Below are 288,358 nucleotides of genomic sequence, written 5' to 3' on the forward strand. Positions count from 1 at the left end.
CAAGGAAACTTGTCCAACGTTTTGCCCTGCCGGGAATCAAACCCAGGTCTCTCGCTTGTGATAATAATAAAAATAAAATAATAATACTTTGGTCACTTCAATCGACGACTGTTTGTGGGATGTTGCTGTGCGCAATTGGCCGCCGCGTTTTGCCCACAAAATATACAATCAATTCACTTTACAGTATATTCTGTGAAGCAATTTGAGACAGCTTGAAGACATAATAAGGGGCTATGTCAAATGCAAGGATTATTATTATGAAGTGATGTGAGACTGCATATATATTGTGGGTGAACCATGAGTTTTCATGAACTGCAATAAACAGACTTCCATATTAAGACTGAATTCAAGAATTTTCCACAATCCTGCAGGAAGTTCACTTTCAAGAAAAAATGGCTCGGATGAGGAGGAATTTTGAGCTACACATGTTAAGGACCTGTAACGCAACAGCCAGATTAAATGAAGCACATTTTATGTTAAGACTGGGGTTCAGAGATTGAGTAAATATCATTCTCAAAAGGTGATTGGTGAGATGATACAATGAAAATTAATACAAATAATAGATTATAAATACAAATAATGAATTTGAGATATCAGCGATGTCAGAATAAGCTAATTACTGAGGATACGTGTATCCTAGAGACAGCTTAACAAAATACAGCATGAAATGATCTTTTGGGCTGGATCATCTAAGTTAGTTTTAATTCATTTTATAACAATAAATAATAATCACCCTTGCATTTGATATCGTGCCTTTTCACATTATCAAAACTTTTCATAGGGTTTTTACAGGAATATTACTGTAATGTTTGTAGTGAATGTAATTTTAAGCAAACAAAGCGGTTTCACAGTCTCTGATGAGACATTGCTTGCCGTGCAGCTGAAGAACAATTGAAAACAGTCCAAAGATTTTATTTTTCATCACTGGATTTTTTTTAAAATCAGAAGGTTTTACACCGTTACTTACAGCCTCATTGTGTCTGTAGTTATCAAACGTAAACTATCCCACTTATTCATACTGCAAACTGCCCTTAGACATGATGTTGATAAATTACATGCATGCGACTCTGATATTGCAACCAGAACCCCTGAAATTACATTTTTAAATTGTTTGTTAAGCTCAATCATCAAGCAAGACTCTAAAAAAACATACAGCAATTTGGATGGACGATTCAGTGTTTCCTTTTGAATATTTCCTCTGTGCATCCTTCACAAATTTGGTTCTTTACTGCCCTCTAGTGATTGGTGTGAACTGGGCAGGTCCTCGACCACTTGTGCACGTCTCTTAAAGAAGCTCAGAATTTGTAGCAACACTTTCACAAAACTTAACAATCCTTGCATTTGATATGTCACCTATAATGTCAAGCACATCTCAAAGTATTTTGCAAAGTGTCTGTAAAGTGTAGTAACTGTGTATTTATGGACAAATGTGGCAGTCAATTTGCACACAAATCAATATTCAAATAGCCCTGAAGTGAATGACCAATTTTATTTGGGAAATTGCTGGCCATGACATTGGGAGAAACTCCCTTCTCTTTCCAAATAGTGTTGCAGGATCTTTAGCATTTACCTAAACAGGCAAATGGGATTTCGGTTTAACGTCTCATCTGAAGGACAGTATCTCCGACAATGCAGCATATCCTCAGCACTGCACTGGGTGGTACCTACTGAGCCAGACTGACACCAAATACAGGCGTAAATACAGACTCTAAATACAGTCATAAGATTATTAAATCCATGATCATGATGATGAAATGATATCCAGAGTTCACCATTTGGTACAGTGCCTGTTGATAACTATCATTTTTGAGCACAATAGTATAATCAAAAATAATCTGCTTCATTTCTTATATACTGCTCCAGCAGAGGACCAATAAATGCTTCAGATTCCCTGGGGTTATCACAGCCAAGGGAATATGAAGTACCAGAAACATCCATAGCATGGAATTTTACAAAATATTTACTGCAACGTCTTCTTATGTAGCACCATTTACATACAATAAAAATGTCTCAATGTGTTTGAAGTATGTGCACAGAGCAGGGAGAAACTGACTGTTAAGTGCTCCGAGATGCTATCCTCCATAAAGGGTTCTATAAAAATGAAAATTGTTGTTGTTGATCGTTGAGTAAAGGCATATGTTTTTCCTTCCTTGCCTCAGCCATCTTCCTGATCTCACCTTCCTGAACTCAGGTGCAAATTTTTGACTGTTCAGCGCCTTGGGACATCCTCACAATGTGAAAGGCACTATCCAAATCAAATTGGTGGCTGTTGTTTTCCTGAAGGCTTTGAAGAGAGTGAGAGTGGTTTTGGAAGAGAGGTCCAGAGGGCAAGCCACCTTGCCTCATTCAGCCACCAATGGAAGGAGTGATGAACAATCAATATTTAACAATGTGAAAACCATTGAGCGCCCCAATCCAGTATTTTGCATATGCCGTGTCTGATAGCGTCACTACTGGGGTATCACCACAGGCCATCTGGTGAATGTGCAGTCACTGAGGATCATCAACTTTTAGCAAATGCTCAGGCTGAGTATTCAAGTTCTGGGCTCTATCGCTAGATCTACCATCTAGCCTGAGAACATGTACAACATTATAACATTGAATTAAATAGAATTAAATATCTAACTGACATGTTGAATGGTTCAGGAACTGTACATGTGACAAGTAGTACAAAATGACAGGGGAAAGCCAGTTTCAGTTATAATTGAATACCATCCATAAGCACTACCTTTTTCACTCGCTAAGCATAATCTGCATTTACCGTGCCATTTAGTTATACAAGAGTTTAAACATTATTGCATTTATTATGTGCTTATTAGAACATTCACAAAGCAGTTGTAGCAGGAGATAATAAAAAAGGCAACAGATACCTTGACAGTGAGTTACAAGGTCTCAATTCACTCAAGTGGAGATGGCAAAATCATGAACCATAAAGGTGAAACCTATGTGGTTTACAGATTAAAAATAAACTCAGGATTGAACTGCAGCTTTAAGCATCCTTAAAAATATAGTGCATGATCCAGGTGCAGCTTAAACACTGATGGGAGAAATCTTTTGCCAGACACACGCTTGCTTTGTAGTCTGATACATACACACAGTTATTATATTTTAACAGCTTTTCCCTCAGAGATTGTTTGCTACTTTTCTTTAAGGTGCTGTCAGGTGCATTGTGATCAGTTAGGATGCAGAAGCAATGTATGTAATGAGAGAATCATCTTGCACTGATGAAAGACACTCCTGAAGGGTCAACCTCAGAGGTTATGTATGCAGTAGTTTATATATACAGCTGAGAGATTATCCCCAAGCTGTTGGTGGTGCTTTTTAACTCAACTGATATTCATTAAATTCAGCTTGTGCTCCAGTCTCAGCACACATAAGATCACAAGAGAGGTTCGGATGAAGACAGTCCTACAGCCCACTTGATGTCATCCTTCCTGAATATCTGCTCTACCGCCTCCCTTCACAAATATCAAGCTTTTTTTAAAATCAGTCCAGCATTCTGGCTTCAACCTATTCCAGTCGTTAATTATCCTCTAGGTAAAGAAATACATCCTGGATTCTGATGGTGCATTTTATAGTTCCGTTCTCTACTTATGCTTTGGACAACTATAGTAGTAATACTTTTAACAATAATATTAATCTTTGCATTTGATATAACAACAAACTTGGAGTCCTGTAGCTCAGTGGTTAGAGCGCTCGCCCCGCAAACGGGAGACCTAGGTTCAATTCCTGAGCAGGGCGAAACAGTGGGCAAGTTTCCTTACTCCACATGCATCTGTTTACCTAACAGTAAGTAGGAACCCGGTTGTTAGTCGATTGGCAGATCACTATTCCCGGATAATAATTCTTTCAAAAAATAATAATAATAATAAATTGGTCACTAAATCCACGACTGTTTGTGGGACACTGTTGTGTGCAATTGGCTGCTGTGTTTTGCCCACAAATATACAGTCAATTCACTTTACAGCATATTCTGTGAAGCGCTTTGAGACGTCTTGAAGATTTGATAAGGCACTATATCAAATGCAAGGATTATTATTAACATTTCCATAGCAACCCTCACATAGAGTATCGTTCCAGAGTGCTTGACAGTGGCAGAGCACAACGCCGAGCCGGGGGGAGGTGACCGTAGCGTTTCGGGGCATAGTTGCTGAAAGCTCAGTTTAACAGAGGACACAAGGAACATCTAGAAGGCTGGAATCATTCGAGCATAACAAAACATGTAGGACCAGGAGTAGGCCATTCGGCCCTTCGAGCCTGCCCCACCATTCAATCATGGCTGATCTTCTAATCTAACTCCAGCTAATAACCTAACCCTGCCTTATCCCCATATCCCTTAATCCCTTTTGCAATAAGAAATCTATCTATCTCAGTCTTGAATATGTTCAAGGACTGAGCCTGAATATGTTCAAGGACTGAGCGTCAACAGCCCTTTGGGGTAGTGAGTTCCATACATTCACCACCCTTTGAGTGAAGAAGTTCTTCCTCAACTCAGTGTGAAAGGGCTGGCCTCTGATTTTAAGGTTGTGACCCCTGGTTTTAGTTTCTCCAACCAGGAGAAACAGTCTCCCACTATCTACTCTATCATGCCCTTTGATGATCTTATAGATTTCTATAAGGTCCCCTCTAATTCTTCTATATTCTAGAGAATATAGGCCCTAATTGGTCAGCCTATCCTCGTAACTCATCCCCTTCATCCCTGGCACTAACCGAGTAAATCTACGCTGCAACCCCTCCAAGGCAAGTACATCCTTCCTTAAATGAGAAGACCAAAACTGCACACAGTATTCCAGGTGTGGTCTCACCAGGGCCCTATACAGTTGCAGCAAGACTTCCCTACTCTTATACTCTAATCCTTTCATAATGAATGCTAACATACCGTTCGCCTTCCTAATTGCTTACTGCACCTGCAGACTAACTCTCTGTGATTGGTGTACAAGGACACCCAAGTCCCTCTGGACACTAACACATTCCAGTCTCTCCCCTTCTAAAAAATAACCCGCTCTACTGTTTTTGCTGAAGTAGGTGGATGACTTCGCACTTCCCTACATTATACTTCATCTGCCACCTACCTGCCCAATTACCCAACCTATCTATGTCGCGCTGCATTTTTTAATGTCCTCCTCTGTGTTGACACTTCCTCCTAGTTTTGTGTCATCCACGAATTTAGATATATTAACTTCGATGTCCTCATCTAGATCGTTGATGTAGATGGTAAATAGCTGAGGCCCAAGGACTGATCCTTGTGGCACTCCACTAGTCACATCCCGCCAATCTGAAAAGGACCCGTTTATCCCTACTCTTTGTTTCCTACCCATGAACCATTCCCCAATCCACGTTAATATGCTCCCCCAATTCCATGGGCCCTATCTTTTGGACTAACCTTTTATGCGGCACCTTATCGAATGCCTTCTGGAAGTCCAAATAGACCACATCCACTGATTCACCCTTATCTAGTTTACTCGAAATATCCTCAAAAAATTCTATGAGATTTGTCAAACATGACTTCCCTTTTGTAAAGCCATGTTGACTTGGCCTAATTATATTGTGTTCCCCTAAATACCGCACTACCACATCCTTAATCAATGATTCTAAATTTTTCCTATCACTGATGTGAGACTAACTGGCCTATAGTTCCCCATCTTTTCCTTTCCACCTTTTTTAAATAGTGGTGTGACATTTGCGATCTTCCAATCCATAGGGACTGTTCCAGAATCCAAGGAATTTTGGAAGATCAGACACAAGGTCTCCACTCTCTCATAAGCTACCTCTTTTAAAACCCTGGGATGCAAGCCATCCGGACCAGGGGATTTGTCACTTTTTAGTGCTAACAGTTTCCCAAGCACCAATTCTCTACTAATGAAAATTTTCCGAAGTTGCTCCCTGTCCCTATCCCCTTGGTGCATCTCTATTGTTGGCAGACTTGTTGTGTCTTCTAGGGTGAAGACAGATGCAAAGTACCCATTTAGGGACTCTGCCATGTCCTTATCCCCCATTACAACTTCTCCCGTCTCTGACTGAAGTGGACCTACATTTACCCTCACTAGCCTATTCCTCTTAATATATTTGTAAAAACTTTTACAATCAGACTTAATGTTCCTAGCTAGCTTGCCCTCATACTCCTTTTTCTTGCTCTTAATGAGTTTTTTCGTTTTTGCTGGTTTCTAAAACTCTCCCATTCTTCAGATTTGCTGCTTTTCTTGGCAGTTTTATAAGCTTTTTCTTTTAATTTGATGCTTTCCCTAACTGCTCTAGTTAGCCACGGATGACTTGCTTTCCCTGTGGTACTTTTATTCCGCAAGGGAATATGCGACCGCTGAGAATTATGCACTACATCCTTAAATATTTGCCACTGTTGGTCTACATTTTTACCTCTTAATCTTATTCTCCAGTCTATTTTACCTAAATCTTTCCTCATACCTACAAAATTAGCCTTATTTAAATTCAGAATACTTGCCTCGGATTTAACTATATCCCTCTCTAACTTAATGCAGAATTCAATCATATTGTGATCACTCTGCCCTAGAGGTGTCTTAGTACCTATACTGCCGACTAGCCCTGTTTCATTACACAAAACAAGGTCTAGGATGGCCTGTTCCCTAGTTGGTTCCTCGGCATGCTGCTCTAGAAAGTTATCTCTCATACACTCAATGAACTCTTCTTCTAACCTACTTTTGCCGATTTAGTTTTCCCAATCTATATGGAGATTGAAATCACCCACTATTATCATTTTACCTTTCCTAAATGCTGCACTGATTTCCTGATTAATACATTGTGCTATATTGTGATCACTTCCATTAATATTTTCTGCCCCTTATTATTTTTTATTTCCACCCATATTGTCTCTACCTCCTGGTCATCAGATTTCGGATCTTTCCTCTCCATTGCAGAGGCAGTGGGTAGTAATTTGGGGAGTAATAATAATAATAATAATCCTTGCATTTGTTATAGTGCTTTTTACGTCTTCTAGAAGTTTCAAAGCAATGTCCCACAAACAGTCATGGATTGAAAATGACCAATTTATTATTGTTTTGTTTTGGAGGGATTATTATTAGGCTCTGTGTGGAGTAAGGAAACTTGCCCAAGGTTTCGCCCTCTGCCTGGAATTGAACTCAGGTCTCTCGCTTGCAAAGCGAGTGCTCTAACCACTGAGCTACAGGACTCCACAGAGAGGTAGAGAGGTGCCAGGGCATGAAGGGATTTGAATGTGCATTGAGGATCTTGAAATCGATCTATTCAGTGATAGGGAGCCAGTGGAGTTTGGCTAGAATTGACGTGATGGAAGTACACAGTTCAGTGCGGGTGAGTACACGGGTGGCGGAATATTGGATCAGCTGGAACCTGTGCATGTTGGAGCTGCGGAGGCTGGCAAAAAGGGTATTTGAGAAGTCGAGTCGGGAGGTGACAAACATACAGATGAGTATTTTGGCTGCATCTGGGGTAAGGTACGGTCGGAGGTGGGCAATGTGGTGGAGGTGGAGGAAGGCGGTCTTGGTCAGGGACCGGATGTGGGAAAGGAAGGACAGTTGTGGGTCGAACCGGACACCTAGGTTGCACACCAGTTCGGTAAGTCTGAGGGATAGGCCGGGGAGGTTGAGGAGGTTAAAGCTGTAGGATGGAAGACATTGATGAGAGCTGAGGAGTATGGCTTCTATCTTGTCGACATTTAGTTGCAAGAGGTTTGCGCTTATCCAGGCCCTGGTGTCTGGCAGACAAGCCGACAGAACATCGACGGACCTGGGGTCGCAACTGGAGGAGGAGAAGTAGATTTGTGTGTCATCCACATTCATGTGGAAGTTTACCCCATGTCTGCGGATGACATCGCCAAGAGCGCCTTATCACATCATTGAGATGCCTCAAAGTACTTCACAGGATATGCTGTAAAGTAGATTGACTTAATATCTTGTGGGAGAAATGCGGCAGACAGTTTGCGCACAGCAATGTTCCACAGACAGCCATGGAGTTTGTGACTTATTTTATCATATCATTGGCCAGGACACCAGGAGAAACTCCCTTCTCTTTTGTCAAGGGATCTTTAACATTCACCTGAACCGGCAGAATGGACCTTGGTTTAACGTCTCATCCAAAGGACTGGCAAATGGACAAAGACCTTCTTTTTAAGGTATTTTATCCCCCTTCCCTTGCTTTAGGCATCTCATGTGCATCAACTTCAACTTCAATGCATCCTACAACAACTTCAACAAGAAAGTGGATGGAACTGTTGCTTGGAATATGGACTTGGAACCTACATTGGGAAGCTTTTAAAAGAAAGACAAAATAAATTGGTCATTTCAATCCATAACTGTTTGTGGGACATTGCTGTGCGCAATTGGCTGCCGCATTTCACCCACAAATATACAGTCAATTTACTTTACAGTCTATTCTGTGAAGTGCTTTGAGACGTCTAGAAGACATGAAAAGCGCTATATCAAATGCAAGGATTATTACATCCCATCAGTTCGAGTCTCCTTGGATAAGGGCAGAGCAGCTCTGGAATTTCTGTCATTGTTCTCTCTCCAGCTAGTTACTTGGAAGTCCTTGAAATATCTCAAACAGGGAGAGAGAGAGAGAGAGAGAGAGAGAGAAAGACAGGTTAACAATGTGCTTGGAATTCTGTTCAAAGAACTTGACTCGGAGATCAAGCTTTTCTGAATTGTTATCAGTTCTTTTATCAGTAACTGCGCTGTGGAATTGTTTAAAAGTAGAAACAACTTGCATGTATGCAGCGCCCTTCACATGCAGCAGCGTCTCCAAGTGCTTGTAGAAGTGATTGAAATGTGAACAAAAATGGCACCAATGCAAAGAAAAACATGCAGCTAACTCACTCATCCTATTCATCACGGAAATTTATCTAGGTCTGTTTTCTTATAACTTGCATTGTCTTCCAGACAACACAATATATTTAATATAGTTTTTTTTTTAAAATTCAGCCTAAAGCACAAAAAAATCAGTAACTTAGTGATATTGTTTCAAAAAACTCTGTGGAGTTGATCTCGGTGCAATGAACCCAAGCTATTGTTGCCATGCCTGTGTGGTTGATGGCCAATTTGCAGTTCATTTTTTAAATGCTCCAGAAGCAAAGGGGATCTCAAATCATCACCTAGCAATAAAACCCATGCCAGTCAGACTCTCCACAAACCCAATTTAACACGGTGTCAACTGTAATTTTCTTAATAACGTTCCAATCTTTAAAACTATTCATCAAGGCAATTACAAAGGATATGACCAGAGGGTCCCTGGCTATTGCTCACTGGATACCCTTCAACTGGCCTTGTGAAACTTTCCACAATACCGTACTAACAACATTGACTGTGGCATCTGCTGATGGATTACCACATTGCTCAGGATGAAATCATAGTAAAACATGTGTAACTGCTTCTTATTTTAATCATGTACCTACCCATAATGTGGAACATATTTATAGAGAACTGCACAATGGGTTTGATTTTCACTTTAGCATAACATTGAAAAGTGTTTTTTTTAGCATATTTCTTGGCACAATTGTGTTTCGTGCTGCTACTGTGTCAAATCTTCATCTCAAAATTTACTACAAACCTTACATTTAAAATAACTTGTTAAAGACTGAAGGAAGGATAATACTGTTTGGGAAGAAACCGAATACTTTATGTTTCAGGTGTTTTGAGACTATGCATAACATGCTCCTTCTGGGCGATGTCATCCACAGACATGGGGTAAACTTACATATGTATGCGGATGACACACAAATCTACTTTGCCTCCTCTTGGCGTCTGCCAATGTTTATCAGCTTGTCTGACAGACTTCAGGGCCTGGATGAATGTAAACTTCCTGCCGCTGAATATGGACAGGATGGAAGTCATACTTGTTGGCTCCCATCAACATCTTCACTCCTGCGGATCTAAACTCCTCAACCTCCCTGGGTCCTCCCTCAAACTCACTGAACCAATGCGTAACAAAGGCGTCTGGTTTGACCCCCAGCTGTCCTTCCTCCCCCACATCAAAACCAAAAAAAAACAATCATAAATTGGTCATTTTCAATCTATGACTGTTTGTGGGACATTGCTGTGTGCAATTGGCTGCCGCGTTCGTTCACAAATATACAGTTAATTCACTTTACAGTGTGTTCTGTGAAGCGCTTTGGGACGTCCTCCCGACGTGAAAAGCGCTATATCAAATGCAAGGATTACTATTATTATTATCTGTCCCCTGACCAGGACCGCCTTCCTCCACCTCCGTCACATTGCCCGTCTCCGACTGTACCTTAACCCAAATGCAGCCAAAACCCTCGTGCATGCGTTTGCATCTTCCACTTACTTCAACGCAATCCTCGCCGGTCTCCCCATCTCCACCATTCAAAAAATCCAGCTCATTCAGAACTCTGCGCCCGCATACTGACCCAGACCAAACTCCGTACCCATAACTCACCAGTTCTGGCCAGGCTCCACTGGCTCCCCATCACTGAACGGATTGACTTCAATATCCTCACACTCGTGTTCAAATCCCTTCACTCTCTGGCACTTCCCTACCTCTCTGACCTCCTCACTCCCCAATCCACCACCCAGCGCCTCCACTGAACTGGCACCGGCCTCCTGCTCGTCCCTCGCACCCTCCACTCCCACCATCGGGGGTCACGCTTTCAGCCACTATACCATAAAACTCTGGAACATTCTCCCTCAATCCCTCCATTTTGCCCCCTCTCTCCCCTTTTTCAAATTCCGCCTGAAATCTTTTCTTTTCGAGAGGTCACCTCCCCCCCGGCTCGGAGTCAGGCTCTGCCACTGCTAAGCACTCTGAGCTGTTACTCTGTGTGGAGGGTATTATATAAATGCGAGTTGTTGTTTTAAAACGTCAACCTGAGCAGGCAAGTGGGACTTCAGTCTCAAATCTCATCAGAAGGATGGATGGCACCTCCAACAATGCAACTCTCCCCCAGCATTGTATTGAAGTGTCAGGATAGTCTTTGTTTGCCATGACACCCCTCTGTCATGTATGCTGTTGGGACAATGCTTGGAAATGGACAGGAAAACAATGTTTATACTGATCAGTTGTGAATTCACACCTTAATAATAATAATAATCCTTGCATTTGATATAGCGTCAGGAGGACGTCCCAAAGCGCTTCACAGAACACACTGTAAAGTGAATTAACTGTATATTTGTGGGCGAATGCGGCAGCCAATTGAGCACAGCAATGTCCCACAAACAGTCGTAGATTGAAAATGACCAATTTATTATTGTTTTTGGTTTTGGAGGGATTATTATTAGGCGTGTGGAGTAAGGAAACTTGCCCAAGGTTTCGCCCTCTGCCTGGAATTGAACTCAGGTCTCTTGCTTGCAAAGCGAGTGCTCTAACCACTGAACTACAGGACTCCATCTTCTCGATTTGCCACAAATTCACCTTCTCAACAGCACAAAATAATCAATTGCATAAATGTGTGTGTGAAAAAGAGACTTAATTGGAGGTCTCAGCAATGTTTGAAGTCAAACCAGCACACAGCAACCAGTGACCTGACTCAAATACTTTTTTTCGTTGTGCTACCTCCAGGTGTGTGTTTTTCATTTTAATAAAAGAAAAGCAGGAAAGTTGGAGTAAATAATAAAGGGTGATACTGACAACATCAACAACAACAAGATTACTTTCACGTCAGGAGGACATCCCAAGGCGCTGGACAGTGTACAGCATTTCAGACCCGAGCTGGGATCAGGGGTCAGGAGGAGAAGGGAAGGGAGGGGAAGGGGGGTGGCCGATGGCATGGTCGAAGAGGAGGGTCTTGAGGTGGGATTTGACGGAGGCCAAGGAGGGGGCGAGGCGGAGTGATTGGGGGATGGAATTCCAGAGGTTGGGGGCACAGTGGCTGAAGGCTCTCTGAGGGTCTCAGTCTTTTTCACATTGAACTGTGGGAAATTTGCCCTCATCCAAGACTTGATATCCAACAGGTAGTCTGTCAGGACAGCGGTGGTCCTGGAGATGAGGGTGGAGGCAGAAAGATAGAGTTGGGTGTCATTCGCATACATGTGGAAGTTGACCCCATGTCTGCGAATGATGCACCAAGGAAGCGCATGTAGATATAAAAGATCAGTAGCAGCACAGACACAAAACATTGAATAACTTTTCTGTGCTTTAACAACACATTCTGGTTCATCAATGAAAGGGCCATCAACAATGACTTACATTTATACTGTGACCTTCATGTGCTTTGCAGGGCTGGTGTTGGATGTCCAGCAAGGGAGGAGAGGAGGGATATGCTGTTGAACAGATAGTTTTTTACGTGGTATTTAAATACTGATAGATAGAGAGGGTGGGTTGGAGGGGTAAAGGGAAGAAGTTCCAAAGCGTAGGGGCAGGGAATCACGTTCCACATTGGAACATCTTAATCTCCGACCTGTCAGCACCTTGGGACGTCCTCCCGACGTGAAAGGCGCTTTACAAATGTAATTTTGTGTTGTATTGAGCTCCTAGTCCAGGTTGACACTCCAATCCAGCACTGGGGGAGTTCTGCATATCAGAAGTGGCATCTTTTGGATGAGACATTGAACTGTGATCCTGTCTGCCTGTTCAGGTGGAAGATCATTCCATTATTTGAAAAGGGGAGTTTCTTCTGGTGTCCTGGCTAACAATGATCCAGATAAAATCAGTAACTTCACTCCATAAATAATAATAATAATAATCCTTGCATTTGATATAGCTCTTTTCACATCGGGAGGACGTCCCAAAGCGCTTCACAGAACAGACTGTAAAGTGAATTGACTGTATATTTGTGGGCGAACGCGGCAGCCAATTGCGCACAGCAATGTCCCACAAACAGTCGTAGATTGAAAATGACCAATTTATTATTGTTTTTGGTTTTGGAGGGATTATTATTAGGCTCTGTGTGGAGTAAGGAAATTTGCCCAAGGTTTCACCCTGCCTGGAATTGAACTCAGATCTCTCACTTGCAAAGCGAGTGCTCTAACCACTGAGCTACAGGACTCCACATGGCTGTTTGTGGAACATTGCTCTGTGTAAATTGGCCGCTATGTTCACCTATAAATACATTTACTGCAAAATAAAGTAAATCCCGTGAAACGCTTTGAGACATCCTCCCATTATTTTTTTCAAACACATTTTAACATCCTTCCTTAAATAAGAAACAATGTGTTTAGAAATACAGCAATTATGACCCAACTATAATTTTGCCTTTTAAATAATCAATTTAAAAAGAAATTTCAATAACTCACTGCCTTCATTTATTAAATGTTGTAACACAACACCCACCAAAAGACCTCAAATAAATACCCCATTTCAAGGACCTCACCATTAGTGGTCTAAATACTGCCTCCTTTTAAACAATGACTCTTCTTTTAAAAAGTAATCTTCACTGACATTCCTCGCAAGACCAGAAGTAATACATTTCTCTAAAATAAGCCGCAGCTTTTTTTTAAACTTACCCACTTTACTACACATCAGCCATCAAATGGACATCATGGATTAGTCTTGAAGACAACCTAATCATGTCCTTTGGAGCTACATTTGTGTAAGACACTAAATCTTGTTGTGCATCCTTATAAGGTGAAACTGAACGTTCCAGTCGGTATAAAGAGTTTTATTATGCAGTTACAATTCCTTTGAAGTCACGTGCCATCTCTCTCTCTTTCATTCGTGAAATTTCCCCAGTGAATTGGCAGGGAGGAGACAGCTCTTCAGATCTGATCAGCAAATTGTTTGATCCTGGCTTTAAATAAGTAATCTCCACTGGTATTGTCATTTTGTACAAAGCAGAAGTAACGCCATTCACAAAATTAAACGGTTACTTTGTAACACTTTGGCAGAATTGTTTTTCTAGTGGAAAGACGTCAAATCTGTGCTAAAAATGCAACAGCCTTAGAAATATAGAAGTTAGTTCCCCCCTTTATTGATTTTTATATAATGCATTAGTTTACTCTGTTAGTGAGAGTGCCCTAGCACCACAAAATTATATCAGAGGCCGCAGTGGCAGGTAGTATCAGCCAGCAAGCTAATAAAGAGAAAGGGATGCTGTATGTTAAACTATCAGGTTTAAGATAAATCTGCAGAAAATGCCCTACATTAAATGAACTTGGCCCATAGACAGTAGAATCAGAAGAGATTGCCCATTCCCCAGAGCAGGTGGGCGTCTGTGTCTCATTAGGGGAAAAAAAATATCGAAATGCCTTTTGTGACCAAAAAAAAGGCCATTGAAATTCTTCTGGGAATTAATCAGGTCACCTTAGAAACAAAGGTTAAAAATTATACGGATTGTGAGGTCTAATGTCCAGCAACTTGAAGCTGCATTCTTTAATTGAAGAATATAGAATTACATAGAACGCTACAGCACCCATCGGGCCATTCAGGCCAACCAGGCCAATTGGAGATTCCAATCGACCCCTCCTAACTCAACCTCCCCATAACCGGAGGTACATCACACTCTAAAGTGTCGTTCTCACAGGTCAGCCTGACACCTACTATTAGTTCCACCAACTACAGGATATCCAGTTTCCTTTATGAAGGAATCCTATAGAAACTGACACACATTAGACCCCGTGGTTTTTTTTTGTAAAATAGAGCAACTTGACAACCCCTTGAATAAGTGCAAAAAGCAAGGTACACATGGCGTCAGGTGAGAGCTTCATAAATCTTTTGACGCGAGGTGGAATTAAATGTGCAGACTTGGCCTTCAGAGCTCAGTGCTCTGAGTACTGATGCTATTAGGCTGAAATCAGACATTAATGGATATGAGTGCAACGAGTTGAAACAGCATTGCCAGCTGAAGTGCACTGATGTCCTGACAAACAAAACCCCCTCTGATTTTAAAGGAAAAGTGAATTTGAAAAACACGAATAGTTATCAAACAAGATGCCAATTATACAATAAAACAAAAACAGAAATCGCTGAGAAGACTCAGCCGACTCCAGCATCTATGGAGAATGGAAAGTGAGTCAACGTTTCCACGACCCTTCATTAGAAATGGGGCATGTTGGGAGGGAGAGGCTTTTAAGGGCTAACAGAGTGGGGGAGGCAGGGCAAGGAAGACAAAGGAGAAAATGGGGTAGAGGACAGGGGTGATGGGTTAAAGAGGTGTTAATGATGCAAAACAAAAGGCATGTGATTTCATATTATTGCTGGTGATAATTATCACATTAACCATAAATAATAATAATAATAATAATAATAATAATCCTTGCATTTGATATAGCGCTTTTCACGTCGGGAGGACGTCCCAAAGCGCTTCACAGAACACACTGTAAAGTAAAATTGACTGTATATTTGTGGGCGAACGCCCACAATAAATGTGAACAAAAGCAGCTAACAGTAGTCACTAGCTGGAAATGGAGGGAAGATGGGTGAATGGAGTGTGGTGGAGGCGTTTGTGCAGTGTGTGGGGGGTGAGTGGAGTATGGGGGGGTGAGCAGAGTGTGGGGGGATGGTGAGCAGAGTGTGGGGGGATGGTGAGCAGAGTGTGGGGGGATGGTGAGCAGAGTGTGGGGGGATGGTGAGCAGAGTGTGGGGGGATGGTGAGCAGAGTGTGGGGGGATGGTGAGCAGAGTGTGGGGGGATGGTGAGCAGAGTGTGGGGGATGGTGAGCAGAGTGTGGGGGATGGTGAGCAGAGTGTGGGGGGATGGTGAGCAGAGTGTGTGGGGATGGTGAGCAGAGTGTGTGGGGGGGTGGGTGGGGAGAAGACTCCTGACTGCTAGTGATATCTAATGACCACATTGTTGGTCAATGTGATTGATAATCTTCACCAGTGACAGGTAGATAACATATGCTGCAGTTTTCCACCCTCTGGATGTACAGTGATGGTTATGGATGGATAAATTCACTGAGAAAAGAAAAGATATATTGTTGACCTTTAGATTTTAGATGCGGTAACTATAGAGGATGCACTTGGCCCACAGCAGAAAAGTAAGTTACCACAAATGGAGTTGATTTGAACTGGTCAAGTCTCAAGGTTCAATTTTGTTCCTTTGTGGTGGATCTTAACATCTGTGTTGGCAATGTAAAACAAAGCCTATAATTTAAGGCAATAGGTCAGGAGCGAAAGGAGGACAGAAATTAGAAACGTGCAGTGGAAGTGCCAGAGAGATGAGGACTAGCTGGGGGAACAGAGAGGGGATGATGGGGATTGGAGCCAGAAAACTGATAAGATCAAAGCCAGGAGATAGCAGAGTCAGGAACAGTAGCTGAGGCAGCAGAGATTGTTTTATAAACAATAAAAGAAAAAAACTCGTTGCAGAAATAATCAGACAAAAAGAGAGGCCGAAAATAGGCCTATAAAAATACAATTCACAGAGGATTGGCACAAGAGTAATAATAGTAATCATAATCCTTGCATTTGATATTGAGTCTTAACACGTCATTTGGATCTCTCACAACACTTCACAGGATATATTGTAAAGCAATGTGGCTGTCTGTATTTTGTGGGTGAACACTTGTAGAGATTTTAATCATATTAGAGCAGAAGTAATCTGGGATCTTCATTAAATGTGATAAATTTATCGCTGTTCTGTTGTGTAACTGAACTTATGAATTTACTGAAGTCACTGAATTTATGGCTGCATGCTTACAAATAACTGAAGACTGTTCTTTCAAATTAACAATATATTTAAAATTATAAACAAAATCAAATGGTATTAATTAAATTGCTTTTTTTCAATCTCAGTTATTTCTAGATGAACAGTGACAAATACATTAAACAGGGAAGAGAGCAGAATAGTTCAGTGCTCAATGATTAATTCACTACATTTGGAGTCCTGTAACTATGTGGAGTCCTGCAGCTCAGTGGTTAGAGCAAGCGAGACACCTGGGTTCAATTCCAGGCAGGGCAAAACCTTGGGCAAGTTTCCTTACTCCACACACCTAATAATAATCTCTCCAAAATAAAAAAAACAATAACAAACATGGTCATTTTCAATCCACGACTGTTTGTGGGACACTGCTGTGCGCAATTGGCTGCCGCATTTCGCCCACAACTATTCAGTCAATTCACTTTACAGTCTACTCTGTGAAGCGCTTTGAGATGTCAAGAAGAAGTGAAAAGCGCTATATCAAATGCAAGGATTATGTTATTATTTAGAGAACAGACTAATTACTATCCTTCTGGGGACTGGGTAGGTAAGCGGGATTTCCTTGGACCTGAGCTGGCTCCAAGGTGACATACTTGGCCATGGAATGTTAGAGTCGAGTCTAACCTCTGTGGCGTTCTCAGTAGTCCGGTTCTTGAGCCAAGTGGATCCACAGTACTTCAGGGCACTGCGGACAGCCCAGCCATCCTGGCTCATCAGTAGGACTTCGAGGAACAGAGCAGTCACTGGATTGCAGGGATTCTTCTCACTTGGCTCCTGTTAACCCTGTAAGTAAAAGTTCCAACAGGCAGAGTGTACCTAGTTAGACAAACAGAGGGGAAGCTTGTCAGACAGTGCTCTCAATGGCAAGTAGCAGCTTTAGTTGGTTAGACTCCAGCAGTATCCCAACATACAAATTGAGATCTCCAAACCTTGGCTATTGCAAACTCGAGCCTATTAGAGAAATTAGAGAACAGAGGAGACTAATGCCCACCAATTACATTAAAATTTAAACTTTACATTGAAGATCGGACCATTACGACTTTTGACATGAGTTCCTGGTTTAAGGCTGGAAAAAATATCTATTTGCCAGGAAACAGCAGCCCATATGCTGATGAACAAATGTTGATTAAATCATATCTGGCAACAAGGTACTTTTTTTCTGCGCTCACTTCCATTCTCTATCACACCACATTGTTTTTCTCTTGGCACTGTCTAGTATCGATAATGTTTTAACATTACTGAGAACATTCCAGTTCAGGGTGGATTAGACTGAATGTCAGATTCTTGACGGGGTTTAACATGCTCGTTCTTATTCTGTCAAATATTTCACAGAAATGATTGTGTTTTTCTTTCCCTTTTGAGAAAAAAGGCAACTGCTTTTGGCTTAAAGACGTCTATTTGTCACTGATTGAACGTGGAATTTGTTCAAGGTCTCATCAGCTCAGAAAATGTCAAGCCTCGAGCAGAGTGAGAAATGAACCCCATGACATTTGCCGACTTTAGTCTCACAGTAAATGTATCAAAGCTGGATGTGGACAAGTGACAAATAGAATGCATGTCATGAAATATCTACGTTTTCTGTTTCAAACTCTGGTGCTGTGTACTTTAGCAAGCTCTGCCAGGCAATGTACTTACCTTTAATGTATACCCAGCAGACTAGAGTGTTTAGCTGAAATCCTGCAGGTCCCATTCAGATTTATAGATCCAAAGCGAAGTCTTGAGTTATTACAATACTGTGTTGATATTAACTCATTCAGTATTGATGTCCTTTGCAGTTCCAAAATTGCAGTTCAGTTATTTAATATATGTATTATATAAAATACAGTCAATTCACTTTACAATATTTTCTGGAAAGCGCTTTGAGACGTCTCCAAGATGTGATAAGACCCTCTATCAAATGCAAGGATTATTATGATTATTATTATATTTTCAAGGAAGATTATTATTATTACTATTTGCAAAAATTGGCTTCCTTTTAAAATACCACAAGATTGTTTAGGATAAAAACGGCCCCTTTGCTCACTTCATCAGATTCTTCTTTAATAACCAGCTTTCTGTCTGGGTAAATAAATACTTTGGGAAAATACTTTTCCCGCTGGGTAAATAAATACCTCCTGGGGTCTGTCCTGAAATTTCCCTTTACAACTCTAAACCTGTGTCCTCTTGTTTTGTTGCCTAAGTGCATTCCTAAAGTATTGTTCCATGTTTATTTTCTAAATCTCAATTAAAATCTTGTCTATCTGTGATAAAATTCTCTTCTGAGAAATATCTGTTCAAGGCTTAAGACCCTTAGGTTCTCTAGTTGCTGTTCAGAGCCCTTATCAGAATATCTGTCCAACTTTACCATGATTCACCCTTGACAGTTTCCTTGGTTTACTTACTTCCATGGTCCCAGTAGTTCAGGATATTTTATGGAGAGTGTACGAATCTAAGATTACAGTCACAAAATTCCACCTGAGGGGCGCTACACCAAGAATAGTGGAATCTTACAGTAGTTACAGGCAAAGTTATGCAGTGCTTAAAGTTCTGTAGAATGAGTGTAGAATTGACAGGATGTGAGATAAACCTCTGCTGGGTTCCCAGTTTCCTGCATGAAAAAAAATGGTTTCAGAAGATTCTATGAGAGGTTCAGATGATGAAGTCCCATTTGATCTCATCCTTCCAGAATATCCACCCTCCTGTCCTGTTACAGGATCAAGTTATACCTTAAATAAGGCAAACTGGCCTCAACCACCCTTCCAGGTAGCAATGGAATAGTAATAGATTCTGATTTCATTCTGTAGTTCAAAACAGAATTACTGTGGGGGGTGAATTGCAATGTTCTCAAACCAGCTAAATGTGATTCTGAAAGCTACTAAAAATCAAAAAATGTCCTGAGAGCAAACAGGCGAGTGTGTTGGGGAGCTGCATTTTATTCTATGGCCTTATTCAAATGTTATAATCTTTGCATTTGATATTACCCCTTATAACATTGTCAAAATGTCCCAAAGCTCTTCACGGGATTTACTGTAAAGTGCAGGCAATGTGTATTTTTAGGCAAAACGCAGCATTTCATTTGCACACAGCGAAATCCGACAAACAGCCAATGAAGTGAGGGACCATTTTATCTGGGGATTTGTTGGCCAGGACACTGGGAAAAACTCGCTTCTTTTCGAGGAGTTGCCACCTGAACAGAGCAGATGGGACCTTGATTTTAACATCTCATTGAAAGGACAGTAACTACGACAATATAGCGTTCCTCCAACACTGGACTGGAATGTCAGCCTAAACCGTGAGCTCAAAGTCATGACACAGGTCTTGAAGCAACAGCCTTCCCATTACCTACCAATCCAGGCTGACAGTTTGATAGATTCTGGAAATATCACAAGTGAAATGGACTGTAGTGGTAAGAATTCAAAAATATTGGATATCATCTGGAATGAGTAGGCTGACTGAGATGTTGGTACACATGTTATGTAGATTGAGGTAAGAGATTTTGTATATTCATATTTTCATTTCATATTTTCATATGAAATATATTCATATTTTCATTTCTGGATTGATCAAAGAGGAGAAGTGTAACTATCGTCATTTTATCATTTTCATATTGCAACAATGTCAACAGCATCAAGAAGCAGTAATGAGAAGTGCTGCAAGGAGTTAGCACAATAAATCAATATTTGCCTCCAGGATGTGTATATAAACCTCAGCACAAATCGATTGCTGTCTGTTTCATGGTGTACATGTCCAGTGTTCAAGTCCAAACATTGTCCAGAGTGAAAGAGGTACAGTGTTCAGCAGCATAAATGTTTTATAGTTTTCTTTGGTCAGCTTTCTGACACATGCAGAAATCCGTCAGCAAGACTAACAGTATCCAAACCAAATGAAATTCCACATACGGGTGTAGGTGTTCACAATCACTAGTATATTACTACAGTACAATCTATTACTATATCACTACTATACACTACTACTATACAATCACTACTATATCTTTACAGTAAATCTTGTGAAGTTCTTTGAGGCGGGAAAGGTGCTAACGTAAGGATTATTATAGGATTATTATTATTAGTTAGAACAACTTGCATTTGTATAGTGCCCTTCACACAGGCAGTGTCTCGAAGCGCTCAACAGTAGTGGAGTTTGAAACTGAACTGAGGAGAGAGGGGAGTGACAATAGGCATGGACAAAGAGGAAGGTCTTCAGGTGCGATAGAATAAGTGGGCAAGATGAAGAGATTGAGGCAGAATGCCACAGATTCAGGGTGTAATGGCTGAAAGCTCAGCCGCGGATGGTGGAGTGCAGGGGACGAAGGACTTGCTATCATCATCATCCTTTATCATCCTTACATTTGGTTCAGTGCCTCTCACACCAGGAGGACATCTCAAAGAGTTTCACAAGATATACTGCAAAGTGTAGTGACTGTGTTTTGTGGGCAAACGTGTCGAAGGCAATCTATGCATGAAATCTTCCCTGTGTTGGGAATAGAAAACGGACTCTCCCATTCCAAAAAACTATTAAGAACAGTTTGACAAGAGGAGAGAGAGGAGAGAACAAGGAGGAGAAGAGAGAACGAAGGAGAAAGGAGGGAAAGCGGAGGTAAAGAAAGCAATCATGGTTTAACCCTGACGCTGTTGTCACCTGATAACTACAACAGGGTGACATGAATAGTGATCAGAAGCTGAAACCCAGAGTGATTTTTGTCTTTGGACTGAGGCCAGTTGTCTTGTCCCAGTTGTGGCTGAGGTTAGCTCACGTGGCACAGATCTGGGTTTGAAGCTGCAGCTTTCTGCTCCTTGTGGCCTTCAGCCTCTCTTCGTGAGCATTCTTAAACTGCATCAAATAGAAGCACATATTACATGTGCTTCTCAGTTAATAGTCACCCCGCACACAAAACAATTGTTGATTGCAGCACCATCTGGTGGACACGTCACCACTGTGTTAGTGTGAGACACCAGTAAGTGAGGGTTAGCACAGAGAATTCAATAATAACAAGCTTAGATGATTGATATTATCAAATCTTCTGTTGGTACTCTGTACTTAAGGAAAATAACTTGCATCCTCTTTTTCCAGTGATTTATGGACTATCAACGACTCTTCCCCTCCGCACAGCCCAACAATGTCTCTGTAAAAGTACTATATATATGTTATTACGTTGTATTATTAATAATGTAAAAATTATCCTTAACACTCACAACAGTAAAAGAGCACAATGTAGAAACAAGAAGCGCCCAAGTCACTCAGTATGTCTAAAACTTTGTGTCACCCAGGTCCTCCTTTGGTATCCAAGAACTCCCTTCAAAAACTCCGACTCAGGCTGGTACAGTGAGCCAATGCCAGCAATCCTCTTGTACTCATAGATCCTGCTAACCAGCTTTTGAGCAAAGCTATTCAAAAAAGTGAAGGGAGTTTCTCCCACAATTCTGCTCAACAACTGCCCAAATAATATTGATCATTCACTTCCTGGCTGTTTGTGGGACATTGCTGTGTGCAAATTGACTGCTGTGTTTGCTTAAAATTCCACAGTCACTACACTTTACAGTAAATACTGTTAAGTGCTTTGGAATGTTTTGAGGACGTGATAAGCGGCAATATCAAATGCAAAGATTATAAAGTATGAATAAGGCCAGGGAGTAAAATGCAGCTTCCCATACTCAACCATGATCAGCTACAAATACACAGTCACCACACTTTAGAAAAAATCCTGTGAAGCCTTTTGAGATTCTCTCCTGATGTGACTCAAATGCAAATGCAAAGGTTATTATTAAATCAGAGAGTAGGTCCTTTCCCTCTAATGGGCTCTGTTACCAATCATTGGAATTGTGCAAAACACAAAGGCAGATTGAACACAGGAGAAAATCACTATTAAATGAGAGAGGGGAGGGCGAGGAAGGAATAATTAAACTGAAGTGAAAGAATTATTGTAATGAATGATCTTTTTGAGATTGTTACCATGAACATAAAGGGGTCTAACATACAAAACATTTTTAACCAAAGTGAGTCACACCTACTTGCATTATGCATAAGTAGGCTTTTAGGCAGGATTCAAAGACAGATAATAATAATAATCTTTGCGTTTGATACAGCCACTTTTCACGTTGGGATGACCTCTCGAAGGGTTTCACAGCGTATACCATGACAACAACAACAAATTGCATTTATATAGTGCCTTTTACGCTGCAAGGCCCAAGGTACAGTAAGGTTTGCATCTGAGATGTGGGCTGGAGTCAAGAAGGGTGGAGGAGGGAGGATGACCAAAGGTATTGTCAAAGAGAAAGGTCTGGCCGAGGAAATTGGGAAACTATAATGTGGACTCGGCACCATAAACCTATGCTTTGACAGTGTACTAGAGACCTAAGGTGCTGTGGTGATCTGAATATTAGTATCATGTACACACACAATATTCAGCCTGTGTACATATATAAACACAAAGCCAAACTACCAATCAAGGATCACATTTGTACACAAAGCACGCAGTCACTACACTTTACAGTATTTCTTGTAAAATGCTTTGAGATGTACTGACGTGAAAGATGTTGTATCAAATGCAAGGAATATTGTTAAGGATTATTATTGCAAGCGAGACACCTGGGTTCAATTCCAGGCAGAGGGCGAAACCTTGGGCAAGTTTCCTTACTCCACACAGAGCCTAATAATAATCCCTCCAAAACCCAAAACAATAATAAATTGGTCATTTTCAATCTACGACTGTTTGTGGGACATTGCTGTGCGCAATTGGCTGCCGCGTTCGCCCACAAATATACAGTCAATTCACTTTACAGTGTGTTCTGTGAAGCGCTTTGGGACGTCCTCCCGACGTGAAAAGCGCTATATCAAATGCAAGGATTATTATTATTATTATTAGTAGTCTTTATAAAAAAAATCTAAAATGTAGGTCACCAGCCTGCAAAACGTTGCTATGAAGACAACCTTGTTTATTTTTAATTAGATTTTATCCCTTCTGGGCTGACTCTCCTGAGAAGCTTCATCTATATTTAACATAGTTTGTGAAATACTTCAGTATTTGTGCCATTAGAAATGTTTTCATGCTAAACCACATTCAAAATACACAAAATATACTGTCAATTCACTTACAGTATAATCTGTGAAGCGCTTTGAGATGGCTCACAATTTGATAAGGCGAGATATCAAATGCAACAAATATTATTAGTACTAATTCAAATCGATTCAAAACTTACAACATGGCTGAGTTAAACATACCATTCACTGCTAAGGAAACATGTCAACAATGTTAGATTTATAACAGAAAATAATCGTTGCATTTTTGATATCCTTGTATTTGATATTGTGCCTTTCAGGTCAGGAGGGAGGGTATCTAAAAGCACTTCATGGGAGCAACTGTAAAGTGACGTGACTGTGTATTTGTAGATGAATGCAGCAGCCAATTTGCGCACAGTAATGTCCCACAAACAGCTATCAAATGAGGAATTAATTTTACCTGGAGGTCTCGGTGAGAGCATCGGCAGAAACTCCCTTCTCTTTTCAAATTGTATTGTTTCATAGGATCTTTAACATTTACATAAACAGGCAGATCAGACATGGGTTTAACGTCTAATCTGGAGGACGGCACCTGCAATAAAGTGTTCGTCTCTAGACTATGAGCTCAAAGCTCTGACGTGGGTGTTCAACCCAAAACCTTTCAACTCAAGAGGCAAGAGTGCAACCACCTATTTGTAAATCGTTTGGTTCTTTCATCTGTAATGGATAAACTGATTTGAATTAAGTTGCCTTGAGAGGATTTCAACATAATTTAACATTCAATAATGTACGTCTAACATGCTTACATTGGATGCATTATACATTATATTAAGTTCCATGTATAATAATAATTTTTGCATTTGATGTAACACCTTTTTATATTGTCGAAATGTTTCAAAGCACTTCACAGGATTTTTATTCCGAAGTGTAGTGACTGTTATTTTGTAGGTGAACACTTATATTATGTTTTCTTACATTACTAGGGCTCTACTGATTTGGAAAAATGAAAGGACAAAAGAACATGTTGCTGTAAAGTATTGGCTTCTCAGTACAGGTATCAGTGTGCTGACTGCTTTCACTCTTTCCTACATTAATGTTGCCATGTAATAGGGCTAAGGACTTACAACAATAACTTGTATTCATATAACATCCGTTACTTAGGATAAAGGCTCGGAACACACTTCACAATGACAGAGGCAAAGGGGAAAGGCGAGAGGGAGGGACGATGGGGAAGGTGACTGTAGGGGCATTTGAAGAGGTAAGTTTTAAGGCAGGATTTAAAGAAGAGTTAGCTGAGTTCACTATTTATCTATTTAGTTTGTCTATTATTCAAAGTGCCTATAAGTGGAGTTACACCCTCCCTTAATGTACAAACAACTAGAATAGCTGAGTGAATCTGGTTGAGACACTCGAAAATCTTTCTCTGCTTCATTCTCCACTGACTGTCTCTGTTTTTGGTTTTAGCTGGTTAGATCCCCCCCAACACACACCATGGGGTCTCCAAACCTTGGCTCTTCCCAACCTGCACCTAATAATCCTTGGAATTAGTAAAAACAGGATCCGTCCCTCCAGGGAGAGAGTGCACATTCCATTCCAATCAATATCTCCTGAATTTCCATGGTTACGTGGAATTCTGTTTGGTTTGGATACTCTTAAGCACGGTGATGGGTTTCTGCATGTGTCAGACACTCCGCTGACCAAAAGAAAGATCAGTTTACTTATTAATGCAGAATAAAATTCATGATGGACAAAAGCTAAAAAGGTGAAATGTTTGATCACAAAATGAAGAATGTGAAATATGTTTATTCTGCAATGTGAGCACTTCAATGAATCAGCTCTCTACAGCACCACCTTCTGGTAATGTTTTGGAACCATGGCATACGGAAAATACCATGCAACCCAGATTTCGGTGTGATGTGGAACAAACTGTGAAATGCAGACAACGGGCATATTTAATCCTTGCATTTGAAACAGTGCCTTTCACCTGAGGAGGAGTCTCAAAGCGCTTCACAAGATTTATTGTAAAGTAAAACTCCCTTCTCTTTTTGAATAATGCCATGGGATCTTTAACATGCTTGTGAACAGGCAGACAGCATCTCGGTTTAATAACTCACCTGAAGGGCAGCACCTGCAACAGTGAACCCCCCCCCCCACCACCCCCCAGTACTGTAGTGCAGTATTAGCATAGACTATGTAACTTCAAAGTCCCAATGTGCAGCATGAACCCACAACCTTCTGACTTGGAGGCGAGAGTGCTACTACTGCTACAATACTGTCCCTCCCTCAAAAACAAGTACACTTGTCAGCAACTGTGAACCATAAAGGAGTCTTGTAACTCAGTGGTTCGAGCACTCGCCTTGCAAGCGAGAGACCTGGGTTCGATTACCAGCAGGGAGAAACCTTGGGCAAGGTTCTTTACTCCACACGCCTGATAATAATCCCTCAAGAAAAAAAATAATAATAAAATGGGTCACTTCAATCCACGACTGGTTGTGGGACATTGCTGTGTGCAATTAGCTGCCGCATTTCGGCCACAAATATACCGTCAATTCACTTTACAGTGTATTCTGTGAAGCACTTTGAGATGTCTCGAAGACTTGATAAGGCGCTATATCAAATGCAAGGATTATTATTATTATAATAAGCATACACTCGCCACTAACACACACAGGACTGTATACCAAGGACTAGCCTCGGGGGTGGTGGGGGGAGTGAGGGGGGCTCTAAGCCAAAGCCCTAATGGATAGGGTGCTCCCAGCTGGAAAAGCAGTGGAAAAGCTTGTTAGACAGCAATATCAATGGCAAGCTTTGTGGTTTTAGCTGCTTAGCATCCAGCAGTACCCCAACGCACACTCTGGGGTCCTCAAGCATTGGCTCTTGCCAACCTGTGCATAATACTTTCTGGAAGCAGGTAAACAGGATGTGTCCCACCAGGGAGAGAGTGCACATTCCATTCCAACAATCTCTCCCTGGGATTTCCACGTGTAGGTGCAATGCAAGGAACTCTGTTTGGTTTATATATTCTTAAGCATGGTGATGGGTTTCTGCTTGTGTCAGACACCCAGCTGACCAAAAAAACACACTTACACTCGACACTCACATATTTACACTCATTACTCACAGACTTATTCCTGACAGTGTTTGGGCCAATGACATTGGGCGCTGACAACATCCTTCATTTTAGTTTTATTTAGCATGTTTTAGTTAGAACTGACATTGGCGCTGTAACGGACGGACCATCCTGCGGATATGGAGACAAAGCAACTAGAGTGTGACCAGCAAGGGATCACACAGAATCATAGAAACTACAGCATGTCAGAGCAGCCTATGGTGGATTTTATGCGCGTATTGCCACTAATACTCCCTGCATTTGATATAGCGCCTTTTCACGATGTTGAGATGTCTCAAAACGCTTCAGATTAAAATGTAAAGTGGATTGACTGTGTATTCTATGGGTGAAACACAGAAGCCAATGACATACAGCAGTGTCCGACAAATAGTTGTGAGTTGAGTGACCAAATTATTATTTATTTTTTGGAGGGATTATTATTCAAGATAATTCTTCATTTGATCTAGCACCTTATCACAATGTTGACATTTTTCAAAGTGCTTAACAGGATTTTACTGTAGAGTGCAGAGACAGGCAAAAATACACAGTTACTACATTTTGCCATAAATCCTGTGAAGCGTTTTGAGATGTCTCGACAAAGTGAATAAAACTCTATATCAAATGAAGAATTATTGTTATGAAACCTATGTTGATCCTCGCAACTCCACTGAACTTATCTGAGGTTTATCCAAATTCTGCCCTGGCATCCCATAGCATTCTCTGTTGTTTCTCTTTAACTACGTGACCTTCAACTAATTGACCACAGAGGAAGTGACAAATTCTTCTTTTAAAAATATTTTTTATGGGCAAGATTCTCTGTTCAACTATCTGTCCCTTTTGGAACTGCACCATCATTGTTTTTTGATTTAACACTTTAAGATGACTAACTCTCTGTTCTGAACTCAAAAGAGTCACTTGGAGGAGGGAGCCTGAACATACCGCAGTGTTGGTACAAGCCTCTGCAAGGATATCCAGAGATCGTGTTTGTCCGTCACTTGGTTCAAGGGATTACCTACTGCTACACACTGCCACAAGCTCTCTGACACCCGTCCAGTTGGTGTACGTCTCACAGCAGAGCAGAGATTAGAAATTTACAATGTGGGCAACTGCAGGTGCTCTGAGTCCTACCGTTTCATTCGATACCCCAGCTCGCAACACCACTGTGCTGTCAATTCACAAATAGATTTCAAATGGACTTTGGTATTTCATAAGGGACTTCTTTGAGTGATACATATTTCAGAGGCTGCTCCATTCAGCGGGAATTACATGAATAAATTATATTCACTCAGCAAGTGTCTGTCTAACTTGTCTTAAGACTGCGAATATGATGCCAGCACAGCTTAGCATGAAATATGAAAGAGCTGAGAACATTTTGTGCAACTTTGTTTTCTGTTCATGCACCAACATTTTGCTCGGATGAATCAATTCTTTCAGTGAAATAGTGAGAGAAGAGTTCTAACAATGATAATAAACTAACCGATTGAGAGAGCACCTATCAACTTCAAAATGTCTCAGAGCGATTCACAGGCAATTGTTGTCCAGTGCAGTGGTTGTATTTTTAGGCAAATGCGGCAACCAATTTGCAGAGAAGGTCCTACAAACACCCATGAAATGAATGACCAATTTGCCTGAGGGCCACTGGGATAAACTCTCTTCTCATTTTGAATATTATCACAAGATCTTTCATGTCCCCCTGAACAGGCACAGGGGACCTGGGTTCAATGTCTCATCTGAAATATGTTAAATTCGGTTCATTGGCCAGCTTTGGACCAAATCATTAGTCAAAGTAGTCCTTAATTATCGCTGTGTTTGGGTCATTTAGCAGTCATTAATTATCGCTCGCATTCTGCACAAGTTGAGGGGGTGGAGGAGAGGAAGAACAATGGTGATAATTAAAGTTTTGGTAATGTGGTAACTGTCATCAGTGTTAAGCATAACAACAACAACTTCCGTTTATATAGCGTCCTTCTTGCAGGCTAACATGTGGCAGCGCTAAAATTGACATTTTACCCCACTTTACTGACATTGGATCTATAGATTTATTTCAAGCTCTAATTTAGCTGCAAGTTAACAAATGTAAATCTAGAATAATGTATAATTAAGGTTAGGAGTAAATGATTCTTGAATAAAGGGGGTTTAGATGGTATCATATCTGAATGCCGAGTCATCAAAGCATCTCCTGCTAGCTTTTCTTAGAGTTTAAATTTTGTATGGATTTATTGTGTTTTCAGGCAGTTTTCATGCTGGCACAAGCAAGAGGTATTTGTGTGTCTCACGGTTTGATACACAATGAAATCCACACAACTTATTACATCGTCAAAACATCTCAAAGTGTAGGATTTACCGTACTGTAAAGTGGATTGACTGTCACCATTAATGATTGTAGAAGCCACACAGCACACAGCAAATGTCTTACAAACACATGAAGTGAACAACCAATTTTATTTGGTGGTTTGTTAGCCAGGACACTGGGTGAAATGCCCTTCTCTTTTCGAATAATGTCAAGGGATTTTTAGCTTCCAGCTGAATAGCCAGATGTGACCTTGGTTTGACGTCTCAGCTGAAGGATGGTACCGCTGACAATGCAGTACTCCCCCAGCACTGCATTGGAGTGTCAGCCTAGACTATGAGCTCAAAGTCCTGACGTGCGGCTTTAACCCGCAACTTTTTGACTCAGGTGTGAGAGTGCTACCAACTGAGCTAGGCTCGTACCTACGTGCTGGTGCATTGAACTTGGTGAGATTCTTAACAATGTCTCCAAAGAAGCTGTTCTTATCAAAATAGTGGTTTGCTTGTGGTGTCAGAGGACACTGAAAGGCTGCTGTTGTGGGGAGCTGAGGTAGCTCTCACTAATGGAGAGATAAGGAAAAAGTTTGCGGAATTCCTGAATCATTCCTTAAAAAAATTTTAGGAGCACATTTTGGAATATCAATAGGCAACAGCCCTCTTCAGGCAAGTGATTTCCTGTAAGCACCGTCATTTTGTTCATCCCTGAGGCGAGCAATCCTATTTTGCAACTTGTAGGCCCTACATCAAGGGCTATTGTTTTTTTGCTTAATATTAGCTTTCCAAGGTCCCTTCGCCTCGCTTCCTCCCTGGTCTCCTTCAAGGCCGGTCTCAAGATCTTCCTCTTCGGTCGTGCCTTTGGTCGCCCTCCCATCCCTCTGCCTTCCCTCACCCCTACCCCACCCCCATGCTCAGGTCCTGACCCCTGACTGTCCAGCACCTTGGGACCTCATCCCGATGTGAAAGTGCTCTATAAATGTAATTTTGTTGTTGCTGTTGTTCCAAGGTTTATTTGCCTAAGATAGCCCAAATCCTTGTACTCCTTTGCCAATTTTTTTAAAAAAAACGATCAGTCTGGATGCTTTGGACTAGCTCCATTTATCACTGAAAATTACCTTTAACATTCTTAAGTGAGCTATGAGGTTGCAGCATTAAAATCACCTTGAGGAACAGCAACCAAAATGATGATCTAATTTGAATTAGCAAACGTACCCATAGTTCATGGAGTAGAGATCCATTGAATAGAGATCACAAGGGCGGGGCAGATAAAAAAGGCCCTTCAGACTATTTGATGTCAATCTTCCAGGCTACCCACCCTGCAGTCCTTCTATCAGTGTCCCGTAGATTCTTGCTTGAATCTAGCATTTGGTACTACCACTCTTCCTGGTAACCTATTCCAGTTGTTATTTATCCTTTGTGTAAATAAATACTCCCAGTTGTCTATCTATTGCCCTTTACCATTCTGAATCATTGCCCTTTTCTGCTGCTTTTGCGTATTTGAAAGAATTGTTCTGGGTTTAGTTTCTCAATCCCATTTAGAGTCTCATAAACCTCAATGAGATCCCCTCTGAGATATCTTTTGTCAAAGCTGAAGAGCCTTAGGTTATCGAGTTGTTCTTCATAGTTTATTCCTGGGTATCATCCTTGTTCTCTTTTGCAATGCCTTTATGGCCTGAACAGCTCCCTGTCATAATGACCGACACTGTAAGTGGTAGAGTGTCCACAAAGTCCTGTTACGCAATGTTTTTCCCCCTACAGTGCACTGACCACCAACTGAAACATGTGGAAGAATGACGATAATTGTATTTAGGAGTGCTTAATTGTATTCAGTACAAGTGTTTAACTGTATTTAGACATCCAAACGCTCGGTGTGAGCGCCATCATTTTCATGGCAGATAATGATCCATCGCCATATTTAGTGTGACATCTTCTGTAACATGATGGAGTGACGAGGTGAAATGCATCTCTGACAGTTTGTTTCTGCTCCTCCTTAGTGTCATATCATTGTTTTGAAAAAGGGAGTAACAGGACATTGTGGACACCCTGTAGGCCCCAACAGCATTGTACAGCTTGAACATGACTTCTGGGAACTTGAACTCAAAATAACTGTCAGTTTCCCCCTTGGCAAATTCTATGCATCCATGTAGTACATGTATCGCCTGTTTGTACTTTCTATATTTGGTACCTTTTATTTATCTGTATTGAACTTCATTTGCAGGTGAAGAGACATGAATAACAATACACATGGAGTTGAGAAGTTTGAATATAAAATATCAGCATTGATTTAAAAAATATTTTTAATTGTCCCCAAATCAATGTTTAAAATAACTACATTTTATGAGAAGCAGATGCTATCTTGGAGTAAGAACAGAGAGAACATTAAGAATGAGAGAATTGCTGAGAAATGGCAATTCCTACATGATAGACAATTTAGTAACCTGTTAGTTCTTAAAATTTAAGCAACATTCTTAGAATTAAGGACATTTTTCCTTCGGGAATAGCAATAATACTCTTGAACCAAACCCAAAACTGTATCAAGGGCTTGGAGTTTATTTCAAGAATATTATGAATTAAAAAACGTCTGATGGTTCTGTGTATTTGTTTAAATTGGTTTTGTATCCCTTCGCATCGGAAGTTGGATTAAAATAAAGCGTCTATTTTGAAAGCAAGTAAGTTGCTCTGAATTCAGCAATGAAGAGGAATTGATGCCCAAGCAACAAAAGACGTTCACTCTTCAAATGATCTATTACTCTGGTAAGACGCATTTGAACGTGCTGAGCTATAGAGTGGTGGAATGTAGGTTCTCAAACAGCATGTTCCCTCATTGAATCAAGTCACTGCCTGGTTACAATTGGTCATTCACTTTATGGCTGTTTGTGGGAAAGTGCTGTACGCACATTGGCTGCCACATTCTCCTACAAAATACACTTCACAGCCTGGCTTAGTTGGTAGCACTCTTGCCTCCGAGTTAGAAGGTTGTGGGTTCAAGCCCTGTGCCAGAACACTGAGCTCACGGTCTAGGCAGACATTCCAGTCCGGTGTTGGGGGAATAGCTATATTGTTTTGGTGCTATCAGTAAATGAGATGTTAAAATCGAGATCCCATCTGCCTGTTCAGGTGGATGTTAAAGATCACATGAAACTACTTGGAAAAAGGAGAGTTTTTTCCCGTGCCCGAGTCAATAATCCCACAGATAAAATTGGTCATTTGTTTCATGGCTATTTGTGGGACACTGCTGTGAGCAAATTGGCTGCCATGTTATCCAAATTTTTTGGTATATCTTGCAAAGCAATTTGAAACATCCTCCTGACATGAAAGGCGCTATACCAAATGTAAGGATTATCATTATTAAATCCTGTGACACGTTTTGAAATGTTCTCCTGACGTGTAAGGTGCTATATCAAATGACAAAGATTTTTTTAAAAACAGAAATAACCAGTTTGAAGTAACTGTGAATCTTTATCCAATGTAATCTATTGGTGCATTTTTCATCATTGAGTGAAAGAATGCCTCCTTGGCAATGATAGACATTCCAAGTTTTAAAAGTCTCCATAACAGGTCATTACTACAAAGAAAATCCTACTTTTCATCAGGCATCCAGTATCAGCAGGGTAGAGGAATAAATCCTTTCCCCCTGTACCATGGAGAAATATGGCTGCACCATCACAATCAAAAAAGGAAATGCATCCACTCATTAGATCACCACATGTACATTCTGCTACTGGGCTCACCGGGGGTTGAAGACTCTTAACCCAATATGAGACCAGCGTTCTCCCTTTACAACCTCTACAAGACCAACAAGTCTCAATTAAAAACTATAAAAGCAATACCTTTTTGCAATGATTCCTGCCTCAAATTATTTTACGCATTGAAGCAAATTGACAAATAGATCTCCAAGGTGCCTGCACCGAAACAAAGGAGTTCATGTCTAAGTTCTGTCCATCATCTTAAAATATTTCAAACAATTCATCAAACATAAGGAGTCTTCATACCAGTGGGTATCACGGAAATAAAGGCTTTTGTTATAAGTGTGTCACTTTTATCCTGTAAATTGTTCTTGTGTTGCAGATGAGAATATTGCATTCTACAGTAGATTAAAGTAATTGCCCAGTGTGACATTTTAATGAGACAGTTATAAAGGTAGATTGGAGCTATCCTTCATTCCTGTACAGGGTGCAGAATTACATTCCCTTTCAACATGGTTTCACAGTGGTCTGCCTGTATCAGGTGCTTGTCTGATATCTGTTTAACTTGTTCACACCGCTTCAGTATACAGGGAACAGGTTAATTAAACCACAGAGACCCACCATAAGATTTGAATACATCTTGTCACATAAATAGCAGCGTGTCAGCATTTTGGTGGACCCCGCTAAACCTATCGACTAGACAAAGCTTTCCCGACAATATCTAATATGGATCGCTGGCTTCTTTAACATATCAAACTAATTCCAGAGGAAATAAAGCACCTAAGTTTTATAAAATGTTTGGGCACTTTTACCCAGCAAGATAATTAAAACTTAATATTGAGGTTGGAACGAAATACTGAGGAGATTGTACACTTGCATATTTATAATGGATGTTGATCTAGGGAAAAGATGGAAACCATGTTAATTAATGTTAATTAACCACTGGAGGAATCTTCCCAGATCCTGGTTAAATTAGTCCCTGAGCTACAAGAGGTAGAAGTCTCAGCTAATCCTTTATTATACACAAAAAAGAGAAAACACAGATGACATCATTAACATAAAAGTGTTGTAAAGCAAATGCATGTCATTTTCTCACCAGACAATTTTTTTTAAAACCGTTTTGCTTGTATCTCCACGATGCAGCCTTTTATTAAACCAAATACAACAACAACAAGATTCCATTTATAAAGCGCCTTTCACGTCAGGAGGACGTCCCAAGGCGCTGTATTTATAATAAATAAATCCATTTATTAAAACAATATTTTGAAGCTCAGTACTAAAAGCTTGCTTACTTACCACGATTTGCTAGTTGGGTGCACTCTCCCCTCTGAGCAAGAAGTGTGGGCTTAAGCCTCACATCGTGACTTTAAACTCAAATAGTCTAGGCTGACACTCCAAAGCAATGGATTGCACTGTTGGAGGTGCCGTTCTTCGGATGTGAAGTTAAACCAAAGTTCTGACTGTCTGTTCAGTCAGACGTTAAAAATCCCATGACATTATTTGAAAATGAGACAGAAGTTTGTCCTGATGTTGTCACCAACAATGCCCTAGATAAAATTGGCTTCTTTGTTGTTTGTGGGACAACAATGTGTGCAAATTGGCTACTGTGTTCACCGACAAAAAACAGTCACTACACTACAATAAATCCTGTTGTGCGCTTTGACATCTTCCTGACATGAAAGGCACTAATGTTAAAAGGCAAGGATGATTTTTATTATACTGTAATCACTGCTGATTGATGGCACTCTCTATACATCATGAAGCTGCAAGATGCAGAGAAAACATTTTCATTTAAATCTGTAACATCACAGCCTTTAAACCCAGTTTTACATGTTGGCATTCTGCATTTCACTTTTACTTGATCAAAATTCGTAAATCGCTATCTCAGTCCAGGACCAACCCAAAATGAGCTGGAGAAAGATAATGAGAAGACACGTTCAGTGAATTTCATTCAATAAGTAATTTTATCTTTTTCCCTTACTTTTGGTCTACGATCCTAAAAAGCACTTTTCAGACCATTCCTTTCAAGCTCTTCTGGAATAAAATACAGTGGCAAAGTTGAAAAGATCGCAGCTGTATATGTATATATTATAAAGGTTTTATCACTGACTCTTGTGGCATGCCTACAGATCTCCTTCAGCAGATTAAAAATTAACAATCCATGCATTTGATAAAACACCTCATTGAGATGCCTCACTGTGCTTCATAGAACACTGTATATTGTAAAGTGGATTGCCTGTGTATCTGTGGGGAAAAATGCAGCAGTCAATAGCACACAGCAGTGAATTGCACACAGCAGTGTCCACAAATAATCGTGAATTGAGTGACCACTTTTTTTTAGGGATTAGTACCCTGATAGCGATCCACCAATCGACTAACAACTGGGTTCCTACTTCCTGCTAGGGTAAACAGGTGTATGGAGTAAAGAAATTTGCCTAAGGTTTCACCTTGCGTGGGAATCGAACCCGGGTCCTCTCACTTGCACTACGCTACGGAACTCCACAAACTAAACCAAGTTTCTCCACAAAATTTAGCACACGCTAAATGAGTGTTTATTGGGCTATGTCAGTGTTGTATCATCTTCACCAATTTCAGTTTCAGCACTAAAGTTTATTAGTTTAACTGAGAGGACTCAAACCGTTTTCATCCAAGACATTATGCTATATAAATGTTTGGATAGTGGAACCAACACACGTATTGCAGGGATCTCAGTATTTAACAGGTAAAGATGGGGCTAAAACTTATAAATTACCCACTTGTAGCCTATTTTGTAAGAATTTTTCACCCATTAGAACAAATCCTATCCAGAAATTGAGCAAAAGCTCAATAGAACAGCATTAATCACAAACCTTCTTGGCCAATCCCACACTCTTTCTCAGTCCCAAAGACAGCTGCTACATGTCTCCACTCTGACCACTTAAGAGAATTCTGAAACTCACAGAAACTTTTTTTTGCACAAAATCCAGCCTCCAGCTTTTAAACTAAGACCAACAGTAATTGTCTCCATCAGCGTAAAATAATTATCTACTCCAAATTTCAGCTCTGTAGATTGTGAACTTGAAAGTTGAACATTACACTAAACCAACATAAACAAAATAAACTTAATAGATACAACATTTAACTTAATTTAAACACAGATCAATAATTTTTCACAAAATTTCAGAAACTCACTGTAGTTCTGCTCGGCCTGCAAGTCTGCTTCCTCCCAATGCACAATACACAATAATTGGTGGGCACTGTGTATGATTTGACAGGAATGGTTGTTCCTGATTAAGTTAAAGTTCTAAACTACTTTGTATATGTATATACACAGCCAAGATGTCCACTTGCGCAGGAAGTCATACCAGAATGGTCATCTTTACAATGCAACCCCCTCTACAACTTTAGAAGTAGACGTCCCGTCATGCGCAGTGCAGCCCCCCCGCTTCCTGTTGTGTGCCTGGGCATCTCAACCTGCAGCCACCTCAACTCTGTCACTTCAGCATAAAGCCTACTTTATGTGCCTTATTAGGGTGTGTGTGGGGCGCATGTGGATGTGGTGCACACTGGGGCGATTTCGGACTGTCTGAAATGGAGCGTCCCAAAACATGTTTGCACATCCTGTGTGCGTGCTGTGAACCTGTATGCGCTCCCCACTAAGGGAGGGGTGGGGGGGAATTGGGAGAGGGTACACAACCCAACTTGTAACTGCGCCCTGCAAAGGGCGGCAGAACACCAAGGCAGGGAAGCCTTGGTCCCTTCACCAAAGTGGAGTGCGCAGAGGCCACCCCACCACAAGGGTCTGGCTCTGTTGTATCCTGTAACGGGATAATAACACGTTGCGTCTTTTTTTTCTGTAACGGGTTTGATACGTCTGAGATATGTGTAAATATATATCAACAAATAAATATATATTTTGTAAAAAAAATTGAGCTCACAATGAATGCTGACATTCCTGTAACTTTCACACTCCTATTTGCATTGTGCTCTGCCGCATTTTTTTTACACATAACTGGAGAACAAGCCCCAATGTGGTTTCTTTGTTGTGTTAAAACTTCTTTGGAAACAGAAAGGATTAGACAAGAATACCTTACAGAAAGGATCAGGAATTAGACAAAATATATAGTTTAAGACTTTATTATCTACAATTTTTTTTACAGCAAGGCAAAATAAATTCAATCCTCACAATTTTAAACACACTTTTTGTAAAGTATAGAAGAAAGATACTGTGTTACATTGTACTGGCCTACAAAATCTAAGAATAATTGTCAGATTTTTGTTTGTGCTCTAATTTGTAAATTAAATCCTTTCAAATAATTAATATTTCATGTGATTTGTGTAAAAAAAATTATTAAATACTTAATTTCTTCAAATAATGTAATATACTAAATTAAGTGGAGAAATGTATTAAACAATGTTATCCAGAATTACAGGATTTATAAAATGGGTATTTCTGCTTATTAGCCATCAAAACCAATAAATTATTTTATACATGTGCATTACAAAAAAATTGAGCAGAGCTCTGGGAAATGTAAGTGATCAATTTTATCATGTGTGTCTGAATTCTACAAGTGAATAAAAAACATGAAAAATGTCTCAATTTCATTTAATAAAATCACATGATGCAATATTACAGAATCTGTGCACGTTTTATCAATTAAGAGTCTGTGACCACTAGCCACGGAAGATTGCCATTTGAAGTGGTCATCTCATTTCACTTGAGCCATGAATCCGTCACCTTTCTACTTTTAAGAGTAAAGCGCAATCTTCTGACAGTTTCTCTTTCTCTCCCATCTTCTCCAGTACAACTTCTGCTAAACGTGAAGCAAAAGGCAGCTGCAACATAAAACAACACGTTAAAGCAATGCGTTTTATAATAATCCTTGCATTTGATATAGCGCCTTATCAGGTCTTCGAGACGTCTCAAAGCGCTTCACAGAATATACTGTAAAGTGAATTGATTATATTTCGTGGACAAAACGCGGCAGCCAATTGCAGCAGTGTCCCACAAACAGTCATGGATTGAGTGTGGAGTAAAGGAATTTGCCCAACAATTACCCCTTCCGGGAATCAATCCAGATTACTCGCTTGCGAGGCGATTGCCTCTAAGCTACAGGACTCCACAAAACCAATTTAATTCACCACTGTAGCAGTATAAAAAGCTACAATTCCAAGGATCACAGTATCACAAGAGAAGTTTAGATTTAGAAAATCCTTTGGACAGATTTAACTCATCCTTAAGAATACCAACTCTACCATTTTACCATTAGATTGTCAAGCTGTTTCTTAAATGAGTAGTGTCCTTCCTCCCGTTTAACTAAGAATTTACAATAAAACGGAAGTCTTTAAATTTCAAAATGTCTTTCCACGATGGCTCAGTTTGCAAAGTCACAATTCAATGTGAAAAGGAGTCATACAGGCACAGGTCTACTTTTGATCCTCAGTCTGTGCTGAGTTACTTGCGGCTGTTATAAAGGGCATAACGATTGCTTTCAGAACCTCTGAGGTGGAGAAGGAAAATATCCGGTAATGTTTGCAGATCTCATCATCACCTGCCAGTGACTCTTGCTCAAAAACAATGCATGGAGGGGGTTCACAATCAGTCTTGGCTGTGGTATCTGTTACATTTGAAAAATTACTCAATGGGATTGAAAATGTATTGAGATGCAGTGTACACCTCTTGCAGGGAAACCCATTTACATCGCACCTGCTCACAAAAGCTCACTCCAAACTAATGTACTGTGAGCCAGACGATTGTGGGTTCAAACACAGCATCAGTCATATAGTCTAGGCTGACAACACACTTTATTGTAAATCCTATGAAGCACAGCGACACTCTCTTGAAGTGAAAAGCATTATATCAAATGTAAGTATTATTATCATGTATTGGGAAAACGTGTTGTAGTTGGGCACCATCTGAATATGTAGCTGAAAGATGTGCACTGAACCTGGCTTGTGAGGAAATCTCATATCAGAAAAATATTCAGGTGAAAATCAGTAATACAGATTAGAAAACATTTTACAATCACAGCAATTTATCAGGAATTGTAGCACAAAACAAGAAACAAAACTATTCCTCTGGTGGCACAAATGCACTACAGCCGCATTGTAGGGGACAGGTTCTGTTGCCTGTCCTGTTGTGGGAAGGTGTCGAATAGAGGGCTGTTCCTTGCAAGGGAAAGGAAGAGGTCAAAATAACCAGAGGAAAAGTTGTGTCAATGCCTTGGTTGTATGCTTCTTACTGACAAGATCATCAAGTGATCAGCAGTTGGTCAGGGATCAAGTGCCCCAGCCCCTACCCCCACCGCACTCCAATAATTTGCCAATGGTGAACGATCCATTTGGGATACAAGAGAGGAAATACAATGAGAAATGAAGAGGCAATATTTCTTTGGAAAGGAGGGATCATTTGGATTTATAAAACAAGTAAAATTTTTAATGAGTAACTGAAAAAGAAAAAAATGCAACTTTATAAATGCCACTCATCACCCTCATAAATAAACTTGACTGCTAATATTCCAAAGCAATTGTTGGATGAATGTTTTGTTTAGGAAGCCTATTTTTGCTAGATGACCTATAGAACATAAACTAATTATCACACAGATCTCTCAAAGTGCATTGTCCATTGCAATGAAGTAACAGAAGAGAAAATCCAAAGTATCTGTCTAAATTACCAATAGGTGTAGGTATAACTTAAGATGCTATATAAATGTCAGCTGCTCATAGCCTTAACACAATCCTGAAAGTTAAAAGATGGATAACCAGATATTAATCTCCTCACTCCCATCCTAGGATAATGAGAAAATGTTTAGTGCAAGAAATCTGCCAATCGTATCACAGAAAAAAAATCCTTTGTGCATGACAACTGTGCTAAAGCCTCCAACACTCCCTGTGTGTATGCTGGATGTTTCTTCCCTATAAGTCTACATTGCAAAAGAAAATCTACTGAAGTGAAACTATGAATATTACCCATTACCCTTAAAATAAAAAGTTCAGGGAAAATTACTTCAAATTCTTTTCTTTTGACACAGATACATGGGCAACGTACCAGAGGTTAACATACCAAAGCAAAGTTTTACTATTTCCCTACTCACCTCCAGAGGGCAATAGTCTTAAGTGAATAACATCAGAAAGCAGCAGGTTCAAAGTTCAGGCGACATTATGATAAATTCCATGTGACACATCGTCTTGGGGTTAGATTCAATTTCTAATACTCTCCACAACAGCCAAGACTGCCAATTACTTATAGATGTAGAAAGGAATTTCATTAAGTCTTGTGTTCTTCATTAACATCACAAGTTACAATATACCTGCATCACTCTGCTTCCTGCAGTTCACGAATAAATCACCAGTTACTGCTCGTCCATTATAAAAGACAGCAGTGCACTGGCACTAACATGTGGTCAGATTAATATGCTTTGTGTCCAATAGAGTCACATAGAACAAAGAAAAATAAGGTAAGATAATAAGTTCACGAGCTGTATGGCATGCTGTACATATCTTATTGAGTGATTCATAGTTTAATGATCTTCTTAATGACATGATTTGCAATAACACTTCATCTTTCAAGTGCCATTCATTCTCAGTCACCAAATCAATAACGTATGTTAGTGCTGTCTGCAGGGAACTTCCACATTACATTAATTTATTCTTTATTCCTCAAAACAATGTGTTAACAGGATTCTTTCCACACATGGTAGAGCATTTATATTCTTGACTCTATTTGCAAATGTCAATCAGTATCTAAGTAAACAGATTGCAACCCCATTGTGACAGATGCAACTTTGTAACAAGAGTGTTTTTTCTTTTTCCTTTCAATTCTTCCCCTTCTCTTCTGAAGGAACTGAATTATACTGGGTTTGGTTACATGACCCCCAACCACATTCAGTACCTCACATAACTGACTAACCATTCTTCAACTGAGAGCATTGACATAAGTATTTTCGGTCTTTCTGTATCATTAGTGAGCCTGATCCTATCATGACCCAGTGGAGTCCTGTAGCTCAGTGGTGAGAGCACTTGCCTCGCAAGCAAGAGACTTGAGTTTGATTCCCAGCAGGGAGAAACCTTGGGCAAGTTTCCTTGCTCCACACGCCTGATAATAATCCCTTAAGAAAAAAAAATAATAATTTGGTCACTCAATCCACAACTGTTTGTGAAACACTGCTGTGCGCAATTGGCTGCTGCGTATTGACCACAAAATATGCAGTCAATTCATTTTACAGTATATTCCGTGAAGTGCTTTGAGACGTCTCAAAGACGTGAAAAGCACCATATCAAATGCAAGAATTATTATTATAGTATCCACAAGCACTCACTTTCCAGAAGGAGGCTCTGGGTAGCAATTTTGAGTAGAAACTTAGTGCAACATTTCTGCTACCAAGACTAAAAGTTTTGAGATAAATTGTAATACGAGGCTGACTGAGAGATCCATTAACTCAGTATAGGCCAGTAATCGAACCTAGGTCCTTCCTGATTTGTCAAATCTGGATCCTTCCTCTGTTGTTTCGGACTCGTCAGATAGACTGCAATGGTCTTTTCTGGTCTTGTTCATTCTTGTGTTCCTATTGCTCAGATAGCCACTGCCTTGATCGATATTAGTGGATCCATTTCGGGTGCTGTATTAGGGAACTCAACCGCAGTCTCTCACATGAAAGATACTGACGGCAATACGAATGAGAAGGACAATCAGCAGCTAGAATGGGTTACCAGGAAGGTGGTTGAAGCCAAAATATTAGATTAATTTAAGAAACAGCTTGATAATATAATGAAGACATTAGGATGATATTCTAAAAGTATGAGAAGGACATTCTTCATCCGAACCTGTCTTGTGAATAGTACTTGGCGATTACGCTCAAGATTACAAAATGCAATGAAACCCTGATAGACAGGACTTATGTTTTACCCTATACATGATGTTCCTACAGGTTTTAGTAACAAATCTGTTACATAAGGACAAGAAAATGAAAACTGGACATATGCAAACAACATAAAGCAGCACAAGTAATAATCATGATAAGCACTTTGAGACATCCTCCCAATGTAAAAGGCTCTATATAAATGTAAACTATATGGTACAGTAAATAACACTTAAGAAACTGCCCAAGAATTAAGTAGAAAGACCAATGAATCACACACATCTCAGCTCATCTGGCACACAAATTTTAGATAAAAAGATAGTTTCAAAACTGAATTTGTTCTCTTTGTTGAGACCATGATCTGTTCTTATCTATCTTATTTCCTTATGCACATTTAGTTGGGGCTGAGGGGGATAATTTGGATATCAATAAATAATTATTTGAATTCTGCAGAATTATAGTTAACTGCCCAGTATTGATATGAACACAATCATGAACTTACAGGATGTTCACAAAGTCTTGTTACCCGTTTTTCCCCCTACAGTGCAACAACGAAACATGTGGAAGAATGATGATAATTGTATTTAGAAGTACTTAATTGTATATAGACGTCCAGAGGATCAGCGTGAACACCATCATTTTCATGGCAAATAATGATCCATTGCCAGGTTCGATGCCACATAGATGGAGTGATGAGGTGAAATGCATCTCTGACAGCTTGTTTCAACTTCTCCATAGTCTCATATCACTGTTTTGTAACAGGGGGTAACAGGACTTGTACATTTTGAGTTCTTACGTAGTGGTAGTAGATGTTTAATTCTAGCCAGTGTGCTTTCATACACTCCAACTATTTTTTCAAGAAAGGTCATCACAAAAGTGCAACTCATCTTAGTATTTATGTTGTGGGAGCGCTGAGAAATGTCAGCACTTTTGGAATTTAAACTTAGTTGTTTTCATTAAATGTTTTAATTTGACTACAGACATTTGTTTCCACATAGGAACAAACGGACCTTAAAGAGTCAAGCAATCTGGTCAAATGCATGCTGTTGCCATGGAGCATTGCTAGGCTACAAGTGGCCTTGTGAGAGGGCGTATCACACTGTTCCAGAATGAGCCACAAGGGCAGTTTCATTGCAAAGTATAAATTGTATTTCCTTGGTTTTATACTCTTACGATTTGAAATATTTATTGTTTAACACAGCCCTCTGGAATAAACCTACACTATCCGTAGCACTCAAACAATCATCTGCACGCAAATCATAAAACTACACTGCACCTAAATTCATTCTTTGAATTCAGGCATGGACAGCTGTCTACTGAGTGACAAAGTCACGATTAACATATAGTCAGCTCACATTTAGTGATATTTATGGCCACCCTTTTTATTTACAAATGTTTGTAGCAAGAGTTTTCAATTAAATTAATTTGACAGTATTTTTGTCGTTTCATCACCTCAACATTCAAAGAAAAATTAAATTGCTTTCTGATGGAACTTTGTCATCGGTATATTACACTACTGGAGGCATGATTTTATTTCCCATGATATTATCCCACACAGGCACTGTATGCAAACAGAGTATATTGTCCAGGAAATCATTGGATGGATATTTATACAACGAAGAACCTCACTAAGCCCAGAATGGAGGGTCCCATGGTAGGATAAAGGTAGAAGAATTTCTTAAAGAAGAAATCCCTTAAAATTCCTAATAGTATAGATTTAGGTGGACCTAAATACATTTTAAAAAGTCACCCCACTCTATAGTATATTCTGTTCTTTGAGACATCTTCACAACATGAAATATGGTAAAGCAAATGTATTACTATTATTATTATTAATCCAATTATGTATAGAAAATGTGAGAATAAAATTGTTTAAACTCCTCTTCAACTTGTGTGTACATGCACCATCTTGATGACATCATCAGCAGACATGGGGTCAACTTCCACATGTTTGCAGATGACACCCAACTCTATCTTTCTGCCTCCACCCTCGACTCCAGGATCACTGTTGTCCTGACAGAATGTCTGTCAGACTTCAAGTCCTGGATGAGAGCTAACCTTCTACAGTTGAATGTCAACAAGACCGAGGCTCTCCTGATTTGCTCCCATCAGCGCCTCCTCACCTCAGGCGCTGACAGCATCACCATCCATGGTTGCACACTCCACCTCACTGAGACATCCAGAACCTTGGGGTCTTGTTTGACCCTCAACTGTCTTTTTGCCCCACATCCATGCCAGGATCTGCTCTGCCTTCCCCCACCTCCACAACATCTTTCGGTTCTGCCACCGCCTCACCCCACGGGCCACTGAAACCATCATCCACATGTTCATCACATCTAGGCTCAACTACGCCGATTGCCTGCTTGTTGGCCTTACCAAGTCTTCGCTCCACAAGCTGCAGATCATCAGAACTCTGCAGCTCATGTCCTCTCCCGCACCAGGTTCCGTGACCCCATCACCCCCACCCTTGCTCGCTTCTACTGGCTCCTCATCCCCCAGAGGATACAGTTAAAAATCCTCGTCCTCGCCTTTAAGGCCCTCCATGGCCTTGCTTCCTCCTACCTTTGTGACTGCTCACCCCATATCAACTTGTCCACTCCCGCTGCTCAATCGGCTCCGGCCTGTTCCACGTTCTCCGCCCGGCCTGCCCCACCATCAGCGATCAGGCATTCAGCCTCTCTGCCCACATCCTTTGGAATTCCATCCCACATTCCCTTCGCCTCACTCCCCCCTTGCCTCCTTCAAGGTACGACTCAAGACCCTTTTTGACAGCCACTTTGACCAATCTCCTACTCTCCCTGCCCTCCATCCTCCCTAATCCCAACCCCCCTGCTCGGGTCCAAATCCCTGACTGTCCAGCGTCACCCGACGTGAAAGGTACTATACAAATGTATTTTGTATTCTATTGTGAGAACAACTGGCTTGAATTGGTTTCCTGATACAGTAATTGTGGACCATAAAATTTCAGTCAGCCTTATAATAGGGAGTAATTGTGGAGTCCTGTAGCTCAGTGATAAGAGCATTCACTTTGCAAGTGAGAGACCTGGGTTCGATTCCCAGGCAAGACGAAACGTTGGGTAAGTTTCCTTACTTTGTGCGCCTCTGTTTACCTAGCAATAAGTAGAAACCTGGAGGATGTTAGTTGATTGGCGGATCGCTTTTCCAGGGGTAATAATTCCTTCAAAGAAAAATAATAAATTGGTCACTTCAATCCATTACTGTTTGTGGGACATTGCTGTGCCACATTTCGCCCACAAAATATACAGTCAATTCACTTTACAATATACTCTGTGAAGGATTTTGAGACACCTTGAAGATGTAATAAGACGCTATATCAATGCGAGGGTTACTATTATTAATCGCCATTCAGCCAATAACCCAGTCGGATTTTTTTTAACATGTGTAAAGCTGGCTGTGAGTTCCAAAGGGTATCTGCATTATAAGTGCACCCACGTAACACAAGCCTCGACTGCGTGTCCTATCATTAATAACAATACGATTATTAGAGATGTTCGGCAAGTGACCTGTAGTGCAGTGTTCTCTAGCACGGCAAAGAGGAGGTCATTCGTAACAGTGAGCTCATCCTGTTAAGTCTTTTCCTTCAATGAAAACAGTTCTATGAAATTTGCAACTCACAGGCTAAACAGTTGAATTTGCATACATTGCTATAATAGGTGTTCATAAAATGTAAAGCAGACATTTTATGCATTTCCCTTGCTCATTGGTAGCTTTGATAATGATCTGAAACAGATGGTTTATTTGCTTAGGATATCTGCTAAGCAGCATGTAAAACTGGCTACATTGTTGTAAAACACAACTTTTGAATGTAATGTGATGGAGCTTCCCTACAAATCAAAATAAGTAACAGTGCCTATGGCCCAATGTCCTGCAGTGCGGCCTCAACAATCTGCCTGTATACACCGTTCACAACAGTGTACATATATTTTACATTTTTAATTAAAAAGATTACTCAGAATACATTGCAGAAAAAATATTGTAAAATACTAGAAGGTAAATTGAAGAGCATAACTTTATTTTAGATATAAAGACTTCAATATTTAATGGTGAACTATGATTGTGCAGGGTCGATTCTAAGACTCCCTTCTCAACCCTCACCATGAACTACAGGAGTCACACTCTGATTGGTACAAGACTAAAACAATTCAGAACTATCCAGCAAAGGACAATTCAAAGAGCTTGACAGGGTACGTACCTGGCCTGATCTCTGGCAAATGAAAAGCAATACAGATAAATGCAAGATAGTGCAGATAGGAAATAAAGATGAAAGGCACATAGATGGAATAGAAATTGTCAAGGGAAAAGTTGAAAGAGACCTTGGGGGTTTTAATTGACTGTCTGTGTTGAACCACAGAGGCAGCAATAAAGAAGGCAAAGATGATGGACTATACGGTGCAGCCCTGTTATACTGTGCTTTATAGTGCAAATTCGGTTTTGGCGTAGTTACAATAAGAACTCCATTCACTGTGCATGCACACAGTTAGCCCGCTTATTCCTCGCATGCTGGCCATCTTTCACAGTAAAATGGCCAACTTCCAGGTCATTAGATTGTCACTGACATCACATCCTGCATACGGTACACATGCACAGGACATGATGTTGATATAGACACCATGAGCCAGGGGTTAGCCTTTTTAATCCTAGACCACCATACAGTGAAAATTCTGGCAATCTTGCATTGATACAGTGCAGGTTGGGATTTTTTTTGGATCCTACAAACTGTGTAATAAAAAGGATCCACTGTTTTGCCAAAATCAGTTGAGTTGAGATCAATGCTCAAGTTCTGGTCATAACACACCTGGCACACTGCAGAGTTCTGGATGCCACAATATAAAGTGCTGCCCAGGCACTAGAGGCAATATAGAGGAGAGCAACAACAACAACAACAACAAGATTCCATTTATAAAGCGCCTTTCATGTCAGGAGGACGTCCCAAGGCGCTGCACAGTTGGGTCATGACCTGAGCAGGGGGGAAATGGTCAGGGGAGGGGAGGGAGCGAGGCGGGGGGAAATGGTCAGGGTGAGGGGAGGGATGGGAGGGAGCGAGAAGGGGGAAGAGAGTCGAGAAGGGAGCTGAAGGCACGGTCAAAGAGAAATAACCATCAATGAGGAAAAAGTAGATATTACTGTGATCTTTAGCCTTGATAGGAGATATCTCAAAGTGGACCTTATAAATGGTAGAGATTATGTTTAATGAGCTTTAGAAAGTCAATTCAGGACAATATTTTCAGATGAGCCATGGCAACAGGACAAGAAGGCACCAGTCGGGATGTGAAGGGCAGTTTAATAGCAAAAAGCATTTCTTTATATAGAGGGTAAATACAACTGGAACATGTTAGCAAGAAGGGCAGTGGAGGACAGGATACTGGTATCATTTAAGAAACTGAGTTATGCTATAACAGGCAGACAGTACGGTCTGTATTCTGGAAGGAAAAGGTCAAATTAGTCAATGGGCCTTCCTTATCAGAGCTGGTCTTAAAAAATCTTAATTTGCACAAGAATGAAAGAAAAATGTTAGCTTTGTCTTAAATCCAACCAAAGTTGAGTTTATTATAATCTTTATACTAAAATCTACTACTAGAGTCTTCAGTAGAACTTTATCTAGTCAATAAATAATCATGACACAACAGTAAATCCTGTGACGTGCTTTCAGACATCACAGCTATATCATGACAATATCAAATATAAGGATTATTATTATCCTCATCTTATGTACCCCAATAATTCAATAATGAAAGCGATATGTTTTTAACAAAGGAGAAATAAATGTAATTCTTTATATGGTGCAGTAATAAGGTACAAGTACATTCTGAGGTCCTAAGATAGCTAATAAGTTATAATTATTTGTGCACTGGGCCATAATGACAGACAGGTTTCCCAGGGTTTAACTTGTGGGTTGTTAAAATCCTAGCAGCTTAAAATCAACCTAATTAATCATAATTGGGATCTGCACATGACATAAAGCAAAGCGTGTCCCTATCTAAAATCTTACAACTGTCACAAGGGCTTTTAAATAGCTTTTAAAAGAAAGCACTGGTTTTCAAAATTTATTTCTAAAATCCCATATGAAATTTTGTTAATAGATAAATGATGTTTAATTTGAAAGGGTTACCACGAATTTCTCCTCTGAATAAAATGTTCCTGTAAAGATGTCAGAAAGAATTTAGTACTTTAATAATTCTGACTAATTAATCCGTAAATTCCACTTTAATTTGGTGATTTCTCTAGTTATAGAAAAACTTAACACAGCTAGAGATAGTATGCAGTTATAATGCAATTATACTGTTCACTATCTCAAAAGAGAAATGGTAGAACTAAGACAAAGCTAACATTTTTCTTTCATTCTTGTGCAATGGTAGAAATAGTAGAACAACAAAAAATGGTAGTCCAATTGTGCCTGTTAAGATCACTCCCCTTGTGCCTAGAAGCGCTCACAATCCCCTATTCCCTTTGGTGTAGAAAATAGAACGTGGTCTTGGTTTAGGTAAAATAATATCCGAGTTAAACCATGTTGCACATTTTGTTTATTGACCTCCCTATTCATAGAATTCTACACTATATAAAGAAAAATTCCCTGCCTCCGATCAAAACAAAAAATTGTTACACTGAATGATAATTTAATGCATTAATTTAATGCATAAAATTTGCCAAATTATAATTATGTTAAATAGTCACTATTTTTGCTTGTGGTGTCAGTGTTTCTGGTAAACTGCGCTTTCAGGCAGGCATTTTGTTTCTCCTTCAGAGTGCAGTTCTATGTTGGTGTAGACCTGTGTTGGCCAACCTTTATGTCGGATCACAAAATAAATATTCTTGATTGAATATATGCCATAAATCATGAAATATTCAATCAAGAATAAACTGAAAACACACTACCGATCGAAGACGGACTTATCTAGACTCGTGCGAATGTTCAGGGGGCTACTTCTTGACGGCCTGTGGGTCACAGGTTGGCCATCACTGGAGTACATTTATTTTGTCATTCCTCTTTCCATGTTATATAAAATTTCCTTACACAGAATTCCTACAATGTCTCTTAGTTCTTCCCCCTCACAATGATGTTTAATCCTTCCTCTACACTTAGCTTGTGTTTTACTGTCGCTGTAACACAAAATGGTCCGATGTCAACTGATGGAATAGTCACCGAAGAGAATTGCGAGGATTCAGCGATTCCAGATTTTACAAAATATTTGGCAAGACCATTGCCCTCTTCGCAAGAAAGTGATGCATAATTCATTCTGTAAAAATCAGGCTGAGAAAAGACTATTTCGCCACAAAAAATTTTAGGGCTTGCCATAACAAAGCGTAAATCATATATAGCCAGAAAATAGAACCAGGGAATATAAATTCTATTGTCATATGATTTCTTGGATCCTTTACCATGAAATATAAATTAAAAGAGTATCACAGTTTAACCATAGATTCTGGTACACATGGAACCGAGTTCAATGAGATTTCCAGTGATTGGAAAGATTTAGAGCTTGTCTGAGATTAGCAGCGGAGGTACTGCAATTAATTTGATACAAAAGCATTATTTGTCACAGATGCTGCAGTAATTTGAATAGGCAGAAGTGATGACATAGTTAATAAGTACTGTTTGTAAATGTGTTGTGCTTCTTGCCTCTTCTAGTATTGGCAGATAAGGAATGGAGGTAGAATTGAAGTCCATGGGCCCGTTAACTTTTAATTCTCCTAATTCTGGGCCAGCAGCTTGTTTTTCGAAATACAAAGAAATATTTAATCACCAGAAACACACTTTCCGTCCTGCCTATGACAATTGAATATTACAGAGTTTAAACTAAGCATTATGGGCAGAAAATGCAACTAAGTTTGTCATAGTTTTAAAATGATGTGAAAGACGCAACTGCAACTCTCACAGGACCAATTCCTTTCTGTAATAAGGCATGAGGTGGCCATTTTATTCATTGCGTTCCCTGAATTTTCCCCGAGTGCAATAGTACATGAACATTACAGGAAAGCAACCAGTGCTGTGCTACCTTCCAATGTGGTACTAAAGAAAGATACATTAGTGATTAGAAAATAAAGAGCATGACTTTTTAAACGTTATTGTGTTGTCATACCATGGAATAAGGTATAAAATTATGGTACAAAATGATCTAAAGGGACATGATGCAGTACATTATGTACAAGAGCAGGAGCAGCAGTTTCCCAATGTTCATAAAGACTGCTCCATTAAATTCCTCGAGATTCCTCGAGTCAATAATTAGGATTCCACAAATAAACCGAGGCAATTAAATCAATACTGTTGGGCAATTACTTCAGAGATTCTTGACTCAGTGGCACAGAAAGACACTATATCTTAGACTGCATAATCAAACATACTAATGCAGTTTCTATCAGGATCTTGATTTACTTAAAATAATTGGAGAGGGAAAAGAGACGCCTTATAAACACAATTGGAGATTATGTTTCAGACCCACATATTTTCGGCATTAATTTTCTTTTCTTTTTTAAAAATCTAGAATTTTTCTAGCACCCTTTGAAATTCCAAACTCTAAGCATTAAAAAATAAGATTTATTCAAAGATAGTTACATAAAATTACATAAATAAAACAATCCTTATGAATAGATCTATGAAGAGTTGCAACATTTAATTTGCATTTTTATCACCAAAATCGTGATATAATATGAACAGCAACTATGTACCATCACTTTGGAAATACTTAATCAAAATATTTCAACAAGTTCCTCACACTCAAAGGTTATAGTTTCAATGCAGTAAGTTATTTTTTAGTAGAGTCCATAAATAAAGATACTGTGTGAATTTTTGGTGATCTGATCACCCAGCTCACTTTAACAACATCTGATATCAGAAAAACTCATATATAATATTTTACCCCACATTGATCTCCACGTTAATTTGTCAAGTTACAAGAACATATTTGTAGCTAAATCACATCTATAGCAACAATTTTAGTCACAATCGTAATAGATGTTGTCACTGCCATCAATCACTCCCGGAAAAGTATTCCTAAACTGTAAACAATTAACCTGTCTTGATGAATATATCTTATAAACCAACAGTTTCTGGTCCCACTTTATTTTATACATGGCATGCTATCCCCCTGTGCCAGAGAAATCAAATCCAATATCACTGCAGTTCAAAACATGGCAAAACAGTACTTCAGTTCAAATAATACAATTAGATCAATCACTGGTTAAAATATCTGAGACCAAATCCCACCACTTTGACCATGCCTTTGATCACCACTTAATGTTTCCCACTTCTTTTTGGGAGTCTTTTGCTCTCTTTGGTAAGTGCTTTTATTATTATTACTATTATTATTATTATTGAGGTTTTTTTTGCATAAATGGCACTATCATTTGCTATTATTGAAATTGTTATAAAGAATAATGCAAAACCTGGTGAATGCAGCCCAAGCCAGGTTGTTTTCCTTATTATTCAGCGGAGTCTCCTTGCAGCTGAACTGGCTCCAAAGTGTCATGCCTGGTAATGGAATGTCGGAATCGAGCCAGCTCTCTGTGGCAGGCTCAGTAGTCCACTTTCTGAGCCAGGCGGGTCCACCGTTTTCCAGGGCACTGCTGATGACAGTACAGCCAGCCTGGCTCATCGGCAGGACCTGGAAGGGCAGACGAGTCACTGGGGGCAGGAGTCAACCCACTCAGCTCATGTTAACCCTGCAAGTAGGGTGGACAAGCAGCGGGAAAGCTTGCCAGACAACGATATCAATGGTAAGCTATGTGGTTTTAGCTGGTTAGACTTCAACAATACCCCAGCACACACTCTGGGGTCCCAAGCCTTGGCTCTTGCTAACATTCGCCTAATACTTTCTGGAATTGTGATTTTTGAAACAGTGTAACTTAGTTATAATAATATCCCATTTGGAATAACATTTTCTAAACAAACTATTTTGGTGCTTTATTTGTGAAGCTGCTCTTTCTTGTATTGTCTCGGGAAAAGGACCAGGAATATTTATTTTCAAAGAAACAGTGACTCTGTTATTTGGTTTGGACTGACAGCTCAGGCAGAAAACAAGCTAATATTTATATGGTAACAAAAAAGGACTGTAATCTAAATCTAAACTTCACAATTCAGTATATAATTTGAAGGCTCCTCCAAAGGCAGCAAAATACACCAGGGTTGTTTTACTTTGGTTTTGAAACTATGTAACTAAAGCGGGAGCTCACCATGAGCACCTCTTTAAAAATGTGCAACGACGTTTCAGCCCAAGGAGATGCAGCACTGAAACACTCGCAAGATAAATTCTGCTCAACCTACGTGAAGTCATACAGAGACTCACTCCACTTTGGTAAACATACAGACTTACATGTTGTAAAAGATTATAATATCAATGGCAATTACCGTACATGGACTAGCTATACAATGTAGTATACAACAGAGTGGATACGCTCCCATTATAAAACACTAAGACTAGTTCAATAAAAGCAAAAACACATTCAAAACCCTACTTCTCCCAAACCACAACAAGTGCCAACAATAAACGGAGATATTTCTTTCATGGCTTTAGCTCAATTCAACTTCAAACCAACCAACTTCAAGACACTAACACCACGGACAAATTGGTACATCCAAATGTCAATTGATTGTCCTTAATCACTCATGACAGGCAGAGTATTCCCGAAGACAGTATGTTAATAAAGAAAAAAAACCTGGAAACTGATGAGAGGAATAAACTTCACATAGGTCACATAGAAATCTCTGTGGACCTGCCTGTGATTCAAGATAGTCTCAGACTTGTCATCAAGTGTGCAGCTTTCCATTCTGTACTGAAATATCAATAGGAATATGTTTGCAGGGTCTCTAGCGGACATTTTTTCATTCTTTCTGCATCGACAGGACGCCAAATCAATATTCAGTTCCCACTAACAAGCTGTGCACAGTCTCTGTAGAAAATATTGCCAGAATACAGGAAGACATGGTAATAAACAGCTGTCCAGCTGTGAGGAAAACATGAATTGACTGCAAGTGAGTCCCTTAGAAAAGGTCACAGGGCTGTGATCCACTCTTCAGGTGTTCCATTTTATTACTGAATATAAACAACTGATAATAGAGCAGCATTGCAGCTAACTCATTACTGCAGATATATTATATTTGCTTGCTAGGGAGGTCTCTTTTTTTATTTCTCAAAACAATGTTAAGAACCTGGTGTTTTCCTCTACAATTAACATTTATTTAGAATTTAGATATTGAAAAGAATTGCAAACACATAACTGGGATGTTAACCACTAAAATTACAATTGTCAATAAGCACAATATTGAAAAGAATGTTCTTTGTTGGCAGAGTTATCCTAAGCAATGAGATACTAGGAGCAAAGGGATGAAACTATACTATTAGCCTCACAATGCTCTTTCTCTGGGCTCTGTAGATGCAAAGTGGCGCTCTGTTCATATGCACCTCAGTGCATGCACTGAGCTCTGCTAACTGGTGCTGAATGCCAGTTATATTAAACATTATTAAACAGTAGGAAGTCACACCACCTCGCTAATAAGATTAAAAACTTTAGCTTGGTTCCAGAAGACTGCCAAAGAATTTGACTTAAAATTTTAATATTCAAAAATTTGCTATGTGGCCAGATTCCAGTTATATTACAACTAATCCAATGTTTACATGGTGTGACATGAGCTCCCCAAGCTGCCTTTATTGTGTGTAGGCCTCCTGAAATTGCAAGCATATTCTTATTGATAATAATCCATTTCATTTGACATAGTACCTTATCACATTATTGCGACATCTCAAAGCTTTTGACAGGATTTACTGTAAAGTGACTGTATTATAATATTTCAATGCATAAATGACACTAAATTATGCAAATGCTTTAATACCAACCTTAGTGCATGGCATGAGTGCACTTTCAAATACACGTTAACATACATTTTCATATCTGTCTCTGGTAAAGAAACAACAAAAACAACTTACATTTATATAGCGCCCTTCATGCTGGACAGCATCTTGGAGAGCTTACAGTGGCGGAGCCTGATGCCAAGCCTAAGGGAGGGGGTAGGTGACCGTAGGCACGGTTGAAGAGGAAGGTCTTTAAGCGCAACCTGAAAGTGGGGAGAGGGGGCAAGACGAAGGGATTGAGGGAAAGAGTTCCGCAGCTTTGTGACGTAGTGGCTGAAAGTACGTCCACTGATGGTGGGGCAGAAGGTCCGGGAGACAAGGAGGAGGCCAGAGCCAGTCGAACAGAGGCAGCGGGCAGTAGGGAGAGAGCAGGTTGGAGAGATCGGGGGATGCCAGGGTGCGAAGGGATTTAAGTACACGAGTGAGGATTTTGAAATCGATCCACTCTGACAGGGAGCCAATGGAGTTTGACAAGGACTGTGTTAATGGCGGTATGGAGTTTAGTGCATTTGAGTATGCGGGCAACAGAGTTTTGAATTAATTGAATTTTGTGAATTCAAGTTACATTTAGGGTAAAATATGTCATAGCCAGGAGAAACCATATGAACCACATCTAACATGCTATTTATTAACTCTAAAATATTTGTTCAAACCATTTTGCTCCTCTGAGAAAAGGTGGCAATATATCAGCATTTATCATTTCACTAGTTTTTCTAATTTAGCCAAATAATTCAGCTCTTCTGCAGCTACAAACTCAGGGCCATTATTGAAGTGAAGACACTGAGGGCACAAATCCCAGTGAGGTTATATTAAGAGAGTTACATTATATTGAAAAAATCTAAGTCATTGTTGCAAATCAGTAAATTGCAGGATGTCAGTCAGTTACATGAAGGTGAAAGATGTCATGGCCAGAAGATCCATTCGGGAAGTGAATTTCCCAAACAACTTAATGGCTATCAGTGCCTAACATCAGTCACGGGGTAGTCTCTTATACAGCCACGTTGCCAGGTAACTAGAGGAGCAACTTCCGGCACTTCAATGATGTCATAGACTTGCTCAGTTAAGGAATTGAAGCAAGGTTTGAGCATTTCTGAGTTTATTGAATTGGTCCGCATTGTTTCTTGGATTCTGATGTGCTGAAAATGTGATTCAAGGACTTCCTCAGAAGACTTGCTGCACCATTGAAAAGGGGAGACTGCTCAAATAGAAATATCATTTCTTTACACATTTGACTTAAGAGGTCAGAAAAACTATTAGATATCTGCGTTTTGTTCCTGGTACAGAAATGGCCTACTTCATTAGGCAGCAGATTATGTTGAATTGTTATAATTTAAGTAATTATGGCATAGCATAATTGTTCATCATCATAATGCAGGGAAAAGGAGAATACTGATGTTCGATTAGAGTTCCAACAACACGTTATATCCAGACAAGCTTACCCTTGTCTACTGTTAATTCAGAAAATATTTGAAAGCATGATAGCGAACGATACTGAAATGCATTACAGAGAGAAGTAAAACAAAAGTACAGTAGCATCATACTTAACCTTCATCAAATGTAAATTACAGTATATTCTGTGAAGCGCTTTGTGACTGTCGAAGACATTATAAGGCGCAATATCAAATGCAAGCATTATTATTATTGATTATTTTACCATTTCAATTTATGCAATTAATAGTAGTTATGTACTGGACTCGTGGGTCTGGATCTTGTTGATCCCCCAATTGTGTATATGCGTCCACCTACTTCATGCCTATATCTGTAACATGTAAAGTTTCAATACCTGGCTTTCCATAATCGTTTGTACTTGAGCCAGCCATTCCTGATCTTTTTGTAAAGTTGTTTTAGCTTTTTCCTGCTCCTACAAACAAATGAAAAAATAGCTTAATGTTAACTTGTCATATGCACTTTAGTGTTGTTAGGTTTGAATTAGAAAACAAAATATGACAAGCTCTTGTTTGGAGAAAAAAACTATAAAGATACTAGTAAAACCAAACACATCACATCAGTGTACATCTGTATACTTGTATCACATCACAATACTTATGGCACATTGGTATTCTTGGATCACCTCTCATCGGTATACTGTATCTGTATTAGACAAGACATTTCAAAATTTGAAAATACACAAACAATATCTCTGCTGCTTGTGAATTAAGAAGCTGTTTTACATCTTCCCCTGACTTTTTCTCTACCTATTTGGGGTTGCTCTGTGGCACACACTATTTCTGACAGAGATGAGAAAATTGTTCTCAGGCATCCAAGAATGCCTCTTTGAAACCATGCTCATGAGTATGGAGTAGTGCTCCTCTAATGCCCACCTCTTCCTTTGTGGGAAACCTCTTGGGCTCAGTACAACCCTAGATGAACAAAGACCAAGGTCCATCTAGTTCGCCTTCCACCTTCCTGGTGGTCGCATGCACATATATCCCAAACTATCTATGTCCTGTATCCCATAATGTTATTTCCTAAAAGAAAACTATCTAATCTGTATTTGAAAGAATCAAAACTTGCTGATTCAACCGTCTCCCTTGGGAGCCTGTTCCACAGGTTCACTATTCGCTCACTGAAAGAGTGTTTGCGTAGATTCGTTCTGAATTTACCCCACTTCAATCACAGGCCATGTCCTCTGGTTCTACTATTCTGGACAAGTTTAAACAGCCTGTCATGATCTATATTGTCTTGCCTCTTTAGAATCTTAAAAATAACCATCATGTCACCTCTCAATCTTCTCTTTTCCAGCGTGAACTTGGCCAATTTACTTAGTCGCTCCTCATAGTCCAGTCCTTCCATTCCCTCAATCATTTTGGTTGCCCTCCTCTGTATCTTCTCTATTTCTCCAATATCCTTTTTGTGCTCCGGCGACCAGAATTATACATAGTACTCTAAGTATGGTCTCACCAATGATTTATACAGTGGCAGGATTACCCCACTATTTCGGCTTGCTATTGATCTTTTCATACTTCCCAAAGTCTGGTTGGCTTTATTCACTGACAGAGCATTGTTGGGGAGCTGGACAGTCAGGGATCAGGACCCGAGTGTGGGGGTGCAAGGTTAGGTTGAGGGAGGGCAGAGAGATGTGAAAGGTAGGACCTGAACCAGTCAAGGACAGAACCTTGAAGGTTGAGGTGGGAGGAGAGGTGATGGAGGAGGATTGAGCGGTCCACAGTATCAAAGGCGGCGGAGAGGTCAAGGAGGCAGAGGGAGCCCTGGTCACACATGGTCAGGATGTCATTTGTGACCTTGACCAGAGCAGTTTCCGTACTGTGGGCAGCACAGAAACCCGATTGGAAGAGCTCATGGAGGGAGTGGGAGGAGAGGAAAGAGTGAAGCTGGGAGGCACCGGGTCTCTCAAGGACCTTAGAAAGAAAAGGGAGGTGGGAGATGGGCTGGTAGCTGGGTAGCTGTGATGAGTCAAGGGAAGGTTTCTTAATGACTGAAGCACCATTACATTATGCACAACATCTAGAAATCTTGGCATTTTGTTACATGAAATAATTATGCTTTGTAATGCTGATTCACTGCATATACTGCAGTATGTAGCGGATTAATGTAAGGTCTCACAACTGTGATGCACTGTCATCACAAAGTACACTCATTACTGGTCAGCATGCAATAAAACCTTAATACTTGCCCAAGTGTCTTTGAGAAACATAGTGCTTGCCCTTGTACTATAATCAACTGTTGTGGGATACAATGAATTATAGAGGAATGCACTGAAAATTGTATTTGTTTCTGTGGGTTAAATTGACATACAATAAATCAAGACAGGAGTGGGTGAGGGAAGATCAAACCTAAAGCCTCAACGGTGCCAGAAGAAAACGTGGTCCCACTGTATGATGAGGGGAGTCTGGAGGTTAGCAGTGAATGCTAAGTTAGAAGACAATACTAATGCAGTGTGTGCTTGACTGCATCTGTGTGACTGTGTTTTTCCTCCTTCAAATTCTAATAATACACCTACAGATTTTTAACTGACAGACCGATTAGTTAATTTTCTTTGCAATATTTAATGTTCAGTTAGTTGGTTTCATTTCAACACTATTAATTTTAATGGATACTTGAAATAAAGCATAAAACATTTTCAGTGGCAAAAATGTAATTCCTCTTCTTTTGACAAATAACATGATTTGCATTAGTTGACAAATAACATGATTACCACATGCTGAAATTTTTAACAAAGCATTCTGCATTGCCAATTATGTATGGTGTTATGGTGTTATATTGTTATATGACGTCCTCTCGACGTGAAAGACGCTATACAAATGTAATCTTGTTGTTGTTAATAAAAATCAGAATCATCAGCAACAACAACAACTTGCACTTACATAGCACCCTTCATGTGGGTTAGCGTCTCTGGGGTGCACTGCATGAATAAGGGAAGTGCCCAAGGCACAACTACATGCAGTTAAACAGTTCTTGATTATTCAGCCAGTCCTTGGATGGATATATTTGTGTGTCAGTCTGGCTTAGTTGGTAGCATTCTAGCCTCCAAGTCAGAAGATTGTGGGTTCAACCTCTGTAACATGATATGGGTGTAAATGGTTACAGGGTATTTCCAAGTGTTCCAAACTCCAAAAATAAATATCTTGCTACTTGCTGCCATATGCCTTCCCTTAAAGAAGAAAAATATGAAAGAGTGTAAAGAAAAGCAACACACTCCATAGAAGCAGAAAGGCACATAAAGTCTTAACAGGTCTCACTATGCTCTTCGGGTCAAAAGGATGGAGTGACAGAGTAAAGATTCACCTCCATTAAATTGCTGTATCCATACAATCTGAAAGTTGTGAAAGGCACAACAGAATAAAGCAACCAATAAACTCAAAGAAAGAGAGTATATAAATGCAGATCGTAGATAAGGGCCCAACCAATATATTATCAAATGTGTTGGCTCATCTGCGCACTCTCCAAAATGCAGCTCAGCAGGAGCCTACAATCTGATTGTGTGCCTTTTAACACAAATTGAAGCTTGTCATATACCAAAACCCAAGACACAACTACTTGCAGTTAAACAGTTCATGAAATCAATTCATGGATCAGAAATCATCCAATTTTATGCCACATGTCTAGAAAGAGGTCTTCTAGTTACATTTGAGACCTGAAGATACTTCTTAGTTAGTGTACCACCAGACTCAAGGCATCAACATTCATAATTTGGGGATGTGGCAAAGCCATTTTTAAACTCTCTCCTCTTGTCTTTCCGAGGTTCAAATAAATGTTTTGTCTTGTGCTCCTCTATGTTCTTGTTTTTCAAACCATTCTCTTTGCCTTCTTTAAATAAGCACTTACCATCCAAGCTCAGAATCAACTTAGCTGCTAGCACAAGCCAAGAGCAGCAATAGTGTGATTTGTTCTATTCAAGGGCATGCCACAATAAAGAACTTTCTGTTTTGTCTTGATCCTTTTTTTCCAACTATGCGTGCACTCCTCCTGCGTCAATTCTATTTGCAGACTATTTTAAGATTCGCTGGTGAGCTCATCTAATCCTTGAAAAAACAATTTGATTTATACGGCCCAGTGTATTTCACCTGTGCTTTCTCAAGAGTTTCAGACACTCAGCGTGACCTTTAATCTTTCTATCATCCTTCCTGGAATATTAGTGGTAAGAGTGGTTAGAATACTCGCCTCGCAAACAAGAGACCTGGGTTCTATTCCCAGCAGGGCAAAATGTTTGGCAAGTTTCCTTACTCCACATGCCTGTTTAGCTAGCAATAAGTAGAAACCCGGTTGTTAGTCGATTGGCGGATTGCTTTTCCAGGGATAATAAGTCTTCAAGGAAAAAACAATAATTTGGTCACTCAATCCACGACTGTTTGTGGGACACTGCTGTGCGCAATTGGCTGCCGCATTTCGCCCACAAATATACAGTCAACTCACTTTACAATATATTCTGAAGCACTTTGAGACGTCAAGATGACGTGAAAAGTGCTATATCAAATGCAAGGATTATTATTATGAGAGGAATTCTGGATTTTCCCAACCATTTGCAGCTGAATAGGGCCCGAATAATAATAATCCTGTTATTTGAATTAACACCTCTTACATCAGGAGGATGGCTCAAAGCACTTCACAGGATTTATTGTAAAGTTAGTGACTGTATTTTGTAGGTGAATGTTCTGCATTTTACATAGATTATCTGTGGCCCCTTTTGTATGAATTACCACTATTATAGGTCCTATATGATATTTTGTTTTCCTATAAACGTACAACATGATATCATATGCAAAAACTCATGGAAGTTTGGGAATAAATGTACTCTTGAAACTAACCCCAATTCTGTTCTCACCTGCTTCAACTCAGTTTGGGTGTCCAGGCAGCAGTCTGGACACCCAAACTGAGGATGCTTTGAGACAACCTCTTGACGTGAAAAGTCCTACATAAATGTAAATTCTATTGCATTATACAAGAAGTACCTGTTAATAATGGCAATGAAGCCTTTGAACACTGACATTGTGCTCGTTTTACTCCCTATGCTGAAATAAGGCAGTGTGTTTGGCAAATATTCTCCCCAAATAAAATCCAATACTCCCACTGCATAATCATCAAACATTTTCTCCAAAGGTACTTTGCAGATCAGTTGTCTTCTAGTTTTGTATAACTTGTCAATAATACTGCAAATTTTATTTAAAAAATAAGATGGAATACAAGTTCTGGAACATTTCTTACCTCCTCATCCTCTAATTCCAATATATCCTCCAGGTCACTTTGTGAAATATTAAGAATGGATGCTGCCATGGACTGGGCTCTGTTGATCGATTCTTGTGAAAGACCATTATGTTTTTTCTGTTTCTTTCTAGCTTTTTTCAGCAGGGTTCTTGTGCTTTCAATTTCTCTGTATAGCTCTCTTGATAGGCACTGTCAGAGGGTAAATAAGTCATTAATTGCATCTTATGAATATGCAGACATCAACAATTTGAAGACTTTTGATAAGTACTATTATTTCCATTGGAATAGTGCACGCAACTATTTGATCTTAAGACAAATGCGTAAAAGGTTCTAATTAACAGCCATTCGATTCATAAATGGCAAACAGTGTATGCCAATCTACACTGACATTGTTTGGCATTAAATCAACAGAATGTTGTTCTGAAATTAGACTGCGACTACTCTCTCTAGAACCATTCATTTCCAGCTGCAACAAATATTGAGATTCAGCAGGCTGTGAGATTGTGGTCATGATAAAGCAAAAATGAAATCTACATTCAGAGATATTTAAATGTGTTTAATCATACAGGTGGAATATTAGCAATTTGCTAGTTCGATTCAGATGTGGGTTACTTATTCCTTAAGCCGACATGATAACCTGTGCATGGATGGAAACATTTTTAAGGACTACGTTGTTTCCAATTCTAAATGCATCATCCTGTTTTTCCTTAGTACAAAAAAGGTTAGCTTTAGTTTAGTTTAACGGTGGGGGGAGGGTTATCCTTGCAAACGAACCAAGCTAAGAATCTGGAACATGACTTGTTCACCTATATTACACTTTCAAAACAAACCTTTAGACTAAAGCACAGAGTTCTGAGCTTCATGTATGTTGTAGTACCTTAAACTATGCCTTTCTTTAGATATTCACTGTATCTTTTTTTGTTGTAGTTCACAAGAAAGATTTGGATAAAAAAGGCCCTTCAGCTTATTTGATTTCATCCCTCCAAAACATCAAACACAATCTAAACGTTCGATACGCTTATTTCTGAATACATTAATTCCTTCTTTGGGTAATTCACAGTATAAAATTAGCACCCATTGAAAACTATTTTAAAATACAATATAGTTGGATCCCGACATTTATTTCCATGGAAAAGTCTTCCAGACATAGGCTGTTTTTGACTTCTGTTTATCCACTTCTTTCTCACAATCCTCTTCTTGTTCTCCTCACATTTCTCAACTTTGCTAACTAACATTCCAGTCTGACGTTGTGCACGTTTGTGTGATAGCCAGGATTCATCTCCAGACATAATAACAAGTTTTCTTTCTTGATACTTCAATGTATCAAGACATTGAACAACACAACACAACATTTCAGCTTGATTCACATAAGAAATGTTTTCAACAGTTACTTTTCCATAAGATCTATTTACATTTGTAATGGACTAATTGCTTCACCCTTTGATGGTATCTTCTGCCACACTGCTCACCCCAAAGTCCAGAAAAGCTGCTTTACCGTTGCTGCTGAGGCTGACATACATAGAAAAATATAATCTTACCCACAAGTCTGCATGTTATGAAACTAGGAAGGAATGGTCATTAAGATGTAAATTAGATTAAATATATTCTTTTATAATTTAACTGCAGTAAATGTCTGTTACACAGTAAACCATTTTGTAGTTGATATATTCACATTTGAATTTATAATACACATGCTGTGCAACTGGATTAGGTGTGTTAGCACTGTTGGCAATGTGTATTGACAATGTTGAATATTATGGATCTGAACATACAGCATGTGACAACTGCAGTCTACAACAGTTTCAACAGGCTGCAAACGATAACTCCTGTTTCTTTGCCTTATTTTATTGATCGATATACGTTTTGTTTCATACATAGGATATTGCAATAAATATAATTAAAACCTGACCCATTGGTCTGTGGAGCGTTCACAGGGAAAGGATATACCTCAAGCAAGTAGCTTGTTTTCCTCTTGAGATGCTCAATAGACTTAATAACAGTTGCCCAAAAGCAACCTAAATATTGACAGCAACTTCACTTCTTGACAAACTTGTCTGATAACTGTATTACAGGTTTGACTGGACAGCATACATTTTCAATTGCTGAATTTGAATACTGTAGCAAGGATGACAGTGGCATCTAGATGTCGGTCTGCTTTTCCAAAAGAATGTGTAGCAACGATAACAATTAATCATAATGTGTTATTAATAATTTATAATTTTGCAATGTCAAATTATTAGTATCTTAAAATAGTTAAACTGAAATACTAAATCTTGATGTACAAAAAATTATCTAATACAGGGAAAGGAACTCAGTACCTCTCAACATTTCTACAAAAGGGCCTTAAGCAACCTTTTAAATCACACTTCTGTAAGTATTTGCAACAAAGAACATTTTTTAAAGATTGAAGATTTTAAAGAACTGAATAGCATTCAATAAAGAGTTTTTTTTAAAGGACATATATTGCTGGTTTCCAAGATATCATTAAGGCACCATAAATGTATTTCACAAAGCACAAATGTGTTTTTTTNGTTTAAAAAAAATTATTAAATATAAATTTGGATGATAAAAAATGTCCTAAATAGCATTAGCTACAGTGGACAGAACGTTTCAGGAACCACAAGCACAGTGTATACAACTGTAAACTTAAAGGCACATGTGTTTCTTTGTAAATGTAACTTTTACAATATATAAATCTAACATTTTAAATCATCTTCCATATCTGAGGGTAAGATAAAATCTAACAATTCTAAGGTGTAATGAAATAAATAGCTTGTTTTTAAACCGCCTTATTGCCCCAAAACTTCTCAAAGCTCTTTACGATTTTTTTNCCATTGAAGTCATAGTTTCTGGGTAAATGTGCCCATCATTGGATTCCTGTAGCTCATTTGCCTCGCAAGCGAAAGACCTGGGTTTGATTCCCGGCAGGGCGAAATATTGGGGAAGTTTCCTTACTCCACACACCTCTGTTTATCTAGCAATAAGTAGGAACCAGGTTGTTAGTCGACTGGCAAGTCGCTTTTCCCAGGGTAATAATTCTTTCAAAAAAAAATTCAGTCCATGGCTCTTTGTGGGACATTGCTGTGTGTGTGCAATTGACTGCTGCATTACGCCCTCAAAATATAGTCAATTCACTTTACGGTATATTCTGCGAAGTGCTTTGAGATGTCTCGAAGACGTGATAAGGCGCTATATCAAATGCAAGGATTATTATTATTATTTTGCACCAGCAAGGTGCACCAAAAGCCACAGGGTAAATAACCAATTCATCTTCGGAGCTATTGGTCAAGAGCCAGCGAGACTCTCAAAACTTGGTAACTGAAATTGGCATTGATTGATTGCTTTCAAATGATAGGCCTTTTTGTTTAACTAAGAACATTTGCCATCTTGTTCTATAATGTTCCGAGGTCCTTGCCTGACTCCAGAGTTCAGCTTGCATCAATGTGATGTCCTCTGAAGCAGAAAGCCATCATGCCTAACTGTGAATACAAATGTGACAGACCATATGTGCAAACTGCATTATATATGACTAATCCCATCAAGTTTAGGATGTTTAGGCAGACTATGGTATCTAGTATGCACAATGATACTGTGGTGCATCCCATAGTGTAACATGCAAAGCATGTGCAAACATGTGTACACAGAGAATAACAAATGAGGATGGTAAATGATTCATTTCTCAAATATAATTACTATATCATTTTCATCGGTTGTTAATTACAAAATTAAGTGCACCCGTGATTCTCTCTCTACAGATGGAGCATAATGGATCCCAATGTCCTCAATTGCCAGCAAATATGTCTCAATGCAACAGACACCAGGTCAAGCACAAATGGGATCTACCTCAATTGATTTTTTGATTGACCACAAATGCCACCTTCTTCCAACTCTAAGACTTCTCCTGAGGATCCTCTTACCAATCAAAGGCTCAGGTCCTACTTGTTTAAAAGTGCAGGCCTCTCTTAGCACAATCTTCTACTGCATATGGGCACCAGATAAGTTTCAGGGTAAAATGGTAACACTTTGTACTGATTGTGCACCTTCTAATATTTAACCTGAGATACTTTCTTGAGCTGCTCTGATACCAATGCAGCTGTACATATCCTTTGATGATCATTTTGTTCTTTGCACTTCAATATATGCAGGTTATTGTGACTTTGATATGGACACCTTTGCTGGCTGTCAACTCAGTATCGATGTAAGAAATATTTTCGTGACTCAATGACCCCTCTTTACACCTGAGCCTATACACAATGGTTGGTTATAAGCTTGTTGGCCACATAGGTCATCACACTCAAACTGAAACTTGTCTTCATTTGTCATAAAACTTTTCACTAAAACTCACATGGCAAGTATGAGTTGTAGGCAAACTTGAGAAAATTGTGTAAAATCTGATTTAATCAATAATCTACACTGTGCATGAGTACTTCATTACAGCTTGGCAAGTGCACATGCATTGATAGGTCAAGATTTTGTTTCCCATTCTCGTTTCAAATGGAACACTGTGCATACATCAATGCCGCCGGTATGTGAATGCCTCATCGGAATAGGACTTCATTTTCCACAATTTATTGCAGCTGTTAAGTTCGGTAGCCGTATTACGAGTTTGGAGATGATTTGATTTCTAAAATACGATTGGTGCAAATAAATCTAAGTGGGTTTTAGTGGGAAACTGAATGGGACTCGAATTCATGTACAACTTAGGCGATTTTAGAATTTATAAAGATAAGACTCATACGAGTCTTATTGTACAAACTTTCAACCAGAAATCATGGATAGTAATTGGTGCAGGAATATAAGCTGTTCCACCCACCCCCCCTCCTTTAGTGCAGGGGGAATGAAGCCAATTGTAGTACATCAAGTTCCTTCGCAGCTAATATTAACTAACTCAGAATTAAACAGGAATGGAACGTGAAACTTCTGATCCAGCATGGCTCAGAACTAACATCCCATCTGATCATGCATGTCTTTAATGGCTTGGATCCTGAAAGGCTGCACACCTTAAATCATAGAACACGCATTGGTTTCAATAAAATAGTCTACAAATAGCAAGTATAATGCAAAACAGAAAATAGTTCTACGGTTCTCAGATCAATTACATCCGCTGAGATTCCAAATTGCTCTGTGGAATAAATAGCTTTCAGTCTTGCAACTGTTTTTCTAAGTAACCCTGAATTCTGATCAGTAATAATGTTGACCACAGAAGCAGCTGCAGACTCTGTATCACTAAAGGGATTTAAATGTTTCACTTGCTTCAGCCAAGAAAATATGTTTTTGTGCGTGATCCTGATAAGAGCAATCCAGAATTTGAGATTACCACTTATTAATGTGGCTGCATAAGCAGTCTCCGCAGAATTAAAACTCCCTCTCATCATATCAAGAGGCAGACACAGGCCCAAACTTGGGCAAAGTCGAGTAGTTTAAGACAAAGTAAACAGAAGCAAGCAAAAGGGAGTCACTGCTTTACGAATGAGCCAAACAGAACAAACACTGAAGCAGAGGATCATCTGAATAAAGACGGAAAGAAAAGTGAATATTTATGTGAAGCTTGTGGTGTTATTCCCTGGTGGGAGTTGAGCTCCATAGGTAATTAAGCAATGGATTTATAAATAAATTCACAAATCCAATACAATGCTGTTATATACTGTAAGATTTTCAATAGTGAATAACTAATGGAGAGGTAGTGGTGAAAGGACAGGCCGGTAAGGTAAACCACAGTTAGATTTTATTTGATATTCAAATATAATGCATCCAAGTGGAAATGAGATACAATATGTTCACTGACCTACTTGCAAAGCATTTGTGATATATTGAAATCACATGACAAAGGTTCAGTCTCCATATTTCTAATCTGTGATTGGGTTGCACAACCCTTTCGTGCCTAATGCAGTTCCTCTGCATTTCCAATGAATATAATAATAATAATCCTTGCATTTGATATAGCGCTTTTCACGTCTTCTAGATGTCTCAAAGCGCTTCACGGAATACTGTAAAGTGAATTGACGGTATATTTGTGGGCGAAATGTGGCAGCCAATTGCACACAGCAATGTCCCACAAAGAGTCGTGAATTGAAACGACCAATTTATTATTTTTTTGAGATTATTATCAGGTGTGTGGAGTAAGGAAACTTGCCCAAGGTTTCATGCTGCCAGGAATCGAACCCATGTTTCTTCTTGCAAACCAAGTGCTCTAACCACTGTGCTATAGGACTCCACATATCAGCTCAAAGCAATTGATGGAACTAGGTCCTCATCTCTGCTGATCAGGGATCTATCCAGACAAATGTTAACCACTCATCCTACTGTCACCACTCTCCTAGGTGCTGGAGAAGGTTAACCATTTCATCAGGCCATTCAAAATGTCCATACAAATGCGCTCAGTATACACATTAAAATGATCATATTATGCAACTAGACTTGGCAGTAGGACCAGATTGTTTCTTTATTCAACCTGCTCACCACTTTGGCAGCAATCGTCCTCTATTGCTCAAAGATCTTATATTTCAGAGCTTCTTTTGAGCCTTCAAATGTGTTGCCATGAAAGAACCAAGATGTGCATCTCACTCTCCTGTGATTGAAGTAACACTTCATTTAAGGTGCTACACCTGCAAAATTTCCTTCAAATAATGTTCCTCACAAACTTTGGTAACCAGCATTGCATAAAATTCTGTGAATGAATAAAGGGACATATTTTTTAGAACACACGCCATAGTAAATTATCATTTTAATTTTTTTCAACTGTTCTTTTACTGTGGATTATAATGCTCCCACAGCAGCTTGTGCTACTGTGCACTGAAAACATTATAATTTACACTTTTTTTTAGTATTTTTCATTTTATTCCGTTTATTTATGTGTACTATGGCAATTATTTGTACTTTGGGTTTGCAAATAAAGATGAAACATGTATCTGTGATAGTTAACTGAACTTTGAAACAACGAGGTTTATTTCTCTCGCTTCTGTCTTCAGCATACACATTTCCTTCTCTGTGGCAGTTTTTTTTCAGTCTCATTTCATATGTAGATTACAAGTCTTCAATATGTTGCTTATTCACCCACTTGGGTACAGGCAGGACACATCCTGCAATGTTCAGTCACAGGAGGCACTCTTGTATCCTGAGGGCACTGCTTTCCGTTAAATAATTCTTGTAGAGGCTTGCTTGAGTTATGCCAATTACGACAAAGAATGACTTGTTCACATTTATATGTGTACATTGAAGCATAACACTTACAGCATGCTAAACCTATGTTTTCAAATTGAAGTTAATATTATCCAATGTAACTTTAAATTCAAGTTGGGGTTTATAGGCGTGGAATATACTGAATATAAGCACCCGATTAGAGTAAAACCCGCATAAATCTTTTCTTTACAAATCGTATAATCGCCTAAGACACATTCACCCAAGTCCCATTCAGTTTCCTATCAAAACCACTGAAGTTATTCAAATACAATAAGTGTCAAATTAGAGGTGGGCTTGATGGGCAAAGTGGTCTTTCTCATTTCCTATGTCTCTTATACACATATTTGGCAGTTCTTTTATGACTCAAACTGATGTCTGCATAAATGTTGCTGAATTTTTCGCAAGAAAGAATGTGCATGACAATAAATTGTAGAGATTCAGTGTGAAGCACTCCGGAAAGTTACCCCGCATGAAGGGAGCTATATAAATGCAAGTTATTATTGTTGTTGTGGTTCAACTGTACATAACATTAATTCTGTAGTTTTGCACTTTGTTTCATATCATGATGCACTTTTCTCACTTCCCCAGGAGCCCAAGATCCAGCATTGATTGTGAAGGATAACTCCATCCTCTGTGTTGGCCGTCCACAAAAAATATCCCAGTCCTAGTCTAGTACTGATTGCACCAGCATTTTCGCCCTCTGTAAAGAATATACATTGCTCTGATGCTCTGTTATTCAGAAAATGGTGTGCTTCATGATTGGATTAATATCCTAGCCTTCCAGTTTCTGGATTTAATGGCTCCTCCCCTGGCTGCGACTCTGCATTTGCTTTAACAGCAATGAATGCTAATGCACTGTGCTAAACTTGCATTGAAAACAATGGTAAACATGGGCTTTATGTCTGTTATTTATGGTCAGAGGAATTTTCAGTCACTGACATTGCAGTAAGGTAATGAGCATCATAAACAAGTGGAATGCAATGTCTGGCCAAAATGTTTCTTTATCCACAGTTAAAAAACCTTCGCAAAATTAGTATGCTTGCTTTTAGAGAGACTTTTTTTTAAAAAAACACATCGTTCCACATTTGCAATTAATCACACAGTTGAGGGCTGTGAATTGAACATTTAACATTGTAGGTACATAGAATTACATAGACTATACAGAATGGAACAGACCATTTGGCCCAACTATCCGTGCTGGTGTTTATACTCCACATGGGCCTCCTCCACTCTAAATTCCCTTTCTCAAACCCCTCAATACCCTTCTCCCTCAGGTATCATATTGAAAATTGAGTTTGATTGGAGATTAGTATATTTTGTGAGTTTGCAATTCATCCATCCAACAATGTTTAGGCCTAGAGCTGGAATGAAATGTAAATGAACATGGTAATACTCAAATGTACACATAAGGGTCTTTCATGAAATAAAGCATTCTTGATCAGTTGTAATATCAGGTATCAGACACAGTAATACATTACTGAAGGGGGAGCGCAAATGTTCATAGATCAAATTCAGTAGTGCATTATACACGGTAATAGATTAGATTACTGTACAGAGATCTGTCTCAGTAATATATGGCCAGCAAGTTGGTGAGCAGATTATGTTATAGAGATCAAATTGGTAAAGCACTGCTGAGATCAGAGCTGGATTGATCTATTTCATACAGATCAGACTTATTATGTCCTCTATGGCTGACACTTGCAAACAGCACTGACAAAGGAAACGTATGAAGACGTATGCTCCAGGTGGCTCTCTTCCAGATGCTATCTAAGGTAATTATTTTAATGTTAGCCTAAGGCAATGCATACTACTAGCCGAACAGTTTTCAACTCTTCCACGAATCTGCCTATCTGCTAGAGTGGGATAAATGCACTCCACAAACCTTTTTCCCCACACATTGATACAGTCGAGTTTGCATCAGTGAAGTCACCTATCGTTATAATCCAAGTAATGTTAAAATGGCAGCTAGTCCCGGCCATGTTTCATAGTTTTGTACACATTTGAGTATGCGTATTGTTATCACCATATAATGTTATAATTTGTCGAATGTTATGCAAATTTGCCCTTGTGATTAACAAAAGGTTGAATAATATTATACCGAGGGGTGTAGTACTGCCATAGCAGCTCAGAGCATCGCTCCAGTACCTGGAATCCATAACAAAGGTATAGGTGGATGTTCCAATGAGAGTACAAGATGGGTCGATGGGCAGATGCTCCAATAAGAAGAGGCTATCACAATAGAGTATTTTTGTGCCTATAATGGCTGTTATTTTGTGATTCAATTTCGAAAATAAAACAGTCAAATATTGATTATGTGTAAAAATTGTAAATACCTTCAGAACAGTCTGGAAGTGATTGCAAGTGGTTATAAGGGAAGCTCCCCTATTGTTATAGGACATCTAATGTTTTAATTTCTCCAGTCCGACAGAGTACAACATTAAGCAGACTCAACTGTAGCAGTAGATTTATGAACATCCTATCTCCGGAACAGAGAACAGTCATCTTGACCTGTAAATATCCCTAGCCTTAGTCATATAAAAATAGAGTTCCAATAAGGTTCACACAGTGTTTCAATTCAGCGGGGATTTGAAGCCAGACAGAATTATTGGGAGCAATTTAGGGCAAGGCATGCAGATATTTTTGCCCTCATGTTAGAGAGAGAACTGAAGTCTGTGTGTATGTTTGGGAGGGAGGAAGAGGAGTGGGGAAGAGGGGAGGGAGTCAGGCATCGATTAAGAAAATCTATAATTCACACCCTCACTGTATCATTGTGTATAGGTGTCGCAGGTTAAAAAAGATGGCACATGAACTTATGTAGTAAGTAACTGATGTGCAAGATAGGGATGGAAGAGTATCACAAGAACATAAGCAACAATTTCTCTGATGAATTGGTCATTAATCTCATGGCTGTTTGTGGGATTACATTGTACAACAAAAATAGCCACATTTTTATCACATCAAAACATCTGAAAATGCTTTACAGTAATTCCTGTCAAGCGTAATGACTCTTTATGTAGGCAACCAACTTGAACACAGAAAGGCCTCATAAGTAGCCATGAAGTGAATGACCAATTTTATGCAGGAAATTGTTGCCTTCGACCCCAGAATAAACTTCCTTTCCTTTTGAATAGCATCATGGGATTTTTAATATCAACCTAAAGAACAGGCAGATGTTTGACATCTTATCCCAGGGACAGCACTCTGAAAAACACAGCACTCCCCCACAAATGTACTGGCAAGTCAACCTACATTACATGCTCAAGGTAACCAACCCACAACCAGGGGTCTAGATGTAAAGCAGCTGCTGTTTTTGTCTCCCTCTTTGAGGAGAATTATCTTGCTTCACTCTCAATCTTCACATGTGTGCAAATGAAAAGATGAACATTACAATGTGAGAAATTGTGGCGGTAGTGTGGGGGAGAAAGAAGGAGGAGAATCAACTTCATCGCTATTAATGGGGAGGTAGCTGACTTTCAATCACCAATTCACTGCACTATTGCCAGTGTACATTGCATTCTGAAAAAGAGTCGTGGACCCGAAAAGTTGACTCACTTTCCTTTCTCCATAGATGCTGCCTGACTTGCTGAGTGTTCCCAGCGACTTCTGTTTTTGTTACATTTTAAGTCAAGTCATGCTGTGAAACATTATTTTTCATGTAGATTTGTGACATTTAACCTATTATTTAACTGAATTGGGTGTAGATGATACAAACATTGGTGCAACAAGTGGAAAATGCAAAGGCATCAAGTTTAAAATTCTCACAAACAATGCCAATAATCCAAATAATTTCCTAACAGAAACATGGATAATTCAATTCTTCTGACAAAGATTGGTCATGTACTTGGACAAAATAAAAGCATGAACAATTGTATTGTCGTTTCAGATGAAAGAACTGACAACCACTTTCTATAGTTAAAACTTAAGAGAAATTTCTCCTTGTGAAAATCAGCACAAAATCAAGACCCCAAATAGTCAATATCAGTTTTCCCAGCAAAGCAGCATTTTGTAAAGAAGTTAGATCTGAATATTTTATACATAAAATATTAATTGAATCCCTAATTCACTCATACATGCCAACAAATGTCATGTACATTTGAACTTTCCTCACTAACATACGACGATTCAATAGACATTTGTATCACTGAAAGGGTAAATAATTGTTCAGTACAAAACATGTTTTGATATTCTTTTCTCACAATAATTTGCATTCGACCCAGTTTTGTGGTTCTGTTTTTTTACCTAAAAAATAAGATACAACTGTAGCTTTGTGCAAAACAGTCCCCAGTTTACATATTAACAATGAAGACTGTCCCCAAACAGCAAGATCTAAGCCATCCAGTTCATTAACAACCACCCAAGCCTATTATTCTGTTTACTACTTAATAGATATTCACTGCCACAATTCAGGGCTGTGTGCATACAGATTCAATTTGCTCAAATCCCAGGTGCAGAGTAATCCTGATGGAGATTAACTGAATTTATCTCAGATTTCTTCTGAAAAGCAACACAGCAAGCTTGTCTCTTGATGTTTCTGATGTCATTTCAGTAAAAACAAAGATACAAATACAGTACTGTCAAAACCTAAGTATAGTTGTTTAATCCTGGTCTCTTCTAACTATTCCTTACCTCTTGTGACAACTTTATTCAGAAATCTTAAATTATGTTAAATCTGTTTGTTAGAAAGAACACATTATGAATGAACCTTACAGCAGTCTAGCTGCTGGGACTGACAGACTGGAGTACTGTGAAGAAATCCCAGTCATGATCAATATTTGAAAAGATTAAACACTCCTGAGCATTAGGTCTATCCATCAAAGATTTAATGCATTCATATAGATCACTTGCATGCATTTTTCTAAGATAAACTGAAACAGTTGCTCTCTCCCTATCCTCTGAAGCTATAAACTTTTCTATTTATTTTTCTGTGATGTTCGTATTACTAAAGCAAGCTTTACTGCTACCTTGAAGAAGGGTTTCAATATTGTTTTAATTGTGCGATCAATGTATAGGTTGCTACCTTAACTGAGCTTTGCTTTTTTCCTATCTCTGAAAATGCAATGCAACGCTAAACTAAAAATAGTTATGTTCAATTTCACATCAACAAAGGACAAAAATACTTCAACATGTTTTCATTGGTTGCTGTAAAACATTGCATAAATAAAATACCAGCTTGGTAAACAAGCCAATGGTCAAATATTGTGTTCTGCAAAAATACTGCTTTCACATTATCAGGCTTGTTAAAGGGAAAGTAATGTCTAAAGAGGGAGTACCTTCTGTTCAAAGTATTCTCCCCAGCTATAGTAGAAAACTGTCAGAAAATTATATTCTAACTATTGGAGAGAAGAAAGCTTATTTTGTTCATTCTTCAAATGTAGACAGGTTAGGTGAGTGGGCAAGAAGGTGGAAGATGGAGTATAATTTGGGGAAGTTATTCACCTAGGTAGCAAAAATAGAAAAGCGGACTATTTTCTAGAGCGGGAGAGACTAGGTTGTGTTAGTGTTCAGAGGGATTTGGGTGTCCTTGTACACCAGTCACAAAAAGTTAGTATGCAGGAACAGCAAGCAACACGGAAGGCTAATGCCATGTTGGCGTTCGTTGCAAAAGGGTTAGAGTACAAGAGTAGGGAAGTCTTGCTGCAGTTGTATAAGTTCTTGGTGAGACCGCACCTAGAATATTGTGTGCAGTTTTGGTCTCATTTAAGAAAGGACATACTCGCCTTAGAGGGGGGTGCAGCGTAGATTCACTAGGTTAGTTCCTGGGATGAGGGGGTTGACCTATGAGGAGAGGTTGAGTAAACCAGGCCTATATTCTCTAGAATATAGAAGAATTAGAGGTGATCTTATAGAAACCTATAAGATTCTTAAGAGTCTTGAGACTGTTTCCCCAGGTTGGAGAAATTAGGGTCATAGTTCAAAACGGCTGACCCTTAATTTTGAGACTGAGTTGAGGAAACGTTTCTTCACTCAGAGGGTCGTGAATTTGTAGAGTTCTCTCCTCCAGAAGCCGTAGATGCTCAGTCCTTGAACATATTCAAGACTGAGATTGATAGGTTTCTGAAGGATAGAGGGATTAAGGGATATGGAGATAGGGCGGGTAAATGGAATTAGGTTAGAAGATCAGCCATGATCTTATTAAATGGCGGGACAGGCTCGAGGGGCCAAATGGCCTACTCCTGCTTCTGCGTCTTATTTACCATAAGGCATCTTCCATGTACTGCAGGGTTTTTGGTACAACCAGAATTAAAGAAACAATTATGAGGGCAATATCCCTGTAAGCATTTTGATGTCATGAAATCACAGTAGTGGAGTTTATACGATCTCCCCCTACTCTTGGGAACTTTTAAAGCTGAGCTTTGCCGGTGGATTTTTAAGCAAAGCAAATAAATAGAATAAAGAAAACTTAGTATTCAAAGAACTTGTGATAACCTGAGCAGATGGCAATGCACATGTAGCATGCCAGTGCATTTGAAGAATAAAGACCCTACAAGGTAAATAACAGGAATTTCTTCCTCATTTAGGCATCCTCCTCATCCCAAGAAGGTCTCACTAAGTGACAATCAAATCGAGCAGAAGGGAGTTGGGTTTTGAGAGAGCAAAGACGAGAACCCACTAAATTGTACTTTATCTGCAGCTTCCAAATCTTGGCTACGCAGCACTATCTCTATGTGTACATGTAACTATAACTAATAGTACACATATTGTCCATAGACAATGTGGAGCTATGGATTATATAGAATGTCCCTTTACTGGTATCAGAAGAAATAATAATAATCTTTACATTTGGAATAGCACCTTTCATGTCAGAGGGATGTCTCCAGGTGCTATACAGGATATATCATAAAGGAAGTGATGTAAGTTATTTTTGGTGGCGAACGTGGCAGCTACTTTGCGCACAGCAATGTCCCACAAACAGCAATGAAGTGAATGATCAATTTATTTGGGGGAATTGTTGGCCAGGACACTGAAAGAAACTCCCTTCTCTTTTTCAATGGAGCCAGGGGTTCGTGTAGCTCAGTGGTTAAAGTACTCGCCTTGCAAGCGAGAGACCTGGGTTCAATTCCCTGCAGGGCGAAATGTTGTGCAATTTTCCTTACTTCACACGCCTCTGTTTACCTAACAGTAAGTAGGAACCCAGTTGTTAGTCGATTGGTGGATCATTTTTCCAGGGATAATAATTCCTTCAAAAAAAAAGTAATAATAATAAATTGGTCATTTCAATTCATGAATGTTTGTGGGACACTGCAGTTGGCTGCCTCGTTTCACCCACAAAATATACAGTCATTGCTGGTGCAATCCAGATTCCCATGCATACAAGCAGGAAGCTGGCCGGACAGCCATGACTCTCTTGCACCTTTCCAGATAGCAAGCACCACTTTGTCTCATGGCTCAAAATTTGCCTATTCATAAGTCACCTAATACTCCTGAAAATATATTACCTCTTTAGTTGTCCAGAAAAAATAATAGCCATTACCTTAACAAATGTATTGAATTCGTCCACTCTTCCATTAGCAAGAATAAGTTTCTGCTGAATAACCTCCAGAGCCTGTCCACTCTGCATAGCCAGTCCATGCAGCTGCTGGGACGCTGTGGTTTCAATTTCAGTCATTGCAGATTCAGCTTCAATCACCTTGCTTTTGAGGTTGTGCAGTTTCTGGTTCTGAAATGCATGGAAAGAAATAATAAACACATATCATCAAAACAGATCCTGGAGCATAGATTCAGGGAGGAGGACACAATCTCCACAAGGCCAACAACAGACTTCCATAGCTTAAATGAAAGGGAATGTTAGGCATTATCTAGAAAGAGTCAAACAGTGAAAATAGGCTAAATTATCAGATTTCATGATGGAGGAGATGCTGATCCCTGGATGACTGAGTGGCAAATCAATTGTCCAAAAACCCAGTTTTCCACTCAACTTTCCAATTTTTGATGGAAAACATGTGAGAAAAACCCTGGAAAATCCCTCTCCACCCACTCAACTGTTAGGATATTTAGATTCACAATGTACATTTGGTGACTCACCAAGAAAACATGTAAATATTTACAATATACAGGTAAAGTACTGTGAAATGTTTTTATTCCTTTGTTCTACTCCTCTTTCACTGTCTCTATGGAGAAAAAAAATTTCTACTGCTTCTGCGGCTGTTTCTAGTTTCTCTTTCTGCTTATTCCCTTCCACTCGTTTTGTTTTGTTTCATTGTTTGCCTTTGGGACCTACTGGAATGTGTAATATGAACAACAATCATAACCACAGAGATTATTGGAGAATCTAGGCATCTATTTTGACAGTTATCTGGAAGCAACGGAAAGACAAAACCCAACAGAATACAACGGGCTTCACAGAATTTTATGTGGCAAAATCCTTCATTGTTCAATATTAAGCTCAACACTTTCTTGTAACCTATATACTAGATTAGAGCACGCCTTACCTTTTTCTCCAGTTCTTCAATGGTTCTGTTGTACATTTGCTCATATTGTGACCTTGCTTTTGTTGCCACATTAAGTCTTTGCTTTAGTGATTCTGTGAATGCTTTCCTACTTGAACTTTCTTCAGTCAATGTTTTCACCTACAGCAAATCAAATGCACACACCTGTTCAGAGAGGTCTTAAAATATTCTTACAATCCTTTAATCAGTTAAAATAACTGTATTTCTATTTTATCATTGCTGCATGATTCTACCAATCACAGATGCCATTAGGGTAAAAGGAACAAACACGGAAATTCAATACACATTATTTTTGTAGCATGCTTTGCTAATATTTTTTAAAAATATAACAAATCATTACTAACCATAGGTTTTTCAGACAAATGGCACACAGCTCTGAAAGCCGGCATATCTTTCATTCATAGCAGTTGTGCATGTAGACCTTTCCAAATAGCTAACTTGAAGTTACTACTGGTTTCACTTGCTTTACAAATAGGATTTCATCCTATTCCTTATGAAGAAATGAAAGGTGCAACATGTCTCTAGCCATTAAGTGCAGAACTTTGACACTTACAATTAAATTTTCCCTATTATAAAACATTCTGTAAAAGTCATGATTATCAGCAAGAGTTTTACTGTATTCAGTTTCACCTATTAATAATAAGCCTTGCATTTGCGCCTTATTACATCTTTAAGATGTCTCAAAGCGCTTCACATAATAATAATAATTCTTGCATTTGATATAGCGCTTTTCACGTCTTCTAGATGTCTCAAATATACTGTAAAGTGAATTGACCGTATATTTTGTGGGCGAAATGCGCAGCCAATTGTGCACAACAGCATCCCACAAACAGTCATGGAATGAAGTGACCAATTTTATTTTTAAAAAATTATTACCCCCGGAAAAGAGATCCGCAAATCGACCAACAACCAGGTTCCTACCTACTGCTAGGTAAACAGAGGCGTGTGGAGTAAGGAAACTTGCCCAACATTTCGTCCTGCCGGGAATCAAACTCATGTCAATCACTTACGAGGCGAGTGCTCTAACCACTGAGCTACACTACTCCACAAAACATAGTTATTTGTAACATAGTAAATGTAGGTGACAGATGTGGTCTTATTTTAGTCATGGGAGTTGATTAGTGCTGGATTGAATCAATGTTTTACTTAGGTTGAGGTTAAGAGGACGCAAACTGGGGTAATGATGTAACATTCATCGTTATGCTGCCATAAGAACAAAGTACTAGTCTGATGTCCAGATTATGAAATGTTGTAAACTTGTATGGAGAAAGGTAAGAGTGTCATTGTGATAGCTTGAGTTAAATGAAAGTTGGATAGTGTCTCAAACAGAATGTAGCAAGTGCACAAATTATTGTTCTATTTTCTCACAAGTAAGCTTGAGTAACTGCATCAGTTCAGGAAGCTCACTTGCTCAGTAAGCAAACACCGGCAAGAGCAATCCCGCTTTCCAGGACAGTAACCTAAGTTTCAAAAGAACGGGCTAAACTTTTGTATAATGCTAGGTTTAACTTTCATGCTAGAGAAAGGTTCCATCCTGGAATCCCTCTGCCTTGCCTATTGTGGAGTCCTGTAGCTCAGTGGTTACAGCACTCGCTTTGCAAGTGAGAGACCTGAGTTCAATTCCAGGCAGAGGGCGAAACCTTGGGCAAGTTTCCTTACTCCACACAGAGCCTAATAATAATCCCTCCAAAACCAAAAACAATAATAAATTGGTCATTTTCAATCTACGACTGTTTGTGGGACATCGCTGTGCGCAATTGGCTGCCGCGTTCGCCCACAAATATACAGTCAATTCACTTTACAGTGTGTTCTGTGAAGCGCTTTGGGACGTCCTCCCGACGTGAAAAGCGCAATATCAAATGCAAGTATTAATATTATTCTTATTATTATCTCTCGCTGCCTTTAAACCTATTTTTTTTATTTTGCTTTTGAATACCTTCACTCTCACCCAAGCTTAGGTCAGTGTTCTATGGCACTTTGAGACATTTTCCCAACATTAAAGGCACAATATAAATGCAAATTGTTGTTGTTCCTGGGTACAAACTCAGCTAATCTGCTCTTCAGCCATCCACTCAAAGGCATGGTACAACAGGCAAGAGATAAGTGTGCTATTTGTTTTCTCCTTTACTGTGAGGGAGTGACTGACCTCTGTCAGGCACTTCCCCATTATGACATGGGCAAGATCAGGAACTCAGGATCCGCGCCTGTCACTACTTCATAGCACCATACCAACAATTAAGTTCTTATATTTTATGAAATTTAACTTTACAACATAGCTTGATATACAATTCACCTAGAATGTCAAATCTTAATGAGTTGATCAATTGTTACTCGTGAAAAATGGTGAAAATAGTTACCTTCATTTCCATATCCGCAAGCAATCCCTTATAAGTATTATCATTTTCCTGGTTTGATTTTAGTCTTGATTTCAGATCCTCTACCAGTTGGCGCTTCATAGTAATGTCTCTCTCCATACGTGCAATCCTTCAGAGAAATGTAACGAAAAGGCAGATTGTAATTTGTCTTTTTAAATCATTAGTATTGTTTGTATAGCATTAGTTTGTGTTGAAATAATTTTTGTGGAACACAGGACTTCTGCATGTCATTCATTTATTTTAAAAACATTTTTTAGAATTTCTCATCTTTAGATATAGTATTGCTTATATTAATATTACAACAGGAATTCAAGTGCGATTTTTCTGGTTATACGTTTTCACTACAAAGATGGAATATCTTTTCCTCTTTCCCTTCTCAAAGTAGGGATATATATCCCGAAAATCTTGCTATTCTGAGGCTGAAGACCAATATTTTCTAATTTAATATCTTACAGAATTTTGGAAATCAAATCTTAAAAACAGTTTTAATCTGGAAGCAATTTTCCACAGTACCAACATTTTTTAAAAGTCTGAGAAACCTGGGGAATTTATGGCTCAGATATAGCAGCATTTCTGTCCTTTCTTATAAATAATCAATAAAGGGATCTTGATCAGGAGCAAATACTTTTTGGATCTCTCCAACTGCTTATTCAGCACCATCTTTGATGCAAACACAAATCCTGCTGCAGTCTTGATGTTTGAAAAATATGATTTTGATCGATCTACTGGTTGTAAATGATTTCCTTCTTGGTTCATTTTCCCTCATAGGAATTGGATTTGATTCTGGCCCTAATCAAATACTCCAATGTCACTCTTGTCACATTAGTAACTCTCAAAATCACTGTCTCTCTATTCTTTTGTACTTCAAACAGAACCTATACACTGAAAGCTTTGTATGGCAGAGGATACTAGTCTTAACTATATGTTACTGGAAAGACTGTCTTTTGATCGATGTGAATGTTGATTTGGTATAAATCAGAATCTCACAGGGGTGGTCGAATGCTGGAATACAAGGAGCACTCTGAAATATGGAAGAACAAATTCTCTCATCATCAGAAGTAGCAAGAGCTTATGGCAAGAAAATAACATAAGATACGCCTCAGGGAGGCATTAGCCATAGACCATGGATACAATAAGTTACAAGAAACAGTAACAAAAGCTACTTGTTCTCTTTGGGGATTTGAAAGGTTAATCCATTTGTTAAATTTAGGGAATTTGTCTTTGTGTCCGTGAATATTTCTGCTTGCAAAGATTTGAGATTTTTTGCTGTATGCTTATAGATAACTATAGTGACATTTAAAATGATGAGCAATATTTAATTATAAATCTAAATCATTTAGTTATGAATTTATAATTTTAAATGATAAATAAAATTGAATTATAAATATGAAATATTTAGTTACAAATTTGCTGAACTGAGTGAATATTGCACAGCACCCCAGGGCATGTTAACACATTCACTAAGTTTAGCAAATGGAGCACAATAACCCTCATCCCTATAAGAATCCTGGTGCTCTTGTAATTTCCCTGGTTGCTGTGACTGACTAAACCATAGTTACGTGCAGGTTAATTAGGGAAGAATAAACCACGAGAATTATTATATCATGTACTGAATAACATTGTAAGAATGGGTCAAGAACCGCTATAATGAACTAGACAGGATAATTGCTCTGAAAATTCATCAAATATTTTGGCCATTCTGATGAAGCTTTAAATGGCTTTTTTTTAATTTCACTATTCTAGCTGTAATTCTATTCTAGCTGCCCTGAATTCTAATGTCACACATTTTGATATCATAATAATCTTTTTAGTAAATGTCATAGTTGCAGTATTTGAATTAACAGCAGTGAATAATATGCAAATGGGAATAACTAGCAGAACAGATCTTCTCGATTTTGGACCTGAGGAAGTCAACCATCTCCTCGCATTTGGAGTTGGAGGAGAGGAATGGAGGGGCATTGGAAAGGTGGGCAACAAAGCTGCTTTAAGGTAGAGGAATTGTCCAATTGTGGTGATTGTGGTGTGTTTAAACAAGCGACACTCATTCAGACAGATCAAAGATCTTCTATAATGAAAGTTTTTCACTTGAAAGACTGTTTTATATATTTAAAAAATCTGGAGAAAATAGGCTGCTTTTGTTTTCAAAAAGCAAGTATCATGCTAAACTCTTTGAAAATTCATTTTGGCAAGACGTTGAGCTTGGAGTACCAACTACACAAAGAGATAAATAATGATACATTCAATGATTGAATAACAAGTACAAAATTGGCACTGTGCCAAAATAACTCAATAATCCAGTTCTTGTTCAGTCAGTTCAAGAATGTCTCCGGATTATTATTCTTAAAAGTGTTGAAGTTAAACAAGGATTTAATAATCATGACTAAAATTAGCCAATATAACAGAAATTTAAATGAGGACTTCTAACAAAGTCACTGTCTGATAATATCCATCTGGCTGAGCCAGCAGAAAAGATACATCATCAGTAATCTCTTTGCCCACAAAACACAACCACTGCACTTTACAGTATACCCTGTGAAGTACTTTGGGATATCCTTCTGATGCGAAAGGTGTTAAATCAAATCTACGGATTATTATCTAACTAGAATTTGTTTCACAAACTCAGATCAGTTCAGACAATTGAAGTAATTAAATGTAGGTAAAATTGAAGTCTGAAGAATGAAGCTGCCACCAACCCAAGATCTGGAAATCAAATGCTAACCATGCAGCAAAATAGTTATCAAAGCAAGCAATGTTAAAAACAATACTTGTAATTATATAAGATGTCTTGAAACACTTCACAGATGGAGTGGAAGTCAGAGCAGGCTGGGAGAGTAGAGAGAGGAAGTTTCATGAAGCGATTTACATTGAGAGTTCTAGAGAATGGGGCAACTCATCGTTCTCCGCCACTGTCAAGCACTCTGGGACAATACCCTGTGTGAGGGGCGCTATAGAAATAATAATAATCTTTGCATTTCATATAGCGCCTCATCACATCTTCGAGATGTCTCAAAGAGCTTCAGTGGATACGCTGTAAAGTGAATTGACTGTATATTTTGTGAATGAAATAAAGGGAACATAATAGGATATGAACATGGGCTGATGATTTGCAAACAAAATTCAAGACAGATAAATCCAAAGATACAGCATATAGGAAATGAAGATATCCCATAGATGGAATACAACTTGACAATGAAATGAAACATGAGAGACATAATGGTGTTATTGACTTGGCTTGTTGGTCCCCATGTCAAAAGGCAAGAATAAACAAGGCTGATATGATACTGAACTATATTGCCAAATCAGTTGAGTTGAAATCTCCAGAATACATGCTCACGTTGTCTAGTACTCTGGTCAGTTGTTGTCAGGCTGCACCTGGAGTACAACATATAAATGGAATGGTCATTCATGTGGATATTTTGGAAGGATGAGATCAAATGAGCCGAAAACCTTCTTCATACAAACAAATCTTGTGTCCTGTGAAAAGCATTGGAAAAAAGTCAAGTCTAGAGCTTGCGAAGACATGTATGAGAATTTTGTCTGCATTGTGGTGAGGCAAGAATGGAGGTGGGCAATGGTATGTTGTGTATTTGGTCAAAGACCAGATATAAGGCTTAGAGGAGAGCTGAAGATCAAATAAAACGCCTGCATTCCCACGAAGTGAGCAGCTGGAATAAGCAGTGGAGAAGTTGTCAGCAAAAACTAATGCATTTATGCAGCAACTTTCATTAAAAAATGAATAGCTCAAAGCACTTTACAAAATGTAATTGATCAGAGTTGAAGTAAATGTTATTATATAGGCAAACATCATTCTATAAATAAAAATGAAACGAACAGCCAATTACCAATTGAATTGATGGTAATTAGAATTAAGTGGGGAATATGAAGCAGCATAACTGGGAGAAGAATTCCATGGGCATTTAAAATAGTAACAGCTTTGTCTACCTAAAACAGAGGCAGACAGAACTTAAATTAATTTAATCAAAGACTAGTTTGACCACTTGGCAATAAAATAAATTGTACGCAACATACAATGGCATGTAGGCAAACATAGCAAATAATCTGTGCCACCTATGTTCCACAAACAATAAAAGCCAGAAATGAGGATCTGTCAGAGAAGCAAGATGGTTTTTATGAAGTCTAACAAAGTTGAGGCTCAACCAGGGCTTGATATCTGACAGGCAGTATGTCAGGATAACAGTAGTCCTGGAGTCAGGAGTGTAAGCAGAGAGGTTGAGCAGGTGTCAGCCATATACATGTGGAAGTGGACATCACTAAGGGGGAACAAGTGCATGAGTTCCAAGGATGGAGCACTAAGAAAAGCCCCATATGACTATTTGTGGGCAGAAAGAGAAGACCTTGGAAGAAAAAAAACCTGAAGAAGCCGATGACAACAACAAATTACATTTTATAGCACCTTTCAGGTCAGGCGGACGCCCCAAGGTGCTGGACCACCATGGATTTGGAACCGAGCAGGGAGATCAGGAGGGGTGAAGGGCAGGGAGGATAGGGGTAGGAAAGTGACCAAAGGCATGGTCGAAGAGGAGGGTTGGAACATGCTGAGCAGAGGGAGCGGACAGATCAATATGGAGTTAGCAGATCAAACATAGAAGGAGCCAGATGACACTGATAAGAATGAAACCAAGAAAATGCGATTAGCACATATGTGTGTTCAAGATGCCATGATGAAATCATATAGCACCTCTCTACTAACCACACCATCACAAATGCTTTAAGTTGTTAAATTGAATGTTGCGTACTGCCTTGTGTTGCAAAGCACAGTGAGATCAAGCTTGTACAATTAAAGAAAATAAACATTTTAGACAAGAGAGTAAAACAGGGAAGAGGGACCAAACCAAAAGGCATCAATATTACTGAATCGATAATCTACAGATTTTAAGATTTTCAATATAGACTGTAATTTTCAATTTGTGTGTGAATAGGACATTGATGGCCTTGGAAAAAGACAGCTGTAACATGTTGGGTGGCGGGGAGATAAACAACTTCTGCCCCTAAAGGATTGGGAGGAGACAGTAGCCTGAAGATAGCAATGGCCTCGAGGAGAGAGCACATATCCTCTCCAGAAGCAGGATGAGTTGCGTGTCTGGGTGTCTGTGTGTGCGTGGGGTGGGGGGTGGAGAGGGGGAGGAGAGAGCGAGAGAGAGAGAGAGAGAGAGAGGCTGCTTGTGAGCGGCAGAAGAATCTGGTCCAATTAGGATCAACTATTTTTCTAATTATCTGTTACCAGATAAAGGACTCTCAACGTCTCCGAGATTGATGAGAGCATATAGCACAACAATATAAACTTCTACATTGTACAGTGATAAATAGGTAGCTTGGATTTTAAAGTTATTAGTTCAATAAGCACTTTTTATACCCTAGTTTTGTATACCCTTTGTTCTTACATATTTTCATTAAAATAAAAAAACTTTATTTTCTTGTCAAAAGTCTCTTAAGAGAAATGCCTTGAAATCACTTGAAGACTTGAGATGAATTTAAATCAGTTCAGTATTAGTCTATAGCTCTTCAGGTTTTTTTTAAACAGCACCTCTGCCAATTATTTGTGACAGATATTCATTCATTAGTTAATATTATTTCCAATAATGATACATACTAATACATAACTATTACTGCGCACAATTGTAAACCGATCAGCATGGATTTGAAGATTTTCATTAATAGGTGTGTGGAGCAGGTCAGTGATTCAAACCTAAAGATTGCATTATAAATGTGACCATACAGTGCAGCAGATTCATGTACTCCACTGTTATTTGGAGACTAGAAAAAAAGAAAGAATAATCGGAGCTCCACAAACAGGCTGTCTTCATTTCAGCAATCAAGCAGTCCCATTGGTCCTGTTTAATTTAAAAGAGATGTCCAAGACTCCAGTGCTTGACATCACAGTGGTAAATCAGATGTGCTAATCCATACAAATACGCACATCGTTAGTCAAATATTGTTCTTGTAAAAAAATATTGTGGACAATTAGGAACATGAATCAGTTATTTAATATAACCCATTATAGATTCTAAAACGATTTGAGAAGTTTTGTCAGTTTATTTTCCTTAAACCTAACACGTATTTGCTGCTGCCTGGTTTGAAAGAAAAATAAAGAGCCGGGGCACACTGTTTCATTAATATGTGTACATTTCAACAAATAAGCTTTCCTTATCTGATCATCAAATTGGTGGATGACATTAATTTAATTTTATTGCTTTCTAAACTATCATTTAATAATAATAATAATAATCCTTGAATTTGATATAGCGCTTTTCACGTCTTCAAGACGTCTCAAAGCGCTTCACAAAATATACTGTAAAGTAAATTGACTGTATAATTGTGGGCAAAACGCGGCAGCCAATTGCGTACAGCGGTGTCCCACAAACAGTCGTGGATTGACGTGAACAATTTATTATTTTTTTCTTGAGGGATTATTATTAAGCGTGTAGAGTAAGGAAATTTGCCCAAGGTTTCACCTTGCTGGGAATCAAACTCAGGTCTCTCGCTTGAGAGGCAAGTGCTCTAACCACTGAGCTACAGAGCTCCACAAATATTCTAAGGAATTCTAAAATAGGCACAAAAAAGAGATCTTTTCTCTATCCCAAAAGTTAATGGACCCACCTCTGATAATTCGGCACTCACTGGACAGTCAGTCTAGACTATCAATCTCAAGACCCAATATTTATACATTTTACGCTTCACCTCAATTAGACTAGATTTGTACATCGCTATATTGAGAGGTCACTAATTTTGTTTTCTAAGTCTCTGCATAATAATAGTTCTGATTATTAATTTAACACATCAAATGCTTCAGAATACGATACAACAAGTAACTTTATCGGCCCCGATTTTATCTGTAGCCACTTGTATGGAATTCGCACAATTTCACATAAGCAGAGTCTGGTTTTGAATTCGAGCTCAGATCAATGAGGCAAGGCTACCACTAGGTTGTGCCAAACACAACAGCTATGAGTTTGTCATACTTTTCCTGCAACTCCCGAATTTGTTCCTCCTTCAACTGTTTTTCTGCTTTCATTGTTTTAATAGTAATTGCACGCTTCGAAATCTCATTTGTTGCATTCTGAAACAGCAAAACAAAGAATAAGTTGGATATCAGAAACACACTCCACTTTGACAGCTCATTATAATAAAACCTTGCGTTGGTACAACTTGGAATGCAGCTTTAAAAGTTCTTTTTAGAGCTGAAAGCCATTCTTGAAATATTGATACCTACCTATTTATATTCCTGATAATAGTTCATGTTTGTAGCTGACTATACATTTTGCTATATCACAATTTGCCTCCTTACACCTTGTAATTGTTTGCCTTTCTACCGAAGTACAGCAAGATAACACAGGAACACTATAATTGATTTTTAAAAATTGATTTAATTGGATATAATGATTCACAAATTTCTAATGGCTTGTACATGCTTAATATTCATGTTAAGGCACATATACAATCATTTTATAGACATTTGTTGGTAAATTGCTATGTTCAAATTGGCTGCCACATTCACCTGCACAGTGTTAAAATAAACGTGGGAGCTTTGTGGGAAAATTTTGCCCTTAACGCCATAGAAAACAGAATTATGAAAATATTTTTGAATAGTGAAGAGTCCTAACCTTTAATTTACTCTGCAACTGCTTCAATTCTGCTTCCATGCTTCTGATGGGAGTAGTTGGAGTCTGGCTCGAGGTCAAAGGTGAATGCTCATCTGTTGACCTTATGCTTGAGGGCTGCTGCTCCATCATCTGGTTTAGTCTCTTGTCCAATGTATCCTTCTGCTGCTGCAACTCATTGAGGTCAAAAGTCAGCTTCTGTTTAAACGCAAAACAAATAGAAAGTCCAACTTTACTTTCAGCTAAACTCAGTGTGCTGGTTCTGATCACACACCAAGCCAACTTACAAAATGTATTGAGAGAAGAAGTATTATACTTTGAGACTGCCCACAAGCTAGGTTCCTTACATTTACTGGACTGTCCAGTTGACAAAGCAAAGCTGCCCAAGTGTGTTACCAGCTTAACTTTGATTTGTTTTGTGTGGTTCAACCTCCAACTATCTTTCAAACCCTACGTTCAGGCTCTCACTAGTCAGCTTTCCCTCATTTCAGCAATATCCCCTGCTTCTCCTTAGAGCTGTCGAGACCCTCATTGACATCTTCATCACATTCAGGCTCAACAATTCAAACGCCCCGCTCACCACTCCGCATGTCCTCCCTTGACAAGCTGTAGACCATCCAGAACTCTGCAGCTCATGTCCTCTCCTGGACTTCACAAGCCCATTATGCTCACTCGGCCCCACTCGCTTCCCATTCCCCAGCAAATCCAACTCCATTCCAGAGTCTCTCAACCTTGCCTCCACCCACCCAATCTTTAAAGCCCACCTTGGTACCCTTCTTTTTAACTGCACTTTCAGTCACCTTTCCTAACTCTCTCCTCCGCCTCGGCTCGGGTACCAGTTAGATGTGTATAGCTCTTTGAGATGTCGATACTTCTCTGATACTTTAGCTTTGGTTCAGAATTTTTACACAAAATTAAAGTATCGGCGAACAATCCATATTCAGCATAAATTACCAGACATTTACATACATATATTAGGTGTAATAAAGAAAATTTGCTAAGAGGTAAACATTGTGTATGCAAACCACAAATATTTCTGACAGCTAGGAGAAAGACTCTGCTCAGCTACTATAAATTACACAGCATGTATAAAGGGAATGCTTTGTTCAAGAGGGCACAGTCCTGTTTACTTTCAAATTTATAATACTTAGCACAAGATGACAAGAATGAACCAAATCCCTGATGTTTACTTTTAGATTTAATTCCCAGTAAACCAAATGTTGCTGTTAATTGAAAGTTGTTGATGTGTTTGCTTTTAATGTGTGAAGTTCAGATCCGCCAAGTATACACTTTCAATTCCAAGGTAGATGTCATATCGTCTCCAGCAATACTTAGCGAGAACATTTGAGACAAGTAGAATAGTTAGGCTTACTGACACAATTATGGTGAGAACACTGTGAAAATAATCGAATAAGGAATATTTTAAAGTTATGCTAAACTACATGGAGAGTGATGGATACCTGTGGCTGTTTACAGTATAAAGTAGCAATCTAACCAAGGGATGTCAATGAAATAACAAACAACATTAAACCCTGGATAAACCCAGGGATTAGATTACAGTCTTGAAACGTCTTCTCAGCATTTGTTATTAGTTGTAATATATAGCATTTTATTTTTTACATGGCTGTTTGAATAGTAGAAAGTCACTATTCCTCAAAATTTCTAGGAAATAGCGCATTTTTTTTCAAGTACCAAGTGTGGACAATTCCTACTAAAGTCTGTATAATATGTCTGTCAAAAACATTGATGAAATAAAATAAACATGTAGGAGATTTGTAAATGATTAGCCTATTTAACGGGCAAGAAATTAATGTAAACCAACTTTAAATCTGCACAAATTAGTCAAACATTCTATTGCTTATGGTACTCAAATATAGCCAGAGGTTTGTTCAAACCAGGCTTTCATCTAACATTTACTTAACCAATTACCGCATGTAAATACAGTCTCACAGATGTACATTATACAGCACTGTAATTGTGCTGAAAATGGCAGTGTAAATGCACATCAAGTCATAAAGTGTATATCTGAACCACACTAAAAACAACAAATTGCATTTATGTAGAGCCTTTCGCGTTGGGAAGAACTCAAAGAACTTGGTTCCGATCCGAGATCTGGTTAGAGCTGAGTTCTTGGTGTAATACACACGAGATTCCCTGGAGAAGATGTACTTTATAAACAGGCTGCTTTTTCTGGTGTAAGGCACCATTTTCCCAATAACTGATTTTTAAATCACAATGTCACTTGGTGACTTTTGGAGACAGAAATTTTAAAGTCAAAACAAAATAGATTAATGCCAACCAGCACTTTATCTGAGAGATTGTCGACTCACTGAGATTCAAGTGTCCCTAAACTTAAATACAACAGCAATGACTGAGCTACAATTGAGTTTTCCCCTTCTAGTTGCTGATCTCAGAACTCAAACACAACTCAATACAGTATCTCACTGCCTTTCAGAACCTAAAACAAACAGGGTCACGTGTCTGCAAGATAACGGATATAATCCATTTTAAATCCATTCTAGGCAAAGCGCTTTATAATAACATACTTTTTAACCTTCTTGTGTTTTTTAAAATACAATCTTTTATTTTAATCCTACGGTTTGACTTTTAAAATACACAGATTAGAAACATATTAGGAATTACAAGATATCTTGTGGGCTATGTTATGTTAGTTTAAGGATTAACTATTTTTAGTTCAAATTGCAAATGTTGAGACTTGCTTAACAGTTCAGCAAGTAAATGCACTGCCTGGTGTGATACTGAACCATACAGATGAGAGAGAAACAGATTTAATGTTTGGTTTAGTGCTCAGTTAGTGGATCTCAATTGCAACTCCAATAATTGGTCACAAATACCAAACTAGGAAAGACAAGAAAAACACAATTCAGGTTCTCCCTGATTATACTGCTGCTTATAAGCCTGTGTATGTCATGGTAGGGAAGAAGCAGGCTTGTCACATTCTCCATCTTCAAATATACTATCCTCTAGGGAGTGCAGTGACAGTGTAGGGTAGTCAATTTATAGATCAATATCGAAAACTTCAACTATCAATTCTTGGGTGTACATTGCTTTTACTGCACCAACATCCTAAGTTTTGGTCCATTTAAATTTAGAAAATAATTTGCCTCTTTACTTCTAAGACGTTAAATCAGTTTAGCTAATCCTAAACTGCTAGGTAGTGCTTCTGAGCAAGAATATCTTTTCATGCAACATCAATTTATTTGCAGTATACCATTATTGTTACTTCAACGAAACATGATTTAGCACTAGGGTCTGATACCGCACGTTTGAACAGTAAAGTACCATACTAAATAGTACAGTAGTGTGAACAAGATCTGTCCATGCATTCTTGTACAAATAGATCAACAAAATAATGATAAACCGTAGTCATTCATCTGATTGTGGCAGATTGTGGATCATTTCTTACTCAGATTCTCATTGCAGTCAATGCACTCTGCAAATAAATGAATTGAGTGAAGCTCTTAGGAACATAGGGAAACAGGAAGAAGACAGTCATTCAGTCGATTGAGCCTATTGCATTTCTATTGACACGTGAAAGTGCATCATTATTTAATTTTTTTATGGATGTGCTCTCTTACTTGGAATACCACACTGATATTTAGCACTGGCATTAAATGGTTGCTATTCTTTTACATATCACCACATGCTGCAGAATGCACATAGCTGTTTTGTAATATAACTTGTAACTTGCACTTATGCCTCAAAGGTATTGTAACAATAAGTAAAATATTATATCAACTTTCTCCAGTAGTGTTTGCAATAAGCTACATTGATTGTTCTTATTCTGACATGTTGCTTCACACATTGCATCTATATCTTTGTAATTGCTGCTAATTGCCAACTAAAAACTCTTCCTGAAGAACTACACTTGTGGAATATAGAGAAAAAAAAGGAAAGTGGGATGAATAAAAATGAATAATCATGTCAGCAAGCCATTTGGCCATATAAGGCAACACAGCCAAGCCAGACCTCTTCCAAACAAATTAATTCAATCAGAACATCCCAGAGTATTGAAATGAAGTTGAAGCCACCTTCGAACTTGCTGGTTAGTCTCAGCATAACTGGACGGTACTCAACATTTCCTGTTGATACTGATTAGCTAAGGAATAGAATAAAATGTATTGATAAAATATACAGTTTACAAATTCCAGTTTAGTAGTGGATTAGCTATGAAACAAAACAATAATTAGCTGGGTTGGAAAATTTGTTTTATTCGACCTAAAAAGAATGATTTGGACTGTGAATTTGATCAACTAAACTTCTGACTGTAGAGCGTATGTCTTGTGTCTCATTATTAACACTACAAAATATGGCAGATGCTGCGTTAAAACATGAACAGAAATTGGCTATGTTGTGATGCTTTTCACCAGTTGAATATTCTGCTGAACTTTTTTTTATATAGGAACATAGGAATTAGGAGCAGGAGTAGGCCATTCAGCCCCTCGAGCCTGCCCTGCCATTCAATAAGATCATGGCTGATCTTCTACCCTAACTCCATCTGCCCGTCTTATCCCCATATCCCTTAATACCTCTATCCTTTAGAAATCTATCAACCTCAGTCTTGAATATGTTCAAGGACTGAGCATTTACAGCCTTCGGGGGTAGAGAATTCCATAAATTCACTACCCTCTGAGTGAACAAGTGTTTCCTCAACTTTGGTTGAAAAGGCTGACCCTTAATCTTAAGACTGTGACCCCTAGTTGTAGATTCTCCTACCAGGGAAAACCGTCTCACACTGTCTACTCTGTCAAGCCCAATAAGAATTTTACATGTAATTCTTCTATAATCTAGAGAATATAGGCCTAGTTTACTCAGCCTATCCTCATAGGTCAACCCCCTCATCCCAGGAACCAACCTAGTGAATCTACACTGCACCCCCTCTAAGGTGAGTATGTCCTTTCTTAAATAAGGAGACCAAAACTGCACACAAAATTCTAGGTGCGGTTTCACCAAGGCCCTATACAGTTGCAGAAAGATTTCTCTACTCTTGTACTCAAACCCTTTTGCAACAAACGCCAACATGGCATTAGCTTTCCTCGTTTCTTGCTGTACCTGCATACTAACTTTTTGCGACTAATGTACAAGGACATCCAAATCCCTCTGAACACTAACACTATCTAGTATCTCCCCCTCTAGAAAATAATCTGCTTTTCGGTTTTTACTACCTAGGTGAATAACTTCACATTTCCCCAAATTATATTCCATCTGCCACCTTCTTGCCCACTCCCCTAGCCTATCTATATCCCTTTGCAATCTTTTTGTGTCATCCTCAGAGCTTACTCTCCCACCTAGCTTAGTATCATCCGCGAATTTAGATATTTTAAGTTCTATTCCTCGTCTAGATCATTGATATAGATTGTAAGTAGTTGAGTGATCAGTGATTGTAGCTGATCCTTGTGGCACTCCACTAGTAACATCCCGCCAATCTGAGAAGGACCCGTTTATCCCTACTCTCTGTTTTCTTCCCGTTAGCCACTTTTCGATCTATGCTAATATACTGCCTTTAATTCCATGGGCCCTAATCTTGTGTAGCAGCCTTTTATGTGGCACCTTGTCGAATGCCTTCTGAAAATCTAAATATATTACATCTACTGGATTCCCCCCTATCTAACCTACTAGTTACATCCTCAAAAAACTCTAAAAGATTTGTTAAGCATGACTTCCCTTTTGTAAAGCCATGTTGACTCTGCCTAATCATGTTATGGTCTTCTAAGTACCCCACTACGACGTCCCTAACAACAACAGCAAGATTACATTTGTATAGCGCCATTTACGTCAGGAGGACATCCCAAGTCGCTGATTCAAATGAGGCAGGCGGGAAGGCGTCACGCGGCAGCCTGTTGATGATTGACTGAGCCCTCAGAGTCCGGGATGGCGCTGATGGCAGTGAGGGCGCTGGTGGTGAGGACCAGCCGAGGCGGTGAGTCCTTGCGAGTCCCTTCGCACAACACCGGGCGGCCTCAGGCCCCACGCTGGGTCTTGTCGCCGCTTGGATTCTAGAATTTTCCCTACCACCGATGACAGACTGACTGGTCTATAGATCCCCATCTTCTCTCTCCCAACCTTCTTAAATAGTGGTGTTATGTTTGCGATCTTCCAATCAATGGGAATCGTTCCAGAATCCAGAGAATTTTGGAAGATCAAAAACAAGGCATCCACTATCTCAGCAGCCATCTCTTTTAAAACCCTAGGATGCAGTTATATATGTTATATATTCTATATGTTATATATAGAATTTAGTGTGTCCAATTACTTTTCTAAGTTTCTCTCCAGTGGTACAGGCCTCTGCTCTTGGCCCCAGTCTCCTCTTGCTGTGCTGGGGTTTCACAGGTGTTGATTTTCCTCCAGTACCCCATTGTTCATGTGTGAGCCTTTCACTGAGTGTCCACAAGCCATTTGACCATAAAGGGCAACACAGCCAAGTGGACCTCCTCCATGCAGCGCTGATACACGCACACACACCCACTAAGTAGAGGCTCCAGACAGAGTAAACTAGTTTTACCTTCTATGATCATAGGAAAGGTTGGGGCCAATTCAGTCTCTCTATACAACCCTGGAGAGACCGCAAAACTCGTCATTGACCTGATTCAATCATGTTCACGTCTCTCCATGGTCTCACTCCACCCTAGATCTGCAACTTCCTGCTACCTTACTGTGCTGACCATTCCCTTAGCTCAGCTAACACTGGCCTGCTTTATGACCTCCTCCTAATGTGCTCCATCATAGGTAGCCCAGCTATCAGCCATTCTGTCCCCACTCTCTGGAACTCCATCTTGAATTCCCTCCGACAGCCCTTCTCTCTCCACCTTTAAGGTCAACTTTAAGGGGTATCTTTTCAACTGTGCTATTGCACACAACAAACTCCAAGGAATTTCAATGCTTTATTCTTACAAATGCAAGCAGCACTTTCATAAATAAGTATAGGTTTCTTAGTTTGTTATATAAAAACTTAATTTCCAATCAATTATGATGTAAATTACTTCAAGATGTTTATTTTTACATAAAAAGCACTTTATAACAGCAAGTTATTATGATCATGATGCTTTGTACCTCAATACAGATAACTTTATATCTACCACTCATAAATGCACCCTGCTGGTTTATAAAGACAAGATAACCTGTTGAAAATTTGAACAGCAATGTGCTGTATACGTTTGCAAGTATCTCTGCAACACTGCAATGCAACACATACAACAACTTGCATTTATAAAGTGCTCTTCACGCGAGGTAGCACTTGACAGTGGCAGAGTCTGACACCAAGGGGAGAGGGAGGTGACCGCATGGCCATCAATGGTAGAACGGAGGGGACGAGGGACAAACAGGATGCCGGAGCCAGCCGAGTAGTGGTATGGATTGGTGGAGTGGGGTGTAAGTAATTTGGAAAGGTAGGGAGGTGCAAGGGCATGAAGGGATTTGAAAATTAGTTAGAGGATCTTGAAATAGATCCATTCGGTTATTGGAAACCAGTGCAGCCTGGCAAGGACTGGTGTGATGAGGGTACAGTTTTGTGAGGGTGAGTTTCTGGGTGGCAGAGTTTTTAATTAGTTGAATTTTGTGTAGAGAGGAGCTGGGGAGACCAGCGAGGAGGGCATTGGAATACAACAACAATAAGATTGCATTTATAGAGCGCCTTTCACGTCGGGAGGACGTCCCAAGGCGCTGTACAGTTGGGTCAGGACCCGAGCAGGGGGGAAATGGTCAGGGTGAGGGGAGGGAAGGGAGGGAGCGAGGAGTGGGTAGAGAGTCGAGAGGGGAGCTGAAGGCACGGTCAAAGAGAAAATAGTCCAGCCGGGAAGTGACGAAGGAATGGATGAGGGTTTCAGCTGCTGTGGGTGTGAGGTACAGATGGAGGCGGGCAATGTGACGGAAGTGGAAAAAGGTGGTCCTGGTCAGGAACGGATGTGGGGTAGAAAGGAAAGCTGGGGATCGAACCTAATGCCAAAATTACACACGGGTTTGGTTAGTCTGGGGGAGAGACCGGGGAGGTTGAGGAGTTCAGACCCACAGGAGAGAAGACATTCAGTATGGTTTCCGACTTGCCGACGTTCAGCTGCGGGAATTTTGCGCTCATCCAGGCCTTGATTGCCATCAAACAAGCTGACAGGACATCAGCAGACTGGGAGTCGCAGCTGAGAGAGAAGTAGATTTTGGTGTCCTCCGCATACATGTGGAAGTTGACCCTATGTCTATGGATGACATCGCTGAGAGGAAGCATGTAGATAAAGAAGTGGAGGGGGTCAAGGATGGAGACTGGGATACCCCACAAGCGACTGGACAGGGGCGGGAGGAAAAAACATTTGCTGAGATGTATTCTTGCTGGGTTGTTAAGTAGGACTCGAACCTTGCACAACACATGTAAGTTGAAGGTTAATAATAAGTGTATACATGTGAAAACATGTAGATTGGAATCTTGGCACGATCAAATACTGCTCTGTATTGATAAAACTTCAGATCACGGTGCACTGTCCTGACTGATGATAGACTGACTGCCACTGTCTAATCAAAAGAACAGGCATTTCTGTTGCCAAATCACTTGGATGGGCAGCAGATAAGACTTTGGGATCAGATGGTCACGTCCAATTCCACCAGGATTCTCATCTCAGATCCTGGTTTTCGCTCAGTTTACCTCAAGAACATGATCCAAGTGACATTTCACAAATTCCTGGATAAATGTTGCTACACTTGGCCCAGCAGAGAGACAAGCTGTGTCATGCACAAATCAATATGAGCACTGTGTTGTTTCATCAGCCTAAAAATCAGGCAAAAGCCATGGCTCTAGAGAATCTGACATGCATAAGCTGGATAATGCAAAAGGGTTTGTCTGCCGCACACAGCTATCAGGTCGCAGTATGAAACAAGACCTGCAGTTAACTGAAGCTGAATTTAAAGGGAGTGGAGAAATCATGCTACAATTACTTTCTTATTCTTGTTATGTAAAGAGCGATTTCACTCAAATACATTTGAGTGCGATTTATTATTACATAATTATAGTTACTATATAATGTATCGATATGACATGTAAACATATATTCCGCCCTGTTATAATCTATTTAAGACAGTGACTAATCTGATATTTGCCATTTGTCTGTAATACAAAATGTCCTAGTTGTACCATTGCACTAGTCAGATGTATGATATTTCATTTACAACTTGAAATACATATTTATCAACATTACTGAAGGATTTACAATTTCCAATAAAACATTATAGTTATTAAAATATATATATTTAAAATAGGAAAATATACTAAAAAAGATACAGGCACCAAGCATGCTCCCAAGAGTAGAGGTAATGCTCATAGGTTAGAAGGTTATGCTGATAGGCTTAGTTGAGGAAGGGCAGGAGGAGGCTCTCGTGGAGCATAAACGCCAGCCTAGACCAGTTGGGACGAATGGCCTGTTTCTGTGCTGTATATTCTATGTAATTCTATGTAATTCTATGTAATAGAGTTCTGTAGCTTAGTGGTTAGGGGACTCAAGTTGTAGACAAGAGGACCTGACACTAGGCTGACACTCCAATACAGTGGTGGGAGAGCATGAATCGTTTGGAGGTGCCAAGCTTCAGATGAGATCTTAAACTGAGGCCTGTCTCATTTTCGAATAGCACTCAAGGATCTTAAACACTCACTGTTAAAACTAATTTAATATTGATAAAGCTGGTCATTCACATTGCTACACCAAGCTTATCTGCAACATGTACAGTCACCACACTTCACAGTAAATCTTGCAAAGTGCTTTGCAATGTCCTCTCAACTGAAAAACACCACAGCAAATCCAAGCCTCATTACTTATTTATAGACATTATAGACTTAGAGGGCAACTAGAAATGAGTGAAAAGCAAATTCAACATAGACAATTGGGGAAATTAACTCCCTTAGTGTGATAAATGTTTACGATAATCTGGCAAGTAAGGTCCAGTAACAAATAACAATAAAATAGGTCTAGCATTAGATGCAATGAACAGAAAGCTAATGTAACAGAAGGAAGAGTTTTCATTATCCCAATTTTTTCTTACAAAACTGTGTTTTCGACCGCGCCTTTGGTCACCTGCCCCCCTCCATCCCCCTGGCTCGGTCCCAGGATCCATTACTGTAAAGCGCTCTGAGACACCGTCCGGCATGGAGGGCACTATGTAAATCCAAGCTGTTGTTTGGAAGAGTTACAGATAATAATCTTCTTTATAAACCACTCAAACATCAGTCTTTTAATTCAGAACATCAAAGCTCATCAATTATGTTACTGTTTTCTGCCCACTTTTACGTTAATTTCTTCATGGTCACATCATGGTCACATGGGTATTAAACATTTCTTTATTGTGTTTGAACAATAGGCCTGATCAATAACTATTGTTACTGTTCCGGAGTATTGATTCAACAGATTATGGAACAGATTATGGTTATTTGACATGGAGACCACAAAACATATTCTGTGTACATGGCAGATTGCTTTTCTAATCCCTTTAAAATAAAATTTTTAAAATAAATAATATTTTGGTCACACAATCCACAACTGTTTGTGGGACACTGCTGTGTGCAATTGACTGCCACATTTCGCCCACAAAATAGTTAATTCACTTTATAGTATATTCTGTGAAGCGCTTTGAGACGTCTCGAAGACGTAATAAGGCACTATATCAAACAAGATCATAAGAAATGCTAGATGAAAAAAGACCAAGGTCCATCTAGTTCGCCTTCCACCTTCCTGGCAGTTGCATGCACACATATCCCAAACTACCTATGTACCATGTTATTCCCTAAAAGAAGACTATCTAATCTGTGTCTGAAAAATGAAGGATTATTATTTTTATTATGGATTGGGACCCTTTCTACAGTTATTGCGTATGGAAACTCTAAGGTAGCTTCATGTCTGCTTGAGTTACTTCCACAACCTATAGTGAACAAAGTGGAAAGAAAGACATGCACTCTTTCTTCATCGTTTTTCAAACTAACATTTTAAAAAACCAAATCATCGAAGGTACATTTGAAATAATAAAAAAAAGACATTACCCAACGCCGCCACTGTCTCACACCGCAGGCCGCCAAAACTCTCATACACGCATTCATAACATCGAGGCTTGACTATGCAAACTCCTTGCTTTTTGTCCTCCCCAATTCCTCCCTCCATAGCTGCAGATCATCCAGAACTCTGCAGCCCGTGTCCTCTCCTGCACCAGGCTTCATGACCCTATCACCCCCATCTTCGCCCGACTCCACTGGCTTCCCATCACACAGAGGATACAGTACAAGATCCTGGTCCTCACCTTCAAAGTCCTCCATGGCCTTGCTCTCACCTATCTCTGCGACCTCCTAACCCCCAACCATCCTGCCCGCTCCCGCCGCTCAGTGGACTCTGGCCTGCTTCACATCTCCTGCCTCGCCCACCAAGTGACATTGGCGAGTGGGCCTTCTGCCACTCTGCTCCCACCCTCTGGAATTCCACCCCACAGTCCCTTCGCTTTGCCCCCTCCCTTGCCTCCTTCAAAGACGTATCTCAAGACCCACCCCTTTGACCGTGCTTTCGATCACCCCGCTTCCCCCCACCTGCCCCGATCCCAAACCCCAGCTCAGGTGCGAAACAATGACTGTCCAGAGTCTTGGGACATCCTCCCAACGTGAAAGGCGCTACACAAATATAATTTTGTTGTTGTTAGGGTGCTTAGAAACTGAATATCATTGAAACAACAACAACAACAAGATTCCATTTATAAAGCGCCTTTCACGTCAGGAGGACGTCCCAAGGCACTGCACAGTTGGGTCATGACCCGAGCAGGGGGGAAATGGTCAGGGTGAGGGGAGGGAAGGGAGGGAGCGAGGAGGGGGAAATGGTCAGGGTGAGGGAAGGGAGGGAGCAAGGAGGGGGAAATGGTCAGGGTGAGGGGAGGGAAGGGAGGGAGCGAGGAGGGGGAAGAGAGTCGAGAGGGGAGCTGAAGGCACGGTCAAAGAGAAAGGTTTTGAGACCGGCCTTGAAGGAGGAAAGGGAGGAAGCAAGGTGAAGGCACTGGGGGATGGAGTTCCAGAGCCTGGGGGCTGAGAGGCTGAAGGCCCGACCACCGATGGTAGGGCGGTTGGGGCGGGGGACGTGGAGCAGACCAGAGCCAGAGGAACGGAGGGTACGGGCAGGTAGGTAGGGGGATAGTAGGTTGGAGAGGTAGGAGGGAGCAAGGCCGTGAATGGCCTTGTAGGTGAGGATGAGGATGAGGAAACAAATAGTCATGGCATAACTTGTTTAATAAGGAATTTATTTAATCTGTTGACCAGTATAAACAACTTAATTTTCATCTTTGCAAGCTTATGAAATAAATACACTTTTAGAAACTCAAGTGTTAATTGTGAAGTTCTGTTTACCCCTATGCATAATTTTGGTAGTGGCTGAAACCTCACAAGATGGATAGCAGGTACATTCCCTTCCCATTGAGTGATTGTTCCACAAGTTGCAGGGACAGAGTTTAAGTAGCAGCTGCTTACTTCCCTGCAAACCAATCAAAGTGGATTCCAAGCACTGAATGTACGAAAGTGTACTCAAAAACCTAGATTCCAGATGACGTCTTCCAGCAACTGTTAGCCCAAGCTTCAGTGTCTGTTCACTAACCATCTTCTTTCAGTGTGGTGGGAGGACTTTTACAGGGCAGCTTGTGATGTGACAGCCACCTTGATGATTTTGAGGTCCAGTTTCAATGCAACGCAGGAGACTTCCTCAGTACCAGCTGCTTAATTGAAATCCTCACGTGAGGGACTTTAGCAAACAGAACTGCCCACTGTGAAGGCGATTCCGCCTCCAGGGTATTTAGCGACAGGTCAGTGTGGGCCAGAGACCTCCCACTCTGCAGCAGCTTCCCATGTTTGCCAAAATATCACCTGACTGCTTGATCCTGGACTTTGCAAATGGGCCGGAGGAAGCCCTCCACTGCCTAGATCCATAAGTATTCAGATCCATAAAGAAGGACTGTTTGCACACAGGTCTTATGTCACAAGCTTGACCTGCGCTGGGACCTTGCTGTCTTTGAAGCGAGACAAGCACAACCATAATGCCTTTCACCCCTTCTCTGCACGGTCCTTCAGGACAGTGTCCAAACAATCCCCAGGTACTGATAATCAACAACTGGGACTGTTGCCTGTTGGCCCTTCTGATCAATATCCCCGACGTCTTCTCTTGAGCCATGCAGAACCATGATTCTGCCCTTGAGGGCACACATCACCATGTCTTCGAATTCAAGATCCTCATCCTCACCTACAAGGCCATTCACGGCCTTGCTCCATCCTATCTCTCCGACCTACTATCCGCCCACGTACCTGCCCGTACCCTCTGTTCCTCTGGCTCCGGTCTGCTCCACATCCCCCGCCCTAACCGCCCTACCATCGGTGGCCGGGCCTTCAGCCTCTCAGCCCCTAGGCTCTGGAAATCCATCCCCCAGTACCTATGCCTTGCTTCCTCCCTTTCCTCCTTCAAGCTCGGTCTCAAGACCTTTCTCTTCAACCGTGCCTTCAGCTCCCCTCTTGACTCTCTACCCCCTCCTCGCTCCCTCCCCTCCCCTCACCCTGACCATTTCCCCCCTGCTCGGGTCCCGACCCAACTATCCAGCGCCTTGGGACGTCCTCCCGACGTGAAAGGCGCTCTATAAATGCAATCTTGTTGTTGTCTCACCGGGCCCAGCGCTCAAGATGGCGGGTGCACTTTAAAAGGTCCCCTGATGATTCCACCAGCACAATATCGCCCGCAATCCTGTCCAAAAGGCCTGGAACAAATGCACCAAGTCTACTCCCTAGATGTCACCCAACATAATAATCCTTGCATTTGATATAGCGCCTTATCACATCTTTCTCGAGACGAATCAACGAGCTTCACAGAATATACTGTAAAGTGAATTGATAGCATTTTTGTGGATGAATATGTAATTGCTGAATATACTGAATAGGGTGGGTGATTCTAAGATTCTATGATTTAATATACAGAAAGCAGAAAAAACTGTACAACTATTTGATACATGTAAATCTTCTCCCACCAAAACTAATCTTTTAGAAAATAACAATGTCTTTCCCATTGTATGTTCTTTCAACCTATTTAATCCATTTCAGAAGATTTTCTGTTAATGCCATATGGATAGCCGTACAAGTATGCTGCCTTGATGCAGGCAAAATACATTAAATTTGCATAATAGAGTATTGCTGTGGCACAAAATTAAACAAGATTAATTCAAGTTTTGATAGCTCAACCACTGTTATGCCAAAAAAAAGCCTACACATTTTTTTATCAACCAAATTTGGGACTTTTGGTGTGTCTGGTCAGAAGGCTCAGCCAGAATTCCTGCTCCTGATCATTATCATTTGACTCTGTAGGAAAGGGCACATATGTGGTCATTCACTGGACACAAGATCTGACAGGCATGTGAAGCCTCTCAAGGATAAACAGTCTGTGAAGAAGCACTGCCCGACTAACACGTGAATAGGGGAAGAGTTGGGCAAGGCAATGGAGGGTTGCCTATCCAATGTAGGAAGTCAACATCTTTAGGAAAGGAGAGAAGAAAATTGGAGGAAAACCTCCATAAAAGGTGACAGAATGTACATATAATTTGACCAAAGTAACCCTTAATAGCAGGATGGAAGGAAAATCAACACAGTTCAACACCATTCTGACTAGTGCATTTTGCTACTTTTTCAATAATGCCTATGGTAAACTCCCACTGCTCCGTAAAATGCTCTTTAGACTCTATGTGAAGGGTGCTATAAAAAATACAATTTGTTGTTGATGAGTATGACCTACAGCATGCCAGGATCTGTCCTCCAACTGAGAGACCCCGACATTATGATTGGAGAGCACTAAAGATACAACTTTGTTATATTTTATTTTTGTTTAAAAGGAGGAAAGGAAAGAGGGTTGTTATCAACCGAAAAGCTTTCGATGTGCCATTTCTTAAAAGAAAAAAAGATTTGCACTTATGAAATCTGGTTAAAATCTGAACAATTTTTTTTAATAGTAAAGTGACCAAGCAGTCTTCACTTCAAACACAGATGTTCAGATAGATAGCTCCATAACATTCATGGGTTTTACTGGATTAAAAATAAAAACAGATCGCTGATCCTCTTTCTTTTGACTGTCACAGAATGTATTGCCTTTCAAAATGAACAAATACACATACACAACTCTTCACTCAAGATAACTGCCGTCTTGCAATATTTCTTCACAGTTTTTATTGATGTGCATCATTTCTTCAACTTTCTCAGGAGAAGATAGTGCAGTGAAATCCCCTTGTACTCCTCATATTATGGCTACTATCCTGAGAGGTTTAAAAACAACTGGACCATGGCTGGATAGCTATAGCAAATGCCTGCATGAACAAGCTTATAAGGGCCCAAAACAAGAGTTACTTTAGCTTTGAACAAGCAGCATACATCTTTTGTTAACCCACAAAAAGTGAATTTTAAAATCATCAAAATGTACTGCATCTTTCACAGTATTCCCCTATGATAAATGTTAAATCCATTTACACACAAGGTATAACCACAGAAATCACTTTTCACTAATTTTACTTTCAGATCCAAAAGAGACCTTCTCATTAAAATTAAAAATCAAACATCTTCAATGTTGAAACATAATTGTATGTTGAGGTCTGCTTTCATCAATTTTTGCTGTAAACTAAAGCAACCAACAAATATCTTATTTATCCAAAATATCTTAAAAAGACAGTTTATTGATTTTTGCTGCACAGAAGAAAAACTATAGCTCCACATTTGTACGTAAATAGTGTTGAGACACAAGTCAGATTTCTATTTAAAACCATCATGCTAACGCTAAGGTGCAGCATAAATCCCAGCAGAGTACCACAACTCAAAAGAAAAACTCCAGCCTTTAAAATACATGCTGGAAATAGATGTTGATCAGTTCTGTTGGGCAGCTACAATTACCTTCCAGGCCATCAGTACATTACAGTGGACCCAATGTACTTTTTCTAATATTAAACCCTGCCCTGTATCCTGATGAGTGTCTGAGTAGGATCCTTAATATCTATTTGATAATTAATCTCCTTGTCAAGATAAGGCTTTCCCAAGACAGAGTAGCAGTGTGATATGATCTGTACAATTGTTCATATACAGGAATGTGGCATTTACACCACTCTCCACACTGCTAGTAAGAAGTCAGGGACTTTGGTCTCAGACTTAGAGAGGCCAATTATGATTCAAGCTGATCCCTGAGAGAATTTGCTACCAAACTGCAAAGGTCAGCTAATATTGCTGTGTTCCTTTTCTTTAAACAGACAGTAAGAACTAGAAATACAAATCTCTGATACTTTGAGTTAATTTATGTGGCATTTTCAAAACATTTTCTGAAGAACCGAATAGCCAAGTTATAAAAAAAAGACAAAAGAACAGTGTTTCAAGTTGAAATGCTCTAAAATTTCTGTCTATGAATAGAAATATGTTAAAGCATATCAATCGAAAAGATATGGATAAGCAAGTGGTCTCTGTAATTAGAGCACTGACTTTAGCCCTATGTAGACAGGAAGGTCAGTACCAATTTTTTTAAACAAAAGAAAACTGAAGAATATCAATCCTCACTGTGAATATTCAATACCTGAAAATCAGTCATTTGGGGAATAATTTTCCCCCATGACGGTAATCTTTGTTTGGTCCCATCTGTATATGGAAACTATAATAACGGCATTGCAAGTTATAACCAAGGCATTTTGTAGCTTTACATTGATACTACACATTACATTGCGGAGTCCTGTAGCTCAGTGGTTAGAGCAATCGCCTCGCAAGTGAGACACACGGGTTCGATTCCCGGAAGGGCGAAACCTTGGGTAAGTTTCCTTACTCCACACGCCTGATAATTATCCCTCAAGAAAAAAAATAATAATTTGGGCACTCGATCAACGACTGTTTGTGGGACACTGCAGAGGTGCAAAGTAGAACATTTTCCCACTTTGAGCATTACACTACCAGCATCAGGTTTGTTGCACTCTGGCCCAACAGTATTCTTTAACCCCATCTTGGAACGCCCTCCCGACGTGAAAGGCGCTATACCAATGTAATCTTGGTGCTGTATCTTGGAAAAATACACTCCGTTGATTCAATTTTCCTACAAAAGACACTGACAAATTGTACTCAACTGAAACAAGACTGCGGAAACTCATTTCACATTGGATCCTTATGCACGGCATTCAACATTTAGGAAATTTAAGGGGGGAGATTTATGATCATAAAGGTAAGAGATTACAATACTATTTAAAGAAATGCAGCTATAGGTATTTTTAAGCATGTCAGATATCAAAATAGGTTACATTTTGAAACTGAATATTATTCTTAACGAGTGAGATTTCATAGGCCTGATTACAATTGATGGTGAGAGGAGAGCTGTCATCCCATCAGTCTGGTCCCATATTGGTTTTCTTAGTGCTAGTCACAATATAAAGTAAGTGCAGTCAGCACTAAGCTCATATCTTTACCGTCCATGTTCTAAATGTACAGTGCACTGTTATGGTATTTTCTTCAGATTGAAAAGAGGTGACTGTTCTGTCAGCTCTGTTGAATCTGAAAAAAATGCAGCAACATAAATCAGTTTACACATGCATTGAGCAAAACATTTTAGGGCACTACAACAATACAATAATAATCCCTCCTAAAACCAAAAACAATAATTAAATTGGTCATTTTCAATCTACGACTGTTTGTGGGACATTGCTGTGCACAATTGGCTGCCGCGTTCGCCCACAAATATTCAGTCAATTCACTTTACAGTGTGTTCTGTGAAGCGCTTTGGGATGTCCTCCCGACGTGAAAAGCGCTATATCAAATGCAAGGATTATTATTATTATTATAACAGCACTTGCATTTATAAAGTTCCCTTCACATTAGACAGCATCTCAGAGCGCTTAACTTGACAGAACTTGATGGCGAGCCTGGGAGAGAGGAGAGGTGACCATAGGCATAATCTAAGAGGATGGTCTTCAGGTGTCATCTGATAACAAACAAGAGGGATTAAGGCAGAGAGTTCTAGAGTCAAAGTTTCACAGCGTAGTGGGTGATAATACGGCCGCCGATGGCGAAGCTGAAGCATTGACGGATTTGCAGATAGCCGGAGCCAGATGAAGGAAGGGAGAAGGTTGAGGAGTGCGGTGTAAGCAAGTCAGAAAGATCAGGAGATGCTAGGGCAACAACTTGTCTCAGAGCTAAGACAGTGTTTACACAACAGTGAAAATGGGGAGCATAGAGATTAGTTACCTTGCAGTGTCTACATTCTTTTGAACAGAGGCGTTCACCACACACAAATAAATGGGTTTTCCATTTATTTTCTGATGTTTTCTTATTCCAATCCAAATTTGAAAATAAGGACTAGCTCTTCCCACATGAAGACAATGTCTGACTGCACCAAGCCAATAGGAATAAGGAGATTGCTCCTTCACTTATCATGCTAAAAACTTTGCCATGAACACCACTGAGAACATTATTCTGTTTGGATGTTTTTTTTTGTTTGACGAATGCTTAACTCACACATAATAAATATACAGTCAATTTACTTGTGAAGCGCTTTGAGTCATCTCAAAGATGTGATAAGGCGCTATATCAAATGCAAGAATTATAAGTATTATAATCATATTGCTGTACTTAAGAGAATCCAAATCAGACAGAGTTCCACATATGAATGGAAATTTCTCTTTGTCTGGAATGGATGCATTCTGCTCATCTAATCCCAGAAATATAATAATAATAATCCTTGCATTTGATATAGCGCTTTTCACGTCGGGAGGACGTCCCAAAGCGCCTCACAGAACACACTGTAAGGTGAATTGACTGTATATTTGTGGACGAACGCGGCAGCGAATTGCGCACAGCAATGTCCCACAAACAGTCGTAGATTCAAAATGACCAATTTATTATTGTTTTTGGTTTTGGAGGGATTATTATTAGGCTCTGTGTGGAGTAAGGAAACTTGCCCAAGGTTTCGCCCTCTGCCTGGAATTGAACTCAGGTCTCTAACTTGCAAAGCGAGTGCTCTAATCACTGAGCTACAGGACTCCACTGAAAGTACAATGGAACCTCACTAAATGTAATCTGTTGTGCAAAATTGGCTGCGCGTTTCGCACACAAAATATAATCAATTCACTTTGCAGTATATTCTGTGAAGCACTTTGAGACGTCGCAATGACGTGATAAGGACCATATTAAAAGCAAGGATATTATAATAATATTATAATTATTGTTGGGATCCATAAAATCCCAGAAGTTTTGAGATTTAGTACAGTGGTCCAACCCAAATTGACAAGGGGTCACTGAGATGCAGAAAATGCCTCCTTATAATAAAAAAGGACTTAGCCTAGAATGACGTGATAAGCACTATATCAGATGCAAGGATTATATGATTATATTATTATTTATTGTACAGGTGTACTGTTTGCACATGTTATGCATTATATATGCTCATTTTTGCATTGCAAATGAGTAACAGTAAGTTTTTCTTTGCAACAAAATTTTCAGCAATAACATTTTACTTCCATCAACCAACTGAAATGGCAATACTCCACTATGTCATTGTACATAACAGCACACAGTATAACCTGAACAAGTATGTGCTGCTGATTTTTCTCTTTGACCGAGCCTTCAGCTCCCCTCTCGACTCTCTTCCCCCTTCTCGCTCCCTCCCATCCCTCCCCTCACCCTGACCATTTCCCCCCTCCTCGCTCCCTCCCTTCCCTCCCCTCACCCTGACCATTTCCCCCCTGCTCGGATCATGACCCAACTGTGCAGCGCCTTGGGACGCCCTCCTGACGTGAAAGGCGCTTTATAAATGGAATCTTGTTGTTGTTGTTGTTATTGATATGACGTATGCCTGATATACGACAATAAAGTTCCACTGTACGTGGAGTCCTGTAGCTCAGTGGTTAGAGCACTCGCTTTGCAAGCGAGAGACCTGAGTTCAATTCCAGGCAGAGGGCGAAACCTTGGGCAAGTTTCCTTACTCCACACACCTAATAATAATCCCTCCAAAACCAAAACAATAATAAATTGGTCATTTTCAATCTACGACTGTTTGTGGGACATTGCTGTGCGCAATTGGCTGCCGCGTTCGCCCACAAATATACAGTTAATTCACTTTAGTGTGTTCTGTGAAGCGCTTTGGGACATCCTCCCGACATGAAAAGCGCTATATCAAATTCAAGGATTATTATTATTATTATTGCAGAAAAATGCATTTTGAATCACATGAACCAAATGATTTTGTGATCTATATTTTATATCTATCTGAAATGTAAGTTGATTCATCAATATGGAAGTGCACATACCTGAAAAGTAAAATGGCTACATTTGGCCAGTTCCCAATGGGTTGGACATCACTGGTTTACTAAACCTTTTCGTGCATCAAAGTAAAACATACCTGAATTGTCTGTTTGCTGGCTTGAAACCTCTGGTTAGCGAAAGTCAACTCAGATGTTAATTTCTGTTTCTTTTCCTTTAATTCACGGACAGCATTTAAGGCTGCTCTCTTTCCATTTTGAATGACAGTAAACTGCCCCTGAAGCGATTTTAGACGATGCTGTAACGCACAGAAGGAAATACTTCGCTTGACCAACACTAGGCTCGGCTTCTTCTCCTTGCAGGCTATAATTTTGAATATAATTGTAAGAGTAAATGTTTTTTCAATATGAAAAAATAAGTAGCAGCATGTGCTTGAATTAGAGACAACTGGACTGAATAGCAATAGTAAACTTTAAAAATGAGACGACTGCCATTTACTTAGTCATGAAAAACTTGAGAATAAAATTAACAGCTTCCGAAGGCATTAACATCTTTAAATAATATAGGATTTACTGATTTGTTCTTGTAAATAAAGACTGTGAAAAAGCAAAACGTCCAATGGCTGCAAAGAACTATTAATCAAAATCATTTAAAATCAAGAATTTAATAAGTTTCAAAAGTAAAACAGATTATGATCAGAGAAAAGTAATGTTCCTGAAAAGCTTAATTATGGCCAGCTTAAAAACTAATGGTAGAACACAAAAGTCCTCAGGGTCTCAAATTAACTCCATCTACTGGCAAATTTGCTACGGCATTTTTTTTTCGTCTTCTTGCAATGACTTGTTAATGAGCGGTTCCCACACATGAAAAGGAATTCTAAAGAGAATATTGACAGAAATAACAAAATGAAATCAGAAAATAGGTTGAATAAAAAAGAAGCTATCAAATGGAAGCTTACCCCATATGTCATTAATTCTGCCGGTTGAATTCAAATTATTCAGTGGAATTTGACTCAATATGAAAATTCTACTACTGGTCTAAAACTAAATTTAGAATCACAATTTATGTCTCATTATTCAGACACAATTATGCAGTGACGTACTTAACTAATTTAGAATACCAGATTCAATCTTAGCTATTTGGCTCCTGATGCAAGAACCCAGTAATCCCAAATTATCACCTAAAAGTCCTAGAAACTCTAGAATACCTCTTTTGAAGGTTATATTACTCATTCTTTGAATATAGTCATCCCCCTTGTATGACAGGTTAACTAAAGCATGTAGCCAAGAAATCACAAGGCTTCGCCTCTTTTAGGAACCTGAGCCGAGATGAAAACAGCTTGGCAAAACTGCATGTTTCTCTCAAAAATCAAAACAAAAATGTTCAGTTATTACAAGAGGAACGCCTTTAAAATGCCACATAAAATCACTTGTTTGAAATCATAATGACTGCCCACTTGGGATCACCCTTGAGCCTGTAAGTAGGATCTTGTCTGTTGGGTGCCAATAGTGGAGGATTTATTTGGGATGTCCTCCCGACATGAAAGGCGCTTTACAAAGTAATTTTGTTGGTGTTTATTTTGTGAATACCCAAAGTTTTATAAATAAGTGGAGGCCTGCTTCTGGCACTTTTAATTCTGACTACGTAGAGAGTAACCTCTCTTCATATCCACAAGGTATAACTGACGGTTATTTCATATTTGGAAAATCTTAGGAAGATGGGATTGTCATCTTCTGATGAAATGCAAAGTAGATAGCACCTCAGGCAATAATTTAGGATGAGAAGGCAAAAATACAAAATGAACAAGCCTCCAGCGAGACTACTCCACCAGAGATAATAGATATGTGGAATAGATGAAGCTCAAAAGGAGTTACCAGTCTCTCAGTTTTATTGGAAAGAAATAACTTTAATTTTTATAGTGCCTTATGCTGAAATGTTTCAAACGACTCTACAAGTAATTACTGTTGAGTATAGTGACTGTTTCTCTGTTGGCACAGTCTCACATAATTTATACCAGCATGTCAAACACAGGCATGAGGTGAGTGGCCAAGTGAAATGATGGCCAAGATACCTGGGGAGCAATTTTGGAACAGTGACATAGGATCCCAAAACTTCATTAAAAAAAACAGGCAGATAGGACGTCACTGTAACCTCTCATCTGAAAGATGCCACCTCTGACAATGGAGCCACCCCCCAGTACTGCATTACGATGTCAGTCAAAAATATCCGCTCAAGATCTGACATGGAGCTTCAACACAATCTTACTCAAAATAAAACAAATAAAAAATCGTAAATAGCGGAAATCTAAAACAAAATGTAAAAAAAACTGGAAACCAGCCCCTGGATAATTATCTAGTTGAGAACATTGAAGGCTATGAAGTAGAGAATCAAATACTCTGTGGAGCTCATTGGTTCCTGTGGCATAGAAATGTCATTGTGAAATGCAGCTACTGTAATTAGGACTGAACAGCATAGATTGTACTGTTAAGAGGAGTCGTCTGGAGTCAAGATAGATTACATAATGCAGTCAGGGAGACATTTCGAAGCTTTATTTTTATAAGTTTTACTTATGGTTATTCAGCTCAAGGCACTGAGTAATTTGGCTATATTTGATGATAGCATAAATCATACATAGTCTACAGAAGGATCAATCTTCATTGTCATATTTTATGTTCTTTTGAAAGCAATGAATTCTCAAATCCTCATGCCACAAAAAGTAAGGCAAGTCAAAGAAAGGTTCATGGGCTCTCCTTTACTTTCCATAATGGCATTTTTCTTTTGTAATCTGACACTTTAATGAGTGGAATTCACAATACCGTTGGAAAGAGATTGGGATGAGTCAACTTCTGCTTTAGTTCTCATCTTGCTCTGCAGTTTACTTGTTTGTTTGTTTCCTTCTTCAGCAGATATCTAAAGAAATACAAACACAATAAATTCTGGAGTTCTAGGCAAAGGCATTAAAGTGCTTTATTTGACAGGATAAAATCCTGAATCTTTCTGAATAGCTGACTGCTGGCTACTATTTGAAAACAATATATTCTAAAAGCATTCATTAAAAGCATCTATGCTAGATAACTACTCAAATCAGGATCCAGATATATAGTGCATAAAAACATGTGTTTATTATTTTATCATGCACTGATTTAACTTCAGGTAACACCTGGATAATTATTTAGTTGAGAATATTGAAGGTTATGAAGTAGATAAAGAGAATCATGATTTATCATCCGATAGAAGGGTGACAATGGATCCTTAGTGCTGGTAGCCAGCATGAAGTACAGAATGAATAATAAAATAATAATAATTTGTAAACTTACCTTCACAAATAATTTTGCAAATTGTTTTGAGACATTTATAACATTTATTAAGAATCTAAATTGGACTTTCAAATCCTTGTGAATACTACAATTTCTTGCACAGGATGTGATAACATCTTTTTGGGCAACAAGAGTCAAACAATCTTGGGTCGAACTCTATTGCCTTAGGCAAGTTGTAACGTCTTAGATTCTTCCATTTACACTACAACCATATTCAGCCTGTAAATTTCTCACAAACAATTGTGGTTTCAACTGCATGAGGAAATAAAATGGAGTTATTTTTTCTTCCCAAATGCACTGTTAAATACCAAGTGAATTTGTGGGTTTTGCACATTGTTCAGTTTGAGAAGTTTATTTGTGCAATAACAGATCTTGGTGCAATGTTGACTTGACATTACGCAATGATAACTTAGACCTAATTCAATGCAGAGTTCACCTTAGATTTCCTCTTGTTTAACACATTAAAAGTCAAATGGTTTTAAAAATGGATGCACTGGGTTCTGACTTGGCCATTTTTATTTGTGTTAACATTTGTGCTTGAATTTTAAATCAGTCATTTTGGCTATTGTAATATTACACAGATGCTTTGGGAAAAGGAGGACCTGGCTAAAAATTATCGTACAAATAAACTTCTCAAACTGAGAAATGTGCCCAAACCACAAAAATGACTAAAAATCATGGGCAGACATTCTGCCAACTCATTTTTGAGAAGAATATCTGTACACCATGACAACACAAACAAGACTGCTATTGGAATGAAAAGATTATGAATGTTTGTTAAATGGCAACATGTGTTTTGGACACAAAATTGGAACCAGAAACAACTGAGTTTTGTGAAAAGATTTGATTCTTGTAGCCCCGTAGCAGATCGATTAAAGCACTCGCTCACGCAAGCGAGAGGTCCCAGGTTAAATTTCCGGGCAGAGCGAAACCTTATGCAAATTTCCTAATACCACACACTTCTGTACTTACTGTAATTAGCAGTAATTGGGAACCCAGTTATTAATTGACTGGCACATAGCATTAGAGGTGTAATAATCCCTTCAAACAATAAATAAAATAATATTTTGGTCACTCACAAAAGATGCAGTCAATTCAATTTTATAGTATATTCAGTGTAGTGCATTGAGACAATTCAACAACATGATAAAGCGCTAATAATAATAATCCTTGTCTTTTATATAGCGCTTTTCACTTCTTCTAGATGTCTCAAAGCGCTTCACAGAATATACTGTACTGTGAATTGACTGTATCTTTGTGGGCGAAACTTGGCAGCCAATTGCGCACAGCAGTGTCCTACAAACAGTCATGGATTGAAGTGACCAATTTATTATTCTTTTTTTTTCTTGAGGGATTATTATCAAGTGTGTGGAATAAGGAAACTTGTCCAAGATTTCACCCTGCCGGGAATTGAACCCAGGTCTCTCGCTTGCAAAGCGAGTGCTCTAACGACTGACCACTAACCTCAAACCACTAACCATTTTACAGTATATTCTGTGAAGCGCTTTGAGACGTTTTGAAGACATAATAAGGCACTATATCAAATGCAAGGATTATTAATATAGCACTGTATTTTTCTCCACATGAGCCATCTACATTTAATAATAATCCTCGCATTTGGTATAGCGCCTTATTATGTCTTCAAGACGTCTCAAAGCGTTTCATAGAATATACTGTAAAGTGAATTCACTGTATATTTGTGGGCAAAACGCGGCAGCCAATTGCACACAGCAGTGTCCCACAAACAGTCGTGATTGAGTGACCAATTTATTATTTTTTTCTAAGGAATTATTACCCCCAGAAAAACAATCCGCCAATCGACAAACAACTGGGTTCCTATTTACTGATAGGTAAACAGAGGCGTGTGGAGTAAGTAAACTTGTCCAACATTTCACCCTGCCAGGAATCAAACCCAGGTCTCTCACTTGCTAGGCAAATGCTCTAACCACTGAGCTACAGGACTCCTACATTCACATTCCCATATATTTTAATGTTCCTCTACTTAAAAGAGAAATTCCTTCCAATAGATGTGCTGAAGAAGGCCATGAAGCGATATCCTTATATAAGGAAGTTTATGCCGTACTGTCATTCTGAAGGATTGGTAAATTTCCAATTGATTTGGTTAATTTATCAATTACTTGTAATTATAAAAGAATGAAATCTACCATTTCAGAAATGAATGTTAAGAGGTCCATAATATTAAACTGTACTACACCTTGAGTGAAAAATACATTTCACATTAGCATGGGCATTCAGCATTCTCCATGCTAAAACTAGACATACTACTCATTAATTGTCAATATAGAACTTCTCATTAATTAGCACGCACTTATAATGGTAGCTACGAACCATTTATCTCAACCAGCATTAGCTAACCATAAAAAAAAATCAGTGGGATTGCATTGTTGGATCAACTAACATGCTCAAGAGACAGAAAAATCACAAATATTTCATCTAGACAAACCTTGTTTTGGAATTGAATAATGATGAACTAATTTTGAATTTGGATACGCACATATTTTGTCAAATTATTGAGATTAGTATTTATTATTATAAAAATTATATTTCATCCTTTTCAAAATAACTTGAAATATTTTAATTTCATGACAAACACCATAAAAATACCAACCTATCTTCTGCACTAATTCTGATTATATCCTTAAATTATGCCATCTAAATTTTTCAGAATACAGCTCAAGTATGGAAAAGAATACTCAATTTTGTTTTAGATTTCTTACGTTTGCTCCTTGGGACGTCCTCCGAACGTGAAAAGCACTATGGAAATGCTGTTGTTGTTTGCACATTTTTGGACAAAAAAACTATCACTGCTTCAACCCAAAACATCATTTATAAATTTAAGTTACCTCAAATTTTGGATTTATTTTTTAAAAAAGGCTTTTTACTAACAATTTATCTCTTTGTCATTCCTGCAAAATTTTCTACTTACCATATTTTTTACTGCTGGTAGAGCTCTTTTCTGAGCAGACTTTACAATAACTTCTCCCAAACTCTCAGGGGCAGTCTCCTTGGAGTCACTAGATTCGAAAAACAGTAGGAAAGTGTTTTTTTTATTGAAGGAACAAAGCTTTACAATAGTCAGGAGTTTCAGTCTTAACACAGAAAAGCACAACTGTAAAACACCCCCTGAATGAAAATTAATAACAGAACACCTCATTTTCAACAATCATTCAATTAACATTAGTTGAATGACTGTGCATAAAACATACATGAAATAATTAGTGTGGATAGTTCTTAATTTAAAGGATGTTAAACAGCTTGTAAGCATCTGGTAGCAAGCTGAAATAGGTCATTCAAAATTTATCTAACTAAATTAAGGGGAAAAAAATTGGTTTCTCCTCCTGGATCGACATGTCACAAGATAACTAAACTGACTTAGCAGGGTTGCCTGGGAATCCTTAGCTGTCAGTGGTGAATATGCAAAGGGCCAGCAAATTAAATCAACCTGCCAAACTGTCAATTTCAAGCCTCATGACTACATGAAAATCGCATCACTGAAAGAAATCATGCATTGCCTTATTCTGGATTTCCTGGCATCAATTCAAACATTCATGCAGTTGTAGCTAATTTCACATGCAAATTTCAGTCAATAAGCTTGAAGCAAGACATCCCATGACTATTCAAAGATCTGACAGTATTTTTCCCTGAATATGAAATCGAAAGTACATGGAATCCAATCTCCATTTGCTTACAGTATGCATATGCAGAATGACCACTCGGCAGAGCAAAATTAATGAGAACTCTACCTGTCTTCACTAATGTCCTCCCACCCATCCTTACTGAAGTTCTCAAACACAGCGCTCATCTCCTTGATGGATCGATTGAGAGAACTCTGGTACCGTTTCATGGCATTCTTTTTCCTTATTCTTACTCTGGCATTGGGGTTTACTGTCTTACACCTGCAGTGACCACAACTTGCTCTCTCTGCAGTTGTGGTTTTGGCAGTGAAAGCCTTAGCTTCGCCAAGCACCCTCTTCAGTGCTTGCATTTGATGCAAAACTGCTGCATTTTCATGTCTCAATTTTGTAGTGTCTGCAATTTGCCGCTTTAGAGATGATGCTTCTGTCTTTAGTTCATCCATCATCACATGCAGCTCATTTTTCTCTTCTCTGATTTGTTCATTCTCCTTCAGCAGTTTTCTTATTTCCATGCCTTGATTTTCTAAGACTCTTTTGAGTGACATTTTGGCTTGGGCTAACTCCGTATTTGTTTCTTTCAAATGTCTGGCATCTTTCTCAATGCTTTTGAGCTTCTTTTCCAAATTGGAGATCTGAAACTGCAATTTCAAATAAACTTGAAAATCAAAATTATATGGTTAAACTTTATAAATCAAAACTGATCGACTAAACATAATATCCTATTTTCTCAAATATTCAGGCCACACACAGTACAAGACAACCCAGTTATTAGATACAGGTGCACGACCAAATGGCTATGAGTATCGCTTATGGATTATCAGGTCACCCATGTCTTCACTTTCTGGGATGTACACCATGTGCAGGAAGCATCGCTAATGTTACTCTCTGCATCATTTATGCAAGCCAAGCACAATAAACATCACTGACATTACTTCCTTTGCAATGCTCCTATGCACAGCATGAATGTACACAATGTACAACAATTGACATCAGCATTGATCTGATGCCTGGGAAGGTGGTCATGTTTTAGTCTTGTCAGTGCCAGAAGTTGGTGTACCACACTATAAGTACCACTATCAACTGGGGATCATTCTAATGGAGGCTGCCCTTTACTTTCCTAATTATAGTCACATTTGTGTACAAAACTTCACATTGTTCATTTACAAAGATTTGCCCAAATAAAATTATTTGTTAACATGTCAAAGAGGAGACTATCATTTTATAAGATTACTTATGAGGGTACATCATTCTTTTGCAATATTTCTGAAGCAAATGGTGCTCCAATAATAACGCAAATATTGCCCTAAAACTTTGTTAACAATAATGGTAAGATTTTCAAGGGCACTGGAGAAGCTTAGCTTCTTGCTTCCAATTTTCCAGTCAAGTATATATATTATAATTTTCCAATCAAGTATTTACACAGTTCTGATTTCAAACTTAATTCTGGTCATAAATTAGTTATGTACAAAGCACACACCATAAAGTTACACAGTCAGTTCAAGTCTGTTACATAATCTGGTGTTAATGCTCATGATCAGTTATACTCTTACAGCTGAATAATTGTATATTTCAAGTAAACAGAAGTTTTTAAAACTCATTCGGCAGATTCAAAAAAGCCCAGATGTTTAAGAAAATTGCAAGACAAAGTAATCAAGCCACACAACATATAGTTCAATTAATGGATTTTACAAATGAGATAATATAGTATAGTATTTCAACAATGAATTAAATTGGCAGTGTGTTGTGACAATCCACTAGAGCACTGATACATAATACCAAGGAGGAGTAAAATACCCAAGTTAATTACTCACTTTACCGAACGATCAATCTCACTTGCACTACTATGAGATTCGCCCACAAATATACAGTCAATTCACTTTACAGTGTGTTCTGTGAAGCGCTTTGGGACGTCCTCCCGACGTGAAAAGCGCTATATCAAATGCAAGGATTATTATTATTACTATTATCATTATAGTACTAAACAGTGGCCAAGAGCAGAGAGGAAATCAGAGGAAGAATCATAGCCTTGCTACTGTTGTGCACTCTGGCAATCACCTTATCAGTGGCACATGTGAATGTCACTGCTATTATTATATTGTCCACCAGTATCTATATTGTGGTGGTGGTGGGGGTGGGGGGGGGAAAGAAGGGAAGGAAAATTGCATCATAAACTCTCAAATGGAGTCATTTAGCTCAGTGATTAGAGCACTCGCTTCGCAAGCGAGAGACCTGGGTTCGATACCCAGCGGGGCAAAATGTGGAGCAACAATGTTTCCTCACTCCACACACCTCTATTTACCAAGCAGTATGTAGGAAATGGTTGTTAGTCGATTGGCAGATCGCTGTTCCGGGGGTAATAATTCCTTAAAAATATTATAAATTGGTCACTTCAATTCACAACTGTTTGTGGGATACTGCTGTATGCAATTGGTTGCCACGGATTATTATTATTTATTATTAAATAATTAAACAATTAATTTTCAAAGATTAGTTATTTTGAACAATCAATGACATTTTATGAATAATTACACCCTTTTGACAGAAACCTGGAATAATCCATATAAATACGTTTTTTGTCGTAATTGTGATCCTCTTATAACCTAAGACACTGCTGTTTCATTAAGCTTAGTTTTCACTGCCTTCTGAATGAAAGGAAATACCACTTAAAAACAAGTTATTAACAGTAAGCAGCAAATCCCATTTTAAAAATTAACTTTCAGAGTGACAATGCAGTAATATCTTGTGAACACATGACATTTCAAATATTTCTTGCTGCAGGGTGCATGCAAAATTTAATTTAAACACTTTAAAAAAAGAAGGAAATATTCTGACTGATCCCTCATCTTCAGTGACTTGTACAATAAGGCACAAGTTTAATACTGCTCACTGTTGCTGTCAACTTTTAACAGCCTATTACACCAAAGAATACAAAGAAAAGATGCTAATGCATTTCAAACTGCAGTCTATTAGACATTTTCACGTGACATACCTCAGCAAACGAATACATCCAATATTAATGTTTGATCGTACAATTCAGTACTGGCAGCATTGGACAACTATACATTATAGTAGATTATTGTCTGTGTTTTTAAGACAAGTTAGAGATGCACATGAATTGCCTGCAGGGCTCTTACTCAAGGCAATTCCCACCATCTTTTTCAGCATTTCTGCCATCCTGGAGTAACCCTTCAGTAAATTAGTTTTTCTACATCAAATATGATGAAACAAAATAAATCCTGTGACATCCCTAGACTACAGTGCATGAATTATATCAATTACTCACTCTACCTAAAGACAAATGAATTTTAGCATTTCCTGTGCTGTATGTTATTATATTTAACATGATGTTTGTCATTCTGTAATAATGCGATGACAGCCTTCATTATCTGACCATATGGTACTTGTTACAACTACACACAACAGTATCATCTCCTGGAAATTACTCCTTACAAGTTAATACCCAATTCACAAAGTACCAGCAACTGCTCCTCTCACAAGCATCTTTAAGGTACATTTAGAATTCAAACAGCAGTTCTTAAGAGTGAAAAGTAAAATACAGCCTCTTGTAAAAGGCAACCTTTGAATGGCATTCATCACATTAGCTAAGAGGGATAATAATAAAAATATAATCTTTGCATTTGATATAGTGCCTTATCACGTCTTCAAGACGTCTCAAAGCGCTTCACAGAATACTTAATACTTGTAAATTTGATCCAAAAGCTTCGCTGCGTCATTTCAAGTAAAAATTCATAATTAAATAGTTCATCAGTTGATATTTTTTAATTTTAAATGGGTTTTAATTTTTCAATCCATGACTGTAAGTACACTCATGTAAAATATCAAACAACAATCCAACAATATTAGTTCCAGGTTCCATATCTCATAATGCAAATATTTAATGTACATTATTTTTATTAAAAACAGGTACATTTGCAAAACTGAGTTTCCTCCTTTCTTGTCTATTTTCTTCTCATTCCTGAAAACATTTGGTTACACCAAAGTATATTTTCATGGGTGCTAGTTACCCAAGTGGTCATTATTGATGTGTGAACCAGAGCATCAGATTAGCTGGTTGTTCAACCACTGGTGGTATTTGCAGATGCAAAAATCAGTTTCTGCTCATGATTGCTCGCCAGCTATTCCTTCTGGAAAGTGTGTCTGTTTGAACATTGGAGTGACAAAATAATTAAACACAGCTGGGATAGCCTCCATGGTCAATTAGGTTGCCAATACCCACTAGTAAGCTAACAAATGGTCACTTGCATGAGGTCTCAGGGGCTGCCTTTGCCTCTGAAACCATCCCCCACCCAGCAAGAGTCATGACCTTCAGGAGAGAAATGGCGAGGGGGAAAGGCAACCAAAGAGATTATTTTTCTTCTTCTATCTCAACTTTCCACAACCCAGTGCATTGCTTTACTGCTATATGATTTTTTGTTACATCTTTATATGCAACTGTTTCTATTCTCATTTGTTATTTTTCTCACCTTCATTACTTAACTGTTTTTCTCTTTTAATACTTTCATATTCTTATATTTACTGTATTTTTTTTAAATTCTCAAATTTCTTACATGCATTTCCACTTTTTTTGCACTGTCATCTATATTTCCTTTTTCTGCTAACACTCAGACAGACCACTTCTTATCCCATGAATATATGCAAATGTTTTGTGATATTTGGAACAAATAGAAAAAACCATTGCAAGCAATGATAACGTAGGGTACCATTCGCTATTTTTATGCAGCAAATTTTAAAATGCCAAAGCACAAATACAATAATAATAACAATCCTTGCATTTGATATAATTCCTCGTTGAAACATCTCAAAGCGCTTCACAGAATAAACCGTGAAATGATTGATATCTGTGTGGATTTTGGGAGATACAAAATTTTACAGCCATACAAAATTCTCAGTCTGTATTGCATACACAAAACGGTGCTTTTAAGAAAGCACATGATTACGCACGTGAGGAAGGCATAATGAAATAAGCACAGAATGCCAACATTAGAAAATAACATAAGATAGAAACTGAAATAAGATGCAAAACATTTCAAATTGAGTTTTTTCATATACAGACGGTTTCTAAATCTTAAACTACACCCATTTGGACTAAATGAACAAATCAATAATAGTAATTAATACACCTAATAAATTGGTAGACGTTGCACTTGAACAATAATTGTAAGAATGTAATATTCAAACATTTTTTATTATTCAGAATAACTATTCATATTCAAAAGAAGAAAATGCACTAATAATAAAACAACCATGTACCATTAATGCATAATAGGTTTCTCTATAGAATGATGATTCAGAGGTTTGAGGCTAATTTGAATATCTACCCTATTCATTTGTAGCAGAAAATGTATAAATGTTTTTTTATGACACTCTAGGAGAGAAGATGGGCCATTAGCATATTTTATCGGTTTACATATTTTATACATCACAACTCTCTTTTGGGATGCTCTAATGTGGATTCATGCATTATCTTATTTATATATTCCTCCCCTCCCCATTTTTGTTTTTCCTTTCATGGTTGTTCCTTTCTACATATTAATTATTTTGCTTTTAATTCAACCAGTAGGAGGCAGATTATATAGGTATGGAATTCTACCTCTGTATGAATTCCAAGCTAAGTAGCCCAGCCATCCCAGATTTCTGGCTGCAAAAACCTTGTTGCATCTATATGGTATGAAGGTACTCAGAGACGTTTACTTTTTAACAAACACTTTTGCTCATACATCTTTTGTTGTATGTTCAAGGGGAAAATGTGAAAGCTTGTCTTAGATTACATTCATCTCTCTGGCAGGAATGATAGTTTTTGGGAACCCTCGTCATCAATCCAAACAACAATAAATGTTTTACTTAGTTTGTTAGAACAAAGCTAAAATCTTCAAGGATCTATGTCTGAAATCCAAATCTAATTCTCTAAAAACAACACTTTTGGAAGGTACAGGCAGAAGAGGAAAACCACACACACATACAGTGTACATATGTGCTGTGTGTGTGATTATGTATATATACACACACACACACATACATACATAAACACACACACAAACTTTCCTCTTGGTCCTGGCAAGTTGTTCTACTTCAATGAAAGTCAAACATTTTCAAAACCTGTTTTACTTCACTCTTTGCTGAACATTAAAATAACTATTGCATCTCTCTGAAGTTATGAATGAGATGAAGTACTGGAAATTTAATTTACTGCTAATCACAAGCAAGCAATGCAAAATGTAGAGATATAATTCAACGTAAAGGTTCTAACAAAAGACTATCCTCAAATTTTGTTTTTAGATTGAAACCTAGACAAAACCAAGTTCTGGCAAATAAACACCATAAGTGAAAGGAATGCAAAATGTAATCTTGTTAACATTACACCAAGTGTCTCATTCAAGGATATTGCAGTGTGTAAGCTTCTGAGAGTCTTGGTAGTTATACAACAGTTTACTAATAGAACTACAGCAAACCGAAACCAGAAAATTTTTAAAGAATTCCACAGGCCTTATGTGAAGACTCCCAATGGCCCAGCTCTCCTAGCGCACACCAACACTGCACTGACCTGCAGCCCTTGTGATGCCTACAGCTTCCCACCTCACCATTAATTGTCTGGCATGCAGTGTTTGGTGAGCGAGTAACTACTTTTTGATTTACAGCAGTAGAAATGCATTTGCAGTGCTGGAAAATGCTGCAAATTCCATCATCTGCATTTTGTGGCACCAGACATGTATTTTTTGCATGACCAGCATTGTAATTACACTTAGCCAGAAATTCTCACTCGCTGGACCGGATCTCCCCTACATCAGTCCGGCTAACTGGTGTTTATCCGAATCACTTCCATGATCTAAAATCATGATTTAAAATTATGGAAGGCTTAAAGAAAAGCGAGAGGAATTCTTACTGCACACATTTTTCTTTATTAACAATCAGGAAAAATATTAAACCAACAACCTATGAATTTCAAAGCTTGTAGATCAAGGATGAAATATAATATATGCACCACCTGCAGTGCATGTGCTAGAAACAAAGTTTACTAGTTTCGGCTAACTAAAACAACTATGTTTTGATATCCTGTATATGCAATAATAATCACCTCTTTAAGTAAGTTCATAATGAATGAGTTTACCTGCTTTAATGATTCATCCAACTTTTCCCTTGTTGCCACCTTGGGTGTACTGCATTTGACTCCTTTATCTTCATCAAGTCTTAAAAGAAGATCTGCAAATGGAATGAATAATGGAGTGACATTGGAATCCCCTTTGAAATAAAGTGCCATTTTCACAGAAAGTATATTATTAAGGATGATTCCTTTTTAAATAATTAGTGCCATTTTCTTGTCATCTTTTTTGGTCAGTCAAAGTACCTAGAAGGAATGCCAATGGGTGAGCAAAACCAAATTTAAAAAAATGCTACTTCTGTGTTCAAAAAGAAAAAATGCACTAATATATACAGGGTAAAATATTCATTAACTGAATGGGATAATACAACTAGAAGGCTACTTAGGGAAGTGCACCATACCACAGTGCTGTCAACATGTTCTTGTCCAAGGCACAGGAAGTACTCTAGATCACATTCATGGTACAAAATAAAGAATTCTACCTTATAAAAAAATAGATCAAACATTTCTTGCAATGTGCCAATACAATGAACATAATAGTAGAACATAGCCATGTAATCTTTTTAAAAGTTAATTTAAAAAATTACAAGCAGGATAAAATTATAAAAAAGAAAATATTATTGTGATAGAAATTATCTGTGTAATCCATATATGCCTAACATACAATGCCCATGTATTACTATAGCACTACTGCAATTTTACTGTCTCAGTAATATTTTACAATCCACTTAACATTAGTGAGGCTATGCTTTACTTACCGTTTATCAAACTGCATAAAAGAAATACTTTTTATAAAATGCAAAAAATCAGCTCCAAAATCAGTACAAACTAAACAAGATTAGAAGAAATACTCCTCTGATCAGTCCTCTGCTCAGCAAACTTGAGCCTGCTACACATCACCGTTAGTGGCCAAGCCTTCAGCCACTAATGCCACCATCCTCTGGAACTCCCTCTCTAAACCCCACTCTCACTCCTTCTCGAAAAAGAGACCTAAAAACCTAAAAACCATCGTATGGTTGTCTCACTCCTCCCATACTCTCCTGAGTGTCAGGCACCATCTCTTTAATGCTCTCTGAGAAGTGAAGGATGCTATATCAATGTTTACTTTTCATGCTATCAGTTGGTTCCCAAAGCCATTGATGGATAGCATTGATTTGGTCTGAGAATCTGTAATGTGACAACCAATACTGATATTACCTTGGTGTCAAACTAATACAACAACGTGCACTTACATAATATCTTTCACATACAAGATCTTACGTTTTATAGAGAGTGGGAACGCGAGCTTCACTAGAATCTGAATAATGACTGCAAAATGTTTTAATGAGTTTTCCATATATTGAATTGGGACAATTAGGAATACACTTTATCTGATTTTGCATAAACAAGCATTGTTCAGGGATTAATAATGCCGAGACAACATCCTTCAATTACATTATTTCTTAAATACACCTCTACCTTATTTTTCCTGAAACAGCTCCAGAATATTTTCAATAAACAAATACGTTAATATGCTTAGAATAAAGAATTTTAGTACTTATTCAAAATTGTAGTCATGTGTGCTCAGAACTGAAAGCACTTGTACTCCTCAATCATTGATCAGATGGATGTGACCTCCCTTGTGATTCATGTCATTGTAAAATAATGAACCAGGATCACATGGTTTCCACTTTTACCAAGTTTTAAACTCGGGTGACATCCTGACAAAATAATTGATCCCAAAATTACATAAACAAAAGCAGTTTGCAATGCTTTTACTTGGACTACGAACCAGTGATGCCAATATTTCTTCAGTTAAAACTCAAACAGAAATAGTGAATACAAACTGTATTGACAAATGCAAAGCTTAAAACAAAATTAAGATCCTGTGGAACTTGTTGACAACCTCAAGTTTGATTGAAGTCTGGATGAGAGTTGAAAACTTACAAATTTCTCTTGCCAAATAAAACAAAAACAATACATATTGTTTTTGTATGAGTGTTCTCTTGTTATTCTGTTTGAATTTACTGTGTCTTGTTGTGCTTCTGGAACCTATGATATTTTACATTTCAAGTACATAATAGCTAAAGCAGAGAAAAGGACAATAGAAGTTCATATATCACAGGCAGTTAACAGCCTAAACGAAGATAGAATCCCTAATCTTTCAATGACGTTCTTCGCCACATGCAATGGGTAACAATCCAAACCCAGCACAGTGCACCAGGAAAGTTTTCAGGTCACTTATCCTTTTAATGTACATCATATGACTTTTCTGCTTGCTATACAGAGCTCCCATTGAGTTTTTAATTATTTTCAACTGGAGGAAGTATATTTATCATTCCTTTCAAAGTCAGGAACATTAAAATTTAATGAAGCAGGGTATTGGTGCAAAGGTTGAGGTATTGTAACTCGTGGATCTGCTTATTCGAATTAAAACCAATGATATATTCCATACATTTCTGACAAAACGTAAAAAAATTATGAACATAAGTTTTGTTTCACAGTACATGTATTTAGTCAGATCTGACTAGTATATTAAAAGATGCATGGCCAATTGGGGTCATCACAAGAGAGGTTTAATGAAGAAGGTCATTCAGTCGACTTGATTTCATCCTTCCAGTATCCCCACCAAAGTACCAAGCTGCTTTTAAAACGCGTCCAGTGCACTGACTTCAACCACCCAACCTACCAGTATTACCCTCTGAGTAAAGAAAATCGTCTTGGTTGCTGTACTGAAATTGCAACTCGAAACCTATATCCTACAGTCTTCGTGCATCTTGAAGTATTGTTCTGGATTTATTTCCTGAATCCCATTTAACATATTGTACACCTTAAAAAGATCCCCTCTAAGACATAAGATCACAAGATTGTTCTGGATGAAGGAGGCACTTTGGCCAAACTGATCTTATCTCTCCAAAACATTCACCCTAACCCCCACCCCCATCACTGCATCAAGCTGTGCTTTAAAAGAATCTAGGTCCTTGTCTTTACCACGTTTCCTAGTTGTTGTTCTGGGTAAAGAAAAACTTCCTGGTATAGGTCCTGAAATTGCCCTTTATAACCCTAAACCTACCTCTTGTTTTACTTTCATGATGCATCATAAAGTGATGATCTGGATTTACTTCTTCAACTTCATTTATAATGTTGTACACCTCTATGGGGTCCCCTCTCAAGACTGAGGAGACATAGCTTGTCTCGTCGTTGCTCATAGCTAACAAGGTAAGATCATCTTTGTTGCTCTGCTCTGCACTGCTTCCAGGGCCTAGGAACCGGAATTTTTCGGCACTGATCTCCTTCCCACCCTGCCCGTTTGTCCGGCTAGGTTAAATTGTATAGCAATAACTAGTTGTCTTGTTCATTACTGCCTCACAGTGATTTGGCATGGTCAGCAATGAGTCAACTAACATCCTTACATATTTGTCAGCCTCACCTGAGTAAGTTCTATCCATAATACCTGTATGAGTTTCCTATTCTTACTTCCTATATTTCTAGTAACCTTCCTGACTTTGTGCCATGCTTGGTCATAAGTTGTCTTTGCTGCAGTTTTAGCTTACTCCGAGGAAGCTTCCAAAATCGCTTAAAAGGCCCTCTACTTTTGCCTAATAACTCTCTTTTCTTGTTACCTTGACAGGGTCCCGCTTAAAGGATGAATGCCTTGCAGGCTATAGCTTCAGTTTCCTTACAATCTCAGCTACAGAAGCAAGAAAGTCCTTGGCAACATCATCAATCGTCGAGTCCGCACTATAATAATCCTTGCATTTGATATAGCACTTTTCATGTCTTCTAGACGTCTCAAAGCACTTAACAGAATATGCTATAAAGTGAATTAACTGTATATTTGTGGGTGAAACGCGGCAGGCAATTGCGCACAGCAGTGTCCCACAAACAGTCATGGAATGAAAATGACCAATTTATTTTTTTTGTTTTGGAAGGATTATTATTAGGAGTGTGGAGTAAAGAAATTTGCCCAAAGTTTCGACCTGCCGGGAATTGAACCCAGGTGTCTCGCTTGCAAGGCGAGTGCTCTAACCACTGAGCTACAGGACTCCACAGCACTGTCAGCCCTTGCACAGAATCAGTCCCAGGCTTCATGGTCAGCAACACCCCGCACATCATGGAGCACCTTGGCACGATCACTAATAACCCAAAGCACACTGACCACTCCAACCGGAGTCACTTCATGTTACACGGTCAACACCTGCTCTAAAAGTTCAAGTGCTGTCCAATTGATAAAAACGATCAGAGACATGCCTTGTGCGGCATTAGTCTTTGGGTCCAAAGACCCTTCAACTACAAGAACTTGCCGATGCTAGACTTCACAAGTTGAGGCGTTTGCTCCAATAAAGGATGGCATTGGTGTACAGTATTACAGGGTAAGGAAGCTGACTCGCCAAGTTGATGGTCCTTGCAGCATCTGCAAAAATATCATGGATTCCTTGGAGAAAGTAGATATTTGAAGCCAACAGGTGTTGATGCTGCCTGCACAGGTCCAGCACATCACAAGGTATTGTGCCAAACTGGACAAGAAATATAATAGTTATCTGCCAAATGATTTTATACTTGTTGAAAGTATAGAAGAAGAAAAGATTAAAGTCTCCTTTGACATCTTAAAATTGTTTAGTGAGAGCATTGACAAACACAACTAGAATATCTACAAACACGAGGCTCTTTTGTTCATGTGTGTTGTGGAGAAGATGTTCTCCATGGAGAGTGTCTTGCCTGTGGAGAAGTTATTTTCTGAATGCAGATCATCAGTGTCACAATCCTGTATCTTTGCTTTGTTTCAGTTTACAGTATTGAATGCCTGCTTACTTTCAAAGTCAGATACCACTTTCAGTTGCCCCCAAGGTCACTCCGCTCAAGCCTATGTGGTGTGTGCTAATTTCCCATAGGTATAAACGACAAACCCAGCGTGGACAATTTGCACCCAGGATTTCATTTTGCAATCTCCATACTTAAGAGACAACAAATATCGATAGTTTCTCACAACCTAAACATTTTCCAATTACAATGATTGGATTACTAAAGATAATATAATAAATATACACAAAACACAGTGTAAAGGATTAAGTAAAAGATAATAAAATATAATTACAATAAAATAACAGGTACAAAAGTAAAAGTTGTTTCAAAGGTGGTTTCAGAAATCACCCCTCTTCAAAATTAACTTCTGTTTAGGCTGCACTGTTTTCTCTCTGGATGCTTGCTATTAGCCTGAAGCGTACATCTGTTCTCCATTTCGTGTCCACCCACCACCCCCCCTTCATAATTAAATACCTGTCCTAAACACTGTTTGCGCTTCCCAATCCCTGTTTATTTTTTGAACTTAATTTGTGAGGCATTCAATTTGTAAGATCTCAAAGAGTTTCACAGAATATACTGTAAAGTGAATTGACTGATATTTTGTGGGTGAAACATGGCAGCCAATTACACACAGCAGTGTCCCCCATACAGTTGTGGATTGAGTAACCAAACTATTATTTATTTTTTGAAGGGATTATTACCCCCGGAAAAGCAACCTGCCAATCGACTAACAACTGGGTTCCTACTTAGGCAAATTTCCTTACTCCACACGCCTGTCTACCTAGCACTAACGTGTCTCCCTAACAGGGAACAGAACCCAGGTCCTCTCGCTTGCGAGGCAAGTGCTCTAACCAATAGCTGCAGGACTCCACAAGGTAAGCATTTTATGAAGGGGACCTCAGCATTTGTCACCTGATGGACTATTACAATATAAAGCATATTGTTCACATCTTGTTTCACAATTTTTGTATTGTCAGTCAGTATCACGGAGATTCAAATAATAGTCTTACCTTATACTTCAGAGATCTTTCCTTGAACTTTCAAAGTCTCCAGAAACTATTTTTTTCAAAACCTGAGGAACTTAATGAAGGTTGCAATTTTGATTTTTTCTCTATCATCAAGTTCCTTTGTACTTAAAAACTCCACCATTCTCAAGTCAAAGCCTTGAACTGTGGCATATAATGCAAGTTTGTTCCCAAAGGTGCAGAACAGATAACAGTTTACAATTAGAGGTCTGCAACTGAATATTTAGGAAAGGTGCAGACAGATGAGTTTATGTTGATGAGGTGCAGCAGAACAACTGAGATAAATACAGCTATTCACAATTGTACTTTCTAAGGCAACACACCTTGTAAATAAACTTATATTTATGTTTACAGCTTACCAAGAAACCATAAATAAATGCAGGTGTTTAACATGTTAAAAAACACAGAAAACACAGAATAAGCCAACTGTCAGCCATCATCAAGCAATTAATATGGTCTAATTAATGATGTTACCACGAAAAGGATTTGGGAATTTTACATCTAAATGAACATTGATTTATCTTATTTTACTCCCAAATCACAACACACAATGTACTGCACAGAAATTCAACCCCGGTGCCCATTTTTCCTAAATAAAATGCAGATCAAGTACATTCAAGTAACACATCCCTATTAATATGCACGAATCATCGCACTGTGAAAGCCTGGCACAACAAAAGGAGACAGTATATTTTGGAGCTAAACTATTTATTTGACCTTTCCCAATTAAAATTCATAACACTTTCCACTCTAAATGACACTAATAGAATATAAAAGGGTATAAAGTCCCAATTAATACCAGGGCTTTAATTATGACTGGAGGTCACAGAGAACCTTGGAAGAGTATCAAACATTCGATGGCAATAATTTGTTTTTCCATTAGCTTTGCCTTTAGTTTAAAAAAGATAAATTGTGCTCTGTCAACAATTTGTATTTACTATTAAGTTCCAACAAAACGAAGATTCCTTACTTTTCTACCCCAGCTCCTCCAGTACACCTCGCCACAAGGGACAACAGGATCTTGTTAGTTGCATTTACATAGCATTTTTCTTCACCTACCTGCCCCACTTGCAAAATCTTACTCAATACAGCATGTCATAATTTTAATGCTATGCAAACGCCCTGCTTATCGGCCTTCCCAACTCCTCCCTCCACCGGCTGCAGATAATCCAGAACTCGGCAGCCCGTGTCCTCTCCCGCACCAAACTCTGTGACCCCACCTCCCCCACTGTCACCCGATTCCATTGGCTCCCTATCCTTCAGAGGATTCAGTTCAAGATCCTGGTCCTCACATACAAAGCCTTCCATGGCCTCGCCCCACCCTATCTCTGTGACCTCCTAACCCCCTACCAACCCGCCCGCTCCCTCCCTTCAGCCGGCTCAGGCCTGCTCCACGTCCCCCGATCCACCCCCCCACCATTAGCGGGAGAGCCTTCAGCCACTCTGCCCCCAACCTCTGGAATTCCATCCCCCAGTCACTCCGCCTCACCCCCTCCTTAGCCTCGTTCAAGTCCCGCCTCAAAACCCTCCTCTTCGACCATGCCATTGGTCACCCCTTTCCCCTCCCTTCTCCCCCCTGACCCCAGCTCTGGTCTGAAATGCTGTACACTGTCCAGCGCCTTGGGACGTCCTCCCGACATGAAAGGTGCTATACAAATGTAATCTTGTTGTTGTTGGTTAGTGATTCCTGGAACAGTCTACATTTATTATGTACTAACATGGTTTAAATTTTCATAACCAACTTTAAGGAAAACAGCAGGATAGGACTAAATAATGATGTTTCCAAAATAAAATCAGAATGGCCAAAAAAAACATTTTGGGCACTGCCATACATGATTCCTAACCTAACCCTAACCCAACAAGGCATCTTTACAACGGTCTTAGATGGAATGCAAAATGATCTGGTTAGGGTTACAAATGTTTTGCCTACTATCAGTATGATGCACACTCGAAAATGTGTCCAAAAGTCGCTTGCGAATATTGAACAGAAAACCATTTAAGTTAGTTAACAGCTTGTTCAAGGTTCCCACTGAGTAATCTGCAGACGATGTATTGTTCAGGACCTAAATCTAAAAGTGGGCTATTAACCCAGGTCAGACCTGACATGAAAGGAACTTAAGAATCAAATACCTTAGATTCTGCCAGAGAAATAGCTCATTTTTTTAATGCATAATAGAAATATTGGATTCTCTTGAAATGTATTGTAAAACAATAACAATAATACTTGCATTTGATAGAGTGCCTCATCACGTCATTGAGAAGTCTCAAAGCGCTTCACAAAACATATAGTAAACTGGATTGACTGTGTATTTTGTGGGTGAAATCAAGTCAAATTAAGGATTTCATGGAAACTGCCAATGCAAGCTCAACATAACCTGGAGTATTTGTTTGTGCTTGCTGCCTTGGGGATGGAGGTATGCTAACAATATTGTTGGAAAGGAAGTGAAGTCTCAGCTTTCCTTTCATTACAGTACATCACAGCTATGATATTATTATCACATATTTCATGTTAAAAAAATAAACGTACATCACTCCTTTTTTTTTGCAGGAAATGTTGTTGCCATTTGCTTTGAATGTTGCGGGTCAGAGCATTGAATTAGCAATCAGCAATTAGATCCCTGGTTTAGTTATGTGAGGACATTGTAGTTTGTCTCATAATAAATTTGTAACGTGTTTTTGGGAGCTAACCATTACATTTTAGTCAGGAATTTGAGTCCACTCCTTATGCACATCCTTTGTATTTCAATTGCACTTCAACAATAGGCAAAACTATGATGCATTTCTGAGGGCACCCAGGCCAGCAGCTTTAAGCACTTGAGACATCAAAGTAACCTGAATCGGTAAACTTTCCCTTAAAATGTGACTGGATCCTCCTATTTCAGAGAGGTCGCCAAATGAAAGCCAACCTCCGTCCCAGATAACTGCTTTCCAACCGCTCCCAGCTTTTCACTCCGTTCACACGTTGCATAAAATATTTCTCAGGCAACACATGATCATTTGGGAGAAATTCCTCGTTAGTCCTATTTTCTAATTTATTCAATGATTGACTTTCCCCAGACTGGTTACTTTAAATATCGGGCTTGAAATCGCACTCAAGTCAAAAAGAACGCTGAAAAAGTGTACTACCAGGTTCAACCTCAGTAAGTGGCACACAGGTGCTGGCAATCGCTGGACTAAGTAGGTTCATTGGAAAGTTATAACTCAAGAAAAGTTTCATGTTGGACAGGCAGTCAAACAGAATAGCAACAGAGCAAAATCAAGAGTCGAGATGGAGAGGAAGAATTGAGCATTGTTAAAGTACAATGCAAACCCTCAATTGTCCAGCGCCTTGAGACGTCCTCTCGTCGTAAAAGGCACTATATAAATGCAATTTCTCCTTGTTTTTACATGTGTATCTGGTTAACTTCCATGAAGAAGAAATAAAAACGGGAAAAATTATGATAGTGCTTGGACACAAAAACGGTAAAATGTATTGCTCAAGCCACACTCACATATTTTATAACCTGATAATGCAAAACTGATAATGGAGCTCTGCATCAGTGTGAACAAGCTTTAAGCACCAGATATGTGAAAATTAACCTTTGCACCGCGACAAACTATACATTTCACAGCATCGTTTTTGTTATTTCTCCTCTTGCTTTTCATTGTATTACCTGCAACATTCTCCAGCCCCCTCCGTTACCTATAAACATTCCTCCAATTGTATAGTTCTGAAGATTCTGATAGTAAACAGATCACTTAACGGATACCTCAAACAACAGAATCTTAAGTTTATGTAAAAATCTGTGCATTTTTTGGAGAATTACTGATTATTTTAAGCTGCACAAGTGCCATCCCTTCATGAATCTACCACAAATAGTCAAGAAAAGCATTTCCCAAGCTAATACCTAAGCGAATAAGACATTAATTGCTATGAAATTCCCACCCTAAGTATACCAAGTCAAAGAAAATGTATTCCGCTGGGAAAGTCTTCTGCCCTACCCCATAAACGAATGTCTTTGATTGTCTTCTTCAGTCTTTGAATAATGCTGCCCCATTTCCCAGAATTGGACCAATTATCCAACGAGACAACAGTCTCTTCATACTTGGTTTTCTTCAGGCACACTATTTTCCCTTCCTAGGCTATATAAGTAAAACTCACATAAGTGGTATCAGTCAGGACCATAACATTTAATATGATTTACACGAAGTGCGAGTTCCAGGCAAACTGTATGTCATACAAAATCCGATTTAATCAATAATTTACACTGCGAATGCGTAATTCAATGCAGCCAACTAAGTGCGCTTGCAGTGACGAGTCAAGATTACATTTCCTCCGATTCAATGTGTCTTGATCCATCGCCTCATACGCACTTACCGGCAAGCATTAGCATTGCAGTGAATCGCGGAAAGTTCCTCTATGCATGCGCCGACGGATCAGGACATTTCCCGCGATTCAATGCAGTTGCCCCAGTCGGTAAGTGCACTTGTCAAGGCAACATTTTCCATTTACTGTACAGTTTTATCGCATTATTCATAGTGCTAACAATTTACATAATAATTGTACATGAAATTGACAGTACAGTACACTATGCCAGGCAGACCAAAAACAGATAATAATTTCCCCCAAAAACTAAATGTACTTTTTTTAAAGCAATACATTTCTGCTGAATGGCCTCTCTGATACTATTGTCTTAAGTTTCAATAGCCCCTTGTGGTAAACAGCAACAACAAAATTACATTTGTATAGCATCCTTCACGTCGGGAGGACATCCCAAACCATTCAATTGTTCTAATATTCCCTGTATGGAAACGTTTGTTCTAACATTTCCTCGAGGCTCCTCAGTTCGTCTGAGTTAATACCTAGTTTATGCTCCGCTTGTCACCAATTTACTAACCATGAAGAAAACAAAAATCACTGTTCGCTCAAAACATTTGAAAATATCTCTATAAGATCACCTCTTAATCTGTAATGTTCCAGTAATATCAAACCCAATTTGTAATGTCTAGTCTTCACACTATAACCCAGTAGCTCAGTGGTTAGAGCACTCGCCTCGCAAGCGAGAGGACCTGGGTTGGATTCCCAGGTGGGGTGAAACATTGCGCAAGTTTCCTTGCTCCACATGACTGTTTACCAGCAGTAAGTAGGATTGTAAGTCAGTTAGTGGATCGCTTTTATGGGGGTAATAATCCCTTCAAAAAAATAAAGTAATAATTTGGTCACTCAATCCGTGACTGTTTGTGGGACACTGCTGTGCAATCAGCTGCCACGTATCGCCCACAAACATAGTTAATTCACTTTACAGTATATTCTGTGAAGCGCTTTGAGACGTCTTGAAGACGTGATAAGGCGCTATATCAAATGCAAGGTTGATTATTATTATTATCCTTGGCATCATCCAAGTTAACCTGTGCTTAATTTTCTGCTGGGCTCAGATGTCCTTTCTGTAATCCTTAATTTGATGCAATATCTTTTGCGTCAAGAGAATATCTCAGTGCTGCACAGGATTCACAGAACAATAACTGTGTCATTTGTTCACAAACTGAGGTGTCAATTTACGCACGTCAATTTTTACCAGAAAATTGTGATTGCCACAAGCCGTACTCTGTCTATGACCAAACCAATGCACAAAAGTAATTTTGCTTTATATACTTCACCCTGCATGCTCACCTTCCCGCTCCTGCTCCAAACACATGGTCAGTTCTTGGATGGTGGCTTTGTCCACAAAACATTGCACCCTCAGTTGATCCACCTCTTCTCCAAGGTTGACACTGCAAGGTGAGACACAGGAAAGCATTTATTATTGCCGTTAAAACAAGCATCTATGTATAACAGTTCACCTGGGAAGTTCTACTTGTAACATGAAATAAAAGCAATGTAACCTGAAATAAGATCCAAAAGAGGGTGTTAAAAAGGAGATTAGCTAAATGGTTGGTAATATCAATATCAGGTCCCAATAGTACAAAGAGCTAGAAGTGATAAGGAGTTCCCCAATATAACAACAAAATTACATTTGTATAGTGCCTTTCGTGTCAGGAGGATGTCCCAAGGCGCTGGATAGTCAGTGTTTCGCATTTGAGCTGGGGGTGATCGAAAGCATAGTCAAAAAGGAGAGTCTTGGGATGGGTCTTGAAGGAGGCAAGGGAGGAGGTGAGGCGGAGGGCCTGCAGGATGGAGTTCCAGTGGGTAGGGGCAGAGTGGCAGAAGGCCCACCCGCCAATGGTGGAAGTGAGCGCAGGGAGTGGGCAGGATAGTAGTGGGTTAAGAGGTTGCAGAGGGAGGTAGGGGGGAGTAAGGCCATGGAAGGCTTTGAAGGTGAGGTCCAGGACCTTGAATTGTATCCTCTGAGTGATGGAAAACCAGTGGAGTCGGGCGAGGATGGGGGTGATAGAGTCACAGAGCCTAACAAATAACACAGTCACCAAATTGTACTGTAAATCATGAAGCCTGGTGCGGGAAAGGACACGGGCTGCAGAGTTCTGGATGATCTGCAGCCTATGGAGGGAGGAGTTGGGGAGGCCAACAAGCAGGGAGTTTGCATAGTCAAGCCTCGATGTTATCGATGCATGTATGAGGGTTTCGGCCGTCTGCAGTGTGAGTCAACAGCGGAGCCGGGCGATGTTACGGAGGTGGGGGAAGGCAGTGCGGGTCATGGCATGGATGTGGGGTAGAAACAATAGTTGAGGGTCAAACAAGATGCCAAGGTTCCAGACTGGCTTAGTAAGGTGGAGAAAACATCCATGGATGGTGATGCTGTCAGTGCCTGAGGTGAAGAGGTGTTCCGGGAGCCAATCAGGAGAGCCTCGGTCTTGTTGATGTTCAACTGTAAAAAGTTAGCTCTCATCCAGTACTTGATGTCTGACAGACATTCTGTCAGGACAGCATTGGTCCTGGAGTCAATGGTGGAGGCAGAGAGGTACAGTTGGGTGTCATCCACATACATGTGGAAGGTGACCCCATGTCTGCAGATGATTTTGCCAAGTGGGAGCATATAGATGTTGAAGAGGAGGGGACCAAGGACAGAGTCCTGAGGAACACCACACGGGACAGTGCAGACGCTAGAGGAGAAACCGTTTGTGGAGATGGAAGTGGAGGCGTTGTGAGAGGTACGATCTGAACCATTCAAGGACAGAACCGTGAAGGTTGAGGTGTGGAGCTGTACATTGGATAAGTTTGCATCAGTGACTGCCAACTCTGATGACCTTCATAAGCAAACACACTGCAAAGAGAAAAATTAATACCAAATATAAAGTCTATTTCTTCTTTAAAAATGATATAATGATCCAAACATCCATAGAGATACAACTGTAGAAGTCACTCTTGCTTATCTACAACATTAAATTGAGAACATATTATACTGGTGTCAGCCTGGCTCAGTTGGTAGTACTCTTTCACTTTTGAATCAGAAGGTTATGGGTTCAAGAGTTTATGGGACTTTGGGTTCACAGTCCAGGCTGACACTTCCATGCAGTGTTGGGGAACACCGCTGATGCTCACTAGGATCCTTAGGATGGCACATTAAACCGAGCTCCTATCCGTCTGTTCAGACTTATCCAATGTACAGCTCCACACCTCAACCTTCACGGTTCTGTCCTTGAATGGCATCATTCGAAAAGAGAATTTCTCCTTGTGTCCTAGCCAACAATCCCCCAGATAAAATTAGTCTCTCACTTCATGGCTGTGTGCCGATTAGCTGCCATAATCACCATATTGAATCTTGTTCAGCACTTTGAGATACAATGGATAAACCTGCATCAGTGACTGTCAACTCTGATGACCTTCATATCCAACTACACTGCAAAGAGAAAAATCTTTTTCTCTTATTGTACCGATACCAAATACTGAATATATGATGACTTTTATCCCCCATTTTAATTTGCACATGGTATTGTTTAATAGTATTCCCCGAGAAAATAATCCTCTAAATGAGGTTTACATTGATTTACATGACCTAAAATATAAATAGTTTGGTTTTAAACTAATAGAGTAAAACTTTATTTGTAAAATGATTCGTAAATAGTTAAAATAGTTGGTCAGCGACACACCCAGGATTCATTATTTAAATCACAATCAAAACAACAAAATTACATTTATAGAGCGCCTTTCACGTCGGGAGAACGTCCCAAAGCGCTGAACAGTTAGGTGTTGGGGCCCGAGCATGGGGGAGGGGTGGTGTAGGGGTGAGGGAAGGCAGAGAGGTGGGAGGGAGACCAAAGGCACGGTCGAAGAGAAGGGTCTTGAGACCAGCCTTGAAGGAGGCAAGGGAGGAAGTGAGGCGAAGGGACCATGGGATGGAGTTCCAGAGTGTGGGGGCAAAGAGGCTGAAAGCCCGGCCACCGATGGTAGGGCGGGAAACATGGAGTAGGCTGAGCCCGCTGAACAGAGAGAGCAGGCAGGTTGGTAGAGAGTCAGCAGGTCAGAGAGGTAGGAGGGGGCAAGGCCATGGATGACCTTAAAGGTGAGGACGAGGATCTTGAACTTGATCCTCTTGGAGATGGGGAGTCAGCGGAGTCGGGCGAGGGCGGGAGTGATGGGGTCACGGAGCCTGGTGCGTGAGAGTACACGAGCTGCAGAGTTTTGGATGATCTGCAGCTTGTGAGGGGAAGAGTTGGGAAGGCCGATGAGGAGAGAGTTCCCATAATCGAGCCTTGATGTGACGAATGCGTCAGTGAGGGTTTTGGCAGCCTGAGGGGTGAAGTAGTGGCGGAGGTAGTGGTAGGCAGTGCCGGTCATGGTGCGGATGTGGGGGAGAAAGGATAGTTCAGGGTCAAACAAGACACCCAGGATCCTGACTGGCTTAGTGAGGTTGAATGTATAGCTGTGGAGGCTGATGCTGCCAGCGCCTGAGGTGCAGAGGCACTGGCTCGAGCCAATCAGGAGGGCCTCAGTCTTGCTGATGTTGAGTTGGAGAAAGTTGGCTCTCATCCAGGACTTGATGTCGGACAGGCCAGGACGCCAGTAGTCCTGGAGGTCGGGGTGGAGGCAGAGAGGTAGAGTTTGGTGTCATCCGCATACATGTGGAAATTTACCCCATATCTGCGGATGATGTCACCAAGGGGGAGCATGTAGAGGGTGAAGAGGAGGGACCGAGGACAGAGTCCTGAGGAACACCGCACGAGACGGTGCATGGGCTGGAGGAGAAGCCGATTGCCGCGACAAAGTGGAGGCTTTGTGAAAAGTAGGACCTGAACCAGTCAAGGACAGAACCTTGAAGGTTGAGGTATTACAATGTAATAGGTCAAAATATATATTGAATAGAAATGGATTACGAGTTAGGCAGGTCAATGATATAAATCAAGAAAGCCACTGACCTGATGACTCGGAAGTCTGACTTTATCGTATGGGAACTGGCAAAACTAAGGGAGTGAACCAGCCGGTGGTAATCATGTGCTGTAAAGCTGCCTAAATGCTCATTATTGTGCATTTGAGATATTAAGGAACTCAAACACTTTAAAATGGGCTTCCACTGTAGATATCTAAGTGGATGATTTTTGTGGAAGACTATAGGACCAAAAGGTTCTCATTTCAAATCCCAAAGACTTTGAGAATGATAAAATAAGCAGAGGCAAGGTAAACCTACATTAAGTCCCTGGAATGCAAAATGAATGTTTCAGTCCTGGCTGATACCAAATCAAATTCAGGCAATTATTCTGCACTTTGAAGTTCAGATTAGTTTGGATCAATTCTGATTACAAACCTTGTGTATGTATGTAGGAATATAGGGTATTTTATGAATTTCTCTATTTGAGAGAAAACTGTAAGCAGTGAATGTTGTATCAGAAACCATGTTCTATGCGAGTATTATTGCAACAGATTACTATGCACTAGTTGTGGGCGTTACGTTTAGCTATTTTAGCTCCCCCTTAAAGTGGTCAGCAGCAATTTCAATAAATTAAAGCACACCAACATAGGAAACAGCAATAAAATCTATATTTTAAACTATTCAGATTTAAAGACGAATTTAAGCGCTCACTGCTTTTTAAACAAATGCCTTACCTAGGGAAAGAAGAAATCCCAAGGGAGCAAAACTTATCCTGACCAACTCTGACCTGCCATAATGCCATTGTAACCATGGAGCAGAAAACAGATGAACTGATAAGGTCACTAGACAGCGTTTATTTCAACAGAAGGCCATTGGGAATTCACAGCAGTGGCCATATGACTTGAAGCCTCAGAAAGCAAAGTGTTCCAGATGCAAGTTGATCTAATTTCACAACTCCTATGAAGGCGTTTCATTTTCTTTTCCAAAGTACCCAGTCAAAATTACGTACAAGCAATGTGCTCAAAGAGAATTTATCCCTATGTACTCAGAAATTCTATGAGTTATTCGCATGTGAAAAGTTTTCCTCCTTTGATGCAAATATCTAGACAGAAATGAAGTGGAAGAATTTAGAGTTAAATATTCCAGGATATAATGTGTTCAGGAAGGATAGAGAAGGAAGAAAAGGAGGAGGGGTGGCAATATTAGTTAAGGATACAATTATATTCTATGAAGCTATGAATTTGTCAAGGGCTAATTCGTTAGAGAATGGCATTAAGTAGAATGTCAGATCAGTCTTTTTTTAAAAAAAGAGGGAATTCAATCAGCAACAAATTATATTTCTTTACAGAGCAAAATCCTTCAGAATATTTCAAAACACTCAGTGATAACCTCATATTTTTGGAACTTAACATACAAATCCTTTTAAGGATACACGTAAACATACATTTATCTACCGGAAATAGTAGGAGGAATAGAAGAAAAACAGTACAGCTGGAAGATGTTTCCATTTTTTATGGTTCCTTAGTTTGCTCTTTCAAGTTCTTACTACTATATAGTCTACTTTCACAAATTTTATGTGTGTATCTAACATGCACATAAAACCATCACTATTTTTAGGAGCTTCCAAACCAAACTACTGCCAATTGTACAGGCTTCAGTTTCCCCGGAATGCACACTCTCTCCATAGAAGCATGCACCCTGCTTGCCTAATCCAAGAATTTAGGAACAGGTTGACAAAAACTAAGGCTTGGGGGCCCAAGAGTGCATACTGTGATACTGCTGGAGTTTAACAAGCTAAAACCATTGTAAAGTACTGGAAAGCTTTCTTCTGGTTGTACAGCTAAGATTACCCTATCCATTACACCTGCGACTTGCAAGGATTATCTGGAGGAAGTGAAGGGCAAAAATCAGTAAAGTTGAGTTATGCTCCACTTCTTCCTACAATTCGGACTGAGCAAGAATCCCCAGGAGAGCAAACATTGTAGGTGTCTGGCTAAGTTGGTAGTACCCTTGTCTCGGAGTTGAAAGATTGTGGGTCCACAGATATTCACCCCAACTGAGAAAATCATTTTTTTCAGGGCTTTGAGGTGTTTCAACCTCAAAATTCAATCATACAAGTCACATTTAACTCATAATAATAATAATCCTTGCATTTGATATAGTACCTTATCACGTCATTGAGACGTCTCAAAGCACTTCACATGGGAAAATGGGCTAATTTCTGCTGAGTTGTTGAGACATACGACAGTTGGATTGAAGGCCTGCAAATCCAGTTAACATAGCCTCTATTCCTAGTTGTTGTTAATGTATTTGCTGTTGTACTTACTGTCAGTTTGACTTCAGATCTCACAATGGTAATGATTGGGGAAAAAAAATGTTGGCTGAATTTTCTTTTTCCTATCTCAAGAACACAGAGCACTTGTAACATCCAGTGACCCAATCAGTCAACACAGCACAGATAAACCAGAGATTATCGTTTATAAATGGTAATAATCCACTTGATGCAAATAAAAATTAGCATTTTTATAGCACCTTACCCATAGGGAGAATGTCTCAAAGAGCTAACCATGCCATATGATTCATTTAAAAACAAGTCATTGTATCATCATCCAAGCCTTATTTTTTTTAAAAAAGTAAATCGACATAGCATTACTGTGTTGGCTGTGACTGTTGGGAAAAATGCAGTTTTCTAGTATGCATCTTTTAAAAGCAAGGCAATATTGTGGTTGAAACTATGACTTAAAGATGAACACTTACAATTTTGCCTGTATTGGACCAGGGAATTGAGGATACATTTGAACGTGCCTACCTTCAGTTCCTCAGTACAGTACAAGCAGACTTGACCTATGGTCTTGTCCTTCACTTGACCTACCCATCCTCAATTCCCCAGTATGGTGCAATTGGACATTCCTTTTGACTTCACAACAAATGAAATCCAGTGTGGTGCAGCACCATTTAGGAAAACAAAGGTGATAATTGGTAGATTGAACAAAACTGAATCAAATTTTCAGATTTTCAAAAATATTTCGACACTGATTTCGACAAAAGGTGGTTTGACTTCCGTAGTTTCCAACAAAGTTTAATTATTTCAGAAATCACAGTAAAAAAAATATTCAATACAAAAGAGGTTTTAAAGCTACAAAATAAATGAGGCAGGAAATAAAACAATGCTGTTGCCACCTTCTGTTATGTAGCATCTAAAAGTTGTCTGTCTGGACCTCCCACTGATCTGCGTTAAATACTGACAAAAAGTATAGAACACATGCAAATTGCTTACAGGAAACTTATATTAAAACTAGGAGAATTTAAGTTTTAAAGCTTTCCCTTCATTTTAAATAGATATTTTCTTATTAATTTAAGTGATTACTAATTTTAAATCAGCCTCACCAATTAAGCTGCTAAGATTCCGGACTGATCATGGAACACCACCCTGCAATTACTTTCATTTTAAAAACAATTTTAAGGAAATAAAAGGAATTAATCAGCGCCTTCCACGTTTGGAGGATGTCTCAAAGTATTTCACACAACTAACAAGGTGGGAGAAGAGTAGCTGGTCATAACACAGACAGAGAGAGATGGGCTTTAAGGTGAATTTTAAGGCTGGGAGGGAAGGCAGAGCGACTCCAGCATGGAGTTCAATTCTATATGCGGGGTATGTGGAGACAATGAGCTGAATAAGGATAGGGGTGATAGGCTCGAAAAGCCTGATGTTGAAGAGGCCACAGGCAGCAAATTCTGGGTAGTATGCAGCTTGTGGAGAGAGGAGCTGGAGTGCAACAAGTACATTAGTCAAGCCTGGAAGTGACGTTTCAAAAGAGTTTGAGCAGCCTGGAGATAGTGGCAGAGGTGGGTGATATTGTGGAAGTGAAGGACAGCAGAGCACACGAGTATGGATTTAAGTTTTGAAGAACAGATGGGGATCAAGGTGCCACGCTGGTTTCATAAAGTAGAACGAGCTCTGTAGATCAACGTGGTGAGCAGCCGAGATGAGCAGGTACTGATGGAAGCCAAGCAGGTGAGCCTCAGTCTTGTTCACTTTGAGCGTCAGAAAGTTAGAACTCATTCAAGATTTGTTGTTTGACAGGCAATCAGTCAGAGCAGCAATGGGCAGAGAATCGAGGATAAAGGCAGAGATGGAGTTGGGTGTCATCCACGTACATGTGGAGTGGAACCCGCTTACAGACAATGTCACCAACATGGAGGATGTAGGTGGTGAAGAGGAGAGTGTAGAGGGTAGAATCCTGAGAGATGTTGCGTGTGACTGCAGAAGCATGAGGAGATGCAATTGGAGGAGACAAAGCAAAGTGTTAAGAATCAAACCAGGAAACAACAGAACCATGGAGACGGAGCAGGAAAGAGAGACTGTGGAGAAGGATAGAATGGTGGAGCACATCGAAGGTGACAGAGAGATCAAAAACAAAGAGGCAGAGGGAGCTCTGATCTCAGAGAATGCAACTTTGACGAGGGCATCAACAAGTCAACACGGGCTATTTTGAGTCCAGTAATTTGGCACTATTATACAAATTTGTGTGTGGCAGTTTCAAAAAAAAATTATGACTGAAGGGAAAAAGCTATTAAATGATTTGACTGGTTTACATTTATTAAATTTATTCAAAGAAATAATTAATATTTCTAAAAGCGTAAGACAACTGTTGTGTAAAAACAAATCTCTAATTTATTAATTTTATTAAGATTTAGATAAGATATTTAAAATGTGTTTTTCTATATGTCTTTGAAGTTCCTTTTAAATTAAGTGACCAAATTTAGCAATCCCAAAGTCAATTTGTTTTAAACCCAATATTGATCTGAAGCTCTGGACCTTCTAACTCATATTTCCCCTCCTTTCCATTTCAATATTTAAATCCTGTTAATATTTAAATTATGTTTACAATCTAGTTTTATCAACTTCTATGTAGAGGAGCACAGCAATGAACAGCTCAGTAATGTTAAAACCATGAGAAACAGCAGAGCAATATGATGATCATGCTGTTTTGCACAGCAATTCACTGCAAAATTATGCTGTAAATACCTCTACTGAAGAGTCAAGGGAATCAGCACTTCCAAATCAAAGTTAAGGGAGCATTGAGAACTCAGTATACAGGGAGTAATTTTCAAATTGGGATACTAAACTGTAGGGCTAATTAGATTATAGTGCGTAAAACAATGGATAACCAGGGAAAGATATAAACCAGTGAGAATCAAGCTCCAACTCTACTGGAAGGCCCAACATCTTAGCCCAAAATTTCGAAATGTTAGATTGGGCAGATTGTAAAAAATTCTTATATTATGTCTTAATTTGGAAGCAAATTTTAGTTTACCATATTTTTTTTAAAAAAGTGGCTTCCAAATACAATAATTTTTGTACAATATATTTTGAGTCAAAATGGTCTTATAGGCTCTGAACGATGAGCTGATGTTAATGATGATAACAATAATAAAGAATGAAGGCCCAAGCCTTCTCCTGCAGATGATGACAGTAATGAGGAGCAAGATGTACAGTGGTCAGACAATGAGAATGTGACAAATAAATAATTTTTGCATTTGATATAGCACCTTATCACATCATCGAGACATCTCAAAGCCCTTCACAGGATATATTGTAAAATAGATTGATTTTTGGGTGAATGCGGCAGCCAATTTGCGTGCAGCAATGACCCACAAACAGTTGTGGAGTGACTGACTCAAATTGGTCATTGGTCAAATAGTAATACAACTCCCCTTTTACATCTCCCATTCATTCTGAAATTCACCAACATTATTACAAATCATAAATATTTTTAATGAGTTAAGTACAATTATTTTGGCTTTAATAAAGGGACCAAGGTTAATGGAAGTTCAAGACGTCAGAGAACAATTTAACATCTCTTCAACATAACAGGTTTTGGAAAAAAAATAAAGCAATTATGCACTTTCCTAACAATTCGTCCCTTTTATGCTGCTCTCAACCCCATGTACTGTATTATCAATTCCACTTTTTACAGTGGAACATCTAGATCTCTCTTGCATTGCTTAAAATAATATATTTTTCCAGGATAACATTGTGCACAAAAAAACCCTAAAATGTTTGGGTCCCGTTCAGTGTGTCATGTACTCGCCTAATAACCACCTAAGCCATAATAGCCCTTACATTTAATATAGTGCCTTTCACGTTTTAAAGTTTCACATAGGAGTCTCAAAAGTATCAGAATCTTGAACTCTGAGCATGGCAATGGGTTTCTACATGTTAGACACCCTATTTCTAAACTTTCACAACTCATCTCTATATTGTCAAGCCTAACTATAGTCTTCATTTCTCTGAATTTTCCTCTTTTTTCCTTTCAAATATTGAAATGCATTATCCTCTTTTCTCTTCTTCCTCGGTATTGGGCAATGCTCTGGCAAATGATTATGCAAGCAATATGTCCCAGAGACGAGCTAGCCACAACAGCACTCCATAGTGCAGTTACATAGCTGTCATGTTACAACATGAAAGGTTTCTCATATAACTCATTCATAGAAAAAAGTTAACAACTGAGGAGCTTATAAATACTGTAGAGACAAATTAGGAGGAAAGGTGGAACCTCAACTTTCACTCTGCCACAACTGGTGACCATTCATTGTCTCAAAATGAGAGCGGGAACCAATGTCTTAAAACAAGAAACATGCTGTTGTATAATCCAAATCACATCAGTTCACTCATCCGATTGCCTATCAGACATCAATTCCTGGATGAGCTCCAATAGTCTTTAGTTGAATGGAGATGTTTCCCAACGTTTCCATTTTGTCTCTTCCAATGGCTTTACTTCTGCCCCTGCACCATCACGTGCAGCATTCCTCAGGGCCTCAGTCCTCTCCTCTTTATTATCGATATGCTTCCGCTCAGCAATGAGGTTAACTTCCACATGTATGAGGATGACACTCAACTATCTCTTTGCCTCCATCGTGGATTCGAGGACCTGTGCTATTCTGACCGATTGCCTGTTGCCTGGATGACAACTAACTTTCTCCAGTTGAATGTCAACAAGGCAGGGGCTCTCCTGCCTGGCTCCTATCAGTGGCTTGTCAAACTCAGACGCTGACAGCAGCATTCTACACAGATGCACAGTCCACCTGCCTCCGCTCAGCAGGCACCAACCTGCTTTACATCCCTCACCTTACCTGTCCCACCATCAGCAATTGGGACTTCAGCCATTCTGGCACCACGCTCTGGAAGGAACACCATCCTGGAATCCCTACAACCGCTTCCCTCACCCCCTTCAAGGTCTACATCAAGACCTTCCTCTTTGACCACATGTCTTCAGTCATCTTCCCTCTCCCAGCTCAGGAACAAGCTGCTTGCAATGTGAAGGTGCTATAAAATGTAAATTTGTTGTTGTAGCAGACATGACCAAGATGCTTCTCCTTGGCTCCCCTCAGGCAGTGACCACAGAGGTGATGCGGAACCGCAGTGTCTGGTTCAACCCCTAACTGTCCTTCATGAACTCCATCAGGGCTCTCGCTTACTCAGGTTTCCCTCACCTCCTTAACATTACCCATCTCCATTGGTTGTATGTAAACAGATTGAATTGAAAGGATCTTGTTACTTTTGGAAAGAAGTATTCTGGAGAGGATCATATGTTTTCTTTATAAAAATTAAATAATTTAGATATAAACATGAACACAATAGTAAACCAATGCTAAATGAACAACAAAATTGCAATTACTTTAATATTTTTGGTCATCCAGGTGACTGACACATGCGGAAACCCATCACCATGCTTAAGAATATAACCAAACAACATTAGTAGTGCCCCACATCTTCTATTAAGTAAGAATTTGAGGACAATTAATGCTGAGAGCTGCAAACTCCAGAGTGATTCCTTTCTCCATCCGAGTTCAGAGACCACTGATACTGTGCAAACTAGAGATCCAAAATTCCATATAGCATTATCTTGTAAGACTATTTTGTGTTAAATTTCAAAAATGTGGAACATTTTCAAATGTAATCTAAACGTGGAAACTGTTTTTTATAAGAACTATGGTAAACCTGCTTCTAAATTAATACTGAATTAAGAATTGTTCACAATTCTGTGCGATCTTCAATTTTAAAAACTGAATAGTCTTAAAGATAAGATTAGGTGACATTTCAGGCCTCGGGAGTTCACATAAATGGTTGAGAACGTCTGTAAGAATTTCAATTGGATTCATGACCAAACAAGAGAACCAAAGTAAAATTTTTGAAAGAGCATTTCCTAAAACTCTCCTAGATTTTAAAATCGATTAAATTCAAACCTTCAAAATAGAGAGTTCAGCAAGTAAGAGATGACCAAAAGTTCAACAGATCGATATCAAACAGTCTTAAGGAAGTCACTCCTGCTATATTCTTTATTGCTAATCTGGATTTATCCAAATATTACATAGGAGTGAAGAGAATTTCAGTGTTTTACTTATTTCTATTAGGAAAACAAGAACTATAGCACCAGTCCACATGATGAGCTTTTCATACTGCATGCATTAATATATAGTATATCCCAAATATTACTGAAGATTATACATTCCTTGCAGATTCCTTCTTGTAACTATTTTTTGTTCACCAAAGGCAAAAGACGCTCATTAGTCTCAACACCCACAAGCAATTGAGATAAAAAGAAATTAACGAAAAGCAATTCCTATCTACATATTAAAGTTAATTAAACAAAGTCTAATACCATTATGTTGCAGAAATACTCAATGGGTGCACTACAATATTTCAAAATCTTGAAATTCAGTTCAGCTGAAAAATGTAAAAGACTCCTGAATTACTTGTGGATATTCTTTTCTTTCCGTGTGCAATTAAAGATGCTTCTTCCTTTTACAGAAATGATAATTTTTTTTCCCTCTGGTGTGTTGAGTTTCACAAATTGATACAAAACGCTAAATGTTACAAAGATGCCCATCTGTTAGCTCATCTTAGATGTACCACTCTCATCACTGGGTCACAAAATCGTGGGTTCAAGTCCCACAATGACATTTCAACTCACAGTCAAAGCTGACACTCCACTGCAATTCAGGGGAGCGGTACAACAAATATATAGCGCCTTTCATGTTGGGAAGACGTCCAGAGCTGGGGTTCTATTCATAATAATAATAATAATCCTTGCATTTGATATAGCGCTTTTCACATCTTCTAGACATCTCAAAGCGCTTCACAGAATATACTGTAAAGTGAATTGACTGGATATTTGTGGGCGAAATGCGGCAGCCAATTGTGTACAGCAGTGTCCCGCAAACAGTCGTGGACTGAAGTGACCAATTTTAATTTTTTTTCTTGAGGGATTATTATTAGGCGTGTGGAGTAAGGAAACTTGCCCAAGGTTTCCCCCTGCCTGGAATCAAACCCAGGTCTCTCGTTTGCGAGGCAAGTTGTCTAACCACTGAACTACAGGACTTCACAGGAGGAGTGAGGACCAAGAGGTTTGGAGCTGGGGTGGAAAAGATGACCAAAGCTGCGGTCAAAGAGGTCTTGAGCATATGGACAAGATGAAGAGACTCCGGAATGGAGGTATCAGACATCAGCAAACAATATCTTGGAGGTGGAAAAATGTAGTCTTAGTCATGGGGTATGAAGCACAATCGGTAGAGGTCAAGCAGAAAACCATTTCACTCGGAGAAACTAGAAATAGATCTGCTGAGGACAATAGTAAATATTACACTGGTTCAGCAGCCATTTCTCTTCTCAAACTGGGACTGTGGCAAAGCTGAAGTAGAATAGACAGAGGTATACTCCAAATCGAAACAGTGTGATACTGGATTTTAGGTATTGATGCCAACAATATAGAGTTCAAAATGGAAAAGTGTTAATTTCCCAACATTAGCATCTCTCACCTCATGGGCACAATAAAAAAAACACAAAAAAAACTTGAAACGTGGGCAACAGCTGGATCCTTCTGGTAATACAGGCAGCCAGGCTCACTCTCGCCTGTGAACATTCTTGTGCGCCACTGGCTTCTGCGTCTTTGAAGGAGACATTAGACCGCAGTCCCATCTGGCTGTTCAAGTGGACGTTAAAGACGTTAACTATATCAAATGTAGGATTATTATGAAGCCAGGATGAACTTTTTAATCTTAGAATTAAAATTATTCAGGCAGGAACACAAACATAGTATACCTCACAAATGTATGTTCATATACGCATGTGCATAGATGGGGGCTTGTGCTGTCGGGATGGCAATGAAGTGACAATGTTACTGGACTGGCAAACCAAAAGCCACGGTCATGACATCATTTAACTTAAAAACATTGATAATTTGTAATTAAGCTGGGACCAGGAAAAATGCCACAAGATGCCGGATTATTGTAAAAACCCAACTGGTTCACCGATGTTCTTCAGGAAAGAAATCTTCCATGCTGACTTGGTTTGGCTACAATAATTCCAGTCTCACATTATGTTATTGACTTTCAACATCCTCTAAAATGGCAGAGCAAGGACAACTCTGTTGTAAGGAAACCGCTACAAAAATATTCAATATAAGGACTACATCAGTTTAAAGAGAAGGCCCAGTGCAACAAATCCCAGAATCACCTATGTTTCAAGATGAGTGTAAAATGTAGATTTATGTACCTGCCTCTTTGCCTGTGATCTATAAACGTATAAGCCTTTCTGCCTCTATGTGTGGCTTTCTAGTCAAAAAACATGTTCACAACAATTTGTGGAGAAAGCGGACATGAGATGACATGAATAAATGTCAAGGAATATGTTCACAGTTGCTGAAGTCCAGTCCAATTAAGAACAGATGTTTTCTAGTTGGATTTACTAATGAACCAACCAGTTAGAATAAACTACTTACACTATAGTAACTACAAGAGATGCAGTGGATCCATCTGTTTTTCTAAGGTAGAATTCAACTATAATCTCATATTCGTGCCCTGCATTAGGCTGCCCCCAGTGTATAAAAATGCAAAAGCTTAACATAACTTAACATACACTGTGGAAGCTGACAGTGGACCTGGAACATCATTCTGTTACTGCCTTCTAAAGTATATTTTATTTGTTGACTGACATTGTCACTGATGTGTTCACTGTGGAATTTTCATACAGAAGTAATACATAATTCGGAATAAAACGATTAAGGTAATGCTTTCAGCAGTAATGCGAGAGGTATAAAGTCACTGACATTATGCTTTTGTGAATATTTGATATATGGCATATTATCGTCAGACTGCTACCACACGAAATGATCACCATTTTTTAAAATTTTATAACACAATCACATCATCTTTTATCCTTATTTTGGGAGTTCAAAGAGAAAATGTTCACATATCTTAGTTATATTCAATAAGAATGTGTTAAAATTGAAGTAGTGTTTTTTTATTTCAGACCATTGCAGTTAAGAGCAACAAATTACAATTTTTTGTTTTGCCAGCTGTACTGGAATATTATACTAGACAGACTATACTGGAATAGTTTATGCTGGTCGATTTTTAGTGCACTGTAAACCTCTCCTTTTTTAAAGAAGGGTCTTCCTCCTAGCAAGGATGGGAAGATGAGTGGTTAATGTAATATGTTAAGGTAACAGCTTAGAAAACGAGAATCAGTAACAGCAGCTTGGCCAATGAGATGTTAAGCATCACATTTCTTAGTCTTTTCAACAGTGGCATTTCTGAAATGTTTAAACACTGTGATCTTTGTACACATCTTCTAAATTTTCAAAATAGCTTATGGAGACTTATTGTCTGATACCAAGTGTCGCAGCATAGTCCCAGCAGATTGCCAGGCAGAAAAGGCAAAGTTTTAAAAAAAACTAATGTTCCTTTAACTGAAGGTTGCAGCTGCATTCTTGCAACAGTCACAAATAATGGATCAATACAAGACTCCCTTAAAATATTGTTATTACCTCATCTACTTCTGTATATGGTTTTGTTCTTAGCTTTTCTCCGTTCACCTTTTTTTGGTTAAACAAAACGTGCAACATACAACTGAACAAAAACGTGTTGTTTGATCAAATATCAAAAAGATCCCACATCACACACACAAATAGTGACGAGACAATAAGCTCATTTGGGGGAGGAAGAAACTGTTTTTAAGGAGCCCACTAACTGTGATATCAAAGCAACGTTCTTTGTATTTGTTCAAAAAAAACACAAGTTTCTTTGCTGCTTTATTTTATACTCACTACTACTTGAAAGCTCTGTGAAGGGATCAATGCTAACCCCCGAGGACAGCCTGTGCACAGCGAGAAAAAGTCACTCCCCCATGCTCTCTTCAGGTCAGTTCCAAGGACCGTGTTAGCAGATACGCACCAGACCCTTAACAGCGAGCTCTGCTGCTACCAGTAATTAGCTTGGACAGCTCTGGCTCCAAGAGAGGCAGCAAGGCTACATCATAATGAGCTCAGCTGGGATTAGCAGGACAGAGCAGGGAACAGAGAGAGATGAGGCCTTCTACATCACGTATGTAGTGAGGAGATCAAACGAACACGGCTGGCTGGGTTATCCCCTCACCACCTTATTCAACAAATGAAGCACAGCAGTGTGCAAAATACAGGCTAATGAAGAGCGACACCTCCAACAGATGAGAGCCATATTAATTAACACAATTCCCCCTATCACATTATACAGTTACTGTTACCACTGCTAAACTTGTCATTGCAGCTGATAGGAAGAGACTGGCTTATTTGATGAAAGAAGTTTGCCTGTTTTATCCTTGCAAGGAATTCCTCTGTGTGACATTTAAGGCACCAGAAGATCAGACGGAAGTGATATGGCTCTGCATGTGTAAATTAGCAGAAAAAAAAGCAACTTACTTTTCAGTCAATAGCTTTCTGTGTTCCCGTTTGAAATATGCCAGTTCATTCCATACAGCATCACTGTCCTCCTGCCGAAGCTGCCACGGCTCAGCACGATGTATTTTAACTTTGCTTTTATTTCTGGCAGTTAATCCAAACCAAAAACATTGAGTTATTTAAAGTTTTTTTAAAAAATTATCCCAAAGAAAAATGCTCCACTATCATTCTCTTCCTCCCATCAATTCTAATCTTTGCAGAAATTCCCAAATCTGGCAGAATCATTTTAGTTTTTCAAATTGAAATAATCTTATAAATGATTAAAAAGCAACTGGAATGTAGCAAAAAATTGTGAAAAATTATTAGAAACAACTCTACACTTTGAGTTACAGCATTTTATAAGGTCTAAAATTTAATAGCAGGCGCCTGTTGAAATATTTAACAGGTCAATTGCAAATTCCAGAAACCACGATTTAATTTTGGCATTTCAAACTAACTAGTGAAATAGACTCCTGGTTACTCTTTGCAGAAAATGTTATTGTAACACAACTGCGTGAACTTTGCATTCGACAAATAACCGCGTTTATGAGAATACTTATTGAACGTTTCCTCTTTGCATCCAATGACAATATCAAACTAACCTAAGTCCAGAATTCTATAAATTAGTCTTGGGCTGATGATCCCCAGCCAATTTCTGAAATATGCTTATGTTCCATGACCACATCCTTGATGTCAAATTAATGCAGAATTATGTGTAGCTTTTTTGTGCTGTCAAGTTATTCCACTAAGAACTTAGTAGTTACAAGGAGAGTATTGTGCCGTCTGTCTGGGCTACATGCAAACACAACCCCAGAGGTCTTTTAATCCAGCACATCACCCATTTTCCTAACAGAATGGCTGAGACTCGCAAAGTATATGGCGAGGTCTACAAACATTTTTGTTTCCCTGACAGTCTCATTAAAAAGATATGAAGAACATTCATCATTCTTCGTTGCACAGTACTCATAATGAGGTGTGGTTCTACTGTCATTTTTTCACAGAAAATTCAGGCTTTGCCAATTGCAATATACTCCTTATCGAGCCAAAATTATCCTCCTTTGGGGTTAACAGGGTCTTTTTGGAGCTGAGCTGGCTTCAAGGTGACATATTTAGCAACGGAAGGACGGAATCGAGTCAATCCTATGTGACAACCTTGCTCGTCCAGTTCTTGAGCCAGAATAAACCCCAGGCCTCCAAGACACTGCAGATCACAGACCAGTTGCTAAGCTTTTTGGAAGGACTTAAGAGATGAACCACTTACTGGGAACAGGGATTCTCTCCACTTGTATGCGCTGTGGGTGGAACCAATGGTTGAAACAGGAGATCGAGAATTGAGGTGGAATGTTCAGGCAATTTCGCCCACAAATATACAGTCAATTCACTTTACAATCTATTCTGTGAAGCGCTTTGAGATGTCGAGAAGACGTGCAAAGCACTATATCAAATGCAAGGATATTATTATATAATGAAGTATGAGTGATAGAAGGGATAGTTAATTGGAAGATAGCATGCTGACGTCTGAGCCTATAAGGAGGAGGAGAGAGCATAGGGACTGGATGCTTCTAGTGCAAGGGTCGCAAAGGGGTGGAGCTGCCAGTATCCCGAGAACTGTGCCCCACTGAATGCCACTATGGCCCGAGGCTCTGGAACTGCCTTCCTCACTCCCTTCGCCTCGCTCCCTCCCTTCCTATTTTCAGATCTCTGCTAAAGATCTTTCTTTTCGACTGCGCCTTTGGTCACCTTCCTCCCCCTCCCCCTGGCTCGGCCGCGGGATCCGTTACTGTAAAGCGCTCTGAGACGGCGTGGAGGGCGTTATATAAATCCAAGTTGTTCTTGTTACCACCATTTTAAAACTCATGGAGGCACGATTGGACAGGAAGCTTTCTGCTGCTGAAGGTGTTCAAAGACATGGCATCAGAGAGACCATCTATGTGATAAAAGAACAGCAGTGAATCCTTCAGCAGTCAGAAGTTTCCTCACCCTCACCAGTGGCTGGCTCTGGGAAAGAGAGAGTGGGGGCCAGGTTGGCATTGGGATTCAAGTCTCCTCAATTATAAGGTGACCTTTAGGAATGAGATAGAGAATTGTTTTTAATTTAGGGTGCAGTGCCTATTCTTTATAAATGAAGATTATGTTTTAGACAATTCTAAAACTAAAGTACAGAAAGAAAAGCATTTTTTAAAAAAAAGCTACCTAAGCATGGGATTGAACTAAACAATACATTTTTAACTTGGTTAATTTCGTTTTTTTTCTAGAAATTTTCATAGTTGTTCTAAGTCCTTACAAAAAGACAGTGGTTGCTTGATTTGTAGGTGAACACCCATAAAAATACACAGTCACGGCACTATGGAGTAAAACCTGTTCAGAGGTTTGACATGTCCTCTGATGTGAAAAGTGCTTTTTCAAATACAAGGATGATTATTATTATTATTGTTTTGATGCTACTTCTAACTGTAGATGGAGAAACCCCTATTATTGTAATACTAATAATCTTTGCATTTGATATAGCGCCTTTGAGACACAATCACATCTTCGAGACGTCTCAAAGTGCTTCACAGAATAAACTGTAAAGTGAATTGACTGTATATTTTGTGGGTGAAACGTGGCAGCCAATTGCGCACAGCAGTGTCCCACAAATAGTCATGGATTGAGGTTTCCAAGAAATTATTACCCCTGGAAAAGTTATCCGCCAATTGACTAACAACCGGGTTCCTACTTACTGTACGGTAAGTACTTCCCCAACATTTCACCCTGCCAGGAATTGAACCCAGGTATCTCACTTGTGAGGCGAGTGCTCCACCACTGAGCTATGGGACTCTAGATTTAACTCATTTGCAATAAGCAAAACACAGTTGATAAAACACAGAATGCCTTCTGAAACTTGAGGTGGAATACCCAAGATAATTAAATCTGAAGAAGACATTACAAATAAAGAGGTGACTGACATATTAAATTCATTAGAAAACAAGTTTGAACAGTATGACACTTAAGAAAGTGGCCAATGAAATCAGTACTGGTGGATATAATTAGAGATTCATTGGAAACTGGACCTTGCCCAAGAATTTCATAATAGGAAATGTAACAACAATTTGCAAATTGTAGCCTGAGGAATTACAGGCGCGAATCAGAAATCTGCTGCAGAAAATATTGGTCAACAGTCTGGAAAAAGAAATAATGAAGCATTTAGAGAAATATAAAATTCTAAAAGGGAGCTAAAACATTCACAGGGATCTATGCTCGGGCCAATGCTACTTACACCACAAATAAATTATTTGAAACCGGGGAACACAAACAAGCTTTCAAAGTTTCTTAACAATCAATAAAAATATGTTCAAAACAGTTACAAACTCTACAAGGGGACACAACAACAGGTCAGGAGGTGGAAGGTTAATACACAATTTCAATGTAATTACTTGAATTACTTCAATGTAAATCAATGTAACAGTTGTGAATATGTGGAATGAACATTCAAGCTGATGCCAGCAAATTAAAGAGGGAATTAAACAGCTATTTGCTAAATACATGGATTAAGGGGTGCAAAGGATATTGTGCACTGTATGTTCCTAAACAAAACCTAAAAATGAAGTGTGATTTAACTTGAACAAAGCCTGTACATTTTTTTCAATGAAGAACAACAACAAGATTACATTTGTATAGCGCCTTTTATGTTGGGAGGACGTCCCAAGGCGCAGGACAGTGTACAGGATTTCAGAACATTAATTTCTTTAGGCAAATGGTCAACATCTAATTCTGCAAAAACATTGTGGCTACAGAAACAGTAACAAGGCGCCTCACTTGATATTTCCATCCTCCAGCTCCTTCAGTTGTTCCTTCAAAGCTCTGTGGCTTGCCTGTAACATATGTAGCCGTTCCAAACGCTGGTCGTGAACTTTCTTCAACTCTTCGTTCTCTTGGCTCTAAACAGAAAATTAAAGGAAGGAATAATTATTCAAATCATTTAAAACTGATTTTGTTTGTCAATACATTAAAAACTAGGTGAAGCCTGGAAATATAAACCAAGATTTCACAAGCATAATTTCATTACACCAAAGTGGAAAGGGTGTTATTCATATACAACTGTTCAATTGGACTGGATTAAATAAGATGTGACATTACTGAAACAGAATTATTTCAGAATAGATTCTTTTGTAGATAACCTGGAGAGAAGGGTTTGCATAAAGCTCAGGGTTTGCCAAAATAATCCAAAAGCATGGCAGTATATTCAGAAAATCGACACAAAACACCAAAGAGTACATTTGAAGTGCAATGTTTACGTTTCCAAATTGATCACAGGGATAAACTTTCATTGTCCTTCCGCCATTAAACTATTCATTAAATTGGGCAGGACAATGCATACTTACATCTAAAATTGAAAAACCACCAAAAAAAATTCATTTGACGCAGCACTGATTGGTATACAAAGTTGAAACTTCTCAAAGTGCTTCATAGGTAATTGCTGTCAAACAGTAATTGTATTGGTAGGCAAATGCAACATCATATTTACTCAAAGTAGATTCCATAAACAACCGTGAAAGAAATGACCCACATTATCTGGAAGATCGTTGGGAAGGACAACAGGAGAAATTCTCTTATTTTTCTAAATACTATTATGGGATATACCATTTACTGTTGCTTTGCAAATGTGCAACCAGCATGGACAAACATGAATATCAAAAGTCAAAGGAAAAATAAAAATTTGCTTTTGGCCAATATTTCTTACCATAATATAATGGACCCACTAAATTCACTAAATAAAAGAACAATAACATGTGATATTGCATTTGAAGGTATAACATGTATAATCATTGCAACACATTATCAGTTCATTAACTGCACATTCTTGACTCAGTTATAATACAGACACCATGTCTACAGTAGATTGGTGAAAACTGGCAGCATGGCATGATATTGCCACTTCTGTTTTGCTTTCTGTTCAAACAGAGCAGAGCTCAACAGTAATCAGTACTAATCAGTTTCTAACATTAAAAATACCAAAGCTGTCACTGAACGATCTCCAAACGTTTTGAAACTTTAAACTTGAAGTTTAAAACTTTTACTTGACACTGCCTTCAATGTACAACACCCAGTATAACACAGAAGCTGTGCGAGATTATCTCCTAAAGGTACCTCTATGTTTTCCTTAAGACAAATCGTGCTCTTTTAACTGCAGTTTCTGATGATTTGATGTAAAAAAACCAGAAGAACTGGGACAATTGTGTTGCACAGCAATGATGTCAGGCAAAATGGGAAGTTAGAGCATTGTTGAAATTATCCTTTAAGCATCACCTACATACTGTCATTACACTTTACAGTAAAAATCCTATTAAGTACTTTGAGAAGTTTCAATGTGAAAAGGCACAATGTCAAATGAAAGGATTATTATTAATTCCCAGAAACGTCCAGCACTTAATGTATTCCCGACAAGAAAATCAACTTCCCTTGTAGTTTTAACTCTTGGATATTATAAACACTTAAACCATTTTTTAATCTGTGCATTAAATGTAGGCATCTTGAAGATGACATACAGGTAGAATATTAACATTGATAATGAAGAATGAGCTGGATACCTGATTGGCAAGCAAGGCCACAAATACTGAAAATGGAGTCTTACTGCTGTATATATTACATATGAAATTGTTGTATACATTAGAGATAAAACCTCAGCTGTAATTGGCAAGTAGACCAACACATAGAAATACCAGGAAGCAGTCCAACAAATATAAATATTCTACACTTAAAATATAAAAAGGTTTGATACAGAGCACCAAAACTGACATAACCAGTTTTACAAAATCAGAGATTACTGATGAAAATCGAAGTGAGAGTTTTAAAATGTATGCTTCAGGAATAAGAAGTATTTAAACTATTAAAGAAGAAATAACACTGAATTGTATCATGTTTTCTGCCATGCTTTGGAAAATGATACAGAATCCCAATGAAAACTGGTTAATTCTGCAATACCATGCTTCTTATACTGTACACTCAAGATGAAAGTGTGATTACAATTATAATAATAATCCTTGCATTCGATATAGTACCTTATCACGTCGTTGAGACATCTCAAAGCGCTTCACAGAATATACTGTAAAGTGGATTGATTGACTGTATATTTTGTGGATTGATTGACTACAACCTTTTGGCCAATCTAGATACTTAAGATTTTTTTAAAAAATCAAATAAAGCGTTAAAGTCACGACAAAAAGTTTTCTGAGAAATTGACTTCAGTTAATATGATATTTTCAACAATCAATGTCAATTAAACTTTCCATCAAACATGACTGTCATGAAGGAAATAAACTATGTGCAAAGGTAGAATGAGAATTCTGGTTTAATGTTAAATGATCTACCTTAACTATCTAATATTCTTTACAAATACCAATTAAATAGTACAATCCACATTATTAAGTTGGAAACACATACCACAAATCAGAGATAATAGGGTAACATTTGCAGTATTTCAGAATTCTTGGCAGCATTAATTAATGTCCATTTGGTGTTTCTCCCTCTTTTAGATCCAGCATCTGTATTTTGTTTTATTTGAATCAATGTTGAATATTATTAATAAAAATAATCATTCTTGCATTTAGTATAGCACTTTCAGATCGGAAGAACTCTCAAAGAGCTTCATTAGATTCACTGTAAAGTGTAATAAATGTATTTTTGCAGACTAACTCTGCAACCAATTTGCCCACAGGAATCTCCCACAACAACAACAACAACAACAACAAGATTCCATTTATAAAGCGCCTTTCACGTCAGGAGGACGTCCCAAGGCGCTGCACAGTTGGGTCACAAACATCCCTGAAGTGAACGACCAATTTTATCTGGGGGATTGTTGGCCAAGAGAAACTCCATTCTCTTTAAATTGTTTAAATACTCAAATATTTATTTTCTATGGTTGATTTGCCGAGGAGTCAAATCAGCACTCTCCATGAGCAAAAAATATTGTTTGCTGACCAAGGAGAGTTTAACCCTCAGAGCGAATCGGTTTCTGTTTTGGCCAAGGAAAAAGAGAAAAATCTAAATTAAATTATTACAAGTAGCAAACACAAGAAACACCTCACAAACCTTAAATGGCTGGGGGGGGGGGGGGGGGGATGAGAGAGAAATCATAATCTAACTGTTCGCTATTAATTCAACCCGTATGTCTGGGTCTAAAATGTGGTGATTCATACCAGAAATCATTAAGATTCAAGATTGGAAATAGTGACTTCTTCCAATAATCAAAATTAGAGGGAAATACTGGGTATGATGTCTCACCAAGCACTTTATGAGCTCAACCCAGAAAAATGGCTAACTTCCGGGTCATTAGATCACCCCGACACCGCTTTCTGTACCAAGTGCATCAATTTTCCAACTAGCATAGGTCCACAACAGACCTATGGTATAAACAAGGCAGCATTTTATTAAAGGACATTCTATATGTCACTCCTGTAATTCCGGAAGCGAAGTCCCATGGATTGATGAGACAGTTTTGTTGACTGGAAGGCCATTTACTCGTGACTCATGTATTACCAATTTCCATAACAAATCACCATAATGTGGACACAATTATAAAGCAAATTTGCCAGGCTTCAACCCATCCAGTGTCCTTTATTTGTAACATTTAAAGGCAACATTTTGTATACTCATTTTCAATCTTCTTCTGCAAATGAAACAAAAAATTACTCACACAGCCATTCGCGAATGTTGTCCTTTGCAATGACTGAGTGGGTGGAGAACTAGGGGAGGTGGGCTCAGTCAAAGGGTGTGTGTCTCACATGCTCAATGGGCAGACAACATTGCAACTAGAAATTTAAGGTACCAAAAGGCATAAATGGCGGGTAAGTTAGTTTGATCAAATCCAAATTTATATCCCAATGGAGAAGCAAAGGAAGTAGATAGACATTGATTTTCAAATTGCTTGCATAAATAATAATCCTTACATTTGATATAGCGGCTTATCATGTCTTCAAGACATCTCAAAGTGCTTCAAAGAATACACCAGCAAGAAATCAGAAATATGTTCTGCCACAAAATCTAATGAGAGAATAAAGAATGGTTGCTGCTGTACTGTACCACTAAGAGTTGGATGAAACTAATTTTGAATTGGAGGTCTATGAAATGGTTTAAGAACAAACGGTTGGGATATTACAGGATACAGATGGTACCTATAGACGGCACTACTATACAATTTGTTTACTACCTATAATGATACAACAGCCTAAATGTCTCTTGAGAATCAAAGCATCAAGTGGAAATGGAGCGCATGAAGATCTGATTCGACACTTGAAGGAGAAGATCCTTCCCGTGGGAATGAAAGAGCAGGCAGGCACCATTTCAATTTCAAGATTTTCTGAGAACCATACTTTGCAAGGCAATTAGAAGGGAATTCTGATATTGAGAGCAAGACACCTGCCGACTCTTTTGCTCATGTATAAACTTTGTACCAGTGTATGAATGTAGCGGATCCACTTGCATTTCAAACCTTTTGGTTGTGGACTAAGTATTCTATATTTGGTCTCAATTATTAAGATTCCCTATATAGGCTAGATTTAAAACAACATGTGTTTTTTTTNGGAGGCAGGGCATAGCTTACGGGCTAGACATCTTAATGCTATTGATTTGAAATACACATATAAATAAAAATCAAGATTTGCACAAATGATTCAGTCAACAGAAGCTGTCATCTGAAATTTATGCAAATATATTTGTATAATTTGCATCATCATAATGAGCTAGTATCCATTTACACAATCCATTTACCCACTCAACCATAAGGGGACACAAGCATGTATTTTTTAATTATACTTTATAATGTTTAATATTAGTAATTTATATGAAATAATTTTACATGTGTACATATTCAGTGATTACTGAAAGTTTCAGAGTATCTTTAAATTTAATTTTGTAAAATGTATAAGTCAACTAACTCAAGGCAGTGCCTCTCCTCGTTAAGGATAAAACTGTTACTGATGTATTTAAAAATGAAAACCACTGGAATGAAATGAGAACCAACCCAAAAAAAATTTAGGAACTCTAATTTATAAAAGTCTGTAGTACAGTTAAAATAATTAATGGTATGACTACTTCTTTGATGATCTAACGACCACAGACAATGTTACAGACCCAGCAAAACTGGACATTACCTTAAGTTTGACAAGTTTCTCAAGGTTTTCAAACTTGTGTTCTGATCTCTGTAGCTTCCTCAGTTCCTCTGCTTCTCTAGCACAGCTCTTTGGAGACAAAGACCTGGAACGTTTCACAGATGGATCCTACAATGCAGATAGTGAGAAAGAAAAGGACATTTAGTTTCAGTCCTGGTAATTGAGAATACTAATAATGAATTATAAAAAATCCTATATGGAATACCAAAGGAATAACAAACTGAATTATCACAGTGTTACCACTAAAGATTTCTCTGCAACTCGCTAATGAGTATATTCATTTACATTTACATTGTTTCTTCCAGAATAATGATGTCCCATCAGGGAAGACTCAAGGGTTATAGACACAGAAATGCAAGAAACCTCATTACAAACAGAAGAAACAGGCTGGTCTAATTGCTCTACGAGGGTCCAAATTTGTATATGATCTGATTATTGCAAGCAAGTGGGAAAATGTTTTTTTTTCTGGCTTTGAAATGTTTTCACCTGAAGGAGGAAGTGTAACTCGATAAGAAAGACTAAACAAACAAAATACTCAAATCTATGTCTGCAGTACCACAAACAAGAATATGTTACTATTATTGCAGTACATCATTTTAAATCCTACATCAGTAAATTACATTTACACTTATTTTTCTTCTGAATTAACAACCCAGAGATTTGAGTTAATAAAGTAGTTAAATGCCTTGTTACATATATCATTTTGCAAACACAAGTTTTTTTTTAAGATCAGACTGGTGTCTGACGCATGTGGAAATCCATCACTGCCCTTAAGAGTATCTGTACAAGACAGAATTCACATATGCGTTCCTCCTACGCATGGAAATCTCTCTGCATTTGAAATGGAATGCAGAGTTTCCCTGGAGTTATGCCCTCTACTTACAACAAATTGTACTGAGAATCTTTCACATAGGATAGTATTGGAGCACTTCACAAAGAGAGGATCATATGCCGAGCAAGAGACTAGGGGCAGAGGAAGTGGGAGGTGGCTATAAGATGCAGCCAAAGAGGAAAATTCAGTGTAAGCAAGAGTACAGATACAATTCGGAATTACCCACTTCCAGCGAGTATTAGATGCAGGTTGGCAAGAGCTTAGGGAACCTAGAATGTGCACTGCTGGAGTTCAACCAGCTAAAACAACATAGCTTGCCATTCAGCACACTGTCTGGGAAGCTTCGCACTGCTTATCCATCTTGGACCTCCCTACCCAGCAGAGCTTTGATTTGCAGGATTAACAAAAACCAGAGTGGGAATAATGACCGCCTCCAGTGACCAGTCTGCCCTCCACATCCTGTCAACTAGCCAGACTTGCTGTTCTGAAATTAGCCTTGCCTTGGAGTACTGCAGACTTGCCTGGCTCAGAAATGGGACTATCCATTTCTGGATAGCCAGTGCTATTATTTAATACAGACATGTAAAGTAAGCAGATTATAAAACTGAAACATGTACATGTTAAGACCTACATTTTGTTCTAAAATACCATAACCAAAAACTAATGAAGCATGATTTTTACAGAAATATGGTGCAGTACAATAGTAGAAAACTTAATGGCTTTCAAGAATTACATCAATGTACACTTATATACACGTTTCCATGGCAAAACGTCATTATTATTATTATAAACGTTCACAGAAATAGATTGAGAGCCTAAATAGGGTAGGAGGTACAAGACATTGGTTTTAAGGTGTTTCAAAGCACAGAGGGAGGGTGGAGGCCAGAAGGACTTGGACTGAGTCACTTTAACTTCAAATGAAATATTATTCTATACGATAAATATTTAAATTGTAACCACAGTTCTTTTACATTTAGTTTATGGTGGATTTTATTTTAAAACAGTCAAAATAACTTCAGCTGTTTAAAGTTATGTACGAGAAATTGTGGGCAAAACCAGTGCATGTCAGAAAATCAACCTTTTAATTTTTTTTGTTCACTCGCCAACCACAGTGGTAAAGTGAATCAGATGACTGCAACAACTGATTGTTCCCGGTCGCTGCATGAATTATCCCAGGAAAAGTAAAGCCAATTGCAATAAACTCCAGGCTTCAAGTCTTCATTGGTCTGAGAAAAGATGAGGTGCTGATATAAAGGAAGGCGAGTCTAAACCACATTCACACAGAAAAACAAATACTGGGAAAACAAGACCCAGCCCCAGATAACTGCACAGCGATGTAGAGAATGGGAAATATGGTATATCTAGGATTAGAAGCAATTTTCAAGGTGAACAGTACACTTTATTTTTCTTTTCATGTGTTGCCCTGGCTGTTATACGTACCTCTCCTAAAATACTGCCTTTTTAGGACTTCGCCTGTTTTGCTCCACACCAAAGGTTAAGGTAACACAACTGTAGTAAACTACAACCCTTTAAACTATCTCAAGTTTGGTGAGAATCAGCTGGTTCGTCAAGATTGTCATTTCACAAATATCCTGCAAATTCAGTCCATTAACACCTATAATTGCAGCAGAATGTTTCTGGACTCTTATCAGGGACCTCTCCCAACTGACTGGTCACAATCTTGGTTCAGGGTTATTCCATATTCTGTTCACACACTGCTCAATATAATTACCTTGAATCCTTTGTCCAGCTAATAAGTGAAACTGCCCTTTCTTTGTCAATTTACAATCCACATCAGATCTTGTCCACTCTTAGACAAGTGTCGTCAGGCAAAGTTATTCTATTTCAGGACATGTGGTCCCACTGATTTAGCTCCTTGTCCTCGACAAAGAACAACAGTATGTGTAGCCTCTGATTATTTTTTTCTGATCATTCAATCTGAGGCATTTGTATCCTACTCCACTGTATACCTGACTATCTCCTTTTAATAACAAAGGTATCTTGCATTTCTTTAAAGATTGAGCTTGGCTTGATATACAACCAAATTTGCATTGTAAAAATTATATTTAAGTGATATTTACCAACAACAACAACAAATTTATATTTATAGAGCGCCTTTCATGTCGGGAGGATGTCCCAAAGTGCTGAACAGTCAGGTGTTGGGCCCCGAGCATTGGGGAGGGATGGTGTAGGGGTAAGGGAAGGCAGAGAGGTGGGAGGGGGACCAAAGGCATGATCGAAGAGAAGGGTCTTGAGACGAGTCTTGAAAGAGGCAAGGGAGGAAGCGAGGCGAAGGGACCGTTGGATGGAGTTCCAGAGTGTGGGGGCAGAGAGGCTGAAAGCCCGGCCACTGATGGTAGGGCAGGTTGGGCGGGAGACATGGAGCAGGCCAAAGCCCATTGAACGGAGGGAGCAGGCAGACTGGTAGGGAGTCAGCAGCTCAGAGAGTGATTAATACAAAGCAATACTGTATGTACTGTTATGAAAGGATAGCATGCACAACTCCACTAGTATCACACTACACTTAGACATAACCTTCCAAATGTTTTCCACAAGAGGCGATACAGTGTTACTACTTGGAGATTGCAAAGTATTCATCCATCATTGTTAAGCGCTCTGGGACACCACCCAGCGTGGAGGCCGGATGTTGTTATTATTACTCTATGCCAGACATAGCACGTAGATGTTGAATGACATTAGGGAATTGGATTCTGCCTAAATCAAGGTACTGGCTGCCTGAGCTTTAGGTGGACAATAAATATCCTACAACACTATTCAAAAAAATGTCAATACTCCCAGGGTCCCGGCCAAAAATCATCCAGTCATTCAACTCATTAAATATAAACCATACTCATTGGCTCCCACCAGCATCTAGTCATTGCGGGCTCTGAGCTCACTCCCAGCCTCTCTGTCAAGCTCACCCAAACAATAGGCAACCTTTGAATACGGTTCCATCCACAGCTCTACCTTTCTCCCTTACATCCAATCTCCAACCAAGACTGCTTTCCTTCACCCCCATATCGCCCTCTCCGTCTCCAATACTACCTCAAAGCAAATACTGCCAAAACCCTTATCCACACCTTTATTTCCCACCTGGATTTTTCCAATGCACTCCTCACTGGCTTTCCTAGCATCCATAAATTCAAGCTTATCCAAAACTCCTCTTCTCACTACCTGCCCTGTCTGCACCACCATTGGTGGCCAAGTATTCAGATTTTATGCCCCTAACCTCTATAACGTCTTCCATCTATCTCAATCTCCCTTTTTATCTGTCTTAATGTCTTGCCTTAAAACCTCTTCAATCATTCCTATGGTCATGCCCCCTTCACCCTCTCGGTGTCTGACCCTGTAACTCTAAATAATAATAATAATCCTTGCATTTGATGTAGCGCTTTTCACGACTTCTAGACGTCTCAAAGCACTTCACAGAATATGCTGTAAAGTGAATTGACTGTGTATTTGTGGGAAAAGTGCTCCAAGACATTATCCTGCATGAACAATGCAGGATAAATATAAATGTAAGTTGTGGGATTTTGCTGTATGCATTTGTCTACAAATGGCTAATGTGTTTGTCTATAAAAAAAAGGTACCTTACACGGCAGTAATTACCTGTGAAGAGCTTTGAGATGATTCAAAATTGAAAGCACTATAAAGAAACAAGTTCTTTTTCTTATTACAAATTTCCAATCTTATCTAAATAAATCCCCAAGCAACTACATCAACACGGATTGATTTTTAAGTTGCTTTTTTTATAAAGTCCAGCATCCTGGCCTTAACCGCACTGCTGTCAATGTGCTCCAGTTAATAATTACCCTCTGTGTAAAAAAAATTTGATCTCTCAAGACTGAATCTGCCAACATACTCAAAACAAAAAGTCAAACTGCAGAGACCCTCAAAACGCAATATGCAGTACAAGTATGTGTGAATGCTTTCCTTTAAAAGTTCGGGGGGAGTGGGGTACGAGAGAAGTACAAACTTTTAAGTGACCACTTTTGATCACCCACAAAATCATTTCCGTCTCTATTTATATTTCAGCAATACAAATCAATTCAAAGGAGAAAAATCTCAAGGTGTTTTCTGCACAATATATTTTGCCGAAAACAGCATTTTTTTGCATTGAATCAATGGTCCATTTGTTACAAGCATACAAGGCAATAAATGAGGTTTCGTGCTAATTTAATATAGACTGTTTCTTACAAGCACAAGTCATTTTATTACCAAAATAATGTTGAGAAGATGAGACTGCTGTTTCCTCTGAAGTGGTAAAAATAATTTGTTCTATTGAACTAATTTTTGAAATACATTTTAACAACAACAAATTACACTTGCATAGTGCCCTTCACATCGGAAAAATGTCCCAGGGCGCTGCACAATCAGGGGTTTTGGACTTGAGCTGGGAGTTGGGGTCAGAAGGGGAGGAGGGCGGGGGTTGGGAGGGTGGCTGAAGGCATGGTCGAAGAGGAAGATCTTCAGACTGGACTTGGAGGAGTAACAGAGGGAAGTGAGGCAGAGGGATTGCAAGATAGAGTTCCAGAGTGTGGGGACAGAGATCCTGAATGCCAATGTGGTCCGCCAATGGTAGGGCGGGAAGTGCGGGGAACCTGAAGCACACCGGTGTCCTCTGAGCGGAGGGAGCGGACGGACTGATATGGGGTTATGAGTCGAAGAGGTGGAGGGGGCGGGGGAGCAAGACCCTGGAGGGCCTTGAAGGTCAATGCTCCCAGGAACAGGGAGCTAGTGAAGCCAGGCAAGAATGGGGTGACAGGTTCCTGGAGCCTGGTGCGGAAGAGGACACAAACTGCAGTGTTCTGAATAATCTGCAGCTTGTGGAGGGAGGAGTTGGAAAGTCCAGTGAGCAGGCAGTTGGCGTAGTCAAGCCTGGATGTAATGAAAGCATTGATCAGGGTCTCAGCAGCCTGCAGTGAGAGGCAGTGGCAGAGGCGAGCAACTTTGGAGGTGTGAAAAGGCAGAAAAAATCATGGCACAAATGTGGGTTTGAAGGATAGTTGAGGGTCAAAAAGGACACCAAAGTTAAAAATAAAACTGATTTCTAATTAGAGTAAGATCAATCATAAAATGAGAAACATACATAAGACTGCTCAATTCCTCCTCAGGTTTGTCATTTCAGATCTGTCTGAAGAAGATTTGGCGAGGTGCAACTAGCTGTACATTTAAAATAATGTGATAATCAGTAAAATCAATCATTTTAACAGAACAGTGGAACCAAGAGAACAGGAACATGTTACCACAATAAAATCACCAGAGGGAGTAACATAATGATAGAAATGTAATTTCTGATCAGAAGGGGAGCATGCCAACTTTGTGTGGGTGCATTCCTCAACAACTAAAAATTAATATCCATGGCATCAAATATGGGGTGCTAGCTTCTCTCCAGACTCTTCTTCACCAAACTTAGCTAAACTTTCACCTTTTATACTCCCAAAATCAGTCCATGTGACTCTGGTAGGTAAAAGCAGAGTTCAAAGGTTATTTTGCCGAATCACAGTTCAAAGTTGAATTGTCCAATTGTATTTAGGAACTGTTCCGATCTTTGGTTCTCACCAAGGAGGAACGCAATCCAAGGATCCATTTCCTTATCTGTGACACCTTTCAGTCATAAAATATCTATGTCCTGGACCTTTTGACAACTTTCAGGTTATAAAATATATTTTCTCAACACGTAACCGCTTAGTCAGAGACACGACGGTACCTCTGTCCTAATTAATCCAAGTGCTCCGGGACACTACCCTGCATGAAGGGCACTATATAAACACAAGTTGTTGAAACCTGTATCATACTTATGGAGAAAACAACACTTTTGTCCCTTCGTTAACAACAACAAAAATTCGTACAGCACCTTCCACGTTGGGAGGATGTCCCAAGGTGCTGGAATGCTGAGAATCTGGAAAGAATAATTTTCCAAAAGAGAACGACAACAGATTAACTAGCAGTTATCAGTTCTCCTCCCACTCACAGCTCTGCTCCCACTCTAATTTTTAAAAAGTTCTACCAGCGCTGCTCAGGGTTCCAATCAGAGGAAATTTTAAGTAATAAATTTAAAGTTACAGATTTTAGGTAGCAGTCAGTATAGACTATTTAAACTTCCTGTGAAAATAACCCATTTTACAGTAATGTAGTTAATGTGTGATCCTTAATCAGTTTTGGTCTGTCTGATATAACTGAAATAGATTCTATACATTGTGTAAATTATATTCATTTAGATGAACATTAAATGCAGCTTTGAAATTGCAGGCGAGGAAACGGCAAGATGAAGTGATTCAGGGATGGAGTTCTAGAGAGTGGGGATCGAAATGTTGAAGGCCCGACCCCTGATGGTGGGGTGAGTAGGGAAAGTATGTGAACCAGACCAATATGGAGAGTATGGGCAGGTTGGTAAAATTTTAGAAGGTCACAGGATAGGCAGTGCAAGATCAGGAAGGGATTTAAAAGCGAGGCTGAGGATCTTGAACTTGATCCTCTGGAGGATGGGCATTGGAGGGGGTCGAGAATGGGAATGATAGGCTTGTGGAGCCTAGTGCAGGAGAGGATATGAGCAGCTGGAGTTCTGAATGGTCTGCATCTTGTGGAGGGAAGAGTCGGGAACTCCAGAGAGCAGAGAATTTGCATAGCCAAGCCCGGCATGATAAAGGCATGGACATGTTAAAAGCATGGAATAGGAATTTAAAAAAAGCATGAAGAAAGCTGAACTGGTTAAGGCATGGAAATAGGGTTTAAATGACAGTTGAGTTGAATAATTCTCTGAGGACCAATAATAATAATAATCCTTGCATTTGACCAAGGACAGAGTCCTGATGAACTCCTGTAGGTAAAAATTATTTTAACCCTAGTGACCTTTTCCCTTGAAAACCACAGGAGCTCAGATTCCTGCCGAGGTAATCAACGCACAATTCCAGTTATGGTATCACTCCAATCCTGAATCTGAATTAGAAAATTCAGACAGGCTATTCACCCTTAAATTGCCTGTGGCATTTTATTCAGTATTGGGCGGGTGGGTGGGTGCAGGACTAATTTCACTAGAAATGAGAACTGGTCGGAACAAACCAGATGTAAATTGGTTTGTTTGGGAGAATTGATTGGAACAAACCAGATGCAAATTGTTTGATGAATGGCATAACAACCAATCAGTTCACAATCAAGCCAGCTCCAAAACTACCAATTCCTAGCAACCTGCACAACACTTCCAGTCTGCTAAAGACCTATAACCCATACTAACAATATGCTACTTTCTTGTAGATGTGATGATATTGAGGGGTTTTAAAGTCAAGGCAAATAGCAGAGCAATAGCCAACTTGGATCTGAGAAAATCCATGAATACTGTGGAAGCCGGTTAAGCCGGTCGCATTAGGAACGGACATTTTATCCGATTTAAGAGGCGTCCAAGTTTAGCTAAAATACCATTCCCGCCCAGCAGAGGAGCTGCAGCAGTGCCATTTAATAATATGTAATGATGTTGTTTCACTTGAAGCATTGTTAACTAACCAGCTGAGGTTAAAAGACCCTTACAGAATTCAGCAAAATAGATTTAGCTTTGTGTGGCTGCAAAATACCCAGCAGAGGAGTGGCAGCGAAACTTCCTCCATTTGTGAATGGCTGGAATGTGCTGCTAATCACTATTTGACTCCTCCCATCTACATTCCAGAGTTACTTGCACTTGTATCGCGCCCTCCACACAGGGTAGGGGCGGGACTTGAAAAAGGAGAGAGGGGGCAAGGCGGAGGGATTGCGGGAGAGTGTTCATTCAGCGGCGACCAGGGAAGCATTTCGCCCGGATTAACCAGATTTTTATCCGAATTAAAAGCATATTTACAACCAGTAATACAAACGGGGCCAGAGTTTTGGTCGATTTACCCGACATCTGAGGCAAACCGGCAAAAGCAGATTCCACTGTAATACATTAAGTGCAATAACTCTCCTTCCCAAGGTTTCTTTACTTGTGTTTCATTATGGAAATAAATGTATGTGATAAGAAGATCACATACTTCTGGGCTGACTCAGTCTCAAATAGAGTCACTGTCCAGATTCACCAATTAAAGGATAGCCTCTTCAGCATGGCAGTAAGACACGTGACGCTGTACCCGAGGAAGAGTTGTTGCCTTCAGAAGACAAGAAAATGGATGAAAATATATCTTTTTAAAAAATCACAAAACAAAAACATATATGGAATTTCTAGAATGTTCAAGTCTCAGACTCACTTTTGAGAGCAGTGCAATTCCGATTACATGCAACAGAACTGAAGAAATCCAGATAGGAATCGGTCATATCTGGAGTATTTAAAGCGGGGAAAAAAAAACACATATTTCTTGATGAAAAACTTTGAAGAGTGTTGAGCACCTCTTCCAATTTCCATAATTAGTTCACCAAAAATAGTCATGCTATCTGAAGGACAATATTTTTTCCTGACAACCGTCTATTAGAATCTTTCTTTTTTTTAAACTATTGTATTGATTTAATGCTGCAAAGTGAGGAATCATCTTAACAAATGAGTCAAATGCAAGTCATCTGACATAAAACACAAACTGTGATGTTATCGTTACTGCCCTTGTTATAAATCCAGTATTTACATCTAAACGTAGCATAGCAAAATGGATGGAATACCATTCGGCCCTGATCTGATCTCATCCCTCAAGAATAATCTGAGCAGCCCTGGGACAGCTCTTGGATTTTAAAAAAGCTGAAGCAGGGAACAATGGGAACACACAGGAGGAGGAAACAAACTACTCAATAACAATGGGTTTCTTTTTTTTCTGTATTTTGCTGAAAATTAAGAATACACATATATATATATACATATAAAGAATAGGGTGAAAGACCTAAAGCTATTTATAGGCCCCTCCAAGTAATATTGTTCATGTGTACTAGATAAATGGGAATAAGGGAGTATATTTGAGGCTTTCAAAAAAAAACTGCATACTTATAGAAGATAACCCCATACTCAATCACTCTGCCCCACCTACACAGCCACAATATGCCACACAAAAAAATCACACTGACCCACACATCATACATCCATAGATCCACGCTTCAGTTACATTGGATTTCTATCCCTACGTATTTAGACAATTACCCTTTCCTTAGCAAGTCTAGGCAACACATGGTAAGGTAGCTGAAATAGTTGAGACATTTGCAAAGTTACAGTACATCTGGAACTTTATCCTTTCTGTGCGGTGCACAACTTTTACTATCAAAATAGTGCATTGTAATTATGTCTTTAATTCCTTTTTGTATATGTTGCGCAATAATTTAAGAGTAAGAAAATGAGTGGGGGTAACAGACAAAAAGATGCACAATCAGCAAGGAACAAAGAGATAGAAAGTTAGAGCGACTCAGAAATAAAAACATTCGGACAGAGAATAGTGTAAGACTATAGTGGCAATATACCTCCTCATAAAATAATTTTTGGAATGTTTTTGTTTTGTATGTATTTGGTATGATGATTATTTATTTGCAGTTTCCTTCTTAATTAGTGCATCTCTTAATTACTGATCTGGCCTAACCCCATACTCTTTTCTTCTCCTATTAACAATTCTCATTATTTCTTAAATTAATAGCAAAAGTTAAAATTATAAATAGTATCAAGTGTTGATCTTAGTACAAGCACATTAAAAAATCAATCCTGGGCAACCCTGCTAGAACTCAGTAGTCTGGATCCATAAACTCAGACCTCCCGCACCTCCCAAAAGCACAAAATAAAGGAAGTGTGCACATCAAAGTTTGAGGGTACAGAGCTTTTTTCTATTGTTGCAGAGCTCAAGAATCTGCACAAAATGTAAACAGGGCAACTTCCACATCACTTTGAGACTCAGGCTCTGTAATATAAATGCAGGATGAAATACCTTGCGTCTTCTTTGAATTTGATGATTGATACTCCACTCCAAATCTTCGTTACTTCCGCCAATCCGTTCAGTTAGCCTTTCAGTTGCCGCTTTAATAAGTTTCCCTTTCAACAACTTTATCTCTGTTTTCTGAGTGGCAACCAGGCTTTCCAACTCACTGCAGGAATTGCGCCTCATCCGCTGTTCAAACAAAAGAAAACAACTTCACCGAACACGTTATACCAAGTATTTTAATATGCTTATTTTTAAAAGCAGCCAAACATTTTTTTAAATGAAATCTCATCACCTTTCTAAAGAATTATAATCCAATTTGCATTATAAATCAAGAACTCTGTTTCTTCCCATAAATAAAACCTATAATGCTAAGGCAGATTAATTGTCATGTTTGTCTATAATAACAGCCTTCACTTCATTTATAATCATTTATACTTTGTAAAGCAGTAAATGACTAAGGATAAATTTCTAAATCCAAACTGAGTACAATATCACGCTCCTAGGCACTATCCTGTATGAAGGCCGCTATATAAATACAAGTTTCTGTTGATATTTAAAGTAATAATAATCCTAGCATTTGGTATAGCGCTTTTCACGTCAGGAGGACATCCCAAAGCGCTTCACAGAACATACTGTAAAGTGAATTGACTGCATATTTGTGGGCGAACGCGGCAGCCAATTGCACACAGCAATGTCCCACAAACAGTCGTAGATTGAAAATGACCAATTTATTATTGTTTTGGTTTTGGAGGGATTATTATTAGGCTCTGTGTGGAGTAAGGAAACTTGCCCAAGGTTTCGCCCTCTGCCTGGAATTGAACTCAGGTCTCTCACTTGCAAAGCGAGTGCTCTAAACACTGAGCTACAGGACTCATAAGCAGTGTAACCTTTTTTTTAAAATATGGGCCTAGGCCTGCAACTCTCTCCACATGCATGCATTGGTTGCCATTCTGTACCTAAGTTCCCCACCTCTCTGAGCTCCATTTTATGCTTCACTACTTTTCGTTTATTTTTCTTTTTTCTCCTCCCCTTTGTTTTCTATTTCTCCAAATTAATTTTAACTCAAAAACAGAAGTCATTGGGAACACTCAGCAGGTCTGGACTGGGTTCTGACGAAGAGTCATGCATCCGCAACGTTGACTCACTTTCCTTTCTCCATAGATGCTGCCAGACCTGCTGAGTGTTCCCAGTGACTTCTGTTTTTGTTTTCAGATTTCCAGCATCTGCAGTGTTTTTCATTTTGTTAATTTTAACTCATTGCTTGTGTGATACTGATAGCAGAGATTAGCTGCTGTATTTGCCTGCATAACAAAATTATATACAATTTTATCAATTATTTCCATAATTCCTCATTGTGTTATTTAGGTTTTGTCTGCTTTATATTTTAGGTGAGTGTAAAGGAACCACCCTACGATTACTGTTACAAAGAAACATGGAGTCTTTCTCCAGTTATCCTGGTTTATATTCTCTTCCTAAGCTAAATTAACCCCTATCTATACATTAATAGGCTTCTCATCTCATAGTTTAAGAGATTACCAAGTGAGATTGGTTGTCTTGTTTGACCATACACTTAATTTTTATTCAATTATATTTTGTAAAGAATATAGTTAAACTAAGTGAAAGGCACTTTATAAATGCAAGTTATATAAACATCAATGCAATATATCTTATTTATGAAGTTAAGTGTCATTCCAGTTTATGCCTAACCTATGTAGGTAAAAGTTGACTTTCTGAGCAATTAAAATGGGCACAATTGTGCAATACTCATTTGTTTCTGGGGCATTACTTAATTCAAAATCTCAACCTGAAATGGAAATACAAAAATCATCCATGACCAGCAAGTGTGACAATTTAAAAATGCAAAACCTAAGTAACACCAAATAAAATAATGTTTAACGAACAAGTTCAAGAAGTTTTTTTTAAAGAAAAAAAGATAATTTGCCATAGGAGAAAAGAAGTCTATCCAAAACAAGATACACATTCACCAACAGGCAACAAAACTAACAGCTCAGTTAACAGTGAACATTCTGCCTTTATTTGGATACAGATGTTCAGCTAATTTTCTTTGACACTAAATATATGCAGAAATTTCAAAAACAGGAATCACTTTAAAAAGTCAAGTTAAATCCTTTATTATTTCAGCTGTCGTTCTCCAAGGGATTGCATCTCAAATTTCTTACACCAAAAACGTTATTTCATGTCACACAGGTGCACAATTGCTATATACAAAAGAAGATATAAGTAAGATGTAAGATATTGAAAACATTTTGAAAAACAGGATCTGTATTAGAAACTAGAGATAGCTTGTATTGCTTCAAAATATCCAGTTTACCACACATCTGTGATCAAACGCTTTCTTTTTTTAAAATTGTGCCCACTGATCCAGGAGTTAACACATTTTCACATCTGATGAGATCATTTACTTCTCCACTCCAACAATGTTCACTGCAAAATGCCAGTCACTTCTGTTATTTGTTCTCACACTTGCTGAGTTCTTGCTTTCTCTCGTCATCCACATTTTCTGAATCGTAACGGAGTCAATTCTATGAATGGCTGTGTACAATACCCACTGGGACAAGCATACAGATTGACCATATTTAGAAATACTTTTTTTGTCAACATACAAATGTTTTATCACATCATATTCATTTTAAAATGACAGTGAGTTAGTTATGATGCTTCTGAAATCAATTCAGAGAGAAAAAAATATCTGAGGTTGGTAACTCACATACATAAAATTCAAGTTATCCCTTATGAAATTAAAACTGATATTTTACAGTGGTACATGTCACCATTATTTACTCTGTAAATAGACAGCATCCATTTTGTCTGTCGACATGGACTTGATTTTAGATTGCAAAGAATGGAAGCTCTGTCCTTTCACTCCACATATCACAATCTTCTCACAACTGTGAACACTGTAAGCAAATCTACTCAAACAAGAGAACTCCAATACTACAGAAATCAGCTTCACCCTTCAGGGCCATACAAAAATTAAACTGGAGAATGCCAACTCATTTATTATACAAACTGCAAAATATTGCCTCTATTACAAATGGGTGCAGAAAAATGCTGATGAACATTGAACTGCAGTCTTCTGGGTATTCTGAGATTAAGAATTCTTGGCCAGCAAAGTAGGAATTCACTTTTGCACATTTGCAAAAAGGTAAATAGCAAAAGAAAATACCACTGCCTCCAGCAATCTGCTCAAATATTTGCCACAAAGTTCAATAGACAATTTTACAAGAGATGAGCTAAAAATAAATTGTTCCACGCAATAGCATTACAATGTCAATGGCAAATAGAGCAGCGTCTTTGCTTGTGAAACGAAAGGAACCAAAAATGTAAGTGTCCCATACCCGCTCAGATAATGCGCAACGTTTCCGAGTACACAAGTTCCTCAGTCACACGGGGCCTATTCCCCAATATACGTTAGCACCTCAGTCATATTTAAAAAAAGCTAATGCTTACTCTTCAATATGCTAACTATGCATTCCATAATAGTCGATAATTATTAAGAACTGACAAGAAAGCTCAGCCACCTGTGCTTATCTGAAGCCAGGTAATGAAAAAAACAACAAAGCTTTTATCTCCCCTCAATTGCTGATTGTATTATCAAAACTGTAGCAGAGGTTGGCATCTGGGTGTGACCTTGTTAACTGCTAGGGTAATTAAGTTTGTCCAATAGGGAAACAGGATGATAAATTATTAGTAAGAAGATTTTGTTCACATTTTATTAAATTGGCCTGTCAAAGGGTCGGCTATATTATCAAGGGTCTCATTTATTGGAGGCCAGCCATATTGCCACATCTGTTACAATTATTTATAATTTCAGCAGTTGAAACCAACTGAGTTAGGCATCCGCCATGTAAAGTAATTTACAAATTATCTGATGAGGGAGTGTTTTAGCTTTTTCTCATTTCTATCCTGCAGAAAGTGGTGCTGTAATTACAGAACACGATTAGGTTCTTTTGGGAACTTATCTTGCACTCGTAGTTGTAGTAAGATGCAGCAAGAACATATGGAGGAGCTGGTGCTTCTACTCCCTGAAGCTCATGACCCGTCTGCCGCTGAGCCCTTGAGCTGAATTTGAATGAGAGTGCCATGGTTAATGTTCTACACATGCACCGTTTATGCCACAAAACAAATCTGATCACTGTTAATTATGAAGCAACTATAATCAGGGCTTCACATCTGTGTAATGTGAAGCTCAGTAGGCTATATTCCAATAATGTATGACTACCTTTGGGTCATAAATTGCAAGCCATATTGTCTTGATAGTATTTACTGAATTTAAAGTAACTCCTTTGACAGAAGCCTATCACAAGGACATCTTTTTTCCTGGTTTTATTATACTGTTTTTTTTATCAGCTATTGACCAGAACATTTAAAGCATATGGCATGCATTCATTAAAGAGCTGCAGCACTGTGTGCTCGAGTCTAATGAAACCACTTGAGCCATAAAAATCAGATTTAGTTAATTCAGATTTTATTCATCTATTTGAAACGCTGGACTGTAACATATTGTCTTGGGTTCTACTGATGAGACAGAGCAGTATGTGGAACACAAAATACATCGGTCCTCTGCAAATACATTTTCCCCTCAACACGACTATCAACTCTGCAGTTTGCAAAACAGGAAGGGGAAAAAAATTCTAGTACCATTCCAATGGCAGTTTATTAAAAAAAAGTAACAAAACACAGAGCCTGTTAGCAAAATGCATTGTGCCTTTTCAATATGGAATCCTACTAATCCAAACTACTCTGTCGGAAAGAATATCAGTTTCTGTGTATTTAATATTATTTCAAACCAATTTAAAATTACACTTTTTGAAGTTCATAGCAATAAACAGCAGCTCATGAAAAGTATCGTATCTTAATTCTACCTCGAGAGGAATCTTTTTGCCAACCTTCCCTCCCATTCCATCATACATTTTTGTTCCACATTACTGCATGTTAGTGGTACCTGTACAAGTCGACTTAGTCAATCAACATGCTTTAAACAAAAGAGTCAGATTTTAAATAAAATTATTACAAATAACACCTGCCCAGCCATATAATTTATAAATATAGTAAACAATGGAATTGAAACAGACGACAGCTCGAATATCAGAACTGTCAGGAGTATTATTTATCACCAAGAGAGATATAGATTAAAAACCCATTTAAACATGTGAAGCTGTGTTTATTTTTAAGAGTGATGCTTTGATGTTTAGTTTTTAACACGAAGCTATCATGATAACATGTAGTCCTAGAGTGCTACCATGTAAAATCCATGTATCTTGGAGTTCTGAACTAATACCACTAGGTGACACTTAACGGTAAAATAAAACATGACAGCGCTTCAAGTCTATCAGACTTCAAACATATCCCAATCCCACAATTGGACCATAAACTATGTTAGTTTTTATCTCCTTTGGATGATGTAACTATTATTCTGCTGCAATTAACTGACAATTATGCATGCACCATCAAATTTATGATGGCATTTCAATATTGATAAACATTTGCAAAACGACAATGCTATCATTATTCTGACTTTCCAAATTATAAGTCAACATTAAAAGAACAATTATTCTTTAATGGTGGCCAATAGCAATCCATTTCGACACTCACTTAATTTTCAATCTGAATTTGAAACCTGTAACCAATTCTTTAAACACATGTAAAGTCAGCATTATGAATTGCATTCAATGTACGCATTTTGATTTTGTTTTTAAATCTTGTACCGGGGAAAATTATGGATGGCGATAATTAATCCACTGGCATGTAGAGCAATTTCAAACGTTAAACTTCCAACAGCCCTTAGCATTCTGCAAGTACCAGGATCACAGTCACAATGCTAAGATTTTTTTAAAAAATTACAAACATGTCAATTGCTGAACATTATTTTCTCATTCGAACAGCTTCATAAGCAGAAATGTAATAAACATAGATTTTGCATCCTCTAAATTATGCACTTAGGGTACCAGATCATATAATGTACACATTGTTTGCGCTCGTGCATTATATGAATAGAGGTTACTTGGAGAACCATTTCTTACTCATGAACTCATCATTTTTTTAATTTTTAAACAATTTTCCCTTTTCCTTTTACAACACCCTAGGCTATCTCCCTCTAGCCAGCAGAGTGATCAAACAACCTGGAAAGTCCTCCATAGACATCAATGAATGCAGTGCAACGCCACAGGTTAGATGGCAGGAAGTGCACTTTCTGTCAGGTCTCCCTGCCTCCAACACAAACTTGCATCCTGGTGGAGAACTGATTATATTTCATACATGAATGGTCGACAGGTGAGAGTGTCGACCTCTACTGGGGCTTAACCACAAGATGCAATTCTAACCACCGGCAGATTTAGAATTATTAGTGTACTGTCAAGTTGAAATAGAATTTCAAATTAGATTAGAATACATTTGTCCTGTATGATACTATGAATTAGTAATTGGAAGTCTATTGGACTATAATGTAGCTGAAGAACCAATACATATTGATATCACCTTTGATGTCAGCAGGTTAAAAAAAGTAAGAATAACTAACCACTCATTGAATATGTTCAGTAAACACAATAAGTTATAGAAAAAACATATAAATAAAAATAAAGCATTTTCAAAAGGAATTTATGAGCATCATAGTGGTTTAATTAACAAATTACTACACTACCAATTCCTGAGCTTTTCAAAATTGTAGAATACTGTATTTTTGCTTGGTACTTTCACATCGATCTTTCAACAACCATTAAAATATTTATGGAAGACACATTTATGATTTAAACATAATCCACCAAAAGGTGATCTCTTATCATTCAGAAGGTCAATTGAATAGTATGTTATGGGCATCTGAACTCTACAACCAATCTGTTTTATTTTCTCTTTGCAAGTCAAATAGGCAGCTATGTATTTTTACTTGTGATCACAATACTGCCTGGATGTACTATAGTTCAAAAAAGTAGACAAATATTATCAGAAATCACATAACAATGTAACATGTCATTCCAAAATAACTCAGATTTATGGAACTTTTCAATTTTGCTTTCATAGTAAGATGTTATTCCTGGATAGACAAAATATCATGATAGAATTCTCTTCCCCATCTCAGCATGATCAAATGTAATGACATTTTTGTTTATACTCAATACTTTACCTGCTCTACATTCTTAGCAGTGGTTTCGTAAAGTGTAGATTGTGTAGATTCAAGGTTTTCCTGACGTTTTTCAAGAAGCTGCCTTATCTGTTGGTCTTTTTGATGTAGCAGAGCTGTCAGGGAAAGTTGACTTTGACGAAGTCGAGCCTCACTGGATTTCAAGGCATCGTATTGCACGTTCAGCTCATTGTACAGCTAACGTAAAATATATAGTTTTAGTGTAGAAGATAAATACAGAAACATTTGAATGCTATTAAAAATACATCAATGCAAAGGGGAAAAAAATCAGCAAACTATCTGGATCTTACTCATACTTCAAGCTGAGGCACCGTGCACACATTACAGGTGCAAGCTTAAATTATGCCATGTTCCCAGGTAAAAGACATGAAGGATATCTTCCTTAAATACATTCTGTCATCAGCCACTTGGTACAAAGAATATACTGTGACAATAAATCTTAGTTTATTTAGACTCACAGATTGAAGTTAAGGAAAGGGGCAAGTATGGTATTGATGTGATGACAAGATGAGGGATCAGTATGCAAAGGATGCCTTAATTCAAAGAATGTAGGTGCCAGCCAGGAAGATAATTTTTCCTCCTCCTAATTCTCAGTATCCACTGAAGACAGACCTAGCAATTCATTGGGAAGAAGTGAAAGAAGCCCCTTGAGCAAGAGCTAAAACTCCAGCTGCTTGGTGAGACCAGCCAAAATGCGAATTATTTGCATGATAGATCTAAACAGTTCTGCTTCATAAGGTATGCAGATTACTTCATGTAGTAGCTTTGCATATAGTTTCAATTGAAACATACTTGAAATTTGCCAAATAGACTAGATCTATTGGGGTGCCCTTTGACTGAAACAAAGGTTTCCTATCAGCAAGTTTACAGCAACAGAGAATGAATTTCATCATCTGTTAAGCAAGTTAACACAGGGACACAAGGCCGCCAAAGAACTTCTCAAACAACCCAGATAAAAGGCTTCAAAATGTCAGTAAAATAACATTCCAATCCTGATGGCATGAAAAGTAAAATAAAAAGATGGAATGATGTGAACTCGCTTTCTGTAGTAACCTGGAATTGAATGAATTCAAATGAGAAATGTTCAATCACTGACTCAAATTAAATAGGACTGTTGGACAATCCGTGCCTGAAACTAAGAAGCACCAGAATTGTTTTCCAGGATAAAAATATTAACTTGTAAGCCTAAGGCACTGAAGAGGAGGATACATTAGCCTATGAAGATTACATTCAAGTCCCTTAGAAATACTGATAAGCTTGAAGATTATTCAATTTTCACCTGAAAGTACAAGGACCTGGTTCTGGAAAATACAAGGACCTGCTCCCTTGGCTGTTTCTCGAAAATAAGTTAATTGACTAATTACATGCAAGCACTGCATCAATTAGATGGGCTGCAACAACAGAAGGGCACTTTATGAGCAATGGAGTATTTTGCACTGGTCACGAGCTAACCTCACCTCAAGCAACAAAGGTGAGAACTTTCTGTGGCATGATGAAAGTAAGAATCCTTTATCTTAGAGAGCAAGTCTGAATAATACGATGCAGCGTACATAATGCCCTTGCCACAATCCCACAAATACAACTGGGAATTTGTTTCAAGGCTGTTGGTAAAACCAGTATACTTTTTGTGAACCAAACAATACTGTGAATAAAATCAGCTTCACTCTTGATTGACAGAAACACATGGTATAACTGCCAAAGACAGCACATTGCTGATCTCAGCTGCAAACAGTGGCAACAGCTCAGGGTTTTCCAAATCATGTGATCAGACAATCCCTCTGAATTAGATTCAAAATGTGACTGTAACCTCTGCTAACTGATCAAGGGAAATGAGCACCTAATATTGTTTTGTTCACTTTGCTGCAAAAATAAGATGGTGTACACCCCACCACCACAATAAAATTTGAACCCTGGGTGAAGGTGACAGAAATCACTGCTGAAATGGTTGAGGGCAGTGGTATAAAGGTACACAGGGATGACAAAGAGCCCCCGTTGAAGTGGTCTTGGGTGACGTTGCCACCTTTGCTCTTCTGACCAAATGTCTGTCAGGCATCATGTCATGGATGAGCCTCATCTTCCTTCAGGTAAATGTCAACTAAAACTTAAGCCATCTTGTTCCCTACTAAGTTGCCTCCTTCAACTCTTTTCTCCTTCATGTAACTATCACTCTTGGTCTATTGTTTTCCGCCACTTTCTCCATCCCGCCAATGGTGACCGAGGTTTCAGTCACTACCCTATGGAAATCTTTTTAAAAACCTAATCTAACCTCCTCTCCCGACCTTCAATAGAAAGTTTGAATGAATTTTTGGTCAACATCCTTAATTCTTCTTTGTTTCTCCATCCTTGGTGTTCCTCATTGTAATTGTTAAGGAACATGAATTTTCATTCTATGTGAAAGACATTGCATAAGTGCAAGCTGTTGTCAAAATGTGACATGGACACAAACACAATATCAAAACTAGGTTGACCTACTTCTGCAGTGTGAGCATGACACAGAGATCGAAGAACGTACATAATTCTGCATTACTTAAATCTGTTGGTCCAGACAAGCTGGGGCAGCTCTCAAAAAACAAGTTAGAAAGTAGGGTGGAAATGGAAGTTTTTTTCCACAAAATGAATAGCATTGAACTAAGCGACAGAATTCAAGTGTTCTTTTAAATAGTACATAAAACAGCATATAGTAGGACTGTATCATTTAAGTGCGTAAGCTCCTATTTTTTCCTTATTTCCACGGCAAACTAAGGTCAACTTCTTGGCCTGAACATGCATGCATCTTACAGTTTCACTAAACTGACAACAGTTTATTTTAAAAATACCAAGCTTTACAACAAAAGTATCTTAGTTGAAGTGTTAGTTTTACTTTTGAAACAGATTACAGTCCTGAGTAACTTTTAGAACTTGGAACCTTAAAACACTTATAACTTTGTTCTTACATTAAGATACACATCACTTACCTTTTGATAAGATTTATTCTCAGACGTAAGAACATCCTCTTGATTTCGCAGCACTTTCTGTGTGTCCAGGTTGAGTGCCTGAAGCTGCTGGATAAGCTCATTCTGCTGGTTTGCATGCTCAGTGCTTTCGCTGTACAGATTCTGTAATTCATTCAACTCCTTCCTGAACAAGATGTTTGTAAAGAAAATATGAAGTAGGTCGTTGACAAATATAAAAGCCATGGGTGCAGAATGAGCTGAAGAGGAACTGTATAATCTTGGTGTCTTTATATTATTGTTGTTATATGCGCAAGCCAGATTTGTACAGCAATAAAAAGCCAATCATTTTCTATTCCATTAACATGCAACATAGAAACAAGTCTTGCAAGTTTTAATTATTTGATACATTTTCCAAATCTCTGAACACTGTGATCTAATATCCATTTGTTTTACCAGTTTTCAAAATTCATCTTAAACATTATGGCAAATGATTTATTTCTCGCACACCCATTAAATATGTACACAATTTACCCAACTAACATAGAAGAAATGTTCTGTGACTGATAAAAAAAATACCATCAGGTTTTCTAAGAAGATAATAACCTTTTAGTAAAATATCTGGAGTTACTGCTTTACAATACATTAAAAGTGAATGTTTGGCATGTGTTTGAGACAATGAAACAACCATTACATTAAGAACATTTGACACCAAGATTTACATCACTAACACTGGCTATCATGAACAAGTGCCTGTACCAAAACAAATAGAGAAAATGGTTAAAACTGCCAAAGACAGAAATGTCAATGCCTGTGAAATCGTAGCATAAGATATTGAAATACTTTGGTAGTTAAAAGGGGACTCTTGTGTGCTTTGCGAAATTAAAACAGGTTTGCAGTCTACAGATATTAGATGCCATTTCTTGGCTGAACAAAACAATAACAAAACAGAAAAATAGAATCCTTCATTTTCACCAGTCAATGTGAAACAATTCCAAATTGACAAGTATCTTTGTCAATTTAATTGTTCAAGTATTTTCTATAGCTGCTGCTGAGAACTATAGGATTTTTTAAAATTAATGTATTATTTTAATATTTACTTATAACTATGTACAAAATAACATGTAAATGCACAATTGTTATTAAAAATCCATACATTTCTATATTGGGACAGGCTTTCTAACTGCTAATCTTCATCGACACAATACTTTTTGTAAATTTTGTGAAACAGATTGATTCACTAGCTACTGCAGTACAGCTAGCAACTCCCGCAGGCTTGCAAGATTGCTAGACCACCAATCCAGGGATAATGTACTTTGGGTAATAAAAAGCATAAGGCACATCCAGAGGCATATTATGAAGAACTACTGCAGAAAGGAAAAGAATTGATGCATGAGGCTCAGGGTATTGTAAAATGCGGTAATGGGTGAATATTCAAAATCAGAAACTATTTGCTACACAAGTTTATTTTTTTTTGCTGCTCACACAAATTGTTTCTGAGAGAGCAGGGATGTATACACGTGCAACCATAAAGATTCATACAATAATCTGCTCCGCTGCAAAGTAAATGTATTTTTTTCTGTGAACGGTTATACTGAAACAGCTTTTATTCCAGTGTAATTATAATATTATAACCAAACAAGGCAAAGGTAATAATTAACCCCAAAATAGCAGCTAAAGTTCTTACTGAAATACAGCTGACAGTTTGTTTGTTTACTGGTGCAGAAGTCCACAGAGAGGTTTCTTACGTTAGATACCGATTCATCAGTCTTGCAGAGAAAGAGTTTCAAGATTCTGAGTGTGGACATGCACATATCAAGAGTTCTTGTATTATCAAGTTAACATTGGGAACTCAGGCCACACTGGTACAAATTAATTTTATATTTGTCTAAATACTTTTATTTTTATTCTTGTGCTGCATTTATGGGATAATAAACCACAATAATCCTTGCATTTGATTTAGCCCCTCATCACATTGTTCAGACATCTCAAATTGCTTCACAGGATTTACTATAAAGTGACAGTATTTTGTAGGCGATGTATCAATCACCTATGTAGTTAATATACCAAATATGCTTGACAGTGTGTGGAAGCAAGTAAATAGGAAAATAAAATTACTCTGTATCGAGGAACATATAGTTAACCCAGAGTAGATTAAATATTTCTCAAAAATTGCTGTAAAAAACAATTAGTGGATAACAACTAAGAGTAGGAACTGCAGCCAATTATTACCCTTCCTAGCCCAGGGAGGACAAAAGACCAATTATGCCACCCTACTGCTGCTTCAGTTTGGCTCAGCTAAATTAATAACTGGGACCTTCATAATTTCTACAGCTCAGTTCTACAGAATGCAATCGGCATGGCCTCACCAACTATACAAGTGGGAAAGATATAAATCTTCACAAGGAACCAATCCCATTCTTTTTGGTAAGGAAAGATGACAACAATAAAAATAGAATTACTCTGCATCGCAATGCTCTCTTCTAGTTATTTTGCCTTCACATAGAGTTGAGTACAAAGAACACCAAAATATTGTTCTAAAAGACTTATAAAAGGTATTGATGCATGTAAAGTTACTATGTTCGACACAGCAAGTGGAAATTTTAAATCCTGGCTAGAATACATTGAAAATATGATTCCATCTTAAGGACATCACTTCCATTCCCGCTGAGCACATTTATAAAGCAACTGATAAGAGTTGGTCAGCAGTTCCTCAGCATTCTGGACTACAGTGATGCATGTCAAATTACAACAACAAAATTACATATACAGAGCGCCTTTCACGTCAGGAGGACACCCCAAAGCGCTGAGAATTTACACTTAATCATCCCAATTATTTTCAAATCTGGACAAAAGTTGGATAAAATCCAAGATAGCGGTCAGTCACAGAACATTCCCCCAATAACTTTGAAATCATTTTTGTCAAGCAAATAATTTTATATCTAGGCATTGCTTCATCTGCATTCCACTGCTTTTTAAACTGAGAATGATAGGGCAATGTCCAAAATAGCTATTAGTAACACTTCATTTTTCTGATATTAACTACAAATTGTGATTATCCTAATATTTTCAAAATCACTGAACAAAAGGTTTTGTGACTTTATACCAATAAACTTTCACCGCCTTCTTAAACCATCTTGTAAAATCAAAGATGACTGCTAATACCATGGCACGCTGAGTAAGGAAACTTGCCGAGCATTTTGCCGTGCCTGGGAATCTAACTCCGGATTCTCTCGCTTGCAAGTAAAGTGCTCCAACCAATACACTGTAAGACTCTACAATAAAACAGATAATCATTTGCTCCACAATAATTAATATACACTGCTAAATTTCAGGTTTTAATGAATTTAATACTTTAAATGCAATGCTACAATGAGGAAACTGCAAAAGTGATTTCCACATTGAGTTAGCACTTTGCTCATAAGGCAGGAGATTATTTAGTTTCTGTAGATGGCAGCATAATTAAAGTTTTAAATTCTGCTATAGCTGCCCAAGTCTTTTTCAAACTGACATTACCAATGCTATTTACATTTTTTTTTAAAAAGTACAAATATGAATCACTGTGCGTATTTCAAATAAAAGACATTACAATATCTTTCAGCAAATGGATAAAATATCCTTTCATAGACCTATCTTCCAATTGAGTAAATAGGCTTACATTCTTCTTATATAAAGCAAATAGCATTTAATTTTCTTGGAATTATTAGTAGATGTCCTTTAGAGTCCTGTAGCTTAGCAGTTAGAGCGCTCACCTCGCAAGCAAGAGGACCTGGGTTTGATTCCCGGGCAGAGCAAAATGTTGGGCAAGTTTCCTTACCCTAAGCAAGCACAACCTGGTTGTTAATTGATTGGCAGATCGCTTTTCCTGGGGTAATAATCCTTCAAAAAAAAAAATTTTTTAAATAATCATTTTGGTCACTCAATCTATGACTGTTTGTGGGACACTGCTGTGCACAATTGGCTACCACGTTTCACCCACAAAATATACAATCAATTCACTTAACAGGTTATTGCGTGAAGCGCTTTGAGACGTCTCTAAGACATGATCAGGAGATATACCAAATGCAAGGATTATTATTATAATAAGGTTGTGGTTAATGAGGGCATTCCATTACCATGTACCAATTGATTCCCAATGTTTTCAAATAATCACTGATGCAATGGTAACAATTTAATAAATGAGGCAAATTTGCTTCCATCAAGCCATCCAAATTAACAGGCTTCATCTATGACACAGTTTTGCTTATTCAAGGCATACTTTCAGAAAAGTATTCCACCAAAACGAATCCCTGAATCTAATCCAGTAAAACATTGTCCTGGTCAAGTAAAAACAGATGTCGGATAAGAAGTTTGTGCACCACCGAGGACATTTGTTCTAATTTAACAACATCTATTTTGCTTGCATCTGAAACTTTGTTAGGATACAGAGACATATGCATTATACATCAACAATCTAAAAGACTTTAAGTCACAATTAAGTTGGTTTCTACACGTGTATAAATTTTATGTCGTTTTGTGAAATAATGCATGGCCAATTGGTGTACGCATCTAACAATTCCAAAATATTTATACCCGTTCTGCACAAATACTAGATCCATGCTTTATTAATAATAATCTTTGCATTTGATATAGCGCCTTAATCACTTCTGATGTGTCTCAAAGGATGTGTCTCATAGAATATATTGTAAAGTGAACTGACTGCATTTATTTTGTGGGTGAAACGCGGCAGCCGATTGCTCACAGCAGTGTCCCACAAACAATCGTGGATTGAGTGACCAAATTATTATTTTTATACATTGTTTAAGTATTATTACTCCCAGAAAAGCGATCCACCAATCGACTAAAACCTAGCTCCTATTTACTGGTTGGTAAACTGAGCTGTGCGAAGAAAGGAATAAATAAATAATCCTTGCATTTCGCCCTGCCCGGGAATCAAACCCAGGAACTCGCTTGGCGGGCGAGTGCTCTAACCACTACGTTACAGGACTCCAATTAACTTATTACTTGTGCTTTCACAAAGATTTATTGAGTTTCTAGATTTTAAAAAGTGTGGTACGATACAAATTATAACTAAAAAGCTGAACACATTTAATATACTGTAAAATAAGAAATTAAGTAGCATGATAGTTACACAGTTTTCAGGCAATATCATGGTTAACAAGTTTGAATACTGCAGGTGGATAGCACCCAAATGCAATTAGGTATGAATCATGAAGCTCTCAACTGGATGCTTAAATCAAACATCCATTGGAGCTAAGTTAGTAGCATTTCTCAATCTGACAAAAATCACCCAAGCAAGTTGTGAGCACACCCTGTTGACCAAATCAGAGCCAGCACTGCCAGCACCTTTTATGGGAGCTGGGGATAGGATAATGTGAGGGTGGTGGGCAAAGCATGAGAAATGCCTGCATTGTAATAATAAAATAATAATAGCAACAGTGGGATTCATATGGTTCCATCATTGGAAAATAGTTACTTTAGCATTGAGATAAAACATCTAATTTAGCTTTCTGGAAGTGCTGTGACATAGTGCCCTATGTCGAATTATACATTTTCAGATTCTTCAACAAGACATGTTTTTCACCAGCAAATCGCTGTTCCAATTATATCACAGAATCGTACAGCACAGAAAGAGGCCATTCGGCCCATTGTGTCTGCGCTAGCTCCGAAAAGAGCAATCCAACTCAATCCCACTGGCCCACTGTCTCTCCATAGCCCTGCAATCTTGTCCTCCCCAAATACCCATCTACTTCTCTCTTAAAAGTTGCTATTGAATCGACTTCCACCACCCTTTCAGGTAATGCATTCCAGATCCAAACAACTTGCTGGGTGAAAAACATTTTCCTATCCTCCCCAGTTTCTTTTAACAACTAACTTAAATCGGTGTCCTCGGGTTACTGACCCACATGCCAGTGGAAACAGTTTTTCCCGGTTCAACCTATCAAATCCTCTCATGATCTTGAAAACCTCTATTAAATCCCCTCTTTATCTTCTCTGCTCTAGGGAGAATAATCCTAGTTTTGCTAACCTCTCCTCATAACTAAGGTCCTTCATTCCTGGTACCATCCTGGTAAACCTCCTTTGCACCCTCTCCAATGCCCTAACATCTTTCTTAGAGTGCGGTGCCCGGAACTGAACTCAGTACTCCAACTGAGGCCTAACCAGCATTTTATAAATATTCAACATAACTTCCTGACTTTTGAATTCTATGCCCCTATTTATAAAGCCTAGTATCCCGTACGCTTATTTAACAGCTTTATCCACCTGTCCTGCCACCTTCAGAGATATGCTCATGTGGGCCCCCAGGTCTCTCTGTTCATTTGCCCCAGTTTAAGATTGTACCATCAGCTTATATTGCCTCTCCTCATTCTTCCTACCAAAATGCAACACTTCGCTTTCCTCCACATTAAACCTCATCTGCCACGTTTATGCCCATTTTACCAATCTGTGTAAGTCCTCTTGGAGTCTGGTGCTATCCTCCTCACCATTAACTACTTTTCTTAGCTTAGTATCATCTGCAAATTTGGAAATTGTGCTCCCTATATCCAGTCCAGATAATTAATATAAATCAGAAAGAGCAGTGGTCCCAAAACTGACCCCTGAGGGACAGCACTACACACCTTATGTGGCACTTTGTCAAATACCTTTTGAAAATCTAGATAAACTACATCTACTGCATTACCTTCATCCACCCTCTCAGACACTTCATCAAAAAATTCTGTTAGGTTTGTCAGACACGATCTGCCTCTAACAAATCCATGTTGACTGTCCTTTATTAAACCATATTTTTCTAAGTGAGAATTTATATTGTCCCAGATTATAGTCTCCAGAAGTTTCCCTACTACTGATGTTAGGCTGATTGGCGTATTGCTCTCAGGATTATCCTTCTGCCGCTTCTTGTACATGTGAGTAACATTTGCAACCTTCCAGTCCTCTGGCACCACTCCAGTGTTCAGAGAATTGAAAGATTGTGGCCAGAGCCTCCACTATTTCCACCCTTGCTTTCCTCAATAACCTAGGATGCATCCCGTCCGGACCAGGTGACTTATGTTGAGCACCGACAGCCTTTTTAGTACCTCCTCTCCGTTGATTTTTATCATATCCAATTTCTTTTCACACGCCTGTGATATTGTGGCATTGGTTGCATCGTTTTCTTTTGTGAAGACAGTTGCAAAGTTACTTATTTAGTGTATCAGCCATGCCCTCTACCTCAACAAGAAGATTTCCACTAGGGTCCCTAATTGGACTCACCCTACCTTTGACTAATCTTTTACTCTTGATATGCTTATAAAATACCTTAGAGTTCCCTTTTATGTTTCTTGCTAATCTTTTCTCCTACAATCTCTTCACCCCTCTTATTTCCCTTTTCACTTCTCCTCTTCTCCTATATTCTATTTGTTTATCCTGTGTGTTTTGGACCTGACGTTTGTCATAAGCCTCCTTTTTCTGTTTTATTTTAATCCCAATTTCCTTAGTCATCCAGGGAGGTTTCACTGTCCTACCTTTCCCCTTTGTGGGAATGTACTTGTTCTATCGAACTATCTCCTCCTTGAAGGCTTCCCATTGTTCGTTTGCTGTCTTACCTGCCAATCTTTCTTTCCAATCTATCTTGGCCAGGTCCCCTTTTAGCTCACTGAAATTAGCCCTCTTCCAGTTGACGATCTTTACCTTGATTGATTGTTGTACTTGTGATCACTGTTATCCAGATGCTCTCCTACTGAAACCTGCTCCACTTGCCCCACTTCATTTCCCAGAACTAAATCCAGCACTGTTTCCTTCCTCGTTGGGCTGGAAACATGCTGATCTAGAAAGTTCTTCCTGCACACATTTCAGGAATTCCTCCCCTTCCTTGACTTTACACTGTGTGTTTCCCAGTCTATGTTAGGATAATTGAAGTCCCCCATTATCATTACTCTATTGGTTTTGCATCTCTCCGAAATCTGCTTGCAGATTTGCTCATCTATCTCCTTCCCACTATTTGGAGGTCTATAGTAAATACCTAAGAGTAACAGTTCCTTAACTCTAACCAAATAGATTCAGTTTTTGGACCCTCTAACACATCATCCTTTTCCAAGACCGTGACCTTGTCCCTAATGAGTATTGCCACCCCTCCTCCTTTTTTCCCTTCCCTATCCTTCCTGAATAGGTTGTAGCCAGGAATATTCAGCTCCCATTCCTGTCCTTGCTTGAGCCAAGTCTCCGTAACTACCACTACATCATAGCCCCATGTGGCAACTTGAGCCTGCAGCTCACCAAGTTTATTGGTCACACTACGTACATTTACACACATGCACTCCAAGTCCAGCTTAATCCGCTCTACATTTCTCCCCCGTCTCTTTCCACTTTTTGCTGGACTATTCCTTGTTTCATTTCTATTTGTCTCTCCTCGTTCACTGTGTAACTCATTTCCCCTCTCTGATGCTACATTCTGATCCCCATTCCCCCCTCGAAATCAGTTTAAATGCTTCCCCACAGCATTTGTTATCCTTGTTGCAATGACATTGGTCCCAGCCCTGCTCAGGTGTAACACATCCCTTGTGTACAGGTCCCATCTGACCCAGAAGTCATTCCAGTGGTTTAGAAACCTGAAGCCCTCCTTCCTGCACCATTTCTCCAGATAGGCATTCATGTGTTTGATCCTCCTGGTTTGGTATTCACTTGCATAAGGCATTGGGAGTAATCCCGAGATCACCACCATTGAGGTCCTGCTCTTTAGCTTCTTCCCAAGCTTCTGATATTCTCCCTGTAGGATCTCAGCCCTTTTATCGCCTACATCATGGATTCCGACATGGACCATAACTTCCGGATTTTCCCCTTCCCCCTGTAGTATATTTTGCAACCGTTCCGTGACATCATGCACCCTGGCCAGAGGAGTCCTCACCGGTATCCAGGACCGAAAACCAGTTTGTGAGTGCCACACTCTTAGGGGATTTCTGTACTGCGTGTTCTTTTTTGCTCTACGTCAGATGGTCACCCACTCACCCTTCTTCTGAGCCCTCTGTGGCTGTGGGGTGACCACCTCCTGAAGAGTTCGATCGATAATTTCTTCAGCCTCCCATATCCTATGTAGTGACTGTAGCCTCTCCTCAAGCTCAGCAACCCTGAGCTCAAGCAGCCGGAGGCACTTCCTACATATGTGTTTATCCAGAACACATGAACCATCCTGGAGTTCCCACATGGCACACAGTGTGCATGGAATGGGTCTCAGCTGCCCTGCCAGGTTTTGATATTATGCTGTGATATTAAGTCATTATGTCTTTAAAGGAAAATATGTAATTGAAAAGGTTTGTTATCAGTATATAAACGCAATAAAACATCTTCAACAAATGTGTGCAGTTAAATTTGATTATATATTGTCATCTTATCCCATCTAATGCAAGTTTCGAGCTAATTTGCAAAATACTACTTTTTATGGTTAGGGAGTACTTGAGGTTTTATCCAAATGAATGCAACAGATCGGCACTGACCATAGTGTCACTTTAATGAATGAAGCAGCCAAGTCATAACGGGCTTTTCTTTCTTGCTTTTCATTCTCAGCAGCTTTTCAAGTTTGCAGCACTAATCCTATGGCTTTATTGCAGGAAAGATTTATATGCCATCACATAAAGCTTGAATCTCAGCATGAATCTCTTTAACCTAGGCCTTTTCAGATTTCTGGTTCTCTGGCAAACTCAATAGTAATGAAATCTTAAAATGTTGTATATCCAGGACGTTCAGCCACTGACATTTTTGAGTACAACAACTTGGATTTTTTAGCGCCCTCCACGCCGGACGGCATCTCAGAGGTCTTTACAGTTTAGGATCCTGGGACCGAGCCGGGGGAGGGGTGGGAAGGTGACCAAAGGCACGGTTGAAAAGAAAGGTCTTCAGCAGAGTCCTGAAAATGGGAAGGGAGGGAGCGAGATGAAGGGAGTGAGGAAGGCAGTTCCAGAGCCTTGGGGCATAGTGGCTGAAGGCACGGCCGCCGAGGGTGCAGCGGAGGACTCGGGGGTAAGGAGGAGGCCAGACCCGGAAGAACGAAGGCAACGGGTACTGTGCTGAGAAGAGAGGTCAGAGAGGTAGGGGGTGCAGAGGAGTGCAGGGACTTGAATACGAGGGTGAGTAGTTACCAATCAGTTTCATTGACAAAGTTTCTGCAGTCACAATGTACATTGGAAACATTCTTCTTACATTTCCAGGGTTTAATTTTATAAATATGAACCTGATGTGAAGATAAGCTGACTAAATTTTCAACTATTTGGCTGTATTAAAATGCTAACTGGCAAGTAGAAGTAGTTACCAAGGTAACAATGAGAAAAAATTAAATGTGTCATTAGTAGAAACCACTTGCCTGAGTTTGGTCACATCGGCATCTTTTTGGGTCAACCCTGTCGCTTTGATTGCAAGCTGAGACGACAGCTCATTATTTTTATTGTGCATGTCTTCTACTTCAATTTTGGTTGCTTTGAGGTCAGCCTTCAATAACTGTTATTGACATAGGAGAAAAAAACAAATTGATAAAAAACATCTGCAATGAAGACACAATTACCATATAGAGTACAGGAGTTCAAGATATTTTTCCAGGGGATCCAATGTAACCTGAGACTTGGTCAGACAGCTTTCTCGGTGTGCAATGGTTCAAGGAAACTCTAGAGGGCATCTCAAAGCATTTTACAGGATTCACTGTAAAGTGTAGTGACTTTGTATTTTGTAGGCAAACATGGCAGCCAATTTGTGCCTCACAAAGCCCCAAACAACTATGAAGTGAAGGACCAATTTTATTTGGGAGGAGTGTTGGGCAGAAACTCCCTTCTCTTTTTGAATAATGGCACAAAATCCTTCATGTACACCTGAACAGGCAGATGTTGTCTCAACATCTCATCCAAAGAATGGAACCTCCAACTTTATAGCACACTGCATTAAATTGTCAGCCTAAACTGTGAGATCAAAGTTCAAACGCATTACTAGCAATAGTATATGGCACTAGAGAATGTCTTTTAAGCACTGAAAGTTTAGCATCATTGACATGAGGATGTGAAAAAATATTATGGAGTTTCAGCTGTAGCAAGGTGCAAAATGTCAACACAGGAAAATGCTTTGAGACTTCTGTCCAACTCATGTTGTACACTGGGGACACGAACAGTTCCAAATTCAACTGAAATCAGTCCGAAATGTGTAGTGCAAATTTTTCATCTGGTCAAATTTTGGGTGGAAAAACATAGAGGTAGCATATTAGTCCCTTTTTTAGAAATGTAGAATGTCATGCCGTAAAAAATTTGGTCTAGGTGTCGCATGTAGAAACTATCAGGCTCAAGAGCCAATTGCCTCCTTCCACCCCTCAACACAAAAGTTTAATAAACAATGTCATCAATTATTTTCTTGACTCTGTTGTCAGTTTTCCTTCAGCTCTCCCCATTCGTATGCAGGTAAGACTATCAACCTGCTCACAGAACTCTTCAAATGTCACTGTATCCATAAGAGGCAACGTTTACCTTAGATGAAACATTAGCTTATTAGGTAATCTTTCAGTAACATTTGCTCATCAAATTAACTTTAAAAATTGAATAGAAAAAGCCGGAATCAAATTATTAAAAACAAGAAAGAAATGGATTGGAAACTAAAGGCAAAAAAGATTCAACTGAGAAATAGGTAAAATTAAAACAAAACTAAATGCAGATTTATATATTCTTTAATGTGGATGTTTGCATTCATCACCTCATGACTCGACTGTGGAAACTCCCTCCATGTCGGCCTCCCCAATTCTTGCCTCCACAAGCTGCAGATTATCCAGAACTCTGCAGCTCATGTCCTCTCTCACACCAGGCTCCATGACTCCATCATCCCCACCCTCGCCCGGCTCTACTGGCTCCCCATCCCTCAGAGGATAGAATTCAAAATCCTCATCCTCACTTTCAAGGCCCTCCATGGCCTTGCTCCTCCTACCTCTCTGACCTGCTAACCCCTATCAACTTGTCCGCTCCCTCCGCTCAGCAGACTCCGGTCTGCTCCATGTCTCCCACCCTACCATCGGCGGCTGGGCTTTCAGCATCTCTGCCTCCGCCCTTTTGAACTCCATTCCACAATCCCTTCGCTTTGCTCCCTCTCTGGTCTCCTTCAAGGCATGACTCAAAACCTTCCTTTTTGACTTTGCCTTTAGCAGCCCTCCTATCTCTCTGCCCTCCCTCATCCCAACCCTGCACCCCCACTGGATCCCCGACTGTTCAGTGGCTTGGGACGTCCTCCCGACATGATAGGCGCTTTACAAATGCAATTCTGTTGTTGTTGGTGGTGGTAGGACATTGTGATCACAGAGCCCTTTGAATATATGATTTTAATATACAACAAAGATGTATAGTTTACTCGACCATTTAATCATAATCATCATTTTCCTAACACAAGCTTGCATTTATAATAGCACCCTTTACGTAGGACAACATCTCAGAGCCTGTACAGTGGCAGGATTTGATGCCGAGCAAAGGAAGAAAAGGAGCAGGAGGGTGACCAAAGGTGCACTTAAAAGTTTTTTGTTCAGCCTTCCTCCCTGAAGTCTCCCTGCAGCACCACACATCCCTTACCCTTGCAATGCATATCAAAGCCTCTGTCAGTGTGCTTTGTAACCAGGCATCGGGGTCTGCTCATTTACCAATGGCCCAGTCACATTTCAAAACTTCCTTTGATAAACCCTTTAAACTAAAAACACATTTTTTAAAAAGAATTGAGCATAAGCATACTAGGTGTTTAGATTCCCACCAACATCTACCACATATTAACTGATAAAGATTGGTTTCTCAAAAAAAGAAAATCAAAGTTTAGACCATTTTAAAAATCCAGGAGAAAAGCTTAAATCTTCCGCAAATCTTTACAACTTAAAAATATATCTTCATTATTGTAACGTTTTAATGATAATAGCATTATTTAACATAAAAACAAATATATAATAGCATTATTTAAAACCCCAAATTCTGTGCAAAATGTTGTAGTCAGTTCACAATAATATCATCCCACCCAGAAAATAGTTCAGGAAGGAGAAAGCGTCAAATTCCCCATAAGTAGTGTTTCAAATTGCATTTCCCCACAGCACTGCACAATACTTTGGCACATTTTGTAAAGGATCAGGTCTGTGAATAAACTGTAGAAAGTGGCAATTATTGTAGGTCGAGCTCTCTTCTAACATTAAGTTTTATATATGCTAATTGTGAGAACCCATCCTTCTATTAGAGTTGAATTGCAACATCATTCTTGAAAAAGTTACTTTATTACACATTACTACAACTCAAAGGTCTCTATTGTCTTACAAGTAATAATAATGTACCAAGATGAAATGATAATGGGATCATGTTATATTAAGAATGTGACATACGCTGTTTCTAATATAATATTTTTAGTTGGTTTTCCACTTTGCAGTATTAATTTTTTAAAAGCAATGGATTTTAAGTGAATGAATTTAAATGAACACAAGACCCATGGGGTGCATTCCACTATGTGACTTGTTATTAAAGAAAATTCCATGAAGCCACTGCAGATGAAAGCATCTTCGGAAATCCTACCCAAGAGCCCTTTCTCATACCTTTACTTTGGAGTCAATGCCAGACTTTTCTTCCTTCCACTGGGCTGCCTGTTTCTTTAGCTTCTCCAGGTCATTTAGCAGGTCAGAGCAGCGTGTGCTTAATCCCTGCTTTTCCTCCTCCAGATTTTTCAGAAGCACACAGGTTTGCTCCTCACTCTTCTGAGCACGTTTCTTAGAGTCCTACGTGAGTGCACCAAATAGGTCAAATAAAAAAATAAGTGAGAATTAACAAGTAAACATTTTTTTCCTAGCTTTGCACTCACAGTAACACTAGGTAGTTGACATATAAAGTCACCTGTTAGCTTTTGTTGGTCTCCTTTCATGCAGGTAGAAGGGTCAGATTTTACTTGAATGACAGCTTTGATGAGAACACATTCACAAGAGCCCATTAATTGATCAAGCTGCCTTTGATGCTGTCCCCAGCTATTCTTGAGACCCGCAAAGATACAATCTTTCAGGCACTGGTCTTATCAATTAATAATGCAAGTCCCATCAGAATCTAATTAGGAGAAGCCACATCTTCACACTCCTACTTCTTTGCTCCATTTCCATCATTAACTATTTATTTGGAAAGTTATGAGGGTAAGACTCATAGCTTTTAAGATGCTTTCTCAGAATTTTGCACACAGCATAAAACCACAAGACTTTAAAGTGCCTCAAGGCTTTAGGCATTTTCCCTGTAAGCTTGACATTTAGCACACATCACAAAGCAGCTGCAACTTCATTGACTGGGGTCAGAGTTCTGTCACTATCGGGCTATCGCCCTACCAAAAACAAAGTCAACAAATCAGCTACATTAACTATTTTAATAAACACTTGCCAATACTAGTTAAATGATAATAAATTTTGTTGAAAATTATTTAGGTAGTGTTCAAAATCACTTAATTGCAATAAAGACAACTCCTATTAAGGTTCTAAGATGAAATTAAATGTTCTGTTGAAATGTACAAGTCCAAGAATTTTAATTCCAAATGCGTACTTCTGAATTTAATGGGCTGGAAGAATAAGTTACCTTATGTTCTTTGCTTGTATTCTTGAGCTTTACCTCAAAATCGGTAATTTCTTTCTGCAGCCTTTCATTTTCTTCATCTACAGCAACTTTCCGTTGAACTAAGTTGTTTATTTCCTTCTGTTGGCCTGCAACCTGCTATTTGAGGACATTAAGAAAAGGAATAGTATCGCCTTCAAAATGAGATGAGACTTCCCTAAAAACAGGTCATAACATTACTCAAAAATTAATTATTCAACAAGCTTTTTTAAATCAGATTTGCCCTTGGTAACAGAAAGTAGACAGTGCATCGCTGACACCATCAAATGTAAATTGATATGGCAAAGAACACAGTTTGTGAGGCACATGCAAAAGGGGTTAAAAAAGAAACTCATACTATGCAAGATAGAAGATTTATTTATTCTTCCGTTGAAAAGCTCTATGTGATAATTTGGGTGAACTCTGCACACTGGAGGAGTCTAACGATACATAAAAATGTATTAGTGCATCATTAGTAAACACATTCATCACTTTACTAGTGTGTCTAAGACATACTGAATTATTAGGATACGCAGATCATAACCTACAGGGCTGCCACTAAGTTTCTCTGATGATTAGTTAACTGTATCTGTGTCTGATCAGTGCAGATCTGTGCTCCAATTTCAAACATTTTAAAATCTTATTAAAGTGAAGGGCTCCAACTATTTCGACAGATGATTCTATGCTATATTTGTTTTACCAATAAGACCAAAGGGGGAAATGTACTGTTCATTTTAAAATATTTGAATATATAAATGGAGGAATTTGGTAAAACTGTACAAGTAATCTACAATGAAAATCTACACATATTTTGTTACATTTAGTTAAGATTCTTAAATTGTGGTGTCCATAGTTGATGCATGGTATTTATGCATTGAATAAATGAACCACACAAACCGATCTGTAAAAGAGTTATGCAGCTTCATCCTCAAAGACTAGATATTGAGCATCTAAACATTGCAGCATAAAACACTGTAAATTCCTGATAGCCCCTTTCCCTTGGAGTAACAAGTTAAGAGTTATCAGGAGTGGTGATTTAGGCATATGTATAATACATAAATAAATGCAGACGGGGTATTGACAGCATGATGACTTAAGTGGTAGTGACAAGTTAAGACAGTGTAGAGTTCCATGTATTTTAAGGCATATTGCCTCCATTGAATTTTAATAAGAAAGGTTATAAATGGAACGGGTGCTTTGAGGCTCCCATATAAGTTTTCTCTGCTTTCCTACAGAATCTAGTGACATGCCTGGCAATGGAATGTCAGTATGGAGTCAGCTCTCAGTGGCGGTCTTGGTGTTCAGTTCCTGAGCCAGGCAGGTCCGCAGTACTCCAAGGCACTACTGATTACAGGACAGCCAGCCTGGCTCACCAGCAGGACCTGGAAGATCAGACAAGTCACTGGGGCCAGAGAGTCATCCCGCTCATCTCCTGCAAGTCAAAGCCCCAACGGGTAAGCTAGTCCTAGCTGGACAAGCAGCGGGAAAGCTTGCCAGACAGCAATATCAATGGCAAGCTATGAGGTTTTAGCTGGTTAGACTCCAGCAGTACTCCAACGTACATTCTGCGGGTCCCCAAGCATTGGCTCTTCGCAACCTGCACCTAATACTTTCCGGAATTAGGTAAGCGGGATGCATCCCTCCAGGGAGAGAGTGCACATTCCATTCCAACAATCTATCTCTGGGATTTCCATGTGTAGGTGAGATGCATGGAAATCTCAGCTTGGTTTGGATACTCTTAAGCATTGTGATGGGTTTCCACATGTATCAGACACCCGGCTGATCAAAAAAATACAGCAAAATATTCAGCCAAATTCACTTCACGGTATATTCTGTGAAGCGCATTGAGACATCTCAAAGACATGAGGTGCTGTATCGAATGCAATGAATATTATTATTACAGGTCCAGTATTGGAGGGTAATTTTAGGATAATCGCCATAAAGTATTTCTTTACACAATTAATCAACAGCTGGAATAGTTTACCATCACTTTTTCCGTGCATGACAGACTCCAGATTTTTTTTTACAGAGGGTAATTAATGGCTGCATTGAGTTGGTGGCATACCAGATAGGGCGGTTGGAATCATTTAAGAAACAGCTAGCTGCAGTGATGGGAAGATGGTTGGATAGGTATTCTGGAAGGATGAGATCAAATATATCAAAGGACTTCATCTGATCTTCTCGTGATTTTGTGAATTATGCAAAATGGCTGTCAAGCATCAATTTATAAATTAGAAAAAAATAATGTACAAAATTGGTACAGTATCTGAATTTTTTTCAGACATTTGAAAAATAGAAATACTAAATGATGTTATTGTAAGTGGTTTTGTTTGCTCTCAGATATCTTTATTGTGTTTTTGATTTCTGTTTCATTTACATAGACATCCTATGTCCTACACATCATACATCATTGGTGTTGGTACGTTGAGCAAATGACATACTTAGAAGTTGGTACATTGACTCCAACTTCATTAAAGCTCTTACAACCCACAATCATTGGGCTGCAAATTGTACACTGGCATGACCTTGAGACTGCAACAGCCAAACTGACTGTACACTGGAAATTGGGGTACAATCCACGATTTTCATGGTATTGTAATTTTCAGCACTCTGATTTGAAATGAACAACTGTAAAACATTTGACCAGTTGGAAGAGCTGATTGTAGTAGTTTTGTTGAATGTCAATAATTACGAACAGAAAAAAATCCACTTATTTTCACTCAATGTCAGAATCAAACACTTGCAAGTCAGGTACAGCAGTCAGATAAAATAAATAAAACTCCCTCTACACTGTTCAAAAGTGCCTTAACCTTAACCTCAGAAGAACAGTTCCTGCTGTGCCAGTCACATCTCCACTGCACATGTCAACAGTTCTTATGACATCTCTGAGCCAATTTCGTTCTACTTGGTAACAGTTTTATGCTATGGACCTGCATCCCACTAGGAACGGTGTCAAACATATTTTACGGAAAACCCTTAGAGAAAGCAGAGAGCAACTCTTATCCTATCAATCTGGGTTCCCAGTTCACCTGGCTAGCACCCTGCACTATGGACCTTGGTCCTTCATCCAAGTTACTCAATTTTAAAAAGACCTCAGGGGTACAAGAAAAATATATAATCCGCTATTCATCTCTGTACCCTATTAAAGTTACTTACTGCACTACCATCAAGTTAAAGCAGGTTTTATGCTTTCTGAATATCTGGGAAAGGAGAAGAATTAGTATCTCATAACTAATATATGAAAAATACTATTGTTTAAAAAGAACCATTAAAAACACACAAACTGTCATTTAAAAATGTTAGAATACCTTGTAAAGTGAGTTGGAATACGGCAGATTTTAAGAGAATTACAGATGAAATTCATACATGCTGTCTAAATACACAAAGATTATAAAATATCTCTAATGAGTATCTTAATAATTAGATTTTCTCAAACTGAAGTTAGTTTAAAATACAGTGGAACCCATTATAATGTGGTGGTGGTTGGGTCCATAAATTCTCAACCAGCACTATAATGAGGTGCACCAATTGGTTTCACTGCTTGCTCCTTACACGCAGCCAGTTCATGTGCTAAAATAATTAGCCGAGGTCCAGGTCACCAGCAAAATCACCTCCTCTTTGCTGCACATGCACAATGCAGGAGGTGACATTGGTGACCTAATGAGCCAGAATCTCGCCTTTTTTATACCTCCAGGTCATCAGGTTTCAACCAATATCACTTCCTGTTTTGCACACGCACTTCTTGCTTTGAACATGTGCAGTAAAGCAGGAAGAGATTTGGAACCTAATGACTTGAAGTCAGTCATCTTAGTGTGAAAGACAACTAGAATGCAGGAAGTGAGAGGGCTAAGCTACATACATGCCCAGTGAATCATATCCACAGTGCTAATTTGAGTTATAAAGAAGTGTGTTATATCGAGGCTGCAGTGTACTTTACAAGTCTAAGATAACATAACAAAATTGTATCTATATAAAGCAAGAATCCAACAAATTAATAAAGATTAAATGGATTTTTTTTAAAAAATGTGAATCTGAATAGAAAAAACAAGTTAGTTTCAATGGCCTAAAACTTCTTATGGATCATGTTTTAGATATGGAAATGGAGCTAAATGACTTGGCAGATTAGTGATAATAATCCAAGTATTTAATATAGCACCTTATCACGTTGTTGAAATATCTCAAAGCGCTTCAAAGAATAAACTGTAGTGGATTGACTGTGTATTTTGTGAGCAAAACAATGATGAGATGGAATGTATAGAAAAGAGGGTTTCTAACAATAGAGAGAGGGACAAGTGAAAGTGGAGGTAAGCAAACTGAGCTGGGCACAATCAACAGCACTCTTGATCAGAGGAAAAATACCATTTTACATAATATAGTGCAGAAAGTGTGGTCAGCAGATAACATAAATGCAATGAATTATACTAGTAGAAATTATGTCAATAGTTGCATCTTTTCAATGCACAGGATCGCATTCTAACAATGATTTTCACTTTGCCACTTTCTTTTCCATCTTGATCTTTTAAGTAACTGTGAAAACACAGTTGTATTTTTGAGCTCTTGGAAACACCTGTAAAAGATTTAAAGGTACTGTTCAGAGACATAATTAATTGCCATGGAAAAGAATTACTTAAAGGCTTTGTGAACAGTGGATTTATCCCTCTTTGCTTCAATTTTTATATGGAAACCTAGTGGGGGTTTAATACAAATTGACAATGTGAGTCGAAGAAGATTTAGAAATGCAGATAATGAGGTAGACAAGTAAGATTTTATAAACCCAGTAGGGTTTTCTAGGTTGGTAAGGATTAAAAAGTTAAGAGGTGCAGGAAAAAAAGCTTAGCATTTGGAAATCAGTGCGCACATCAACATGAAACTAATTAGATTTTTAAAAATCTGAGATGAAATCGCAAAAGTCATGTCAGAATAAAAGTCATATCTTTCAATAACAAATCTATAAGTTACCCTTTGACACAAGTAAAAGAAACACTGCCTTTAAACATGAATTAGATTTAGAATAATGATGGGTACAATGGTTAAAAATAGTAACCCGAGCAAACAAACTTGACTTGAATGTCCTCCAACTAGTTGTCAGGATTCAACATCATCGGCAAAATATCACATAGGATCACGGCAACATTTCATAGCAAACATGGAACTGATAATGACATCTGAAAAGCACTGAGAATGTTCATGAATTTTCTCCCAAAAATGAACTTAAATACAAAGTGAATTGATGAATACTAAAATAATTACTCTGGTCTCTAAACTCCACACCAAGAATCAAGAGTTCACAAACAGAAAACATCCTCACAAGCATCCATGAAAACAAAATACTGCGCTAATACTGTTGGCAACAAAGGAACAGAAAAGCTCAGGGCACATGCCGAACTTCAAAATTGACATTAACTTTTGGTGATTGAATGTTATTAAACAATAAATCCACACCAACAATTTAACATTACAAGAGAGCCCAATTAAAGCTCCTTGGCATTCAAAGGATACGCTAAAAGCTTTCAAAGAATTTGCTCCTCCATGGTTCTATTTGATCCGCACCATCCACATTTGTACATAAGTGGGTATAAATCACAGTTCCTGAAACCACCTCCACGTAGAGTCAGAAACAGTGTTCCAGCATGATTCCACAAGTTCAACCTTGATTTAGTTTGTACATGTGGTGTCAAATTGCTGCCAAAATCAATGCAATTCATGTAGTATAAACACAGCATTGTGTACTTTCTAATAGTTGGCTACAGAGCTGCATTGGAAAGCTCTACAAACTTTGCTTGCGGTGTATACAGCAAGATAACTCATGTAGAAACACATAATACACTGAAAATAGTACACTTTGTTTTCACAGCATTTAAGCAATGCATATCAGAATACTTTTGCAAACAGTTTGAATTTCTACCTTTGTTACAATGAGTATCAATGATGTAAAGTTTATGGTCATGAAATGAACAGAATTTCAGAGATACTGTATTTAACTCCAGAAAAGTGCCATTTGGAAATGAGATCAAGACATCTCATCTCAATGAGGTAATCAATTGCTTTTGTACAATTAAACAGATTGCATTTATATAGTGCAAAGGACACGTCTTGGAGAAAACAAATGGATAGCAAAATTAATTATGAATAAACTAACAGTAACTTTTTTTATTCAACCTTACAGCACAATTCTTCAAAGATATTTGCTTGGTCTCTCACCAAGTTCATACTGCACTGTAACATGCAATTTGGATGGATCCCAAGTTGAATGCTATATTGAGGAAAGGTCTGAACGAATGAAAATGTGAACCAAAATGCACACACTGCCAAGACATGAAACATTTGTCAATGTTGAAATCCTTTATATTCAGAAAGTTAAGGTGGATCAAGATCCCAACGCATACTGTAACAGGCTGGTTTCACTCCATATGCAGGCGCTTGGCCAGCTTGCTCCTAAAGCAGTTGTTTAATTCATAGAAGAAAATGTTATATCAGATTCCAGTAACCTCTGGTTTAGAGCTGTAATTTCTCACCAATTAAAATATACAGTACAGTAGAACCTCACTAATATGGTCACTCAATTGACAGAGCAAAAGTGACCTACTTAGTAAGGTGACCTGATAACTGAAACAGGTCAGGTGAATCAGATCACTGATGTAATGTTAAGGGCAATGCTAATGGGCAAGGATGATGAACATTCAAGAACCATACTTTGCAATCTCATGAAAATAAAGGCATTGTCAGATTTAAAACAAAAGCTGTCATGTATTCAGCCTATCTTTACAGAATGTATCCAACTTGTCTTCTGCCAGTGCCATAGATCACAGTTAACTGTCTATGACTTTTGCTCTTACTGTTTTTGATTAAGTCCACTCTCTCACGTAAGGACAACTCCTTCCGTGGTGGCATGTTTACAACACTTGTCAACAGTCACTAAATCAAAACCAACAGCGTACACAGAAACCATGTGCTCTGAATACAGCATTTACCAAGAATTGGCCACAGGAGATCAGTTTAGGCCACGGACGTCGGGCAAAGTCGATTTTCCGCTCACGCCGCTTCCACGATCCCAACGCTCCCCCCATCACGCAAGCGCATCCAGACCCTGCCCAGCGTCAAACAAACAGAGCAAGGAGCCCGATGCCTAGTGCACTCTGTACTGTACAAGTTAGTAGCGGAGTGGGGTGTTTGTACCGGAGGAGAGCGCTGTAGCGGCCGCAATCAATGACCATTGTCCTGAATAGTGAGGTGCCCGGTTTACTGAAGCAGACGGCCTATCTTCTAACATTGACAATGAAAGCATGTCTGCAATTGTGAGGTGGCTGGATTACTGAGGTGACCGCAAACCGGGTTTCTACTGTAAATGCACAACATTATAATGCAAGTCATCATAGCACAAGTCCACATATAGTGTAGGTTGGTTGTGGACCAGAAGTTCAGTGTGCTTCCTGCTTCTGGCACTGAATGGCCTTTTTGTGGGCTGCACACATGCACTGGCAGACAACTAGTCTGTGCAGAAGCCAGAATTGCCACCAGTGGTGACTTGACAACCCGGAAGCACAAACCAATTTTTATTTTGTTGCACAGTTATAACATGGTGGATAAAGAAACATTGCATTATAATAACGTGTACTTGTATAGTACCTTTCACTTGGGAGAACATCTCAAAATGTGTTACAAAATAAATAGGAACTTGAGTTGGGAGAGGAATAAGGGGAAGGTGGATGAAGTTCTGGCTAGCATACATTTCTTTTGCTCATTTTCACTAAAGGACCAGAAATGTTGCCCAAAAAATACAGAGCTGGATGTAAACTCCTCCTTTCCGTCAACGCTGAGCAAATGAAAACATTTTACTACCGAAGTAAATGATATATTTCATGCTTGCTGTGAAAGCGGTATACAACTGTAATAAATGTTTATCACTCAGCACTTTATTCAATGCTAAACTTATAAACCACTGGAGTTATCATCTAACATTACGACAACTACAGCACAAACTTTGAAGTCTTGGAACTCTTCAAAAACTAGTTTGGAAAATATATCTAGCCTATCAACATTATTAAATGCAGAAAAAGTCAAAATAAATTTCTCTTTCATTTATCTTCCCTCTGGCAGATCAGAACTACAAAAATATTTCTATGGGCTGTGTGAGTCCACTTATGTAGATATTAGTGGTCCCAACGGTTCAGTTTAAATGCATTCTTAATGTCATTCATTGACCTGGTCATAGAATCATTAGTGTGGGATTTTTAATTTGCTGAAAAACAAGCCTGTGATATCAGTTTTCAGCCTCAATTGAAAAGTGTGTCTTCTCATTTTCAGAATTCTTTGTCAATTGGGTGTCTGATGCATGTGGACACAGTTCTATATATGTATGTCACCTATGCATGGAAATGTCATTGTTTCTGGAACAGAATATACACCAAACTTAAAATAACTAGAGCAAATACAGAATAGAGTTGAACAAACACGAGAGGAGCACACATAAAATATTATGTCAATCGTCCAGGATAATTGCATACCCAAGTTCAGCAAAAAGTACTTAGAAAAGGAACAATAAATTGACTAATGTAGTGTCTTTCACATTGGGAGACTCAATGCACTTTACATAGGTGCAATTGGAGCCTGAGCAGGGAGGCAAAGGAGGGTGGATAGGTGCTCAGTTAACAATTTACATTGAAACCTGTTAAAGCAACCACATCTATTCAGCTACCACCTGCTGTCAACAGACCCGAGTGATTTTCTATAATAAACCACCTTTATGCAGCAATCACTTGTCTATTGCAACCAGGAGCCACTTTGTTTTAGCCCCGTCAATGTAGACATACCCTCTTCAATGGCCAGTTCCAAGTGAATTTAAATGTACTTGCTTAAATGCATTACCAATTTCCGCAGGCTCATATGTAGAGTCCCGCGAGACTCCTAGCAGATTTACTAATGCTGTGCTGAGCAGCCCACACGATGCCTTCACTTGTGAGGTGGCGTTGGTATATGCGCTAGGAGTGTAGAGTGAGTCTACACGCAGCCAATGGAAGTTTTGGCCCCCAGGAATTTTTAAAAAATTCGGACTCAGTCAACGAATCAATAAACCCTTACTCAGAAACCAGCCTTAAATAAAGGCCAAAACAGAGAGAGCTGGGAAAACTCAGCAGGTCAGGCACCATCTATGGAGAAAAGAAAGTGAGTCAACGTTTTGGGTCCATGACCCTTCATCAGAATATTATTAGAATATGCACAAAACAGTTGCACAAATCACTACTGGAAACTTGTCCCTGTTCGGGCCCAAAGTCATTCCCAGGCTTTAAAGACAACCGTGTTTTTCCTGTCAAACTGAAATAACCAAAAATGCCAACAGTATAAGATCCAAAATGGTAACATCAAGCACTCGGTACTGACATTTTAATGGGTATCTGTCAAGTTTGCATGGGCCTCTGGAGTCCAAACTATAATAGGAACATACATTCATTTTGCATATCCTCATGGAAAACATTCTGCAATGTGGGCACTCTCATTCGCTAAATCCTTATTCATGTAAAATCAAAGTATGTTTTCTTTAAAAAATTGCATGTGCATGGGCTTGCACACACTACAACTTAAATATTCAAACCTTTTCAAGTTCTTGTATTTTGTTGTCTTTGACTTGTAGAATTTCTAAAATCTTCCTGTCCTTAACTTCAGCTTTCTGCTTCTCCCTTGAGGCGGTGGGTGTGGGGGGGGGTAGCGAGAAAAAAAAGTCGGCAATTAGTCATAATCTAAAATTGTTAATCATTTGAACATTTCATCTTCTAATGATCAGTGTAATTTTTTCAGCTTTTAAAATTAAATTCTGCATCAGTATGCTTTAGAATTAATCAAAGCTCTTATGTATGATAAGTCACATAAACTACCTCTTCAGAGAATAATAAGAACTTTATCAGTGAAAGATGGTGTTTGGGGAGGCAATAATGAGGAAAGAGGAATGATGAAGTTAGTTTCATGTATTTTATTTTCCATACACCACTTATTCATCCCAATGATGGAGCGCATCAGCACATCAGAGTTTCAACTCTATCATAACTGACAGTGATCGATGGCTGAGGCAAAGTTCTGATGAGCTGATTAGTCAATGCTCGAGGAGAGTATGTGTGAAATCCTAAAGGAATAATACATTTCTCTTTAGTTAACAAAACACTAAGTACTCGCCTAAGATAACTATTTTACTCATTTAATGTTTCACATTTAGCATTTTAGTTACAAAATAAAAATCACAGCAATGAAACTATGAAGTTTTATTGCAGAAATTATTTTTGAAATGTTTCTGCAAATTTTCCCATCGAATCTTCATAAAACACAATCAGTAATTAGTACCAGTTATTTTATAAATAATGTTATTAGCTTGAAAATATGGTCTGAAAATCCCTTTCACTCAAGAAAACATTGGATCGATGATTGAAAAACGATCACCTCAATCATTATAACATTTCAAGAGAGGATTCACAACACAAATCCAACTGGTTTTAACATACATTATCATTCAATTCTCTTAGTAAATTCATACCATAGATACAGCATACAGTAGACCAGGGTGGTCAAACCTTTTGGTTGCTGAGTCGGATGTCAGGTTTGAGAAATGTCCGCAGGCCGCATAAGCAATATTTTTGTGTTTTCCTTCCAGAAACATAACATTTACACAGCACCGTTTTTATATTGGATGGATGTTTCAGAGTGCTTGAAACATCCTGCTGGGCACCCAAGCTGCAGGTGATACTGAGCGATAATTCCATTAATTCATGGAACATTAAATTTGAACATTTCCATTTCAAGATATTAGCTCAGATTTCTTTAAATAAAAAAAATTGCTTTGTAGAAGAGAAATGATATGGATGAATGAACACAATTGGATGTCATTTAGTTATTAACTGCAGTTACACTGAAGCCATTTTAGTACATAAAGTCTACAGATACTTGGATAAATGTCCAATAAACTATTGAAAGTTTTAGGTCATCAAAAACGCCTGTGGTCAACGATCATCCAACCAAGAAGTCTGGAAAAATTTCTTGCTGACACAAATGTTCACATTTTATCACCTCTTCAGGGTGTGAGAATGAAGGGAGAGGGAAGAGAAACGACAGAATGAAACCACTTTCATTCAATTCTGCATTTACAAAGATGGCCGAATTGAGATTGGCACCTCATGCTTCGCTTTAGAAGGGAAAAAAAGGTATTTTTCTGTAAAAATGGCACAAAATTTGTAAAATCCCCACCTTCAACCACTGAAATTATTCTTAATTTCAATCATCAAAAGCAAACAGTTACTTCCGATGAAAAATAATGCTGAAAATACTGTGCAGATTAAAATAAACTGTTTCATTATTAAGAGCCCACAGGTGGTGATAGGAATGCATTGGTGGTACATATGCTGTTAGTCAAGGCACATATGTTTTCTAGTTTTACTACCAAGGCCCTAGTCATTACAATTTTACATTCAACCCACATTTAGTGCAAAAATAGCTGGAAATAGCGATTATGTGGTTTCTCAAACTAGATGCAGACAGGTTTCCAACAGTCACACAGCATTTCTAATGTTTATGACTAATTCAAGGGGAACAGTGATGCATATTTACTAACAAAAATGTTAAATATTAACTGATTTTCTTAAAAATTAACATTCTTTTCTGATTGCCTCCCATAAATCAGAAAAGACAGGTAATGTGGTCATCTCCTTGTCTCCACAACCTTATCCTCTATTTGGAAAAAGTTTGCTAAGGAAAAGCTTGAAAGTTCATCACTGCAACTGATGCATTCTACTGATCCTCTTTTCATATAGAAATTAATAAGTAAATCAAAGAGATCAAAATAAACTTAATAAAGGTAATGGGTTATTTTGTATTTTACACATTGGAACCTAGATTACCCACTAATTTCAATTATTCACAAGGGGCCTCCATTCAGGCAAATAATTGAGGGTGCACTGTATTTAACAGGTGTCACCGGGAAAGTAAATTTAACAGTATGGTACATCAGGGAAATCTGTGAAATGTATTAAGCATGTGGGAGAGAGTTAACCTTTAGCAATCTCAAATTGAAACATGTGCAAACTTTGAACTGTTGTGAACACAAGCCAGATATCACAGCACTTACAACAGGTTCCAACACTAAATACAGTATATATACTCTCATTTTGCAAATATTCAATTAACACAATTTTCATTCATGTGTGCTTCCTTGCTTTCTAAAGTTGTCTTGAATTTCTTCAATCAAAGCTGCACATTTTAATTGTTTCCCCTCCAAATGACTGTAGGGCAAATCTGTTAACAAAATAATAATAATCTGCACCATTTGATATTTATTGCTTCTTTAAAATGTTTGCTCAACCAGATCAAGCTTGCACTTTAAATTTGGATAATTCAAATATTTATAGGTTATTAGAGGTTTCACATGACTTTTTAAAATTGTATTTTTATCATGGAGGAGAGACATATCTACCGATACATGGTTACTCAGGGACAAATGCTCCAAGACACTATTCTGTGTGAAGGGTGCTATATAAATGTAAGTTGTTGTTGTTAAATTATCATAAAGAAGGAATAATAATAATCCTTGCATTTAATATAGCAGCTTATCATGTCACCAAGACTTCTCCAAGTGCTTCGCAAAATATACTGTAAAGTAGTTTTGACTCTGTGTTTTGTGGACAAAATGTAGCAGCCGGTTTGCACATAGCAAAGTCCCACAAACATCTGTGAAGTGAATGACCAACTTTATTTGGAATGGAATATTACAGCATAGTTATAGAGCGAGAGGCGAAAGAGGAAAGTCACTGGTAATGTCTTTACATTTTTGTTTGTACAAATAACCTGATGTGCTAAGTTTCACTTAATTATGTCATAGCTAATTTACCCACATGTTCAGTTAGCTCAGTTTGTATCATCCTTGCCTCTAACTCAGAAGGATGACGGTTCAAGCTCCACATCGGAACTTAGAATTTACACTCTATAGCTGTTTGAGTGGCAGTGTTGAACTCTGAATGATTGCCGTATACTCTCACAAAATACAATCAACCCACTTGATATTCTGTGAAGTGCCTCGAGGGATTCTCCTGACTGGAAAGGTGTATAATAATATTTTTCGTATTTGGTATAGCGCCTTTCACATCAGGAGGACATCCCAAAGTGCTTCACAGCATTTACTGCGAGTGGAGTGACTGTGTATTTGTGGGTAAATGGAGGGATTATCATGATCATCATGTGATACTAATTAAGAATGTCACTCCCTCATGCAAAGTGCACAGCAATACAGTTAGGAATTTTCTTCAGGCACGGCAGTTGTGTGATGCCAAGGCAGAGCTGGCAGACATCCATATTATATTTTCAACATTCGCCCACAAAGCACATAGTCTATCCTGTGAAGCGCTTGGGGCATCCTCCCGACATAAAATGCAGCCAACCAAATGCAAGGAATATTATTATCATTATTATTCTGAGGTTTTCACATGAGCATTGGATGCAAAAGTAGACACACGGTCCATTGCCACTGATGACATCCCTACCAGCCATCATTTTCAGGAGCGAAAGATAGTAAAGGGAAGAAAATAAGAAAACAAAAGCACAATAAGAGGGGTTTACTACGTGAAAACTAAACATCTTTATGTAATAAACAATTTGCAAAAGATATTTAATTGTCGAGTTCAAGGTAGCTACCAGATATTTGCACACTAAAAACTAAAAACCAGATGTTTGCACACTGATCTCCCAAAGCTAAATTTATAACCTGTATAAAACTATGACAATAATGTTCAGCTCATGAAACACAAGCTAAAGTACCACTGATCTGGCATACATCCTCCTTTGCAGGTAAGTTGTGAGGACATGCAGAATCTTCATTATTTCTCATTCTTTGCTCTTTACTCGTGCATATTTAACAATTTGACGTCCAACCTTGCTCTGATTGGCGGACTAGGTTGGCAGTCAGTGTCAGGGGGCAAGATGAGGCTTAATGATTGGCATTCTGGGCTGCCAGTCAGGAAGCTCACATGCAGTTCCTGATACATACCATCCACCTAGTGCAGGATTCAAACTCAAACAAAGCTTAACCAAAACAAAATGTATTTGGGTACAAAATACAATGGAGTCCTGTAGCTCAGTGGTTAGAGCACTCACTTTGCAAGTGAGAGACCTGAGTTCAATTCCAGGCAGAGGGCGAAACCTTGGGCAAGTTTCCTTGCTCCACACAGAGCCTAATAATAATCCCTCAAAAACCAAAAACAATAATAAATTGGTCATTTTCAATCTACGACTGTTTGTGGGACATTGCTGTGCACAATTGGCTCCCGTGTTCGCCCACAAATATACAGTCAATTCACTTTACAGTATATTCTGTGAAGCGCTTTGGGACGTCCTCCCGACATGAAAAGCGCTATATCAAATGCAAGGATTATTATTATTATTAAAATGGGATGAAGGGCAACTTAGAAATACAAATCAAAAGAAATAGCATGGATCTTCTACTACAGCGCTGAACTTACTGCCCATGAGAGAATGGCTTTTTATGACAACACGTTCAACAACAACTTGCATTTATATAGCTCCCCTCATGTAGAGTAGCATCTCAAGCACGCCTGACAGTGGAGGAGCACAACGCTGAGCTAGGGGGATGGGGAGGTCTTCAGGTGCGACCTGAAGATGAGGAAGGAAGGGGCAAAGCAGAGGGATAGAGGAAGACTGTTCCAGAGTTTCGGAGTGTGAAAGCATAGCCACCGATGTTGGAATGGAGGATACGAGGGACATTCAGAAGGCCGGAGCCAATCAAGTGGAGGCAGAGGGGATTGAAAAGGTTTGAAAAGTCTTATTTGTCAAGCTCCTTTTATGTAATCCTTAACTAATTTGTTGATCTCTCAGGATGTCACTGGGCTAGAAAGTGAAAGACCGAAATAGATATTGCATAAACCCAAACAGAACTGGGCTTAGGCTGAACATCCAACTGATGTCATATTGATGATGTATGACCTAAGGCCTCTTTACATATCAAGCAACAACAAATTGTTATTGAGTCAAATATGGCAACCCAGTCCACAAACACATGACTGCTAAAAGTTGTTGGGATTGTGCCATTACTTGGGAACATTAAATGCATATTTGTGATTTTTTTTCTCAATTTTGAGTCCAACATCCTTAATGACCTGCCAGCTCATTTACAGCAGATATGCAGAGACACGGCTTCTGCTTCCTTTCTGTGCTTGCTTTGGTATCCTAATCAATGTTTTTTCAGACAACTTACTTTTGGCACTGCGCAGAGACTGGCTGATGAAAATAATATTCCGGGTTTTAAATGGCCTAAAATTTAACAATAAATCACTCTACATGAATATGCACTCTACATGTACCAATATGCACATGAAATGGTCATATCTGTTTTTTACTAATTGTTGTAAAAAGTTTTAATTCACCTCGTTCCAGCCAGGGTAAGAGAGGGGGGCAGAAGAAAGCTACTGTATAATGATAAAATTGGGTAACAGACTGAAGAGTGATTCAAGCATTTTGGTGTCTAACAATAAATCCATTTTAACTATTTAGCCAGTCAGTGCATTTCTGAATTCAGAGTCGAAGCCAATAAGTGGGTCTTAGACAAGAGATCAAGGACACTGGCTCACTTAGTATTTGGGAAAGCAATCCAGCAGAGAAAACATCTTCTTTCCCATTCATCTGACATTAAAAAAATAAAAATAATCCTTCCCTTTGATATAGTGCCTTTCACGCCAAAGCACTTCACGGGATTTACTGTAGTGACTGCATATTTTGTAAGCAAACATGGCAACCAATTTGCACAGCAATGTCCCACAAACAGCTACGAAATGAATGACCAATTTTATTTAGGAGAAAGTGACTGTTGGCTAGGTCATTGGGAGAAATTTCCTTTTTTTTAAACAATGCACGCGATCTTTAACATGCATCTGAACAGGCAGACAAAATTCATTTTAACATTTCATTCGAAGGATGGCACATATCACAGTGCAGCACACCCTAAGATTGCATTGGTGTATCAGCCGAGACGATATGAGTTCAAAGTCCCAATACAGGGTTTGAACCCACAACCTTCCAACTCAGAAGCAAGAGTCCTACCAACTGAACCAGGCTGACACCTAATGGTCCATCCTATTAAATGGCACCTCACTTAGCATCACAGATCATCTTTCCCACAATGTCTCTGGCTGCTATTTCAACCACCACTTCAATAGCATTTTGTGTAGCACATATCTGCAGCCAGTTCAGTTAGTTCTACGAAGCAATGCCTAAACTTGAAGTTACTCAATACCTCATCCACCTCCAATTGCTTCATAAGCCTTCAATTTCCAACACTGACCTAGTGACAAAATGCTTCCCAAAAAGAACAAGCTGGAAGGAGAAAGACACTATCAATTTTAAGGTTGAAGATCAAGTTCAGCTTGGTCCAAATTATGTGTGATATTCACTTTGTGGCTATTTGTTCGCCACTATTGTGTGTAAATTGGCTGCCATTTTCATCTACAAAGTACACCATCACTACACTTTACAGTAAATCCCGAAAAGTGCAGAGATTTCTGAATGGCGTGATAAGGTTTATCAAATGCAAAGATCATTCAAATCATACTTTAAATATGTATGTAGTTTTACAGCTGCTTTTCTTTAAAAGTTTACCAAATATTAGCCTGTTCAGACAGCTCTACCCCCCATTGTTAAAGCTAGAGTCTAAGAGAACACCACAACATGATATCATCATCAAGCTATTCTCACTATTCTCATTCCAAGTGTTGAGGTTTTCCGACATTTAATTAGATCACAATGTTAAAATATTGTCAAACTGAAAAGAACATTTGAAATATAATTTTAACAGTTCAAAGTTCAGTACTTAGCTCTTCCTACCCAGAAAAAAAGAAAAATGCATGCTCCTAAACACGCATTCGAAGCTCTTCAAAAAATTTCAGGTGGTAGACAATGGGCTTGAAATGAGGAGATCACCGTGACCCGAGCAAAGCCAGGTCAATTATAAGATGACAGGAAACGGAAAGTCTTTTGGAAAAGACAGCAATCAGTACTGTTCTTCCACTCAGGTCAAACTCACTCGTATTACAATTTATAGCAATTTAAAATTTACAATCCTAATAGTCTTTGGAACAATCCGTAAATATTTTCAATAGGGTAAAAAAAATTGTAGAGTACAGTATCATAAAAAAAGAGAAATTCCACTAAAAAATACTATTTGGCTTGTGTGTGTGGGGGGTGGGGGGTGGGGGGGTATGCTTCAAGTAAGAAATATACAGATATATAGTAATAGTGCTTCAAGAAAGACATATGTCATGTTGGCTTATGTTAAATTAATCCTTTCCAGCACAGCATTTCCCCAAAATACAGTTCCAAAAAGTCAGACTGGAAGCCATTTACAGCGCAATTGAATAACCACTAAACTGACTCACAGGTTCAAAAGGGACAAGCAAACTTTATTGGAACTGACCCCAGACACCACTCGGAGATCGGGATATTTACTGGCATGCTGACTTGCACATTATTCATATTCTCAGACAATATAGTCACAGAAGCATTTTTGGACACTTTAGACACTGTTTACTGAGCATTTTAAATACTTTGTAGGCTGTCAAATAAGGGAAGGTTTAAAGATTTAGCTCTGGCACAGTTTGATATTCATTAAGATTTACAAACTATATTCTTGAGTTAGAAATATTTCAGTTAGAAAGTTTTATGTAGAGAAAAAAAAACAAATGTTACTCAACACAACTACTATGACAAAACCATTAAGCATAGTGACAGGACAAAATAACTGGACTGCAATTATATATAGGAACAGGATTATGCCATTCAGCCCCTCGGGCCTGTTCCACCATTCTATAAGATCAAGGTTGATCTGTACCTCAACTCCAATTACCATCACCAAATAAAACAGAATAGTTAATCTCCCAGAATTTACCATTATATGATCTAACTCTTATTTCACCTAACAGTTTAAAAAGAATAATAATCCTTGCATTTGATATAGCGCCTTATCACGTCTTCAAAACATCTCAAACCGCTTCACAGAATATACTGTAAAGTAAACTGACTGTACATTTTGTGGGCGAAACGTGACAGCCAATTGCGCACAGCAGTGTCCAACAAACAGTCATGGATCAAGTGACCTCATTATTTTTTAGAGTGATTATTACCCACGGAAAAGCAATCCGCCAATCAATTAACAACCAGGTTCCTACTTACTACGGGGTAAACAGAGGCATGTTGAGTAAGGAAACTTGCCTAAGGTTTCGTCCTGCCCAGGAATCGAACCCAGGTCCCTTCACTTGTGAGGCAATGGATCTAACCACTAAGCTAAAGGACTCTGACAAAAGAGATGTTAAAGAGCATTTTAACTCCTGCCAAAAAAAACTATCACAAAATCTTAGAAACATAGAATTATACAGCACAAAAGGAGGCCTTTCGTCCCATCGTGTCTGTGCCCGCTCTTTTAAAAGAGCTATTCCAAATTAATCCCATTCTCCTGCTCTCTCCCCATAGCCCTGCAAACTTGTTCTCCTCAAATAATTTTGAAAACTTCTACTAAGTTTCCTCTTAACCTTCTCTGCTCCAAGGATAATAATCCTAGCTTCTCTAGCCTCTCCATGTCATTTAAACTCGCTTTTAAGGCTTATTTTACACATGGTACAATAAAGAAGGATTCCTAAGAAGGAGTAATTTGCATGGATATGAGGAAAAGGCAAGTAAATTGGAATTAATGGATTGCTTTTTCAAAGATCCAGCCAAGACAATTGGCCAAAGATCTTTTTCTGTACTGTAAATTTCTATGGTTCAAAAGCAATACGGGCAAAATAATATATTAAATGCAACTGTTACCATTGGGCAGAGTATACTGGAAACAGAATTATCTCATTCACAATTTTACATTGCATTCCTACATTAGGCTGGTGCATAAAACCTGTGAATTTAATCCCTTAAACTGGGGTTCTAACAATGATTAAGGTTCTCCAGAACAGAACACTGGAAGTGCCGGTTGAGATCACGTGAATCCAGGTCCTGAGTCGGGGCTTGAACCCATAACCTTCTGACTCAGATGCTACCAATGAGCCAGGCTGACACACAGCATGAAAAAACGAGATCCTCATACAGTACGAATATTGATTGTGATCAAAAACCACAGTACAACATGGACCATGATTTAGTACTGTATGAGGCACTCATTTTTTTCTGGTACTTTATTGTTTGTGCTCAATTATAAAGAGCTCTTACAACTAAACATGAAGAGGCAAATGCTGATACCCCATTCTATCAGATTCTCCCAGGAGGGGCCTTCAATCAAGCCTGACTGACTGTTGAGTGTTGACCACCAAACTGTAAATGTTACCGAGCTAAATATTTATGATCACTGAAGTGGAAGTCAGACCAAACACTGTATAAACAAGGTTGTTCACAATTTAGCATTGCTCCTGACAATTCCATCAAGTAGCAATTTAATTTCAAGCATTGTGTTAACCTGAAACATATCAACAAAATACAATAGACTTTCTCTTAGCTCTTTGCTTTATAAGGCTCTCTCTGGATGCCGTATGAAAACATGGTAATTCTAAGACAGCAGAAGTAATGCATTGAGAGATAGCTGAGTTACTTTTTATTTGATTAAATAAGCTAAATTAATATCAGCAGATCAAACCGAACTGATTGTAGCAGTGTAACAGAATATTTTGAAAGCTCAAAACATCTTGGTTAGCCAGAAACTGACAAACATGCAAGAAAGAAAAAACTACAGTTTTGGTTTGGTTTCCAAAATTTTACATAAATAATTCTACCTTGATTTATTTTAAACTATATTGATCCCTCCACTACCTTTTGCAAAATTCTTAAGAGAAAACTAAGATTCACTCACCTTTCTATAACCAAACTGATTGCATGGGTAAGATCTGGGTTTGCTACTTGCAGGTGCTTCCACAATGACCAAACAAATTCTTTATCAGCCTGCACAAAATACAAAAATACAAGATAAGCAAATAAAACAGTATCACATAAAAACACTTCTCAAAGCGCTTCACAGGATATACTATAAAGTGGATTGACTTTGTATTTTGTGGGAGTCATTTAAGCAGTTAGCTGTTTTTTATTGAAGTTCTGTATTGATTAGACATTACCTTGATTACACTAAAATGTAACTGGCTCTGGTATGCTTTGCACAAAACATTGCACAATTTTGGAAGCAAGATTGAAGGATCATTGCATGCGGAAAAATAGGGCAAAAATTAGTTCACAATTACAAAACAAAAGAAACATTTGTTTTTGGGTGTGGAAAGAACAATCTTTTCAGTTGGCATAATGACATGAAAAGGTACAAGATTAACGATCCAAGGGCGAAGATTCATGAATCACATGGAATTTAGAAATCTGGGTTAATCCCGCATGATATTTTTTTCAGGAAGGTGACACAACAATAGCCAAATTTCTTCCTTCAAAACAGTGCATTATTTCACAATAAAAAAACTAAGATCACTCAGATCAAAAAAGCTATAGGTTTCCACATGAAAAACAGATAGACATAATGGTGTCTAATTATTTTTTTTAAAAAAAGTATTTTATTCGACAGCTCCAGCTGGTTTTAAAGAAATGCACTTGGCTTTACCATGAAAACTGCCAACTTCTTTCTTTTCATAAATAATGGTGCGCTGTATTCAAACAAGGAAGGCTGCAGATACGAAGGGAGGATCCCACTCAGAGTGTGCGTGGGATTCCAGCTGCGGTCTGCCTGCTGCTGAACAGGATAAAAAGCTCAGTTGTGTTTAAATTAGGAATGTCGGCTTGGGTCAGCAGGCAGCAATGCAATCCCAATAGCAATGTTATCAAGCAAATGTATGATAACATGTCATATTGAAACTATTATCACATTGTTTGGGAGAATGCTCTTCTGAAAATCCAGCAGAGACTAAAGGGGCATTCTCTACTAATTCATGGTGAAAACGAGCAATAAATTTATAAACTACATCTAAAAGGCATCAGAAATGTATGAAATGCACAACTAAAAGGAGACTTCAAAAATAACTTTATATTACATAACTTATATAACATGTTACATATGTGTTTATGTAACAACCGCAACATAAACATCTCAGAGCACTTTACAGAGTCAGTGTCGGGTACGCAGTCTGTCTATGTGTGCAGTCGGGGGAGAAGGTATCGTCCAAGAATTTGTTTTTTAGATTGCTTTTGAAGGTCGACAGATATTGAGGGCGGGGGGGGGGGGGGGGGGGGGAGGAGAGGAGACAGAAAGTTTGAGATAGAGAGGGAGAGAGTATCAAAGGTTAGTGGTACAGTGGCTTAAGGCTTGGCTGCCAATGGTGGTGGAGGTTCCAATAATATTAAACATCATGACTTACTAATAAAGAACTTGCATACAAGTCTCATGTCAGAATAAGACTAAATCAGAGAAAGCACATTTTCACTGAGAGCAGAAAATGAAAACAACAAGCAGTAACATGACAATATTCAGAGTACCATTGATATTCAGAGTACCACATGCAGGCATTGACTTTTTTTCCATAGCACTTTACCCAATCATAAGCTGGCTCCAGACATCCAACCAAAATGCATCATTGCTGGATTTGGAGTAGAAAGCGGAGTTACAAGTTCGAACCTGAAGAATGTGGGGAGGACACAAACCTGAGATTAAAACTTATAGCTGTCAACCACTTACACGGCAGCTCCACAGAGCTGTGCCTGAAGAAACAAAAACTTGCACTTATATAGCGCCCTCCACGCAGGGTAGCGTCTTCCGAGTGCTTAACCGTGGCAGAGACTGACTCCGAGCTGGGGGGAAGAAGGGTGGTGGCTGTAAGCACGGTCGAAGAGGAAAGTTTCCAGGCGGGACCTGAGAGAGGGGGCAAGGTGGAGGGATTGAGGGAGAGTGTTCCAGAGTTTTGGGGCGCAGTGGCTGAAAGCGTGACCTCCAATGGTGGGGGCGGAGGGTGCGAGGGATGAGCAGGAGGCCGGTGCCAGTTGAGTGGAGGCACCAGGTGGTGGATTGGGGAGTGAGGAGGTCGGAAAGGTAGGGAGGTGCCAGGGAGTGAATGGATTTGAACACGAGAGTGAGATTCTTGAAGTCAATCCGTTCAGTGATGTGGAGCCAGTGGAGCCTGGCCAGAACTGGTGAGATGTGGCTACCAAGTTTTGTCCAGGTCAGCAGATGGCAGAGTTTTGAATGAGCTGGATCTTTTGAATGGTGGAGACGGGGAGACCGGTGAGGAGTGTGTTGAAGTAATCCAGGCGGGAGGTGACAAACGCATGTATGAGGGATTTGGCTGCATTTGGGGTAAGGTGCAATCGGAGGCGGGCAATGTGGCGGAGATGGAAGGAGGCGGTCCCAGTCAAAGACTGGATGTGGAGGAGGAAGGACAGTTGTGGGTCGAACCGGGCGCCTAGGTTGCGCACTGGTTCGGCGAGTCTGAGGAAGACCCCAGGGAGGTTGAGGAGTTTAGATCCGCAAGAGTGAAAATGTTGACGGGAGCCAAGGAGTATGGCGTCCATCCTGTCCATATTCAGCTGCAGGAAGTTTACACTCATCCAGGCCTTGATGTATGCCAGACAAGCTGATAGAACATCGGCGGTACTGGAGGAGGCAAAGTAGATTTGCGCGTCATCCGCATATATGTGGAAATTCACCCCGTATCTGCGCATGACATCGCCCAGCGGGACCATATAGATAAGGTAAAGGGCCAAGGATGGAGCCCTGAGGTACCCCAGAGGTGACCAGGCGGGGGCGAGAGCGGTTTCACTAAGGTAGATGAGGGAGGAGAGAGCCAATGGAGGAGGATGGCGTGATCGACTGTGTTGAACACGGCAGAGATCCAGGAGGTCAAAGAAGCAGAGGGAGCCCTGGTCACAGTTAGAAAGAATGTCATTTGTGACTTTGACAAGCGCTGTCTCTGTCCTGTGGGCAGGGCGAAAACCAGACTGCAGGGCTTGAGGAGGGAGTGGTGTGACCGAAGTTGACCTACAACAATGCGTTCCAGAAACGCCTCAAACATGCCAGAAATCTGGGTGTAAATGCTTTTTTTAAAAAAAAGTGGCAAATGCCAATCATTTTGGCTTAACGCTATACAATATCACAAAAGCTACAGATGCTAAAGGCCTTTCTGTTCATTTGATCTTATCTTTCCAGATCCTCACCCCACCATCTAACATTGCAGCCTGGTTCAAAGAACCTAATTCGCAGCAAGTAAAAACAATAAAGCTCATTGGTTTTGATGTTGTAAACTAAATCCCAACTCTTACCAAATTTTACTTAATTAGTTAATTTTATCCCCCTCAATATTTTCCCTTTGTTTTAACATTAAAAAACTAGGTTTTCATTTTACATTTTAAAAAAATCACTTCAATGGTCCTTAAGTAAATACTATGCAACTGAAAAAGAGCAAAGATATTCTTTGACTTCAAATAGAAAATAAAAACAAGCATGAAATATTTTGCCTTAGTGGTAGACTGGATACTGTGAAACATTAAATCATTGGATTCTACACGATTTCAATGATGTAATAGATTAACTGAAACGTTATTGATCCAATTTTCCAACAGAATGGGTATTAAATCGCAGTAAAAGTTTGTATTTGTAAAGAAACCATAATGATGAAAATTGTAGTTTTGTTTCTAACTGGAGTAAGGATTCAATGGAGGATTAATATACAATGTACACCTCTTGATTATCAGAATCCAGTAGACATATTGAAACATGTATTACTACCAATAATAGTTAGCAATTATTGATCCTATTGGCTGTGAGAATGTGTAAGAACACATGATAAAATCTTGCAATCCTAGAATGAGCATCACAGCAGCAGCTCAGTAAGTCGTTTAACCAAGGATCACAATGAGCATTCCATGTGAGAGAGTGTCTCGTGTTTAAAACTTCACACATAAAACATACTGGAATACTTATTCTAACCACAAACTTCACAATCACAATGCTGTTTCGGAGCCAATATTTCTTTATTATAAGCAGGGTGGTGCTGCATGACCGACCGACCCTGTATCACACATTTTTTTCATTGTTTTGTCAGTTTTTTCAAATGAAGCAACATCCTTCCTGGCTTCATTTCAATCACTTTGGACTGGTTGAACAGTGACAGTAAGTTTAACCATATTCTTTGTTTTCGTACATATATTTGACTTTTGGTAAGAACAGCTCAGAATATTAAGCCTGGTTTAAAAGCAGAAATGTTGAGAAACAGAATAAGCAGATAAAAAATTATGACTTGGCCAAAGGAAAAGCCTGAACTGACTGCTGAGAAACACGTTAATATCTGGGAAGACAACAAATTAACATGTTACATCCAAGATAATCCACCATGATGCACATCAAATTCAACAAAAATAACTTGCATTTATGATACCACTTGTCATGTAAGAACTTCTCAGAGTGCTTCTAATGGGGTTGGATACTGAGCTATGGGGGGGGGGGGGTTCTACAAATACCGGTTCTACAAATTCAGAGGAAAATCAGCCAAGGTTCCCACTCCCATTGACTGCTACAACAACAATTTGGAATTAGAACGCTTTCATACAGCATAACATCCCAAAGCTCTTGACGGAGATGGACAGGGAGCCCAAGTTGGGTGGAGTAGACAGGAGAGGTGGCCAAAAGTTCAGTCATAGTAATACATTTTTAGATAGATTTTGCAAAGAAAAGGGAGGAGGCAAGGCAAAAGGATGTCCAGAGAGCATGGATATTTAAGATCATGAAGAATTTTGGAAAACATTCAATCTGAATTTGAAAAAAAAATCCAGTTCTTTTTCTGTACTTTGGACAATCAGCTTCCAAATTAAAATTGAATTTAAGACTGTTTTCCAAAATTGCTCACAATTTTAAATGGTGACTTTTAAATGTTAAGAGTAAAAGGAATTTGCGGTCTTAGTTGAACAGGATGAAGTTTGGCTGTGATGCCCCTCTGTTTGGAGAATGCAGGCATCCCTCACGCAAGAGGAATAGGGAAATGGGGGAATAATCAGCGTGAATGAAACTGTTCTTAAGCACGAGTGAGTATTTCAGGAGAAAAGTGGAAAGGGAAGCATAAAACAACTCAAAACACAGCCACCATGAAGGATAATAATAATCATCACATTTGATTTTGCACCTGATCACATCATCATAATGTTTCAAAGTGCTTATACTATAAAGTAGTTTTGACTGTTGTGGGTAGTAACCAGTTACATACATCAACGTCCCACAAACAGCCATGGAGTGAATGATCAATTTTATTTGGGGGATTGTTAGCCAGGAGAAAACTCCCTTCTCTTTTCGAATAGTGCCAAGAGATCTTTAATTTCCACCTGAACAGGCAGACAGGACCTCAGTTTAGCATCTCATACAACGGATGCAGCAAACCCCCGGCACTGCACTGGATTGTCAGCTTATACTGAGATTCCAAGTCCCAACATGGGGCTTGAACCCACAACCTTCTGACTCAGAGGAGAGTACTACCACTAAATCAGGCTGACACACAATTTAGGATTTAGGTTTCTTGTTGGCATGGAGATCTCAGATCAATTAAAGCATTCAGCTCGTATCTTGTATTTTACAGTAATTAGTTTTATGTCCCCATTGACATAAAACTTGCTGTATCATTCACTTCCACCTTAGCATTAGAAATCAAACAACAATAATGAGTAAATTACATTGTAAACAGTTAACAAAATTAACAGGGTAGGATGGCAGATAGCACCATAGTGCGCCTGAATTGCAGAGCACCACATAATGGAAGGTTTGCCCAGAGTCTGTGACCTCTGCTAAACTACCATGAGTACACATTTGCCCACAGGCAGTCATTCTGGCACCTGGTTCTTGAGAACATCAGAGTCGCATCCAGAGTAGGCTGTACTTTGTCATTTATTTTATTATTGATTATTTCAACACCATGCTCGCCAGACTCCCCCGCCCCCAACTCTTCTATATACAAGCTACAAAACTATCAGACCACTGACTAACTATCCTCCTGCAATAACAGGAGGGAAGCAGGGTCTCCTTGGAGCTGAACTGGCTCCAAGGTGTTGTGGTTGGCAATGGAATGCTGGAATCAAGTCAACCTTCTGTGGTGATCTCAGTTGTCTGGTTTCTGAGCCACGCAGCAGGTCCCACTAACCTGGCCTAACAGATATGGTGGTCCTAGCTGGACAAGCAGCAGGAAGCTTGCCAGACAGTACTTTCAATGGCAAGCTTCACAATTTTAGATGGGTAAACTCCAGCTTTATTCCAACACACTCTGGGCTCCCCAGGCTTGGTTCTTGCCAGCCTGCACCTTATCCTCTTTGGAATTATGCAAACAGGATGTGTCCCTCCAGGGAGAGAATGGGTATGCCATTCCAATATTCAGGAATTTCAATGTGTAGGTGGGATGCATGGAATTCAGTTTGAATATTCTTCAGCATGGTGATGGATTTCTGCATGTGTCAGTCACGCAGCTGACCAAAGAAAAAAATAATTTGCATCTCATTTTCTTTCCTGCACCAGCTTGATGAGTGTATTACCCCCATCTTTGCTCACTTCCACTGGTTGCCCAAATCAAATTCGAGATCCTTGTCTTCACATTCATATCCCTCCATGCCCTTTGAAAACCACTATATAAAATGTAAGTTGTTTTGTTATTATTGCAAACATCATGCAACTCTCACAATAGGGTGGGTGGGGGGGATGCTATTGTGGTTTTAATCTAGAATTGTATGACCAACCTGTTAAAATTAATCATATCTTGTAGTTAAAAGACAGATGTAATAATATTAAAGGTTTACCATATTAATTTGCATGGCATGTTACTATAATTAAAATAATATATTTTTTTTAATAATTATAGTAAAATAAAATCTAGGAGAGGAGATTCTCACCATTTTATCCTCAACTCCTGAAAATATTTTATGATTTTTTTTCTTCGACAAGAAATTATTCTATTAGCACTCTTACTTGTCCAAGCACCCACTATTCACAAGTGAGCCTTGCCAGTGAGCATTGGCACGCTTTTCAACTGTGGGGGCGTCACAGTGCAAGACATTAATGGTTTATGTACTGAGACTGTCGTCAATACCATTTGCAATTGTAATTTAACTCCCAAATCGTACTATTTTCATTATAGACCCTGGAGGAAATTTCCCATCAGCTGTAATAGCCATTAACAAAGAAATTGTGTGTTAAATCGACCTGATTAGCAGATATGGGGGGGAAATTGCAAGAAAGCTCAGAGCACACGGATCAGAGAAAATAAGACACCAATAAGGCCTCGTAATGAGCATTCAATGGACACATTAGCATACAGAACAAAAGAAGTGCAGAGTCAGTAGTAAAGGAAGAAGATATCTTTAACCTGATCACAGAGCAAAAAATATAGAAAGCAAGAAGTATCCCATAGAATGTTAAGAGGAAGAGGGCAATAATATGGCAAGGCTCACATGTGAATATCGCTGCTTGGACAAGTAAGAGTAAGCTCTGTCCACTGGTAACCCCATTCCAATCCAGAAGAACTGAGTGGAGATTGTGACCTAAATGAATGCAGTATCCACCACTCAACAGTTGGCATGAAGCAAGGAGATTCCATTGGGTGAGGGGTGTTGGGAAATCATACAAACAAAAACTGGCAAGTAACAACCAAGCCCAATCATCCTCACACACCACAGAAGCCCAAGTCGCTGATTTGAAAAGCAGAGAAGGCAACAGTCGAGCTGTTGTGGTATGAATTATAGGGTTTGTCATAAGGTGAAATGGGCTGCACAGATGTTGGTAAATGTGTGCTTTTTTGCGATATTTATCCTACTGTTTGGGGAACATTGCTGTGCACAAATAATTTCTTTTCCAAAAAATAAATTATTATTATTATTTTGGTCACTCAATCCACGACTGTTTGTGGGCCACTGCTGCGAGCAATTGGCTATCATGTTTTGCCCACAAAATACACTCAATTCACTTTACAGCATATTCTGTGAAGTGCTTTGAGACGTCTGGAAAACGTGATAAAGCGCTATATCAAATGCAAGGATTATTATCTGCCACTTTTGCCTACAGATGCATACTCACTGCACTTTACAATAAATCCTATGAAGCACTTTCAGACTTAACAACACAAGAAGTTATGTAAAATGCAAGGATTACTATCATTATAGAACTATATTTCTTTAATGTATTTAATAGATATCAACTTGGCTCAGTTTGCTGCACATGTGCAGAGTGGAAAATGACATTGGCAATGATTTGATAGTCCAAAAAAGCAATTCAAGCTCTGATATTTCAGTTTATAATGCTGACATTGTTATCTGAAACCATGAAATCAAATTACATACAATATTCTCAGGGCAATAGGTCTCAAGATATGTGAGTTATTTGAATGATGGTCGCTCTGTAGTTGAAAAAAAATAGAAAGATTTCTCTTCATTTTTCATTTATTTACACATTCACCATTTCTGCAAATCAAGTGATAGATAGTTGCCTCAATTGTATCAATTCGAAGGTGGGTCAATGTAAACAAATAAAATCTGTAACTAATCAAACAAACAAACATACCTGACATTGAGCAAGTTCCTCTGACAGTTTTCGAACTTCCTCCGACAGTTTCCGGATTTTGCTTTGCTCTGAAGTCATGATTATCTTTAACCAAAAAGAAAAGCATTAAAATCAGGATTAATAACATTTTTACATTTTATCCAACGCATTGAAACATCTTACACAGCTTCACATAACAGGATATTAGTGTAGTGACTGCCTTTAACAAACACAGCAACTAATCTCTACCAAGATCAGCTCACAAAAACCAATGGGGCAAACTAACACATTTAATCTGTGTTTAGGTAGATATGGACGAGTGCAGAATATTAAAACTGCAAGAAATAAACTGTCAATTATTAAGACAGAGGAGTGTTAGGGGAAAAAGATGGAGGGGCTGGGCTGAATATCTCATTCCATGCTGCATCACTCTATACAAGGCAATTGTTTTTCCACTTTTTGCTGACATTATTTGAGTTGGATATTTTTTGTTGCAATTCCACCAATCACTCTGGTTTAATCAAGAATCACTTCTCTGCACAAGAGAGCATCCAGTTGCATGCTGCCAAACCCATGCAATGTTTTAGATTGCTCCTGTATTGATGATAGGTAGCACACAAAATTTTACCTCTGTTAATTCATTGCTTAGACAAATATTTTTATTATATTAATGTTGAAATATGTACAATAATCACTGCAGCAAGTAGGTACAAAATCCATGTGTGTATACTTGGAAATCCATTATAATGACCCCACTACCACACTGCCTCACACGCCAGTGTCCCATGGACCCGTCCTAATACACCTACTTTATGGTACTATCGGCTTCGCCAATGCCAACACTACATTAGATCATATTGTAAAATTTAGAAAGTAGCAGCAATACGAAAATAATCAGAAAATACTCTTTTTTTAAAAAAACAGCTATAGCACCAGAACTACAGCACCCAACCCCAGTGCAGGGCCTCTCCGCAACCCCCACCCAGGAGTGCAGGGCCTCTCCCCCCCCTTTCCCAGAGTGCAGGGCCTCTCCCCCCCAGAGTTCAGGGCCTCTCCCCCAACCCTCCCCCAGAGTGCAGGGCCTCTCCCCCCCCTCCCCCAGAGTGCAGGGCCGCTCCACCCCCTCCCCCAGAGTGCAGGGCCTCTCTCCCCCCACCCCCCCCAGAGTGCACGGCCTCTCTCCCCCCACCCCCCAGAGTGCAGGGCCTCTACCCCCCTCACCCAGAGTGCAGGGCCTCTACCCCCCTCCCCCAGAGTGCAGGGCCTCTCTCCCCCCACCCCCCCAGAGTGCAGGGCCTCTCTCCCCCCACCCCCCAGAGTGCAGGGCCTCTCTCCCCCCACCCCCCCAGAGTGCAGGGCCTCTCTCCCTCCACCCCCCAGAGTGCAGGGCCTCTCTCCCCCCACCCCCCCAGAGTGCAGAGCCTCTCCCCCCCTCACCCAGAGTGCAGGGCCTCTACCCCCCTCCCCCAGAGTGCAGGGCCTCTCTCCCCCCACCCCCACAGAGTGCAGGGCCTCTCTCCCCCCACCCCCCCAGAGTGCAGGGCCTCTCTCCCCCACCCCCCCAGAGTGCAGGGCCTCTCTCCCCCCACCCCCCCCAGAGTGCAGGGCCTCTACCCCCCTCACCCAGAGTGCAGGGCCTCTACCCCCCTCCCCCAGAGTGCAGGGCCTCTCTCCCCCCACCCCCCCAGAGTGCAGGGCCTCTCTCCCCCAACCCCCCAGAGTGCAGGGCCTCTACCCCCCTCCCCCAGAGTGCAGAGCCTCTCCCCCCCTCCCCAGAGAGCAGGGCCTCTACCCCCCTCACCCAGAGTGCAGGGCCTCTACCCCCCTCTGCCCCAGAGTGCAGGGCCTCCCCCACCCAGAGTGCAGGGCCTCTCCCCCCCAGAGTGCAGGGCTTCTCCCCCCAGAGTGCAGGGCCTCCCCCACCCAGAGTGCAGGGCCTCCCCACCCAGAGTGCAGGGCCTCTCCCCCCCCAGAGTGCAGGGCCTCTCCCCCCCCAGAGTGCAGGGCCTCTCCCCCCCCCAGAGTGCAGGGCCTCTCCCCCCCCCAGAGTGCAGGGCCTCTCCCCCCCAGAGTGCAGGGCCTCTCCCCCCCCCCAGAGTGCAGGGCCTCTCCCCCCCCAGAGTGCAGGGCCTCTCCCCCCCCCCCCAGAGTGCAGGGCCTCTCCCCCCCAGAGTGCAGGGCCTCTCCCCCCCCCCCCAGAGTGCAGGGCCTCTCCCCCCCCAGAGTGCAGGGCCTCTCCCCCCCCCCCCCCCAGAGTGCAGGGCCTCTCCCCCCCCAGAGTGCAGGGCCTCCCCCCCAGAGTGCAGGGCCTCTCCCCCCCAGAGTGCAGGGCCTCTCCCCCCCCAGAGTGCAGGGCCTCTCCCCCCCAGAGTGCAGGGCCTCTCCCCCCCCCCCAGAGTGCAGGGCCTCTCCCCCCCAGAGTGCAGGGCCTCTCCCCCCCCCCAGAGTGCAGGGCCTCTCCCCCCCAGAGTGCAGGGCCTCTCCCCCCCCCCCCCAGAGTGCAGGGCCTCTCCCCCCCAGAGTGCAGGGCCTCTCCCCCCCAGAGTGCAGGGCCTCTCCGCTGCCGCTCTCCAGGCTCGGGAGCCCCGCGTTGCCGTGTGGGCCGGTTTCCCTGGTAACGGCGACAGCCGCGCGGGGCCCTGCGGCTCAGAGCCCGAGTCTGGGTCTGGGACAACAACATCTCCTCTTCCCCCCCACCGGAGGGCTCGGGGGCGGGGGGGTGGGGGGGGCACCAAACACCAGGACAAAGACACAAGTCTTAAGAGCCTCTGAAGCAAAGAGTCAGTGTAAGAATCGTCAACAAGTTGGGAGTTGGAGGGGAGTGGACCCTCTCTCTCTCTCTCTCTCTCTCTCCTCTTCCCCCTCCGTCATCCACAACATCTTCACCGGTGCTCACAGACGTGTAACCGATGTGTCCGTAACAGCGGCGGCGACAATAACAATAACAATAAAAAACAACAACAGAGACCGAGAGGCTCCGGGAGGGGGAGGGGGGGAGGGAGGGGCAGAGACACGCACCGGCGCGGCCTGTGTGCCGACAGCCCCGCAGCCTCTCCGCCTCGCGCGGCTCCAACGGTTCAAACCTCCGCGCGCCCTCTCTCTCTCCCCCCCCCGGGCCCCGTCCCCACCGCGCAACATCCGCTTCCGGCCTCTGCCTGGCGCGCGCACGCGCGCTGGCGCACTCCCTTTCCCTCCCTGCGGCGCCAGCAGCGGCTCAGCCACGTGCCGTCTGCACGTCAGACCCGGAACAGCGACGCGATTGGGAATGTAGAAGTGAATGAGTGTGTTATATGTGTTGGTCAGTTTTGGACAACTGACATATAAACTAAGTGACGGGGACATACCCCCCTACACCCCCCCCCCCCCCCCCCACCACCACCACCTCCACCTCCTCCTCCTGGTTCTGCCACTGCAAAGCACTGAATCCGCACAACATTGTTCGGCCAACACCGTGACGCGATTTCTTCAGTCATGGGGATTGTTTGACCAGGAAACCGGGAGAAACTCCCTTCGCGTTGGGAACAGCGGCACAGGACTTTTAATGTCCACTTCAAACCTCCAATGGGATATTGCGGTGACTGTGAGACCCCCTGCGGTCGTGACTCTGCCGTAACTTTATGAGAAGCGCGCAGAGGAAGTGTTGCTGAAATCCATAGGAGAAAAATACAACTTTTTAAAATGTTGTGAAAAATATGGTACGCGGCGTGATAATTATACTAGGGGTATCATAGAGTTATACAACAACAACAACAAACAACAACAAAATCGTATATCGCCTTTCACGTCGGGAGGACCTCCCAAGGCTCTTGACAAACTGTGTTTCGGACCCAAGCTGGGGATCAGGGACGGTGGAGGACGGGGGGGGGGAAGGAGGATCAAAAGCTCGGTCGAAGAGGAGTCTTGAGATGCGTCTCGAAGGAGGCAAGGGAGGGGGCAAGGTGGTGGGTCTGTGGGATGGAGTTCCAGCAGGTGGGAGCAGAGAAGAAACAGGCAGGATGGTACAGGGTTAAGGAGGTCTCAGCGGTAGGGGTGGAGCAAAGCCAATGGAGAGCTTTGAAGGTGAGGACCAGGATCTTGAACTGTATCCTATGTGCGATGGGAAGCCAGTGGAGTCGGGCCAGGAAGGGGGCAATAGGGTCACGGAGCCTGGTGCAGGAGAGAGCATGGGCTGCAGAGTTCTGGATAATCTTCAGCCTATGGAGGGAGGAGTTGGGGAGGCCGACAAGCAAGTAGCTTGCATAGTCAAGCCTGACCCAACTGTACAGCGCCTTGGGACTTCCTCACGACGTGAAAGGCGCTCTATAAATGGAATCTTGTTGTTGTTGTTGATGTAATGAAGACGTGTATGAGGGTTTCGGTGGCCTGCGGAGTGAGACAGTGGCAGAGCCGGGTGATGTTGCGGAGGTGGGGGGAGCCAGAGCGGATCATGACCTGGATGTGGGGTAGAAAGGATAGTTGAGGGTCGAACAAGGCCCCAAGTTTCTGGACTGGCTTAGTAAGCTGGCGCATGCATCCACGGATGGTGATGCTGTCAGCCCCTGAGGTGCGGATGCACTGACGGAAGCCAATCAGTAGAGCCTCGGTTTTGTTGACATTCAACTGAAGAAAGTTAGCTCTCATCCAGCACTTGATGTCTGACAGACATTCTGTCAGGACAGCAGTGGTCCTGGAGTCAAGGGTGGAGGCAGAGAGGTACAGTTGGGTATCATCCGTGTACATTTGGAAGTTGACCCCCGTGTCTGCAGATGATGCCACCTAAGGGGAGCATGTAGATATTGAAGAGTAGGGGACCAAGGACAGAGCCCTGAGGAACACCACATGAGACGATGCGGGGGCTAGAGGAGAAACCATTTGTGGAGATGAAGTGGAGGCATTGTGAGAGGTACGATCTGAACCAGTCAAGAACAGAACCGTGAAAGTTGAGGTGGTGGATGAGGATAGAATGGTCGACCGTGTTGAAGGTAGCAGAGAGGTCAAGGATGACGAGGAGGCAGAAGGAGCCCTGGTCACAGATGGACAGAATGTAATTTCTCACTTTGACCAGGGCTGTTTCTGTGCTGTGGGCGGCACGGAAACCCAATTGGAGGGGTAAGTGAAGGGACTGATGGGAGAGGAAGGAGCGAAGCTGGGAAGCAACAACTTGTTCCAGGACCTTGGAGGGGAAAGGGAGCTTGGAGATAGGGCGGCAGTTTGAGAGTAGAGATGGGTCCAGTGAGGGTTTTTTTAAGGATAGGAGTGACGACAGTGGTTTTTAATGGGATGGGAACAGTACCAGTGGACAGAGAGAGGTTTATGATGTCTGTGAGTAGAGGGACAAGGAGGTGGAGCTGGGAGGTAAGGAGAGGGGTAGGGATGGAGTCAAGGAGCAGGTGGTCGGTTTCATGCGTATTATAGTGGTGGTAAGAGAGGAGTGGGAGACAGCTTCGAAGGTGTGGAGGGAGGGATGGGTAGAGGCTGGGGTGGGAGGAGGAGATGGGGAGGGTGTAGCACATGGAATGGCAGAGGCAGCTGAGCGAATCCCTTCGACCTTGGATTCAAGGAAATCCAGCATGGCCTCACAACTGGCTTTTGAGGTGAGAATGGACAGAGGAGCGTGTTGGTGATGGAGAAGAGGAGCCTGGGGTTGTCCTTGGCTCAAAATTCTCCTCCTCTACCGGCCCCCTAAAACCTCTCCCACCTTCATCTCCGATATTTCTACCCTCCTAACATCTCTCTGCCTCTGCTCTGATCGCCTCATCATCCTGGGCGACTTCAACCTGCACTTCACCCCCTTCTGCCTGCTCCATCTCCTCGGACTTCTCCTCCCTCCTCTCCTCGCTCAACCTCTCCCTCCACATCAACTCCGCCACTCACATTCACGGCCACCCATTTGATTTGTTGATCACCCAGGGCCTCAATGTCTCGGATGTCACCATTACCGACAAGGCCGTCTCTGATCACCACTTCATCTCCTTCACCACGTCCACCAGACCCACCACCATCTTCTACCGCCCCTGGAAGAAGTTACCTCCACAATCCCTAACCGCTGTCTTGGAGTCCTCTGAACTCCTCTCCCTCTGGCCTTCATCCCTCACTGACCCCTCTTCTGCTCTCACCCTCCTCCACAACACCCTCTCCTCCACACTTGACACTCTTGCCCCCATCACCTCCCGTACTGTCGTTCCTCCCCCTGGTTCACCACCCACCTCCGCTCACTGAAGAGCCAGGTGCGGGCCGCTGAACGCACCTGCCTCAAATCTGGCCTAATGGTCCACTGGCAAATCTGGCTGGACCTCCTCAAAAATCTACCGCTCCACTCTAGCCTCGGCCAAGTCGTCCTTCTACTCCAGGATAATCCTGGAGGGGAAGAACAACCCCAGGCTTCTGTTCTCCACCACATCCCGACTCCTCCGTCCTCCCCGCCACCCCTTGCAGGTCATCTCCTCCAACCTTCACTGCGAGGAGATGCTGGATTTCCTTGAATCCAAAATCAAGGGAATCCGCTCCGCGGTCACTGCCCCTCCAACTTCCATCCACCCACCACCCCTTCCCTCCCACACTTCGACTCCTACCCATCCTCCCCTACACACCCTTGAACCCGTTTCCCCACCCTCTGTCACCAAACTCATCCTGTCACTGAAACCCACCACCTGCTCCCTGGACCCCATCCCCACTCCACTCCTTATCTCCCAGCTCCACCTCCTTGCCCCACTTCTCACAGACACTATTAACCTGTCCCTCTCCTCTGGCTCTGTTCCCATTCCCCTCAAAACTGCCACCATCACTCCCACATTGAAAAAATCCTCCCTTGATGCTTCGTAGCTATCAAGCTACCGGCCCATCTCCAACCTCCCCTTCCTGTCCAAGGTTCTCGAAAGAGTTGTCGCCTCCCAGCTGCGCTTTTTCCTCTCCACCCATTCACTTTTCGAACCCCTCCAGTCGGGTTTCCGTGCTGCTGATAGCACGGAAACCGCCCTGGTCAAGGTCACCAATGACATCTTGACCATCTGCGACCAGGGCTCCCTCTGCCTCCTCGTCCTCCTCGACCTATCGGCCACATTCGATACGGTCGACCACTCTATCCTCCTCCACCGCTTGTCCTCCCACCTCAACCTTCAAGGCCCTGTGCTTGAGTGGTTTAGGTCTTACCTTTCCCACCGTCTTCATTTTGTCTCTGCAAACGGCTTTCCCTCCAGCCCCCGCACTGTCTCGTGCGGTGTCCCTCAGGGCTCTGTCCTCGGTCCCCTCCTCTTCACCCTCTATATGCTCCCCCTTGGTGACATCATCCGCAGACATGGGGTTAACTTCCACATGTATGCGGATGACACCCAACTCTACCTTTCCTCCTCTACCCTCAACTCCACGACCACCGATGTCCTGACAGCTGCCTGTCCGACATCGAGTCCTGGACGAGAGACAACTTTCTCCAGCTCAACGTGTGCAAAACTGAGGCCCTCCTGATTGGCTCACGTCAGCGCCTCCGCACCTCAGGCGCTGACACCATCAGCATCCAAGGCTGCACTCTCCACCTCTCAAAGCCAGTCAGGAACCTCGGGGTTCTGTTCGACCCTGAGCTGTCCTTTCTTCCCCACATCCGCGCCACAGCTGGCACCGCCTTCCATCACCTCCGGAACATCGCCAGACTACGGCACTACCTCACCCCTCACGCTGCTGAAACTCTGGTCCACGCCTTTATCACCTCAAGGCTGGACTATGGGAACTCTCTCCTCGCCGGCCTTCCCGGCACCTCCCTCCACAAGCTGCAGGTCATTCAGAACTCTGCAGCTCGTGTACTGTCCCGCACCAGGCTTCGGGACCACATCACTCCCACCCTCGCTCGCCTCCACTGGCTTTCCATCCCCCAGAGGATCGAATTCAAGATCCTCATCCTCACCTACAAGGCCATTCATGGCCTTGCTCCCTCCTACCTCTCCGACCTACTATCCCCCCACGTATCTGCCCGTACCCTTCGTTCCTCTGGCTCCAGTCTGCTCCACATCCCCCGCCCCAACCGCCCTACCATCGGTGGCCGGGCTTTCAGCTTCTCAGCCCCCAGGCTCTGGAACTCCATCCCCCAGTGCCTTCGCCGCCTCCTCCCTTTCCTCCTTCAAGGCCGGTCTCAAGACCTTTCTCTTTGACTGCCTTCAGCTCCCCTCTCGACTCTCTACCCCCTCCTCGCTCCCTCCCTTCCCTCCCCTCACCCTGACCATTTCCCCCCTGCTCGGGTCCCGACCCAACTGTCCAGCGCCTTGGGATGTCCTCCCGACCTGAAAGGTGCTCTATACATGCAATCTTGTTGTTGTTGTTGTTATACTCTTAGAATTCACAATCCTTGGTCTCACGTTCAAACCCCCAGTGAATAAACAAAACATCAACAACATCCTGTGGAGGTGGAGGGAGCACCAGCCTGTTTCATATCCCCTTCTCTATCGGCAACCAGTGGCAGACGGACTGTCAGTCATTCTATCTCTGCTCTCTGGACTCAATCCCGGAATTCCTCCAATTTCCACTCTCCTTCACCTTGTACAACGTTTGTCTCAAGACGTACTTCTTTGACCGCGCTTTTGGTCATCTTTCCCCTCCACCTCTTCAACACCCTTCCCCAGCTTGGGTCCCCAGCCAAGAATGTTAAGTGGTTTGAGACATCCTTGTGACGGAAAAAGCTCTATATAAATGTAAATGGTGTATAATTGCATTACATTATAACTGACCAGAATTTAATGATAATTAATTCTTGCATTTGATATAATGTTTTAACAAGTAATTGAAACATCTAAGCACTTCACAGGAATTATTGGAAAGTGTGGTGACTTTGTATTTGTTTAAGCAGAACATTTTTCTTGATCCAGGTACTAATAGACACAAGGAACAGGTTAATAAACACCTTAAATTTTATTCCTTTGTTGCTAAGTTTTGTAATGTTTTAGCTTTTCGATTGTTGAGTTTTGCCCCTGAAATGAGCATCTTAAATATCATCAGATCTAAAATATCGGGAACTAAGGAATTCCAACTTTTTGTGCCCCACAATCATCCCTCAGAATGTTGTGCGCTGCTTCTGATCACCAAGGACATCACATGAATGTTATCTCCTGTTTATACTGCTTGAAGCAAAGAGATGTCACAGGATGCTTGATGTCTCACAGTATTGGCTTGTGGAGAGTTCTACATGATTTCTATTGTAATTTTAATAATAAGTGGTGCTGTAAAAGTTCTTGGACTTCCAATGGATTTGTACCCACTGCATTTACAGCACACCAAGATAATGGATTCAAACTGTACATCAAGTACTTAAGCTAACAGTCCAGGCTTTCACTACAGTGCAGAATTGTGACGCTGTATTGAAGTTAAGTCAATTATGTCATTTGAAACGGAATTAGATAGACCCATGAAAGATAAATAAATAGCTATGGGAAAGGAACGGGGAAATGGGATTAAAGTAAAAGGAGAATAGTACAGCACAGCATGAAAAAGTAGATCGAATGGATTCTATTTGTTCTGATATTTCCATGACTCTAAAACTGATCCTAGTGGTTATTATGAATTGGGGATAATGGGAATTCGGCTGGGGAACAAATACTGGAGGTAAATTACAGATTTCTAGTAGAAAAAGGAATTCTTTAGCAAGTCTGGTTTAACGTACAAGATAGAAGTCAAGGTAATGTGAGTTATCTGTGAACGAATTGCACAGGCAGGAGAACCAGTGTGCTACATCCAACGACAAAATTACATTTGTATAGCATCTTACACATCGGGAGGACATCCCAAGGCACTGGACAGTCAGTGTTTCGGATGATATCACTAAGAGGGAGCATATAGATATTGAAAAGGATGGGACAAGGATAGAACCCTGAGGAACTCCACACAAGATGGTGTGGGGGCTAGAGAAGAAGCTGTTTGTGGAGATGAAGTGGAGACAGTGTGAGAGGTAGGATCGCAACCATTCTGAACCACGAAGGTTGAGCTAAGAGGAGAGGATAGAGTGGTCAATGGTATCGAAGGCAGTAGAGAGGTCAAGGAGGACGAGGGGGCAGAGGGAGCCCTGAAGCTGGGAAGCAACAACTCATTCTAGGACATTGAAAAGGAAAGGGAGGTTGGAGATGGGGCAGTAGTTTGAGACCAGGGATGGATCCAGGGAGGGCTTTTTTTAAGGATAGGAGTGATGATGGACGTTTTTAAAGGGATGGGAATGGTGCCAGTGGACAGGGAGAGGATTATGATGCTTGTAAGTAGGGGGGAAAGGAGGTGGAGCTGGGAGGTAAGGAGAGGGGTAGGGATGGAGTCAAGGAGCAGGTGGTCGGTTTCATGTGTGTTATAGTGGTGGTAAGAGAGGAGTGGGAGACAGCTTCGAAGGTGTGGAGGGAGGGATGGGTAGAGGCTGGGGTGGGAGGAGGAGATGGGGAGGGGCTAGTGGTCACAAGGCCAGACGCAGCTGAGCGGATCCCCTCGACATTGGTTTCAAGGAAGCATCTCCTTGCATTTGGCATTAGAGAAGAGGATGGGTGAGGAGTGAGAGGGTGGGTAGAGGAGCTGTTTGGTGTTTGAGAAGAGGAGCCTGGCGTTGTCCTTGGCCTCCAAGATGACTTGGAGTAGAAGGATGATTTAGCGGAAGCAAGGGCAGAGCTGTAAGATCTGAAGGTCCAGCCAGATCTGCCGATGGACTGTTAAGTTGGATTTGAGCCAGGTGCGTTCAACGGCACACATCTGAGCTGTAAGGGAACAGAGGTGGCTGGTGTACCAGGGTGACTTCTGTGAGTAGGAGAAGGTTTGGGAGCAAGGGCATCGAGAGTGGTGGAGAAGAAGTTGTGAAGGAGAGTGACTGAGAAGGATAGGTCATTACGAGAGGAAGCCCAGAGTGGGAGGAGTTCAGATGATTCCAAGGCAGTGGGAAGGGTGGGGGTGAGGAGATTTTTTTCCAGGAGCGGTAGGAGATGGAGGTGCGTTGGGTGGCATTCACTGCTAATTTGTAGAATTCATAGACAGACACAATGTTGACATATAGCTGCAGCAGTGCTTGTGTTTCTGGCACAAAGATGGAGATCTGGCGTAAGCATTAGTAACTTACGTGCTGCTGCTCTTCCCATATTCTGTGGTGGACTGACATCTAGGCCACATCTTTTTAATGTTATGGTGGAGACTCCAGCATTCAGAAGGTTATCCTCATCAAGACCACTGATCTGCATGGATCACATCTGCATTGAGTCCTAGATCAGAGATGCTTGTGTTTGACAGCCTGCCAGATCTTACCATGATATTTTATTGCTAGACAAATAAATCCTTTGGAGACTGATGAGGTTGCTAACTGTGACAAGTAGGTCTGAGACTAATTGAGGAGTTCCACTCTTCTACCAGCATCTTCGTTTCAGACATCTTCACCATTTGTTTAGTCCTGTACTTTTCATTCCTCACTCAGTCCATCTTAACATTTGTTGATGTGCCTTCTCTCTTGGCTTCAAATCCTTTTAAAACATATTTATCTTTTTGAATGTGCCTTTGGTCAACATTATCTCTCTCTTTCCATGTCCAAACATCTTTGTGTAACACATCTTTGTAAGTCATTCATTCTATGTCAAAGGCTCTATTTTTGTACAAGTTGTTGCCGCTTGCTCCAGCATGGATAAATTGTGATTGCTAACAACAACACCTTGCATTTATATTGCACTCCTCACACAGGGTAGTGTTCCAAAATAATAATATTGCATTTGATATTGCGCTTTTCACGTCGGGAGGACGTCCCAAAGCGCTTCACAGAACACACTGTAAAGTGAATTGACTGTATATTTGTGGGCGAACGCGGCAGCCAATTGCGCACAGCAATGTCCCACAAACAGTCGTAGATTGAAAATGACCAATTTATTATTGTTTTTGGTTTTGGAGGGATTATTATTAGGCGTGTGGAGTAAGGAAACTTGCCCAAGGTTTCGCCCTGCCTGGAATTGAACTGAGGTCTCTCGCTTGCAAAGCGAGTGCTCTAACCACTGAGCTACAGGACTCCACACTAAGCTCATCACTTTGAGTAGGAAGATAGGTACCATCACTTTGGTCTTTGCAGAGGGGGGGAGATGTGCTGACCAATTATGTCATTTCCAAGCCTGCATTATGGATTAACACATTTGATAAAGCACCTTCCACATTGGAAGGACATCTCAAGTGTTTCACAGGATATAGTGCAGTGGTTGTGCATTTTGAGGCGCATCCACTGTGAATAAGTGCTGTCATCAGCGAAGAGAACAATGTTGTTCTCTTTGCTGGAGAAAGGTGGAGTCTTTCTCCAGTTATTCTGATGTACATTCCCCTTTTCATCCGAAATTTAAATTAATATGTTGCTCAGCACATGGGATGTCCTCCCGACATGAAAGGCATTTTACAAATGTAATTTTGTATTGTATTATTTTTTATGGTATGTTGTTGGTGCAGATTTGCTGTTGTGTTTGCTTATATAAAAACAATCACTTCACTTTTAACCAATTATAGTTTGTAAAGTACTTTGAGACATTTGTTTTGCATGCAAAGCATTATATAAATACAAGTTGTTGTTTTCTTTAATTTTACTTGAATATTTTCCTAATTTTTCTTTTCCACTGTTCCCTTTGTCCTTCAATTTTGTATTTCTATTTTGTTTCCATTGAGGAGTCCTGTAGCTTGGTGGTTAGAGCATTTACCTCGGAAGAGGATCTGGGTTTGATTTCCAGGCAATGTGAAACGTTGGGCAAGTTTCCTTACTCCACAAGCATCTGTTTACCTCGCAGTAAGTAGGAACCTGGTTGTTAGTCAATTGGCAGATCGCTTTTCCAGGGCTAATAATCCCTTCAAAAAGATAAAATAATTTGGTCACTCAATCCACGACTGTTTGTGAGACACTGCTGTGCGCAATTGGCTGCTGTGTGTCGCCTATAAAATATACAGTAATTCACTTCACAGTATATTCTGTGAAGTGCTTTGAGATGTCTTGAATCCCTTCACTCTCTGGTACCTCTCTAACTCTCCGACCTCCTCACTCCCCATTCCACCACCCAGCGTCTTCCGCTTGACTGGCACCGCTGCTCGTCTTTCGCACCCTCTGCTCCACCATTGGAGGTCGCACTTTAAGCCATGAAACTCTGAAACACTTTCCCTCAATCCGCCTTGCCTCCTCTCTCCCCTTTATCAAGTCCCCCCCAAAAATCTTCTTCTTCGACCGTGCTGACGGTCACCTCCCCCCTCCCCAGCTCAGTCAGGTTCAGCTCCGCCACTTTTAAGCACTCTGAGATGCTGCCATGCGTGGAGGGTGCTATGTAAGTGCAAGTTGTTGTTGTTGTCTCAAAGACGTGATAAGACATTATCAAATGCAAGGATTATTATTATCAATTATTGCTTTATCATTTTGATTTTTCTCTCCATATCTCAATCTCTCCCCCCTTTATTCTGCACTGCTTCTTTTTTCCAGTTTCGTTTTGATCAAGTTTCTCACTGCCTTAATTTTTTGTTTCCATTCCATTCCTCTCTGTTGCATTTCCTTTTCTTACTGCCTTCTTTTTTTCCTCACTGAATATGTTCTTGTTCATTTTTAAACTCTTAAAAAAGAAATGTTTTTGGTGATACCTTTATTCTTGAGCCGAGCCATCAGCCCCATTTTCTTCCCAAATCCATTTGACTTGTTCCTTCTCTCCTTGCATTCAGAACACTCTTTAAAATCTATTTAGCTTTACCTTTGGTGAACACCCTTAACATCTCTTTGTTCTCCTCACTGCTTGTTGTTCTCTATTACCTCTGTGAAGCATTATTGGATGTTCAACCTACCATATAAATTCATGTTGCTGTTTTGCTTCTCGTTCCTTTGTAATTGAATGTTCCTGCTCCCATTTCTCATTTTCTCTTTTTACTTTTCTAGAATGTGTTTATATCTTGAAGTGGTATTTATTATTCTCCTTACAATTTTTTTTCTTTGCTGCCCTATCTGTTACATTTGTTTTCCTCTTTGTTGGGTCTTACTATGTAATTATGTTGTTGCCTTTCTTCTGTTCAATTATTTTGGGGGGATAGATATTGTCCCATTTGCCTGAACAGGTGAATGATAAAGATCCCATAGCACTATTCGAAGATAAGGAATTATCTCCCGGGGTCCTGACAAACACTTTTATCCCTCATGTGAAACTGGTCATTCACTTCAAGACTGTTTGTGGGACATTGTGGTGTGCAAATTGATTGCTGTGTTCTCCTACAAAATACAGTCACTGCACTTTACAGTATATCCTGTGATCTGGTTTGAGATGTCCTTCCAATTTGAAAGTTGTAATATCAAATGCAAGGATTGTTGTTACAAAGGTAAATGCAAATAGTATTACCTATTGCCTCTGGTTACTTTGCCCTTCTTCTCTCCCCTGTTCCGTGTCCGCTCCCATCTCTGTAATGCATTCGGAGACATTATACAACGTGAAGGTCATTATACAGATGCAAGTTGTTATTGTTGTTGAGTGGGTCTGTATATGGAGAAATTATTAACTGTACTGCAGATGTGAGTGTGTCGAAATATGGAGCCAACTCCTAGGAAACCCACTGATCTACCTCCCCCTTCCCCCAGTGTAAGGCATGCAATATGATGAAATGTAGGGTTTGTGTGTGAGTGTGCAATGTAGAGTTGTAGAGTGCATTTAATGAATGGTGCACTTTCTGTGTGTGTCTGTGTGTATGAGTGCGTGACTGTGTTTAAGTGACTGTATGTGTGAGACGGTGTGCGTCTGTGAATGTATCAATGTAAGTGAGTGTGGGTGGATGTGTGTGTGGATGAGTACAAGTGAATGTGTGTTTGAGTGTATGACTGAATATGTATGTGTGTGAGTGTGTCAGAGTGAATGTGTGTGATCGTGTGTGTGTGAGTGTGTCTGAGTGAATGTGTGTGATCGTGTGTGAGTGAGTGTGTCAGAGTGAATGTGTGTGATCGTGTGTGTGTGAGTGTGTCAGAGTGAATGTGTGTGATCGTGTGTGAGTGAGTGTGTCTGAGTGAATGTGCGGGACAGTGTACGAGTGTGTGTGAGTGTTTGAGTGGGTGTATGAGAGTGTGAGACAGTGTGTGTGAGAGTGTGTGAGTGAGTGAGTGAGTGAGTGAGAGAGACAGAGTGTGTGTATGAGTGTGAGACTGAGTGTGAGTTAGAGACAGAGTGTGAGTGAGTTGCAGACAGTGTGTGTAAGAGTGTGTGAGTGTGAGAGACAGAGTGGGTGTAAGGAGTGCATGTGGTGGAGCAGTGCTGTTTGCTCAGGGCAGAGATTTGGCTTCGTGTCACATCCAGATGTGACTTTCCTCCCCCTCCTCCCCCCCTCCTCCCCCTCCCCCCCTCCCCCCTCCTCCCCCCCTCTCCCCCCCTCTCCCTCCACAGATCTGTACCGTGACGGAAAAGGCAAGTCAGAGAGACAGAGTGAGAGGGTGTGTGATGAGAAGAAGACGCCCCTCGTCACTTTAGGGCACTTTACTTTCCTCTAATTCCGACGACGAACATTTAAAACCTCTTTTTAGCGCTTGAGTGGCTTTAGCAGAGTAAGCATTTAGCAGAGCTGTGGAGGGAGCCCAGGCTGACTGACTGACTGACTGACTGACTGAGCTTTGCTGGCACCAAATTCTCCCCTTTTTTTCCTGCTTAAATGACAGTGGGAGCAGAGTGCTTGCAGTCAGCCTCTCAGATCCACCTCCATCTCTCCGCTTGACTGCAGTGAAATAAAAAAAAGGCGATCCCCCCCCCCCCCCCCCCCCCATCCAGAGACACAGAGAGACACACACACACACACACACATAGTGCGACACAGACAGAGAGCGACACACACACACACAGACACATAGAGCCACACGAAGAGGCATAGAGACACTCAGAGACATAGACACACACACAGACATAGAGACGCAGACATAGATACACACTCACAGAGACATAGAGAGACATAGACACACAGAGACAGAGACACACAGAGAGAGAGAGAGAGAGAGATCGCACAGACCTTTAGTACCAGGTCAGGGCATTAAACAACCAGCCCCGAGGAGCAGAGAGAGAGAGAGAGAGAGAGAGGAGAGAAGGAGAGAAAACAAACAAAAACTAAACACAAGACAGGAGATTGAGAGAGAAAGACAAGAAGGGAAAAGTCTCTTGCTTGTTGAATCGTCAGATCTTTCCTTTATTGCCAGCAAGTTGTGTCAGCGATTTGTAGTGTATATATATATATATATATCTTCAATATATACTGCATCTCTCTCTCTCTCTCTCTCTATATATATATATATATAATCCCGCATCTGTCCAGAAACTCGAGAGATCAGACTGAAAACTTTTTTATATATATATATAAAAACCTCTCTCTGCTAAAAAAAAGTCGTCTCTTCTCCAGCCAGTGGCTGACTGGCGAAAAAGAAAAAGCCCTCCTCCACAGTCCTGCACTGCACTACCTACCCCCAGCACCACTGAAACCAAAGGTCTGCGGAAACACCATGCAGAAATGGTAACTATTCCACCTTTTATTTTGTTTCCTCGAATTACCGATCGGGCTTTTCCAGAAAGGGGGAAAGACACAGAGAGAGAGAGAGAGAGAGAAGGAGTGAGTGAGTGAGTGAGAGAGTGAGTGAGAAAGAAAGAGAGAGAGAGAGAGAGGGATTCCTGGAAGTTGCTACTGGAATTGTTACATTATATATACATGTGTCCATTGCAAAAAGGCTTTCCCCAAAACCTTCGTGTCTTCTGTTCAATAAAACCCAACTGTTTGTTTGTTTGTTTTGTTTATTTATCACCTTAATTGTAAGTGATCAAGAGCGACAGTGTTTGCCTTTGAGGGATTCAACCAAATTTCAGTTAATCTTCCACCTTTTCCAAAGTTATTTTGTCACGAATTTCCTGTTTTCGATCGTACATGGGTCAAGGGGTGGAATAAAAGTAATCTATGACTCTTAAAATAAATATTTTGCAGTGACACCCCCTCCCTGTCTGCTTTCTGGTTGTAGTTTTCCATTTTCTCCCCCCCCCCCCCCCCCCCCACCGGTTTAAAAGTTTTGAGGTGTATAATATGAATTAAACAGGATTAATTAATTAAACAGGATGAATTAAACATTGATTGGATTTGTATGGTTTCGCTGTGTTCTTCCTGTTCTCTTAATGTGACATGTCCAGTTTGAGTCATCAAATGTACTATTGAAGTGTGGGAGAAGTAACTGTCAAATACAGAGGCAGATGTAAGAATGTGCCTTGCATTTATGTGTGGCTTTACTTTTTCACTTACTCTCTCTCTGTGTCCCTGTGCAATATCAAAGGACTAGCGTGTGGTTCACTTCGGCTGTATCTCTTTCTTGGAAAAAAAAGCAGATGATGATTGCTTGTCATCCCACATGTCATGTCAGTGTTGTGTTACAGGACAATAGTGAAATGTTTTTTTTTATGATCCCTGTTTAGTAGCTCAATGCAAAATGTTTCTGCCTGCTGAGTTCTGTATGCTGTGGACTCATTGCTTAACACAGTGTTTTGTCCTAATCTTTGTTCCTGTCAAAGATGTTTCACGGATCTGAAACTGGCACAGTAAAGAATGCCAATTTGCATTCCGCCAGTGTCATTTGATTACTTTTATCTGTACAGCTATGAGACCGGTTCCAACCTTCTATTTCATCTTGGCATGTCACGAGTCAATGCCGTGTCATCTTTCAAAATTCAGGCTGGTTTAGACAAAAAAAAACACTTTCATGTTGCAGCCGCAGTCCCCTGCTAACTTGTCAGCAGCAGGATATGATTCACAGAGGCCCAGAAGAATGAAAAGAGAGAGGAGGGTTGTGAGTGGTTCAATAAACCCATGGACAGGTAGTGTGTGACATCCCGTGAGGCCTGAGTTAATGAAGAACAGGTCTGCTTGGCTCTCCACACTGACCTGACTGTTTCCCCAGTTTTTTTTTCCATTTGATCTTACCCCAGCAAATTGATCTGTTCTTTCTTCTCTCTCCATTGATACTCGAGAGGGAAGAGAGAAATTAACACTCTAGCTTAACTACTTCACTTCTGTTCAACTTATCGCAGTCTGTCACAAGGTATCTCACTGCACTGCACAAAAAAAGGGAAACTTTCAATCATGCTTTCATTAATGGCAGTTTGTATTCATTGATGCTCGATGACAGAGCACACCCATCAAGTCATAGTACGGTCTCAGACTGTTTTGACCAGTAAATTGGTCATTTTGTTTTTACAAATTCATTGATTTACATATATATCTATGCTGCTCTACTGAAATTGCAATGCTTCCTTACTGGTTGTTATGTTGCATAATGTTTGCTGAATTCCACCAATGTGGGTTAAAATTATTTCACAAGAATTAAAAGTATTTCACAATACTGAAGACCTCTTAGTAAAGTCATGAAAATGCAAGTAATTGTACAAACAAAGATTATGCTAATACTTCAGTGTGAATTTGTGTTTTGTGAGCATTTCAAATTGGTGAGTGTGGTCGTGTGTGGTGCACACATCAGAATTGAGTGTCACAGAAAGAACAGTGGGGCAAGTTTATCTGTTGGTTTCTAAAGTTACTGATTTTAGTGGCAATGTAGTTAGAGTGGGAAAATCCAAAGGTAGGTGCATAATTTAGCTGGTAGATTTACTAAACACATGGAAGATAGGTCCACCAGTCATCAACCCTTACAGATGTCGAGGATGAAGGTGACAGAGTCAAATGGCGTATAAACCTTGCGAACACAGTGGTGATAGTCTTATACTGCCATCTGAGTCTCCTCGATCGTGTTGATTAATGTACTGAGCATTTTTTAGTTGTATAACTTTCTTCATTTGTACAATTTTTTAAAGTCTATGCTGTCAACATGCTATTTCTGCGACATTGCCATAACACCCGAGTTCTGAATTGAAAACCATGGAAATAACAATCCTTGCATTTCATACAATGCCTTATCAGGTCGACTATATGTCTCAAAGTGTTTAGAGGATTTTTGGAGAAGTCTACCCATCATACACAAGTCAGGTAAATGTAATACTTACAATTTTTTTAAATAAAAAAAATTTGGTCACTCAATCCACGACTGTTTCTGGGACACTGCTGTACACAATTGGCTGCCACATTTCACCCACAAAATACATACAGTCAATTCACTATGTGATAAGGCGCTATATCAAATGCAAAGATTATTAGTATTATTATTATTATTTCAGACACTGAACATACAAAGCCTGTATTTGAATGCTGAAAACAAAGGCACACATTTTGACAGAAACTGCTATGAAACATCAAAGAAATTAGCACTCAAGGAATTCATTCCATAATATTGCTGTTTACAAGAAATAGACAGAAAATTTCCTTGTGCTGTTTGAGGTTGTGTGCTCACCCTGGTATTGTAACAAAAATGAATGGAAATGTTGATCATTTGCTCAAAAGTGGTCACTGTGATTCATTTAATTATTCTGAATGGATTGCATATTAAAAAAAAAGTAAAATAGCATTCAGCCTGGTAATATAACTTGAAAGAGTTCTAAAGCAAGGAAGTGGATAAATCACAATTGTTTTGGTGTACCATGACATGCCATGGGGGTCTGCAATCATTAATGTGTCAAAGCTATGATTTTAAAAGGGAGAAAGATTTCTGCTATATCTTAAAACTGAAGTCACTCATTTACTAGACTGTAAATGTGATTAGATAAAACTCTAAGAAACAATTTAGTGGAATAATGCAGATCATGGTTACATAAAAAAGTCAAACTCCAGCAAGCAGTTCCATTATTTTTTGCCAATCAACATGCATTCATTGAGTTTCAAACAGTAAAAGACATAAAACTTTAGTGACAAGATCAGGCTTTAAATGATGTTAAATGTACTGTAGTTTTGAAGAATTTCAGCTGGTTAGACGTCCAACAAACTAGGACCCGCCGTTTTATGTTTAGAAATATAGGAAAAATCTACGTGGGCAATGCTTCTTTGTTCAAAGTGCATTTAACATGTAGTTAACTTCTGGAGGATCACACCAGCATTTTGTGCCGTTTCGAACAAGATTACATTGCTTCTGGTTTATCAGTGTCCAGTGTCAACATATGCTTTTAATTGTTTGAATGATCAGTGTTACATTTTCACTTGAAATTGTTTGTGGAAAATAAACCAGAACAGGAGGGGAGACATATTACCTGGGTCCAGATTTACTCTGCCTCATGCCCTCTTATTTCACCTTTAATTCCGACCTTAAGACCTATCTCGTCAAACGTGCCTATGGTCACCACTTTTCCCTCGGTTGGCGTTCAACCCCACCACTGTGCAGTGCTCTATCCCTCTTGAAGAGCTCGATATAAATGCAAGTTGTCCAGAATTTGGCAAATTCTTGAACTCAGTCTTAAAGTTAAAGTCTGTTTTCTGAAGCTCTTGAAAGAAACTTACAAAAAACAGGCTTGAAAACTAAGAATTTGTATTTAAGAATTTGAGAAATTTTGCACCACTAAAATACCACATGGAGTAAATCTAGACCCAGGTGAAATATCTTCCTGTCGAGCGCTCTGAGAATGCACAGAATTCATAAAATTCTTTTGAACGTGGACAGTTGTGGAAAACAGGCTTGATTGACCAACAAAAAGATATTCTAAGTCAATGCCAGGAAAGATCTGAAGCCAATTTTAGCCTAGTGGCATTGACATAAATACAGTTAGCCTTTGCAAAAAGTGATAGTTTGTTTACAGTGATATATACAAGGCAAACTATAACTTGCACCAGGACTTGAGGGGAAAAATCCTTTTCATTGTGACACTGGTGGATTTGAGAGGCATGCCAGACTGTATTGATTATTACACGATTGTTTGTGGGACACTGCTGTGTGCAATTATCTGCCGCATTTCGCCCATAAAAACACGCAGTCACTACACTTTACAATATATTCTGTAAAGATGTTTGAGACATGATAAGGCGCTATATCAAATGCAAGGATTATTATTATTATAACATGTGGAAGTGGATTCCATGCCTGTGGGTGACGTCAACGAGGGGAGAACATTTAGATGATGAAGAGGAGAGGACCGAGGACAGAGCCCCAAGGAACTCTACATGGGATCATGTGAGGCCAGGAGTGAAGCAGTTAGATGAGGCATAGTGGAGATCCTGGAACATATAGGAAAATGCAGAGTGATGTAGGTGTACCAGGGAGAGAGAGACGGTGGAGAAAGAATGTGTGGTTTTTGAAAACTGTGAAATGAACAAGGAAGCACTGGGAACCCTGGTTAAAAACAGAAAGGATCTTATTTGTGACTTTGACCATCGATGTTTCAGGTGGACGTTATTGCACTATTTTGAGGAAAAATGGAAAGATCTCCCAGTTTTCTGGCTAATATTCCTGTCTTGTTCAAAATTCACCACAAAATTGCCCCAAAAGATTAGATTTGATCCTTTGTCTTAGTGCTCTTGGTGGGATGCAGATTTGTTGCTGTGTTTGCCTACAGAACAACAGCTTGTGCATTTCAAAGTAACTCATTGTGTGAAGCGCTTTGAGACGTTTCAACGCATTGAGGTACTATAATAAATGCAAGTTTTGTAAGTCCCTGACTGTGGTACTAATTAAGATAGGGCCCAAGAGAGTATTAACCTTAAATCGTCTGTTGAGGAGGAGAAGCAAATAAAGACAGTTATGTATTTTGTTCATGTTAATAAAATAGTTATATTTATCATTCACAGTTTTCCATTTTAGATATTAATCTGCAATTTACAACAAATGTTTTGTTTTTAATTAATTTAACTCTCCCCTAAAACAGCCGCCTTTTTGCCAAAATCAAGTTCCAGGCAGCGTAGTTGAGACCAGAACCCTGAATTCATTAAAAAAAGCAGCTTGATGCTGTTGTGGAAGGAGGGTAGGGGGTTATTCTGGAAGGATGAGATCAAATGGGCCAAAGGGCATTCTTCACCTGAACCTCTCGTGTGATCTGAATGGAGTCCTGTTGCATAATGGTTAAAGCCCTCGCCTCGCAAACACAGGGGCCTGGGTTTGATTCCCAGGCAGGCCAAAACTTTAGGCAAGTTTCCTTACTCCACACACTTCTGTTTATCCAACATTAAGTAGGTACCCGGTTGTTAGTCGATTGGTGGATCATTTTCCGGGAGTAATAATCGCTCCTCAAAAAAAATTACAAATTTGGTCACTCAATCCACAACTGTGGGACACAGCTGTGTGCGATTAGCTGCCATGCTTCGCCCACAAAATGCAAAGTCTATCCACTTTACAATATATTCTGTGAAACGCTTTGAGATGTCTCATCGACATGATAAGGGGCTATATCAAATGTAATGATTATTATTATTAACTAGTTAAAGAAGACAGTAGCCATCTCCTATGATGGGTTCAGCTCCCTGTAAAAATATAGGCAAATTTTAAGTACAGGAACAATATAGAACAAAAGAACCTGTAGTTGAATGCAGGGTATATTATGTATGACTGTGATCTTGTTTTGAAATGGTCACCGTGGCTGGGTTAAGAGGGTGCATTTTGGTGCTTATACGAAAACCTTATACTTTAGGTTTTAATAACTCATACAATCTCAAGTGTTTCAGATGAAGAAGACCATTTGGCCCATGTAATCCATCCTTCAAGAATATCCACCCTCCTGTTTTCCCATGCCAAACTGTTTCTTGAATGAGTCTTGTGCCCTGGCCTCTATGACTTTTTCTGGTAACCTTTCTTGGTAACCCTTTCCAGCTGTTGATTATTTTCTGTATGACATCAGTTTGGTTCAGCCTAGAATATAACTACTGAATGAAAGGGAGGAGGGGGAAAGGGTATTTTATATAGTTATCATGGAATCCTAGCCGATAGGTATTTCTAGTTCAATGTTTTGTCACCTAGAATTGAACTTGACACACAACATGATCTTGGCTGGAACAGGATAATAATAATAATAATCCTTGCATTTGATATAGTTAGTGCCTTACCATGTCATTGAGATGTCTCAAAGCACTTCACAGAATATATTGTAAAGTGGATTGACTGTATTTTGTGGGCAAAACAGGGTTACCAGGAAGCTAGCCCTCATTTTAAATGAATTCACTTCAATCAATTTTTATTTTAAAAAAAGCCAACATTACAGTAACACGCACTATTATTTGAATGATTGATTGTTAATAATTGGTCTGTTAAAAGTAACTCGAGATGCCGCATCAGAAAGTGAGCTCTAACTCCACCATTCATTTTGTGGCTCTCTTTGCCCTCCGTTTGTTCTGCTCTACCTTTCAGGGAGCCTAGCTTTCTTTCAGGGTGGTTTTATTGATCTTCTTGTGACCCTTATTTTGAGGCACGCACGATCGCTACCATTCTCCAAGGCTATGTTTTTTTGTCCCGTGAAACTAGCACAGTTTCCCTTTTCATGTCCACTGCTCGGCTTTATTTTCTTTTGTGCATAAATGAACCATTTTACAACACAGTGAAAATCTCCCATGACAAGTGCTGCTGCGGACTCCCCAAGAAGCCATGTATTCAACAGATTTCTCCTCTTTCTCAACTTTTAAAACAAAACTAGGCCATGTCGAAACATTTAGCCTCTTGAATTGGCAGAAGCAAGCGGATTCTTTTGTCAGCTCTTCCCTTATTTGCACTACATTGTCACTGGCAAGCGTGCCTATAAATCAGCATTTAGTTATGTTATTGTGTCAAGTGTTGAGAAGGATCAGTGGTAAATCATACTACTAATAGGCAGGTTTTAGAAGCGTGACAAAGATACACCCTTCCAACCAAAAAACGTAAGGCATCAGCAAAGTGGCTCAGAAGATTGTTTCCTGTGATTAACAGTTTGTTTCAGTTTTTAATTGTAGTGAGTGTGTAATTCAGCTGCCAGAATTGTCTGGCAATAAAAACTATAATTTAAAACTAATTAGATTTCAAATGTAAGAATAGAATGAGTTCCCTCTGCTCTGAAGCCAACATCTTATCAGCCTCAGAAAATTGCCCCAAGTGTACCAGTGTCACAGCTCCCATCTCCCACAGCAGTCACATTTGTTGTCTCAGAGGTTGCTAATTTAGTCTTGAAACATGACTTCTCTGGTCTTATGTAACTGCAGGAACTAGACAATTGGGATACTAAAATCAGTATGACTGAATTTGATTGCCAAAAAAAAGGATGTAAAGTAATTCTCCAGGAAAAGTAATCAAAATCAAAGCAACACTCTTAAGTAGTAAAGTTACTGGATGTGTTTTTAATAATAATAATAATCCTTGCATTTGATATAGCGCTTTTCACGTCGGGAGGATGTCCCAAAGCGCTTCACAGAACACACTGTAAAGTGAATTGACTGTATATTTGTGGGCGAATGTGGCAACCAATTGCGCACAGCAATGTCCCACAAACAGTCGTAGATTGAAAATGACCAATTTATTATTGTTTTTGGTTTTGGAGGGATTATTATTAGGTGTGTGGAGTAAGGAAAATTGCCCAAGGATTCGCCCTGCCTGGAATTGAACTCAGGTCTCTCGCTTGCAAAGCGAGTGCTCTAACCACTGAGCTACAGGACTCCACATGCTTCTTTGCTGTTGTGTTCCAATTTTTTTTTCGTCGCAACCGACCTTCTCAGAAAATACCCATATCAGCCACCAAAGAAGTCTGCATTGCAGTGACAGGATCTTTGCACCGTTGGAAAAAAACACATTTCCTTCCCTAAAAAATACTGATTGAGTACCCTTGTTGCTACAGCAGAAAACCTTTCCAGTGTCTTGAATGTTGCAGGGCTGTTCGTTAAATATGTCTTTAGCCAATTTTCACTCAGCAATGTCCCACAAACAGCCATCGAGTGAAAAGTCAGTTTATCTGGAGGATTATTGGTTATGAACTCAATGCAGTCCAGAAACTGCATCTCTCCCTTTCATATATGCCCAAGTGCTGTGGTGTCTTTACCCACCAGGACATTATCGAGATCTTAGTACAGTAAGTGATCTTTTAGTGAATGGATGGCTTGAACTATGCAAGGCTTTCTTTTGTTGTTATTTCTTGTTTTTGTTATGACCCCATATTTATCACCTAATCCCATGCAGAAAGGCATATCCCTGCGTTTTCCCTCTGTAGCCAGACATGTGCATAGATACAAAAGCTTCTGTGTACAGCAAGCTGTTTTAAATATTGTGGCTCAGTTCTGCACTGTCCTTGCTCTGCTTGAGCCAAAAGATCTGTGCTCAGTGTCTGCAGATTACCGAGCCCCTCTTTATTGTACCTCTTGTCAGTTATTCCTATTCATTTAACCTTTCATTAGTATCTGTGCTGCTTCACTGTCTGGGAAGTTGGGCTCAAAGCAAAGGCTCCCTGTCACAGTTATTAGATTCCTTGGTTACATCTCAGCAACCATACAAGAAGTGGGTCAACACTATTGTCCAGGATCCCACATTCCTGGGGTGTTGTTCTTCTGTGTGTGTCAAGGACATGTGCCACATGTTGATAGTGCATCCTAGGGATAAGTGCACAACATGGGGGCTAGGCTAAGGCCATCAATAGGAGCTTCATAGGAGTTATTACAAAGACAAACAGTTTGTGCAGGAATTTTATTTAAAAGGCTGCTGAGATGGACTGCCTTAAAGTGTTGCCAAGGTTGTCTGTGAGATGCTTGTCAATCACAGCAATTTGCACAGAGCTGTAACATGACTGCTGGAGAGAAATTGACTTTTACATGATGCCAGAAAAATATTAATTTTAATTTTTCTGCAGTGACAGACTTCTGCTGAGAGGGCAAGTGCATTTGTAGACTTACATCTGACACCATAGTAATTATAGGGCAAGAACTTACTGGTCAAACAGAGGCATTATGCAAAGTCAGAGCCAAAGACTGGCTGATTTAAAAAAAAACTTGAGTCAGGGGCACCTCTCACTGAAAAGTTACCTTTTGGGAGTTTTGCAGAAAGTTACTTAATATACAACAACAACAAGATTCCATTTATAGAGCGCCTTTCATGTCGGGAGGACGTCCCAAGGTGCTGATTGGCAATTAAAACATTCTTGATAAGATCTAAGAGCATTTACAGAGTGCACAAACCATTTTTTGACTGTATTTTATTTTCGAATGTGGAAAATGAACCAAGCAGCACTAATAACAAAACGTTATTAGACATTACATTTCCTGAAATCGGGGTCAGGAATCGTATTTAAAATAGAGAAGGGAGAAATACAAAAGATCACAGTGCCCAGACACGTCATAATTACCGTTTAAACACACACGCAATCAAATGTATAAAGCCATCGTCAAACCAATCCAGGGGAACCCACAAAAGAAAACTCTGGATATTTTGATTTATCAATATAATTCATGAGGTCTCATCTAAATTCTGAAATAGTTTAGAAAAGAAAGCAAAATATAAATACTGTATTTCCCAGGACAAAAGCAGGTTTCTATGTAGAAAGAAAATACTATTTTATTCCAGTTATTCTGGCTTTTCTGCTTCTATTTTCTGGTGTAAAATATAGGATAGGTTGACACTTCTCAGTTCAGCCAGTGTGTAGGGGTCTAGCATCGCCGTCTGCTCATACTGAACCTCAATGTTAGACCTCAAGGTTGTCAATTCAAGTCGTTTATGTGAGACTGTGGTGAACAGTATTACCAGACAGCTTCCCCACTTGCAATTCATTATCTTTTATTCCTCATTCTATTGAACTGATAAACAGTGGAGGTGAAAAAATAATTGTACTGTACAGTAGTAGATTACAGAAAACAAAGGCAACATCAGGAATGAGCACCACACAGAACACATCCATGATGGTACTAAACAACAACAACAAGATTACATCTGTATAGTGCCTTTCACGTCGGGAGGACGTACCAAGGTGTAGGAGCTTTCAGCTAACACCTTTAAACAATAATGGAGAAGTGGTGAACGACTTTAAAACTCTTAAGCGGCAGGTTTTGTGAACCCAGCACTGAGCTGTGAGAGGGATGAGGGAATAGATTCACTTTAATAATTGGGCACACTTTGAACTCCCCTGTGACACCTTCACCTGGCAGTGGAGAGCCTCTCTCTTAACATATAACGTTGCCCAATCAGCCAGGAATTTGGATTCTGACTCCTCATTTGGGCTCAATTTTAATCTCGACCGATGACCGTCTTTTCATTCATGCTCCCCAGCTGTCACATCAAGTTGTTAAATGTGATGTAATGAAAGGCAGTCACTAAATACAACTGACTATTAATGTTAAACAAATACCACAGACTTGGGAATTGAATAAACATTGACAACAACTTGTAACCCTTACCATAGTGCAGTTTACTTCCTTATGATAGAATATGCTTGGGTTATTGCTTCGTGAAAAGAACACAAAGAGCGCACAGTAGAGTCAACAACTACAACTTGCCTTTATATAGCGCACTTCACGCGGGGTAGTGTCTCAGACAGTATAAGGTACTTGCTGACGTCTGTAATCCCATCTTCAAAGTATGGTCTGTTGCTCAGTCACCACTTGTCCTCTCTTCCTCCCAACGACAAAATAATGACTGAGGTCTATTATACACCATGTGTAAACCATGTGCAGACCATGTGTAAACTATATATAAACCAAAATAACTGGGTAAAAAATAATTGCTTGCTTTGTGAGCAGCATTAGTACAAGAAAGACATTATGAGGTGGGATGTGTGCATCACTGTGCACTTAGGGATCTTGTTTCACTCCTTGCAGAAGTGTCAGTCATTGTGCAGAAATGACCTTAGGGCTGTAGTGCTTCACACAAAGCACTTTTTGTAAAGATTAGTTTTATAGAACAAAGCTGGCCACTAAAATAAGTGATGCTAAAACATAGGGTAAAAATATCATGAGGCAAGCTACATCATTCAGCACCACCGGAGCACCAATGGCTAATGTGTCTGGCAGTTCTTTTGATGAATGAGGACGATATTCAGAACCTGACAGTATGATCCTCAGTCTGTCGGCATTGTTAACACAGTGTCACATTTCTGGTCCGGAGATCCCTGCCGTCCGTGACACTATGAGCAATATGGTACCAGCTGGCACTGAGATACATAAGGCTTCAAAATTTTCTTATATCTCAGTGCGATGAAGAAGCAAATGTATCGCGGGCCAACACGTTTTTGCATTGCTCCATTGTTCGGGGTATTCAGACAGTTTTTTTTTGCAGTCTTGTTTGTGACTTTTACGTGACATAATCCAACTGTTTTTCAAGCAGCAGGAACCTCCCCTCCCGCAAGTGAATGAACTGGACCATATCCGTGAACTGAAATGTTTCAGGGTAAAAAGCGGCTGTGTTTAGTGCCAGTATGGACACGTTCTGTGCGGCACAGTAAATCACAGCTCAGCTCACTGACCCCCACCATTCCTGCCTGTGCTGGCTGGAACCTTCTGCACTTTATTTTGTTGTTGACCGTTTCACTAGAGTGAAAGGAATCCAGGATAATAGACAGCAAGCGGTGAATTACAAGGCAGTAATCTAATTGAGGGGGGGGAGGTTGATGTTGTTAAAGGCCAGTAGAAAGACATGGTTGGCAGACATAAACTGAGCCCCAATCTTGGACAGTAGCCTTAAAGTTACTCCTTGCAATCTGTAGCTGTGTGTATATTTTTAAAATGACATTATTTTAAAAAAATACACAAACCTCAATGTTAAATATCTTACCAATTTCAGGTGCTCACAGTGATTACAGAATTTTTCAGCTCAGAAGGAGGCCATTTGTCCATCACATCTGTCCCGCATCTCTGTAAGAGTGACTGTATCTGTATAGATTGTCCCACTCCCCCGGCTTTGCCTTTTCCCTATATTTGTCCGGCGTTTGTCTGATTCCCTTTTAAAAGCTATTGTGGATTCTGCTTCAGCCCTAGTTTGGGGGAGAGCATTCCCTGCCCTAATAACCCTTTTATGTAATCCTATCCTTTTATTTTCTGGTAATGATTTTAAATTTATACCGATCAGTGGATGTAATTAGATTATCCACACAGTACCTCACCACCCCCGATTGAGTGAGAAAAAGTTGGCCGACAACAACAATAAATTGCATTTATATAACACCTTTCACGTCGGGAGGATGTTTCAAGGGGCTGTCATTAGTTAGTGAGAGAATTCACATCCAAGGCATACAGTATTATAGACCGATATTTCAGTCCAGCTCAGACAGTGAATTGCTGAAGGAGTTAACGGGGTGACTTTAAGTTGTGGCGTTTCATAACGTGTTTCTTGTGAAGCGCTATAAACTTCAACCCCACTCCAAAAAACCCTTTCCTTTGCTGTAGGATGAATTTGAGAGTCACCAATATCCCCAGAATAAATGAAGCTGCACCACAGCAAAGCTCACATTGTCGGCATTCTTTCACTGGGAGAGGGATTATGGTGACATGTGTGGAGCAACTCCCTTGAAGACTGTCACCAGTGCAATTTCCCGTGTGCATTGTCCAGATGTGAGAACTGGACACGCTATCTAACAAGAATTAATGTCCAGGGCAGTAATTGGTGCCTACATTATGGTAAGGGTGCGAGGGGCCTTTCATTCAGTCTGTCGTCAATTATAAGTTAAGGTGCACTGCACCATGTGTTGGTTTTAGGCATTATGTCACCATAGCAACAGATGTGCAAAAAAAAAACTGCGGTAATCGGTGTGCATGAAGCACCACAAAGAACAACTGGGTCTGAAAGTTCAGAAGAATAAATGTCTGATTTGTTTTTTGGAAAAAAAACATACACCACGGTCTTAAGTTTAATTATTTTATCACCATGGGCCCTTCTCCCGAACCTTTCTCACTGCTTGATCGTCTGGCTGACCTGTAAGCGCTGAGGTTTTCAACTTGTTCATACTTTTGATTTTTTTTTGGTTTCTGCTATTTACATTGTTCAGGTACTTAGGTCGATACTATCAACACCAGAGTTACCAGTGGCCCACCTTTCTTTGGCCCTTGGACAATTTTTTTTGTATATATTGTACTGTTTTGAAGTGAGACATTTTAGTGATGGACTGGATAATATTTTCAGTCTTCAGATATCACCGTCAATAATTCTTTCATTGTGGATTGCATGGAATAGAAACTGAGTAACGCCTTGTACTCTGCCCCAATAATGTGGCTTAACATTTTGCATATATGAGAGAGAAGGGAATAGAGGGGTATTGGAGGGGGATAGAGGGAGGGAATGAGGAGGAGTGAAAGCTTATCTGGAGTATAAGCACTGGCATGGACTAGTCAGGCTTGAATGGCCTATTTCAGTGCTGTACACTATGTCGGTTATATGTAAGTTGGAAAAACTGTAAAAATTGTACTCAATTGTGATCATAGCTGCTCGCTTTGTTTCTCTCCACCTCTCCTCCCTCTTCTTCCTTCCCCCCCAATCGCCAAAAATAACCCATGGCTTGGTGGAGTGATTAGAGATGTGGCAGAGCTGAAGTGTCTTTGGTGCTGGTAGTTTGTATTGAGTGAAGGTGCAGTTTACAAACAGACTTTCTGTGCATCCGGAGGTTACTGGAGTTGGGTACCCAGATGCTTTACAAGTATGACAGTGTTTGTTGCAAGAAGTATGTTAAGACTTGCTCATCTGTCCCAGTGTCATAAGTAATTACATTTCGTGCACTTCTCCTTCAAGTCATTGGACAAGTAGACCTACCGCAGGATAAGTTAGTTGAGGCTCCTGAATATTTGTCTTGAGGACATCCTGCCTAAATAGAAATTTGCCACCGTGTAGCAACTTGAAATGATTAAACAGACATTAAAAATTGAAACACATCATCACTATTTATCTTTGCTCAGTTTGGGTAAGCTCTGCTCTAAGCAGAGAGGGGGGTTATCGAAATCTCCTTTGTGGGTTTTTTCTTGGTGTCAATTCCAAACTTGCACACATAATTTAAACCACAGAATGTTCAACAAGGGGTGTCAATGCACTGTGGTTTCTGTTTTAAATTGATGCTTTTCAGTGCAAGCTAGGCAGCTGCAGTGTCTTCCCTGTCTCAGATCCTTGGCAGAGAACTGACTTGTATTCTGGCTTTTATTTTTGCAGTTGTTTTCAGGCCCAATAGTTTCTGCCTCTCTGGCTAAAAGAATGCAGAAAAGTTATGTCCTGTGGGTTTATGTAAACCTCTGCTTCATGCACAGGGAAGCCACGCAGATATTACTTATATGCAGCAGCATGTACAAAACTATCTTGGCTTTGCCCGTGCCTGTTAAAGGGGAGTCTTCACCACATGTTTTTCGGGGAGTGTTCCAGGTCGACTGTGACATGATCCGTGGCCTTATTCATAACCTGGTGCTGTGTCTAGGACATGGGAATGTGGAGGAAAAGGCTCCTCCAGGCATCCAAATCTGGCAGAAGTGAGCTGTGATTCATGATGCTTGAAATGTGCCTTCATTGAACTGCGACATGATCATAGCTTTAGCATATGGGTGCCAATGGACCTTCTGCAACCCCCCACCCCCCACCCCAGACCCCATACACACAGACAGACATACACACAGTTGTTTCAGCAGACAGCAAATGCTGTCTGATCTGAAGCTGGGCAAGTGGACTGATATCACAATGAGCGAGGGCACTATATAAATGCTAGTTGTTGTTATTGTTTCTCAAAGCCCAAATCTGTGTCCATGCTGTTCGAGGAAAGTGCTTCCCTCTATAGACACCAGGAAGAATAAGAAAGGAACGAAAACAGAAGTCGCTGGGAACACTCAGCAGGTCAGGCAGCATATGTGGAGAAAGGAAAGTGAGTCAAAGTTTCGAGTCCAAGACCCTTCGTCAGAACCAAAACATTGACTCACTTTCCTTTCTCTTTAGGTGCTGCCTGACCTGCTGAGTATTCCCAACGACTTCTGTTTTTGTTTCAGATTTCCAGCATCTGCAGTATTGTGTTTAGAATAACGAAGGATGGTGGGTTTACATTGCTGGCCCATGGTCTCCTACAAGCCAGTTACAGAGAGCAGTGGTAGTTTCTGGGAGCAGTCATTCCTCATTCATTTATTGGAGCTGCCAATGAGTTTGTGACACAGGGAATCTGAAAAGACCTGAAAAAATATTTGAGAGGGGATATTTGTAGGGGCTGTTCCAGAATAGTTATGTTCTGTAGTAAATAGTAAATCTCTGCTTTATTCTTTGGTCAGACATACACCTAGATTGTACTGTAGGTGTTGAAGATGTTTGCCTGCAAAATATACAGTTAATACACATTACAGTGAATTCTGAAAAGTGTTTTGAGACATTCTCCTGACGTGAAAGACTGTTTCAAATGCAAATTAGTTTTGTGCACACCCTTTAGTGAATCTGAGCAGCTGAACTATAAAAGGAGAGCATGTCATTTCAAGTCATTGAATATCTGTGCTGGGGGATGAAATTTTTTCCAACTTTTGGCACGAAACATCAACATGAAGTAGTCTCCAGATCAGGAACAACACAGGAAGAGAAAACTCTTTCTACACCAACCTAGCAATATGCCTTAGCCTCAACCCCAGAGGAGCAGTTGCCTACTAGATCAGCATGCATTGTACTGCCTCCACACACAGTCATGTATACATACATACACAAACACATACACCAGGCATTGCTATTCTTTTTCCGAGTGATAATTTGCTTGTATGCTGAATTATTCGAGGCTTTGTGCCATGCTTTCACATTTCTTGATAATATGCTGTCGGAAGTGGGTTGAAGCTGTCCAAATTCATTTAACATAAGGCCCTCATATACAGCACCCAGAGAGTGAGAGTGAAGAGATTTTCATCTATCCATTTGAACAGGATTTAACACTAAGGCCCCAGAGGTGAAAAGCCTATGTGCTACAACATACTGTGCCACCCAATTGCCCTGGGAGGGTCATTTTTAATTTGACCAAGGCTACTGCTGAGGTGTATATGAGACTTGTCCATCACAAAGGGGCGCACAAGCAATAAGGGAGGTGGTGTTAGAATCAGAGTTCTCCACACTTAGCACAGGCTGCATTATAGTTGGGCAGGGAGCCCATTATTCTATGCCTAGAAGACTCTTGATTCCAACTCCCAGCATTTAAAGGAATGACAAAGCAAAGCCTCACCTGTGCTTTTATTCTGTGCTTCGTGACCACATCACTCCCACCCTCGCTCGCCTCCACTGGCTCCCCATCCCCCAGAGGATCGAATTCAAGATCCATTCACAGCCTTGCTCCCTCCTACCTCTCCGACCTACTATCCCCCTACCAACCTGCCCGTACTCTCCATAATCCCTCCAAAACCCAAAACAATAATAAATTGGTCATTTTCAATCTACGACTGTTTGTGGGACATTGCTGTGCGCATTTGGCTGCCGCGTTCGCCCACAAATATACAGTTAATTCACTTTACAGTGTGTTCTATGAAGCGCTTTGGGACGTCCTCCCGACGTGAAAAGCGCTATATCAAATGCAAGGAATATTATTATTATTATTATTATTCCTCTGGCTCCGGTCTGCTCCACATCCCCCGCCCCAACTGCCGTACCATCGGTGGCCGGGCCTTCAGCCTCTCAGCCCCTAGGCTCTGGAACTCCACCCCCCAGTGCCTTTGCCTTGCTTCCTCCTTTTCCTCCTTCAAGGCCGGTCTCAAGAGCTTTCTCTTTGACCGAGCCTTCAGCTCCCCTCTCGACTCTCTACCCCCTCCTCGCTCCCTCCCTTCCCTCCCCTCACCCTGACCATTTCCCCCCTGCTCGGGTCCCGACCCAACTGTCCAGCGCCTTGGGACGGCCTCCCGACGTGAAAGGTGCTCTATAAATGAAATCTTGTTGTTGTTGTTGTTGTTTATTTGCCCTTACGTATTTGGGACGTGTGGTTAAGTATGGCCCAAAGCATAAACCCATGCTTGATCAAATTATTTCAACCACAAAATACACAGTCAATCCATTTTACACTATATTCTGCGTAGCGTTTTGAGACATATCAACGATGTGATAAGGCGCTATATCAAATGCAAGGATTAAATTTATTCACAATGCTTCAGCTACACCTAGCACTTGGTGTGAAGAGCTTGGTATGTAAAGAGCATCGTGGCAGTGCCCATTGCCTATTCACCATGATGAGGAATTCACATTCAGGGCAGTTGAGGCTGCTGACTGCTTTGTTCCAAGTTCCTTGTTTTTCACTTTCAAAGTGAAATTCAGTGTTTGGCGCAATATGAGAAGTTTTTATTAGTGTGCTTGTGGTAGGATTTAAATACACTAAATCCCCTTTATAAGACTGGATTTGGGAGGTGCACAAAGCATGTTATAGAGTGGAGCAGGTTATACAAGGAGTGTTTTATACGGTTTATTAGTCAGGAAACTATTAAAAAACTGTGGTTGATATCAGAGATTGTGGTATATCAGAATCTTTTAAAATGAATCCACTGTATTTCATGGGAACAGGACTGGTCTATGATGTATCTGTTTTGTCCTTTTAAACAGTCTAACTTCTCGTGGTGGAATTCGTTTCAGAGAGCTTGCACAGACAAGAGGAGAACAGTCTCCTTGTATACTGTAAATTCTACAATTCTTGGGTGCTTGATTCCCACCAGAATTCTGAAGTGAACAATCTGGACAAACATCTCTCTTCTTCCCAGTTCACAATCCCTTCATGCTGAAATGGACATTTCCTTCCATGCTCAAGGAAAATGCAGCCTGCTTCCAACTCACACAAATCACTTGCAGCATCATGGTTGTATTCCATGAGCACCTGCAAAGCAATTTATTGTGGCCTTCATCCCACTTGCTTGCAGGGCTCGAAGACCCCCCCACCCCCCCTTTCTCTAGGCCTCTCACCTACTGCACTTCTCTCTTGGTCACTTTTTCTTTCTCTCACCCACAAATACACAGTCACTCCATTTCACTGTAAAAAAAAATCCAGCGAGCACTTTGGGTCATCCTCCCAACATGAAAAATGCAATGATTATTATTATTTGTGCTGTACTGTAGAATATTCTCTCTTCTGCACACCTTGGCATAACAGATAAACCGTTAGTCCCCGAGGACAATTTTGAAAATAGTATGCCTAATGGTCAGGCCACACACACAGACACAGACACACAAAGCCATTCAGAACCAGAACTAAAAGTAACAGTAAAGACTGCAGCGGTGCTGACCAATTTAGGAGCAATCCGGGACTTGCCAGCAATTTACTTCATGAAGGATTTGCTAAGAATTTCCTTCTATCAGATTTGCACCGCTGTGGATTTGACTGTGCACCCACAAGACCTCCAGTGTGTTGAAAACTCCCAGTGAATGAAAGCTGGACTGAGTTCATAATCATTTCTGGCACGAAAATCTTAAAGTTGTTCATGTCAGAACATTTGCCTCATGAGGTTCATTAAGTAACTTTTTTTATATAATATAAAAATAATGTGCCGATTCCTTATTACTGCTGTCAGATTTTGACTGCAAATAGCAAATTTCTACCACAAGCAGCATGTTAGCGTCTGAATGTGTTGTGTAGCGCTCAGAATGAAGGAGAGTCTGGGCCCACGAAGATTCTTAATTAGGCATCATCCAAGAAAATGGATGGTTTTGGCCCCAGATGGCAATAGCTGTAATAGGTATTTTAACACAGTGCAGGAATGTTGGATAAGAGCTGGGGATGTCAGATTAATCATTGCAGCGAGTGAGCTAGGAGATTGTTAAACCCAACATTTTGTCCATGTTATCTTGAATAAACGAGTGCATTTTTTTATATACTGTACAAGTATTAGAAGGGTGCTGGGTCAGAGTTCATTTAGTGCATTACTTCAGTGTTTTTCTGAGGTTCCTCACTGTTACTTCCCATTAGGCAATGTGCTGCTGATCACATAGCTGGGACACAAAGCGGAGGTAGGCACTTCTCCGGAGAAAAGGAGGGAAAAATATTGGAGCATCGTATAACCGCCCCACTGTCCCAGCAGCTGGTTCCCAAGTGTTACAGAGGAAAAGTCCACCCCTGGAAAAGCGCTTACACCAATGTCCCCTTTCTATTAATGTGTAAACACTAAACCGAAAATCCTGGAAACGGCCAGCTGCTCGATCACCATCTGGGAGAAGAGGGTTAAGATTGTGGGTGTGACCCTTGGGTTGGAGAAGCATGTTTATGGGATTGAGGAGAACAAGCACTCCTCTGTCAGGTGCTGTTTGACCTACTCCGTATTGCCAGCAATTTTATTTTAATAATAAGGCCCAACTTTTTCTTTCTTTCCCCCTCTTCCGCTGAATGCACTGATCTAGGGGTTTGGTTCCACTGGCACTTCCCTTAATGGGGCAACTTTTCAGATGTGAGCCCAGGCTGTTGATAGGATATTCAGTCATGGAGGACATCACAGCCGAAACCATATCTGCCTTCAAGCTATATTAAAGCACATGCTCTGTCCAGCGGGTTTAGGTTGGGGGGTGAGCAGCAGGATCCCTAGCTGGATTCTTCCCTTCCTTAACCCAGGGGGCAATAAGATCAATTGTAGCTGCCCTGGCAGAGATCAGCTAACTCAGCACAGATCGGGATTCGAACTACAATTCTCCAGTCTATACTGTCCTCATGCTATACCTCCCACATTTATAGTTTTGATTCTTTTTCCCGTGGTTTAAATGTAACTTTTAAAACCCAAATCCTGCTTTTTTGCCAAGGCCGCTGAATTCTGCATTGGGTTGCCGGCACAACTCTTTTGTTAAAACTGCTAAATCGAGAAAGAGAAACACATCAAAATCTGCCTTGCTTTGTAGTGTACGTTAAAGCAATGTATGACAGAAGACCATTTTAATCAGAATGCTTTTTTAATTGGTGCATGATCTGCCTTGCTTTGTAGTGTAGAAATGAGAACTCAAACGAACAATACAACAACAAGGGTGCAAAGTCTTATTCTGAATGCAGTCACTATCTATAAATATATATAGCGGAGCTAAAAATTTAGCTGGGTTTGGACTGCCGAACACCTGACCTACAGATTTTATTTTTGCATTTCAAGTTTTAAATCCTTATTTAATAAATAATCATAAATAATCCTTACATTTGAAGTAGTGCCTTATTGTGTCATTGAGACGTCTCAAAGCGCTTCACAGGATATACTGTAAAGTGGATTGACTGTATTTTGTGGGTGAAATGTGGCAGCCAGTAGCGCACAGCAGTGTCCCACAAACAGCAATAAAGTGATTAACCAATTTTATTTTGGGGTGATTGTTGCCCAGGACACCGGAGAGAGAAACTCCCTTCACTTTTATTTTCATCAAAGTATGGGCATTGAAAGGTTCCAGCTGACTGTCCGTGTGGAGAGCAGCACCTATTGTTACTCTGTTGTGTTAAAGTAGCAGCTTCGCTGGTGCAGACCAAGCCCTCGCTGCGTTTCGCTTTACTTTTCAGCAGTTCATATTTCAGCTTGCTCCCAATAGCTCACAAGTCTGTGCCAGACGGAAATTTGCACAGGCCACACAGAGGAGGGACAAACAAGGAACAATCGAGCCCAGTCTCGCCCTCTCAGCCTGCCAGGCTGCACAGGTCCACAGGGTGACTCTTGCCTTGGCTCCGAGCTCTAATTCTCTCTCTCTCTTCCTCGCTCTCTTTCCCCCCGCCAGCCCTTTCTCGCCGACACACGCACACACACAACTCGCTCAAATCAACGGTAGGACCATCTAGTCATACGTTGTCCATCAGACATGTTTACTTTTTCCGTGACAGCCGACACATCTGGAGCCCACATTCAGGTTATTCGAGTGCCACTAGACACATTCCACAAGATCATTTCAGTGGTTGTTATGGCGATCTTCTTCCCTCCAGTGATTTTCAAGTTGCATGACAGAAATAGCTGGAGCTAACCAGGGGGACAAAAGTCAACGGGATCAGAAGGGGCTTTTCTTTCACATTGCGAACTAATTAGTGACCCAGTCCTCTTCCCAGGGCACCCAGCATATGGTTTAATAAAGTGAGGCAGTGACACATTCTCTTCAGGCAGAGCTGTCACCAGCTGAAAAAACCTTCCTATTTTTACTGGAGGGACTAGGCCTGCTGTCTTTCAACAGCGTTTACTTCACAAGAAGAAAATGTTTGCCGCCGAAAATTTCATATTGGGTTTCAATTTTCCTTTAGCTATGCAGAGACGGTAAAAGGAGCAAAAGACCCACTCGCTTCATCAGTTTTAAAAAAAACCTTATCCCCTACGTCGTAAAGTGGTTTCAAGTCAAATCGTTGTAACATGAGATTTTTCTCCCTCTCGTCATGTTTTTGAGTTTTAGCCCAAATTCTTCTGAGTGAAATTTGAGGGTTTTTTTAGTTTGTGCATATTTAATGTTATATAGATGTCACTTTCTTAACTTTAAAGTGTTGCATTATATTCTTAATAATAATGGGATCAGCAAACGTTAAAACCAGGGGTTTTGAACACTGTCTCATAATTTCTTTACAGAACAATACACCTAAACTTTACATTACTGCTCACTGCAACACTACTCATTGACGCTATCGCTCACTGCAATGCTGCGCTCCTTTAGACTGCTATCACCAGAGCCCAATAGCAACCTCACAGTCTCTTGGTGCCATTGTCCAAAGCTCCACCACTCACGATCTCAACACACACACACATCTACAACAACACATTACCCCCTTCCACGTCACTTCTTACTTAATTGCTTTTGTGTTCCTTACAGCAACTAGAAGCATAACACATGTTAGGGGGGTACATCTGCTAAACAATACTCCAGGCAGTAAACATATTTTAATATTTTGGGTCATAAAGGGGATATTTTCCAACACTAATGAAATGGGATATGCTGGGTAATGTGCCAGAGAATTTTTTTNAACTTTTGGTAGGGAAATTAACATCTTACACAGCAGGATGATAGATAAACTACAACAGTACACTTTCGGCAAACAAAAAGCTTTATAAGACATTTTAACAACAACAATCCTCACGTCTGGTTTAGCACCTTTCACGTTAGGAGAACATCCTAAATCGCTTCACAAGATTTCACTCTGAAGTGTAGTGACTATACTGGACTTTAAGCGCTCCGGAACGCTACCCCATGGAAAGGGCGCTATATAAATGCAAGTTGTTGGTTGTTGACAACTTTGAGTTTGTAGATGGATTTTACTCATGGTACAAGTTTTGGAAAATAGTTCTTTACTTCATCACGTGTACATAGTGGACAGTTGCAATATCACACAAAACTTCTGCATCGTGAAATCAAGAGTGGTGAATTCTGAATCCCATGTCCTCAATGTCTGAAAAAGGACAGCAGGCAAAAATATCATCGGTTCCGCAGTCACAATATTAGACCTGATGGAGAAAGTCCTTCAGCCCACTTGATCTCATCCTTCCAGAACTCCCAACCTACTGTCCTCCCATTACAGCATCAAGCTATTTCTTAAGTGGAGTTCAGTTTTTCCCAACACTTCAGGAATCACGGTACAATGTGTGGCACTGAACCATGTATTTCATGTGAACATGCTATTTATTTTTATATAGGTTTTCAGAATGTCCCTGTGAACCTCATTGTACTAAATTACATCTTGTTTCCAGCGATGACCAGCCAACGTCCTTAGATTCCTGCTGATGTCTCTTTCTGGGCGCTACTCATGCGTCGATACGCAGGAAGCACCACTGACATCACTTCAGGACAGAAATGCCACCTATTGCCATAATACCCTATTGCCTCTATCTGGTACCTCACCCAAATAATCATTTGTCATGTATAAGCTCTCTGACAGCAGGGCATGTCACAAACAGGTCTGATTCTATCCTCACCCAATATCCACATTTGCTCACTTTTCAGAGGGAAGCTCTGTGGTGTGATCATAAACAGAAACCCTGGCTGGGTTGTTGCCCTTCCCTAGCCCCGTGAAAGCTAATACCACCCGTCGACCATCCCCTTCCCAAACATCTGCCCAACAAAGATGTAACTCAACACTGACGTGGATTTGAACAGGTGACCTTGTAGTCTGTATGGCTCCGTATTGCACTATTCCCCTAGAATCTGACCTTTGAACTTCTATACTCATAGGATATAATCGTGCCAAGGCACAAGCTTTGCACCAGGCATTGCCAAAAAGTAAGAAACTTGTGTCCAATGTTGAGCAGCTCTTTGAAAACTGCTGAGTACTGTATAGTTCCAGTGGAGTAGGTATGAAGAGACCCTTGTCCTTCATAAAGCGTCTTTCTCCCACCGTTAGTTCAGTCAAAATCAATATCATTGATCGAAATAAGACATTCAAACCCCTGTTTAGGGGTTTGAATTCTGAAGCTCTCAGCTTAAGACTGTTTGAAATGGTTGCTTTTTTTTGTCCAGTTCCACATTTCACAACACTGCACACTGAGGAGGGGAGGGGGCACAGAGTGTGTGTGTGTGTGTGTGGTGAGGGGAGGGGGAATAGATGGGACAACGCCATGTCACTTTTCTTGACTTTAAACTCCGAGCACTGCTCGCACATTGAAGATCCGGCCAGCAATTCTGGTGGGTGAGACTGAAAGGGCCATGGCGCGACTTTTGCACTTTAGAGAAAATAAACAAAACTTCACTGTGAATGTTCTTGTCAAAAAAATCACCATTTTTTAATTTAAAAAATGTAAGTGTCAACTTGGGTTTTTCGAAGCATTTTACGCAGTTTAAAACAGATTTTTGGGGGAGATGTGGGATTGCAGAGGAGTAGAGGGGAATATAGACTCATGAAAGGTTTCCTTCGGATCAGTTCACAGAAAGCGGGAGCTGCTTGTATTCTCAACTTCTTTCTTCTGTTTGCAATCCATTAAATTGTGCAAAAACCATCTCTCCCAGTCTTTGCATTCCATTTGTCTGGCTACTGCAGAGACTGGTCACCAAGGCAATAGGTAAAGACTTGAAATACCTGCCTTCAGGAGGGCTCAGAGGGACACTGAAAGGTCACGACTTGCTGGAGGATTGCAATTTACAGGAGTCTCCTTGTCGCTGTATCCCCATGTTTCTGCTAGTCCTATATTATCAGCTCCAGTGTTAGCGAACAACAGCTTATAACTTTAAGATGCCAAAATACATAACATGCTGTTTCTGAATCACACTTCCAAGCTGGGTTTACAATTAAGTCCAGAGAGGCAAGATGTGAGCAATACTCTCCCCCCTCACCCCCCACCCAGTGAATTTCAAGGCTGCATTTGCCTCCCCTCTTTACAATTGAAAATCAATGAAATTCATCAAACTAATTCTCTCCCGTAAAATCAAAATCAGTTGTGTTTAGTTTCCAAGAAATTTGAGTAAAATGTTTTGCTAAATTTAATGCAGATTTTTTTGTTTATCTGCTGCTGTTGGATATGACATGGCAATGTTGGCAGTAAAACCCAACGTTGTTTGTGTTCTGGTTTTGAAATTGAGTGCAAGTCTCGCTTCCTTCTGTCCTCTCTAAAAGCAGATTTACTGTGTAAGAAAATTGGAGTGACTTTTGATGAGAAAGGCAGATCCCTTTCCCAGCTCGGAGGCTATCCATTGTTGCCAAGTGTTTTGAGACATCCTCCTGATGCTCAAGGCACTGTATAAATGTAAATTATATTGTGCTGGTACGTATCACATCAATTTCACCCACAAAATTCACTTTACAATATATTCTGTGAAGCGCTTTGAGACGTCTGAACGACATGATAAGACGCTATAACAAATGCAAGGATTATTATTGTCCTGTAGCTCAGTGATTAGAGCACTCGCTTTGCAAGCGAGAGACCTGAGTTCAATTCCAGACAGGGCGAAACCTTGGGCAAGTTTCCTTACTCCACACGCCTAATAATAATCCCTTCAAAAAACAAAACAATAATAAATTGGTCATTTTCAATCTACGACTGTTTGTGGGACATTGCTGTGCGCAATTGGCTGCCGCGTTCGCCCACAAATATACAGTCAATTCACTTTACAGTGTGTTCTGTGAAGCGCTTTGGGACGTCCTCCCGATGTGAAAAGCGCTATATCAAATGCAAGGATTATTATTATTATTATTATTATTCTATTATTAATTGTGGCAGTTTTCACAACATTATCATATTAAAACCACATCGAAAGCAAGCTGATAATTATGAGGGAGGGGAGAAGGATGGGGGGGGGTGGCGGCAGAGAACGAAGGAAGAGAAACAGTCAATAAAGTACGTCAAAGTGGTTCTTTTCATCAGCCGGCCCAGACTGCTGGGAGGTGACGAGTAGACCTATTTCCGATAGTTATTTAAATCGCCAAACACTTTATAGCACTTCCTGCAGCTTCTAGGGAACATGCCGTGTGGACCAGAGGTCTTTAAAGAAGAAGCTGCCATCTCAGCCGTCCTCACATTTAATTAACAGCCGCCGCAGCTCCCTCCCCATGACTCCCTGCATCTGTAAGGAATTCACATCCCCAAACCGCTGCTAGGAGTTGGTCCTGAAAAAAAAGCAGCTCAGCAAATCCCCTTGTGGAGCTGTGAGCCCTCGGCTGTGGCCAGGAATTTCCTTTGGGGAGAAAGTGTGCAAAGTGAAGCTGCAAACCTTTCCCCTCACCAATCCTTTCATGTCTTGTTGAAAATAAACGCTTTTAAGAAAGGTTATCTGGAACGTTGTTTTTGAAACACAACCTGAGAGAGAGAAGGCAATTCTCAAGTTAGAAAATGCAATAAGTTCAGCCTGTGCTGCAGTAAACAGGCTTGCATTGGTGATCCTCCTCCCCCCCAACCTAGGGTGTCCAGTCGATCCATTCCTCTATCAGGGGAACTATTTCCACGACACAACTTCCAGTATCCAATTTGCAAATCAGTTGAGTTAATTTAAAATGGTAAATAGTGGTTTTGATTCAGACAGTGATTTACACAGTGAGTGTCTGGTATTCAGAGGTCATGATGCAGTTCTAGCTGAGTGAAGCTGTCACAGATCACATTGTCGTTGCAAAATCATTATTTTAAAATGCACTGTGCACTTTCACAGTACTGTGAAGGGGCAGGGCACCCTTTTTTTGGCAACAGCTGAAGTACAATGCGAACTTGAATGTGTTCCCATTACAGATCCTCCAGTTCAGGGACAAGAAGGACCAAGCCAGCCCCAATCCATGTTTGTTCACAATCCATCTATTCACAAGCAAGGGAAAAATTCTATGCTGGGGGATAATTTATATAACAACCATCCCAAAGCTTTATAGGGTTGGTCTTCATTGGCCTGGAGCGTGAACTGACTGGTGCAGACTTGCATTCAGCTGTTGCTCGTGTCTGCCACAAACATTAGTAACACAGCCTGTCAGAACCACAGGTCCCTAGTTTGCTGTCAGAACCACAGGTCCCCAGCTCTGTTCCCTCTAATTTTTTTCAGCCATTAGCGGAATGAATTTGGGTTTGTGCACGATATAAAGGCTGTGTGCGCCACCGTAAGAAAAGATCAAAACTTTGAATAGAACATCTTTTTAGAAAACATTATTCAGGGTGTATAACAAATAGAACAAATGTACAAAATAATGGATAAGATATTTAATTAAACAAAACTGATTATAGAAATTTCAGAAGTAAACACTGCCACCAAAGAAAACATTCCCCAGTCTGCTGCCAGAACCATTCTATAATCGACCTGAAGTTGTTCACCAGGCAGAGGAGTACCATTGTGTTGGATCTTTTGTAACCATCCCCCTGCCCCATTAATCTCCTCCCCCCACCCTCCATTAACCTCCTCCCCCCATTTTTACCTGCAGAAATCTGACAATAGCAGAGTTTTCCACCTCACCGGGTGGTCGATGACCGATTGTACTTGCAACAGCAACAACTTGAATTCATATAGATAGCCCTTATATAAGCTAGCGTCCAGGAACGCATTCCCTGATACGTGTCAAGTATCCCTGAGATTCAAAGCCAGAGCAATAGCTGAGAGGCAGGAGCAGAACCTGTACTTAGGCTGCCCTTTGACAAAATATGTGATTAATGCTCCGTTCACAGTACTGTGCATACTGTCCTGCACAACAGTAATTCAGTGAAGTTGCCTGTGTTTGTCCCCCACCTCAACCACCAATAAATAGTTCAACCAATTTATAACAAGACTCTGATGTTGGGCTGATACCGCCCTCCTCAACAACAACATGAACTGATTTAGCACTTTTCGTGTAGAAAACATCTCAAAACACTTCATGGAGATGCAATGGGAACCCAAGCAGGGCAGGAGATAGGGAGGATGAGATGGAGGTGGACAAAGGCACAGTGCAATGAGATATATTTCTAATCCTAAACTTGCTGGTTCTGTGGCACTTACATTTTGATAGCAGGGTGTCATAGGTGTCAACCTGGTTTAGTTGGTAGCATTCTTACGTCTGAATCAGAAAGTTGTGAGGTCACCATCTAGGCTGATACTCTAATGTCTACTAGGTGGGGAGTTGGGGTGTGCTCTGGAGAACTCAGGTCCTATCTACATGTTCAGCTGGACTTTAAAGATCCTCTTGGCACTATTTGAAAACAAGGGAGTATCTCACCAAATTTTTAATTTGGTGGATTGTCCTAGCTAACAATCCAGCAAAATTAAACATTTGGCCATTCACTTCATGACTGTTTGTGGGACATTGGCAAAAGAACCAGAGGGAAGATGAGGAGACATTTTTTACACAGCGAGTTGTTATGATCTGGAATGCACTGCCTGAAAGAGTGGTGGAAGCAGATTCAATAATAACTTTCAACAGGGAATTGGATATTTACTTGAAAAAAAGGCTATGGGGAGAGAGCGAGGGTTGGGACTAATTGGATAGTTTTATCAGTTTTATCAAAGAGCCGGCACAGGTATGATGGGACAAATGACCTTCTTCTGTGCTGTAGGCTTCTATGATTCTATTGCAGTGTGCAAATTGACTGGCATGTTTACCTACAAATACACAGTCACTACATTTTACAAAAATCCAATGAAGCACTTTCAGATGTTTCAACAGTGCGATAAGATGTTATATCAAATACAAGGATTGTTATTCTTTGCAAAATGCATCATTTTGAATCCAAAAGTCTGCAATGTGTGAACCCCCAACTCACCTTCAGATTTCAATATTCATAATTTGAGTTGCAAATACAGTTTGTGAATATTGTAATTAGACACTATCAGGTTCTGACAACTGTCATTTGATGATTAAGGGCAAAAGAGCTTCAATACATTGATAAAATAGAAGTTGTTTCATAATCTGGCAAGAATCATAATCATAATCTTCTCACAGCCTTAAGGAACAGAACTATAGATTGAGACATCCTCCCGACAAGAAAGGCAATATGCAAATACAATTTGTTGTTGTTGTTATGGATTGCTTCTATAGACTGTAGTCAGGTCCATAGGTACATTCCTGTACAAAGGGGGCCAACACGGCAGGTTGACCATGAGTAACATAAATGATGGTCCAAAATGAGTTTAAAAGCACGTAGCCAGCTCCAGCACCCTATATCTTTGCCAGCTGTAAGTCTGCTCCAAAGAAATACATGAACTTGTGCCACACTTTTGTTCCTGCCCATTTTGTAATTCAAGGCATATTTCATTTTTAAATAATAACAATCGCCACAAAGACTGGGCAATTTGTAACATTTTATTGGTTTGGCTACTGGAGTCTCATCTAAAATTGGAACGTAGGCTTCTTTACTAAAATGTGCTATGGGTTATCTGACGATCTCTTGCCTTTCTCCATGTTTTCCCTTGTTTTGTATTTTTCTCTTCCCCTTACTGTCTTATCGCTCTTCTATTTAATTGCATTGTTATCTCTCTTCCCCCCACCCACCCCATCTCGCTATGTTGTCTCTTTTCTCTCTTCTGCCTCTTTTTATTATTTGTCTTTTTTCTACCTTGCTTCACCAGGTCCAGCTATCATAGTTCTGTTTCTTATTTCTCTTAAATGACCTTTGCCTGTTATTTCTCTTCTCTATATCACTTCCATGTTTCTCTCCTTCCTCCCTTTATATTGTTTCTCGTTTCTCTCGTTTTCTTTTTACGGAGAAATTTGTAGCAATTCATTACCAAACACCACCCGTTTCACCCTTTGTCTTGTTATCTGTTTCACAGATGTGGTGTCTTTAATGGCCAGACTGCAGAAACGTAAAACCTCTCTGCCATTCCCGTGTCTGTATTCATGTTCTGTCGTGTTATTTCCTGTTTCTGCACTTTTTAAAAGCCTCGGGATCAAATCTACAAGTTAAAATGACATTGTCAGGGTGAAGGGAAGTGGTGGAAGCTACTTAAACCTAAGTTACATTTGTCACCAGTGAGTAACTTTTAAAAAATGTATTAGATAAGTATGGGGGAGAGCAGTTTCCAGCTGCAGGGGATTAGCTGCACTCAGTGGGTCTGAGACCTTGGAATGCATTCAGATGCACCAGGGGGATTTCTGTCCCTTGCTGTTGGCCTTAGCATTAATGCAACACAGACGATTAAGAACAGGCCTGCCCACACTGGTGTCACCTGCTCTTGGTTGTGGAGCTGCCTGGAGCACTGAAATGAAATGCTGAGGTAGGAATGGGGCCCAGGAGCCCCACGCTCAAGTTGTGTTCCTTTCATACGGCTGCTGGAGAGCTGTGAATTGTGATACGCTTTAATGGCGTTTTAAAGCTGCTAATCCTTAATCAGACAAAAGCAAAGCATGTTCTGGACTTTCAACCAAAGCACTAGTTATTCTGTTAATGTCAACATCCCCGACCCAGCCTTGCTTAGTGTAAGTATTGTATTTTTGTGTAATTTATTTTATCCCCTTCCCATCTTCTTGCATTGTTTTGCTGCCCTCTGGGCTAAGTAGCCGATCGACTGCTGCAGATGTTCTACAACTGGCTGCCAAAACCTTCCAGCCTTTACCTCCCTCTCCTGTCATTCCTCCCACCGACCCACCTTGTGGCAAAACATCTGTCCTCCACGGTGCCTCTCCTTGAAGCGATGCCTGAGAACCAGAGCTCCCCATGTGGCGAATCACTCTTTCAAACACATGACAAAGTAAACCCACTAAATGTGCCTCCAGTACTTGAGACAAGTTTCATGCAGTTTCTACACAAGCGTGGCTTCATGCTGCGTAAACAGTTTTATACAAACCCTAAAATAAGGCAACAGTTTCTCCAGCGCTTCCAGCAACTGATTTATGGGAAGCAGCTTTTGCTTTTAAAAAAGATTGCAAACTGGTGACATGGCTTGTGTTTTGGGTTGTGTATGGTGACGGGAGTGAATTTTTTTGGTACAGTATCAGGCTCAATATTATAGCATCCCTAAACACATACCATTTTGTGTTCCTTACTTAAAGGAATAGCAGTAAAATGTGTTTTGAAATTCCCCCATTCCCCTGTACATGGCTATGCTGAGGTAGAGGTAAAGGGATTTGTATTGTCAGTGACAGATTGTGCGAATAAACCTGTAGGAGGGTGTCCACGTGCCAACACCTCCCCAGGCCTGACATTTCACTTTGTCTTGGCCTTTGAAACAAATTTTCGCCTTAAATTTTGAGATGCTGCCAAATCATGAAAAAAATCTTAAATTCAGATCTAATTTAGAAACTGGTCATCTCTAGTTCTTAGAGAAAATTAATAGTGAATTTAAGAGTTTTGCAGTTTTGCCCAATCTTAAATCTTTTGACTAAATATAGGCTAAGACTAGGTGGAATTTTGAATACCTTGCTCCAGACAACTCCTGTGTATTGTCTGTTCTCTCTGTCTCTCTCTCTCCTTTCACCTCTTCTGTCAGTGTAAATTGATAGGAATTTTCATTTAAGTGAATTTAAACTGAAGAGGCAGCTAAATAATTTCCAATCTTTAACAAATGGAATTGTTCCGTATGGAAAACATAATACATGTGAGTCTGACTCCTGTTGGTGCAAAGGTCAAAGTGTTAATTAAACTCTTTAAACTCTACAATTGCTGTAAATAGGAAATATCAATTTTCTAAAAACTTTTTTGGGGTGTGTGTTTTATCACGCTGCTCTGGGAGTTTTTTATTGTGCTTTTCTACACTCTGCAGAAGAGCGCTGAGAGCACAGACAGTTAGTCACATATATCCAAGGATTCACTGTACACAGTGTGCTCAGTGCTGAAAAAGTCGCTGGCTTCTTAACCATTGTAATCTGCGCAACAGCCACATCCAAAGAACTTGGGTAATTCTCTGATTTGCAGTAAATGTACTGACCTTGGCAGTGGGAGCTTAGAAAGCAATACCCTATCTTAGGCTCCTGCGGTTCAAGGTCAGTCATGTTTCCGACCGGTGGAGAATAACATGTGTTCGGTCGGCAAAGATTTTTGTGTCAATGGAGAATCCTCCACCCTCAGATATTTTATATGCAAAGTTCAATAACTCTGTTTCCCCCCACATTCAATGTTGGTTTTCAGTAGTTTATCACTCCCATGAACCATGGGTATGCCATTTCTGGGAAACTGGACAGTCTGGCGTGGTTTACTGAGAGCAAACTGTGCACGTGTCAGCCTGGCTCAGTTGGTAGCACTCTCACCTCTGAATCAGAAAGTTGTGGCTTCAAGCATTACATCGAGACTTGGAATCACATACTCTAAGATGACACTCCAATGGAGTGCTGGAGGGATGTTGCATTGTTGGAGGTGCTGTCTTTCGAATAAGAAGTTAAACCAAGGTCCCATATGTCTGTGGCAGATGGACGTTAAAGATCCCATGGTACTACATGGTACTATAAAGAGAACGGAGTTTCTCCCAGTGTCCCAGCTAACAATCCTCCAAATAAAATTAGCCATTCACTTCATGGTTGTTTGTGGGACATTCCCTACAAAATACACGAAACATCCTCCTGATGTGAAAGGCATGAAAGTGTAATTTGTTGTTATTGTGAAGAACTTTGAGATGTCCCTCTGGTGTGAGACTATATTAAATGTAAAGATTATTATTATTATTATCATCTGCACAGAGCTCGCTCTTTGCTTCAGAGTGTGTGGTATCTCTTCACGCAGTGGTGTGTTTTCAGTGCCGGGGCAGTACATTTTGTCCTGATGTGTACTCAACTCTGTTAGAAGGGACGAACATAATAACACAAAAGTACACTTAAGTTAAGAGTCATCGTGGGCCCATTGTGTGTGGGCACCACTAGAGGTCATGCAGATTTGACTTTTAGTTTTCACAGAATACGGTTCTCTTGGGCCTGTTGCAAAGCCCAGTATTTTGCCGTCCACTCGTATTCTCTACAACAAATACTGTGTCTGAAGCAAGTCAAGGGTAGCATTTTTTACAATTAATCTTTTCGTGAGTGGACTGTTTTGCTTAAAATGCATGTCTGCTCTAATTGGTGGGAGGTAGTGTGAAATAAGTTTTTGCACATGCTGACGTCCCCCCAAAAAGTTTTTTGATTTGTTTGAAGCAATGCATCTGAGGTGTGATCGGCTGTAATTATTATTATTACTAACATGTTTTGGCTGACAGCTCGAGCCACTTTAACTTGACCAAACAATTTAAGATCTAATCTGATCTAATCTCTCAACCTTGGTGCCCTGGCACGAGAATAACCACTCCAAAAGGTTCATTTTTTTACAATCTACTGCATAATGATATACAAAAAAAACACTCCCATACTCGCTTTGTACTTTCCCCATCGGAGCCTGGCTCTGTTGGTTTCTTCAAAAATCTCTCCCACTTGGCAGCAGAAACAAAGTTGCTGCTGTTCAGATGCTAGCGTGCATGCTGTCAGGGCCAGGCGTGGTGCCTGAATGTGGGTGATGCTTGTCATAACAGGTATGGCTCTCAACCTATTGAGCAGTGACGAGATGTGACAGCCCAAAACTGACGTGCCTGAGGGGCAGTCAATCAACACTCCCACATTGGGCGACAAGCAAAGCTAAACATCGTGTTGCAACAGCCTTCCAGCTACAGATAAAAAAGGAAAATGCACTCGCACTGGAAAGTCACAGTGTCCCCTCCAACTGGCTTCCCCTTCGGGGGAAAACATTCTAAAGCCTCAATACCCCCTTCTTAATGACCTCAACAGAGATTCAGAACCAAAGAGAGCAACTATATGGCCCATACTTCCTCAAAGCAAATAGAATACTACAGCACAGTGCGTTCTCCTGACCAAAATTGCTATAACTAGGAATTTGCCTTCTTGCTGGAACTGATTGACCTCAAACTGCGTGCCTTGTGGTAAATTCCTCTGCAGCCACTTGCTGCAGTAATCTGCAAAATTTAGCACTACCGTTTTTCTTCATTTAATTACAACCACAACATACTGTTAGGAGCTGATGGGTACTTCAATGGGAAACATCAAGTTATAGTCTACGTGGCGTATCAGCTTAGTTTCACCCTTTATTAGCACATTAGGAGGCTCTTGATGTGTCGCTCCCTATCATTGACTCTGGTCAGAGATGCAAGGATGGTTTGTGCTGGTTGGTTAACAGGGAAGTCCACAGGGTGCAGGGTTGAGCTGGGGCTAAGCTTTGGGAAATGAAATGATGGCAGAGGCTCATGTTAGATGATTTATCAATGCAATGGAATCGAATAAACGTCAATTCACAACTGGATTCCCTCGTAGTGACTCAAGTCACCTTTGGTTAATCCATCCAGTAACAGGAAGTGGGTCATGATGGGGACCATCTACCTCCAGCACTTCAAGGAAAGGTCACAGGTTTACACAAGAGGTTCAGATGAAGAAGGCTTTTCAGTCCACTTGATCTCATCCTTCCAGAATATGCACCGTCCGTCTTCCCATCACAGCATCAAACTGTTTTTAAGTGTTTCATTCACCCTTCCTGGTAACCCATTCTTTACCCTACAGGTATGGAAATACTTCCTGGTGTCTGTCCTGAAATTGTTCTTTGCAACCCCAAAATTGATCTTGTGCTGACATGGCTCATTTTAAAGTATTAGCCTGGGTTTGCTTTGGAGTTCTGCAGCCTATTGCCATGGAGTCCTGGTTAAGACACTCACCTCGCAAGTGAGAGGACCTGGGTTTGATTTCCAGGCAGGGCGAAACGTTAGGCAAGTTTCCTTACTCCATATGTCTTTGTTTTCGTAGCAGTAAATAGGAACCTGGTTGTTAGTCGATTGGTGGATCGCTTTTCTGTGGGTAATAATCCCCTCAAAAANTAATGTGCTCACTCAATCTACGACTATCTGTGGAACACTGCTGTGTGCAATTGGCTGTTGAGTTTTGCCCACAAAATATACAGTCAAATTCACTTTACAGTATATTCTGTGAAGAGCTTTGAGACCTCTCAAGACATAATAAGGCACTATATCAAATGTAAGGATTATTATAATTATTGATTATTTGCTTTCTCAATCCCATTTTAAATTTTCTACACCTCTGTAAGGTTCTCACTGAGATGCCTCCTTTCAAGCCCTATCTAATTGCTCATCAGAGCTCATTTCTTTAACACTGGGGATTATCCTTGCTCCTCTCCTCTGTACTGCCTCTTGGGTTTGGACAACCCCCTTTATGTCATGATGACCAGAACTGTAGGTGGTACTCTAAGTGTGGCCTAACCAGAGCATTCTACAGTTGTGTGACAATTGGCATTCAAACTCAACTGAATCAGCAATATAGCCCCCTCCAACGTATGGTCAGAGCTTTGCAATGTCAGTTTCAGATTCCTGCACAATATTGAATCTCATTTTTTTCTGTCTGTCTCAAAGTGGAATGTGGCCCTAACTTGGATTTACACTGCAATAAATTCAAGTGTGCCCTGGGGACTACAATACAAATAAGAGGGTGCAAGTCCCCATCTGACATGGCATTTACACAACTCTTGTTACCAGCAAGTGTGCTATGTCCACTCAGGTCCACGGGTTGTATAAATATCACATCCCAACAGGGCTGCATGGGATTCTGTTTAAACGATGGCCTGTGATCCTCAGGAAAAAAAAAGTTTTACACTGCAAGAAATATTGACCTGATATTTGCGCTTGGAATATGGTAGCTGCTCCCTCTGGTGCAGCCAGTGTGCTGGCACTTGGAGCTTGGGCTCTGCGATCAACAGATAAAATAATAAATAATAATCCTTGATATAAAAGGACATCAGGCGAACATCTCAAACTGCTTCACATGATTCACTGTAAAGTGTAGTGACAAACTATTTTGTAGGTGAATGCACAGCCAATTTACACACAGCAATATCCCACAAACAATCAGGAAGTGAGTGACCAATTTTACCTGGGGATTGATGACCAGGATACCGGGAGGAATTCCTTTCATGGATGGAACAAGACGGGCCAAGTGGGAAAGAAAGAAGCCACATTTTATAGTGAGTTTTCTCCTGGTGTCTTTTCCAACAATCCTCAAATAAATCCTTTGGCCATTTGTTTCATGGCTGTTTGTGGGACTTTGCTGTGTGCAAGTAGGCAGCCGCATGTGTCTACAAATACAGTCACATGACTTAACAGTAAAATGCTGTGAAGCACTTTGAGACATCCCAATGTGATGGGCACTTTACCAATTGCAGGCAATATTGAGGATTATTATATAACTATATAATATAAAACCTATGATAAAGTATACAATAATATGCAATTATAATTGACTTATTATATAATAGCGCGCACTTCTAATGTTACATTGTACTTCTTAGACTTCCACTACAATTTAACCTAATATCTGTGTAAACACTGGACAATTCATCAAATTGAAAACTTTACATCAGAGCCAAAAAATCAATATAAAACTGAAGTTAAAAAGCTGTTCGAGTGGCTAGAATTTTAAAAAATTCCACTGTGCATTTATATAAAAAAATGGCAATCCAGCATTGAATAACCTGGAGGGAGAAACCATTCTGTAGTAGTTAGAGGATTATTCAGCCCAAAACTATTTGTTAAATTTCTCCCCCCCACATCCCCATTTCACTCCTGCCACCTTCAGACAGTCTGCCTCTTCACTGAAGTCGGAATTATAGCTCGCTCTGCAGAACACATTGGTAATGTTTAACTGTTTAACAGCAAAGCTTTCTTTGTGCAAGTTCCTTTTTACACCTGCTTTTCATCAAAAGTGATGAATTGGATGGTGTAATTGGCATGGCCGGTCCCCATCAGTGATCAGTCAAGCAGTGATTGCTGTCTGGGCATAAGCCCCTCTCATCAGCATAGACGTCTCCCCATTGAGTCCAAATGGAAAGTGGGGGCGGGGGGGAATCCACACATTTATATTATATTTCATTGGAAGTCACTGTACTTTGTTTTTATTCTATTCACATTTATATTGTTCTTTTCCTCTTACATCCCTCCCCAGCTCAGTAGCTGACATTGTCTCTGTGTAGGGCTTCAAGACATTACCCAGCGTGCAAGACGTTAAATAACTGCAAGGTGTTTCTCAATTGCCCCCAGAGTAATTCATAATTATTCTTATACTGTAAATAATGAAACATGCTGAATAGGCCTATTTTAATCTAATGTTAATCTATTATTGGATAATTTAGTGTCAAGTCACCCAGGTTTTACAAGGATTTTTATTCACAACAATTTACCTAGCGCCTTTCACGTACAGCAGCATGTTAGGAGGATGTCTCAAAGCATTTCACAAGACTGACTGGGAGCCTGAGCTGGTGTGTGTGTGTGGGTGAGGTGAGAAAGAGAGGAGAAAGATGGTTGAAAGCAGTTTTACGATGGGTTTTGAAGACTGAGAGGAAGGGGACAAGGTGGAGGGACACTGGATGTAATTCAGTGTGGCAGAGTAGAGGTCCTAAAGTGGAGCAGAGCAGATATGAAGTGGGCTGTTATTTTTGCTGAGTGGAGGTTGTGCGCTCACTGGTGGGGTGACACCAAAGAGCTATTTGAATGTAATGACAAGGATCTTGAATTAAATCCGCTGGGGGATGGTGAGCCAGTGGAGTTCAGTGAGGACAGAGGTGACATGTGTAACTTGTGCAGGAAAAGCCACTGGGTGGAGAGTTCTGGATGGTCTACAGTTTGTGTAGAGAGGAGCTGGGAAGCGTGGCAATGCAATGATTCAATCAGAGTGTGATGAAGATGTAGATGATGGTCTCTGGGGGAGAGCTAGTTGTGGTGGTGTGGCAGGGGGGATGTTGCGGAGGTGAAGTAAGCAAATCTAGTGAGAGACCAGATGTAAGGTTTAATCTTTTAAAGAAGATATTGGAGTGAATATGTGTGTGAGGTTGTATGCAAAAGTGAGTGTCTGTGTGAGGGTGTGTGGGGGTGAGGGTTTTTTGTGTGGATGAGTGTGTGTATATGTGAGACAGTGTGTGTGTATGTGTGGTGGAGGGGGAGGGTTGGTGACGTGAACTGGAGCTGATCATCTTGGCAATTGCAGTTGACGACAACAAAAACCTTACCAACTTGCATTTATATAGCGCCCCTCATGCCGGACTGTGTCTCTGAGCGCTTTTTGACATTTTTGCAGTGTTCATCTGCTGTTAGTGCTTATCAGCAAAGCTACTGAGCTTCGTGATGAGATGATTGTTTGGTCCATTTTTTCTTTCCATCCTAACAGTTTTATATTCCCCCTCCCACTCTGTTTGTTACATTGCATTTCTTCTCTCTTCCACTCCCCCACCCCCAATTCCCATAACCGACAGGAGACTCGGGACCAACATTCATATTAGGAGAAGTGTTACCATGTGGCAGCACTATGGTAACACTTCTCCTAATCCAAAGCAGCAGAAGATGAGCTCGAACCAGGAACTGTGACTGTAGAGCAACATGGTGCCTATTGCAGGCGTTTTATATAAGTTATTGTTGTTATTGTTGTTGTCTTGCAGAGGTAAAAGAAAGTAGAGCTAGTGACAGACCAGGTGGTAGTTTTCATCTTTTAAAGCAGATATTGAGAGGGTGTGAGAGAGAGACTTTGTATGTGTGTAATTGTGTAATCAGCAATAATCTAACAGAATGGCAGATCAGGCTCGCGGGGCTGAATGGCCTACTCCTATTTCTATGTTCCAATGTGTGAGTGTGTATGTGAGTGAGTGTGTGTGTGTTTCAGAGAGTTGTAGTTGTTATCTTCTGTCAGAACGCCCATGCTGGCTTCATTGAACATTGTTTCATGCACTCAAAACCATGCATCTTTCTGTGAACACTCAGGTGAAGAAAGGAAACGACAACAACAAAAACAAAGCAAATTTGTGCTTCATTGTGCAGTCGAACTTCATTAATCCAAACTCACAAGGGCTGCCAAGGTAGCCAACCCTACTTATCAGGGCTGCATCTTATCAAGCGGCTGATCTCGTCTGCTGACTGAAATGTGGATTGAGTCAGGGCTGAGGAAAACAAGTTTTCTGCAGCGGGAGCATTGCGAGATCGGAGTATGATTTAGTGAGGTATGACTGGAGTCACAATTGTTTTTTATATAATGAAAAACAGCTGTAATTGGAACGATGAGGTCCTGGGGACAGCAGCAAGCAGACGCTGGTACACAGTGCAGGGCAGCGCTCAGCACATCTACTAAACCCACAAAGAAGTTTATGCTTCACCCGCCCCGAGCCCCTCTAAATCAAACAATACAGCACATCCGTCTCCTTGTATCAGCCGCCTTCACTGAGCAGCTTAAATGCAGTGTTTAATTCATAAAGTCAAACAAAGTTATCCATTAAATCGGCCGCTGCCTTCTCTAATTAAAGAGGCTGATGGCGTTTGATCGTTGGTGCGGTCACTGGGTTGCAGAAAGGATTCCGTAATTGTTTTACAATTGTTCGAGTGGACAAATGGTTTCTCTGCTCAATTTACCCAGAACAATGGTGTCCCTCCAGCTGGTGATTTAGGGGACCTCCAGCAGCCGAAGTGTTAATGATTGCAGTGTTTAGCTCTACCCCTCCAAGCTTCCCCCTGGATCGACTCAAAGAAGTAAGGATCCTTACACATGAAATGAAGCCTCTTAGCAGCAGCTTTCCACTTCATTGTTGCCTAGACTTTCACAAGGGCATCTTGTCCATCGCAAGTGGTTCTTTGTGAACCAAGAAGTTGGGGGCACCTTTGTGTACTTGTGTATGTCTTGGTGGTGGTAGTGGTGGTGAGTAGGGCAGTGATGGAGGCAGGATGAAGCTGAATATCTTGGCACTGTCAATTGTGGTAGCAGTTGGCACTTTTATCAGTGTTTATCTGTTTGTTCAAGGAAAACACACAGAGCATAAATCAGAAATGACTGGCAATAACAGCCAAGCAACAGGCTAGGACAGTGCAGATGCAGATGACCAGACCACATTATTCATTGCCTTCTTGGAAACCAAAGGTTCAATAGTTAGACGTAGGGAGACCCACACTGACGTGCCCCTGATGATTTTTTCTACATTGTTCCTTTGGGCCCACATTTTCATCCTATGGCTGCTTGTGAACGTACAGCATAGAAGAGTACAGACTTATGAAGGCCATTCATTCCTTTTGCTCTGTGCATTCAGACCAGATTATTCAGAAGGTGCGAGTGTGAAATGAATGAATCAGAAAGTATCTTTCACTGAATTCTCAGCAGTTACTTTCAACACGCAGATCACCCCCTCCCTTTCCATTCCACACTCCCCTTTTAGTTCCTCGCTAGTGCCTCATGCTGTTATAATTTCTCCTTTAACTGTGAGGACAGGATAATCTGAGCAGCTAACTCCTCCACGTCTGCAGTCCGTGTTATTCTAAGACGTCAGCCACGCTTTTGTGGGGCGATACTGGTCCTGACAGCATTCCACTCCCCATTAAGAAGAGGAACTGTACAACCTCACAGAGATCAATCTAGTGACCCAGCATTTTAAGGTTTGATTTCACACATGGCCAGTTGAGAATCCAATGGTTAACTGCTTATTCAACTTGCACTGTTTAAAGATATGCTTTAATAATGTACTAAGCAGTGAAACACAATAACGTATATATTTCTGTCTTAGTTCTGCCATTATGCTTATTGCGTCATTAATTTGAGGGCAATCAAAGTCCCACAGTAATATATACTCTGGTAAGATGAATGATTCTCTGATGAGGTGGAAATGTGCTGTAATATGTGGTCTGTTGGGGAAGTATTCACTTTAGCAATTTATAGGTAATACTATTCAGTTATCGGGCAAAAAGGAAGGAATTAATGAAACAGGTGGGTTTAGAATGGATTTGCTATGTCTATTTTGTAAATATTTACTTAAGAGAAATATTTAATTAGCGAGTATTGACTTAAGTGAAATTGAAGATATGTGATTTCCTGAGAGGAATACATTATTGGATTGTATATCGCAGTGTAGTCTCTTTTTAATAAATCCTACATCACAATTCAGAAGCTTTGTCAAGTGCCAAAAAAATATTCCTTGTGTACAATATTTACCCATATTGCACCCCATCATTCATAACTGAGTAAATATTGAACCACTAAAACTGTTTTTACACTTGGTCTCAAAACAACTGGCTAATCACATTGACTGCCCTTTAGAAAGAATCATATTTGTCTAGATCTGATAGCAAGACACTGTATTTTTCAGACTTAAAAAAAATTGTTTATGGAAAACAGTGAAGTGTTCACTGGCACATATTTGGTTTAATTATCAAAGACATTCGCCGAGCAACATTTGAGATGCTGGTGATTGTCTCAATTGACAGCGAAAGAGCAGCCTGGTTTTGGCTGGGAACAACACTTTTGCTCAGACAGAGACAGCTTGAGGGCAACAAGCACCCGAGTTGCAAGTAAAAATGCAATGTGACACTTTGGAAGACGCTTCAGAACAAATATTGTAAGAAGCAACAAAAGATTGATAACAGAACTGCAGAATGTTTTAAATTCAATTATCCAGACATTAATATTAGGGTATAATACACAGTAATCTCTCTTAATGGGATTCCTTCATAAGGAAACCGGAACTCTATCCCGCTAACTTGTGGGAATGTTGCTTCGCTGCCACTTTTTTTCAGAAAGTAGTTCCTGTGAGTCAGTGTCACGTGAGTGACGTACTTCTAGTAGTATTATTTTTTTTAATCTGCACTATTAACATCCTATATAGCAATGCGATGACAGCTATACCTAGCAATGCCAGGCTTGACCTCAGTAACTGGAAAATCTCGTAGAATAAACCATCAAAAGCAAAATGGAAGAATACTAGGGTGAAAATAAACTAATGAATCCTATTACATAGCTAGAAAAAGGGTCACATCTTGCTTGATCAACCTCGTAGACTTTTTCGAGTAGATGACATCCCTAACTGGATAGTGGGAAGCCACATGATGTAATGTACCTAGGCTTCCAAAAGGCCTTTGACAAAGTAAAGATTCAAAGGAGTGAGAGACTCCTTTGAATCTGAGGGTAGTGCATATCAAGGGTAATAGATGGACGTGGTGCAGGAGCTGCATAAATACAAGGAGCAGAGGGATGTGGACTGGCTTAAGGGTCCATGCTGACATAAATGATCTTGATACTCAGACTGGGTGTAAGACAGTTAAATGTGTGTGTGTGTGTGTGGTGGGTGGGGGGGCGGCACTGTTGTATTAGAGGCATCAGTGAATATCTTGAAAATAGGAGGAACAAAAATAGTTCTAAAGCATTTTACATTGCTGGATGAGCACTGGAGCTGAGGGGTGGGAGCTGAGGAAGTCGGAGAGGAAAAATGACCGAAAAGACTGTCAAAGAGGTCAAATAACTTCCCAGGAGGGAAGTTGAAAGGGTTATATTAATTGACTTATTGCTCACCCTGTCCAATCAGTGTCATGCTCAGATATACAGAGCTCTGCTCAGGCCACACCTGTAGAATTTTGTATATGTGTCAGCCTGGCATAGTTAGTAGCACTCTTGCTTCTAAGACAGAAGGTAGAGGGTTCAAGCCCTATATCAGGACTCTGAATTCCCCAGTCTAGGCTGGCATTCTAATACCATCCTGGGGATATGCTGCATTGTTGGATGTGTTGTCCTTTGGATGAGACATTAAACTGCGATCCCAGTAGACTGCTCAGCAGGACATTAAAAATATCATGGCGCACTTTCAGAAGAGAAGGGAGTTTCTCCCCATATTCTGGCCAATATTACCCGAAATAAATCTGGTCATTCACTTCATGGTTGCTTGGGGACATTGCTGTGCTCAAATTAGCTGCTGTGTTTTCCTATAAATATACATTTGCTACATTTTATAGTAAATTCCTGTGAAGCATTTGGAGAGGTCCTCTCGATGTGAAAGGCACTACACCAAATGCAAGTATTATTATGATTAATTCTGGTTGTATGAAAATTTGGGCTCAGTGCTTTAGGGGACCACCCATGATTCAGAAGCAGTATATAGTGTGGTTGTTGCTTTCTCTCCAGTTTATTGTTGAGAGAGGGGCCATCATTTATTTTAAAAGCAGGAGAAAGCAGAAGATTGGGATTAGACTAGGTGGCTCATGTGGAGAGAAACACGAGCACAGAATTGATGTGCTAAATGGCCTGTTTCTGAGATGTAAAGCCTCATTATTCCTTGAATTAATACACATTTACAATGCTGAAAGCAATTTTAAATAGTTTCCAGCAGTGAAATAATTCAGAGCACGAAACAGCATTCATATTTCCCGCTCCAAAATTGCATTCACCCAGGGTTGAGGTGACCTCTGTATATATACAACTACGTATATACATAGAACTCTGCTAACCCACACAGAACACCAGGTTCATTTTTAATAACGTTAGAGATAGGAGTGTAACTGGCTCATTTAATAACATTATAAATGGTCCCTTAAAGGTTCTTGGGTGGTCCAGTAGGTTGGCCAAGAAGTTTATTTTTGAGAGGAGAGTAAATTGATTTGCACTGTCTGTATGTGTACTGTCACTGGTAAGAACCAATTTGCTGCTCAAACCACCTCCTGAAGGTGATTTTAGCAGATGGTTTGCAAGCATAATTTGCCCTGTGTTAGTAGTGTGCTTGTGCTGCTGTAACCTCATTGAATCAACCTGAATACTGTTCCATTTTATATGGTTTGCCATTTTAGTCGGAACACTGATGAACTAATTTGATTTGGAAGAATGGTCAGTATGTCAGCGAGGAGATTGTGTACTGACGAGTGAGTGTGCAAAATTGCAAGGCAGGCTGGATAAATGTTGGAAGTACAAAAGGTGAGATGGAAGAACAGAGAGGGTGAGAGGCAAAAGTGGGTAGAGGTTTGATTTGCCTGTGTATTTTGCCACAGTCCATGTCCTCTTCTGCACCAAGCTCCGTGAACCAAACACCCCCATCTTCAGTTGGTTCCATTGGTTCCTCATCCCCCAGCAATCAAGTTCAAAATCTTCAAGATATCTCACCCACACTATCTCTGCGACCTCCTTCAACCACTCTTCCATTTTGTTTTGTTATTATGTGGAGGGGGAGGGACAATAACAACAAATTGCATTTGTATAGCACCTTTCATATTGAAAGGACGTTCCAATGTGCTGGGACTCTTAAGTTTATGGACTCGGGCCACTGCATTATAACAGAGATGGCTTACAGTTTAGTATTTTCGCAGTGCATTTTTAACCAATTCAATACTGGTCAAAATGTAGTAATGTTACTTTGTGCTAACTCAGGTGGACATTAAAGATATCTTGGCACTATTTGAGAAGAGAAGAAGGGAGTTTTAAGTGCTCTGAGAAGCTGCCCTGTATGAAGGCAGCTATATAAAATGCAAGTTGTTGTTGAACTGTGAGTAAAATTATTTTCTTTCTGGAATTAACACAGATGGTAATAATTCACCATCAGAAGTTGAAGCAAGATCACTCAGGGCAGTGAGTTTACTGATTTGTCTTCCCATTTTCCATTGTTGAGATGCTAGCAGAACCTCTGGTATGGAATAGAACTAAAGGTGTGGGATTAAATGGCATTTAGGGAAATGGGGAAGCAACAAAGGCAAAGCAGGTGCTCCATGTGTAACCAATCATATTTAGCATCCTCTGCTCAGTGGCTGTACATTGCATATTTCTGGGCTGGAAACCAATAAATGATCATTTCAATATTCTGATTGTTAGTCATCCCCTCCTTCCCCATTTTCCAAGATTATATTATTTTAATTAATAATAATTACAATGCACTTGATAGCACCTTTCACATCTCAAAGAGCTGCACAGGATTTACTGTAAGGTGTAGTGGCTGTGTATTTTGTAGGTGCATGCAGGCAGCCAATTTGTGCAGAACAACATCCCAAAACAGCTATGGAGTGAATGATCAATTTTATTTGGGGGATTGTTGGCCAGCCTACCAGGGAAAAACTGCCTTGATAGATGGAACAAGAGCAACCAAGTGGAAGAGGATGAAGGCATTGATCACATTTTGGATGTTACCCTTCATCAAAATTATATTGGCTGGTGCGGGAAGCCCTTTTATACCTGAATTCGGTGGAAAATTCAGACCCCAAATGTTAGTATAATGTTCATAATTGTTAGCATGGGTTTCTCAAGTAAGAAATCCGAGTGGAGAACTCATCTGGTAACTGAAGTATGTCACCTACGTCATTCAGATGAGAGAAATTCCACTCCCCCCCACCCCCCCCAAACACATGCACACTGAGAACTGAGATAATAGATCGTATTTGAGTGATTTTTCCCACTGATCACGTTACGGATTTCTGTCTTTTGTCTACAAAACAGTCACTAAAATTTACAGTGTACCCTTGTTAAGCGCTTTGATGCTCCAAACATGATGTGAACGGCACTATGTCAAATACACGGATTCTTATTATTAATCACAAAAGCTGTCAAGAAACACAACAAAATTGACCCTGAGTATGTCAATTGGAGTTGAAAAGTAATTGAAGCTTTATTTTGCGCTTGAAATCAAAAATATTCTTTTTATGTTTTCCTCTAACTTTAGTACATTGGCACTAAACCACACCTATTCACACAGGTCCTCACAGGCCTCATTAAAAAGAGGGCACAAGCATTTTTCACGTTTTAATTGAATGCAGCAGCATCTCATGCACATCATTCAAAGGCTGCCACGCAGACGCAAACTTTCATTACTCACACGCATTGCTCTACCTGCTTAATCTGAAATGTCACTTCTATTGTCAGTATTATTGATGAAGAATTTGCTTTAGATCTTAAAAGTGGGGCCGCTAAATAACACTGTCCTTTGCCAAGCGGAAACTGTGCTTTTTTTTTATTTTACAAAATGTTTGGCTGGTTCAAAGCTTCAGTGTAAGGCAATTCCCCCCCACCACCCCCACCCTCATCTCACACACATACACTTATCTTTTGACACTGCATTTTAGAATTTACTGTGCCTCTGCCTTTTCTGAGGTTTTACATCTGATGGTGTTGGTGATGCACTGATTTGCGGGTTGGCGGGTGGAGAGAGGAGAGAGATTGCTCTCCTCAGAGTCCTGGGAAGCGGACACAGTGACATTTGCAAAGAGCAGTTTACTCATCCCAAGCGCCAGTGCAAACTGAAGAGAATTCCACTGCATATCTAGGCTTCCAATTTCATCAGAAAGGTAGGGAATATTGCAAATGACATGAGCAAATCAACTGTAAATAGATGATAATTTGATTGACATCTGGAAGGCTGTCACTGGCTGAACAGCCCATATCAGGAACATTTACTGAGTGCACAGGCAGCTTTCAAGCAAATCACTTTTTGTCCAGTGGGGCTCGGCCAGATTATAATTGCATGTCCTCCCCTTCATTGCAAATTCCCTGTTACCCTTAGCAGCAGTGTCTCATTTGAAGGAAGGATGTCTCCTAAATATTCACAACATCTTGTGTTAACCCCTTTTCATTTCTCGAAGATGAGCGCTTGCTGCATTAACCCTGCAGATGCTAAATTTCCTTGTGAAGGTTGCTGAGGATAAAAACAATTACTTTCACCCTACATTGAAATCAGAAAGCCACAACAAGAGGAAAATCACTGCTGCATATTAGAGTAATAACAGTACTTTAATTGTGATGAAACCACCGGTGTTTATTTTTAGTGAGCTTTTTGTCAGGTTATTTCACTTTTGAGTGAAGAAAACACAGCTGATCACTTACTCCAGAATCTACAAGGCAATGTCAATGTTTTGGCACTGCAAATAAAACAACTACTGTATTGTTTTGCCCACAAAATATACAGTCAATTCACTTTACAGTATATTCTGTGAAGCGCTTTGTGATGTCTCGGTGACATACATATCAAATGCAAGGATTATTATTATTGTTTAGTGTGGCATGAACAGAGTTGGTCTCATGCGCACATTGGTAACTGTGGCTACTGGCAGCCATTACGACTGCCTGGTCCATAACTAAAATGTGTGAAATGAGAAAAGCTGTTCAGCCCAACCCCTCCATAGGACGTGCAAAGCTTGCCCTGTTGTGAACTTCACCCACACTATCTTCAGAGGGGAAACTCCACACTCTGTACACTCTAATTTGCAATTCCTTCAAAGATCACATCTGCCTCCCTTTTCCCCCCTTCTCCCACTCTCTCTCACACACACATGCGCACAACCAACCCAGAAACGACTGATCATATGCAATACATGTTCATTATAGGAAAGTCGTTTGACCCAATTGATCTCACTCTTCCAGAATATCCACTTTATTGTCCTCCTATTGTCCTCAGTAACTCCTGTAGCTCATGATTAGAGCACTCGCCTCGCAAACGAGAAACCTGGGTTTGATTCCTGCCCAGGCGAAATGTTGGGCAAGTTTCCTTACTCCACACTCCTCTGTATACCTGACAGTAAGTAGAAATCTGATTGTTAGTTGATCGGCAGATCACTTTTCCGGGGATAATAATTCTTCAAAGAAAATAATAACAAATTGGTCACTTCGATCCATCACTGTTTGTGGGACTGCGGTGTGCCATTGGCTGCCTCGTTTCTCCCACAAAATATACAGTCAATTCACTTTACAGTATATTCTATGAAGCGCTTTGAGACGTCTTGAAGACGTGATAAGGCGCGATATCAAATGCAAGGATTATTATTGTTGTTATTACTATTATCAAGCTGTTTCTTAAATGAGTCAAAGCCAATTTTCCTGATACCCCATTTCCAGCTCTTGATTACCCTCTGTTGAAGGCAATTCTTCCAGGTTCTGAAATTGATCTTCACAGCCAGGAACCTGTACCCTTCTGTCCTGCTGTCTTGGTGTTTCAGAAAATAAGTTCTGGGTTTACTTTCTCTATTTTAGAAACATATAAAAGATCCCCTATCAGCTGTTGGAGGCATATTTACTATTGGAAACTTTTAATTGTAGACCAATGTCCTATGATTCTATTCTCATAACCTAATCACAGAGCCTGCTTCAATATCTCTGCGATTTTAAAGACCTAGATCAGGTCTACACCCCCATTAACAGGAGGGAGTTTAGTTTTTTCAATTTCTCCTCAGAACAGAGCTTTCAGCCCCAGAAACTTCCTGGTTCAAAATGTATTTTCACTTGCAGAATGTGATAAATTGATAGTTATGTACTGTACAAGCAGCCGACCTGCTAATATTTGGAATGGGGACCTCGACTTTCATCCAACAGTTTTTTGACTTTTTCACGCATTAGAAAGACAACAACAACAGGACCAGATAAAGAGAGAAGATAAATAGTGCACAGTTCCACTCTACATTATCAACAGACTCAAGAGCATAGGTGGCAGGCTGGCTCAGTTGAAAGCACTCTTGCCTCTTGAGTCAGAGGTTGTGGGTTCAAGTCCCACGTTGGGACTGTGAATTCAGTATAGACCGACACTTCAGTGCAGTACTGGAGGTGCGCTGCATTGTTGGAAATATTGTCCTTTGAATGAGATGTTAAACCGAGGTCTGTCTGCCTATGCAGTGGACATTAGCGATTCCCTGGCACTATTTAAAAAAAGTAGTGAATTTCTCCCTGTATCCTGGCCCACAATACCAGCTATGTTTGGTCACTCACTTCATGATTATTTGTGGGACTTTTCAAATTGCCTACATAATACTCAATCAATGTACTTTACAGCAAATTCTATGAGGTGCTTTGCAATATCCTGCCGACGTGAAACACGCAAAATCAAATGCAAGGATTATTGCTACAGTACCTTTTGAGCAGATGAATGATAACATACACCATACAGTGCAATCAATAATTTCAAAGACAGTCTTGTAGTTACCTTTTGTATGTCACTTAGTGCCACAGTTTTTGTGAGACTGTGGGGAATTATTATTGTTTCATGTACACCGTTCAGTTGTGATGCTTCACAACTTTAGATTTACAATTGTACTTGCAAGCAAAAATATCATCTAGATCATTCAACTACAGTTACAAAGTCTGTAGTCAGCATTCCCTTTAACTCTCATGGCAAGGTAATTCCTATGCTTAAAATCTGGTGAGAGGGGAAAGAAGATCAAAGTACTATATCGTATATAAAAAATAAGTACATAGGAAGGAGATAAAGGCTGTAATTTACTTCTTAGATTCATATAGCATTGCTGAACTAGCATATGATATCCTCGATTGGATTACTACATTGTAACTCCCTCCCAGCTAGTTCGCTCTTTTAATGTATCAAATAAAAGAGCAAAAAGATAGCTCAGATGAAGGAATCGCTTGGAGTTTAAGGCACACGTTTCATGGTGTGCTTTACCTTTTATCTTTGCCATTGATTTGGCCCAAACCAGAGGGTCTCATGTGAAGAAATTAGAAACAAAACACAGAAGAAAATACCAGAGTCGCCTAGTTTTTTTGTGTTCGATTATGAAGATAAGAAACAAACTGCATCAAAGGGCTTGCGCCTTAAAGGCGTAGGTGAAATCCACATGTTTCTGACGGGTCTGTGACATCTCTGGGTTTGAAGGTGATATATCTTTTGGAAGCTGTTTGCAGAAAGCATCATTATCTGTGTGATGTTTCAGCAACTCTGAATCCGGAATCTGTATGGAACCTACCAAATAATACTGCAGGGTCTCGAATATTGATTCACCTCTGAGCCTGAAAGTATTGGCTTCTGCAAAATATGGGGGTGGGGGGGGTAGAAAAATTCCTCCATAATTACAAAATATATCCTGAAATTTTTGCCAGGGTTTATGCACATCCCACTGATCCCATTGTTTCCCATGATATTGCAGGTTCATACCTGGTCCTTGGTGTGAAATTGCTTCACTTTTGTGAGAAAGAGCCCATTATGTATCAAGGCATGACTTAAAACGTACCTCTTTGACCGTGCTTTCGGCCACCTTCCCACCCCCACCCCCACCACTTCCCTCAACTCCCACGTCCAGCTCGTGTGTCCATCCAGAATTTATAAGCACTTTGGAACATCCTCCTGATGTGAACGGTGTTACGTAAATGTAAATTGTATTGTATTAGATTTGTCTTTGATATATTCATTTTACACTTGAGCAGAAAAACAGAGCTGATCACTCTTCAGCATGAAACACTCTGCAGTTTTCATCATGATCATTGATAGATAAGATGGCCACAATGACTGAGCTGAGACAATTAGCTCATTTATAAAATCGGGCTCATTTACTGGTGCTCATTCTTTGGATAATTAATAATAATAAATATCAATAATAATCCTTGCATTGATATAGCACCTTATCATTTCTACCCCAACGCACACTCAGGTTCTTAAGACTTGGCTCTTGCCAACCTGTGCCTAATACTTTACGGAAATAGGAAAGAAGGATGGGTCCCTCTGGAGAGAGAGTGCGCATTCCATTCCAACAATCTATCTCTGGGATTTCCACGTGTAGTTGGGATGCATGGAAGCCTCAGCTTGGTTTGGCAATTCTTAAGCATGGTGATGAGTTTCCGCATGTGCCAGACAGCCGGCTGACCCCCCAAAAATCCAGATCCTCAAAGCACTTCACAAGATATAGTGTATATATGGACGAATGCAACAGCCAACTTGCACACAGCTTCTGTCGGGGACTGTGAACTCAAAGTCCTCGACATCCTCTAACCCGAAGGTGAGAGTGCTACTAACATTTGATGATGGTCTTGCGAGCTGCATTTTGACATGATTCTCCTTCAGTTTGTGATACTCAATCAGGATTTAGCGTGTGTTTCACTTCGAGCAGAACAGTTTTGCAGGACAACTCTAGCTCACTGTGTAATGTAGGACTTCCCACTTAATTGCACAGTTACTGTAGTTTAATGCATTTTCTATTTTAATTGCATAGGAGTCGAAAGCCTTGAGTTCTTTCATCTGTAATTCCCCTTAAAAATGTAAGCTGCAAAGTGAAACCATTTCTGCGTATAAACTGATTATTTACATAAGGAGTTGGGCTTAAAATGAATTCCCAACCATTTATTTGCATGTTTTGTCAGAACTTGGTCTACTGATCTAACTTGCCTCAAACTGCAGACTGAGTTGATGGACAGCATCGCAGAACACACCTTTTTAGATCTCAAAAATGCAGCAAGGAAATGAATTGAAAATTAAAGCACGTCATTATTTCACTCGTAATATTTTTGACTAATCCCCCATTCATGTAACTGCAGATCACTTAATTAAATAAGCTGCTTGATGGATAAAAGTCCACAATCAATGTTGTACAGTTAAGTGGGAGGTACAGTTTAGAGCTAGTTTGGGCTTTCTGTTTGTTCAGTTTGATAAGTACAAATTAATTACTAGTATCCACAGACTTTCCCAGCTTCCTATGTTGGGGAGGGGGGAAGGAACAATGGAAGTGAGTGCAGACTGAGATAACAAGCGCTGTGACGCAATTAAAATGCAAGTTTACAGGTCACATGACCCGTAGAAGGATATTACAAGGTTATTCAAGGCAGTGATATTACAGGTTGTTCATATTGTACCTATAATAACCAGGGCAAAACGTGCAGCCAGTAGGTCGCACTGAATTATGCATGTGGTGGAGATTAAAGGTTATTTATGGAGGTTGTGCTGGCATAAGGGTTTGGTGCCATATCTGGAAACAGCACCCAGCCCGTGCATCTCTGGAGCAATTTAACCTGATATTTAATCAGATTTAATCCCCCCCAAAAATGGGGTCAGTCAATCCACGACTGTTTGTGCAACACTGCTGTGTGCAATTGGCTGCTGTGTTTCGTCCACAAATCCACTTTACAATATTTTCTGTGAAGCACTTTGAGATGTCTCAACAACTTGATGAGGTGCTATATCAAATGGAAGGATTATTATTCTTTACACATTCACTCAA

The 288,358-nt window shown here is 40.0% G+C and overlaps 1 protein-coding gene across 3 annotated transcripts; it reads right to left on the reverse strand.

The window, feature by feature from the left end:
* Positions 1-36,727: 36,727 nt before the first annotated feature.
* Positions 36,728-223,824, reverse strand: cntln (centlein, centrosomal protein). Of its 3 annotated transcripts, none has more exons than XM_042333048.1 (27): positions 223,729-223,824; positions 220,732-220,815; positions 212,080-212,168; positions 201,805-201,889; positions 192,201-192,335; positions 191,189-191,368; positions 187,973-188,106; positions 177,667-177,829; positions 174,695-174,889; positions 167,560-167,739; positions 156,856-156,981; positions 151,523-151,644; positions 147,710-147,832; positions 131,378-131,478; positions 119,930-120,021; positions 112,912-113,441; positions 112,095-112,182; positions 108,647-108,740; positions 105,970-106,193; positions 85,586-85,750; positions 84,944-85,041; positions 77,946-78,072; positions 75,571-75,708; positions 74,613-74,798; positions 59,963-60,151; positions 55,083-55,160; positions 36,728-37,413 (listed from the first exon to the last, which is right to left on the reverse strand). In XM_042333048.1, the coding sequence occupies exons 2-27, from the start codon at positions 220,807-220,809 to the stop codon at positions 37,312-37,314; spliced, it is 3,822 nt and encodes a 1,273-aa protein (XP_042188982.1). In that variant the 5' UTR covers positions 220,810-220,815; positions 223,729-223,824; the 3' UTR covers positions 36,728-37,311. The 3 variants fall into 3 exon arrangements, with proteins under 3 accessions (XP_042188982.1, XP_042188975.1, XP_042188989.1); XM_042333041.1 differs by having other exon boundaries at positions 85,586-85,780; XM_042333055.1 differs by lacking the exon at positions 147,710-147,832 and having other exon boundaries at positions 85,586-85,780.
* Between the last annotated feature and the right edge of the window lie 64,534 nt (positions 223,825-288,358).

This window comes from Callorhinchus milii, unplaced genomic scaffold (genome assembly GCF_018977255.1).
Source record: "Callorhinchus milii isolate IMCB2004 unplaced genomic scaffold, IMCB_Cmil_1.0 Scaffold1, whole genome shotgun sequence".
Taxonomy (NCBI): Eukaryota; Metazoa; Chordata; class Chondrichthyes; order Chimaeriformes; family Callorhinchidae; genus Callorhinchus; species Callorhinchus milii.

What these genes read in the sequence shown, in the direction of transcription:
- cntln (XM_042333041.1), bottom strand. Translation starts at nt 220,809, where the DNA reads ATGACTTCAGAGCAAAGCAAAATCCGGAAACTGTCGGAGGAAGTTCGA. An exon ending in ATTCGGGAGTTGCAGGAAAA is followed by an intron (nt 78,073 to 84,943) that starts GTATGACAAACT and finishes ATTTCTCTGAAG; the next exon opens with GATTGCACGTATGGAGAGAG. An exon ending in TTGAAGAACTGGAGAAAAAG is followed by an intron (nt 74,799 to 75,570) that starts GTAAGGCGTGCT and finishes CATGCATTTCAG; the next exon opens with AACCAGAAACTGCACAACCT.